Genomic DNA, 284,833 nt, shown 5'->3' with positions numbered 1-284,833 from the left:
GCTGGGTGTGTTCCACAGCAACAGGAACTCGAATCCATCCATCCATCCATCCATCCATCCATCCATCCTACAATCCATCATCAATCCATCAATCATCATCCATCCATCCATCCATCCATCCATCCATCCATCCATCATCCATCATCATGGAATGGCTTTCAGCTGACAGACAGCAAGTTTGGATCAGATTTTAGATCAGCAAAGAATTCTGTGAGGGTAGTGAGATCAGAAATCTTCAGCTTTGGAAAGCAGAATGATTTTCATTTTTGCATCCTGCTCCATCTCTCCCCCAGTGAATTGAACTCCAGGAGTGGAGCATCACCTGATGCTGCCCCTAAGTTTTCTTTTCTCCACTTGGTCTCTGGCTAAATTACCCCCCAAACCAATTAAAGCCCAGAATGATATTGCAGCAAGCAGAACTGCTGCTAATCTTCCAGAAGATTGGAACTTATGGAAATGGTGGGAAATTACATTACTGGGACGAGGTCAGCCTTGGAGTTGTAAGCAGCATTTTTCTTTTTTAATATGTGGCTGCTTCAATGCTAATAATCTCAGAGGTCAGGAAAAGCCAAGACCTGGGTTAACCAGAAAGAAAAACTCCTGCAAGTCCTTGGGTTTTTCTGCAGGGCTGTGAAGAGCTGAGGAGAAAAGGATGAAACACTTGGCAATGTACAGCAACCCTGCCAGGGGAAATGGGTTTGCAGGGAGAGGAAGGATGGGGCTGGATAATGGGCATGTTGCAGGCATGTGGACAATAAATTACCTGGATTGTCCCCGTGCTGGGCATGGGCTGAGTGCACTCCCTGGGCACTGCCTGTATCGCATTAACCTGCTGCACACAGGACGTGTCTGTTTATCCTGCCAATTACTGCCAATCTAATCAGCTTCAGCCGGGTAAAAATAGAGCCAGCTTCCGTGTGGAAATCAAGAGGCACAAAAACAGCAGCAAAGGAGCTGATCCTGATCAGCACAGCACATGGGAGGGAAGGCTTGGCAGTGCCAACAGCAGGAAATGGGCTGGGATGGTTTTTCCTTGTGGGCAGGTGGATTTTTTTTTCCCCCTCCAGGGTTGGATTTTCACCAGCATCCATCAGGCAGCCTGGAGGAAGGAGCTGGGGAGTGTGGGAATCACAGGCAGGCTGAGAGTTCTCAGAGCATGGATGTTCCTTGTGCCTTCAGGGGAGAGGGAATAGGGCTGGAACCAGCTGGAAGGGACACACGTGGAGAGGCTGACGCAGGGAATAAAATCCTGGAAGGTTTGGGTTGGAAGGGACCTTAAAACTCATCCCATCCCAGCCCTGCCATGGCAGGGAAACCTCTCACCATCCCAGGGTGCTCCAAATCCCATCCAGCCTGGCCTTGGACACTGCCAGGGATCCAGGGGCAGCCACAGCTTCTCTGGGCACCTGTGCCAGGGCCTCACAGGGAAGAATTTCCTCCTAGTATCCCACCTCACTCTCCTCTCTTTGAGTTTAAAACCACTGCCCCTTGTCCTGTCACTCCATCCCAGAGCTGCTCTGCTCTGTGCTCCCTCCCTGTTTACAGCTGAACCTTGAGCCCTCTCACTTTTGCAGTTTAATTTATTTCATGCAGGCCCTGTTGGTTTGGGATTTTTCCCAATCAGTCCATGGCAGGGACCAAGCCCAGGGCTGTGTGAAGGCTGAGAATTCCACTGCTGTGCTGGTTTAAAACCACTGATGCTCCTGGGCACTCCTGGAAATGTTTTCCCACCAAATACCAGGATAAATCCCTCACTGAGCATTCCTGCCTCTTCTGTGCCATTGAGAAACCTCCCATTTCCATGTAGCATCACCCCACTGCTCAAAACTCATGGAAAATATCCTTCTGCCTTTAATTTCCCCAGCTTCTCAGCTCTATTAATTACAACCAGTTTCCCTTTTCTTCCTTTTGTGTTTATATTTTGTGTGTCAGTCTTGGCAGCTCTTTCCCTTGCTTTCCAAGTGGTGGTGGTTATTTTAACAAAGATTCCTGCCTGTGTTGCTGCTTTTTGGATAAAATATCCTTAAAGGTTTCTCCCTTTTCAACACATTTTTCATTTTAAGTCCTTCTCTGAATTGACCTGACTTGCAAATATTTTCTGATTTGGGAAGCAGGACATTTTAAAGTGCCAAGTAAATAAATAGATTTTTATATATCATTGCTCTAAGCTTTACTTCATTTGCACAAAACCAGATATAATCAAGCCATGAAGGCCCATGCCTGGTACAGTGAGGAATCCACCCTCACCTGCTGGAGGGAGGATAAATGTGGAACTCCCTCGTGCTGGAAACAACCTTTTTTCCACTAGGATATTATCTTTCCCCCTCCCCACAAAGTTCTAAGGATATTTTAATATTGGCAGCTCAGGACCTCCAGCATCCATTGCTCAGCCAGAATTCCCCAGGGACCCCAAGTTTTTATTAGATATTATGGATGTGGCTGCTTAAAGAAGCAGAATATGTGGAGTCCCTGCTGCAGCCCCTTCTTGCCTGGTGCTTTATTTCCCAGGATATTGATCCAGAAACACTCTGGATCATTTCTTTCCTTCTTGTTAATGACTCAGAACCAGGCAGTGCTTGGGAGAGGGAGATCATCTGCTCCCAGTGGGATTCCAGGCAGGACTGGCAGGTCAAGACCTCCAAGCAGGAGTGGAAATCAAATGGAGAGGGAGGTTAGAACACAGCATTCCAGGCAGGAACAATCCCTGTCACTCTGAGGCACTGGGAGCAGGGTTAGGATGTGGATTTAATGGTTGGACTCAGTGATCTTGGAGGTGATGGAGAGGGAATTTATACAAGAGCATGGAGTGGTAGGACAGGGGAGGAATGGCTCAGGCTGAAAGAGGGGAGGTTGGGATGGGATATGGGGAAGGAATTCCTAGCTAGGATGGGAGGCAGCTGTGGCTGCCCCTGGATCCCTGGAAATGTCCAAAGCCAGGCTGGACAGAGCCTGGAGCAGCCTGGGGTGGTGGAAGCTGTCCCTGCCCATGGCAGGGGATGGAATGGGGTGGATTTAACATCCCTTCCAACCCAAACCAGTCTGGGATTCCAGGATCCTATTTGGCAATTCCACCTTGTTCCACTGTTTTGCTGCACTTGTTTTTCTTTGCATTCTATCATTTCCTAACTGTATTTTTTTTTTTTTTTTTGGAGTGTGGTTGCATCATTCCTCCTCCTTTCCATCACTAGCCTGATGTCCCCCTGGCTTGGCTTGCAAGGATACCCTCAGGAGCTTTTCCCTTTGTTCCCTTTGGAGTTCTGCATTTCCTCCAGAGCCCATTGCTCCCACTGCCCAATCCTACTTTTTCTTCCCCCATCCACCCTCAGTGATTTATTAGAAGCTGATGTGCCTTTTATTGCAATTTTTCATCATTATTTCTTTATCCCAAACTTCATCTCACTCATCCCCTCATCCACACATGCACCAGGTATTTAAAGAAAGAACCTGTCAGCCCTATCTAACACCATCTATATCCTGTGGTGGAAAAATCCCTGGAATTAGTCAAACCTCCTGGAGAAATCCTGCAGACCTGGCGTGGCAGGGGCACCTTCCAGAGGGAAAAGCCCTCTGGCACTCAGGGCTGGTGTGAAATCCAATCTGGAATTTCCTCTCCCTCAGCCTCCTGCACATCAGCAGCACTGAGGAAATATGAACTGGTCTGGAGAGGAGTCCCAAGGCAGCTCACTGGGGCAGGAGGTTTTATTTGAAACCAAATCCTGACCTGTGGAGAAAGTCTGGGAAAAGGGGATTTATCTGGGATAAGCTCAGGGCCAGTAGTGGCACCACACCACGATTACCCTGACACTGCAGGAGTTCATCCAGCCCCTCAGCTGGCATTCCCTCAGCCAGGGAACCATGGAATCCTGGAGTGCTCTGGGTTGGAAGGGATCCTACAGCTCAGCTCGTTCCACCCCTTAGGGACACCTTCCACTATCCCAGCTTGCTCCAAGCCCTGTCCAACCTGGCTTTGGATTCTTCCAATCTGCTTTATTTGCCTTCCAACATGGTTTTTTGGCAGTTTTTGGAACCCACTTTAAACCCTTTAACAACCAGAACATCCCTTTCTGACCAAACCCTCTGCTCCAGCCTTGGGGCACCAGGACAGGCTGGGGACACCCCAGGAAACCTAAATCAGCTCATGACCAGAAGATTTGCTCATGGCTCCATTTTTAGGGTGGAACCTGCCCATTCCTCAGGTACAAAGGTGCTGTTCCCAAAATAACCCTCATTTTAAACACATACCATCCTAATAGATCCCATCCTCCTCTCTTCCTTCAGCAGATTGTTGGGAATTTCTTTTTCACCATTAAATTTGTTGTTATTTTAAGCACTTGCTTTTTGAGGAGCAGCATCCCACATTGGCCAGAGGGTGTCACACCTTGGTGCCTGCCTCAGATCCCTACATCCCACCAAATCCCCACCAAAGGAAGAGCTGGCCAATAATTAATTGGCCAATTAACATGTAAACCAACTATAACTGTCTAAAACTGCTGAGAAAGCAACAGAAGGGGACTGGAATTTATTTTGTTCCCTGCCAAAATTTTTATATGCATTTAAGCAACTTCAGTTTTGATGTTTTTCTTGGAAAATTTGGGGGTTTCCACCCAAATTCTCCTTCTGTGAAAAAAAAAAGGGAGTTTGAAGTTGCCAAAAAGTGCAGCACCTGGAGTGTGGGATTTTTAGGGGACGAAACAATAAAGCCCCCCAATGTAAAATAAGCACAGTTCTTGCATTCACAAAGGACTCGGAGTAGTTTGAAAAGACATTTTCTACTGGAAAGAAATGCTTCAGTGGGAAAATTTCCACCCACTCCAGTTGCATCTCTTCCCTCCAGCTCTGAGAGAGAGGGAGGGAGGGAGAGAGAGAGAGAGAGGAAGGTTTTCTTCCAGAGGAGGGTGGTGATGTGTTTCCATGGATGGACAAGAAAATGCATCGAGAGGGAAAACAAAACAAAACAAAACAAAAAAAAAAAAAAAAAAAAAAAAAAAAAAAAAAAAACCCACAACTGAGTGGGAAGACACAGCCTGAAAGTTGCAGTGGGTGGGCAGTGAGCAGGTACCGAGCACAAGCCGCCCTTCCAGAGGGGATGCATAGCCCAAACCCCGCGGGTTTCCATCACCAGCAGTTACACTGTTTATTTTTTTTTTTTTTTTCCTTGGAGTCCTGACCAGGCTGGGTCTGTCTCAAAGCCACCACTCCAGTAACGCCGGTGGCGATGGCAGGATGCAAATCCGAGCTGGGTGCGTGGAGATTTTTGGGGGGAAGAGCTGAGTTCTTCCTCCATCGCCCAGATTTTGCTTCATAAGCACTTGTGAGCATCTTTTAAATAATTCTCCAGCAGAGCTCCCCCCTCTAACAGTGCTGCGTGAACCCCTTGGTGTGTGAACACAAATACATCGATATTTGCAGGCACACGGGTCCCGGTGCCGCAAAGATCCGGGGGGATGCACCAGCGTGCTCCAGAGGCACAACCGCTGCCCGGGGAGGATTCCAGCATCTCCAGCAGCCCCAGGGAGAAAAAAACAAAACAGAACAACACAAAATCAGCGGAGCAGAGCGCTGAGGGCCTCCCGATGGATGGGTTGGGAGGACCGCGATGGGATGCGCGATGGGATGCTGATCGGGACCCAGCCCGGAGCGCTGCCGGCAATCCCGGAGCGGCCTTTCCATGAATAAATAAATAATCGCTGTTGCAGTTGCGGTGTGCCGGAGCGGAGTCTGCCCGGAGACTGGCACCGGGCGTTCGGGCCATTCCCGGTGCGCTCCCACCCCGTGCCCACCGGGACCCCCGGCCCCTCTCCGCCCTGCGGGGGAGAGCCGGAGAGGGATAAATCAAAACGTGGAACATCCCGGGAGGCTGCGGGGGGCTGCGGCCCTGCTGGGCTGCGAGAAGGCGACGCAGTTCCTGTCTCTTTAAATCCACCCTGAGCCCGGCGCCGGGAGCTGAGGCAGAGCAGAACAGCCCAGGATCCTGCTCATTAACAAGCGGGATTTATCCCCGTAGGGAGCAAAGAGGAGGGAGAGGGGGGCAGCAGGAGCAGAGCCCGCTGTCTGAGCACCCCGCACGGCGCGGGGCCGGCCCGGGGCTCCCGGAGCATCCTCGGGATGCGGGGCCGGCGGCGCTGAGGTTTGCGGCGGGCGGGGGCGCGGGGCGTGCGCGGTGCGCGGTGCGCGGTGCGCGGTGCGGGAGCGGCCGGGGCCGTGCGGGAGGCGGCGGAGGAGGCTCCGCATTGCTGCTGCTGAGCTGCTGTGCCAGCCCCGCCATGCCGCCGCGCCCGCCGCTGCCCCCGGCCCTGCGCCCCAGCCAGCCCGGCCGGAGGCGGGGGGCTGCGTGGGGGCTCTGAGCATCCTTCCCCCTCCCGGGGCTGCCCAACGCTCGCTTTTCTTTTTTCTTTATTTTTAATTTTTTAATTTTTTTTAATTTATTTTTTAATTTTTTTTTTTAAATTTATTTTTCTTCTTCTTTTTTTTATTTTTATTTTTAATTTTTTTTTTTTTAATTCCCTTCTCTTGGCATTTGGCCTCTTTTTTTTTTTTTTCCTCCTCTTCCCCCACCCCCGTTTCCCTGCCTTGGATGGTTTTTAGGTGGAGTCGTTTGCACCAAAACCCAATAGCTGCTGCTGTTCTTGCTGCTATTTTTTTTTTTTTTTTTTTTTTTTTTTAATGATCCTGTTTCCACAGCAGGGGAAGAGAGAACTGATCCTCAACATACTCCCAGAGAATGAATAATCACAAGAAACTGGCTTAAGCAGCTCTCTGGATCTGGTGCATGATTTTGATTGAGTTCGATTTGATTTAATTTTTTTTATTTTCATTTATTTCTTTTTCCCCAAGTCATCGTTCGCATTTTATTTCCTGCATTTCTTCCTATTCTTTTTTTTTTCCTTTTTCTTTTTCTTTTTTTTTTTTTTTTTTTTTTTTTCACCTTTCGGGAGATTTGCAAACCGAATTACATGCATGTCCAGTGGGGGAAGGTTTAATTTTGACGATGGAGGGTCGTACTGTGGAGGCTGGGAGGACGGAAAGGCTCATGGCCATGGAATCTGTACCGGCCCGAAGGGTCAAGGTGAATATTCGGGCTCCTGGAGTCACGGCTTTGAGGTGCTGGGGGTCTACACCTGGCCCAGTGGCAACACTTACCAGGGCACCTGGGCGCAGGGCAAGCGCCATGGCATTGGCATGGAGAGCAAAGGGAAGTGGGTGTACAAAGGAGAGTGGACCCATGGATTTAAGGGACGGTACGGGGTCCGGGAATGCACTGGAAACGGGGCCAAGTACGAAGGCACCTGGAGCAATGGATTACAGGATGGCTACGGGACAGAGACCTACTCGGATGGAGGTAGGTGATGCACTGATCCCTTCCTGCCCGGGGGAGAGGGGTGGAGGTGGTGGGTGGTGGGGAGAACCTCCCAGCGGGGTTTGGGTTGGAGTTTGGATCAAGGGATGCTCCCACCCTGCAGGGGAGAAGGAACCAGCCCAGCGTGGCACCAGCCCAGCTCTTTGCCACAGGTAGCCCCATGTGTTCTGTGGGGTCTGTGGGTGCTCATTCCTCTCCCCAGGCAGGATTTTGGGATGTGGAAGGGGCTGTGCTGGTGGGCCAGGCCTTGGGGCCACAACCCAAGTTGCACATGGGATTGGCTGTTCTGACTGCACCACTGGAACCTGTAGGATTTGCACGGGAACAACGCGGGGCAGGATGGAGGCGAGTGTGTGTGTGGGGGGGGGATCTGTGGAGGATGGGGCAGTTCCAGTGCTGCCAGAGCTCCCAACCCGGGCTGGGGGGCTCTGCAACTCCTCCAGCCCCTCCAAAGGCAGCCCCACACTCAATAATACCCCAGGGAAAAGACTTTAATTCAGACAAGAGTCTTACATTCCTAGTTTACGGCTTAATGCTTAGCGTAGGGGCTCAGAGGGATCACCAGAGCTCTTCTCTGCCGTCAACACGGCTTAACGAGATGCTGAGGGGAAACTGGGATTAGAGGAAAAACAAGAAAACCCAATTGGAGCGATCAAACCCAAAAAAATTGCTGGGCTAACAAGCTTTAGGGCTGAACCGGGAGAAACAGCTGGTGCTGTGCTGTAAGTGGCTGTATCATCCTCTCTCCTGGGTTGTGGCTGCTCCCACAATCGGAATTGCCACCATAATCCGAGGCAGGCCTACCTGCCAGCAGCCAGGGGCACTGGGCTCTGCTGGCCCCTCGTTTTCCTGGGAATTGTGGCCTCCTGGAGCAGCTCACAGGTTATTTTTAGGATGTTATGGTTTTCCATACGGCTCTGGTGGGGAAATTGCAGCGTCGGGGAGCTCCATCACAGCCTTCCTGAAAGGTGCTGCAAGACCTTGCTCTGGAAAAGCCAGTTTGCTGCTTTGTGGTTGCACAGGGAGGGGAGGTTAAACCTCACCTGCAGCTGCTTTTGTTTTTTGTGCTCTCACAGGGAGAGGCAGAACCACCTCGGGATTTTTGATGATAATTTCGTGCTGGTGGTTTTCTCCCAGAATAAAAAAGAGAGCTGCAACCTTTTGTTTGAGCTGCCTGGAAGGATGCTGGGGACTGAGCTGGGATGTGCTGGGTGTGTGTTTGGAAGCCATGGATAAATCCCAGCAGTCCTTCAGTGGGAATACAGCTTGGGCAGGGAACCATCGCCGTCTCCCACGTCCAAGGCGGTCAGGAGGGGCTGGGGGGGCTTTGCTTGCTCCCAACGTGGGTGCTGTCTCCTGCTGGCACCCAGCCCCTGCCTGGGAGGCTGGAGGGAGGACAGACACAAGTCTGCACTAACTACAGGTCTCTGAGGGCTGGGTGTTGCAGGGCTGGCCCTGTCCCCGGCCACGCACGTGCCCCCGCCCCGGCACGCTCCCCATCCTCTGCAGAGCAGCGTTTTTAGGGAAACCTGGGCAGCATCCTCACACTGGGGTGGCTCAGCAGCAGTTTCAGCGTTTTCTCAGAAGCTGCCAGAAGCAAAGAGCTTTTCCTTCCATCTTGTCAGGCCAGCCCGGCTTCCTGGTGCTCAGGGACCCCAAAGTGATGGTGTGTGTTTGCGATTTCGGGAGGAGAGAAGAGGAGCAGTGCTGGGAAAGGGCAGGGTCTGGGGCAAAATGGTCCCCCTGGGACTCTGCAAACCTTCCCAGGAGGAGGGAATGCCGTGCTGGGGAAATGCAGAGCGCTGGTAGCTGTGGATGCTCCTCCACAGCAGCTTCCCCCAGCTCAGCTGGGCCAGAGCCACCTCCAAGGTCCCTTTCACCAGCTCCCAGCACACAGAGGCCAAGTCCCATTCCCAGTTTCCTGGCTCCATTCTGGGTGGAAACCACCCAGCAGCCTTTTTGGACACTGAGCCTTGCTGAACTTGGTGTGTTTGGGTCCCAGAGGCCGCTGCGTGCGGGAGCGGTGGCACCGGGGAGGCAACGCTGGGAAGGATGTTTCTCATTAATCTATTCCAGTTATTACCTCCAGCAAACTGAAGTATCCAAGAATCCTCGCCCCAGCATCTGTCACTTGCCACCCACAGATAAATATTCATCCCTTGCACATCTTTTTTTTTTTTTTTTTTAGCTCCTCAGCCCATGGCTTGGAGATGGGGCTGGAGGAGCCCCAAAATCCACAGATTCGCTCCGGTTTTCCCATTCCCTCACACAACAGCGGGGAAGGGCACGGCTTGGGAGGGATGTTGGGGTGACTGCTGGGCTCTGGGGTGTGCTGGGGGTGGCACTTGGTGGCCCGGGGGTGGCACTTGGGGCCCGGGGGTGGCACCTGGGGCCCGGCGCTGCCCCCACGCGCAGCCTGCCGAGCTCGCGCCTCCCACGCCGCGCGCCCCACGCCTGTCCCCCCACGCCAGCCAGCCCCCCACGCCCTGCCCACACAATCCCTGACCCCAGGCAGAGCAAATCCTGCTCCCCCAGCCCGGGGGGTCCGTGCCCATCAGCACAGAGCCCAGATCAGCAGAGCTGGGCTGCTCTCCCAGGTCCCACGCCCTGCCTGGTGCCCCTGGCACGGCTGGCACTGCCCTGCTGTCCCCGTGGCAAAAACCCCCCTGCCCCCCTCCAGAGCACCCTGATCTTACATAAACCAGGCTGCTGAGGATTCTTCAGTGGGGTGCTGGAGTTGAAGCACTTGTCTGATTCAGCTCTGGAGTGGGAGCAGGAAGGTGGAAGGGGCTGCACCCAGTTGGGGTGTGAGCCTGGGGCTGCTGGCAGTGCAGCTGGGGGCACCTGGGCCAGAAAAGGGCTGGAGACCCTCTTCTGATCAAATCTGGAGATCAGGAGACATCACAGCTGCCCCCTGCCTCGGATACTTTGGGGATGCTCACCCCAGGACAGGTGGAGTTGGAGCTCCAGACTTCCCATGGGAATCCTCTGTGTTGGGTTTGGGTTGAGCTGCTGAAACCATGGCTGTGGGGTGGATGAGATGGGGTGGCTGAAGGAAGCCTCAAGTCTGTTTTTGTCCTTTCCATCCCCAGCAATGCTGTTTTCCTCCTCCCAGCTGAACAATGGGATCCTAAAGCAGACAGGGGCTCTGGGATGTGACCAGCCCCATCCTGGGTGCCACTGCCCAGCATCCCTGAGGGGATGGGGCAGGCTGGAGGTGTCTGCTGTGAACCAGGCTCACCCTGCTGCCAGTCCTCTCCACCCTGAATGCCCCATTCTCCCCAAATCCTCATTTCTCAGGAGGGCAACCCCGAAAGGGCCGGGCGGTCGCACGGTGCCGTTCATCTTGTGTAATCTCCGTGCCCACTCACCTAAAATGAATCATCCTTTGATAGGTGAGGGAAATATAATTAGTGTTTGCATTGTTAGCACTGGCTGAGTAGGCAAGTGGGTTTTTCTTGGCCCTGGCTGGGAATATTCCTGCCATGGGGAGCGGGAGGGGTGGGGCCCTGCCAGCCTGTCCTGCTCCATGTCCCACTTTTCACCCCTGCAGTGGCACTGGTGACACCTCTCTGAGCAGGTGCACCAGGAGCTGCCGACCCATGGCTTGGGAGTGGCTGAGGAGGGGGAAAAGCACGAGATGTTTTCCCAAAAACCAGGGGGAAGGGCTGCTCTGTGGGGCCAGAGCAGGAATGGGAAGGGTGAGCAGGTGGTTTGGGATGAGCCAGCAGCAGGCAGGAGGCTTGGAATGGCCAAAATAAATCAATAATAAAGACATCTTTAAGGTCCTTTCCCACCCAAACCATTCCCAGATCCCATTCCCAGAGAGGCCTGGGGCCTCTCCCCACTTGGCCTTCCCCTGAATTCCTGCACAGGCAAATTTCCATCAGGATCTATTCATAGCATGGATGTCAGAATTACCTTAAAAGTACCAGCTCTTCCCTTGTTTTGCTGCTGGGAAGGAATTGTTGATGCACTTTAAACAGTGGGTGGAAAAAAGCAAATACAAGAGCGCCCTGATCCTCGATCCTCCCGCTCCTGCAGCGCCCAGAGCTGGTCCTAACAACCCCTCAGAACCTGAGAATTAATGCTAAAAAGTCAAGGTTTTGGTGGTGGAGCATCTCAGTGTCTGGGTTGGGTTTAGGAGCTGCTTCCAGTGGTTCTAGGAGAGCAAAAGTGGAGATGTCAGGAGGTGGCGAGCACAGAAAAATGAATCAAAATACTAAATGAAGATTCTGACCAGCCTCATTAAAAATAAATGCTATGAACTCATGGTAATTACTTCTCTCACTGGAACATGCTGCTTAGTTTCAGGTACAGCTCAGGACAGAGGAAAAAGGATTGTGACCTCGCAGCAAAGAACATGAGACAGAAATTGCCAGACAGGCTCAGACCCTCCCTCCACCTTCCCAAACCTTTAATCCAGGCTGAGATTCTCCTGGGAATTGTGCAGGACCCCAAGCCTGGGGAGCACATGGACCCCCTGACCCACAGCAGAGGGTGACTCCAGCCCTGCAGACAGTGCTGATGTCATTTCACTGGGGTGGGATTCTCATGGCTTTGAATGCAAATCTCAGGATATTTGCATGTGATTTGATATCCCATGGGGCTCCTCGTGGTTGGGTGACATCTGCTCCTGGAGCTGAACGGGTTTTTTTTCCCTTTAGAAGCTCCAGCTTGTGGAATCATGTGATTTTGCAAGATTTTCAGCTTCAGTTTGGAAGCAAGGTTTCCACCCAGGCTATTGCAGAAAAGTCATTCTTCCAGGCTTGGGAAGCAGCAGACAAGAGCTAAAAATGCCTTCTGTTTAAAAATGCCTCGATTTTAAAATGAACCTGATGAATTTTGAATGCTTTGAGTCAGGTAACGCTGACGTAGATGAATGAGCTGGATTAATGTGGGCATGACTTGGAGATGGAGGAGCTGGGCAGGGTGAGCTCAGGGATGGTCTTTTAGGGGCTAAACTGGGCTTCAGCATCTGCCTCCTGAGATTTTTTGTCTCTTTGGGTCTGACTGAACTCCTGAGCAAGAAAGGAATTTTTTTTTCAGGAGTTTCCAGTAGTTACAGGAGAGTTTTGGTGATCGTTTTCCCCTGGATTCAGCTGTTTCACTCACAATTAAAGTATTTTTTAACAAAAAAAAAATTGGGAACTGGAAAAAAACAAAACTTGAAAGGCAAAGGTTTATATTTTGGGGCTTGATGTTGGCTTTTCAAAGACAGATTCTGGCCTTTGCATCAAAAATCCTGAAAAATTGCAATGGATACATGAGCATTCCCTAAGAACAGCCACTGCTTTCCCAATGTTATTCCCTGAAGAGGTTCCACTCACTCTCAGCACACAGCAGAGCATCATGAATTTTCATGAATGAGTGAGCAGCCAGAGCAAGGCCCCTCATTTTGCTGATTTCCACAAGAAAATGATCACTACAAAGGTATTATTTCCTGCTCAGGGTGTCACTTGGGGTCTGCAAGGTGTTTCCCTGGAATGAATAAGGGTCTGGACGTGTCCAAGGCCAGGCTGGAGGGGATTGGAGCAATCTGGGGTAGTGGGAAGTGTCCCTGTCCATGGCAGGGATGGAATGAGAAGAGCTTTAAGGTCCCTTCCAACCCAAACCATGATCTGTGATTCCATGATTGATTTCACAGGGAATAAATAAACCTTGCTCTCGCCTCATCCCACCCTGGAGCAGCCTCCTACCCCTGACCCATGGGGAGCTCAGCCTCATCCCACCCATCTGAGCACCTCCCACACTTTGGGGGGGATGCAGCCCCCCAAATCCCAGCCCTGCCCCCAGTTTGGGAGAGGTTGGGAGTCACCCCTTGCTCCTGGATCTCCGCTGAGGAACGGGAGAGATCCCGGAGTTTGTGGCAGGATTAGAGCAGGGGGGGATTAAGGGAATCAGCATTAGCCTGATTTCACTCTGCTCTGTGAGAGGAGCACATTGGCCTTAATAAAGGTGCTGAGCAATATCCTGAAGTGCTTTGCATCCCTGCAGATAAAACCTCATCCTGCTTTTGACCCCAGCTGATGGCTGAGTCCGCAGGGATTCAGCTGCCCTGGGAAAACTCTGGCCCCATTTCACCAGGGGATGAGGCTTCCTCGACTTTCCCTCTGTCTGACAAACCCAGCCCTCCCCACTCCCAGGACAGACAGCAAGAAATGTCTTCCTTTGGTTGTTCCCTAATAAAAGTTGTGTTTTCCCTGACTGTGGGACCTGGAGCTTTAAGAGGGATCACAACTGGCCTGAGAGGCACCATGAGCTCCATCACAATCAGTGAAGCCAAGATTTCATTGTCTTTATTGTGGTTTTTTGGAGCCTTTCTGTGAATTAGGGCTGAAAAAGGCATTTCCCAACAGGTTTGGGAAAGCAGGAGATGCAGGAGCAATGAGAAGAGGGAGGGGATGCTCAGGACAGGCTTGGTTGTTCCTGAAGAACAGGAAGCAAATTGCTTCAAATGCCTTGGAAAACAATAATTTCTATACAAGATTTTTTTTTTTATGTTTCCCAGTGAGGAAGGAGCCTTCATCCTGCTGCTTGCAGAGCATCCCTGGGACAGGCAATGAGGACAGAAATGTGTCCCCATGTTTGGGATGAGGCTTATATCCCCCAGAGGAATATTCTTTCCACCTGTGATTTCCCAGTGATTTTCCCCAAGGAGAATGGCTCAGCAATCCCTGTTCCATGGTATTTCAGCCAGAAATACTTTTGTTGTTATTTGCATCCAGAGGAGGAGGAGGAGAAGGAGGAGGAGGAGGAGGAGGAGGCAGATTCCCTGGCTGAGACATGAGGCTGTAGAAATCCATCTCCTCCTGCAGCCCCCAGCTCCTGCTCCTGCAGAGGCTCCAAACCCATCCCTGCTCCCATCCTTACCCCTTCCAAACCTCTTCCAAACCTCACCCAAGCCTCACCCAAACCTCACCCAAACCTCACCCAAACCTCACCCAAACCTCATCCAAACCTCATCCAAACCTCATCCCAACCTCATCCAAACCCAGCCCCTCCACTGCTGGATTCCTTTAATGGAGGCTCTCTGTTTTTAGAAGTACAAGCTGTAATTCTTTATTGTTTTTTGACCCCCAAACCAGATTTAATCCTGCACCCAGGCAGGAGCAGAGCTCTCATGCTCCTCATGCTCTCCTCCTCCCCTCTGTGCCTCCCTGGCTGCCCAGCCCTGGCTGTGCCCACCGTGTCTGGATGCACCCAGCATTAGCACTATGACTAACACCCATCACGTGTTCCTGCCTGCAGATTAGATTTGCATACTCAAAAATCCATACTTTATTCCTTCCTCTGTGTAAGCAGTTACCACAGCATATTTTTGGCAAATTAGCAGCCACAGCAGAAGCATCTGACTGTGTTTTTAGCGTGGCTTGGTGATGGAAAGCCTTGGCAGGGCTGGAGGGAGGGATCATTTGCTGTGGGTTCTGTATCCATGAGGTGTTGGACACAGGCAGCATCACTGATTCCCACATTCCACGGTGGGCAGGGCAGGTGGCATCTCCCAGCCACCCATGCCATGCCTGGGTGGGATTTTGGGGAGGCTTTGGGGATCAGAGCAGCAGCTGGGCACAGGGCAGGGTGTGGAAGTCACCCAGCTGGACACTGTGCCAGGAGGGACAGTGCAGGAGGGGTGTCCTGGCAGAAAATGTGTCCCCACCTCCATGCAGTGACCAGGGGGTTGAGGGAGGGGATTCTCCCCCTCTGAAACCCCCTCTGAGTGCTTTTCCCAATGTGAGGAGGATGTGGAGCTGCTGGAGCAGTTCCAGAGGAGGCCACGAAGCTGCTCCAGGCTGGGAGAGCCAGGAATGCTCACCTGGAGAGGAGAAGGATCCAGGGAGAGCTCAGAGCCCCTTGCAGGGCCTGAAGGGGCTCCAGGAGAGCTGGAGAGGGACTGGGGACAAGGGATGGAGGGACAGGACACAGGGAATGGCTCCCACTGCCCTTAGATGGGATTTTGGGCAGGAATTGTTCCCTGTGATGATGCTGAAGCCCTGGTACAGGTGCCTAGAGCAGCTGTGGCTGCCCCTGGATCCTTGGAATTGTCCCAGGCCAGGTTGGACAGGGCTTGCCGTTAGAAGGTGTCCCTGCCCATGGCAGGGGATGGAATGGGATGATTTTAAAGTCCCTTCTAACCCAAACCAGGGATTGGAGCACCCTGGGGTGGTGGGACACCTCCCTGCTCACAGGGAGTGGGAACAACATGAACTTCAAGGTCCCTTCCCACCCAACCCATTCTGGGATTCTGTGATCCTGTGCTCAGGAGCCCCCACAGAGTCAGGCAGGACATTTGGGGCACATTTTTCCTGGTGATTCCCTAGGATGGCCAGCGAGGATGTCACACACATCACCCAGAGCTCCCTCCAGCCCCCTCTTTTCTCCCAGATTCTTCCCTTTGGGATGGGTGTTCCTGAGTTGATTTGTGTGTGAATCCCCCTGGGATCTGTGATATGGAGCAGCTGGAGAAGAATATCTGTAAAACTCCCTCCTCCAGCCAGGATCCAAGAGCCCAGCCTAATTATTGCCATCGGACATCTTTAATTAATATGCTGCAGAGGCCAGAGATAAGAGGGGGGCTGAGCACACCAGGAAGGATCCTTTGTGAGATAAATCAGCAATTTGTAAAACCTAATTACTTTGGCTTGGAAGAGTGGAGGGGCACTTCAGACCACTTCCCCCTCCTTCCTGGGATTTTCTGAGTGGGGAAGGAGAGCTGGGAGTTTGGGAATGCTGGACCAGGAGGATCTGGCTGTGCCTCAAGGATGGGACAGAGATCCTTTGGAGCCTGCTGCTCCCATTTTCCAGGCAAACCTGGGAAGCTGCATCCTTGTTGTTTATTATTCCATCTAACCTGGGAATATTGACCCAGCATAGTGGGTGTGCTTGGGTTTTATCTCAGTGTTAGGGATGGAAAAGGAATTTTTTCCAAACTTATGTCTTTTTCTGAGGTCATGTTGTGATAATGACATATGTGTGTGTCCAAAGTGCTTCACAACATCCCAAATTCCTGCTTGGATGTCTCCATAGGAGGAGCTGGAAGAGGGCAGGTCTGTGCACAGCTCCCATGGGCTTTATCCATGTGTTTGCCAAAGGATTCATCCTGCAGGACATGGAACAGTCTGTGTGGCTTTGGGAAAAGCCTGGGAGCAGCCATAAAGCTTCTCCTTAATGGTGTTCCTGGAGTGGGGCCAGAGGGCTCAGTGACCACAAAATGCCAAATCTTGGGGATGGGCAGAGGGGGGAAAGAAAACTCAGTCATTCCAACCCCAAAAATCCTTATTTTTATCTCCTTCCAACATGATGGACCAGGTTTATATCCAAGTGCATGATCCCAGCTTGAGCCAGAGGAAGCCCCACGTGCCTGAGCATCCTCCCTTTGGGCTTCCTCCTGTGCTGTTCAAACTCCAGCTGTTCCTGAGGGAGCTCCTTGGGATGTTTATCTGTTACAAAGCTGAATTTCCCTGGGCATCACTGTGGGGTTTCACCATCTCTCCATAAGCAGGAAAGGACTCCATGTCCAGGAAATTCCAAGCTTAGCTTGGTTCCCCTTTCCCAGCCATGGAGAAGGAAAACCTTGTGAGTGAGAGGGAGAAGCCCTGCATCCCACATTCCTGTATCCCAGAGGGATGAGCCAGAGCTGGAGACTGCTGGAGACAGCAAAATCCCCAAAATCTCTTTGGCAAAGGAACAGAAATGCATGGAAGGACATAATTCTTCCTGCAATGTCTCTGATCCTCATGGAGAACAGGAGCAGAGTTCCCAAACCCAGCTGAAGTGCTGGGATGCTGCTGCCTTATCCCTGTTTCCAGCAGGGAACGTGGAGTTCAGGGTCTTGTTCATCCCCCCCTTTGCTGCGAGGTGCAAACCCAGCCAGCCCTGATTTGGGGGATTTTGGCATTATGGGGCCACCAGGAGCTGCCCTGCTCTCTCAGCTCTCTTCCAGGATGGATTTGGGCCAAATGCTGGGGAAGAGCTGCTCCCTGTCACAGCTGGAGGATCAGGAGTGATCCCCAAATTCAGGGTTAGGACCCCCAGTGGATGTGTCCATCAGCACTGCCCTCTTCTCTCCATCAATCCCTGTCTTTTCCACGAGCCTGTTCCCTTTCTTACACCTCACCAGTTATTTCTGAAATAACTGGTGAGATAAATATTCTCTTCAATCCATCTTTTGGGATGACTCCAGTTGTTTTCTCCCAGCCTCAGGCTGTGCCCTCTCCTTAGCTCTGCTTGGCATGGACGTGGCCACTTCCTCACCCTTCATCACCTTTCCCTTGACTTTCCATATCCAAGACTTTCTTCTCTCTCTTTGTCCTTTTTGTCCAGTGCAGAAGGGGCACCCAGAAGTGTTTGTGACATCTTAGAGGCATCCACAGGAGTGCCCTGCATGGCTGAGGGAAGAGGTTGGGACATTTTCCTCCCCAGGGACTCTCCTCCATCACTTTGGCTCTTCTCTGCCTTGGGCAATACGATCAGTTTGATTGCCTTGGATTGCTCCCTGCTTCCCATGCTGTATCCTGACCCTGTGAGGGGCTCAGAACCAAAATCCTTGGAATTCTCCATTCTGTTCCACCAGAAGTGCTCATTGCACCACTCAAACCCCATCCTACTGTGCCCACCGTGCCAGATTCTGCTGCACATTCCCTGCTCCAGGGCAGCTGCATCCTGGGGAGTATCCTGAAGTGGGGAAATACCTTTCCTCTGCAGGGAGAAGGATTCTCCAGGCTCCTTGTGAGCTCAGTCTCTGTGCACAGATCTGCAAATGTTGGGGCAGAGGTTAAGCTGAGCAGGGCTGGGAGGAGGTGGCTCAGCAATGCAGATCAGATGGCTCCATGGCCAAATCCTGGGATATCCAGGGCTTTAGACCATAATGAAGTCAGGGCAAGGAAGCAGTGCTGCTGGCTGGGGAAGGACTGAGCTCCCTGACAGGAAGCTCTTTGATCTCTGGTGCCTCTGGAGCTGCCCAGCTGTCTTGGTGGCCTCGGGGGCGATCCCTGGGGATAATCCAGGTGCTGCCATGCAGGGAAACAAGGACACCAGGAAAGCAGAGCTGGGGGCTGGGAGAGGCCAAGCAGGAAAATCCACCTTGCTGAGGGGATGCCCAGGGTGCTCCTGGCAGCTGTGCCACCCAGGGGTGGGTTGGAAGGCCAGGTGTGATGGTTTGGTGGCTGGGGACAGCACAGCCTGCAGCTGGGACCTGCTGGGACCAATTTGCCACCAGGGCTCCAGCCTGCAGCACTTTGTTCTGCTCCCTGCCAGTCCCTCAGGCTCTCAGCACAGTGATCCTTCAAGCTGTCCCAGCTTAACTCAGGGAGATTTTTCAGTTTGCCAGGAGATGAGGAGGCCAAGGGACCTGTGTGGGGTCAGGGATTGAGTCAAGGGATTCAGCCAAGGGAAAGGGAGACTGGGACTGGGGCAGGGTGGGATCTGGTGGATCTCATGCTCTCCCTGTGCCCTTGCCCACACTGGCATCTTTCCCTGCAATCTGCTGAACCCATCTCCAGGGAAGCAGGAGCACGGTGTGAGGACATCCCAGGCCACCCTGGGGGCTCCTTGATGGAGGAACTCGGGGTGCTGGGGGAAATCTGTCCCCCAGTTGCTCCATTGTCCTGCTGAGACACTCTGGGATGGAGCCAGAAAGGGAAGAGAGGTGCTGCCAGGTCCCCAGGGAATGCAGGGACACCTTGGCACTGCAGGCTCTGCCCTGCACAGCCACCATGCCAGGCATGGGCAGAGCTGTGGGTGCAGGGCACTGGCTGTTCCCTGCTCCTGGGGACACCACAGGGGACAAGGCAGCCTCAGAGCTCAAACCCCCCCAGGACATGCCTGCTGTGTGCCCTGAGCTGCATGTCACATCCTTCTCCCTGTCACCACCTCCTCGCCCTGCCCTGCCAGTGCCTGCCCTAATCCCACTGCTAATCCTATAAACCCCATAAATCCTCCTGCCCTGCCTCCCCACTCCCTCCTCCAGGGCAGGCTCTGTGGGGTCCCCAGCTTGGCCCTGTTGGTTTTTTGGGGTGCACAAAGCTGCCACCCCAATAATGTAATGCCATTATGCCCAAATCCTGGGGGATTTGTGCAAAGCACTGGCAGCTAAAAGACAGCTGAAGCACCCCAAAATACACCCCAAAATGTGGCCAGGTGCTGGTTTTGCTCTCAGGGAGCAGTTCCTGTGCTCAGCATGAGCTGCTCCAGCCCAGATCCCTTCTCCAGAGCCACTGCTGAGCCCCAGAACCAGGCAGGGAAATTCCTGGGGTAGGGCTGGCCCCATTCAGGCAGGGTTCACTATTTCAGCAGATCTATTTTCAGACTCCCTGGGTGCTTGGGAGCAGGGAGGGAGGTCCCAGTGCTGCCTGTGCCCATCCCAGCTCTCCACATCCCAGGGCTGGGACTGCTCACAGCATTCCAGCAGCTCCAGAGCCCGGCCAGGAGCCACCCTCAGGCTGGATCTGCCCCAGGAGGGTTTAGGTGAGCAGGGCATCACTGCATCCCGAGCTGGTCTGGAGATTAAGCCAACCTGAGAATGAAAACAAGCCCTGCAGTTCAAGCAGCTGGAATTGTGCCAGCCTCCAGGAGGGGATGGCATTAGGAACCACCCACCCCAAATTTCGGTGCACAGGGAGGATGCTGAGATCCAGCTGTGCCCCCCGGGCTGGGCGGGTTCCTTGTCCCCCCAGTCCCTTCGTGTGTCTTGTGCCACCAACAACCAGTTGAGAAACTCCAGGAGGTGCCCACACAAATGCAGGAGCTCCAAGAGGGGCACAATTCCAAGGGGAATATCCAAATGGATCTCTCCCTGTGAGGCCTTTCTATGGAGCTGCTTCCCCCCAGCACAGCGGATGGAGGCACTGTGTGCATAAATCAATGTTTTTGTTTTACATTCTCCCTCCACTGTGAGATGCCATCAGCAGCATGGATGGGATGGGAGTGTGCTCCTGGATAAACATTCCCCATTTCCACACCCTGCTCACATCAGGGGTTGATCCAAGGGCAGTTCCTTGATGCTTGGGCTGGTTCCTAACACTCCCATGCTGCAGCTGGAGTGCAAACCTGCAATCCAACCAATTGTCCCTCCACACCCTGACATTGCAGTCCTCATCCCAGAGATGGGACTGGGATTCCAGATGAGAGAAATGTCGGGTTTCTCTTTACAAGCAAACTGTGGATCTGCTGTAGATAAGACTAGATAAAAGAAACAATGGGATGGATTCCCCTGATTGATGAATGGAAAAAAGATATTTGTCTTTACAAACAAACTGCAGGTTTGCTGATAAATGAAATTGGATATTGAAAGGTGAAAGAAGCAATGGGAGAAAATCATGAATTCTATAAGAATTAGAAATGAAAAGGGAGGGTTGTACATTAGAGGGGAATCTTAGGAAAAACTATGAATTCTATAAGAATTAAAAGGGAGGGTTGTACATTAGAAGGGAATCTCAGGTATCAGGTGTTCTGGAAAATTTGTACTACTCAAGTATCTCAGTCAATGGGAAAAGAGAGAGGAAATTGGGATAAAAAGGAGGCTGTGTCCTCCAAAAATTGGCGACATCTGAGGGGAATGGCCCATGGCCTCTCCCTTTATTTGAACAAAGCAAAAAGGACTCCTCTGTCTCCTTTTTGGACATAAACCTCTGGTGTTTTTCTAAATCAGCAAAGCAGCTAATAGTTAAAAGGTTACTTATTACAAAGCACATCTTGTTACAAAGCACATCTTGTTACAAAGCACATCAGTCTCAGCAGGCAATAGCAAAAGCAATGGCAAAGCAGCAGCAATAAGCAAATGGCAAGAAGCAAGTGGCTAAAACCAACAACTCTCCTAACACATAGTCTTTTTTTCCCAATGAGCTAAGGTGCAAGCTCAGACTGTTACTCACTAACCCATCAGAATTTTGTCATTTTCCTGCCGCCCGGAGGGGTTTGTCAGCATCACCCGCCGTGTGCTCTGTGTCCCCTCTCCAGGCACGTACCAGGGCCAGTGGGTCGGCGGGATGCGGCAGGGCTACGGCGTGCGGCAGAGCGTTCCCTACGGCATGGCAGCGGTCATCAGGTCCCCGCTGAGGACATCCATCAACTCGCTGCGCAGCGAGCACACCAACGGCACGGCGCTGCACCCCGAGGCCTCGCCCGCCGTGGCCGGCAGCCCGGCCGTGTCCCGCGGCGGCTTCGTGCTCATGGCGCACAGCGACGCCGAGATCCTCAAGAGCAAGAAGAAGGGGATCTTCCGGCGCTCGCTGCTGAGCGGGCTCAAGCTCCGCAAGTCCGAGTCCAAGAGCTCGCTGGCCAGCCAGCGCAGCAAGCAGAGCTCGTTCCGCAGCGAGGCCGGCATGAGCACGGTCAGCTCCACCGCCAGCGACATCAACTCCACCATCAGCCTGGGCGAGGGCGAGGCCGAGCTCTCGGTCATCGAGGACGACATCGACGCCACCACCACCGAGATCTACGTGGGCGAGTGGAAGAACGACAAGCGCTCGGGCTCGGGCGTGAGCCAGCGCTCGGACGGGCTCAAGTACGAGGGCGAGTGGGCCAACAACAAGCGGCACGGCTACGGCTGCATGACCTTCCCCGACGGCACCAAGGAGGAGGGCAAGTACAAACAGAACATCCTGGTCAGCGGCAAGAGGAAGAACCTGATCCCGCTGCGCGCCAGCAAGATCCGGGAGAAGGTGGATCGGGCCGTGGAGGCGGCCGAGAGGGCGGCCACCATCGCCAAGCAGAAAGCGGAGATCGCGGCGTCCAGGTGAGGGGACCTGCCCTCCTGCTGCGGGGTAACTGGGGGAACGGTTTGGGTTGGGTTTGGGGTGCTGCTCTGTCACATCCTGAGGTGTCTCCTTAGAGCTGAGATCACCTCTGGAGGACATGCAGGTGGTTTGGAACCCGGCTCTTTCCAATGCCCATCAATGAGAGACTGCAGGAGCTGTTCTTAGAGGTTTTCATGGTTGTTTATTGTCCCTTATCTCAGGAATGCTTTGTCCAGCGAACAGCAGTCTGCTCGCCAGAGATCCAGGGCAGAATCTGCCTGGCAGAGGCAGGACTTGTCTTTTATACTCTAAATTACGTACTAGGTGTTTACAAATGACCCCCAGTACAATACAATCTTGTTACATGGTCCAGCTCTGTTCTCATCCAATCTAAAAGTGCCAGCATGTCACCCAGCATGGATGACACAGAAAAGAAGGAAGAGGTATCCACACCCCCAAATTCTCCATGTTGGTCACGTGTCCCTTATCACAAACATTCTAGAAATCTGCTAATTCTACATTCTAACAGTCTAATCTACACTCTATTTATTTTTGTGGCTTGCATTTCTTCTCTCAATGTTGGTAAATTGTTCCAAGGAGCTAAATCCAGCACCCGAGACACCTGGGTCTCATTCGAGGGTCTTTGGGGACCCCGCCAGGGGGGTCTTAAACCTTCCAGGGAAGCCAGAGGAACACTCTGGACTCCCACACTGCTCATGGTGGGCATCTGCAGGTTGCACCTCACAGCTCACCCAAGCCTTGGGGTGCTGTGTAAAACAGGGTGGATCCAAGTTGTCCCAGTGCTGATTCCCAGTGAGTTGGGAATGTACAACCTCCCCAGGTGAGGTAGGAAGGCACACAGGGTCACCAGAGCAGGGATACCTGGGCAGGGGTTGATGGTTGTCACACCTTGGTGGCTGTCACAGGCTGAGAGCTGTCACTTGGGGGGTGCTGGGTTATTTATCCCATTTTCCCTCTCCTTTTGGATTAGCAGAAAAACTCCTGAGGTGCTGTTTGCCCAAATCCTCTGCCTGACTCATAGCCAAGAGGAACCATCCCAGGGCTGGCATGTGCTGGGAAGATTCCCAGCTAATTCGCAGCTATTTCCATTCCCAAAAGGGTTTTTGAATGGAAAATCAGTCAAATATGTGGCTTCAGCCCTGGGGAGGGTCTGCCCTGGGTGAGGCCCTGCTGGAAAACAGCAGGTCTGGGTGCTCAGTAATGCCCCTTCTCCCTGTGCAGCCCCCATGGAACTGCTCAGAGATCCAGGGCTGGGATCTGAAAACCAGCAGGAGGGAAGGGGAAAACGAGCCAGGTCTAATTTAAGTTGAAATAAGGTCCTGGCTCAAAGCAGGGCCAGCACAGGCACCCTGTAGCTGACTCCCAAAAGGCACCTGCAGCTCTGTGCCTCACAGGAATCTCCCAGACCAGCAGTGAGGTGAGGAGGAAAAGCTCCTCTGGAGAATTCAGGGCTCTTTGTATCACATTTTGGGGTGGTTTATTAGAGCATGTCATTCCTTTCTGTTTTCTGAGCAAGAGCTATATTTAGCAGCCAGGCTGGGAAAAAGGGCTGGGGTTAGGGGAAAAACCCAGGTACCTCCACAGCCTCCTGTGCTGGATTAATTGCTGGCTCTGGAATATTTGTATGCAGAGTCACACTTGAAATCTTTATCAGCATGTCTGCCAAGGGCTTATCTGCAATATGAATGAGCCTCCCAGGCCTGCTTTGGGAGCACATTTGGGCTTGATGATGTTTTCGAGCTGATGGCTGGAAAAAAATTAAAAATCCCACTAGAATGCCAGGTAGGGAACAGACTGCAGAGGAGTGGGAAGAGCAGATCTTTGTCTGTGATCTGGGGATGGATGGATGGGAATGCCTCGAAAGGCTGGAATCCTGGAAATGTGGAACTCTAGAGCCCTGTGGGATGGATCCTGGAAATGTGGAGCTCTAGAGCAGTGTGGGATGGATCCTGGAAATGTGGAATTCTAGAGCACTGTGGGATGGATCCTGGAAATGTGGAGCTCTAGAGCAGTGTGGGATGGATCCTGGAAATGTGGAGCTCTAGAGCAGTGTGGGATGGATCCTGGAAATGTGGAGCTCTAGGGTGCTGTGGGATGGATCCTGGAAATGTGGAGCTCTAGAGCAGTGTGGGATGGATCCTGGAAATGTGGAGCTCTAGGGTGCTGTGGGATGGATCCTGGAAATGTGGAATTCTAGAGCCCTGTGGGATGGATCCTGGAAATGTGGAATTCTAGAGCAGTGTGGGATGGATCCTGGAAACGTGGAGCTCCACTCTGCCATGGGGTGCTGGGTCTGAGAAGCTGAGCATCCTCTATCCCAAGTGCTGATGATCCTGGAGCACCATGGAAGCGATCCTGGAATCCCCATGGAGAGTAGGATTGGAAGAGATGCTTAATGAGCTCTTGATGTGTAATATTCCCCCTCTAATTATGGGAGAGAAGGGGAAAAAATCAAACCAGGAATGCCAGGAGTGCCCTGCACTGACTGGGTGGTCCAGCAGGGTGGGGAGCTGGAGGTGGATGGGATTAGGTGGTCCAGGGAAGGATTCCTTCCCAAAATCCCATGTAAATCTCTGCTCTTTTACCTTAAACCGCTTTGTCTGAAACCTCCAATCCCTCAGCTCGAGCTCTCCCCCCCCGCCAGGGTTTTGGCAGAGTCCCTGAGCCTGCAGAACCAGAGCAGAGCAGAGGTTTGACATACTGAGATCCAGCTAGGAAAGCTTGCTTATTAATCTTAGTCCGATTAATTTTAAAGCTTCCTAATGAAGGAACCCTCCCCTGCAGTGCCCACACCAAACTGCAGCGTCCAAATGGCACCAGACAGAGCTGGGGGAGGATCCTGGTGCTCATTCCTGAGCTTTTGGGGTGGAATATCCCCTTTAACACCAACAAAAACTCCCAATTTCCCATCACCTGCCATGGCTCTGTGTGTGTGTGTGTGTGTTCTTTTCTGTCTGATCTGAGTTCACTCTGCAGCCTTTCCCTTGGTGGGGGAAAAAAAAAAAAAAAAAATCTGTGCCCACCCACGGCTTTCATTAAATTTGTAAGAATTCAGTATTTTTGAAAACTCTGCTGCTCTGTCAGATTTGGTTGGAATTGGCCAACACGTTCAAAAGTTATTAGTGTGGGAGTGATGGCATATAGATATATAAACAGCACAATCACAGGAGTGAGCCCCATTTCCTGAGGAAAGTAGGCTAAAAACACAGTGTTCTGGAGACAAGTAAATTGCTTTCCTAAAGTTGCTGGAGAGTGAGTAGAGCACAGGGATACCTGCTCCTTTGAGGGATTTCTTTTAGGGTCGAGAGGAGATCCTCCTGAACTTTCTTTGCTGGGATTAAAATGGGAGAATGCATCATTCCCTCTGATTCACTGGGATTGTTCAGGTGAAGTGAACGTGGGAGAAGGGATGTGAATGGGGCTGAGGAACTCCTGCACATCCCTGGAAGTGTGCAAGGAGAAAGTTTGGATCTATTCCCTGGGATGGGGAAGGTGGAGCTGGATTAGCTCCGAGGTCCCTTCCATGATTCCATCACCAGTTTTCAGAGGGAGACAAGGAGGGAGCTCCTTCCAGCCTGTCTCAAAGGAATGTTCAGGGTGTTCTCTGGGTGCTCTGGGAGCTCTTCATTCCCTCTCAAAGCAGCCAAAAGTCAGATCCATCCTCCTGCTGCCACCCTGCAGGGAGGGAGGGTGCACTGGGCACCCTGAGCCCCTCATTAGTGCTAATTGACACCTCAGGAGAATTATCTGTAGGCACTGGTGTGACATCATCCACTAAAATAAAATAAAATAAAATAAAATAAAATAAAATAAAATAAAATAAAATAAAATAAAATAAAATAAAATAAAATAAAATAAAATAAAATAAAATAAAATAAAATAAAATAAAATATCCAGGCAGCAAAGGTGGGCCAGGGAGCTCATCCCAGCCCCTGGTTTTTGGCACAGCCACGTGTGTGGAGGATGGATGCACAGGGAATGTCAGGGCTCACTCCAGCTCTCCAGGATGGATTATTGCTGTTCTGAAGCAAAGCAGACAGACCCTACAACTCCAGGATTTCCTCCTTCCACAGTCCAGGGGTTTGTAATTAGTGGCTGGCCTGGTTATGGGAGCATCACTGGTGTCATGGGTGGCACTTTGCTCCTCTCCAGCATGGGGGATCTGCTGTCCAGCACCTTAAATCAGAATTCCTGGGAGCAGCCAGTGCCCTGGCTCCCAGAGGGAATGCTGCTCCCAGGTCAGTCCTAAGTAATGCTCTTCCTGCCATAATTATAGCCCAGCCTTGCACCAGGCAGGAGAAAAAATATAATTAAAGCTCCACAGTCCCAGGAGGAGCTGGGCCACAAATTAGCACAGTGTCATTCAACTTCAGAAAGGAAAACTGGAGGAAAATAGGAAAAGGAAGGAAATGAAGGCAAAACTGGCAGTGAGGAGGGGAGAAGGGGAATGTTTGGCTGCTCCCTCAGGACGCTGCAGAGAGGGCAAAGCATCGTGCACAGCTGACAGGAAAAGCCCCTGAGAGCTGAGCAGCAAAGTGCAGGGGGCTCTGAGAGCCAAACAGGAATTTTCTTGAGAGAAATGGAAACACAGCCCGGGCAAAACTCAGAGGAAAACAAAGCTGCTGTGAGAAAAGCCGTGCTCTGTGAGTGGAGGTAATGTCCCCACCGGCTCTCCCTGGTCCCTTTAATGTCCCCACTGGCTGTCCCCAGCCCTGGTAATGCTGCTGCTTAATGCTCTGCCTGAGCCTGCAGCTCTGCCATTGTCTGAGCTGCTCTGATTTCAGGTTGCTGCTCTTTGGGTGCCTGGGGGGGCTGACCCTAATCCTGCCTCGTGCTGCCCGAGGGGCTCCTGCTGATGGAGAGGGAGGAGGAGGAGGAGGAGGAGGGGTGGGGGTTAAGGGCCCCAAAAGGGTTTTGTGTCCCCTTGCTTGGGTCAGGACAAACAAACCAGGGTGGGGCAGAGCTGAGCTGGCTGCAGGGATGGGGCTGAGCTGGTGCCCAGGTGGGGCAGGGTGTCCCACCAGCCCCTCTCTGGGCAACTTTGAGCCCAGGGAGGATTTCTCTGCTTATGGCCCTTTGGAGAGGTGCTGCTGTTCCCAGCTGGAGCTCAGGATTTGCAGGAGTCACCTCAGCCCGTGAGCTGGGCACTGCTGGGGTCACTGAGGGCATCACCTGGACCCCACAGGTCTGGTGTGGAGTGGATGTGCTCCCCCCATCCCTTCCTGGGCTCTCCATCCTCTCCTTGAGGGATTCAGAGAGTCAGGGGGGAAACACAGAGGGGATGGATGGATGGTGGATGGATGGATGGATGGATGGATGGATGGATGGATGGATGGATGATGGATGGATGGATGGATGGATGGATGGATGGATGATGGATGGATGGATGGATGGATGGATGGATGGATGGATGGATGGAGGGATGGATGGATGGATGGATGATGGATGGATGGATGGATGGATGGATGGATGGATGGATGTGGATGGATGGATGGATGGATGGATGGATGGATGGATGGATGGATGGATGATGGATGGATGGATGGATGGATGGATGGATGGATGGATGGATGGATGGATGGATGGATGGATGATGGATGGATGGATGGATGGATGGATGATGGATGGATGGATGGATGGATGGATGGATGGATGGAGGTGGATGGATGGATGGATGGATGGATGGATGATGGATGGATGGATGGATGGATGGATGGATGGATGGATGGATGATGGATGGATGAGGAAGGCTGAGAGCAGCTGGGGCAGGAGGTGATTTTCTTCACAGTCCCTTGTTCCCCCCAGTTTCCCCAAGCCCCAAAATTTCTCTGTGCATTCCAAGAGTGGCAAAGCTGGGGCTGGCAGCCTCCTACAGGCTCTGCTGCTGATGGAACTGAGCATTCCCTCCTTCCCTGCCACCTCCCTGCTCCTGCCCCTGCTGCCAGGGGTCAGGGCATAAGATTAGGATCAGCTCTTATTCCTGCTGCTGTGTCCCCATCAGACAGGGACAGCTCTGACTCAGGCACATTCCCACCTCCAGCCCAGGCTCAGCCATCCTGGAGTGTTCCATCCATCCCTCCATCCCTCCATCCATCCATCCATCCATCCATCCATCCATCCATCATCCATCCATCATCAATCCATCATCCATCCATCCATCCATCCATCCATCCATCATCCATCATCCATCCATCATCCATCATCCATCCATCCATCCATCCATCCATCCATCCATCCATCATCCATCATCCATCCATCATCCATCATCCATCCATCCATCCATCCATCCATCCATCCATCCATCATCCATCCATCATCCATCCATCCATCCATCATCCATCCATCCATCCATCCATCCATCCATCCATCCATCATCCATCCCTCCATCCATCCATCCATCATTCATCCATCATCCATCCATCCATGCATCATTCATCCATCCATCATCCATCCATCATCAATCCATCCATCCATCCATCCATCCATCCATCCATCCATCCATCCATCCATCCATCATCCATCCATCCATCCATCATCAATCCCTCCATCCCTCCATCCCTCCATCCCTCCATCCCTCGCTCCCCTGGCTCCTGCAGGCTGTGCTGTGGTCACTGGGACTGTTTGTGTGCTCCTGCCACTCCAGTTTAATAAGTTCCTGCTCAGACAGGATTTGCAGCTTAAGCCCTTTTGTGGCCGTGTCAAAAGTCAGGAGCAGCCTCAGGGCTGGCTCAGGGCTGGCTCAGTGTCCCATCCACGGGCAGGGATGTGTCCCCCATGCTCCAGGGACCAGCTGGACAGTGAAGTGCCTTTTGTAGGAATGACACTTTGTGAGATAATCCAGCTGGGAAAACCTCAGCAGGGTCCTTTGTGTCTTTTAGCAGAGCAGCCCAGTGGGGGTTTGGTTTTCATTGCCCTCCCACCCCTCACCCACCACCACTCATCCCCACTTGGCCATTCCCAGCTTCCCTCTCCAGTGAGATAAATATGAGCCAAAACATCCCCTATCCATGGCCCAGGTGTGTGACAAACCTTCCTGAAACCTTTCCCACCTTTGCTGGGCAGAGCAGAGATTCCCAGTGCCTTGGGCTCTCCTGCTCCCCTGCCTGCCAGGAAAGATCCCCCAAATCCACATGGTTTGTGTCAGATCACAAATCCAGGAGGGATGTGGGACCATTCCAGCCCTGGAGATCCCCCAGGAACCTCCTGCCTGCCCAGCACAAACTGGTGAATCCCCTTCCTGGTAAATTTTGGGTGGAGCAGCCCTTCATCACACATGGGGGGAAAGCAAAATACAATGAAAACAAGACCACAAACCCAACCCCTGCTTTTCCTTTCTGCTGCTTTTCCCAGGGATTTCGGGCAGGGAAGGAGAGATCCCTCCCCAAACCCCCCAGCCCTGTCCCTGGGATGCTGCATCCCAAAGTTTGAGGGTGCAGAAGAACCAAGGGGAAGGGTTGGGGTCTCTCTGCTGCTTTCCCAGCTCATGAGAGATGTCTCTGTGCTTTTTTCTTCTCCCAAATCCCATTTTGGGTTTCCTGCTTGCTCCCACCCTCTTCCCTTCAGCAACATCCCCAACACCCCATCCTTGTTCCTCCCCAAACCCTTTCCTCCCCAGGGAGAGGACAATTAATACCAGGAGCGCAACCAAGAGGAAAAAAAAAAGAGCTGAGCCAAATTATTGAGTATTTTCCTCCTCCCCCGAGTTTGGGATGCTGGGGGGAGCACAGGGAATGGGTTGGGCATTCCAGGCTCTCCACATTCTTGCAGTTGGTTTGAAAAGCCCCAAGCAATGAGGTTTCTGTCACCTCCTCCCCACAGGACAAATGACAAGCTGTCCTGACTTTCTAATCCAGGAAATTAAAGGATTTGACCATAGACCCTGCTAAGCAAATTTCCCCCCTGAAAATCCCAGGGGGATTTAACCCATGGATCTGACCAATTATCCCCTTAAAGTTGTGACTGAGAAAGTCCCAATTCTTCAGGGTGCTGAGCACCCTAAAATCCCACAGTGGCCATGTCCAGTGCTCAGCCCAGCACCCAGTGGGACTTAATTTTCAACTTTAGCTCATCTCCAACCTCCTTTTTCCATGGTGGGCAGTTCCCTTTGCTTCCAACTGGGACAGCAGAGCCTTGCTGCCACCACATCCCAAATCCACCCCATCCTGTCCCATCTCTGTGTGTCGCTCTCTGGGGTCACAGGGTGTGTTTTTTAGTGAAAACAGGGATATAAAATAAAGAGATCCTTTTCTGAGATTGATGATCCTGGCATTTGATGCTCTCATCTTTCTCCACTGGGAATGACCCAGCTCAGGAGAAGGGTCAGGAGAGGAAAAAAGATTTTTCTTTGTGGTTCTGGTGTGGTTTGCTTTGGAATTTGGTTTAACTCCTTCTTTTTAGGCATCCAAATTAAAACTGAAATTCAGCAGCCAGCTCAGCTTTGCTTTTCTGTCAACACCTCCCTCACCTGGAGTTTTTTGCCCAAATTCTCTTATTCTTCTTTTCCCTTGGCTGTAGAAAAAAAGAAAAAAAGCCTCTAATGATTCTCAAGGGACAGATGGCCAGGGATGAGGCTCCCTCTCCAGATGTTGATTTTCTGGCCAGCTGTGAATAATACTCAGGGCATCATCTCCCTGCAAAGCCCATCAGCTCTGTCCTTGCTGGGGGGCACTGAGTTCAAAGGAGGGGAAGTCCCTGGGAGGGAAATTTGCAGGAATGTGCCTGGCCCTGCTTATTCCATGAGTTCCTTGGCCTGGGGGATGCTGGGAGCATCCCAGATGTGCCTCTGGGTACCAGCCCCACCTGGCCCAGCCTTTTAAATATATGCAGTTGGATTTTCTTGGCATTTTTTGTTTAGTAAAAACAGGGATAAAATATAGAAATCCCTTTTTGGGATTGATGATCCTGGCATTCAATGCTCTCATCTTTCTCCACTGGGAATGACCCAGCTCAGGGATGTGGTTTGAGCTGTTTTGAATTTTGGGGACATGGCCCATCCCTGTCCCCTGAGTCATTGACACTTTGCACTTTTCCATCCTGTGAATTCAGTTCTCCAGCAAAACTCCTTTTGGCCACCCCAAGACAAGGCACAGGACACAAGGACACAGCCTGGGATATTTTTTTTTCCATTTACTTAGATTTTAAAATGGAATTTTGGTGCAAAATGGCGAAAGATTCCTCGGTGAATTCACTCCCCATTTGTAACTCCCAAAATATAAAGATAGGGAAGGCTCTGGCACAGGTGCCTGGAGCAGTGAGCTGAGCAGGAACTGGCTCCAGCTCTGTCTGTGAATTTGGGAGACCTGGAGCATTCCATGGCCCAGCTGCCCACGAGCTCTCCCAGCTGCCTTGGGAATCATTTCCCCCCTAATGTGACATTTCCCACTCTAAAACTACAGGGAAACTTGGATTTGGCCTTTTGACCACAACATTTCCTCTGTAATTTGCTTTCTTGGGCAGCAACAAACACATCAAGGTGATTTTTTTTCCCCCCAGGATTAAAGGATTTGAGCATTTCTTTGGAAATGTGACTTCCAGACCCATTTTTTTGATCAGCATCCCATCCTTTCCCAACTGGTGGGAGCTCTCCTGCTCCATCCATCCCAAATTCTCCATCTGGAGCTGGCAGCTCTGGCTCTCTCTTTGCTATGCACAGCACCTGCTCCGTGTCTGGCTGCTCAGAGCTGCATTACGTCATGTCAGAGGTCACAGCGAGCAGCTTTTCCCCCCTTAATTAAGAATTCCAGCGAGAATATGGAGTGGAGAGAGGTGGGGGGGGGAAAAAGCAGACGGAGGGATGGGGCTGGGAAAAAATGCCTGAGCTGAGCAGGTAAATGGGAATTTATCCCCAGCCAGCTAATTGGTGTGTCTGATATCGCACAGAGAGAGCCAGCCTGCGATCAGGAGCGGCTTTTACCGGGCAATAAACGCCTGATAGCGAAAATAACAAACAGGTTGTTAATTGCTGCCATCTCGCCATCCCCCCGGGGCCGCGTCTAGACAAAGGCTGGCTCCGGGCTCTGCTCGTCCCTCTGCAGAGGGAGGGATGCGGGACGGGAGAAACCCCTGGAATGGCAGAGGGATGCAGGATGGGCACTGCAGCTGTGCCCTAAATCACAGAGGCTCCCGCAGAGGTGGAAACCAGACAGTCTGCAGTGGTTATTAATAATTCAGGCCCAATTTGTCCCATCTAGGAGAGCAGGAAGCCCAGCCAAGCCTCCCCTCCTGGCTGCCCGGGGCTGCTGATCGATCCTGTTCTGGCAGGGATGTGGGAGCTGGGATCGCCTCTCCTGCCCCATCCCATCCCAGAGCCATCCCATGTCCCTGGGAGGGCTGTGGGATCCTGGCATCCATCACCTGGATGGTGCTTTGTGCTCCTTGCTGGATGCTGCTGTGCCGGAGGGACTGGAAAAGAACCCCCGTGCCAAGGGATTCCTGCTGGGGAGGCTGGAAATCTCCTTTTCCTCCTTCATCCAGCCACCCCTTCCCAGCCTCATGGGTTTTCCACATGGGGAGGCTGGAAATCTCCTTTTCCTCACCTCCATCCCAACCTCAAGGGGAAGCAGCACTGAAAAATCTCTTTTTCCTCATCTCCTTCCCAAGCCTCATGGGTTTTCCACATGGGGAAAATCTCCTTTTCCTCACCTTATCCAACCATCTCTTCCCCAGCCTCATGGGGAGGCTGCACTGAAAAATCTCCTTTTTCCCCCTTCATCCAGCTATCCCTTTGCAGTCTCATGGGTTTTCCACATGGGGAGGCTGAAAATTTCCTTTTCCTCACCTTATCCAACCGTCTCTTCCCAGCCTCATGGGGAGGCAGCACTGAAAATCTCCATTTCCTCACCTCCATCCCAACCTCAAGGGGAAACAGCACTGAAAAATCTATTTTTCCTCACCTCCTTCCCAAGCCTCATGGGAAGGCTGCACTGAAAATCTCCTTTTTCCCCTTCATCCAGCCATCCCTTGCCATCCCAAGGTGCATCCCAAGGCTTTCCTGACCCCGGGGTTTGCATGAGAGAGTGTAAAACGCCCTGCAAATGCTGTCTCTGAATTTTTCCTGAAGTATTTCCTTGCAGCTGGCTGTGTGTTTTAATTGAATTTTGCCATTTGAAAAATACATGAAGCTCTGTAATGGAGGGAGAGAAAACATCCCCTCCTATAGGAAGATAAAGATGCATTTAAGGAGGAAAAAAACCAGCCCCAAAGCTGCCTGATGAAGTATTGACCTGGAGACAAAGTGGATCAGATGGAGCCAACCTGGCCCCTTAGGAAAACTTGAGGCTGTTCATTAGGGATGAGCTCACTGCCAGCTTAACTCCATCCTCACCACTCCCAGTGAAGCCTGTGGGAAACGAGCCAATTTCCAGCTTTTCCACGAAAAAAGGGTCTTTTATGGGGTGGGAAGGGTTTAGGATTTGTTGCAGCCTCGTGGTGCTCCTGTGTGAGTTGGGGTTGGGGGGAGAGATCTGGGTGATCCCAACAATAAATCAGGAATTTCATATTCCCTCAGCCAGGCTTTGGGTTCAGGGAAGAGAGAAGTTTGCTGGGGAAAGAGCAGCCAGAGCTGCCATGTGAATTTGGGGACACAGACCTTCCTTCCCAGAAATCTCACCCATAGGATGCATTTTTACATTCCCAACAATGTGGATTTCTCCCTGTGCTCAGCACAGAGCTCCCTTTGACCCCAAGCATCAGTTTGCTCAGTGTCTGCTGCCTGGTTTTTATTGGAATTTCTTTTCTGTACAAAAACGCTGGAAAAAGAGGGATAAGGGCAGCAAATCCCTCCCCTGGATGGATCCAAACAATGAGGGGAGAAGGACTCATCAGTGATTCAGGGATCTCGTGGCTCCAGGTGCCATCCTGGCGATTCCAGGTGTCACATTTACAGCTCAGAAACCTTTCTGGGCTTCTGTAAACTTGCTCTAATTTCCAGCCTAATTTTAAAGCACTTTGTCCCACTTGTTCTCCTGCCAAAGCATTCCTGGAACCCAAACACCTCTCAAGCCTCACCTGGTTTGAATTTTGCTTCCTTCCTCCCTGAATCCCTGAGGATTTTGCTGGAGTTCACCTTTTTTTTGGCTAAACCAATCCCCAGCACTGGGTTTGCAGCAAACCCTTGGACCCACTCCTTGCTCACGCCAGCCCAGCCCAGAGTCACTGCTGGAATTCCTAAAAAGCCAAGTTCTTCCTTGCAAATCAGTTGATTCCAGCTTCTTATAGATTAGCTGGAGCTGATAAACTTGGCATTAGGAAGCAGGCCCAGGTATTATCCCTTCCCCTCTCAGCTCTGGCCAAATCACAGGAGATGTGCAAAGGTTTGGGGGAATCTGGTTGGTTGGGATTTTTCCTGCCTCCTGCCAGCTCCCCTTGCCAGTTTGACCACTTGCCCGCTCATCCTCTGAGAAGAGTGAGTCAGCTTGGCAAAAAAATTAATAAATGAAATATTCCAGGCTGGCCCCAGCAGGAATCTCTGCCCCCAAAACAGGGGCTCAAAATTCACAAACCATCCCAGCCTTCCCAATCCCAACCTTTGCCTAAACACCCTCCCCCAGCTCAGCCTTAGTGAAATGCACTAAAATCCTGGAATTGTGGAATGGTTTGGTTGGAAGGACCTTAAATCCCATCCCATTCCACCCCTGCCACAGGCAGGGACACCTTCCACTGTCCCAGGTTCCTGGAGTCATCCCAGCTGGAGGAGGAGGCTGGGGATGCTCAGAGTGGGAGGAATTAAACAGCTCCTCTTGCATCACTCTTCCCTCCATCCCATCATGAGCCCACAGGAACAGGATGATCTTTAAGGTCCCTTCCAAACCCAAACCAATCCCATAATTCTGTTTTATCAGGAAGGCCCCAGCCTTATTTTCACATTGGTTTCCAGTTTGGTGTCTCCATCCTGGAAAAAAAATTTATGGCAGCACTTAGGGAAGGAGGAGCAGAGTGATGAGATCAGGCCCTGTCCATGTGTCAGGGACAAAAAAAAAAAAAAAAAAAAAAAGAAAATAGAAACACTTTTCCAGGGAAATAAACTCCAGGCAATTAAGTGGGAATTAAGATTTAGAGCACGCCACGAGCAGCAGGCGTGGAGAAAGGAGCCAGCTGGTAAATTTAGGATGTGACAAAGTCAGGCAAGCACTAACTGGATTACTGGCATTTATTTGGGAATACTTATGGATTTTATTATGCAACGTATGGATCTCCATAATTCTGCTTTTCACTCCTCCCAGCGTCTCAGGGAGCTTTACAAACAATTAAAGTGTGTTCTGTGTGCTGGGGGAATCCTGTGCATCCCTTCCCTCCTGGCTGTGTTTTGGAGCAGAGGAGGCTCCATTGATCTGATTGATTTTTAACCTTTTCTGAGCCAAAGCCTCAGGTTTCCATTTTTTAAATTCCCTGCAGCTGGGCTGATCCTGGGATGTCTGTGGGGATGAGCAGATCCACAATCTCAGGAGTGAGTTTCCCAGGGATGGGGATGCATCCATCCCCCAGGGATGCTGATTTTAATCCATTTGGTTGGATATCAGAAGAATTTCTTCCTGGGAAGGCATTGGAGGTTGGTGTGCCCATCCCTGGAGGTGTCCCAGCAATCCCTGGAGGTGGCACCCAGAGCTCTGGGCTGGGGACAAGGTGGGGATGGGGCACAGGTTGGATTTGGAGATCCTGGATCATTTCCCAGCCTCGATGATCCCATGATTCCATCAAGGGTGTGCTGAATGCTGCAGAGAGAAGCAGAATTTGGGTGATCCCAGAACCCCAGGCTGGCGTGGTGGCTCCTCCAGTGTCACCTCCCTCCCTGCCACCACCCCCGTGTGCCCCAGCCCTGGGATGGCTCAGGCTGCTGCTCCAAACTCCTTCCCTGGCAGGCAGGGAGGGATGAGTGGCTCCAGCCTCCCCAGGGAGGGGTTTTGGGAGCACAGGGTAATCCTGGCTGCTGAGCTGGGGCCAGGCACTCACAGGCTTTGCTAATCCTCAGCAGGGACCTGGGGAGGTGCAGCAGCCAGGCAGGGCCAGCCCCAGCCCTGGGACAGCACAGGGATAAATGGATGGGGATCTTCAAATCCACATCCCTGAGAAGCTCCCCTGGGAGATGCCAGAGGTTTAAGGAGCTCAGAGAGGCAGAATCTGAATTTTAACCTCCTGCTGGCTCTATGGTTTGATGCCCCAGCCTTTCCCACAGACCACAGTGGTGCCAAAAATGTGGCTGAAAAGAGACCTGGAGAGGGACTTTGACAGGGAAAGGAGGGGCAGGACAGGAGGATGGCTTCAGCTGGAAAAGGGTGGATTTGGATGGAATATTGGGAATTTCTTCCTGTGAGGATGGGGAGGTCCTGGCACAGGGGCCCAGAGAAGCTGTCCCTGGATCCCTGGAATAACCTGAACTAGTGGAAGCTGTCCCTGCCCTGGCAGGGGTAAAAATGAGATGGATTTTAAGGTGTTTTCCAACCAAACCGTTCCATGATTCCATGAAAAACGGGAGCAGCCAGCAGCTTGCTGCAGCTCCTCCTTGGGGCATCCCTGCTCCTCCAAAAACATCAGGGCTGTGACACCTCTGTCCCCACCTGAGTGCTGCACTCCAGGTGGGTAAAAACCCATTCAAACCCAATTTTGGGTGCATCAATCACAGAGAACCCTCAGGATCTGCACCAGCATCACCACAACCCCTCCACCACCTCCACTAACTCTGCAAAACAGCTTGGGTTTGCTTCCAGAGCTACTCCAAGGCTGGGAAAAAAGCGTTTATTAGAGCAAAGAGACTTGAGAAGTGTCAGGAGCAGAGCACAGGTGACAGCACAGCCACACTCACACCCTGTTCCCCAGCCCTGGCAATGCTTCCAACCAAAGCAGGCACATTCCTGGCCCTGTTTTCCATTTTTAGGAGCCTGTCAGAAATGGCACTCCCTCTCCACGCAGATGTCGAGAAATTAGAGGGAATTCAGAGAGAGGCAGAAAAAAAATGATTAAAGGAGATGGAGGGCCTGATTTTGGAGGGAAAAGAAATCAGCAGAGTTATAAATAACCCTGCCTGCACCGGGGTGGGAGCAGGAATTTTTGAAAGTGCCTGGATAGGGGAAAAAAGGGGCAGAGCAGCCTCCGGAGGATGTTCTCAGAGAAGCTGCAAATCCTGAGTGATGGGATGAAATGCCATCCAAAAAATAAAAACTTTGGGGAATCATCAGCGAGTGCAGGGGACAGTTGTTGATCCAGAGGGGGAAAGAAAGTGCCCATTTCCAAATGTGTGAAGGGATGGTGGAGGTGGCACCAGAGCCAAACCCCCGCTCCCACCTCTGCTCCCAGTATTTATTTACATCCAGCATTTTACGCAAAACGTGGGGGTGGGATTGGAAATGTTCTTTCTTTTTTTTTTTTTTTCATCCCTAAAGCAAAAACCCACCAAACCAGCTTTCAATTCAACCCTGGAGGATGGGGTGGGAAATGGCACGAAGGGAACAAATCCCAATTTCCTGCGTGGTTTCCAGGCTGAGGAGCGGCTCATGGAGGTGTTGGAAAATCCCTCCATTCCCCAGGCAGCTCCTTCCTCGAAGCCAGAGGGTTTTGGGGGGTGGAAATGTGGGGTTTTCCAGGGCAGGAGGAGCTGCCTAACGGGGTCTGTGTGTGTGCTGCCTTGCAGGACCTCCCACTCCAGGGCCAAGGCGGAGGCGGCCGTGACGGCGGCGCAGAAGGCGCAGGAGGAGGCGAGGATCGCCAGGATCACTGCCAAAGAGTTCTCACCTTCCTTCCAGCACAGGGAGAACGGTCAGTCCCACAGCCCCAAACCCCCCTGGCTGCAGGCCCAGCCTGTGCACACAGCTCCCCGTCCCCAGCAGGGTGGGAAAGCTCCATGGAGCAGCAGGTTTTGGGGGATTCGATATCCAGCAACTCCACCTGGTTCAGTGCTTTTTTTATGGGATTTCCTTTCTCCCAATTTTTTAGTTCATAGCCCTTGATGGTTGCACAGAAAGAGCTCATCAAGGGCTCTGGATGATCCCAGAGGTCACCAGTGACTTCACACCCGTGGTTTGTGCAATTCCTGATTTCTCTGGAAATCAGTGGGATGTGACCCTTCCCTCGGCCATGAACTGGGAAAATCCACATTTGAGGTTTGCCTGGTGGCATATCCCTTCCCTTCCCTTCCCTTCCCTTCCCTTCCCTTCCCTTCCCTTCCCTTCCCTTCCCTTCCCTTCCCTTCCCTTCCCTTTTCTCATTTTCACATTCCTTGTTGCTTTGTCACATTTTTGCTCAGTAAATCCTCGGGCAGGACGGAGCCGACCCCAAGCCGGGGCGGGGCCGGGGTCTGCAGCCGAGCGGGAATGGGGAGCTCCAAGCCCCCCCAGCAGTAATTAACACCATAATTAGTGTGTGACTGGGTTTCCTGAGAACTTTTCCAGCCCCGAGCCCTCCTCAGGAGGCGGCTGTCACTGTTCTCCCCTCGCAGCTCCGAGCCAGGATTACTCACTCGCTGTCACTGCTCCAGGGGATGCTGCCGGTGACTCAGGGCTGCTCCCGAGCTCGGGGACAGGACCAGGGGCTCTGCTGGCCCAGCCTGGCCCTGCTCGCCCCTCCGAGCTCGGGGTCTCAGCACCTCAAACCAGCCGGGTTTGGGGGCTGCTGCAGCCTGAGAGGGGGCACATCCCACTCTGAGCATCCCCTGCATCTCTGCATCTCCTGCATCCTCCTGATCCCCTGCATCTCCTGCATATCTTCATCCCCTGTATCCCCTGCTTTCCCTGCATCTCCTGCATTCCCTGCATCCTCCTGCATCTTTCATCCCCTGCATCCCTGCTTTCCCTGCATCTCTTCATCCCCTGCATCCCATGCATCCTCCTGCATCTCCCCATCCCCTGCATTCCCTGTATCCTCCTGCATCCCCTGCACCCCCTGCATCTCCCGCCTGCTGAGGAGGCTCAGCCTCTCTCCAAACCTCCCTCATCCCTCCTCCTGCCCACTCCCAACTTGTCCATGGCAGATCTGAGCTTTCTCCGTGCTCCCAGGGGCTTCTCCAGCCCCGAGATGTTCCTCATCTCCATTTCCTCCTGCCAGCAGACTTCGCTGGTTTAAATCACCTCTTGCAAAGATATTTTTAGGTAATACATATTTTACTACCTCCTGGTCGGGGCTCTTGACTCGTGCTGGGGTTTGTGTGGTTGCAGCTCTGCCTGGGGGGTTGTGTGAGCCGCGAGAGGGGAAGGGAGGGAAGGTGGTTCCACTTAGAGCACATTAACAAAACAAACACAGAGCCCCAGGTGTGCCCGGGGAGCGGCAGCGCCCGCGGAGCCGCTCGGGGAGGGGACGGGTGTGACTGGCGGTGTCACACACAGCCCCGGGCTGGGGACAGGGCGGGGGAGCTGCCGCCACACTGGGGCACTGCAGGGGCTCTGAGTGCCCTCCTTGCACAGGATCGTGGTGCTGGGTGTGCCACCTTTATTCAGAATTGTGGGTGGTGGGTGTGCCCACCTTGCACAGGTTCCCCTTATTCAGAATTGTTGGGTGTTGGTTTGTCTCCCTTTCACAGGATCGTGGGTGCTGCGTGTGCCCCCTTTATTCAGAATTGTGGGTGCTGGATTTGTCTCCCTTACACAGAATTGTGGGTGCTGGATGAACCCCCCATATTCAGAATTGTGGGTGCTGGATGCGCCCCTCATTTCAAGATTGTGGGTGCTGGATTTGTCTCCCTTACATAGAATTGTGGGTTCTGGCTGTGCCTCCCATATTCAGAATTCTGGTTTCTGGATGTGACCCCCATATTCAGAGTTGTGGATGCTGGACGTGCCCTCCTTGTTCAGAATTGTGGGTGCTGGACATGCCCCTCATATTCAGAACTGTGACTGCTGGATTTGTCACCCTTGTACAGAATTTTGGCTTCTGGATGCTCCCTCCTTATTCAGGATTGTGGGTGCTGGATGTGCATCCTTTGTTCAGGATTGTGGGTGCTAGGTTTGTCACCCTGTGCAGGATTGTGGGTGCTGGACATGCCCCTCATATTCAGGATTGTGGCTGCTGGGTTTGTCACCCTTGTACAGAATAGTGGCTTCTGGATGCTTCCTCCTTGTTCAGACTTGTGTGTGCTGGATGTGCTCCCCTTTCACAGGATTGTGGGTGCTGGTTGTGCCCCCATTTCAAGACTGTGGGTTCTGATTTGTGTCCCTTCCTTCAGGGCTGTGTTCTGGCTGTGCCCTTGCAGGGTGCTGCAGCCCCAGTGCCACCAGCCCTGGGTGCTGGCTCTGCTCCCTTTCCACGGGATCCCTGTGGGATCCTGGCTGCTGGATGTGCTCCTGGCAGGGTGCTGGGTGTGGGTGCCACCCACCTGGCACAGCCAGAGGGGTCTGTGGGTGCTGTGGGACCCCACAGGGTGTTCTGGGCATCCCTGGGCAGCTGCAGCTGCTGGAAGGTAAAGATTTCCACAAAAAACAAAAACATCCCTGTTTTGTGTCCCATGGTTTCATCCCCATCACCACGGGAGCTCCAGGTGCCCATCCTGGGTGCTCATCCCAATTCCTGCACCCAGCAGGATCTGCCCATGGGTGGGGAACTGTGACAGCAGCAGCAGAGGCAGAGCCCAGAGCTTGGCACTGCTCCCAAATCCCAAAAGTGGCTCCTCAGGGCACCAGGTTTGGCTTTGAAGCCTCCCTGCTGCTGGAAATGCAGGATTGGTGCTCTGCATCCTCCTTCGTGCTCTCACTACCGATCTTCCAGGAACATCACGTGCCCCAGGACTAATTTTAGCTCCGGATAATTGTTGCACATCCTCGGGTGCCCAAAGCCAGCCCCAGTGTGGATCTGTGCAGTTGGAAACGCCCCCATCCCTGCAGGCTGCAGGGCTGGGGGGCAGCCAGCCCCAAAATCCCCCCACCCTCCAGTCCTGCTCCTCCCAGAGCCCCAGGGATTCACCCATGGGGAGGCAGATTGGTGCAGGGGTGGCTGGGGAAGATTTGGGATGAGGGGATTCGGTAACACCTCCCCTGGGGTGGCTGTGGGAGCATCACTGGCATTTCTTGTCCCCTCTGTGGGGCTCTGGCAACAGGAGCAGTGCTGGGGCTTGGAGGCCTTGGAGCTGGTGGGAAGCTTGTACATCCCTGAATTTCAGCAAAATCCCTGAACTGGGGAAGATAAAGGCCAGGGATGCACCAAATCTTGGGTGAGCCTGTTCCCACAAGAATTCCAGCTCTCTCACAGGAAATCATTTATTATTATCCCATCTGGGATCTTGCAAGGTGGCTGGGACAGCCCCAAAAAAGATGGCTGGGATACAGCCCCCCAAAAATTCGTGTTTTATCCCAGAGGCAGACACTCTGCAGGAAAACAAAGGGGTGAACTCCCCCTCTCTCCTTCTCAGCGATTTCCCACCAATACCAGGATTGCTCCTGGGTAAACCCCAGGAGATTCAGTCTCCCACATACAAACAGGGAAGAAATGAAGGCTGGATGATGTGAGTATTGTCCCAAAACCTCGAGGCATTAGGAGACCATTTCCCATTAATTGCTTGGGTAGATTTCCAAGCAGTTTTTTTACAATTTCCCTCCCTGCCAGTGCTCCAGTGGGGACTCCAGCATTCCCTGTGTGTATCCCAACCCTGGCAGGGGTGAAGGCACATCCCAGCAGCTCCCCAAAAAGCTCCAAGAGAGAAAATTTCTCAGCAGAAGTGGAGGGAGAGCCGAGCAGGCGCTGCTGAGTGTTTATTTTTAATTGATGCCATGAAAATCGAGCTCTGCCTTTTCAAGACTCGTTTCTTGTCTCGCCATAGCAATCACAATTAGATGCATTTCAGGGGCATTAGGCACTTAATATATTTATCAAATTATTCACCTAATTTAGCATGGCTTTAGCTGGGAATGACTGGAGAGGGGGAAAAGAGAATTAACCACTATCAGCTCGCTTGAAATCATTTGGTGTTTCACCAGCAATGAACACATTGGAGGTTTTTGGAGACATCCAGCCCTTCCTGAAGTGCCCATCCCCAGGGTCCCACTCTCTGGGAAGTTCTGGAGTTGTAGGAATTTGGAGCCTGCAGGGGGGTGAGGAGGATGAGGTGGCCCTGAGCAGGTCCACAGGCAGCCCTGTCCTTGCATCCCTGCTGGGGGCAGGGACAGATCCGTGTCCTGCTGGGCTCTGTGGGGCAGCAGAGCTCATGGAGGTAACTCCTGGATATCAGGTTTGTGGGGTTTTCCTTGCACACCTGCCCAGATGTGGCTGTTTCCCTCCTGTACCTGGCAGATGGAAACTGAGGTGGTTCCCATCAGGAGGGGTGTTGGTGTGAGATGATCCCAGTGACACCCAGGGTGATCCCAGTGCCACCCAGCACAGCCAGGGTCATCCTAGTGACACCCAGCACAGCCAGGGTGATCCTAGTGACACTCAGAGTGATCCTGGTGACACCAGGGTGATCCCAGTGTCACTCAGGGTGGTCCCAGTGTCACCCAGTGACACCCAGAGTGATCCCAGTGTCACTCAGGGTGGTCCCAGTGTCACCCATCATGACCAGAGTGATCCCAGTGACACTTAGGGTGATCCCAGTGTCATCCAGGATGATCCCAGTGACACCCAGGATGACCCCAGTGTCACCCAGCACACACAGCATGGCCACAGGATGACCCCAGTGTCACCCATCATACCCAGACTGATCCCAGTGTCACCCAGGGTGATCCCAGTGTCACCCAGCACACACAAACACAGAGCACAGGGTGTGCCACAGATTTCCCTTCCCGTGCTTCCAGACTGGGAACTGATGGGAAGTGTGGTCAGGTGGATCCCAAAACCCACCAGAACCTCCTCCCTCCCAGCAGCTCTGCATCGTTGGTGGCTTCTCCACCTCTCTGGGGCTGGAAAACCACTCCTGTGCTGTGGCTCAGGCAGGGCTGGTGTCACACCAGCGATGTCCCAGCGTCCCTGTGCTCCCCACCCCTCTGCCCTCCCTCCTGCACCACCTAAAAACCCACGGGGGGCATCCAGCACCCAGAAATAACCCCTGTGCTCCTCTCTCTCCCTTCTCCCTCCCCACAAGGGCTGGAATGCCAGCGGCCCAAGCGGCAGAACTCGAGCGACGACATCGAGGTGCTGTCCACGGGCACGCCGCTGCAGCAGGAGAGCCCCGAGCTGTACCGCAAGGGCACCACGCCGTCCGAGCTGAGCCCCGAGGACAGCCCGCTGCAGAGCTTCCCCGCCAGCCCCTGCCCCACGCCGCCCCTCGGGCCGCCCTCCTGCCGCAACAAGAGCGCGCACTTCTCCCGGCAGCTGTCGGTGGACGAAGAGAGGGGCGGCGAGATCCAGATGTTGCTGGAGGGGCGCGGCGGGGATTACCTGCGCCCCAACAGCTGGAGCGAGGAGAAGGGCGGCGGGAGCCGCGCCGGGAGGATGCGCGGCGGGCAGGGCTCCAGCGCCGTGCCCGAAGAGTACCGAGCCCGCAGCGCGGCGCACAAACATTCGGCCTCCAACCACAAGCCCAGAGAGAGGTGGACAGATTCCCCAGCCGCGGTCTCGTGGACTTCCCACCACAGGTCTCACAACCACAGCTCAGGGAGCTCCAAGCTGCTTGAGCTGGACGAGGAGAAGATGAGTAATTACGAGATGGAGATGAAGCCCCTCATGAGGATGGATTCTTATATGCAAGAGATTCACACCCAAAAAAGACACTACAGCAAAGGGGGAGGCTGCAGGAGCGTGGCTGACGAGCACCGCGGGGAAGAGCGGGGCTTCGGGGTGCAGAGACTGAGGTCTAAGTCCCAGAACAAAGAGAATTTCAGGCCAGCTTCCTCTGCCGAGCCCACGGTGCAGAAACTGGAAAACCTGAGATTCGGGGACAAAGCTGAACCTCGGCTACTGAGGTGGGACTTAACCTTCTCCCCGCCACAGAAATCTTTACCTGTTGCACTAGAATCTGAAGAGGACAGTGGGGATGCGCTCAAATCCAGTACGGTGAGTGAGGGGACGGGCTGTGGGACCCTGCTCTGGAGCAGGGTGGGAGGGACATGGGGAAAATGTGAATTATTATCGGTTTGTGCCTTGAATCCCCTCCCCTCCCTTTTCCCATCCTGCTGGATGCTGGTGCGGGGTGTTCCCTGCAGGCTGTGGTGGCAGCAGCAGGATTTTCCCTGCAGGATGTGAGCAGCAGGCTGGAGTTTTGCAGCCCCTGGGTCAGCAATAAAAACCCATTATTGCTGGGAATTTGGTGGGGAAGCTGCAGGAGCAGGCAAGGCACTGGTGATGCTTCTTTGGGTTATGTGAGACATCCCACCCTGGGCTCCTCGTTTTGGGGGAGACAAAGACACTCTGGGCAGTGCTGGGAAGGGCTGGGGGTGTCCAGGAGAGAAGACAGAGTGAACTTGGAAGCTGCTGCAAAGTGGAAGGGAAGAACCTGTTCTCCACAAACAGAATTAACGGGCTTAAAGTCAAGGAGGGTGAGCCATTAGCCATCCCTAATGAGGAATTAATTGCCTGGGGGGGCTGTGGGGGCTGGGGAGGAGGGAGTCTGAGGTTGGACATCACCAGCTCAGGCAGGAGCTGCACAGAGCTGAACCTCCAGCAGAAGGCTGAGCTGGGTGGGGTTGGGTTTTTGCAGTCTTGTTTTTTTGAGGATTCCTGGATTTCCCGTTAGAAGCTTCCTGACTTGGTTTGGCATTGCCAGCAGAGGTGATGGGGTGTGCTGGGAGCACTGGGGAAGCCACCACTGCCCCCAGGTGCCCCTTGCTGAGTCAGTGCCAGACACAGCAGGGCTGGAGGTGTCCCATGAGGATGCCCCAGCCCCACCCAGGAGAAATGGAAAACCTGTCACGCTCAGGAGGTGACATTTCAACAGAAAGGAGCTAAGTCTCCCTGGCAGGGGAGCACAGGATGGTGCCTGGTCACGAAACTGAAATGGATTTGTCAGTCAGGCCGAAAATTCAGGCGAGAGGCATCGAGGTGGGTGAGGTGGGGTGACATTTGCCACGGCTGCAGCATCCCTGCTCCTCCAGCAGCTGCCTGCAAAGCCGAGGGGGGAGAGGAGGGAGCAGCCTGGGGTGCAGGAGGATGGATCTGCCCCAAAGGATGGATCTGCCCCAAAGGATGGATCTGCCTCATCTTCCTGCTGATAAATCCCCCAGAGCAGCCTGGGGTGCAGGAGGATGGATCTGCCCCAAAGGATGGATCTGCCCCAAAGGATGGATCTGCCCCATCTTCCTGCTGATAAATCCCCCCCAGCACCGAGGGTGAGCTGAGCACAGGGGCTCCACAGGACACCTCCTGCAGCCCTGGAAAAGCAGAGCCATGCAGGCTGGCCCTGCCTGGATGCCTGGGAAGCACTGGAGACATGACAGGCAGCATTAGGAGCCTGACAGGCTCCCGGGGGGGAAGAGCAGCAGCAGTAATTGCACAGACACCAAGCCTGGGAAGGCTGTGGCACACGCAGATGTTCCAGCACCTTTGACAACACAGCCTGGGAGGCTCAGGGCCCACAGGAGGGGTGGGAGCACTGCTTCTCCTCGCTAAAATCCACCTGGTTTTGGGGAGATCACTGGCACAGGCAGCCCTGGGCTGTGTCCCCACCCAGCCCATCAGGAGCTGTCACAATGAACCTCCCCCAACATCGCTGGGGGCAAAGAGCCACCGACACCTTCCTGGCCATTCCCAGGGAGTCCTGGGCTCCAGGGAAGGGCCCGGGCTGCATGGAGAAGTGCATGGCAAAGCCATCAGGATGCACATCCTGCTTTGGAAGTGCTGGAGCTGTGGAGCAGCATGTTCAGTTTTCTCACATTCATAACCGAGGGTGGAACAGATGGCGAAGGTTTGGGAGGAAGCAAATGTAATACAGAGGAAGAGATAATATGTGGATTTAAATAACCCACAATGCCAGCAACAATTTGTTCTAGCAGGAATTGCACGGTGCTAGCAGGGTTTTGTTCCAGTGGCCTGGCAGGGAGGGGGTGCTTGGACAGAGCAGGGAAGGTGTAGAGGGGGAATGGGAGCTGCAGGGATTTGTGCTCCAGCCTCCTGCCCAAATCTGTGACCTCACCTGCACCTGCCATCAGAAGCATTTCAGACTTCAGGGAGTGTGCTGAACCCCTGAGGAAGAGGAGGAGAAGGCTGAAGGGGAAAGGATTTATCCCACAGACCATCCATCTCATCCCCCCAAACAAACCAAGGCTCCCCAGTCCCCCCAATTTCCTAATGCTGGCCTGAAATCCTCCTTCCCTGTGGCCTGGCAGGGTGTGAGCTCCAGTGCAAAGCAGCTGTGGGCAGATGTGTGGGAGCCCTGAGGCTGCTGAGTGCCTCTTCCCTGGACCCCAGCAGTGCCAGCTGGGAGCTGCTCCCTCAAAGGGAGGGGCTCAGAGGGCAGCTCCCACCTCCCCCAGCTGGGCTCCCTCCCCAAGGTGCTGCCAGTGAGCAGGAAGGATGCTCAGGGCTGAGCACGGCTATTTTTGCCCTGCTGAGGTATCCCTGAGCAGGAGCGAGGTCACCCTCCCAGCTTAGCTTGTTTTAAAAATAATCTGCCCTAAACCAGCTCTGCACAAGCCAGCCACGAGCCCAGGCCAGCTCCAGCTTCCAGAGCCAGCACACCTCTGGCACTGCTGGAACAGGCTGGGGGTGCAGGTTTGACAAAAACACACTCAAAAAAAAAAAAAAAAGAAAAAAAAGAAAAAAAAAATCACTGCTGTCCATTCCTGTCTGAAAAACAAACTGGGAGCCACAGGGCCTTGCATCCAAGCTTTCCCAAACGTGCAGCCTGCAGTCAGATGTACAGCTTGCTGCAGGAACTTTCCTGTCCCTTTTCCCCAGTCCTTTAAAAGAGTCTCCCAGAACCCAGCCCTTTTGTTGGGGCTGCACAGCAGGAATTGGAAAATCCTCTCATAAAGGTCATTCCTTGAGGCCACGGCTCAATAAGGTCGATGAAATTCAGCGCTGCTTGCTGTTGGCTCTCGGGGGATTTGGGGGTTTTGGGGTCACTGAGCCAACAAATGCTTTCAAATGACATTTAAGGCCACCTGATCTCCCTGTGCCTCTGAGGGCACTGACCCCAGCAGCCACAGGACAAAGTGACAGCAATTGTCAGCGTTGGGGCACAGGAAAACGGGAGCCACGTGCCAGGAGCGGCGTCGGTGTTGTGGGATTAAGGGATTTATAGGAACATCACCATCCTGCCCAGCCTTAAAGGCCCATGAGGCACAAAACCTGTGCCTGGATGCTTCACAGCTTCCTGGAGCCTTTGAGGAGAGCTAAAACAGGAATTGAAAAAAGGAATTTGTTGAGAGACTGGAAAGGGAAAGAAGCTTTCTAAAATACCAGCGACCCTTTTAGCCCATCGCAGGGCTGGGGAGAAAAAAGGGGGAATGGCTGAGGAGGAAAAAAGGGAATGGCTGGGGAGAAAAAAGGGGAATGGCTGGGGAGAAAAGAAGGGGAATGGCTGGGGAGAAAAAGAAGGGGATAGCTGGGGAGAAAAGAAGGGGATAGCTGGGGAGAAAAAGAAGGGATTGGATCTCCTTTCTGCAGGTGCTGAACATCTGGCGCTGCTTTGGGCGGGGAGCAGGGGAGGGCTGGGGCTCAGGCACCACCGGAGCCTGACTCATCATTTAGGACGTTTTTGATGTCCTCATTTAGCAGCAGTGGGCACCGACACTCTCAGGGAGCCTCCCAGGGACCCCTCCTGGCACCCCGGGGATGGGAGGAGGCTCCAGGTCCGACCCTTCAAGGTGCTCCCATCGCATCCCCAGGGATGCCAGAACAAATCCCAACCTAAACGCAAAAAATTCCCAGGGAAAGAGCAACAAGAGAGGCTTGAAAAGCTCTCCCGGCTGCGGGATCTCCGAGAGCTCCCGCTGTCCCCGCGGGGGTGGCGGGGAGGGATCCCGGCAGCGCAGCCTCTCCATCCCTCCCTCCCTCCCTCCATCCCTGCATCCCTCCCTCCGTGCTCCGGGATTTGCCAGCAGGATTTGCGGGCAGGTTGGGCTGTCGCTGGGGAGAGGCAGGAACAGGCAGCCAATCTGCGGGCGGAGCAGGGATGGATGTGCAGAGCTGCCGGGCCGGGATGTGGGAAGGGGATGGAGCAGGGATGGAGCAGGGATGGAGCAGGGATGGAGCAGGGATGGAGCTGGGATGGAGCAGGGATGGAGCAGGGGATGGAGCAGGGATGGAGCAGGGATGGAGCAGGGATGGAGCAGGGATGGAGCTGGGATGGAGCTGGGATGGAGCAGGGGATGGAGCAGGGATGGAGCTGGGATGGAGCTGGGATGGAGCAGGGGATGGAGCTGGGATGGAGCAGGGATGGAGCAGGGGATGGAGCAGGGATGGAGCTGGGATGGAGCAGGGATGGAGCAGGGGATGGAGCAGGGATGGAGCTGGGATGGAGCAGGGGATGGAGCCGGGATGGAGCCGGGATGGAGCAGGGATGGAGCTGGGATGGAGCAGGGATGGAGCAGGGATGGAGCAGGGATGGAGCAGGGGATGGAGCTGGGATGGAGCAGGGGATGGAGCTGGGATGGAGCAGGGATGGAGCTGGGATGGAGCTGGGATGGAGCAGGGATGGAGCAGGGGATGGAGCAGGGGATGGAGCTGGGATGGAGCAGGGATGGAGCTGGGATGGAGCAGGGGATGGAGCTGGGATGGAGCAGGGATGGAGCTGGGATGGAGCAGGGATGGAGCCAGGGATGGAGCCGGGGATGGAGCTGGGATGGAGCTGGGATGGAGCAGGGATGGAGCTGGGATGGAGCTGGGATGGAGCGGGGATGGAGCAGGGATGGAGCTGGGGATGGAGCTGGGATGGAGCTGGGATGGAGCAGGGATGGAGCAGGGGATGGAGCTGGGATGGAGCAGGGATGGAGCTGGGGATGGAGCAGGGATGGAGCTGGGGATGGAGCAGGGATGGAGCTGGGATGGAGCTGGGATGGAGCTGGGATGGAGCTGGGATGGAGCCGGGGATGGAGCAGGGATGGAGCAGGGATGGAGCTGGGATGGAGCTGGGATGGAGCAGGGATGGAGCAGGGATGGGGAAGGGGATGGAGCAGGGATGGAGCTGGGATGGAGCAGGGATGGAGCAGGGATGGAGCTGGGATGGAGCAGGGGATGGAGCTGGGGATGGAGCAGGGATGGAGCAGGGGATGGAGCAGGGATGGAGCAGGGATGGAGCTGGGATGGAGAAGGGGATGGAGCTGGGATGGAGAAGGGGATGGAGCTGGGATGGAGCTGGGATGGAGCAGGGATGGAGCAGGGGATGGGGCTGGGCAAGAGCACTGCTGGCTGCTCTCTTTGAGGTTTATTTATTCCTGAATAAAATCTCCAGGTGGAGATGAATTTCCCTTCCTCTTAAAAGGAAGTTTGGCTCCTTAAAGTTCGTAAAATTAGTGAAAAGTAAAACTGGGTTGTTTTCTCCCACCAGGGGTGTGAAGCTTCCCTGTGCATGGCATTCCCTGTTCCCACTGGGGAAAAGGGACCTGGGGATTTATTTGGTATTAATCTCCCTGGCATTAAGCCCTGTGGTTTGTCCCTGTGGTATTCCAGCTTCAGGTTTTCCCATTCATTTTTTATTTATTTTTTTTCCCCATGGGGAGCCATCCCCAGGTCTCCCAACACAACCATCCCTGGGTTTTCCTCATTCCCCTCATCTCACCAAAGGGATTCAGAGATTCACCTCAATCCCAGGTGGCAGCTGCATGTCCAGACAAACAGAAGCATCATTTCATGGGAATGAGGAGGAAGAGGAGCCCTGTTACCATCACCCCTCTGGAATGGGGCAGGGCTGAGCATCACTGCAGGGGTTGTCTCTTCTTAAGACAAATAATAATCACAAACTGTTCCCCCCTCTAATCCCTTTCGTGTTGAGACAAACTGAGGTAAATAATCTCCAGAGAGAAATGGGATGTTCAACTCAACAGGGTCCTTTCCAAAGCCTTTTCATCTCCAGGGCCTTTGATGTACCTGGGAGCACCTTCCTGGCTCTGCTCCTGCCATCTGCATATGGGGGTTGAGCCCGATTCCATCTCTTAGCTTGGAAAATCTGGGGCCAAACACCAGCTTTGGACTGCATTAGAACCAAATTTTGCTGGTTTTAGAAGAAAAATCTTAAAATTAGAGCTCAAACATACCTAAAAAAACCAACACAGAGCTCAGCAGCTGGAAGGTGAGGATTGAACCAGGGGTGACAAACCAGTTCTTCAGGAGGCTAAAGGATCTCTAAGAGGATAAATCCTCATTTTTTTTAGCCTTTTTTCCCCCAGCAGCAGGTTTTTCCACCCCACCCAACTCACTTTCACTCACACAAGCACTTTTAGCATCTCCTGGGCCCCTTCCTGGAGCCACAGGAGCTGCTGCAATCCACTGGAGAAAGCCAAGTGAGTCCCTGATGTTTCCTTTGCTAAATGCTCCTTAACCATTTCACAGAGCCTGTTCCTGGCAATGATGTGACAATTCAGCACAAATGTCACCAAGCTGCTAAGTTTGCAGCCCTTTCTGCAGTGCTGAGGCTGGAAAATGGTGCATATCTATATATATTTTTTTTTTTTTTTTTTTTGCTGATCCAAGTCCTTAGTAATTACACTTAATAGGTCCCAGAGGGATTCCTAGGTAACCTGCACTCTGGTTTCCATGGCAGAGAGGCAGAGCTTGTACCCTGTGATAACAGATAATAATGGATTGCTAATGCTTAAATTAATTATGCCACAATTGCATTTGTAAACCAGCTGTCCGTCGTATTCCCAGGAAAACTCTGGAGTTGCTACACAACAGTTCCAGGATAAAAACAAACAAGGCAGAGGGGCAGGAATTACTCTACAGCTACAATTACTGTTATTACTCCTGTGCCATAACCATGGATTATCCCTCTTTTTGTGTTTCCATGGGTTTAGGTCTAAGTTTCTGTGCTTTAAGCTCGGAAGCAAAGCTTAAAAATCCTTGGAGAGCCAACCTGTTGATGAGAAGGATCCTTTTGCCCAGCTGGTATTGGTGTAGATTCCCATCCCTGGCAGGTGTTTTCCTTCTCCTGTGAAGGACTCCAGGGATCTTATTGTAAAAAAATTAAAATAAGTCTCCAGGAGGTTGGAATGAGAGGATCCTTAAGGTCCCTTCCAATCCAAAGCATTCCTTGATTCCACAGGAATGGAAAAAGATGAGATAAGGCCCCAGGCAAAGCTGCAAATCAGGGGCTGTGTCTCCTCTTTCCAAGAAGGAAAAAGGTTGGAAGCCAGGGCTTAAAAGCCACTGGGTTTAAAGCACAGTGAAGGGAGTTCAGGGCCCTGCAGCCAGGCTGGGCTCAGCAAAGCCTCTCTCCAGGCATGGAGCAGGAATGGTGCAGACATAAACACTGGGAAGCGCAGCAGGATCTGTAATTGCAGCGAAAAACAGAAGTTTTGGAGGGGCAAAGCTGCTTATCCAGCAGCAGCTGGATTCCCTGCCATTCCCACCTGGACAGGGAGGGGAGGGTTAAAAACAGGGAGCTGTAAAAAGGAAGCAGAACTTGTGAGGTGTCAGCTGGATTTGAGCTGTTTGGATTGAAGAGCTCCCACCTTTCCCTGGTGATCCTTTTCCTGGGATGCTCTGGCTGGGAAATGTGGAAGATCCTGTGCCTGCAGTGGCAAATGAGGATTTTTCCTGCCCCTGCCCTGCTCAGGGGATGCAAACAGGTCCAGCCTGAGCTGGGGGCTGAGCAGAGCAGGAATCCAGGAGCTGGGGTTGGATCCCCATTTTTCCAGCTGAGGGCCCAGCTTTGATGCCCTGTGTGTAAATCACAGAACCACAGGATTGTTCAGGCTGGGAATCCTCTGGAATTGAGTCCAGCCATCCCCAGCACTGCCAGGACACCTGTGCTCCATGTCCCCAAGTGCCACACCCACACAGCTCCAGGGATGGGGACCCCACCACTGCCCTGGGTGAAGAATTATTCCCAAATATCCAATCTGAACCTCTCTGGTACAACTTGAGGCTGATTCCTCTTGTCCTGTTGCTTTTTCTTGGGAGTGCTGACCAGTGAAGGCTGTGCTCCCTCCCTGCACACATCCACCAAAATGAGGGAACAGGGGATTTGGGGGATCAGCAGTGCAGGGCTGTGCTGTTTTAGCAGGGAATTCCTCCATGGAATGTTGGAATTCCAGCTGAGCCCTCCCTGGCTGCAGGGCTGGGGGCAGGAGCTCGTTCCGTGCCCCAGTGGGGCCGTGCCAAGGCAAACAATGACACTGATAATCGCCTGCAATCTGTTATTATATTACCAGCAGCTCAAAAACCCTAAAACCCAATAATCTTCTGAAATGCAGCTAATCCCTCCCAGCAGCAGCCAGGCCGGGCTTGGCAGGGCTGGGCTGGGAGGGCAGCAGCAGCGAGCAGGGGGTGCTGCTGCCTTTGGAAGCTTTTCCAGGCCACAGGAGGAGAGGTTTGCCAGCCCTGGACGGTACCTGGCTGCTCTCTGCAATCCCTGCCTTGCCTTGGCTGCCTTTGACCCTGTTGCTAAGCTACAAATCTGCCTTTCCAGCAGGCTCCAGCATCCTCCTCCCACCCACTCCCGAAGCGAGCTGAATCAGGCTGCTGGGAGAGAACCCATCCCCGAGCAGCCAGGAGCTGGTTTTCCCCCTTTATTCTCCATCAGCTCGGCAGAACAGCCCAGGAAAAACTCCCAAGGGGTGCCCAGCCCTGTCCCCACTCCATCCCAGCGGTGTGGAGGGGAACAGGAACCTGGGGGGACCATCCCAGGGTTTGGATGCAGCAGGAATAGCTGAGGATCCCAGCGACTCCAGGAAATAGCAACCACCCACGTGCTGCCTGCCCTGGTGCCAGCCAGCTCCAGGGATGGCTGCAGGGATGGATGGGGTGCAGGGATGGATTCCTGACAAGGAATGTGGTGCCAGGATGGATGGAGTGCCTGGGATGGAGTGCAGGGATGAGGTGCAGGGATGGATGGGATGCAGGGATGGGGTGCCAAGATGGGGTGCAGGGATGGGGTGCCAGGATGGATGAGGTGCCAGGGATGGGGTGTCAGGGATGAGGTGCAGAAATCGGGGGTGAGGGATGGATGAGGTGCCAGGGATGAGGTGTCAGTGGATGTTTTCCTGACCAGTGTCCCACAGAAGGATGTCTTGGATGTGTGGCTGCACCCCCTGATGCTCCTGGGGTCCCACAGAACGATGTGTTGAAGGATTGGCTGCATACCCTGATGCTCCTGAGGTCCCACAGGAATGTCCAGGATGTGTTGGAGGATTGGCTGCACCCCCTGATGCTCCTGGGGTCCCACAGAAGGATGTTTTGGAGGGGTGGCTGCACCCCCCTGATGCTCCTAGGGTCCCACAGAAGGATGTGTTGAAGGATTGGTTACATCCCCTGATGCTCCTGGGGTCCCACAGAAGGATGTGTTGGAGGGGTGGCTGCATCCTATGACATTCCTGGGGTCCCACAGAACGATGTTTTGGAGTGTGGCTGCACCCCCTGATGTTCCTGGGGGTCCCACAGGAATGTCCAGGATGTGTTGGAGGGGTGGCTGCACCCCCTGATGCTCCTGGGGTCCCAGGATGTTCTCCAAGTGAAGCACTGGATGCTCCCAGAGGGATTGAACCATTCCTGGGATGGTTGACAGCTGGGGTGGGTGTGTGCATGGGGCAGCTGCAGTGGGGTTCCTGCAATGCTTTCCAGGTAAAATCACAGAGTTCTGGGATGGTTTGGGTGGGAAGGGACATTAAAGTTCATCCCATCCCAGCCCTGCCATGGCAGGGACAGCCCCCACTGCCCCAGGCTGCTCCAAGCTCCATCCAGCCTGGCCTTGGGCACTTCAGGTAGTTCCCAGGAGCTGCACTGGGTCCATATAAACTCAGGAAAGGTTATCAGAGCATTCCCAAAATTCTGCCTGAACATGGACCCCTGTGTGCTGGCCTGATGTCCAGGACAGCTGGAAAATAATTGTGTTTATTGGGAAATGTCCTGTGGACACTTCAAACCACCCCCAAACCACTCTAAGATCCCATATAATCTGCTTTTTCTGGGCTTTTCTTCCTTTTCATTGACCACCTGATAAACAATCAATTTTAGTTCTGTTTTTCAGGCCAGAATTCCTGTGGGATGATCCATCAGGGGGTGCAGCCAAGTGTTTGTTTGGCAGCTTCAAAATCTCTCCAAGGGTTCCTGGGCACTTTGGGAGGTGTAAATTGGGATCTGCTCATCCCCAGAGCTGCCTGCAGAATTCCAAGGATCCATCTAACTCCTTTCCTTCTCCTTCTCTTGCAGGGTTCAGCTCCCATCCTGGTAGTCATGGTGATCTTACTAAATATTGGAGTCGCCATTTTGTTTATTAACTTTTTCATCTAATTCAAGACTGTCTTGTTTGCAAAAATAACAGTTACATGTATGAATGGGGGAAAAAAAAAACAAACAAAACAAAACAAAAAAAAAAACCAGAACCAAACAACAACAACAACAAAAAAAAAAATCAAAGGGAAAAATCATAACTCGAACTGTCCTCTGACAATTTCCAAGTCTTTTCACAGAAGAACAACAAATGATCGAGTCTCACTCACAGTTTGCCTTTTTTCCTGGGTAATGTTTTTTGGATTTTAGCCAAAATTCTTTGCTTGTATAACACTATGCTGTGTGGCATGGCAAAATGCTATCAACACTCTGCCCCCCCAACACTGGGAAGGATGAGAAGGAATCCCAACAAAAGAAAAAAAAAACCTCGTTTCCCTTCCCCTCACCCCACCCTCCAAAAAAAAATAATATTGTCTTTGTAACAACAGCAATGAACCCCAAAATGGAGATGAGACAAGAGGAGCATGGGGAGAGTTTGGGTGGAGTGGGGATGGGTTCTGGGATGCTCCAGGCTGAGTTTCCCAGGGAAATCCACAACAGCTTTGATGATAAATGGGAGAGAAAAGCAGAACCAGGCTTTTCACCCTTTGGAAATGGAGGAATGCTGCTGTGGGAAGGAGGAGAGAAGGAGCACAGGGAAGGGATAAACCCTGTCTGGATGGGCAAATGGGAGAACAGGCCCTGTTCTGATCCTTGTTTTTAAAAAAAAAATTGGCTTTTTGCAGAATTCCTGGGGGCAGGGGGGAAGAGGGAGCACGAGGTGTGAGCAGCAGCCCCAGCACCCTCCTGCCTTCACTCCTCCTCCCCAGGCTGCTCCTCTCCCATGGCAAGGCTGGAAAACCACCCAGAGCTACTGTGAATTCCCAGCCAATTTCTCCTGGCTAAAAATTCCCCCTCCCAAAAAAAAAACAAAAAAAACAAAAACCTTGGAGGCACCTCCAGCAGCATGGATGGAGCAGCTGATGGTGCTGTGCTGGTGAGGAGCATCCCAAAAAATGTGCAGAGGGAGCAGGGTGGGGAGGGACAGGGGACAAGAGGGCTCAATTCCAATCCATTGAGGATGACAATAAAACAAAACCAAGCAAAAATCCAACTGTTTTCTCAAAGGCACCTGGGGAGGAGCACCTGGAGCATGTCCCAGAGAGGAGGGAGAGGGTGGTGGGTTTGTCTCTTACATCTTGCTGTGGACTGTTTCAGACATCATGCTTGGGCTCTGAGCATGTAGTATTTTGCACTTTGTAATGCAGGATGTATATTCCAGCTTCCAACATGTCCCTGTATTAAAAAAAAAAAAAAAAAAAAAGAAAAAAAAAGAAAAAAAGGAAAAAAAAAAAGAAAAAAAAATCAAACCAAACATCATTGGCAATGGCAGCCTCTAAGGATGTATTTTCTTTCTTTTTTTTTTTTTTCTATGTCACTTAATTTGTTTGTTTCTACCATCTTTGTACTATGCCTGCCTTGATTTCTGTCCCCTCCCTGTCCCCACGGATAAGCTGCATACTCATTAAAGATGTTCTGAGCTGTCCTGGTCCCCATCACATGCGTGCTCAGCCCCACTCCTGCCAGCGGCTTCCCCCAGCTGCCATTCCCTCCCCACCAGCTCCACCACCAGCAGCTCCTCTGGGATTTGGCAGGGCCAGGGACCAAATCCCACCCTCAGTGCCTCCCTGCAGCAGCAGGAGGAGGGGGCAGGAGGGTGGCAGCTCCCGAGGGGGGTGAGACCCTCCCAGGAGTTTTGGGGGTGGGGAAGGAGGGACGAGCCCTCCTCGACATTCACGTCCAGAGTTGTTGGATCCAGCCCGGACTCGTGGACTCAGCTTTGCTTTGCTTCTGTTTTAGCTGTTTCTCTGCTACCTTTTCAGCAGATTTCTTATTACACTGCACTGGATTGCTATATTTTTAACCAGAAATAAACTAAGGATTAGAGCATGTGCCAGTTAAATTCAGTTCTTTTCCTTACATGGTCTGATTCCCTCCTGTCGCAGTTCTGCTTCCTCTTCTCCTTCCTTTCCCTTTCCAGGCACAGGGCTATGGGTGGACAGGGGAAAGGATAATTTTGAAATTCCATTTTCCACAGTAACTGTCCATCATCTTCCCACCTCTTCCTTTTTTTGTGTTGTTTTGGATTTTCCTTTTGGGTCCTTAGTCATAATTTTTTTTTTTTTTCTCCTCTCTTCAACGCTTGCTGCACACTCGAAATGAACCAAAAAAAACATTTTGGGATTGCAGCCTTGGGAATTCACCCCTGGGGTTTGGAATTCTGCTTTTTGGAAAGACTCTCAAGGATTTTTTTTTTTTTTTTTTTTTTGTTTTTTTTTTTTTTTGTGCATTCAAGTGCAGAACATAGAGGTCCTGTCAGGAGCAGGTTAAACAGAACCCTGCAGACACAGATATTTAGATATATGTAAAATGGCACCAAAATGCCTCTTGTTATCCAGCAAATAAAAGCACTGGTGGTTTCCTGACTGGATTTTTCCCACTGGTCCCTGCCTAATTATTCCTGCTCTTGCCTCTGGACCAACACAAATCCAGCTTGGATTTTTCAGCTCTCTGCTCCACTCAGTCAAGCTGAGCTTTGCTCAGTAGGAAGGACAGCCACAGACTAATATTAATTTGCTCCCAACCCACATGGTCCAAAATAATGATTCCTTTCTTAATCCCGAGGAGTTGAGCAATTTGTCTCAGTCCTGGGCTTTCCACATTTGCCCAAGGCCAGAAATATTCCTGAGCAGCAGCCCAGAGAGAGGTAATTCAGTGTATTTCCCTGTCTTAGGAGCCTGGCTCCTGCAGATCTACCTAAGGCCCATTAAAATGCCCATCAAGGTGGGCCATAAATCCATGGGAATTATCCAGCCCTGCTGCTTTATGTCCAGGCTGGCAGCTGCACTTGGTCAGTTGAAGGTTTGGATAATTTTTTTTTTTAGGTTGCACTGGAATTTGTCTGTTCTGACAGCACGAGGAGAGGCTGGCACAGCAGGAGGGGGAATTTGGGAAAGGAGATTTGGATCCCACCTGTGTGAGAGGGGCTGGTGCAGCACTGCATCCTTGAGAGAACAGGGAGACAAACCAAACCCCTGAGGCACTCAGCTGCTCCCCAGCCCATCTGGTGTCTGGGTTTTGTACCTCAGACCCAGATTCCAGCACTCTCCAGAGCCTGAGATCCCAGAGCTGTGGCAGCATCCCTGCCAGGAAAACACAGCCACACTGCATCAGAAGGGGAGGAGCAGCAGCAGAAACAGGGTGGGATCCTCACTGAAGGGCTTAATTGAGACCTAAGGACTAATTGCACTCAGCAGCTTTGGCAAGCCCAGGCAGGAGGGAAAGCAGGGATTTCTGGAAGCTGCCACACAGACAGGGCTGTGCTAAGGCAGATGCAGCAGGAGTGGGATGGGATGGGATCTCCTGAGCTGGGGTGAGGGCTTTGCACAGAACAGAATCCTGAGAGGGGCAGATTTTCCTGGCTTAGGAACAGCTCAGCTCCTGAATGACTGCAGCAGTTGTAGGATCATGGAATGGGTTAGAAAGGATCCCAGTCCTGCCATGGAAACCTTCCAGGGTGCTCCAAACCCCACCCAGCCTGGCCTTGGGCACTGCAGGGATCCAGGAGCAGCCACAGCTTCTCTGGGAACCTGTGCCAGGGCCTGCCACCCTCACAGGGAGTGCAAATCCCCCAAAACTTTGCACAGGAAGATGTGAACTTCCCCAAGGGAGAGGACAACAGGGGAGTGACTGAGCAAGTGAGGAATTCCTTCCTGGGTTAACAGATTAACAGGAAATGCTTTGTTCTCACCTTTCCCAGACCATCAATAAATGCTTTTTCTCCTCCCCCAGGTTATCAATAAATGGTTTGTTTCCACTTCTCAGCTGTTATTTTGTGGGGAAGGTCCCTCCCTGTCAGACATGTTTTTATCTCACCAATTAAAGCTCCCTGTCAGCTCTATTTAATCTTCCTTCTGTCCTAATTAGCCCAGTGGATGCCAGCCCTGCTCTCTGGGGAGCTGCATCCCTGGGGATGGCACTGCCACAGCAACACCCAGGGCACCTGGAACTCCCTGCACAAGGACAGCCAGCCCTGGTGGCACCTCCAGGCATCACTTGGAGCCCATCTGTTGTCCCCAAGGACACAGCACTGCTCTGCTGGCAAGCGATGCCTTGAGGAGAGGGGCTGAAAAACAAACCCTTGGATCAGCCCTGGCCTCAGCAGGGTCTGCAGGTGGACATTCCACTGGTCAGGAAGAGGTCACCTGCAGACAATTGGGTCAACAAGGTGAAAAACCCAACTGGGAGATTCCACAAAGGCAAAACTGCAGTGAACATGGAAAAGAGGAGGTTTCTGTGAGTGCATCTCACAGGTAGGGCAGGGAAGGATTCCCAGGTGTTTTCCAGGCACTTCACACTGCCTGCAGAGCTCACAGCAGAACTGCAATCCCTCTGCCACACCAGCAGGAAAACAAGAACAAAAGTTGGGATGGGATTTACTGAGCAAAACAAGATGATATAACCAAATTTATTGTAGGAACCTCTGGAAGATCCTGGCCCCAGTCAGGAATTTGGGACCAGTGAACCATTGTCTGGACAACCAAGTTTGGAACAGCAAAGTCAGTTTGTACAGCCCAACCTCAGCAGCACAAGTGCTGGGACAGCACTCCTGTCCCTCAGGAGCCTCCCACAGCACTCCCAGGATAAGAGCAGATCCAGAGCATCCAGCCAGGATGGACACCTGAGCTCAGCAGGGCTCACCACTGCTCCAGCACTTCCTTCACTCCTGCAGCAGCCTCAGGATGTCTGGATGGGATCTTCATAGAAAGTCTTGGCCATGGCATGAGCCACCTTGAGCACCTTCTTGTCCTTGGCCTGGGGGCCCATGTGGCTGCGGGCCAGCCTGAGCCAGTGCTGCTCTGTCCTGGCCACGTACTGGGGCTGGGCCTCCCCTGGCTGCACTGCTGGGTGCTGCTGCTCCCCTGGAGACAAGGGACACACACAGGTCACACACAGCTCTGAGACACATCAGAGGGGCTGGATGCAACAGCCTGAGAATTTACCAGCAACCAGGAAAATTTATTTTTTATTCCAAGGGCAAGGTATTAGGAAAGCTGGTTCTGCTGGAAAACTCTCCTGGATGCCAGGGAGACCCTCCAGGCTCACAGCAGAACCAGGCATTCCACTAAACCCCACTTCAGATTAATAAGGAGACAGCATTTATTAGTAATTACCTTCCTCATCTTCACTCTCCTCTTCAGAGCTCTCCTCTTCTTCCTCCCCTCCCTCTGCACCTTCCACATCATCATCATCATCATCCTCTTCATCTGACTCTGACTCCTCCAGCCATTCTTGGGTTTCTTTGAAGGGAAGAGAAAGAGAAGAGAAGAGGAGAAGGACAAAGAGAGAATTAAGGTACAAAGATAACCCCAGGAAATGCCCACAAGCCTTTCACTGCCCTGAGACAGTGAGGACAGAGCAGCCCTGGGAAGAGTGGACAAGGTGGCACAGCAGGATTCCCAGGATGGCTCATGCCACCACAACTCCACAGCTCTTGGATTTCCAAGTGTCAGCAGACCTGACTGCAGTGACCCCAAAGCTCTGGGCCCAGCATTATCCCCCACCCCCAAGCTTTATCCCATCCAGGGCAATCCTGCACTCACCCCCACCCCTGAGGAAGCCCCCAGTTGTTCTCTCCCCCCAGTGCTGCTCCCCTGAAGGCTCAGGGAGAGCTGCCAGCAGCAGAGCTCACTTGGATCCATCTCCAGCAGCACCTTCCACTGCTCCATCCTGTGCAGGTCGAGGCAGTGCAGGTCACTGAGGGTCACCTGCTGGTCTCCCACCTCGAACATGCCCCCGTAGACGTAGAGCAGCCCGTGCTTCACTGCCACCATGGCACTGCAGCGTGGGCATGGCCCCAGGCCTCCACCTTCCTCCTCCTCCTCCTCCTCCTCCTCTGAGCCAGGCCTGTCCTTGTCCTCTGCAGCTCCAGGGACCAGCTGCTTGATGGTCATGATGGTGCCATCTTCTGCCACCAGCTCCTTGACGATCTCCAGGGGCCCCTGGGGGGGTGGCAGCTGCTCCCCCCCAGCAGCCCCAGCCTCAGCCCCAGCCTCAGCCTGTCTGCCACGCCTGCGCCTCCTCTGCTCTGGCCTGGGGCCCTGCAACAGCAATTACAGATCTGGGGGAATTGCACCCAGCAGCAATTACGGATTTGGGGGAATTGCACCCAGCAGCAATTACAGATTTGGGGGAATTGCACCCAGCAGCAATTACAGAGATTTGGTGGGAATTGCACCCAGCAGCAATTACAGATTTGGTGGGAATTGCACCCAGCAGCAATTAGAGATTTGGGGGAATTGCACCCAGCAGCAATTACAGATTTGGTGGGAATTGCACCCAGCAGCAATTAGAGATTTGGTGGGAATTGCACCCAGCAGCAATTACAGATTTGGTGGGAATTGCACCCAACTGCAATTAAAGAGATTTGGTGGGAATTGCACCCAGCAGCAATTACAGATTTGGGGGAATTGCACCCAGCAGCAATTACGGATTTGGGGGAATTGCACCCAGCAGCAATTACGGATTTGGTGGGAATTGCACCCAGCAGCAATTACAGATTTGGTGGGAATTGCACCCAGCAGCAATTAAAGAGATTTGGTGGGAATTGCACCCAGCAGCCATTAAAGAGATTTTGTGGGAACTGCACCCAACTGCAGTTTGTACAAACAGCATGGATGCTGCTGGAGGGAAGGAACAATTCCTATTTAACAATTCCTATTTAATGATTCCTATTTAACAATCCCTATTTTTCATCACAATTTCAAGTCTCAAGTGATCAATGCAATTCCTCCTACAGCTTCTCCCAGCCTAAAACGAGGAGCAGTGAAGATCCTGCAGAATCCAGGGGTGGAATTGCTCCCTCTGTTAAGGGAGGAGCAGCTCTCCTGCTCCCAGGTGCCACAAACACACAGAGGCCACTGCTCAGGGACAAGGGAAAGTAACCCATGATTTCCTGAAATCACAACAATTGCTGGGTGCTAAATCACAGCCCATTACCAGGCAGCACTCCAGGGCTTGGAAGAACTCTATGAAAGGGCTGGAAAACAATCAGTTTGGGAAAGATGAAACAACCAGCTGAGTGGCTGTTTGCCTGTTATTATGGGATTGACTTCTCCATTTGGAGAACAAAGCCAGGAAGGGGCAGAGGGAAGGAGAAGTTTGTACCTCCCTTGGCCTGTGAGTGGCTCAAACACAATCAAAGAGCTGAGCTGAGTTCTGAAGCTCTTGGAGCCATTTCATCTCTACTGGTAGCTCATCAGCACTGGGGAGAAGAGGGAGGGGTTTGATCCAAAATCTTTCCACAGCAGCACTCCCCTCGTGGCAGACTTATATGGCCAGGAGAGGGCTTTCAGCAAAACTCCAGAAATAGGTTTTCAAGCTGCTTTGCTTCATTTTGCACTCCACAATAATGGGGGAGCCTGATTCCTGGAGGAGAGGGATTGCTCAGGTGCACCCTGAGCCACCAGAAATCCAGGATTCCTTCCAAGAGAGAAAACTGCTCCACCCCTGCAAGTGTCTAAGGCCAGCTTGGAGCAACCTGGGCTCTGGGAAGGTGAAATGAGAGAATCTTTAGGGTCCCTTCCCACCCAACCAATCTGTGAAACCTCAAAGAGGCTAAAGCAGGGTGTGGCAGCTAATGGAATCACTGTACTGAAGCCCAGACCTTGATCTGTGCAGGGAACCAGCGGTTCTTCCCCATGTCATAGAAATAGAGGTCATTGAAGAAGTCCCCCTGGATGCTCTCCTCCTCCTCCTCGTCCTGCACCCCCCCAAACAGCAGGCAGCGGTTGTTGGGAGCAGCAGCCACGGAGAAGCCAGACCTGGGCGGGGGTTTCACCCCCGAGGGGCTGAGCCGGCTCCAGCTCCACCTGGCTGGGTGGAGAGAGCACATGTCAGCAGCAGCACAGGAAATCCTGCTCTGTGTATCCCTCTCTGAATTCCTGCCTGGTTTGGGTGTTCCCATTAAAAATATATTTTTTTTTGGTATTTGGATATTCTCATGGCATCTCCAGGGTGTTTTCAGAGCTTGCTGGAGCAAGGAGACTCTTGGAAGTGTCTGCACCTTTTCTGGAGGGTGGAGATCAGAATCACCACAAATGTCCCTCAGTTATCCCTCCCACCTTCCATCAGCTCTCTCCACCTCTTCTGCTACCCTGCACTGCTGCCTTACCCCCAAAAATAAACACAAATCACCCCAAAAAGCCCCAAGCAGGCCTTAAAACAGGGCTCAGCAGCAGGACCAGACCTGTGCTCTATCCCTCTGCTTTTCTCCAATCCTTTCTACTCTGCTTCAGAGCAAATCCCTGAAATGCAGGCTGGGAGAAGAGCCAGGCCCTGTTCCAAAGGAACTGCAACTCCAACAAGATAAAACTATAAATAGGAATAATGCAAACAGGGCCTGGAATCCAGACAGTGCTGGTGACCAACCCTCCTCCCCAAATCCCATCCCAGACACTCAGGTTTGGAGAAATCAACCACAATTTTAACATTTTAGAAATTCAGCTCCAAGAAAACTGTCCCATTGCCTGAGTCAAGAAAATCTCCTAAGGGAGTGATGGAATTCCAATTCCAATCAGAGATAACCACTGACCCCCAATGGATCAATGTGTTCCACAAGGATTGTACCCCATGGAATGGGCACAACCTGCAAAGAGCTGAGTCATCTCTCCCTGTCCTTTCTCAATCCATGAGTCTCCCATTGGATTTTCTCTCCTTTCTCCAGCTGAGGGAGGGATGGAGCAGCTTTAGCAGGTACCTGGCACTACCCAGGAATATCCCACCACAGGAGAATTCTGCAATCCCAAAGATTTTTCTGTTGTGGAACAGGAAATCACTGATCAAAATGTCCCAGAAACAGGAATTTGGAAATGTTTTAATTCCCTACCACATACAAACTGAAAAACAAAACATCTCACTAAAATCTCTTTTCCTGGATTTCTTCCTGAGCCAACACTGGGGCACAGAGGTTATCACTGAGAGGGGAATTTGGCTCCAGGTTTTTTGGTGTGTTATTGCAAGGAAAGGAGAGGATTTGCATTCTTTCAGTACTCACCTTCCTCCTTGCCTGCCCCTTCAGCCTTCAGCAGGAACATATCTGTGTGCAGGGTGCCTTTGTCCACATCCTTCTTGATCCTCTGCAGGGGAAGGAAACACAGGGATGCTCAGGGAAACAGCTTCAGTGGCCACATCACAGAGAAAATCCAGCAGAAAATGCAAACACTGGGCAAGGAGAGGCCACTCTGGAGCACCAGGCAGCTCCAAAGCATGGAATGCAAAGCAGGGATTTTCATTCTGTGGTGTGCCACAATTCCTGCCTGTGGAGCAGGAAGGGCTCTCCAGGCTGCAGCATGGATTTCTGGGGATTTGTGGCTGTATGGAGACAGGATGCAGGAATTTTGGCACCCAGAGCAAAAAATAAATTGTCACAGGGGATTAAAACCAAGTGGGTGCAGCCCTCAGGGTGAGAGTCCTGCTGCACACCTGTCCCTGCTGCAGGGCCTGGTATCCAACTCCTGGGAATGGTGTTCAGTTCTTAGGGAGAAAAGAGGGAAGTGTGTTGCAGGCACTGCACAGCTGCACACAGGTGAAGTGTGAGGAGCACAGCACTGCATGAGAGGCTAGAAAACAAACACACAGAGAGCAGCAGGCTCCACAACCATCCAAGCTGGGTGGAAAAAGCAATTTTTTCCTCCTGAAAAGCTCTCTGTAGTAAACAGGCTGTGTGTGCAACATGACAAAGCTGCCTGTGCTCAGGAAACCCTGATGAGGTGGAGTGGGAGTCAGTTTTTGTTGTCACAGACACTTCCAGCTGCTGGAGAGATCCATCCCCTCCCAGCCCTGAACAAATCCTTCCACCACTCACAAGAGGCTCCTGCTCCCTAAAAACTCAGTGCTTTAAAACTGCAGGTGTTTGTTTTCCAGCACAAAGCTGGCTGGGATGTGCACTGTGGGTAGTCTGGGCTTTGCACATGCAGGCACAGGGGGAGTTACAGGAGTTTTGCAGGTATCAGCTGAAAATTCCTGCTCTGCTGACAGACTGCAGAGCTGAAATTGTGTGATAGGAGACCAACAGTATTCAAAAACATTCAGCAGGCAGAGCTACAGAGGGAACCAGTCCCACCAGACCTTCCAATTCAGGCACTTCCACACCTCCCAGCAGAATCCACTTCAGCTTTGTAATGACTGCCACTAAAAAAACCCCAAAACAACAAGATCTCCCCACCCAGCCATCTCATCCCAAAGCCCTGCCCACGTGTAACTCCAGCCCTCCCCTCCCCTGTGGGCTGCACCTGTGAGGAGCAGCAGCAGCAGCAGCTCCAGCCCCTCTGTTGCTTAGCAATGGAGAGGCCTCGGTGCTTCACACAGCCCAAAATGCAGCTGGCTGCAGCAAGCCCCATCCCCAGCACAGCAAGGGGCTGAGCACATCTTTAGGATCAGCAGGAGAGCAGCTCTGAGCTCCTGTGGGCACTGGGAGGTCTGTCCTAGGCAGAGCTGGCAGCACCCACAACAACCCCCTCCTTAGGAGATGACAGAAATTCTCTTTATCATCTCCAGGCTGCTGTGAAACAGGAGCAGAGATACCATTGTGCTGAGAATCCTGCTTTTGAAAATATCAGGCAGCATCTCAAGGCAGACACACCCAGGGTTGGAAAGCTCCTTTTTCACCATTTCTGCAGCCTGGCTTGCTCAGGAAAATCCACAGCAAAGGTGTGTGGGGACCAAGGTGCTCTGCAGGTCCTGCAGGGACTCAGGGAAGTCACTTCATCCATTCTGCATCCATTCCCCCAACCAGGAAAAAGACTTTTTAATCCAGGTCCCACTAAGGGAATTCAGCCCTGGACTGACATGGGATTAAGACTCATCACTTCTGCAAGTTCAGGAGACCAGAGCAGGCACCAAATCTCTGTCCCTGCCTTCCCAGCTCCCTGCCCATCACAGGACAGCAGCCCTGCCATGTCACCAGCCCCCTCCAGCAGTGTGACAGCCAAATTATGTTCCTATTCAAAAAGAAGAGCTATTATGATTTTCCTCTCCTCTTCCCTTCCAAATTTCCCATCACATGTGTGACTTAGTCCTTAGATGAATGGTGCTTTGCTTGGGTATTTGCCTGGTTACAGATGTAAAAATGTCTTCACAGCACCCCTGACTGGAGTTATCTGTACTGGAGATAAGGAATAAGTCCTGTCCTGTAGCTGCCCAGCTCCAATTAAATACTGTTTTCTCCTTGTCTACCTTCTCCCCAGAGTATCCCAGGCAAACACATTTTCTTCACTTCAAAGTAAACCCAGACACTCAGCTCCACAATCAGCTCTAAGTGAAGACACAATGAGAATTAAATAGCCACACATTAACAGAATTGGGTCTCTCCTAGAGGGGCCATATCCTGCTGAATTTAATTTTCAGGAGTGTGCTGAAGGCTGCAGAGAAAATTCTGTGCAGAGCTTTGGTCAGTTTGTGCTACAAATGCAGAGACCATCAGAGAGAAGCAACAGAGCTCTCTACATGACAAAGGAAGGGGATTTTAAACATCTATTAAAAATGTCTTGTTTTAATGGAATGACTGTTTTGCTAATGGAAAAGCTGTTTTCCAAGCTGCAGAGAACTTCCCCCAGCCCTCATCCTTGCCCAGTGCTCTGCTAAAAGCTGAGGGCAGCTTTACATTCTCCCCATTTCCTCTCCTTCACTTTTATCAGCTCACACCAAGAGTGGAACAGAACCAAGTGCAAACACAGAGCCACCTGCAAACACTGTGACTTTTCCATTTGCATGGGGCACCTGGAGCCCAGCTGCTGCAGAGCTCCACACCCAGCAGAGCATGCAGGCTCTGCTCCCTCCCCTGCCAGCAGTGAGGACAGAGAGGAGAGGACAAAGCCCCTTCAGGTGGAACAGGCTCTGTGTGTTGAATCCAACCCACATCTGATGAGGCAGAGCCCACAGCTCCTCCCTGAGGAGGCACAAATGCTTCTAAATATACAGAGAGACCAAGTCCCTTCTCCCCCTCTCCCTCTCCCCTCCTTTGTTCATTTATTCCCCTCAGAAGAACAAGGTGTCCTCCTCCCCTGCTGCCTTTCCACGGCAGCAGCAGGATCTGGGGCCTCTGCCTGCATTCCCAACATGAAAAGCTTTTGCAGGAGCCTCCTGCTCAATGAAACCCTTCCTTCCTGCAGCCCAGACACAGGGATCCCTGCTCCATGAGCAATGTGCTTCCTGGTATCAACTCCCAGGAGGAGATGGGGGAGCTTGGTGCTGGTCAAAAGTCTTTTCTGGCTTATTGAGTTTGCTCCCTCACCTCTGCCACTGATGGCACAAAATAGAAGTCTCCTGGCAACTGCTGCTTTGAACCTGCAAGTGCTGAAGCACAAAGGAATACCTGAGATTGCTTTCAGTTGCCAAAAAAATGTCATTTCACCCAGTTGCTTATTCCTCCCTCAGTGATACCAATTCTTTCTGTTGGATTAGAACAGCAGGGAAAATAGAGAAATCATCTGAACCAAGATTAGCTCCTCAATCAGCAGAAATGCATTTAAAAAAAGGCAGAATTAGAAGATTCTAATGCCTATCTTGGTTCCCAGCCTGTGGATAACACCTGACTTGGCACAAAGTGTCCCCTACCTGTTTGGAGTAGCCTCCATAGATGATGATGTTGCCCTCGGGGGTGGGAGTCATTTGGCAGCCAGACCTTGGAGCAGGCCCCATCCCTGCAGGAGCCAGCTTGCTCCAGGTGAAGGAGTCCAGGTTGAAGCTGTACACATCATTGTAGTAGATGAAATCTCTGCAGAGAGCAGGTGGTGATGGGGACACTCAGGACAGGATAAACCAGCCCTTCAGAACCCCCACTGGACAAGACAAGGATCTGACAAGATTCTGAGGCCAAAAGTGCTGGACTGAGCTCTGGCTGCAAGGATGGGCAGCTGCTTCAGTGCTAAAATTTCTCCCACACCTGAAGACTTTAAATCAAGATACCTTGTTTTTCTAACACAAAAATTTAGTTCAGTCCCAGCCCTCCCATTAACACTCAGATTTGTTACTGTTGAAATTTCCTTGCCTTTTTTAAGGACTCCCAGCAATCCCAGAGACTCACCTTGCACTCTCATGGAAACCTCCAAAAACGATCAGCTGCCTTTTGCATGCAACCATCCGATGTCCGCTTCGTCCTGAGGGCCCTCCTGGTGCCCTGAAACACAAAGAAATCCCATTTCTCAGCAAAATCCCCTGTCCTGCTAGTGCATCAGAATATTTTTATTGAAGGTAATGGCAGCTGAGCTGGTTGAGCTCAGCCCCTCCTGGAATTGGAACCATTGGGAATGTGGCTGCCTCAATCCCTGTCTGCCTTTCCCCAGAACACAATGGGGGCTCTGCACTCCTGGGACTGCAGCACAGGCAGTTTTATTCCTAGAGATAAACCACCCTAACAGCACCCAAAGTCTTTCAGTGATGACTCAGGAGCTGATTCTTCAGGAGAGTTTAATGAACAGCACTTCACAATTGCAGGAACACACTCCAAACTGAGATGTGCTCTCCAAGCACCAAGAGACAAAGGCTGGTTCTGCCAACCCCCCTCCCTCAGTGCTCAGGAAATCACAACACCTTCACTCATCCACCTGCAGTCTGGGTGTGACACCAAACCAGTGAAAACAGCTCAGGAATTACCCAGATTTCCTCAAGAACAAAGGCACTGCAGCAAAACAAGCCATTATCATCATTATCATCATTATCATCACTATCCTACTGAAGCAGGGCAGGGATAGATGGGATGTTGGGAAGGAATTCTTCCTGGCACAGGGAAGCTGTGGCTGCTCCTGGATCCCTGGAAGTGTCCAAGGCCAGGCTGGATGGGGCTTGGAGCAATCTGGGATGGTGGAAGGTGTCCCTGCCCATGGAGGGGGAGGAATGGGATGGGATTTAAGATCCATCCAACCCAAACCATTCCATGATTCTGTGACTCACTCCATGATCCTACACACTCAAAAGCAGCCACACATTCCTGTTCTGCTCTTCCAAGCTTTCCTGACCTTTCAGTTAAATGTGCTGCTTCCATTTCCAGAAACAAGCAACACCCCCTCCATATGTCCCATCCAAAAAGCTCCTCAGGAGCAGGGCAGCTGGACTCCATTCCAACATGGATTCTCTCTCCTTCCTTCTTCCTTTCCTTCTTCCTTTCCCTTTCCCTTTCCTCTCCCTTTCCCTTTCCCTTTCCCTTCCCCTTCCCTTCATGCTCACCCACAGCATCACACAAGAGAGAACAAAAACAACCCCCACAACTTTCCAACAAACCAACCTCAGACCAAAGAGGTTTTGTGCTCTGTGTGTTTTTTGCCCCCATGGATTAATCCATCCCATTTTCCCTCACTGAGGACTCTCCCAAAATTCCCAGCTGGCACCACTGAGCCCAGCAAGACTCCTCCAACAGGCAGCCTCAAGGTGTGGAAGTGATTGCACAATCAGGGCTTAAATAAATCAAGTTGAAAACAGCAGCAAGACCTAAAGCCACAACCTCCCCTGGCCCCACCTGGAGTGGCAGCAGGGAGCTGGGAATGTGGAGATGGATTGCTGTGGAGAGAGAAAATGAGGGCCCTCACTCACCATGGAAAATGACAACCTCACCCCAGAGATAATGAGAAACTCCACCAGAACAGCAGTGTCTGGGGAAGACTGAATTAATATTGATTGCTGGGACTCTTTATTCTAACAGAGAGGAGGTTTTTCCAAGCATTTACTGGATCTTTAAGTATCACCCTGCAGAACAGCACCTCTGGTATTAATTTCATCAAGACCTGAAATCATTATTTTCTCTTGCTGTAACAAAGCTCCTGTGTCATTATACCAAAAATCATCTTTTAAAATCATCTTTTTATTTTTTTAAGGAGAGGATGAATTAAAACCCAACATGAGCACTGAAATCCTGTTCTCAGAGAATATCTTCTGCCTTGTTTCTCAAACAGGTTTCCTCCAAGCTCAAAATCAATTCTGAGCAATAAAAGGTTTATTCATTGATGTATTTTAATAAAACTCTCACCAATGCAGATTTGACTCCAAGGCACAAATGGCATAGGACTGGCAGTGATGCAGAACCTCATTCCCACTCCAGGGGCATTTTCCTGCAACTTGTTTCCCAAACACAAACTTTTCTCTTTTACCTGTTTCAGTGCTCCTGGTCCCAAAGAAACATTTTGGAAACGGTTTCCCAGACTTTGTGATTAATGCTCTATTTCATGGGGTTGACACCAAAAGGCAGACATGTGGGAGGGAGCTGTAAATTCTCCAGACTTTTTTAAAAATAGATGAAAAACTCTGCCTAAGGACTGGCTCTACACTTGTACAGCATGAGGCTGATCTGAGCTGCTCCATAAGGAATTTTATTTTGCCTGTGGAGTTACTCTGGAACTTGTAGTAACAAACCAGAGCTGAATTCAGCCCCCAGATTCATGAATTACCTGTCCCAGTGGCTACAGGCTGCAGGATGTTCAGGTGAAGCTTGGGAATGCTCAATAATAATAATAAAAGTGGGGATAAAAGAACATTCCATCACAGGGCACTTGAGGACAGAGCACTTTTATCCTGCAGAGGAAGCTGAACTCAGGATTTGTGTTGTTTTAGCTGGGGATGTCCCAGCCCTGGGGTCAGTGGCACACACAGATCCTGTCCCCTTGTGTCTGGACACTCAGGTGGGAGGGAGAAGGGAAAACACATCTGGCACAAAATCCTCAATTCCAGCCACAAAGTCAATGCATGGCTGTATTCCTGGATCCTGAGCTACCAAACTCATTTCTGGGCTGACAATCTACTTGATTTACACCAAAACACCCTTTTCTTTAAGCACCTTCTACCTGAATCAGAACCTGATTTTTCTGGTAAGGAGAGGCATCCATCAGACCCAACCCTGTGCTGGGCCATCCTCCACTGCTCCAGTTAAAGAGACACTGGTGAAACTGGGGAATTCACAGCACCACATGCCACCAAATCCTCCAGAAGTATCAGCAGCATTGCAGGATTTCAGTGAGCTCCAGAGGAGGGGTGTGGCAGTTCCCCAGCACAACTCCCAGGGATGCTCCCTGCTGTCCCTGAGGGAGTGCACTGGGCCACAGGGAGCTGAGTGGGAATGTTCTCTCCAGGAAGGAATGAGGCAATCAGGTTAAACTCCTGCTGCTCCAAGGCAGGGTAACAAACAGTTCATGGACTGAGGAAACCTCGTGCATCACACACAAGATAAGGTGGCTGCACTAAGTCAAAGTCAGCTGCTGGCACAACTTCTAACAGGCTGGGATTTGCTGTGTTTGGATCATCTTTGTGCATGCAAAATGCAAGGAAACTCAGCTCAGTCTTGCTAAATTTAGCAGCTTTTACTTCTATCAGGCAGCCTGGCATCACTGTGCTCTGTGCTAGGAGAAAATGGAGCTGCACTGCCCAGCACAGGGAAGTTTTCACTGTTAGTTGAGGTTTTCTCTTCTCTAGTGTTTCACAATCAAGCCCTTCATGGCTCCAGGGGGGTTTGTGGAAGGAATTGTAGGCCAATTGTTTATCTCAAGGAATCTCAAGCTACCAATTGAAGTTGGGTAGATACAAACTGGCTTCTCCAGTTGTGTTAGAACTGGGAGATCCTTGCACTGGTCTTGTACAGCCCCAGGAAAACAGAGCACCAGTTTTGGATATCTGGACATGCCAGGGTTGGGAACAGAGAGCTGCTCATGATATTCTTCCCTTTAGTTAAGCAACACCAAGGCACAACCACACCCCAAAAAATCAGGTATGAAATAAACCAGCCTTGGTCTCAACAGATTTGGAACACATCTCACATTCCCACTTCTTTCTGGAGGTGTCTCCACCCCTGTGAGCATGGACACCTCTGGATTTAAGGGAGAGCTGGGAAATCACAGCACTGCAGCAGGAATCAAACTTGGATCACACTGGCACAGCTCATGAGGCCAACACCAAAGAACCACTGAAGATCCAAATTTCTTGGCAAATGTATGGTCCAGACTTACTTGATCTGCTCCCAGGTCTTGGTGGCCAAGTGCAGGACCCAGAGATCTTTGTAGTGGTAGAACTGCTCCCCGTTGGGAGAGGCAAACTCCCCCCCAAAGATCCAGAGCTGCCCCCCAGCTGTGGGCACCACAGCTGCCTGCAGGACAAGGAAGAGCTGGATCAGAGCAGCATTCCAAACCAGGCACACAACTTCCCCAGCCAAGCACATGGCTCCACACCCCAGGAACAGCAGCAGCTCTCTGGGGCTGAAGGCAGAATTTGGATTAAAAGTGCTCATGGCTTAGCTCACCTTCCCTAGGGCAAGGGAAAGCTGGCCAAGGAGATGGGATCTTCCCATTTACTGTGGGAAGCTCAAAGATTCCCAGGAAAACTCCTGGGATTAATGTAACAAAAATTGTTCAACTCTCTCTATTCAGAACAGAAGAAAATTAAAAAAAAAAACCCCACACAACTACATACAGAAGGAAATGTGCAGCACTTGGACAAGAGGAGAGACTGTCACTGCTTTGTGTCATAGCAAAGAGAGTTTTTTTGTATTTTTTTTGCACAGAGCAGCACCAAAACACCTCTAACATGCAAGATGCCAGTTAAAAGCAGGGAGAAGAGCAAGACTCCACTTCACCAAAATTATCTCTGTTAGGACCAAGGAAGAAGGAAGGAATCCCAAGAAGGAAATGCTGTGGCTGTGCAAATTTCAATTTGTGTTTTCTCCAGGGTACCCATCACAGCTCAATACTGGGATAATGATCTTTCCTCACAAGGCTTCATTCTGTGTCTCTCCCAGAAAAAAATAGACATTTTGAGCCCCACACAGGACCATGCCCTGCCATAAACCAGCCCAAACATGAAATGATTAAATAGGAAAATCCAGGATGTGCTTTCAGGCAGGATGTGTGAGAACATGAAGTTACCCAAACAAAGGGGATGTGTACCTGAATTCCATGGGCATCCAGTGCTTAAAAGCTTAAAGGGAAGGTTTATACAACAGCCTGCTCATACTTGTGGGTGACCTTTCCAAGAGCTGGCTTGAAATTTGTGATAAAAATGAACCTTTTCCTTGAACAACTGCCAACAGCTGCCCAGAGCTCCTCTCTCCTCAACTCCAGCAGTGGATTGTGTGTCAGAGACCAGGGATGACAAATAAAACTGAAAACGTGCACCTGGCACCCACAGACACTTCTGAGGTTTATCTCTGTTTAACTCTGAGCAATGCACTCAATATAAACCCCAAAGAAGACAAACCAGTCAAGTCATGAGCTGAACTGTCCCCAGTGAAACCATCAAGAATGCTGAGGCAGGACTCCTCAGTTTATTGTTGTCATCCAGCTGCAGCTCCTGAGCTGCTCCCTTTGGATTGAGCTGCTCGACAGCCACCTGCTGGCTACTGCAATTTGGCTTCTGAAACCAAGTTCTATTCTGAACAACACAAAGCAGCCCAAAAATCAAGTCAGAATCTTTCAATTCAAGGGCAGAAAGCTCAGAGGAAGACTGGCACTCTGTAACATAAGGGGATATGAACCTAACTGGGGTGTTGGGTCTTACCAGGGAGCTTTAGGATGGGGAGGAAAAGGACATTCACATCCTGAATGGCAGCTTTGGGAAGGCACCAGTCACCCACTGGCTGCAGCAGGTAAGAAAATCTATCAGCTGGTGAGGGCCAAAGACCTGCAAAAAATACAAGTCTTTGGTCCAGGTTGTACTGTGCAGGTGTTCACATAAAGTAAACAAACCCAAATGCTTCATCCTCCCAAGCAGCCAGTGACCTGGATTTGCAGAGAGGTGGAGAAGAGCCCAAGTGCTCCCTGCTGGCAGCCCTGGCAGTGTCTGGGATGTTCATGGATGTAGGGCTGTGGCCATGAAAGGAACAATGGACTTGGTGAAATCCCAGTTTGAAAATTCTGGGATTATGGATTTGAGCTGGTCCTTGTATAATGCAGCAAAGAGAACTGATTTCTAAAGAAGAATCTCCCACCTAGTTCTGCTTGAGCCCTGCCAAATCAACAGATACAACCCCAAATCTTCACTGCACACTGAACACTTCCAGAGGACACCCAGAGCACCTTGGACAGAAAAGCTGAAGTGACACCACTGGCAGCCAATTATGAGGAGAACAAAGAGAGGCAAGACACCCTCAGGAGGTGAAAAAAACTCAAACCCTCCTCCCAGATGATTTTTAGAAGAACCCCAGCTGCAGCTCTGGCAGCCAGAGCTTTACCTGGTGAGCACAACGCCTTGGGGGAGGGTTGGGGATGTCCAGCTTGGCCCAGCTGTTCTTCCTGATGTGGTAAATGTACAGGTCATTGTACAGGTAGGTCTGTGACACAGGAGAGGAAACAGCAGCTCAGCTCAGCTCTGCACAGGGGATTTGGGGTGAACATTGCAAAGCAAACCTCCTTAGATACCAGGGAAAGAGGACAAGGAGCTCCTGCACTGCACTGGGCTGGAATGTTCCTTCCCAAACCCCTGGTGACAGCTTGAGATACAAGGATTTAAAGAGCTGCAGTTTAACACAGATGTTCAGGCTAAAGCTGCTCAACTCCAGAGCAAAGAACAGCTCCAGGTGGTAAAAAAAGCAGAATTAGCTCAGCTCATCACACTGGGTAACTCTGAGCTGGCCAAATATCACTGCCAGGCTGGAATTTCCAGAGCAGTTTGTCACAGGAGCACAGTAACCACCTGCAACCTGCAGAAATTTAGGAAAAAGAGTGTTTGCTCCCATCTCCAAGGTGCAGAAATATCTTGTTTTGAGAAGTGCAAGAAATTCTTCACTAGTTATCCCAAATGAGGGGCAGATATAGCTACAATTAAGTCTGGAGAAATTATGAAGCCCTGAAATATTGATGCTGAGACAATCACTCTGACTCCTTAATGGGTTCCAGCGTGTCTCCTTCCTGCCAGCTGCTCAGCCATGAGACAGAGCCATGGCAGAATTAAAAGGCTATTTTGCTCTCATTCAGGGACAAATACATATTTTATGACTCTGCCTTGAATTTCCCTTCAAATGAGACCCGTACAAATTACAGGAAAAGGAGGGAGGGGGGAGATAAAGAAGAAGAAAATGAAGTATATATTACTTTTTGGCCATTGAAATATTCACCTCCAAAAAGGATCAGCTCATCTTTCTCGGGGTGAGCACTGAAGGAGCAGTTCAGCCTGAAAGAAAAGAGGATAAAAAAAAAAAAAATGGAACCTTAAAACCTTAAAAACCTGAACCTTGGAGCCTTTAATTCAGGCACCAGCACCTCTGCCCTCCAGCCCCAAAGGTCTCTCCATCATCTGCCAAATTACCTTGCTGTGATATTCACCCCAGGGCTAAAAACTTCTCCAAAGAAATTAATTTCTTCCAAAACTTCCAGCAAGATGAATTGGGCACTGTCTGAGAGGCTCTCCTATTTCAGGAGCACACGTTACTCTGTGATTTAACTCCCCCCTTTGACGTGAGCTCCTGAATTTTAATGCTGGGGTGGCAGGAACAGAAATGACTTTTATGAGGGCACAGAACTCTGGGCTGTCTCCTCTCCATTTATCTGTGTCATTATTCTGCCCTTGCTGCTGGTCACTGCTCTCCTAACACCCCAAATTTGTGAACCCCACTTAACAAAGTGGTTTTTACCTCATGACACATCCTTTTACTTCTGAGTTCCCTTCAGCTCTCTAGTCCAAACCCAAAACTTCCTCCTCTCTTCTGTTTTCCCTCAAAGCCCTGAAATCTAACCCTGCTTTGCCCCTTTTGTGCTGATGGGATGGTTAAAAAGTGGATTTTGATGCCCAAAAAAAGGCTTTTGGTCTCTTTTTAACCATGAATTCAGTATTCCAGGTGCTTCATAACTCCAGATATCAGCTGCACCTTCCACTCTTGGGAAATAATTTTCTATCAATAAATGCCATTAAAAGCACCCCCAACTGCTCTACAGTGGCAGCCAAAGCTTCAAACAAACTCTCTCACCTGGGTGAGGGGGGTGGGCAGGATGACTCAATTACTTGGGTCTTTTTAGCATCCAAACTCTGGAATTCTGCTATCAGGGCTTCAAGATCCTCCTGGAAAGCAAAAACCAGACATGAGCAGCTTGACATGCACAGAAGCACACATGAAACCAGCACTCACTCCCACAATTCCCCTTTTTTACAAACAAAAAATAACTGGAAATTCTTTTATATCCAAAGAAACCTCGTGCATCTTTATTCCCTTTCAACTTCACTCAATTAAAACCAAAATCTGCTCCCCCAAAACTGACCAAGGGCAGGATTGCAGCAATGGGAGGTTCTGAGCCAGGGTCTCTCCTACAAATCCACTGCTCATCTCCTCCCTTCAGGTCACTTTTCTGAAAAAGGGATTTCCTAAGCCTGGGAATTTTGCCTCCAGATGTCTACAAGGGCACTTCGAGCTTTGAATCAGGCCATTAACACCACGTTTTCACCAGGGAAAAGTCACTTTTGGAGGTTTAAATACACTCTAGGAGTGCGAGAAACAAAGATTCTCATTTGCTCTTAAGAGCTGAAGGAAAGGATGAAGGGGATGGAAAGCAAAGAGGAGCCTTAAAGAGTGTTTTTCTGTCCTTTTTTTACACCTGCTGCCACACTCAAGGGATCGGAGAGGATTTAAGCAGTATTCTGATAGAATCAGAGAATTAAGGACTTTAAATCTCATCCTGTCCCATGGGCAGGGACACCTTCCACTATCCCAGCTTGCTCCAAGCGCTGTCCGAGCCGGTCTGGAACATCCCTGAAGCCCAAGTTCAAGGAGCTCTGGACAAAGCTGTGGTGTCTTCGCCGGGATGATCCATGAGGGTCCCTTCCAACCCTGATCCCTGTGGATTCGCTGCTCCGCTCCTCAGCCTCCCCCTGCCCTCAGCGGCCCCGCTCCCGTCACCTCCTCCTTCTTGGCTCTGCGGGACACCTTCTTCTCCAGCTTGGCCAGCGTCTTCTCCGCGCCTTTCCCCTTCTTGTCGCGCTTCCCCTTCTTGCCCATGGCGGCGGGGCCGGGACAGCCCGGGGTTCCAGAGAGATCACACCGGGATCACACCGGGATCACAAGGGGATGGGGCCGGGACAGCCCGGGGTTCCAGAGAGATCACACCGGGATCACAGCGGGATGGGGCCGGGAGAGCCCGAGGTTCCAGAGGGATGGGGCCGGGATGGGGCCCGGGATCACAGCGGGATGGGGCCGGGATGGTGCCCGGGATCACAGCGGGATGGGGCCGGGATGGGGCCCGGGATCACAGCGGGATCACACCGGGATGGGGCCCGGGATCACACTGGGATTCCAGCGGGATCACACCGGGATCACGCCGGGCTGGGATACCCCGGTATCGCACCAGGACACTCCGGAATTCCAGCGGGATCACGTCGGGATCACGCCGGGGTGGGATACCCCGGTATCACACCGGGACACCCCGGAATTCCAGCGGGACCACACCGGGATTCCAGCGGGATCATGCCGCGATCACGCCGGGCCGCGCTGCCCCGGAAAGCCCCGGCACGGAGCCGGGACGGATCCGCTCCCTGTGCCGGGTACAGCGCCCCCTGCCGGCCCGGAGGACTGATGGCGGCCGCTGAGGCAGCGCTGCCGGAGCTCCGCGGGTCGCGGCCGCTCCGAGCCGGCGGCAGGAGCCCTCCATGGCCGGGAAGAGGGGATAATACAGCCCCGCACAGCCCTGACACGGTTTGGACGCGTTTGGGGGGTGATGCCCGCTCTGAGCAGAACGTGGAGCCCACAAAATGGCCCCCTCCCCTCACACAAAATGGCCCCCCCTCAGGGGAGGGGAGGCGGGCACGGCTCCAGGGGAGGGTCAGGCTCTGCTCGGTGGTGCCAGGGACAGGACAAACAGCAATGGCCCGAAACAAAACCACAATTTCCACCTCAGCGTGAGGGTGGCAGAGCGCTGGAGCTGCCCTGGGAGGTTATGGAATCTCCCCCTCCGGAGCCGTTCCAAACCCACCTGGATGTGTTCCTATGTCACCTGCTCCAGGTGGCCTTGCCTTGAGCTGGATGATTTCCTTTCCAACCCTAAATATTCCATGATTCTGTGATTAGGAGGAATTTCTCCACAGGAAAACATTGAAGGGGTGGTTTGCAGTGCCCATCTCTGGAGGTGTCCAAGGAAGGTCTGGATGTGCTCTGGGCTGGTGACGAAGTGGGATCAGCCAAAAGTTGGATTTGATGATCCTGGAGCTCTTCTCCAACCTCACTGATCCTGGGATTCTGTAATTCCATCACCTGAGACATGAGCCAGGCCTGGGGCAGGCCCTGTGTGGAAATAGAATAAAATGGAACCACAGCAGAATTCCCCAGGGATTTGGGCTCTGTGCAAGTGGTTTCATTTCCAGCTTTGGGAATGGGGTTTATCCAGGCCACTCTCCAATTCCTGAGGTGTTGGAGAGCCAAAAGAAGTACAGGCACTGTACAGGGAGCTGCTTTTTCCCTCAGTGGAGAAGGTATAATGATTATCTAGATGGTATTTCACACAGATGCTGAGCCCAGGGAAAAATTCCTGTGAAAACACTTACTTTGAACACCTAAGAGTGTAAATAGGGGTTGGAATGCACCTTTTAGCTGTGAGTTCATCCCACTGCACGTCCAAATTGCCACCATGGTTGTTTCTTACAGAGCAGAAGAAATAAAATCATTATGTTTATCACTGAATTCCCACAAAACCCCTCATTTCCTGGAAGCAGGGGTGTTTTCACCACCCCAAACCAGCAGAGATCTCCACTAAGGTACAGTTCAACACCCACTGAGTTATCCCAAACATCCAGCACATGCCATGGGATTGCAGGATGGATCCTTTGCTGTGAACATCCACCTACTGTTGAACCTGGGATCAGGGAAAAACACAGCCTGGAGCACGGAGGGGAGAGCTGGGAAAGTTATTTTGAGGCTGCAGACAGTGCACACCAGGAGCAGCACTTTGTTTTTCTGTTTGTTCTGAAAACATTGTGGTTCCAGCTCAAGCTCAGCCTGTTTATATGCAGGAAGGGGAACAGAAATTACAGAGGCACCAGGAATGGGACAATTGCAATTCCCAGATGTGGGAGCTCTGCCGAGTTCCCTGGCTCGGAAGTTTCCCTGCTGCTCCTTGGGCTTCAACCTCAAAAAGACAGCAGTGTGTGAAAACACGTCCCCTCCTGGTGTCTAAAGGTCAGCAATTCCTCTGGGTCCAGATCTTCCAGCACTTTTTAGGGAAGGTTTGAAATGAAAAAACTGCATTTTTAGGAAATTAACCCTCAAAACCTTCACCTGCTGAAGGAGTGAGAAGCTTTCTGAGCACACCCAGCTCCACTCAGCCCTTTTTGGTGCTTACCCTTTTTGGTTTCAGAGATTCCCTGAGCTCACATTGCTTTCCCACCCCTTTGTTTCCCATGTTCCTGGTGCAGTTTGGGATGTGTGGGGCAGGACATTGCTGCTGTGAGTTCTCTGATCTCTTGAACTCCCCAGTTGGGTTTCTCACGGGGGATGTGAGAAAGGAGGATGGGGGGATAATCAAAGCTCTGCACTGCTCTTGGAAAATGCAAGGCACGACAGGAGCATGAAACAGGGAATTCCCCAGGGAATTCAGCCCTGCTCCACCACTGAGGAGTTGCTGTGTCCACAGAGGTGACTTCAGGGATGAGTCTTCCTCAGAAGGATGAGGGCAAAGACCTGAGAGCACCAACATGCCCTAAAACATCAATTTAAAACTCCAGCACTGACTTAGGTGAGCTCTTTCCACCAGCTTCCCATCATCCATGATAGGAAAGGCCACTCCACATTCCCACAGTCTCCCCAACATCTGCACACAGCTGGGGCACACACAGAGAGCTCCCACCCCCACATGTCCCACACTCATTTCTGTTGTGTCTCAGGTTTGGTCCCTGCTTTGTTTGGAGGAACATAAGCTGCACTTTGGCTGTGATTGCACATTTTGTGCCCTGAAGTTGTCCTGTGCTGTTGTCTCTGGCAGCCCCTCTCCAGTTCTGACCTATACAAAGCCCACGTGGTTCGACTTTGTTATTTTTTTATAGTCTGGAATATGCTCATTCAACAGGATGGTAAATCCAGCTGTATCAGCAAAGTAAAGAATAACAGGCATGAAAGCCTCAGAAAAGGCTCAAAAGCTTTTTCCCACAAGTCTTCTTTGTGCTCTAACACTTGATTTATTTTTCCCTTGTTAATGCTTTCTGAAGCCAGTAGCAAGGAAGGAATTACTGCCACAGATTAAATGGGAGGACATGCTGACAGCACAGGAACTAAATCAACCCAAAAAGGCATTGCAATGGTTTGGAATTGCTGCTGTTGGAGAGTCTGTATGGAAAGAGGAGGATAAAGATAAGCCCTGCAAACAGAGAGAGCAGTGGGGCTGCTGATGGGGAGGGTTTTATAGAATCATAGAATGGTTTTGTTGGAAGAGATCTTAAAAACCATCCCATCCCACCCCCTGCCATGGCCAGGGACACCTTCCACTGTCCCAGGGTGCTCCAAGCCCTCTCCAGCCTGGCCTTGGGCACTTCCAGGGATGAGGAGTCCAGTGATGCAGCACAGAGGGAATCAGCAGCAGCCAGGGAACACAAACTCCCAGCAGTGACACCAGGAAACACGAAGGTTCAGAGAAGATCAGCAGAGCCAGGGCTCCAAGTGCTCTGGGACATGCCAGGATGCCCAGGAAAAATGATTTTCTTTAACTCTTGTGTGGTGAAAAACCCAGAACATCATGGAATCATTAAGGTTGGAGCAGACCTATATTCACTACCAACCATGTCCCCAAGTGCCACATCTAGAGGTTCCAGGTATAAGGACTCCACCCAGGGCTTGACAGCCCTTTCCATGAAAAAATGTCCCCAGTATCCAATCTAAACCTCCACTGGCAAATCCTGAGGTCATTTCCTCTCATCCTGTGGCTGGGAGCAGCTTCATGCAGGAAAACTTCACAAAATGTGTCAAAATAACCTTTGTTCTCCAGGCTCAGGCTGCAATTTTCCTCCTCCACAGAGATAAAATAGAAAGAAATCCACCCAAAACAGCCCTCCAGGTTCTGCTGATCCAGAATCCATCATCTCCAAAGGCAAATCCAGCTGAGGGACAAAGGTATATCCATTACCAGGGCTCACTTTGAAAAAAGTTGGGAATTGTTGGTTTTCCTGCTGGCTGTGCTGACAGTCCAGCAGGGGCCCCTCACTCCCTGCTTATGCTGGGAGAGCCCAGAGCTGGCAGGTGGCTGCTGCTCCATTCAAGGCTCATTTATAACCAGCAGCTGATAAAATCTCCCAGCCTTTGAATTGGCTTCCTGGATTTTCTTTTTGGAAATCGGTGCTTTAATATCTGGGGAGCAGAGGAAGCCAAAGAAGGCAGAGGCTTCCCTTGAGGGAAGTACAAAGTGTGGCTCTATCGAGATACAGATCCCAAGGGACATCCATCTAAATCCATCAGCAAAGTGCCAGGCTCCAGGCCAAAAATTCCCTGTGAAGCTGTGAAAGCCCTTACTTCTGCCATCCCAGTAGGATTTCCTTGGGCTTTCTGCACTTTTTGAGAGGAAAATTGCAGCAAATAAATAATGGCAGAGCACATGAGCCTGAGACTCTCCTCTCTCTGATCTCTGGTTTTAGCTGGTTGTGGATTGGGGGAAATACAGAATTTCTGATTTGTGTGAAGCTGACCCTGTCTCTGAGGGTGCTGAGGGAATGCTGGCAGTGCTGGGATCCTTCATGGAGCACCTTCCATGCCAGAGCAGAGAGATTGTGGGATTATTTCAGCTGCCACATGAGAGGGCTCTGCTCCTACCCTTCACTGCCTCATCCCTGCCTTCAAAAGCATCCAAATCCCAAAATTGCCTTCAGGGAAGGGCTGTGGTGACCCAATCCATCCCAGGTGTGTGCTCACACCTGAGTAAGCACAGGGCTCTTGGAGGAATGGCTCTTTCCTTTCCAGCCTATTCCAGCCAAACTTCCTCGTGGAGCAGCCAAATTTCTGTGCCCGTGTCACTGCCCTCTTTGTTTTCCTTTATCAGACACCTCGGATTGCAGCAGGGCTTTGCTTTGTTCCATCAGAGCAGCTTCGCTGGGGTGTTTTGGGTGTGTCCCTGGTGTCACTGAGCTGTGGCAGGATTCGCCAGCCCAGAACCGAAGGTGAAATGCTCCAGCAGCTGCTCCCAAAGGCTCTGTCCAGCTCCTGGCACGTTTTCTGAGACACTGACCCCCATCAATCAGCTCCTGTCGTGTGCCAGCACCACAACAGCGATGAGGAAGCAGAAATCTTAGCCTGTCTTTATGTCTGTCCTGCAGCTTCATTAATTAGGCTGCTGAACCATTAATTAGGCTACCTAAGCTTCTTTACAGATGTTTAATCTTCCTAGGCAAGCAGGGCTCACAATATCAGGGATGGATCCAGCTGACACCAGCTGAAACTGCTTTTCCTTACCTGTCACCAGCCTTGTTTTGCTCTATTCCCAATTTGCTGATGAGCAAGTTTTGATATTTTTCCACTCATTTATGTCCCAAGCTGACCCAGAAACACTTCGGTGCCAAGTCCCTGGCTCATTTGGGGTCAGGGGTTTGTAGGTCCAGGGGCACAATTTGGGGCTCATCCCTGTATCTCTGAACCCACTTTGAGATTTCTAAAGAAATAATTGGGTGAACCTGAGAGAAATGAAGTGAATAAAAGGAAACCCCGGAAAATCAGGGGTGAGACGTGAGAAGCGAGTCCTGGCCAGTGAGCTCATATTGCTCAGAGAACAAAGCAGCCAAAAATACCTTAAAATCCCCTGCCCTTGTGCAAAGGAACATTTTTTTCTCACTAATCTTCAAAATCGGAGTCTGATGCAACCCGGGCTGGAGTGGAGTCAGGCTGCAGTGGCTGCGGAGCCCCACGAGGTGTCAGCGCCAGTGCAGCCCCGCTGCTGCTGCTGCTGCTGCTGCAACACCGGCCCCAGCCTTGCATCAGCCCCGAGCACGGCTTGGCATCCAGGATATCGATATCCCAGCCCAGAGCACAGCCCTGCATCCAGGATGATCGATATCCCAGCCTAGAGCACAGCCCTGCATCCAGGGGTGTGGATATCCCAGCCTAGAGCACAGCCCTGCATCCAGGGGTGTGGATATCCCAGCCTAGAGCACAGCCCTGCATCCAGGGATGTCGATATCCCAGCCCAGAGCACAGCCCTGCATCCAGGGGTGTGGATATCCCAGCCTAGAGCACAGCCCTGCATCCAGGGGTGTGGATATCCCAGCCTGGAGCACAGCCCTGCATCCAGGGGTGTGGATATCCCAGCCCAGAGCACAGCCCTGCATCCAGGATATCGATATCCCAGCCTAGAGCACAGCCCTGCATCCAGGATATCGATATCCCAGCCTAGAGCACAGCCCTGCATCCAGGGGTGTGGATATCCCAGCCCAGAGCACAGCCCTGCATCCAGGGATGTGGATATCCCAGCCCACAGCACAGCCCTGCATCCAGGGATGTGGATATCCCAGCCCAGAGCACAGCCCTGCATCCAGGGGTGTGGATATCCCCGCTGCAGGAGGCAGGGAGGTTTTCTCCAGTGGGCAAAGCATGTTCTGATGGACAAATCCTGTGTATTTCAGTTTCTCCAGTTTCAGGATAACCTCAGGAATTCAGCGGTGGAGAAAGTATTTCCATTGTTAATGCCATGTTTTTGCTGAGATGTGTCCAAGCAAATTCAGGGACACCTCTGGCATGAGGTGCATGCATAGCCCACAGGTTTTTTTTTGATAAAGAACCTCCAAAGAACCATTGGGGGATGCACCATCTCCAGAGAGCCCAGGGCTGGTTTTGGGGATACACCATCTCCAGAGAGCCCAGGGCTGTTTTTGGGGTACAGCATCTCCAGAGAGCCCAGGGCTGGTTTTGGGGATACACCATCTCCAGGGAGCCCAGGGCTGTTTTTGGGATACAGCATCTCCAGAGAGCCCAGGGCTGTTTTGGGGTACAGCATCTCCAGAGCAGAGCTTGCAGTGGTTGCTGCAGAGGACTGGCCACAGTTCTCAGCACTATTCACCCTCAGAAAGCAGATAAAAATTCACTTAAAAATAACTTTAAATGCTGTATTGACATCCAGTTATCTTACAGCCAGCCCTCAGTTCCCAGCACAAACCCTTCACAGGGCTGAGAACAGTTTAGAGATGTTTCCCTTAGATGGGGAAGGAAGTGCTGGGGCAGATGCAATCAGCAGTGAGAACAGCCAGGCTGGGGCAGGGCAGGGTTGAGTGTCCTGCTGCCTTTTGTTGCAGTCCAGGAGACAATTCCCTCATTCAGGGCACCTCCAGCAGCAATTTTCCTGTCACTTCCTGAGGGAGTTTAGGAACCTGGGTTCAGTGGCTCACCTGTGTTCAGAGGGAGCAATCTCATGGAAAGGAGGATTCCTTATCTATTACCAGAAAAAGATTTAATTTAAACATCACAGAAAAATCACTGAGATCCAGCAGAGGGAAGAGACTGATGGTGGAATTTTCAGAGCTGTGTCTAAGCTCAAAGAGGGTTTTCACCTGCTCTGTGCAAAGAGTGGATCTGGGGCATTTCTCCCTGTCCTGCCATGCCCAGCTGTCACAGCTGAGGAGGTAAAGGACAGGGCCTGACCCTCAGTGATTGATTTTTACCTCCCTCAGCCCTGACAACAATGCCATTGATGACATCAATTCTGGTTTATCTCCACAAAAACCCACTGACCCTGGCCTGACAGGTGAGTAGGTTTTTCCACAGCTGATTGGCATTGCTTTTCCTGGCCAGCCTTTGGGATCAGATTGTGGATTTGCTGCCCTACCTGCTGCTCTCAGGGCACTTGACAAGGCTTTACCAGTCAGAGCAAGGCACTGGGGAGGATTTGGTGAGTTCTGCTCCAGTTCAGTCTGGTTCCCTGAGCCCCTCACTAGAGATAACTCCTTACATCTCTTATCTCAGCCTTTACCCTCAGGAAATGATGACCCTGGCAAGATTCCTTGTGGTTTTGCAAAAGGAAAGAAAATATTTGTTCATTCTCAGTGGCTTTAAAAGGTACAAGTGGGTGTGTTAACCACTTTCTTGGGCAAGAATGTTCTCCTGAAGCATTAACCTGCAGGAGGAGGAGCTGCTGTGCTGGGGTCAGTGCAGGAGGCATGGGAGAGCTCTTCCCCATGGTTAAAATTATATTAAATTTCCCCTTTCTCACATTTCCCTGTGAACCCCCAAAGTCTCAGCAGAACCTGTAGGGATGGGTGGCAGTTTAGAGACTGTGAAATGTAAATAATAAATGTAAATAAAACTTTGCTTTTCCTTCCAGCAGAACGTGGAGTGTCATATACAGAGCCCCCACCTCCTCCCAACACTGCTCCTGCATGACTGCCCAGATGGATTCAAACTCCAGCAATTCAGATTTTAAAAGGTGACATCACATCCAGTCCTGAACAGTCTCAGGCTGTTTGTACAGACATGATGTAACAGGTGATTGTCCCATATCTCTCTATCACTGACTCAGTTTTTAAAGAAAAGTCTGATTTTAACCTGCAACCTCAGTTAAGTGTTTCCATCCTGTTCTCTCTGAAAATTAACCACCTTGGTTTCCTGAGCTGAGATGTCATTTCTGTTCTAAAAAAGACAGTCACACAGGAAGGCCACCCCCAGGTGCCAGGAACACATCACAGCTGGGGTTTTCTCTGCTGCCTGCACAGAGAGCAGGAGTTTCATGATGACCACGTGAACAACACCCCACCCATCCATGCTGCTGATCAGGCAGGTAGGAATTAGATCCCATTGGAAAACCAATATTTACTCTGTTCCCTGCTGGGCAGCTCTGCCTGGCATTGCTTGGAGTGCAAATGGGGTTTCTATGGTGGCTCCTGGCACCTGGCACAGCCTCACTCTTCCCATGGGTAATCCAGCACATTTTGGGGAGAAGCAGCCTGGGAGGGATTGGGATGGGGCTGCAGGGTGCCCATGAGGGGTTATTCCTCCCTTCCAGGCTGTGCCCACAGCAGCCAGCAGGAGTGAGGGGTTATATCCCATGGAAGAGAGTCCCAGAATATCCTGAGCTGGATCACTGAAATCCTACCCCTGGATTTTATACAATTGCTTTTCCCTGCAATTTCCCTGAGAGCCCAGGACAGGCCCCTGGAAATGTTTTTCATCCAGTCCATGAAAAAGTTGGATATTTCAGGACACCATGGAATCAAGGAGCTGCACAGCCCACACAGGGCAGTGAGTCCTTCCTTGTGGCACTGCTGCCATGGACATCCACTGGAGAATCTCCAGGGAGGTTGGATCAGTGGGAATTGGTGAATACCACCCACATCCATGCAGCAGTGATGCTCTGAGTGCAGAGCAGCTGTGAGGAGAGGCTGCAGCTCTGCCCAGGCACAGACTTGCCTGCAGAAGGGCCCAGCTGGAGGCAGGCATGGGCTGGTGCTGGGCTCATTCCTCCCAAATCTCTCACCTTTATCCCCTGCAGCCAGAGGGCTTTGAACAGGCTGCTGGGTCTTTATTGGGGAGAGGCTGAGTCAGGCACAGCCCAAGCTCTGCCTGCAGCCTCACAAATCCCTCCAGCCCCAGGTAAGAACATGGGAACTTCACTGCTGCAGGCAGTCTGGGCTGGCTTTGGGCAGCTGCATCCAGAGCCTGGCACTTCCAAACACTGCAATCCAAAGGTTGTGGCCAGTGCTTCCCATCCCCCCTCTGGGGTTCTGTCTGCTGGGATTTCTTCCTCCTGCCCACCTCCAAACCCTGCACCAGCAGGGAATCTGCCCTGACCTTCCTTCTGCTGTTTGTAGGATCAAATCCCTTCTTCATTCCAGCTCAGTTTTCCTTTTTGTCTCCAATTCCACATCTCCACCCAAGCCCTGTTTCTGTCACAAGCACCCCTGAGCTCCATTTTATCCTTGTTGTGTTCTGAGTCTCCCCCATATCCAACAGGATTTTGGGCATGAGGATGGAGCAGATCAGCCCTCCCTGATCCTGGTCCAGGCCCCTCCAAGGATGTGGCACACAAAGCAGAGGGTGCAGCTCCACAGAAAAGCTGGAATTCATTTAATAAGGGCAAGGAAAATCAAATGAAAGCATCCCTCCCTGCCTAATCCCTGCATGAATCAAGGCTCCAGGCTGGAGCCTTTTTCCCAGTGGAGAGCAGGCCACAACAGGCAGCTGGGAAAACCCAGGAGTTGTCATAAATTCTGTTCCTGAGGGAATCTTCTTCTGCAGCACAACTTCCCATTCCTGAGACAGCTCTGCCCTCAGCAGCCTCGTGGCTGGAAGTCCCTTTCCTCCCCCTAAAAAAAAAAAAAAAAAAAACAGGTAGGAAGAAGAATCTGCAGTTTTGGGGGAAAACAGGGCAGAGCCAACTGATTCCTGCTGGTTTTTTCTGATGCAACAGCCCTTGGCAGGCTCTTGCATCAGTCCCTGAGGAGTCTGCAAGCTCATGGCCAGAATGAGGAGGGTGTCAAAGTGCTTTTCCAGGCTGATTTTTCTGTGTGGAGGGCAGGAGAGAATTCCAGATGGTATTTGGCCCACACAGCGAGAAGTAAATCCCAGAGAGAATATTTTTCAGGATTTGTGGGTTTATCTTGTTTGCCTTGGGTACAGGAGCTCCTCTCAGATTTGGTTTCGTGACTCAGACAGACAAAAACCTGTTTAACCTTTGCCCAGCAGTGATAGCACCTGCTCAGAAATTCCATGGGGTTCTAGGAAAAAGGCTAATTTTGCTTCAATTTCTGTTAATTTTAAAATTTTTAATTTTTTTTAATTTTTAAACGTGGAAGATAGAGAATGGTTTGAGGCTTGCAGGATTTCTAACTAGGTAATACCAGGTTTCTGGTTTTTCTAGAAAATATTAGAGGTACATCCAAAAAACAAACATAAACAAGGGGATTTTTCCATCCCCAGATGTTCCTCCTCAGTAAAAAATTGTGACCAGCAGGAGTAATTTTTGATTATTCAGAGGGTCTGGCATACAGTGGGCTTATTGTGGCTTTAGGTGACTTTCTTCTGGGAGCTGGGATTTTTATTTTGGAGCCATTGTTTATTTTTGAAGCCATCATTTACCTGTGGAAGGAGTCCCCAGTTCCCAGCCCAGCCCTTTCCATGCAGCTGCTCCCAGGTTCCTGCTCTCCCCTGGGATGGGCTGTCCAGAGCTGATTCCTGCACAGCCTGAGCCATCATGTGAGAGCTTAAACTCTTTACATTGTGGGGAGCCAGTGCCTCTTTGTAAAGCTTATTTCAGGCAACTTTGGCACTGTGATTATGATTTTTTTTCCCTTAATGCAAACCCAGTGCTGGCACAGGGATAAATCCCATTAAGCAGGAGCAAGGCTGTGGGCAGACAGACAGACAGACAGCAGGGAGCTCAGCCCTGCATTCCCAACAATTCCTGCAATTCACCAGGAATATCATTTAAAGATCCAGCTGCCTCCAAACATGAAAGACAACCCCAAAACCTTCAGCTTCATCTTCCCCAGGAAGATTTCACAGGCTGCTGGTTTTAGAGCCATTAGGTAATACCAGGCTTCTGGTTCTTCTAGAAAATATTAGAGCTACATGAGGAGCACAAACAAGGGGCAGAAGGATTTTTCCATCCTCAGATGTTCCTCCTCAAGGTAAAAATTGGGACCAGCAAGGGTAATTTTTGCCCTGGTGCCTTTTGGCTGCTGGAAGCTGGGATCAGGAATCTCCTTCAGGTCCTCACAGGCCCCAGGTGTGTTTGGAATATTCTGCAGCACTCAGAGCCTGGCAGGGCTGAAATCCCAGAGTCTGAGCAGGAGCTTCACCCCTGCTCCTGGCACAGGCACCAGGGCCCCTGCAGACATTTGCTTTGTCTTTTAGCTGAGCTGGTGCCTTCTTGCTCCCAGATCCAACACGCAGCACGAATTCCTGAGGTGCCCAGACCTGATTTTGGAGCTCTGTGGGGACGAGGCTCCCACCCTGCTGGTTACACAAGCGCAGGAGCTGCCTGTGGAGAGGGGCAGCCCCTGCTATTCCAGGCAAGTCAGAGCAGAAGGAGCTCACTGAAATCCAGAGCCAGGCTCCTGGTGCTGGCCAAAGCAGCCAGGAAACAGCTCCAAAGTGGAGCTCACCACACTCCTGAGACATTGCAACATCCCAAGGCTCTGTGCCTTTGGCTCCCATCATTTTGGGATAACTCTGGGCTGCTCTGGAGGCTGCAGATTTGTCACCTGATGCTGTGACAGTCCCTGGGGAGGTCCCTGGTGGTGCTGGGAGCTGCCATGGAGCTGGGGGAGCTTTACCCTCCAAGCCAAGCACTCCATGGTGCTGTGATCTGGGGAGGGCAGGAGCCATGGCCAAAGGCATCCCCAGCCACCGAGGTGGCTCTGTGACCTGTGTGTCCCTGTGTGACACTGTGACAAGTGATGGCAGCTCCTGCAGGAAAACTGGCCCAGCAGGGTGGGATCCACTGGATGTTCCAGTGCCACTGTCCTGGCTGCAGAGGGAGGCAGGGAATCACTTCCAAAATGAGGTGTTGGAAAGAGCACTTAATTACAAAAAAAAAAATAAAATTCTTTTTCCTGCATAAAGTGTCATCCTGCCTATTCCCATGTCTCCACAGCAAACCTTGACTGCAAACTGGTTTTTGGACCTGCATGGCCACCCCAGGACACATGAATTAAATCAGGCAAGAGGCTCAGGCAGCAGGAGTTGCCATTTCTTGCTTCCCTGGTCTCTAATTTGATGGAGGGATCCCAATGTGGATTCATCTTTCCCGTTGTGCAGCTTGGATGAAGAGCAGGGGAATTTCCAGCATTTATTGACCCAAGTGATTGAGACAGAGCTTTCAGTCTGTTCTGGGAAGATGAGCAAGGCCTTGCTCAGTGGGGGAAACTGAGGCACAGCCAGGGACAGTGGTGCTTTCCATGGATTTCCAGGTCCCTCCTGCCCTCCTGCTGCTTCCTGAGCCATCCATTCCCAGCTGGAAGAATTGCAGTCCAATACAGGCAGGGAAATTGCATCTCCAGGAATTATGCAGGGGGAAAAAAAAACTTACAGAGACCTGTAAAAAATGCCACTGTTACATTTCAAAGTCTGGAATCAGGGGGTTGGAGACATCCTTTTGTTAAAGATCTCCACCACTCACTTTTCCAAAAATCCTGTGCTGCTGAACTCTGACACCTAAAAAATTAATTAATTCAATAAAAATAATTCTCCAGCACATTCAGCTGGAGAGACACCTTTATTTAATGGCTTTGCAGGTTAAAATCAGCAACTCCTTTAAAAAATGGTAAAAACCCCCTTCAGGCAGTTCCATTGCCTCAATATTAAAGGAACAATTTTGTTGCTGGGTGTTACTTTGCTGCAAGGAAGTTTGTCAACACCAATTCTCCTTTTCTCCAATTTCCCTCATACCTGGAGCTCATTTTCAGTGCATGAATTTATTATTTCCCTCCAAGGATCCTTTTATTAGTTGCAGCCACAATTCCCTGTCAGCTCCTTGTTTTGATTTATCTGTGCACCCTTGAAGCTGTTCCCAGCCCCACCCTTCAGTGGCTTCTTCCCAACCCAAACACATCCAGGGCCTTTCATCTTCCACACTGATCTTCAAAGGAACAACAGTTTTATGGTTTTTGCAATTGCCTCCAGTCCTGGGCCATTCCCACCTGCTGCTCCAAGGGCTCACCCTTCCTTGGTGGCATTCCTTGTTTCTCCACAGCCCTCCCACACAGGAGCTCTTGGCTTTGGGGAGAAAAATATCCTGGCTTTGGTGTGAGGCTGGGAAATGTCAGCCCTGCTCCCTGTGTGTCTTCCAGAGGGATGTGTTCCCATGGCTGCCCCCAGGACAAAGCCCAGCAGCCACAAAAGTGGAGCTGGGGACGTGTCAGGACAGTGGCTCCCATTCCAGGAGTTCTTCCCAGGAAATCCCTCAGGAGGTTTCATCTGCATGGTGGCACCTCTGAGGAATCCATGTCCCTTCTCTGGAGGAGCTGGGGCTGCTCCATCCCTGGGAGTGTTCAGCCTTGGAAGGGGCTTGGAGCAACCTGGGATAGGGGGAACAAGGTGAGCTTTAAGGTAATTTCCTACCCAAAGCATTCCATGATTCTGTGAGGGCACCAAGGAAAGGCCAGGGCTAGGGAGCAAAGAGCCAAAGGGCCCCTGCAGCAGCCAAAAATTCTGATTTTAGGGAATGCACAAAGCTGGGATCCAACAATGCTGATCTTTGGGGAATGGAGCAGAGCTGGGATCCAACAATGCTGATCTTTAGGGATGGAGCAGAGCTGGGATCCAACAATGCTGATTTTAGGGAATGGAGCAGAGCTGGGATCCAACAATGCTGATTTTAGGGAATGCACAGAGCTGGGATCCAACAATGCTGATCTTTGGGGATGGAGCAGAGCTGGGATCCAACAATGCTGATCTTTAGGGAATGCACAGAGCTGGGATCCAACAATGCTGATCTTTGGGGAATGGAGCAGAGCTGGGATCCCAACAATGCTGATTTTAGGGAATGCACAGAGCTGGGATCCAACAATGCTGATCTTTGGGGATGGAGCAGAGCTGGGATCCAACAATGCTGATCTTTGGGGATGGAGCAGAGCTGGGATCCAACAATGCTGATCTTTGGGAATGGAGCAGAGCTGGGATCCAACAATGCTGATCTTTGGGAATGGAGCAGAGCTGGGATCCAACAATGCTGATCTTTAGGGAATGCACAGAGCTGGGATCCAACAATGCTGATTTTAGGGATGGAGCAGAGCTGGGATCCAACAATGCTGATCTTTAGGGAATGCACAGAGCTGGGATCCAACAATGCTGATCTTTAGGGATGGAGCAGAGCTGGGATCCAACAATGCTGATTTTAGGGAATGGAGCAGAGCTGGGATCCAACAATGCTGATTTTAGGGAATGGAGCAGAGCTGGGATCCAACAATGCTGATCTTTGGGGATGGAGCAGAGCTGGGATCCCACCCCAGTCTGCCCTGAACTCTCAGTGTCCCCAGGCTCCTGCAGTCCATAACAAACCCTTTTATCTGGGCTGTTTGAACTTGAATGCACAAAGTGCTCAGAGCACATCCCCAGCCCCGGGCTGTGCAGACACTTCCTGCCTTTGTTGGGTGTCCAGCTCCTCTCCTGCTCCCACCCAGAGCCCCAGAGGGGTCATGGCTGGGCTGGGCAGGGACACAGCATCCCCCAGAGCCCTGGGCTTGCACAGATCCTTGGGGATTGCACTCTTGGATTTGTATTTCCTTGTTCTCCAGGTTTTCCAGCCTGTCCCTCTCCTTTTCCAGGCTGTGTGCTCCAGTGGATCCCTGGGGGAGCTCTGCAGACCCCCCTCTGTTATTTACTGCTTCCATCAGTGTTCCCTCTCTCCCAAACAATAATTCCCTTTTCCCAACCCCACGGGAAGCTTAGGGAGTCCCAAACCTGCTGAAACCCCAAGGATGGAGGTACTGGCAGCTCTGTGCATAAAACTATGGACACACCCTGGGAATTGAGATTTTCCTCCTCTGCTCCCTCCTCGTGCCCAAAGCTCCCCCACTTTCCATTCCCTTAGTTCTAACCTCAGGAAAATGAAGTAGGATTTAAAAAGGAGAATGGAGATGGAGCCATGGATGCTGTCATTGCTCCTAAACCCAAAGGGGAATATTTGGAAACCCAGGTGCTGATGGATATGGGAGAAACATGGAAAAAGAAAAACTTTCCAGGCAAAGACCAGCAACGAGAGTGTTGTAATTCAGCTTTCTTTGTTAAAAAAAACAAAACAAAACAACCCAAAACATAGAACAACCCAAACATTGAACAGATTTGTTAAACCACAGACATAAAAGAATCAAGAAATACTAAAAAAAAAAAAATAAAATAAAATACATTGCAGAGACATCTTGTTGTCCAAGGCCATTGGATTCAGGAGCTGCTGGCTGCCCAGCCTCAGTCAGTGGAATTTGTGCTGCAGGAACACAAATATTGGGAATACACAGTGCTTACTGGAGAAAAATTAAGACTAAAAGATATTTACCCCTTTCAAATAAATAGAGTGTCATCTATAGCAATATTTAAATTAGTAAAACAGGTTTTTTAAAGCAACCAAATGTAACAAAATTGTAAATCAGGTCTAGGTTTTTTTATGTGTGTTAAGAGCAATTTTTTCCTGTGTTTAAAAAAAAAACAACAACAAAAATACAAAGCAAAGTGTCTTTGAAAAATCAGATTCTTCACCAGGAGTGAAGGTCACCCTTTGCTCTGAGGGTGGGGTGAGGTCTGGGAACCACTCAAGATCCTCCCTCTCCCAGGATTTGGTGGGACACAGAGCTCTCCCTGCCCTCTGAACAAAGCAGTTTTCCCTGTGTGTGAGGCTGATCCCAGCACAGAGCCTGGGATGGGGGAGAGCCCCTGTGCTGGGCTCAGCCTCAGCCCCAGGGAAGAACTCAGCTGTAGCTACAAAGTCTCTTTTAGGCAGTTTAGAAATTAATTCAGTGTTTAAAAAAATACTTTTTATTTTTACTCATTACCTCTTCCACAGCTGGAGGAAGCAACACCCTTTTCTCAGGTAAGGAACTGGGAGGGGAACATGGAATAATCCTCTGGGCATGGGATCCTTTGGGATCACTGACCCCAAGCCACGTTTCCTACCACTGCATCCTCAGTCTGGGAGTTCTGCTGCATCCCCCACACATTCCCAACCCTGCTCCAGCTCCAGCTCCAGTTCCAACTGGGAGGAACTCCAGCCCAGGCAAACCCAGCACAATCCTGGGTGTAACTGCTCAGAGAACAGCCAGGAACGAGGAGCCCCTGGAGCCTCCCTGAGCACTGAGGGAATGTCCTGGGAATGGCAGAACTGGGATGTCTGGCAGGGATGAGGGAGCAGATTCCTGTCCCTGCAGGGATGAGGGAGCAGATTCCAATTCCTGCAGGGATCAGGGAGCAGATTCCCATTCCTGCAGGGAGCAGATTCCAATTCCTGCATGAATCAGGGAGCAGATTCCAATTCCTGCAGGGATGAGGGAGCAGATTCCTGTCCCTGCAGGGATGAAGGAGCAGATTCCTGTCCCTGCAGGGATGAGGGAGCAGATTCCCATTCCTGCAGGGATGAGGGAGCAGATTCCTGTCCCTGCAGGGATGAGGGAGCAGATTCCTGTCCCTGCAGGGATGAGGGAGCAGATTCCCATTCCTGCAGGGATGAGGGAGCAGATTCCTGTCCCTGCAGGGATGAGGGAGCAATTCCCATTCCTGCAGGGATGAGGGAGCAGATTCCCATTCCTGCAGGGATGAAGGAGCAGATTCTCACCCCTGCAGGGATGAGGGAGCAGATTCCTGTCCCTGCAGGGATGAGGGAGCAGATTCCTGTCCCTGCAGGGATGAAGGAGCAGATTCTCACCCCTGCAGGGATGAAGGAGCAGATTCCTGTCCCTGCAGGGATGAGGGAGCAGATTCCTGTCCCTGCAGGGATGAGGGAGCAGATTCCCATTCCTGCAGGGATGAAGGAGCAGATTCTCACCCCTGCAGGGATGAGGGAGCAGATTCCAATTCCTGCAGGGATGAAGGAGCAGATTCTCACCCCTGCAGGGATGAAGGAGCAGATTCTCACCCCTGCAGGGATGAAGGAGCAGATTCTCACCCCTGCAGGGATGTCCCTGCTTGGCAGCCAAGCCTGGCTGGCTGTGGCTCATCCCAGACTCAGGATGCTCCCAGGACTGGCACAAGGCTGGGACTGCTGGGATTCAATCCCTGGGGTCACAGCCAGAGTTCAGCACCTGGAGCTCCTCACCCTGGGGCTGCCCTTTCCCAGCTGCAGGAGCTGCTCTGCTCCAGCCCTTTCCCCATGTCAGGGGAGGAGGGAAGGCTGCCATCCCACAGGAGCAGCTGGAATTGTGCAAGGACAATGTCTGGCAGTTTCCTCGTGGATTTGGTTTGGAATTTGATTTTCTGTTAAAAAATAATAGAAGACACAGGTACCTTCCCAGACTGAGTGGAGACATTCCCTGGGATTCCCTGCAGCCAGAGCAGGACTGTGGGAAGGTCTGTCCCAGCCCCACTGCCCCTGCCAGACCCACCACGAGCAGCCCTGGAGGAGCCTGACTGATTCCCTTGCCCGAGCCACCCACTGGGAGGGGACTTGGACAACAACAAAGCCACTTCCCAGGAGTTCCAATCCAGCTGAAGGGACTTTAAAGTTTGTTCCACTGTGCCAGAGTCCCTTTGAACTCCGTGGCCACCGAGGGGGCTGTTCCAAACAAAAGCCTGTTTACCAGAACACGGTGTCTGAGATGGGAAAGACTAAAAATTTTGCAGGAAGTTTAAAAAAAAATAATTAGAAATCTGCCAGGATAACATAAATCCACCAGGATGACAAAAATCCCCCTGGTTTGAGCAGCAAGGTCTTTCCCAGAGATGAATTCTCTCTTTCCCATACCCAAATCCATCAGAACAGTGCAAGCCAAGGGCAGATGTGGGAAAAGCAGAGGCTGTGGCAGCCATTTCCATGATTGGAGAAACTACTTCTTGTCTTCTCTTCCTAAAATTAAATTCAGTTTTACCCCTTTCCTCATTATCTCTAGGAAAAACCAACCCCAGCTCCTCCAGCCCTGTCACCAGGGGGATCAATGACTCCAGGGTGACAGAAATCAACTTTTTGGCAGATGAACTTTGAGATGTGAGCTGTGGCTGACCAAATTCAGCCTTTGTGTGGCTCTGTGCTGGTACCTGGTTCAGTTTCTTCCTAAACCTCTATTGCCAAGGAGATGCTGATGAGATCCCCATGAACGTGGGATCAGTGCCAGGTTAGTACAAGAGACAGATCTTCAGCAGCAAGTGAAAAATCATGGAATTCCACAAAAAGCAAAGCAAGGGAGTTAAGGATTTAATGAAAATCCATTAATTGCTTAAAAAGAATTTTTAGTGTGACAGCTCCTCTTTCAAACCAGTGTGAAGGGGTCACCAGGAGGACACTGATGGCCATCACCTGATGGACAGAGTCCAAGCCACCTTTGGAGTGTGGCCCCAACCCTGAGCTCTCTGAGGGGAGCCCTGGTGCCAGCTGACTCTGGGCTCAGGGGCTGAGACTCCAAAGCCTTTGCTTTGCATCCCAAGGAATTCTGCTGGTGGGGTTTGGCACTGAGAGCCCCCACTGAGAGCTGAACCCAGCACTGAGACCTCACAGCCAAAAAAACCTCTCCCTGCTTTCCCATCACTGCTCCAGACATCTCAGCTGCAGCTGGAAGAAGCCAAAACTCCAGTTCAGATTTTGTGATTCCTGACCTTATTTATGCCAAAGCCTCTCCACAGGCATCAGAGCTCAGATGTTCCAATTCATGGCACTGGTTTAAAACTTTGGGTTCTGCCCTCTGGATATTCCCAAACCAGCTGCAAATCCTCATGGATTAACTCAGCTCCCAGAGAGAACATTTGGGAATCTCCACCCTGTCACTGAGCTGGACTGGGAATCTTCACATTGTCACTGAGCTGGATTGGGGATCTCCACATTGTCACTGAGCTGGATTGGGCAATCACCACTCTGTCACTGAGCTGGATTGGGGATCTTCACATTGCCACTGAGCTGGATTGGGAATCTTCACATTGTCACTGAGCTGGATTGGGGATCACCACTCTGTCACTGAGCTGGATTGGGGATCTTCACATTGCCACTGAGCTGGATTGAGGATCTCCACATTGTCACTGAGCTGGATTGGGGATCACCACATTGTCACTGAGCTGGATTGGGGAATCACCACTCTGTCACTGAGCTGGATTGGGGATCTCCAGCCCAGCTGCCATGGAATAAATGAAGAGCTGATTGTCTCCCCTGTTCCTGTCAGAGCAGGACACAGGGCTGGCAGTGCAATGTGGAGCTGCCCCAACACAACCTGGAGTGCTGCAGGACATCCCAGCACCAAGCCTGAGTGAGTACCACGGTGTCCTTAATGCCCCTTCACCCCAGAGAACTCTGTTCAAGGAGAATCCAGAGGGAAGCCACAGCTCCCAGAGCATCCTGGCTTCCCAATGGCCAAGTTTACAAAAAAAATGGGAATAGTTCACCAAGCCACCTGCACAAAGCACGAGCACAGAGATCTGCAACAGAGACAGCAAAGCAGCTCCAGGGGGAAAGGATCAGAATTCCAAGTGATGGAGCACAGAGGCACAATGAGCAATGGTGCAGGAACTGCAGCTTTCCAGAAGTGACACTTGGGACCAAGGTGTCCCTAAGGGGACAGAGCTGACTGCTGGGAATACAGGAACTGTGGGTGTGCCCAGGATGGGATGGCAGCACCCAGCACAGCAAACCAGGATTGCACGTGCAGAGCATGGATTGTGCTCAGGGATGGCTCTGGAGCAGAGGATGGTGCTGGGTCTCACCAAAGCACACCTGGTGGAGGACCAGGCCCAGCCCTGCCCTCAGAGCTGAACTCACCTGCACTACTCAGAGCTGGGCAGGCCCTGGCACAGTGCCCAGAGCAGCTGTGGCTCCCCTGCATCCCTGGCAGTGCCAAGGCCAGGCTGGACAGGGCTTGGAGCAGCCTGGGATGGTGGGAGGTGTCCCTGCCACGGCAGGGGTGGCACTGGATGGGCTCTGAGGTCCCTTCCAGCCCAACCACAGCCCAGGGTGGCTCCAGCCAGCCAGGACATCTCCACAGCCCTGACCCAGGTGGTGCCAGCTCCGTGGCACATTCCAGAGGAAGCACAGCAGGACAGAGGAACAGCACAGAGAGACCCCAGGAATGTGCCAGGGCAATCCCCACCCTTGGCTTCTCTCTGCAGGTGGTTTGGGGCAAGCATGAGGAGAGAGCAGAGCTGCTCTGCCATGCTGGGTGAAAGTGGCACAGAAATCATGGAGGAGCCAGGCAAGGAGTGAGTGACTCCTGGGCTCCTGCAGAACTCCCCCTCAGTGCTCACTGCAGGGATGGGCACTGTGGGGAGCAGCACCTGGGGGCTGGCTCAGCAGCAGGGAGCTGCCTTGGACTGAGAGTGCTGATCCAAACCCAGAGGGTGGCAGGGACAGTGAGGGACAGTGACACTCAGCTGAGGGCTCCCTACATCACTGCCCCTGCCCTGCCCTGTCCCACTGCCAGGTCCAGCAGCACACGGGTGTGAGTCAGGGGCAGTGAGCATCATCAGCCAACTCTGCCTCCCACCCCCCACCTGGGCCAGGTAAGGCAGCTCAGGACCCCCAGGAACTCTGAACACTCAAACCAGGCTCCAGCAGATCCCAGAGCCAAAGCAAAGGAGCCCCCAGAGCCAGCCCAGCCCTCACACACCCAGGGGCACAGCAGCACCCCCTGGAATTGCCCTTTGGGATTCTCCTCCTGGCTCCTGCTCGTACCAAGGGCTCCTCCTGGCTGGGCTGCAGGGGCTGCAGGAGCTGCCAGAGCCTGGGGCTGTGGGGCAGCCAGAGGCAGCTCCAGTGCTGGACTGGGAGTGAGGGGTGGGATCCTTGTGTCATCTCAGCAGAACCTTGTGCGTTTCCTCGAGCTCAGTGTCCCTGCTGCTCCTGCCTAGGACTCCTGAGGAACCACCTCCATCAGCTTCTGGCACAGCACGGTGGCAGAGACTGCAGGGAAAGCAAGGACAGGTCAGGGTCACCCCAGAGGGATCTGGGCCCAGGAGGGAAGGGCTGAGCCTCCCACCTGAGCCCAAGCACAACTGAAGGATGAAATACCCCACAGATTCTCCCTACCCCATTCCATGGGTGCTCCCCACCCCATTCCATGGGTACTCTATTCCATTCCAGATACTCCCTACCCCATTCCATGGGTGCTCCCCACCCCATTCCAGATTCTCCCCACCCCACACAGGAGCTCTGCTCCTGCAGCAAGGACCCTGCCCTGCTCCAGACTCCTGGGCACAGCTTCTCCTCCTCCTGCTGATACTGTGGATGCCCTGAGTGTGAGCAGCCAAACTGAGTCAGGGATGGGCATGGAAAATCCAAGGTGAAGCTTTTGCTCCCAATTCTGAAATCCATGAGAGCCCCCAGCCTCTTCTGAAGGACAAACCCACCCCAAGCTGCCTGTCCTGCAACAGGGCTCAGGTCACGGCCTGGCCAGGGCAGGTGGGAGCAAAGGGACATTCCAGGTGCAGATTTCCCAGGAAAAGCTGCTCAGCTGAAGGAATTTTATTATCCCACTCATCCAAACACTCCTCTGCTCCCTGCTGCTCCACTCTGTGGTTGGACATCTCAAAATATTCCTGCATTATAAAACTTAATTCTAAGCACAACCAAGTGAGGCTCAGCTCAGCTGCAGGTGATCAGATTATCTGCAAAGTATCAATAAATCACTTTTAAAGTTCCTGTCCTCACTGGACATTTGCAGGATCATCACTGTCTGTTCCCAGAATATTTTCAATATTCTCCTTACAATCCTTTGGGAAGGAAAACAATGAATATGGTAATTTACCACCCAGGCATTGCAAAAATTGCAAAAATGGCTTTTCCAGGAATTGAGCCCAATACTCAGGATAAAAAAGTGAGTGGGACAGAGGGAGAGATGGGGGGAAAGAAGAATAACAAGTGCTGAGTGCTGCTGAAAGCTTTTTTCTTCCTCATGCAGCAGCCAGCTAAGGCTGGGCACTTCTCCTTGCCTGCTTTTCTAGGTCAGCCCCTCACAGGAGAGCAGGGAGGCAGCAGGGACTGACCTTCTGGGCTCAGTTGTTGGGGCAGAGGTTCTGTGTGCCAAGCACAGCCTCTCCAAACACAGCCTGGCCTTGTGGCAGCTCCTGGACAAGCCTGGAGCAGGAACCTCAAAAATGAACCTGAGAGAAAACATCCAGGGGAGCTTCCCCTCAATCTGTTCCTTCTGCTGCTGGGGATGCCAAGGAAAGCTCTGCCTGGATCCCAAATGTCAGCACTGCCTAAGCCATGGACTGGGACTAATTGTGGATTTTCAGCAGCCAAACTGAGGCCAGCTGTGCTCAATCCTTCCTGCACCACTGGGAAGGGATTCTTTGCTGAGCAAAGCCTTGGCCCTGGGCTTTTCCAGGAGCAGGAATTCTGCTGTGCTGCTAACAGCCTCTCTGCCAGGATTAAAACCCCCAAAACCTTGGTATTGGTCCCAAACTTTGCCATTACTGCAAATTATGATGCATTTTGGATGCTTGGCACAATGGGGATAAACTTGTTCCCATGAAAGAAGAATGGAGCAGAGCCATGATGTTGGAAGCTCCTCCAGAGGGAGGAGAGCCAGCAGTGCCAGCTGCAGCCCAGCTCTGGGAACCTTTCTGGGAGCCAAAGCTGCTCTTCCCTGGAGATACTCACAGATGCCTTGCAGGACCCACTTGGGCTTGTTTTGCCACCAGACCCCGAAGAAGTAAATGGGGATGCCACTGAGGATGATGGCAAAGCCAATCCCACACTCCTTGGGTGTCATCCAGAAGGAAACAGCAATGAGGAACAGGCAGGCCAGGATGAAGAAGATGGGCAGGCAGATGTTCACCTGGGCAGGGAGCAAGGGACAGCTTAGGAGATGTGCCAGGGGAGGCTCTCCAGGAGCTCCCCAGCCTGGGGAGGGACAGAATTACTGCTCTCCCATGGCCAGGGGAGCCCCTTTTTGAACCTCAGTCCCATAATTCCATATCCCCATCATCAGCACCAAACCCCAAACCCAGCAGAGCCACAGCACAAGCTGGGGTTGTTTCCCAGGGGACTCCAAGCAGAGCAGCCCAGCTGGGAGAAGAAAACCCCAAAAGCTAAAAACAGCCAGCAAAGATTCCCTTGGCAGGGCACCAGTCCAGGCCCGTGGATTTGTTTCCCTGTGGGTGCTGCTGCCTGGCACAGCCCCCAGTGTGCTGTGGGATGAGGGAAAACAGCTTTTGGGGGAGAGGCAGCACTGGGGCTGACAGGAACTTGGCCTCACCCCAGATGGGACACGGGGCTGCCAAGGACAGCAGGGACAGAGCTGCTTCAGCACAGAACCATTTCTGGGAATTCCAGGGGGGTACAGAGTGTTACAGGGAGCCCAGCTGGGACCTGTCCTGGTGCTCATGGACAGCAATCCCACCACAACACCCAGAGCTCCTCACTGGGCTGGCCCCAAGGGACACCTCCTTTACTGCCACACAACCTGTCCCTGCAATCCCAGCCCCTTTTCATGCAGGAGCAGCAGCTGGAACCTGTCCCTGCAATCCCAGCCCCTTTTCCAAGCAGGAGCAGCAGCTGGAACCTGTCCCTGCAATCCCAGCCCCTTTTCCAAGCAGGAGCAGCAGCTGGGCCCCCCTGGAGCTGGGGAGGGGCTCCCTGCACTGCCCACCCCCTCTCACCTTGATGGGCCTCTCCAGCTCTGGCTTCTTGTAGCGCAGCCACATCATCCCAATGATGGCCAGGGCCACACACAGCCAGTTGAAGAAGCTGAAGAAGTTGATGACTGAGAAGATGTTGTTGGAGAAGGCATAGAGCAGGGTCATGACACACTGGATGCAGGGAAAAGGCCATTAGGGAAGGGAGCAGGCAAAACCAGCAGGTTACAACACTAAATGGGGGGATTTAAGGGAAATACCTGCCAGGAAAGGGATCACACTGGCTGCTTTTTATTTATTTAAGCTATTTTCAACTGCTGCCTGGAACCATTTCATAGGATCATGGAATGGTTTGGGTTGGGAGGATCTCAAAGCTTAAAGCACCTCTAGCTCCAACCTCCTGCCATGGGCAGGGACAGGGACACCTTCCCCTGCCCCAGGCTCCTCCAAGCCCTGCCCAGGCTGGCCTTGGACACTTCCAAGGCAGAAGTGGCAATGAGGGTGCAGGAATGGCTGTGGCTGCAGGGCAGTGGGACCCCAGCTCTGCCCTGCCCCAGCCCTGCCCCTGCCCTGCCCCTGCCCTGCCCCAGCCCTGCCCTGCCCCAGCTCTGCTCCAGCTCTGCCCCAGCCCAGCCCTGCCCCAGCCCTGCCCCAGCCCTGCCCCAGCTCTGCCCCAGCCCTGCCCCAGCTCTGCCCCAGCCCTGCCCCAGCCCTGCCCCAGCCCTGCCCCAGCCCTGCCCCAGCCCTTCCCCAGCCCAGGCTCACCGTGAACACCAGCGACGGGACGGGCGTGAGCAGCCGGGGGTGGATCATGGACAGGATGGAGGGAAGGTGTCCCTCCCGGGATCCCACGAAGAACAGCCTGGGGGCACACAGGGGACACACAGGGGACACACAGGGGACAGAGAGGGGACACAGAGAGGGGACACAGAGAGGGGACACAGAGGGGACACAGAGAGGGGACACAGAGGGGACACAGAGAGGGGACACAGTCAGTCACAGCCCTGCAGGGCTCTGTGCTCAGTTCACAACACTTGGGGCCAACCTGAGCTCCAGCCTCGAAGCAGGGCTGAAAAATCAGAACTGCAACAGCAGGAATGCAACAGCAGGAATGCAACAGCAGGAATGCAACAGCAGGAATGCAACAGCAGGAATGCAACAGCAGGAATGCAACAGCAGGGCTGCAGCACCAGTCCCTGACTCGCCAGGCAGACTGGGGATGGCCAAGGATTGCAGGAAGGATGGATTTCTATCCTGCTCCCCAGGGACAGCAATGAAGTGACTCCTCAGGCAAGCCAGGGGTGTGTCAGAGCTGGAACCATCTCAGTGCTGCCCCTGCCCAGCCCTTCTCCCCTTCCCAAGGGATTCCCATCCCTGAAGTTTCCCAACTTCCTGCTTCTCATTAGAGCCACTTTCTCAGCAGCCCCGAGCCCTGAGCCTGTGTCTGCTTCTGGTTTACTGACCTCACCAGGGTCTGCCTGAGGAACAGAAGATTGAGACACTGAAAGGTTGCCTTTAATCTGCTTTGAAAGTCTGACTTTGTCTTCCTGCACTCCCCACGTGGCCTCCAGCCCTGCAGACTTTGTGTCTGCCCACAGCCACTCTCTGGAGGAGAACTCCAAAGGAAGGGGAACTGAGCAGAGCTTGTAAACAAAAGCCACAGGATTGAGCAAGGAACCTACCGGGAAGAAGTGAAGAGAGATCCATTGACAGAGCCAAAGCACGAGAGCCCAACAAACACAGGGATGATCCAGGACATGACACCCAGGTGGTAGTTCCCAAAATCCTATGGGAGACAAAGAGACATCTCACACTCACAATGTCCCAAAAAATTCAGAACTACCTACAAGGAATATCTGGAGAAATCTCAACAAATGCCACAGCTCAGAGCTGAAGCTGTGATGGAGTTTCCCATATTCCCTTTCCCAAAAAAGCAGACTGTGGAATTGCTGAATGCATCAGCAGCCAGCCCTTCCCTTTTATCCACCAGCTATCACAGAGTTCAAGAGCAAACAGAAACTGTGAGGAGCCTCAGAGAGCAGCTGCTGCCAAGTGCTGAGTCAGGAGCTGGGACAGGGCCCTGGGGACAGGCAGGGACCTGGGCTGGCAGCCCTGGCACCAACAGCACAGCATGGATCCTCTGCTGCTCCAGGCTGGGCTGGGAGAGCCTGGGATAGAGGGGGATGGATGGGATAATGGGGGTGGGATAATGGGCATGGGATCAGTGGGGATGGGATCAGTGGGGATGGGATAATGGGGATGGGATAATGGGGATGGGATAATGGGGATGGGATCAGTGGGGATGGGATGGGATCAGTGGGGGATGGGATGGGATCAGTGGGGATGGGATGGGATCCGTGGGGATGGGATGGGATGGGATAATGGGGATGGGATCAGTGGGGATGGGATGGGATGGGATGGGATCAATGGGGATGGGATCAATGGGCATGGGATCCATGGTATGACTTTCAGGTCCCTTCCCACCCAAAGCACTGCAGGATTCCCTGCAGGATTCCCTGCAGCACAGGCTGTGGCTGGAGCAGGCTCTCAGTCCCAACCCAAAGGATGCAATGGTGTCACCTGAGGGGCTCAGCTCACCCTGGCCTGGGACATTCCCCCTGAACAATCCTGGTCAGGCTCAGTCTGCAAGGTCTGCCCCTTTCTGGAGCCACCAGGGCTCCTGACCACACTGACATTTTAATTAACAGAAGTATTATTTTTCTCTCTTAATTAAAACAAGGGAGGCACAGAGAAAGAACAATCCAGTTCAGTGTGACTGAGTGACCTTTCCCCATAAATATCAAGCCCTGGTGCCTGATGGGCAGTCCCAAGGGCAGCAGCAACCTTCCCTAGCTCAGGATGAAGAGCACACTGAGTGCCCCTCCCTGCTGCCCAGGACCATCCCCTCAGTGCTGTGATCTGCTGCCCAGCACAGGAGGTGGCTCAGGGTCTCACCACAGCCACGGCCTCCGAGGTCAGCATCTGCTCGGTGCTCAGCGTGGTGAAGTAGGCCAGGTTGGTCAGCACATACACCAGGGTCACCACGGGCAGGGAGATGATGATAGCCAGGGGCAGGTTTCTAGGGAAAAAAATAAAAATCCATTGTCCTGCAGCAGCTCAGGAGGGAGCTGCTGATGCCAGGGATGACCTGAGCTGGCTCTGGGCTCTGCCTCTGCTGGCTCCAGTGCCCCAGGCACACACTGGAGAGGGGATGTCCCCAAGGGAACTGGGGGAGTCCCCATCCCCCAAAAACCACATGGATGTGGCACTTGAGGCCACAGTTAGTGATGAGCACGGTGCTGGTTCACTTTAACAGTCTTTTCCAGCCTGAAGGACTCTGGCTCCCTCAATAGCCTGGAGGCTGCAGATGGAGAGGGAAGGATGATGGAAAAGGGATTTTTTACATGGAGCTGGCTGCCTGGACAAGCAGGAATCCAAGATCCAAAGGCAAATTAATTAAAAACACTCAGTGGCACCAGCATGAGGCTTCTCTCTGGGCATAGGAGCTCCCTTGTGCTGGGGGATGGGAACCTCAGGGAGGCACTGGGAAGTTTTAGGCTCTACCTCAACTCAAAGGAGAGGACTTCAGGACAGCCTAAGTGGCTCTGGGAACAGCCTGTGCTGGTACAAACTTGCCTTTCCCAACAGTTTAACTTCATTTGTGAACAGAAAGTGCAAAGGGAAACCCTGCTTGGTGCCACTCTAATTGCTCCAGCAGAGCTCCAAGCTGCAGGAGCAGAGTCAAATCCCATGACTGCATCCAGCAGACATGAAAATAATTGCAAAATGCAGCTCCCCCTGTTGCTGTTTGTCTGGGAAGGAGTGGATCCAGCCCTGTGCTTCCCAGCAGGCTCAGAGCACCCCAGGATGGGGTCAGCCAGGATGGGCTCTTGCACAAGCTCCCCCCAGCCTCAGCTCCCAGCAGCAGAAGGGATTTCTCAGCTCTGTCCTGCTCTGCTCAGGACCCCAAATAACCCCCAGAGGCAGGGGCAGAGCAGGAAGCAGCTCTTGCTCAACAGGATGGGAAGAGCACGGGACAGGCACAGGGAGAGCAGCAGAAATGCTCAGTGGGAGCTGAACCAGGGCTGCAGCAAAGCCCTGAGTGCTCTTTGCTGGCCCATAACTCACTGAGGTGTCAGGCCAAGGAAGCAGAGATTGCTCCCAGCCCTGATAACAACAGGGGAGAGCAGGGAAAACAGCAGCCCTGCTGCTGCAGGGTTAGTGCTCCCTTATCCTGCTTCCAGGGAGGTGCAGGGTCATTAATTCATCTTGTTTTCTCTTTTGCCAGATAAAGACCTTGGTTTCCTCCTCTGGAGGCTTCCCCAAAAAGCAGCTTTTCCCCCAGGGAGGTCATGCCAGGACTCACACCTACCTGTAGGGATTTATCATCTCTTCTGTCACAAAATTCAAGTAATTCCTGTAATTTCAAAAGGACAGGGGTTAATTTTGGTTAAATAAATGAACCTCTTCAGTGTAACTCATCTGCACAGGAGGGGCACAGGGATCCTGTGGGGAAACTGAGGATGGGTCAGGGCTTGGAGCAGCCTGGGGTAGTGGCTGTCCCTGGCCATGGGGTGAGCTCAGGTCCCTCCCAACCCAACCATTCCATGGTGAGGTGGCTGCAAGTGCTCACAGCAGGTGCTCAGAGCTCTGCCAAAGGAGCCCTGCAGGAGCTTCAGCTGGGAGCTGGGGCTGAGGGCAGTGTGGGAGGCAGGCAGGGAGGGCTGCTGTGCCTTACCATCCTCCATAGGCAAACAGGCCACTGTACAGAGCCAGCACGATGTTCCCCACGCCCACCTTGGTGCCCTCGAAGGACTTCTCTGGGGTCAGGTTTTCCACATCACCTGCAGGACACAAACCCTGATCACTGGAGGGCTCTGAACCCCCCCAAGCCTCCAGAGAAACCTGGAGGAGAGAGCTGCCCTTAGACTCAATTATCCTAATTAATCCCCCTGCTGCTTTTTGGGTTATGCTGAGCATTTCTCCCTCCAGTTTCCCAGGGATCAACCCAGCTGGGTTCATTTTGGGCTCCATGACCCCAAAATCATCTCAGCTGAGGACTGACTCCTCCAAACGTCCTCAGGCTGCGACGTGCTGTCAGCAGGGTGATGTCCCAGAGCCATCCTGGGGACCTTCCTGCTGGGAGATGCTTTGCAAACAGAAATTGTCACATTGTCCTCCCAGCCCAGGCTGCTGGCCTTCGATAAAGCCCCAGGATTTCCTGCACTTCCACCCAAACCCCCAGAAACCCAGGATTTCCTCCAGTCCCACCAGCCACCTGATAAAGCAGAGGCCTGTGGCAATCCCTTTGATTGAGGGAAGTCAGGTTCTGGGGGTTTGGATATCACAAGTCACCTTCTTTAGTTCCTGTTGTGGATCTGCTTTTGAAAGAAAAGGCCAGAAATAGAAGATGTGATTGTGCCTGTGCTCCCAGCTCTCCCCAAGGAGCCCCAGGTTTATTTACTTTGCTTTCAAATGCTCTGCAGTTGTTTTGTTCCCTGGCTTTGATGCTGGGCTGGCTGTGGGACAGGGGTGGCAGTGCAGGGAGTGTGGGGGATCCAGAGGGGCACCCTGCTCCATGTGACTGCTCTCAGAGCTCTGCTGACCACCCCAGCAGCTGCATCACAAGGCAGTCAGCAGGGCTGCAGCTTAACCTCACCCCTCAGCACAGGGCACCCAGGAGTGCTGCTGACAAAGCTCAGGATGCTCCAGGAGCAGGAGTTTTCCCTCTGGATGGCCCCTCTTCCCTGTGCCACTGCTGCAGAGGCAGGTGACAAGTGTGGATGCACTGCACAGCTCCCACTCACCCTCCCAGGGCTGGGAAGGAAGGGAAGAAATTCATTTTTCCTGGGAAAGAATTCCTCCCTGAGCCTCCTGGAGCATCTGTCACTCATGGGGTTGCTCCAAACCTCTGCCAGTGACCTGGAGCTGCCCTGGCTGGGGAGAGCTCCATCTCCTCCTCCTCCTCCTACCCTCCAGCTCTATCCTGGTCTTTCCACCCTGGGCATTGCTGCCCTCTCACTCCTGCTGGATCCTGGCCAGGGGAGGAGGATATTCCCTGTCCCAATGGGAAATGCTGAGGGAACCAGCATCCCTGTGCCTTCCCCAGCTCAGGGCAGGGGGATGCTGTGGCTGTGAGCTGCAGGCTCATCCAGAACCTGGGAACCCACCCAGAGTGCACAGCCCAGGTGTGCAGGGCTCAGGTCCCAATCCAGCTGTTCCCTGCTGGAGTCACCTCTGCCCCAGCAGCTCCTGGAACACCAGGAAGGTTTTCTCTCATCTCCCTTGGGATGTGTTTGAGGCCCTGGAGCCCGTGATGCTCCTCAGCAAAATGCACCAAATCCATTTTAAAAACCCATCTGAGTGCAACAGGAGCCAGGAAATGCAGGGCCTGATGAAAGGCTGAGTTTAACCTCAAACCCTGCCTTGCAGGTTCTGCACAGCATCCCAGTTTAGCCCAGGTGGATCAAAGGGGTGTGCAGGGGATCAACTGCAGGGGCTCAGCTGTCCCCTCCTCATTTTCTGCCCTTCCTGAAGAATTACCAGCCTGGTTCTTCCCAGCCCTTTGGTCATGGGAATGAGAGACACATTCTGTTGACAGTGCCTGTGATCAGCTACTGCAGCAGCACTTGGATGGACTGGGAGAGCAGGGGGCTCTCAAACACCCCTCAGGAGATCTCCCCTCCAGGGTTTCAGGCTCTCCATGTCCCCACCCTGATCCAGGGCTCACCACCTTCACCACCAGGAGGATGCTCCCACTCCATTTCCTGTGCACAGAAAATCCTCCTCCTGTCTGCCACAGGAAAAACCCTCTCAGGCCAAATGTTCCCTCTCCTGAGGCAGCCACCACCTCACTGCCCTTCCCTCCTCACCTCTGGAGAGCTGCAGCTCCCCAGAACCTCCCAGTGAGTTGTTAAATTTCCCATTTCTGTGCCCCAGGGTAAAATGGATTTAGCAACATGTCAGGACACAATTAAATAATGAAAGGAGTGCCCACATCTCACCACCCTCAGCATTAAAAAATTCTTCCTTGTATCTAATCTAAACCTGCCCTCTTGCAGTTTAAAACCCTCATCTCCTCAACAAGCCCTGCTAAAAAATCCCGGAATTATTTAGGTTTGATCCTAACTTGAACCTTTGATGCAGCCCCACCTTGCCAGGCAGACTGGGTGTGCTGGGGGAGGAGGGAGAGCTGTGCTGGACCATCCACAAACCTCCACAGAACACTCCACCCTTCAAGCCTGGACAACTGCAGCCCCCAGGCTGCTGGATGGAGCCAAGGGTTTCATTTGTGCAGCTGAGGCTGCCAAGCACAGCCCCGGGGCTCCCAGCCCATGCAGGCACTGCCCTGCAGAGCCCAGCCCGGCTGGAACAGCTGCTCACAGTGAGGGAAGGTGAGAGCTGGGACACAAAGCTGCTGCAGCTGCCAGGGAGGGACCAGCGTGTTCACACCCTTCCTCCAAAAATGTTCATCTGCTCCCAGTCGTGTCTAGTCTGGTTTTAGCAGCACAGCAATCCTCTCAGGATAATTAAATCTTTTCAACTTGCCCCAGCAGCGAGCAGGGGGAGCAGAGCCATGGACAGGGGAGCTCTCAGCATTTTACTGTTTGTGAAAATTTAGAGCTGATGTTGTGGCTGGAAATCCTGAACTCTGCTGGGAGGATCCTGAAAGTAGCAGAAGGAAGATTCAGACCTTCAGTGAGCAGAGTTTGCCTCTTAAAATGCCATTTTTAGTGCTCCAGGTGCAAGAAAATGTCTGGCACCGTGGGGCTGAGACATCTGGCTGCTGCTTTCACTTAGCAAATCCCTTTTGCTAGAAAATGTCTCTTTGGCCTCTGTCTTTCTCCCTGGGGTTATTTTTGTAGTTCTCAGTCCATATTTTTTCCCTTTTTGCCTTTTTTTTGGTGAAGAATCCCACGATTGAGAGAGAGAGAAGGAAAATTGACTTTCTCTTCCTTTCCTCCCTGGTTTGGAGCGCTCTGGGATTGTGGAAGGTGTCCCTGCTCATGGCAGGGGTGGGACTGGGAAAAAAAAAAATAAAAAAAAAAAAAGCCCAAATGAAACCCAAAGCTCCAGCCTGAGCCCTGCTCTGGAGTTAAACCTGCCTGCTCTGTCCTCAGCTGACCCCAGGCTGCTCTGGCAGATGCTGCTCTGCATCCCTGACAGCCCAGGGAAGGGAGACAAATGCTGCAGCCACCAAGGAGCTCCTGGAGGCACCACACACCAGGAATTTTACAGCCAGAGAAAGAAAAGGGACAATAAATCAAGGGACAATAAATCCAATAAAAGCAATTCAATAAAATCTGTTAAATTCTATTTCTCCAAGTCCCAAAGGTCCAATTCCAGGTTTTTAAGCAGAGATGCTGGTGAGAGATCACAGCAAGGGCTGGAGAAAAATTCCACAAACCCTGAGGCACCATCCACAGGAGACAGATGTCAAACATGGTGTGATGTTTTTTTTCTAGTTTTTTGACCTCAAAACCTTTCCTGAACTTCCTCACCCATAACAAGCACAAGGGTGTCCTTAAGAAAAATCCAATTTTTTCCCATCTCAGGCAGTTTTTAAGGATGGAGGCATGGAGAGGATGTAACCACAGATCTCTGTGTCACATCCAGGGCAAAAACATCCCCCAAACCTTCCCCATGATCCAGTCCCACTCCCAGCTGAGGAATATGGCCAAAAATACCCAGCTGGACACAAAGCCAATTGAGAGAGCTGGTAAAATAACAGAATGAAAATAAATCTTGTTGTCATAATACTGGAGTGAAAAAACTCTGATCCTCTCTATGTTTTAAGTTATTTCTATTATTTAAGTAAGTTATTTTTATAAGTAAGTTATTTAAATATTATTTCAGTTTAATTAATTTATTTCTACTATTTCTTGGCTGTAATCTGAGGGCCATACACAAGGTTTTACACACCAATATCCAAATCCAGGACTTTTCAAACCACACATCTCCAACCACACAAAGGCTTTTTAAAGTTTCATTTTTGGATAAATAAAATAATTTCATCCCAAGCAGCTCAGTTCCACTGAGTCAATGTCCAAGCACTTGAAGGGCTGAGTAGAAACCAACTTCAACCTCCTTCTTTGGGAAGGGCAGGGAAACAGCAGCTGAATGATGAAAAAATGCTCAATGCTGAAAAAATATTCTTTTCTGTGAGGCAAAACTGCCACAGAGTCCTTTGTCCTTGAGAGATTCCTGCTCTTCTGCAAAGCAGGAAAAGAGCCAAGGAGAGGATAAAAAGAGAAAGAGCCAAAAGCTGAAGGTGGGAGGTCAATGCAGAGACACTTCTGTGAAATCACAGAAATTTCCACATTTCAGAAAAAAAACGTGGTGTTGTTCCTCTGGTCTGTGTGTGGATACTGGGAACCAAAGCAGCAGTGGGACAGGAACCAGTAAAACCAGTTCAGTGTCCAGAACACCCTGAGCATTCCCATTCCCCTGAAACTGCAGCCCCAGACAAACCTTCTGGGGCAGATCTCACCTCAAACCTTCTGGGGCAGATCCCACCCCAAACCTGCTGCTGGGGCAGATCCCACCCCAAACCTGCTGGGGGCAGATCTCACCCCAAACCTGCTGGGATCAGATCCCATCCCAAACCTGCTGGGATCAGATCCAATCCCAATCCAGCTGGGATCAGATCTCACCCCAAACCTGCTGGGGCAGATCCCACCCCAAACCTGCTGGGGGCAGATCCCACCCCAAACCTGCTGGGGGCAGATCCCACCCCAAACTTGCTGCTGGGGCAGATCTCACTCCAAACCTGCTGGGGCAGATCCCACCCTAAACCTGCTGGGATCAGACCCCACCCCAAACCTGCTGGGGGCAGATCCCACCCCAAACTTGCTGCTGGGGCAGATCTCACTCCAAACCAGCTGGGGCAGATCCCACCCTAAACCTGCTGGGGGCAGATCCCACCCCAAACCTGCTGCTGGGGCAGATCTCACCCCAAACCAGCTGGGGCAGATCCCACCCCAAACCTGCTGGGGCAGATCTCACCCCAAACCTGCTGGGGCAGATCCCACCCCAAACCTGCTGGGATCAGATCCCACCCCAAACCTTCTGGGATCAGATCTCACCCCAAACCTGCTGCTGGGGCAGATCCCACCCCAAACCTGCTGCTGGGGCAGATCCCACCCCAAACCTGCTGGGATCAGATCCCACCCCAAACCTGCTGGGATCAGATCTCACCCCAAACCTGCTGGGATCAGATCCCACCCCAAACCTTCTGGGATCAGATCCCACCCCAAACCTGCTGGGGCAGATCCCACCCCAAACCTGCTGGGATCAGATCCCACCCCAAACCTGCTGGGGGCAGATCTCACCCCAAACCTGCTGCTGGGGGCAGATCCCACCCACAACCTGCTGGGATCAGATCCCACCCCAAACCTGCTGGGGGCAGATCCCACCCCAAACCTTCTGGGGCAGATCTCACCCTAAACCTGCTGCTGGGGGCAGATCTCACCCCAAACCAGCTGGGGCAGATCCCACCCCAAACCTGCTGGGATCAGATCCCACCCCAAACCTGCTGGGGCAGATCCCACCCCAAACCTGCTGGGATCAGATCTCACCTCAAACCTGCTGCTGGGGCAGATCCCACCCCAAACCTGCTGGGATCAGATCCCATCCCAATCCAGCTGGGGCAGATCCCACCCCAAACCTGCTGGGGGCTTGGATGGATTCACCCAGCTGCTCTTTGTCCAAAAAACACCAACATCGGAATGGGCACAGGGTGTGGAAATGTGTGGGACAGGACAGTGTTTTCCCATTGACACTGAAAATGGGAATTTTTGTGCTTTCCTTGAATAAAAAAGTGAGGAGAAAAAAAAGACATTTTCTTGCTGTATCCCTGCTAAAAGCACGGAGTCACCTGGAATGGCTGAAAGGAAACTGGAGCAAGGTGCAAACTGCAGGTGGGAGCTGAGGAAGGGTCAGGAAAGGAGCTTGCACATTCTTCAGGATTTAGCAGAGAGCTGGAAATTCCCTAAGCAGATTAACACAATCCCTGCTGTAGGCCAGGCAGAATCCCAGCTCAGGAATTTGTCACTTGGGACAAGGTGAGAGCCCTGAGCATCCCACTCTGATCCAGTCTGGTTTGAGAGCTGGGTGCTCAGACAGGAAAAGTCTCTGCTTGCTTTGACAAGTGTCACTGTCCAGGAATTGCTTTTGATCTCCCTGCCAGGTGCCTCAGCAGGCAAATAAATCAAAATAAACCACAGGGAATTCTCTGCCCTGCAAGGTCTGCACAGCCACAAACACCTGAAAGTGCAACCAGCTTCAAAGGAAGTAAAACCAGCTCCTGGGACACAGGAGGGGAAGGGGTTTTATTGAGACAAGGCAGAAATCCCTTCTTGGTCACAGACAGAAATCTGGATTTCCACCTGAGGAAGCAGGGCAGAAAGTGGCTCAGCCTCCCCAAAAAGAACAGCACACTCTGCAGATGGAAATCAAGATTCTATCTGCAAACAAAGCCCAGTTGTAAAGATCTCCATGGTAAAATGTTAACCAACTAAAAGAGATTTATCATGACTTATCCTTTTCCTCCTGGGAGAGAATGAAAAGGTTCAGCAGAGCAGGCTGGGGAGCTGGACAGAGGGAGGAGTGTATTTTGTGATAAGCCTCAAACAATGTCCCTGTTGAGTGTCTGCACTGAGCTGGAAGAAAATAAAACCTCTGACAAAGCAAGAAATTGTGCAAAGACAGCACTGGCTCCCAGAGCTGAGACAGGAGTTAGAGACCCACGAGCACACACAGACACACCCTGTGCAGGACAGGATTCCCCTTTTAGCAAATAAGGGTGGGATTGTTCCCCAAGAAATGTTTATTCCCACAAAACTTGCCCAAAAAAAGCCACACTTTGGTTTAACAGAGTTAATCAGGTTTGGAACAGACTCAGAGGGGTTTGGAACAAACCATCTCCCTGCTTTGAGAGGATTTTATAGGGGCATGAAGCAAACCAGCAGAAGCACCAGAAAATTTGCTTTTTATGCTCATTTTATCTCCTTTTCCAGGTGCCAGTGCCAGCTGGGAGCTCCAATCTCTGCTCCTCGAGGGCTCTGTGTCCCTGGGTGACCCAGGGCTGGCCTGAGCCCCTGCACACCTGGAACAGGATGAAGGGAAATGTGCAGGGGCAGTTTGTGCAAGGATTAAGATGATTGGCAGTGCTTTGCACATGCAGATATTCTCTGTGAGCAAAAGGCCAGGCAACACAAAGAGACTCCCCAGCACACAGCACCAACATTTCCACACCCTGCAATCCCAGGGGGAGAAGCCACAATCTCTGTCTAGGTGGGAAAGATTTAAGTGGTTCCAGGAGGATGAAATCCCACAAATAAAACACAAAACCTCACATCTGGCAAAGCTGGAAACACGCCCCGAGCACCTGAGAGAACGGGGGGCTTTGCAAAGCTCTGAACACCCCAGGCTGGACTCCTGGGCTTTGTCCCTCACCCTGCTTGACCTGCAGAGCCCCAAGAAGAGAAAAGAGCAGGACTCACCCCTTGCCAGCTGCACGAAGCCCAGGATGATGATGAGGGCCAGGGCCAGCAGCTTGGCCGCGGCGAAGGCGTCCTGCACACGGGTGGCAGCTCGGACACTGTAGCAGTTGACAGCTGTGAGCAGCACTGGGGGGACACACAGGGACAAGGTCAGCAGCCAGGGACACACAGCAAGGGCACCAGACATCACCAGGAATCCTCAGGTGGGGTACTGGGAAGGAATTCCACCCTGGCACAGGTGTTCAGTGAAGCTGAGGCTGCCCCTGGATCTCTGGAAGTGCCCAAGGACAGCTTGGATGGGATTTGGGGCAATTTGGGACAGTGGGAGGACACCTTGTTCTCCCAGATGTTCTCCAAGATGTCCTCCCAGATGTTCTCCAAGATGTTCTCCAAGGTCCCTCCCAACCAAACCATCCAGTGATTCCCTTTGTGCTAAAACAGCTAAGCAGAGCATCTCCCCAGAAAATAAACTCATTGAGAGCTCTGCAGCCTCACACTTCACAATGCCACCCTTTATTCTGGTCCTTGGGACATGGAATGGCACTGCTCCATTGGAAAACACTCCTGAGGGCTGCTAAATCAATCAATCAATCAATCAATCAATCAATCAATCAATCAAGGAGTGACTGCATCCCTCAGCACCAAAGTGCCTGGCCACAGTCCCTGTCCCACCAACCCAAGTTAGTGCTGCTGCTGTCTGGAAACCCTTCAGGGGCGTCAGGACTGATGTGTGGAGATTTTATAACAGCAGCACCCCAAAGGCTCTCAGCAACTCCTGGGGTCTAATTCCTGGGTTTTTTTGCTATATTTCCCCCCTCCCATTCTCCCCTGTATTCTGCTCCTGCCCTGGGATTTTTTTGCCATATTCCTCCCCATTCTCCCCTGTATCCTGCTCCTGCCCCGGGATTTTTTTGCCATATTCCTCCCCATTCTCCTCTGTATCCTGCTCCTGCCAGGCAGGGCACAGGCCTTGATTAAAGCCTCTGCTCCTGGGCTGAGCTTCACCTGCTGCAGAGCAAATCATGGCAAAGCTCTGCTGCCCTCACAAATCATTGACTATTTTGGTGTCCTGCTGCTTGTAATGGACACAGGCAGATGCCACACTGAGGGTGACAATGCCCACGTGCTGGATGCCCTCCCTGCAGCCCAGTGACCCCTGGCTGTCCCTGGCCAGCCCAGCCCTGAGTGCCCACCAGCAGCTCAGGGAGCAGCAGATCCCAAACCTGCTCCTGCAGCTGGAGGACATTCCCTGCAGGATCATCCCCAGCTCCCTCTGCCCTCTTGCAAAAGCTCCTTTTCACAGGGGCTCCTGCTCAGAGCCAGCCAAAACAACCCAGTCCCCCTCCTGAGGCTTGAGCTGCATCTGCACACCCAGAGCTCTGACCCCACAGTGGGGCTGGCAGGATCTCCCACATCCAGTCCCACCCCTGCCATGGCAGGGACACCTTCCACCACCCCAGGCTGCTCCACAGGAATGGCCAAGAATCCCCCATCAGGAAGAATCCTACAGCCAACAAACAGAATCAAAGCTTTTCCTTAAAACTGCAGGACAAATTGCAGTGGCTGCTGAGCCTCTCAGGAGGCTGGGATTTATTTAGGGCAGCAGGTTGGATGGCTTTGATCACCCTGGACACTGCCAGGGATCCAGCCTGTGCCAGTGTCCTGGGATCTGATGGTTTTTAGGATCATTTTAGGATCATTGGCTCCTTCCCATCTCCAGTCCATCCCAACACAAGTGTGGAGAAGGGAGAGCTGCATGTGTCAGGAAGGAAAGCACATGACCAGTCCACCCCACAGGAGTGACAGCCAGCAGTAAACAAGGATGGGAAATGGATTTTGAGCCCTTGGAGCCCCTCTGGGAGTGTGGGTGAGACTGAAATGGCCCAGAGCTGTTTTTGGGGAAGCAGAGCCGTGCTGGGGTCACAGGACAGCACGAGCTGGGCTGTGATGTGGTGACAGATGTGCCACAGCACTGTCCCTGTGCCAGGACAGGGACAGGAGGGCTCCTGCAGCAGCCCTGTGCCTGTGGGGTCACAGCTCTGTCCCCAAGAGGGACACTGGGACACGTCTGCCTCGGGGACAGGGCAAAGGGACACGCTCAGACCAAACACAGCTTGAGCAAGGGACCTGACAGTGCTGCAGGGGACAAGGAAACACAGGAAATGGCCCCAGCAAAACTCCCAACTCAGCCACTGAAAGCACCTCCAGCGAATCCTCACAGCACTCAGCTCCAGAGCCAGGACTCCCTTTGACAGTGATTATTCTAAAAATAAATCTGCCCTTGTTTACAGAGGGATATCTAAAAGATGAGCTCACCCATCTAAAACCATGCTGTGCTGAGGACAGCCCTGAGAGGTGTGACAGTGACATTCCCTGCCCCATTTAGGCATTCTGTGTGTGTGACAATAACTGCTTCACCCCCACCTCAATACTGATTTTTAGGGGATGTTTTCCCTGCTCTGGCTCTGTACAGAATCTCCTGGAGGGTGGTGGTGAAAATAGAAGGCAGAAGTTTCCTACACAGTCCAAGTGTCTGTGTTCAGCCCCAAAACCCCATCAGTGCAAGATAAACAGACTCCCTAAAAAAGAGAAAACACTTTGGGATCAGAGAGTAAACAGGGCTGAAAGTTTCTGCTGTGGTCACCAGTCAGAGCCCTGCCAGTCCCATTCCCTCTGCTTTGCTTTTCCCACTTGACAACAATATTTGTCTTTCCTAAAGGAGCACAGTGGAGTTACTCCAACACAGGACTGGCCAAGAATCCCCATCAGGAAGAATCCTACAGCCAACAACCAGGATGAAAGCTTTTCCATAAAACTGCAGGACAAGCTGCAGTGGCTGCTGAGCCTGTCAGGAGGCTGGGATGAGGCTGGGATGAGGCTGGGATGAGGCTGGGATTCCTTTAGGGCAGCAGGTTGGATGGCTCTGATCAGGCTGGGGCTGCAGGATCCTCCTGGCAGAGCTCCCTCACCTCGGCTCAATCCCTCCAGGCAAAACACAGCAAAGCTGCACAGCAAAGCAGGGCAGTGAGACAGAGCCAGGCTGTGCTGCCCTAATTCCTGCAGTGTTTTCCTAAGGCTCCAGCCCTGCCAGAGCTCTGGAGTGAGCCGTGGGGCTGTGCTCAGGAATCACTCGAGGAACGGGGATTTCAGCGTGACCCGACGTGCCACAGCCCGCCCGAGCCAGCACCCCTCTCCAGAGCTTTACATAATTGGGATAATAGCTGCTAGAAAGCTGGAGGGATGGCAGGTGGACTTCTCAGAGAATCCCACACTGGTCTGGGTTGGAAGGAACATTGAAGCTGATCTTGTTCCAATCCCATGGCAGGGACACCTTCCCCTGTCCAGGCTGCTCCAAGTCTTGTCCAGCCTGGCCTGGGACATTTCCAGGGATCCAGGGGCAGCCACAGCTGCCCTGGGCACCTCTGCCAGGGCCTCCCCACCTTCACAACAACAAAAGTTTTTCCTACATCTAATCTAGCTTGAGTTATTTATTACCCATCACTCTGGCAGGAGAGATCCTGGTGTTTGCTCTCCAGGTGCTGCTCATCCCTTCAGCCCTGCAGGGACTGCTCCAGCCCAGCCTCACTCCAAGGCACCTCAAACCACAAAGGGAAATCTGAATTTTTAAATACACCAGCAGGTCTGGCTTCAGTATTTCCTCTGGTCCTGCAGTCCCTGCTGGTTTCAGGCATCTCACAGAACCTGCTCCACTGGCACTCACCTGCACAGCCAGGGAATTCCCCATTCCTGACAGGAACAAGGACAAACAATTAATCCAACAGCAGACCTAGGACTTTACCCCCACATTTTATGGCTGTACCCCTTTGAAGTTGCCTCCCCAGCTCCTTCCCAGACAAAATTCCTTTAGGACAACAGTGAAAAACACCTGCACAGCAGACAGATAAATGGATCAATCCCACCTAGAACACATCCCCAACAAAGGGAACAACAGCCCCTGTGCCTGGGGAGAGCTGGAGCTGTGCCCAGAGCAAACAGGGAATGGACACAGCTAAAGCTGGGCTGGCTTCTGATGCAACAGCCCTGGCAGGACTCCTGCAGCTTTCCCAGGAGAACAGGGAGCAGGTGGGTGAGGGTCCAGAGCTGGCTGGGGGGACAGGGCTGGCTCAGCCCACCATCCTCAGAGCTCTGCAGGTGAAACTGCTGCAATGGAATTCCACAGCTGCCTGTGGGGTCACACACACTTGCACAATGCCCCTTTTGTCCCCAATTTCAGCTCCTGTGGCATTCCCTGGGTCTGTGGTGATTCCCTGCACACCTGATTCCCTGTGCTGCCAGTGTGACCCCAGGAACACCTCCTGGGCATGGATAAATGTGTGGGAGCAGCTGCCCTCAAGGGTCTAAACTCATTAACTTGCTCTTAATTCCCATGGGATTCCTGTTTGTGGCATCAGTGAAAACAGCCAGCAGGTTGGGAAGTTGTGGAAAATCAGCTTCCATCAGCTTCCCTGCCAGGAAAACAAGGCCTGTGAACAGCTCTGTCATGCATGACTGTCTGTAACTCACATTGCCAAAGTGCCTGGCCCCTGTAAGATGATGCTCCCATTTACCATCTGCCACTGGCTGATGTTGATTTTCCCTCACCATCCCTCCAGAGCAGCTCCAGCTCCTTTCCCTCCCCATGAAGTGCAGGTGACTGTACAGGAGTTTTCTCTCCTACCAGCCCTGCTGAAAGCAGGTTTCAGGCATACAGGATAAGCTGAGCCTGTGGGACCAAGAACAAATCCCAGGGATGGCACAGAACACTCCATGGCCTTCAGGGAATTGCTGCCTGAGCCCACCAGAGGTTGGAAAACACAGTTAATTCACACAGGACAAAGAAAAAATTAAGTTATGCTGACTAGAGTGGACGAAACCCATGGGAAAATCTGAGGTAAAAACACCCCAACAATTTTATATTCCAGTGGTTGGATGGCACAGTGCCTCCCAAAAATCTGTGGTGACTCCAACTGCACATTCCAACACGAGACAGGCAAGGTCACAGGCAGAAAACACTTTGGGATATTTCAACTTGACAGGTATTGACTGAAGATTTTTGTGCCTTGCAAGGTGGGGAAGGGAAAAAGAAGAGGGGAAAACTCTGCAGATATTTCTGCAAGGACAAATCCCTGGAGAAACTTAACACCCAGGACAATCAGTCCTGGAAAGGGAAAGGCCTGGGGGCACATGAGGCTCTTGGCCCTAGAGCTAAAAAAAAAAAAAGTGTCTAAATTAAAATCTACTTATAATAGTCAACATCTCTGGCAACACTTCCTAATTCCCTTTTTATTCCCTTCCCAAAACAGCAATCAGGGAATGGGTGCAGCAACAAGGAGAAAACAAACTTGCCCCACCAAGGAGTTTAAATTAGGGATGATCTCCAGAGCTGCCCTGAGGCCAGGAGCTCTGGATGTCCCAGCAAACAGCCCATCCCATAATGACAGTGGGATAAAAACTCCACAGAATCCCTCAGGGCTGGGAGAGAGCTCCCTCCTAGCTAGAGGCAGGAGCTGTTATCTGGCTCCTTAGGAAGGAGGTTGTGATTTACTGCCAAGGTTTCCAGAGGACATGACACAGCAATTCCCCAACAGGACATTTTACCTCGGGAAGACAAACAAAATATAGGGAGAGAAGACGTGGAAGAGCTCTTTGTCCTCTATTTCTCCCATTCCCAGCAAATGAACCATCCCAAAGTAACTCCATGCTCCCCTGGCAGGAGCATCCTCCCAACAGGGAGCAGCACTTGCTGCTGTTTGATGAGCACAGAGTTCAGCTCTGCATCCTGGCTGGAAAAACTGAATTTCCCATCCCTTGGCTTCAACCTCCTGGCCACACCTGACCCTGGGACTCCTGGAATACTCAAAACAAGTGATGGTCCTTTGAATGAGGCTGACCCTGGAGGGCTTTTCCACAAAAACCTTCCCAATTTGCTCATGCTGGAGGAGAAATGACCTGAATGATCTCAGTGGTGACATGAATCATTCCAAGACAGTAACATTTAATGGGATAATTGTTGTGAGAGCCAGGAGATGGGTGCTGGAACTGCAGTGGCTGCTCCCTGTGTGTTTCAAGAGCCCTCCAAGCCTTCCCTGATTTCTGGAGAGTCCTGAGAGTGTCAGAGCCTGTTTTCATTAATGCTGCTCTAATTAAACACAGATTAAAAAAGCAACCCCAGCCATGCAGCAGGGACTCCACAGATCCCTTCCTTCCACTCCACTCCAACAAGGGCAATTTGCTGATGGAGCTTTAGTGCCTTAATCCACCTTTCTGGAGGAGGAAAAATAAACCTCCAAAGCTTCCCAGCCAGCTTGTGGTGGCTGATTAATTAGCAGCAGCAATGCTGCAGAATGAACCCATCCCAGACAGGCCCTGTGTGTGTTCTGTGTTTGCTTTTCACCATTAATACCTGATCAGGTGAAAATCCACACACCTGGAAAAAGAGCTGAGCTTGGCAGCTTGGAAGCAAAACCCTGATGACAAATAAAGCCATTCCTGCTTCCCACAGGATCTGTGATTTCTGGAGTGCTGACACTGGATATTCCCTTCTGGACAACTTGGCAGCTCCCCTTGCTTGGATTCCTTCTCCTGCCCTGATCCCAGGTTCCTCCCAGGACTGTCAGGCACTTCCCCAGCAGCTCTCAGCTCTGCCCCTCATCCTTTCCCTCTCTCTTGTCTCAAAACAAAAGAGACAAATGAGGGATTCATCAGCATTCCCTGGAATTCCACCCCCCCCAGGAGGAGTGCCCAACAGCAGAGCCCAGAAGCAGTGAAGGAAGTTTAGACAAATTATGAGGAAAATTAAAATTCCCTGGCTTTGATATTGCTGTGCTGGGGCTATTAGTGCCAGATTTGCACATCTAATTAACAAGTGAGACACAAATTCAGAAGCAAACTGTCAAACTGCTGATCTGCCACTGAAGAGCAAGAACAAAATGGTGACAGAATTTTCTGAGCTGGAAAGGATCCACAAGGATTAGAGTCCAATCCCAGCTTTCCACTGTGGAGCAGATTTTACTGGCATAGAGAAATGAGGGAATTCTGGAAGAAGCTGTGTGTGGCTCTCAGGGTGTGAGGATGTGTGGGATGAACATTGTGGAACACCAAGAACCAGCTCAGGGATGGGAGCAGCTTCACTCCCTGTCTCCCTGATCCACAGGGAATTAATTCACTGCACCCCAGCCCAAACCTGGCCAGGTGCCTCTGTGCCAGCAGGAAATCTGAAAATTAACACTGGGAAATGTGGAGTATTTAATATCTTTAATAAATCAGTTTAACACGTTCCACCCCTGAGCCCTCTCTGGAACACACAGGATGTATTGGTGATTTTTACTGATTTTTGTTAGGGTTTGTCAGTTTGAATTGAAGAAATGTTCACACAAGGAGCAGCAGGATGGAAAGAAAACCTGAGCCCCTCACACCTGATCCAAGGATTAATTCTTTGCCATGTCCAATACTGACATTGTAATGTAGATCATTAAATATGCAAATTCAGGACCTAATAACTGTCCCTCCACCCACTACAGCAGGGCTAAAACTCGTTTAGATGAGCTCAGAAGTGAGAGAATTCAAATTATTCCTGGGTTTTCACACAAATACATGAACTCTGTTTCCTGAACTTCCAATTTTTGTGCACCAAACACTGGGATGGATTTTGTGTTACCAGTTTTAAAGTATCAACCACCCAATCTCACAGATAAAAGAGATGCTCAAGTTTCTGAATCACCCAGGTAACCTGCAGCCTGGAGAGCCTCCAGCCAAAACTTTGGGGACCATGAAATGAGCCAGGCTAAGGATGAGCAGCCTGACCCCTCCTGCTCCAGGAAGATTTCCCTGAGTGGATTCCCACCTTTTCTCTGGCAAACACCACAGGCACTCCCATGACAGAAGCCCTGCATACCAACTGTGTGCAGATTGCAATCTTCAGGGCAGAAAATACCTATTAGTAGGGAAATTCTCCTTACCACCCACCTTGTTTACCTCTGCACCTTCCAGGGGAAGGAAATTCCCTCTTCCAACCATTTTTTCCTTCCACTCAAGCCTGTGATTTTGATTCTCTTGATGCATTAATCCACTCTCTGAAGCTCATGGTGGCAAATACTGAGCAACACAGGATTTATTCAACTGTTCAACAGCACTGAAGTGGAAACAAATAATTCAGTTATTCCTCCTCTTACTACAAACTGTGCAGCCAAGTGCATTTTGTGAGGAGATACAAACTTTGCGAGGAATAGAGCTGGGACTGTTCTGCAAGGCTGGATTTTGGCTACTGTACTCCAGCCCAGCTCCCAAATCCCTCTGCTGCTTCCCAAGCTGCTCTCCCCCATTTTGAGGGAACTCATTCATGTATGTGCCACAGCCCATGCACAAATAGGTCATTTTTTTCTACTCCAGAGCTTTTGAAAAGAATAAAAAAGTCTGTATCTGGGCAGTCTGTGTTTGAACAAAGCTGTTTGTGAGTCCCCACGAGGGTTGTGTGGCTCCCTGAGCCCTTGGAGCAGATTTATTTCATTTATTGTTCCTGGGTCACGGTGTGGTTTTGGCACCAGGGGAGATGAAAAGCTGATTCCAAAAATCAAAGTTGCAGAAATCAAAGTTCCCAAAAGCTGCCTTGCTGAAGGCACTGCAGGATGAACAAACCTCTTGGAGCAAAGGAGACAACCCCACATTTAACCCAAAGCATAAACAAAGCAAGAGCCAGCAGAGCAGAGTTTAAAGGAGAAACACATGGGGATGATGGAGAATTCCAAACTCTCCCCTTGGCACTTGAGGATAAAGGTTCAAGAACAAATTCTGCCTCAGGGAAATCCTAATTGCTACCAAAGAAAGGCTGGAGACTTTTCTTGGAGGAGCATGAAGGGGAATGAGAGCTGGCTCCAAGGAGTTTCATGCTGCAAATCCCCCACCAGAGAACAGATCCCAGCATGGGCAGGTCTGATTAACCCTGCCCTGGGTTTGATCAATAAAAAGGGAACAGAGACCTGTTCTGGGGATGATCCTGAAGATGAAAAGTCACTTATGGTTAGAAACACGCTCTCAAAGGCTTTGGCAGCTCCAATCTGTGCTTGCACAGCAAAACTTTGCCACAAGGCAGCAAGAAAAGCTTAAATTATATCCTAATTCCTGGGTTTTCCTGCAAGGAACACAAATACCACGTGCATCATGGCCCTCTCCTGTGTGTCCCTGAGGAAACCACAGTGCAGACTTGCAGGAAAGCTCAAAAATCAGATTTCCAACAGGCAAGACACCCATCAGCAGGACTATTCCCTGACCACTTTACAGCTTTCTTAGTTAAATTATTAAATTTCCCCTAATAAACACTCCCTAATAAGCCCTTCACACTGTAAAAAAAAACCTGGATGGAAATTCACATGGCCAGGTATTTTTACATTCCTAAAAATTCAGCTGGAGGCTAAGAGGTTTCAGTCTTGCCCTGCTTGTTATCAACCCTGTAATTAGCAATATAATTTACCTCCCAAAGCCCGGCTCAGGTTGGCTGTGAGACATTTCCAGCCAATATATCTTCCCATAACAACCATGTGCTGCAGCTTTGGGATGCCTGAGATCCTCAGAGGGGGAAGGAATCTCACACAGTCCCCTGGGAAAGGGCAGCAGCTTCCTCCTCATCACTCAAAATGCAAAAATACAGAGATCACCTGGCTGGGATTTTTTCGGCTGGAAAAATTATTTAGAAAGCCCTCATCAAAATTGTATCTCCTACCAATAAGCAGCTTGAAAAAGGGATAAAATTCCAGTGGAGCTGAATAGATTGAATGGGAAATGAGGAGGTAAGAGACAGGACATGGTCCTGGATTTAAAGGATTGGGAATTTGGATGGGATGAGTCACCAGAGGGACAGAAAATAGGATTTGAACGGCAAAACTGCAGATCCCCAAATAGCAAAGGAGTGACAAAAAGTGCATCGGGAGGGCTCTGTGTGCCAGGCTGGCATCGCTGCCCGAATTCATCCCACCTCGAACTTCTGAGCAAGGACAGAATGTTTGCAGCCAAACCAGCCCCACAAAAGCAGGTTTGATGGCGGTATCAGCACACACACACGAACATCTCCTCTCACAACTGGTGCTGAAAGCGGCTCAGGGTGTGTTTTCAGCACCAGTTGCTGGTGACAGATAATTGTTATCCCCATCCAAACCCAGAGCACAGCAACGTCCATCCCGGCCCTACAGAGCCTGGGGAAAAAGGAGATTTTAATTTTATCCTGCCCGAGCACGGTGCTGTGGGAGAGCACAAGGAATCCTGTTCCAGCTCCCAGGGAACATGCACACTGCATTTCTCACACGCTGCTCGGGAATCAGAGAGGCTCACCAGCCCACAGCTGGCATTTGGGGGATTTTGTGTTGAATTTATTACGGGTGGGGCCACATTTTCTGCTGCGGTTATTCAAAGCAGGCAAAAAACCCTCCCAGCGTGCAGACAGCACAGCACAGGAGAGATGATGCAGATCTTTTGGGGAAGGAGATGGTGAGAGAAACCACGTGGAGCAGGAGAGCAGGGACCTGCAGAGGGTCAGTGAGTCATGGAATTGTTATAAATGAGCGCAATAGAATGACTTGGGCAAGAAGGGATTTTGGATTTTAGAGCTCATCCCCTGCCATGGGCACAGACACTTCCACTCAGAGCAGGATGCTCCAAGCTGGACACTTCCAGAGATCCAGGAGCTTCACTGAGCACCCAGGGCCTCCCCAAATTCCTAGGCAGGAGAACCTCCCAAAAAACCCCGCCTAACCCTCCTATCAGCAGCTGAAAGCCACGAGGGGCTACTTACACACACACAGACACGCCACCAGCTTAGCGGCATCATCGGGCACGGGGCAGGTGGGGAAGATGGGCTTGAGCAGGTAGGTGGCGAACACCAGAGCCACGATGTACTGCGAGGAGGGCCGGATGATGAGCAGCTCTATCCAGAGCTTGAGGAAGGCGGGCAGCGAGCCGTACACCTCCAGCATGTAGGCGTAGTCCCCGCCGGATTTGGTGATGGTGGTGCCGAGCTCGGCGTAGCACAGCGCGCCCACGATGGAGAAGGCGCCGCACACGGCCCAGACCACGAGCGAGAGCCCCGGCGAGCCCGCCTCCCGCAGCACGCCCGTGGGGGTGACGAAGATGCCGGAGCCGATGATGGTGCCCACGATAATGGCCACGCCGTTCAGCAGCGTGATGTTCCTCTTCAGGGCCACCCCCTCGGCCGAGCCGCAGGGCGACGGCGAGCGGGCGCAGCCGTTCTCCTGCGCGCCTTCCAGCATCTTCTCCATGGCTTGCTTCTCATCCTCCTGCGCCAGCGAGGCGGCCGAGCCGCCGGCGGAGCTCCGCTTCTTCACGGCGTGGCCCGGGGAGCTGCCCCCGCTGGCGGACATGCTGGCGCGGCCGCAGCGGCCACCTTCGGCGCCGCTTTTGTTCCGGCGGCGGTGGGCCGGGCTGCTTTCCGGGGGGAGGAGGATGAGGAGGAGGAGGAGAGAGGCAGGAGGAGGAGGGCAGGAGCGCCGGGGATGCGGCAGCGCCCCCGGGTGCGCGCTGGGCTCGGCGCCGCGCTCGGCGGGTCCTTGCGAGCGTCCCCAGGAGGGGCAAAAGGAGATAAAGTGCCAGCTGTTCTGCCCTGGGTGTTCTGAGCATCCCCAAAATGGGGCAAAAGGAGATAAAGTGCCAGTTGTTCTGCCCTGGGTGTTCTGAGCGTCCCCAGGAGGGGCAAAAGGAGTTAAAGTGCCAGCTGTTCTGCCCTGGGTGTTCTGAGCGTCCTCAGAAGGGGTAAAAGGAGACAAAGTGCCAGCTGTTCTGCCCTGGTTATTCCAAACGTCCCCAAAAAGGGGACACAAGGAGCTAAAGTACCACCTACTCTGACTTGGGTGTTCCAAGCCTCCTCAAAAAGGGGCAAAGGAGCCAAGTGCCATCTATTCTGCCCTGGGTATTCCAAACGTCCCCAAAAAGGGACACAAGAAGCCAAGTGCCACCAGCTCTGCCCTGGATGTTCCAAAACGTCCCCAAAAGTGGGAAAAAGGAGACAAAAGTGCCACCAGCTCTGCCCTGGCTGTTCTGAGCATCCCCAAAAGGTGAGAAAAGAAGCCAAGTGCCACCAGCTCTGCCCTGGGTGCTCCCAGTGTCCCCAAAAGGAGCCAAGTGTCACCTACCCTGCCCCAGGTGTAGGGTGCTGCTGGCTGCCTGCAGGGGAGGGCAGCCCTTCTCTGTTCCTGTGTGTTCTTGCATTCCTACAAATGAGAACAGATCCCTGTGTACATCCAAACCTGCAGGTCTGCCTCTCCCAGCCCCATCCTGCTCATGGCTCTGCAGAGGCAATGCAGGAATCAGCCCCTCCTGTCAGACACCAAAATCACCAAAAGGACTTGCCTGAAAAATAAATGATTCACCCATCTCAAATCCGGCAGATGGCAAAGCTGCCAAAAATGCTTGTGTGCAAAATGAAAATGTAAAATAATTCACCCATCTGGCAGTCGTGCAGGAGGAAAAGGCCTCACTGAAAGCTGAGCTTCTGCATCTAAGGAGAATCACTACAATAATACCCAAGGAACCAATCCTTCAGCAAATTCAGATTCCCTCTTGCCCTGGTGGAGGAGAGGAGCTCAGAGGCTCCAGGCTGGAAGCTCTGATCCCAAACATCCCTCTGAGGGTGCAGTGGTACCTGTGAGGAGCTGCTTCCCAGTGGTGCCCAAGCTCCACAGCCCAAGGCTGGTTCCTGCTCCTGCAGCACCCTCTGTGCACCTTCACACAGGCAGGACGTGGGAGGGAAGGTTTCCTCCAGGAGAACTCCAGGGAAATGTGAGATCCACATTCTGGGGGAAAAGGGCACATTTCAGTTACATTTCATTTCCATCAGACCACTTCCATTCCACAATCTCAACCAGCCCAAGCCTTGGAGCACTAATCCAAACCTGACATCTAGTGGCTGCTCAGGGGCTCAAAAATCTGCTGCTGCCTTTAGGTAAACATCCAAATTCTGGAAGAGAGCAAACACAGAAGTTACCTTGGCACTAAGCACATTCCTCCAGTTTTCAAGGAGAAATGGGATCCTAAAGAGACTAAAAAACTCTGACAATTAATTAAAAATAAACAGCAAAGCATTTATCACAGGTTTTCTGTAACCCCAAAGCCTTTTTTTACTTTACTAGTTTACCATTACAGGCCATTTTTGTTACTGCATTTCATGATTTGTCCCAGGATTATGAAATCAGGAGAAGAAGCCAATACTTACAACATGTGTCAGCTTTGTTACATCAGGATCCAGCAGCCAGGATTTGGATTGAAATTAAGTATTTGCTACAGGTGTTTTCAGATGAATACTCAAACCCAGTTTTATATTTGGGGGAATAAAATAATTTATCGAGGGATTTACTTCTCCAGTGCTCCAGGCCAAGTTCCTCAAGGACAATAATGACCTAGAACCAGAATCTCCTGAGCTGGGAGGGACTCACAGGGATCAAGTCCAAATCCTGGCCCCAAGAATCCCTCCATGGGCATTTTACACCTGACATGAACCCACACAGACATTTCCATGAACTCTCACAAGGATGGGACAGAGTTATCCTGTTCTAATTCTCCCAGAAGGGAATTTTTTCCTGGGAATTGCAGGCTCCAGAGGCTGTGGAGCAGCAGTCACTGAACAAGCCAACCTCGTGCTCGACTCTCTGGCAGATTAATCCACGGGAGTTCATTCTGCAACTGTTTTTCCATTTGTATTGCTGAGAAAACACCAGCCTGGCATGGGGTGTGTTCCCAGAGCTCTGATATCTTCAAAGCACTTCACAAATGCCGAGTGTTGTTATCAGCCCGGCCCTGGGCATTAGCTCTCCTCAGGCCCCCAAGTTATTCCGCTGAATCTTTGAAGAATATTTGATTATCCAATCAGTTCTCCATGTGCTAACACTCAGAGTTTGGCACATCAAAAAGGAGGAGGGAAGGAATGATTTGTCAGAAGGACAAACAATGTGCAGGAGCAGGAGCAAATGGGCCATTTGTGAGGAGTGATGGGGATGTTTTGAACCAGTAATTTGGAAAAGCTGCCTTGATCCAGTCACCCTGCTGGCAGAAAATCCCCCATTTCTTCAGCAAACACCTGGGCTGTGCTGATAAAGAGCTCAGAGCTGCTTGTCCTGGGTAAATGGAAGTGGTGGCAGCTTCTAGAACCATTCATTGGTCACAAGAGCAGAGCTGGCCTCACTCCTAAGCCAGGCCACTCTTTCTGCAGAAGAAAATGGGCTGCCCACCCACCAGCACAGCTGGGGAACCTTCTAGAAACATCACCTACACTCATTTCAGGGGGTTCCTTAACCAGGAATGGAATCTCCTGTTTTTCCTATCAAAAGAAACTTCTTTGGATGAATGCAGCTGACCAGAACCTGTGTGACAGCTGGACTCCAGGTGTGGCTCAGCTGTGAGACAGAAATGAGTGGTTATTTCTCCCAATGTTCACAGAACTGTGGGATGGTTTGGGATGAAGGGACATTAAAGCTCATCCAGTTCTAACCTGGCACCTTCCACTAGCCCAGGTTGCTCCAAGCCCTGTCCAGCCTGGCCCTGGACACTTCAGGGATGGGGCAGCCACAGCTTCTCTGGGGAACCTGAGTCAGGGCTCCCACCCTCCCAGGGAACAATTCCTTCCCAACATCCCATCTCCTCTATCAACTTCTAATTGATATCAGTAATTTAATGTATTTAAAGGTTTCTTAGGGTTATTTGATACATTGTGGTAGCCACAAGCAGCAGCTGAGTCACAGCACACAGCTCAAGGCTCAGTTTTCCCCAGGCCAGTGGCAGGACAGAGCTCAGCTGACAAGTCCAGTGCAATGGGCAGTGCCCAGTGCAGGAGTGAGGAAGGAGCCTGAAATCCTGGAATGCTGCTGGCCATGGCCTGTGGCATCTGGCTGCATGGGGTCAATCATGAGATTCCTTCAGCAGCACACAGAGCTCATTGTGCTTTCATTCCAGCACAGCCTTTCAGAGCTTGGAATCACCACACAACATCTGACAGCTGATCAGACTCCACTCCTAATGAACTGGGGCATTCCCAAAGAACAATTCTCATATTTTCTGGACAGGAAATCTGATTTTTTTTTTTTTTTTTTTTTTTTTTTTACTTGTAAAGCTTAATTACACAACAAGATACAGGCATGGGTTTCTCTGTTCCTTTATTGTAGTTGCACACTAATGTAACAGTGTAAAATGCAGCAGCTGAAGGGCTCTAAACAGCAGGGAAAAACTTTGGGGAAGGGCCAGGGAAAAACTTTGGGGAAGGGCCTGGATCCCAGGAAAACATAAAGCATTCCCTGTTCCAGGAGTTGTCTGCAGACAGTGATTTCAGGCAGGTAACACACATTAAATACACAATGGCACAAAGGCCACCAAAAAATGCACAAAGAGAAAAAAAAGCCAAGATGTGGCAGGAAATACAAGTTAAAACATCCCAAATTAAGGCATCCAAAGCAGTCCTCTAAAAACCCTGTGGAGATCAAAGCAAACTCCAGTTCTGGAGCTTCCAAAACCAGGGGAGAGACTCTGTCAGTGCTGACAGAAAAGGCAGCACAGAAGCGGTCAGGAACAGCTGAAGAGGGAAAGTTCTGGAATGCAGAACAGGGATCAAACACCCCAACAGCACAGGGAGCTGTCCCAGCTGGGAAATCACCCAGGACAAGGTAAAAACAGAATTTTAGAGAGTTCCTGAAAAGCAGCTGGAGTCAGACCAGCACTGCTCCAAACCTTCTCCTCCCTTTGCAGGGAGTTGTCCCAGAATTATTCCTTTAATTCCTGGGCCTTGCTGCCCCAGAAATGCCTCCCAGGGCAGTATTTAGCAATAAAGTGACTCTTAAGCAAGGAAAATACAAATATGTGCTTTGGCCCTTTTGTATTGTGCCACCCAAAAGAGCCCAAAGATTCCTTTTTAACTCAATTGTGCAAAATCATCACAAAAAAATCAGCTCTAACCCAACAATCAAATCATTTTTTTCCACACAGAACTGAGAGAATAAGGCACAGGAATTTTATCCCATCTCTTGTTTTAAACACAATTATTTTCCTGAAGTTTACATTCACAAGGTCAATAAAGTCATTGCAGCAGAAGAGTTAAAACTGAAAAAAAAAATTTAAAAAAAACCCAGTGTGGTAATTTCCAGATTAATTCCAACAATCTGCCCTGCAGCTGAGCTCCTGCCTGCCTTAAGGAGATGCTAAAACATTACACAGAAATGCAGGATTCAAGAAACAGCAAAATAAATGTAGCAAAACCCCTGTAAAACCTCTTTTTGTAGCACAGTAATTTTTTATCTGCATTAACCCTGTTTCCAGATATTTGAAGCAATCAGTGCTGAAATTGGAATTTCTTCATTTTATGTCAGTAAAAATGGGTGTGATTTGATGGAAATATGGACACAGCTTCACTGTGTCCCTGGTAATTCACTGTTCCCTAACAAAGCCTCCATGGCAGTACTTGAACAAAGTAAATCTCTGTGAGAACTTGAAATAAATCTGTCTGAGAACTTGAACTGGGTCACTGGGAAGGGAAATACCCCACATTCCCTCTGCTGGATGCAGGCTGGTTCAAAAGGGATTTACACATCCAGGAGGAAAATCTGATTGAGTGGAGCAAACCATGGAGAACTCAGTGGGTGTGAAATTAAACACTTACACCCTGGCAGTTCCCTAAAATAATCTGGATTTTGGGTTTGTTGGGAAAGCTGGATCAACTGGTGATTCTTCTCAGTGGATCAGAGAAATAAAAAAAAAAAAAACCAGTGGAAATCAGAAAAGCAATTTAAAGCTGAGCAGTTACAAAAGATTTTTAAAAGATCCACTTATAAATGATAAGGAGATTGATGCACAGCCCAGTGCTGCTGAGGCAGATCTGTTTTCAAATAAAAGCCAACATTAAGAGTCTCTGTATTACAATTTTGTCTATTAATGAATAGAAAATATCTGAGCTGCTGCCATCTTTCTCCAGAGTCCTACTCAGAAAAGTATCTGCAAGAACAGCACTGAATAAATATCTCAAACTTAATGACTGGACCATAATTATTATATATTCAGGCAAAAAGTAAAATCATTATTTTGCTGTTCCCAGAATTGTAGATATTCCTTCCATCTTTATTTTGGAATGTATCATTCTCCAGCAAAATCATCACTGGTGTGGTTTTGTAGCTAAAAATCTGTGTGGTGATGGCAAAGTCTGCAGAGTTCAACTGAGGTCATGGAATCAGAAAATCATGGAATGGTTTGGGTGGGAAAGGAGCTTCAAGTGCCACCCCTGCCATGGCAGGGACATCTCCCAATATCCCAAAATAATTCCAGGATTGGAGATGGCACAACCAAGATGGAAATGTTCCCCCAGGCAGGGAGGGCTTGGGGGAAGTGGGGAAACCAAAGAGCTCCACTGAATTCCTGACAGGAAAATATTCTCCACTGAGACAGGAGATTTCCTTCTTTCACCACCCAGAGTCACTGCAGCTGGAGTGGCCACACTGCAGGGGACAGAGGCACAACTGTGGCACCAGAACAGCCTGAGGTAGAGCTATGGGGGAAGGAAAGGCAGGATCTGGGCACTCAAACCCTTAAAATCATCAGGGTCACACTGAAAAGTGTTAAGGTGCTTTGAAACTGAATACTTTAAAAAAATTAAAGTACCAATTGGAAAGGTCTGGATTTAGCATTGCCAAGGTCATGGCTTCACTGAATCCAACCAGGAATCAAAGGGAGGAAAGACAGACAGAGCTGCTCCTCACCAGAAATCTGCTGCAAGAATTGAATCTGCAGAGCATGGAGGGGCAGAGAGAAAGGTGAGACAGAGCCAGTAGTGAGAAGTCAGTGATCCCTGGGGCAGCTCCCACAGCAGCTCTGCTTGGTCCACAAATCAATTCCAACCCCTGGACCTTCCCATAAGGTGCAATAAAAACAAACTGGTCCCCACTGGTCCTGAAGCTGGGTAAGTGTTTTTAGAGGAAAATACATCTCAAGGCAAAGCTTTGAAGAGAGCACTGGGGCTCTGTGAGCTGCTGAAATAAAAATCTTTTCTGAGCCCACACTCTCCTAGCACAGGTTTGAGGAATTGGTTTGGGGTTTTTCCCCTAATCCCACTGGGAGGGTCAGCTGGGTTTTATCTAATCTTGCTTTCCTTTGATGGGATCAGGTTCCTGGGATCAATTGGACATTTTCACCTAATTTGCTGCTCTAGCCAGTCTTGAAATACTGGTGAATTCTCTTATCCTCCCTTCTCTTGACAGATTATTAACACAGGAAAGCAAAAGCTGACAAAGCCAAAAGCTTCTACAGTTGTTAAAAGTCTTCTGGCTCCTGGTGTCTTACAACACACCCACAGCAAACACACAAAGTGCAGCCAGAAGAATGGAAATAGATCTTGGAAGTCATTTCTGTCCTTCTCCCCTTGTCATCCAAGGAAAAAGGAAGAAGGTAAAATGTCTCTGAGAGAAGCCTCTCTTCCCAGACATCAAACAATTCCCCAAAAGGACCTGATCAGTACTGATATTTTTCTTTTCTTCCCAATTCCTCCTTCTTAGCAATTTCTACCCAGGATTATTAATTCATGCAAGGCACTGAAAGAGCATTTGAAGAAACAGAACAATTCAGAGAAGGAGCAGGGAACGAGCTCCTCATCCTTATTTTTAACTGTCTTAATAATTCCTTACTGAGCCCTGCCTTAGAACAAGGGGCTCCAAGGGAACAAGGGGCTGCTAAGGGTTAATATTATCCACTTCTCTTAAAAAAAGCAAAACTAAAAACCCCACAGTGGCAGGCAAGGAAGGGTTTGGATGTGAGGGGAATGATGAGAAATGCTGTGCAGCCTGGGCTGGGGACAGAAGGATGAGCACACTGTGCAGTTCATCAGAACAATTCAGAGAAGGAGCAGGGGACGAGCTCCCCATCCTTATTTTTAACTGTTAAGGGTTAATATTATTCACTTCTGTAAAAAAAAAAACAAAAAAGCAAAACTAAAAACCCCACAGTGGCAGGCAAGGAAGGGTTTGGATGTGAGGGGAATGATGAGAAATGCTGTGCAGCCTGGGCTGGGGGCAGAAGGATGAGCACACTGTGCAGTTCATCAGAACAACTGAGAGAAGGAGCAGGGAACGAGCTCCCCATCCTTATTTTTAACTGCTAAGAGTTAATATTATCCACTTCACTTACAAAAAGCAAAACTATTAACCCCCCAGTGGCAGGCAAGGAAGGGCTTGGATGTGAGGGGTGATGAGAACTTTCTGCTGGGGTGCTAAGGGCTGAGCTGGGGGTGGAATGATGAGTTCACCAGAACAATTCAGAGGAGCAGGGAACGAGCTCCCCATCCTCATTTTCAACTGCTAAGGGTTAACATTATCCACTTCTTTTAAAAAAAGCAAAACTAAAAAACCCCAGTGGCAGGCAAGGAAGGGCTTGGTGTGAGGGGTGGTGAGAGCTCAGTGCGGGGCGCTAAGGGCTGAGCTGGGGCCGGAAGGACGAGCGCACCGTGCGGTCCATCAGCGGCTGCAGCGGCCGGAAGTTGTCCACCATCCTCCTCTCCTCCTCCCCGTCCGACGTGAACAGCAGCGTCCGAAACGCCTCCAGCTGGGAAGCACAAAGGGCCCTGCAGTCACTTCCCAGGAATTCCAGCAGTTTGGGAATTCGTGGCAAAAGGCAAGAGTTGGGTGAAATCAAGGGTAGCGCTAGGTTTGTGTTCTGAGGGGTTTTAGCACCCACGGTTCTGTCATTCTCCTGGGAAGCACAAAGGGTCACTCCAGTCACTTCCCAGGAATTCCCCACTTTGGGAATTCATGGCAAAAGGCAAGAGTTGGGTGAAATCAAGGGTAGCACTAAGTTTGTGTTTTGAGGGGTTTTAGCACCCACAGCTTTGTCATTCTGCTGGTAAAGATTGTCCCATTATCCACAGCAGTGTGGAGGAATTATCACATCTGCTGAGAAGCAGAAAGGGCCACTCCAGTCACTTCCCAAGAATTCCACCAGTTTGGGAATTCATGGAAAAAAGGCAAGAATTTGTTCTTGGTGAAATCAAGGGTAGTGCTATGTTTGTGCTCTGAGGGGTTTTAGCACCCACAGCTTTGTCATTCTGCTGGTATGGAGGAATTATCACATCTGCTGAGAAGCACAAAGGGCCACTCCAGTCACTTCCCAAGAACTCCCCCAGTTTGGGAATTCATGACAAAAAGACAAGAGTTTGGTGAAATCAAATGTAGTGCTACATTTGTGTTCTGAGGGGTTTTAGCACCCACAGCTTTGTCATTCTGCTGGTATGGAAAAATTATCACATCCGCAATCCTTAGGGAAATTAAATCCCAAAAAATTACCAATCACATCCCAATGACACCTGAGAGATCTACTTCCACTCAAACACTTCACCCAATCTCTGTTTACAGCCTCTCTATCACCCAGAAAAGAGGGAACCCCAACAGTCCCCAAGTTGTTCTCTCACTGGTTTGTAACTGGGATTAAAAAAAAGCAGCAGCAGATCAGCTTTTAATGCTCACAAGGCCATTGCAATGGTAAGTCACTGTTATGAGCCAATAAAAAAAGAATGCCACACTATGCCTGCAGCTCTCTGTTAATCTCCATCTCACAAAACCTTCCCTTTTTCCCTTCCCTCCACAATAAAGGCTGCATCAAGCTAAGGAGAGGAAAATTATGAGAATTCCAGTAAGTTCCTAAACCTCTTCAAGTTTTCAAGGGGCAGCTTCCAATATTGTGTACCACAGATGAAGATAAAACTCTTGAGAATAGATGGAAAAGTTGAATAAAGCTGGAAAAACATCCTGGAGAGGTCTAAGGCCTTTCAGTGTCAGTGGCTGTTAATGCCAGGATTCCTGAAAACAGTCACAGACCTCTGAAAACACAGAATTTTTGTGTTTTCCCAGAGAATTGCTGGTGAAAACTGGTTCTGAGCATCTGTGTGGCAGCAAAGGAAAACTGAGATTTACCTGATCCTCATCCACCTCGATTGGTTTCTTCTTAATGATCCACGTGACTGATTCAGTGAGGGGGGGAGTGGTCAAGGAGCCAGCGTAGGTCCAGTAATCAGGGCAGGAAGGGATCAGACAGGAGGGATCAAACTCATCAAACTCAATCACAGTGTCCTAAATAGCAGGAAAAACATTTGTAAGGATGGTGTTTTAAGAAAAAAACAACAAAGTTGAAGAAATTGACATTGAGTTAGAACCTCTGTGCATGGGTGTTTGGAATATTAATAATGTTATTATTTTAAACCCCTCAAACTTGTATAAAATTGGGGTTTAGGTGTAAGGGGTGCAAGCTGCTGAGCAGCCAAAATTGAAATATTTCTGCTGTCCCCACAAGCCATTAGGGATTCAGTGCAGGAGAAGCAAGAAGTGAGAAGGATCAATGGCCTAAGTTTTTGTGGGAGCTGGATGCAAGCAGGAAAAAAAGGGAATAAATAAGTGGTGGAATAAGTTCAGGCAGCTGTGCCAGATCCTTAAGAGACTGCAAACAAAAAGTGTTTTACTTTTCACCACATCATTTTAGGCAGCAGGAAGAGGACTGACATTTTATTTAAATTAAATATTCTTGTTCTCCAGGATGTTCAATCCCACAAATGGGATATCAGACAGAATGTAGGAGCTTCAAAACCCAAATTTCCCACACACACATTGCTCCAGGGGGATTTTCAGGCTATACTGGGGAATCTTGGCTTAGTTTCTTTTAAATTCACAGGCTGTAAATTACTATATTGTCACAATAGGTGTATATTCAGATTTGGGGAGGTCTTCTGGCACTGAGCTGATGTGTTTGGTGTTTAGCAGAGTTGGCACTGCTCTGATATAAAAACTTGTTTTATTTGGATTTTAAAAACTCCTCCCTGTGAGAAGTTGTGGCACAGCGACTTCAGCTGGATGGGATTAGAAGTAGAAAAGGTCAATGAGGTTTTTTTCCTGGGCACAGAAAGGAGGAACTGCTTCTGTCAGAGACTCAGCACTCCCTCTCCTGGCAGGAGCCTGCCAGCAACGATCCCATTCCCTCACCAAGAAAAATCAGTGTTTATAAAAAAGCAAATGATCTCCTCAAAGATCAGACAAAAATCAAAAAGCCACAGTAAATAAACCCCCACTTCAAGCCTTGTAAGTGGAAACAATCTCAAGAGCAGCATTTCTTCAAGAGGTTTGGAAAGCTTCAAGTGTCTAATTCCTCCTGAAGAACCAGCTTCCCTTCCCACTGCCAAGGTGGCAACCAGCCCCCATGGTGAAACTGAAGGAAGAGAAGTTTTTTTCTCAGTGTTTTGTGGTTCTCCAGGTGTTCTCTTGCTGGCTGGGACACCTCAGAGCACTGACCTTGTGTCTGACTGCAGGCAGGGCATCCACCAGGGTCTGCAGCCCTTCGTGCCGTGCTCCCAGCTGCAGGGACAGGGAGGGGTGGAAAATCAGTTAGCTGATCAATAATCTATCAGTTCTACACGTCCAACTTAGTATTTTTTTATTACAGCAATCACAGAATATTTAGAGTTGGAAAGGAGCTCTAGAAATCATCCAAATTGGTAGGAACACATCCAGGTGGGTTTGGGATGTCTCCAGACAGGGAGGTTCCTCCCAGGGCAGCTGTTCCACCCTCAACATAAAGTTCTTCACATTGAGGTGAAACTTTTTCTACTTTTTGGCCATTGCTCCTCATCCTGTCACCATTGCACAGAGCCTGGCACCGTCCTCTGACACCCCCTGGAAACATTTATATGGATTGATGGGATCCCCTCTCAGCCTTCCCTTAATTGCCCTAAATTGGCTTTGACAGAATGCAAATAGAAAGGCCCACTATTACAGCTGGTCCCAAAGACTGAAATTACCTTCAAGAACACTCCAATAACAGCCAGGCCATTCCCTTCCATCACAGCATCCTCAAAACTCGGGTATTCCACAGCATTCCAGTGCACCAAATGCAGCTGAAAGAGGAATGAGGGAGAAATCAACCCCTGCACAGAGCCCACACCTGACCTCTGATCCTGGCTGCTCAGGCAGGGGGAGGCACTGCAGTGAGCTCCCCACAAACCACAGAAAGGAGGAACAAAGTGCTCTCAGTAAGCAATAGTCCTTCCCTTCCTTTTTTTTGCCTTTTGTTTTAAACAATAGTTAGGAGCCACTGCATTTCCCATCTATAAAAGGGATTTAGTCTGTGGGAATTTGCTCCAGGAATTGGTCAAAGGCACAGACAAAGCTCAGCCTTCCACCTCTTCCCTCTCTTCCCAGGAGGAGCAGAGCACCCTGTGCTCCTGAGGAACATCCTCCTGCACACAACAATCTTCCTCTGCACTGCTGACAGCCAATACATTCAGGGCTTTTGTGGGAGAAATAAACACCCCAGCCCAAAAAGTCACAGTCTCCCTGTTAATGAGGATCTTGCCAAGCTGGCAGCACCACCATGAACACACCAACAGGAGAGAAACTCTCCTTAACAATAACCCATCATCACTTGGCAAATTCTTCTCCTTTGGCAAAGAACTGTGGTCAAAGTCATCACAATTTCACATTTTCACTGACTTCATCCTTTTTACTCATGTTTTCTTCCTTAGAAGTTACTTAAGCATCAAAGTTTTGCTATTTTAGTAACAGTTCAACAGTTGCAAATAGAAAATAAAGTGGTGTTTTTAAGAGTACTTAGTATATGCTTTGTTTCTCTGAAAGATTAAGTAATAATATACAAAGTTATTTTTAACTCTCAGTAATGGGGCCAATGTCCATTTTTTAGGCTTTTTCTTCTCCAGAAAACAGAGTGAAGATGAATTTTTATAGAATAAAACAGCAGATGAGCTGTAGCACTTCAAAACAAACTGCAAATCCTCAGTTTGGGTGTTTTCACAGACACACCTGAGACAAGTATTTGCATTGTTCAGGATTTCATCTCATACCTCTGCTGGGTAAAATTTGCTGTCAACTGTGTGCTCTGAGCCCCAGTCATTGATGGCTCCCCAGTGGAAGTGGAACTGCTTCAGCCTGTACTGATTTTCCAAGGGACCTCCAACGATGACTAGAAAACAAAACAAGACACACACATTAATAAATAGGATTTAGAACTGGCCAGAAAATTGCCCAGGAAAAAATATCAGGTGGAACAACTCAAACAGTGCCCTATCTACACTTTGCCATGAGCAAATTATTCAAGCAAGCATTGCTGGTTTTCCCTGCATCAAACTGGAGATGAGCTGAGGAGTCTCCCCATCCATCTCCCCCCAAGGGAATGTTTTCCCAGCTGACACCAGGTCTGGCACAGTCACAGAGGTGATTTTCACATTCTCACTCTCTCAGGAGTGCCTGACCAGGTGACACAGCAGTGACACATCTATTAAATGTATTCAATGACATCCCTGCAAGGATCTGGGAAAAATATTGGCATTTCTCATGACAAGACTTCAAAAAGCAAATATTGCCAGCCAAATCAGTATATTGAGTAAAATGTTAAAGTCTCCTGCAAGCTACAAAACCCAAACATCTTATTCTGCTTCAACACTGCACAAAGGTCAGCCAGAAATCTGTTCTGCTGTGCCTACAAGCTGTCAGTGAGGATTTAAACATCCAGAGTGTCACTGGGCAAGTTTCTGAAAGATTTAATGAGTACAGGTAGAACTTCAGTCTGTTCTGATTTCAGAAGGGCTCCCACCCTTCTGCAAACACATGAATGAAAAGTCCATGCTCAGCTTTCTGCTTCCACTCATTCCCTCCTACCTGGATCAAAACCATCCTGCAAGGTCATCTTGCTAATTATGGTATCAGAACATCTGGTAAATGAGAAACCCTAATTACTTCCCAAGGGCTAACAACACTTATGGAATCAGGGAATCCTTTAGGCTGGAAAAGAGCTTTTCCAAGAGTTCATCCAGCACCTGCTGATTTTTACTGAACTGTAGAACATGGGAAGTTTCAGAGCAAACTTTGGTATAAAGCACCTAATCCTAACACTGCCTTTGGAAATAAGTTAATCACTTCCATGCTAAGGAGAAAACAGTGAGAGGCATTAAGAGATTTTCTTGTATTATTTTCTTTTCCTGAAAGCCAGCCAGCAGTTTGAAATCCTAACCAGCCAGGCCTGTCTGTGATAAAGGAATAAATTCACATGAGCTGTGCAAAGTGACACTGAATTAATTCCATCCCCTGCTGCTGAGCTCTGGGCATAGATGCAATACTGAACATCCCTGGAAAATCTCAATGCCCCATCCCTGGAAGTGTCCAAGGCCAGGTTGGATGGGGTTTGGAGCACCCTGGGATAGTGGAAGGTGTCCCTGGGATTCTGTGCTGCAGAAGGGGTGGGTCACACAGTGTGACATTTCTGTGCTCTGACACAATCCACTCCTGAGTATGGGAAGATGCAAACCCACAAGTGACCACAAATTTGTGTTACTAACCACATCCACTTGAATATTGAAGTAACTCTAGGCACAGACACACATGGAGAGACTCAGGTTCCTGCAGTGGCCACAGAAAGTGACAGGAAACAAACAGGAACTTCAGCCCCTGTAGAAGCATTTCTTCTCAGATCACAATCCTGACAATTTCCAAACAAAGCAGAAATTGAAGGGGCTCTAACAGGAATCACATCAGGTGTTCCTTGCTCTGTTGCAGCCCCGTTTCTGATGGCAGCACACACAGACAGACCACATGCTGTACATACCTTCCCCTCACCCTCTTCTTCCTCCTGCTCTACCTTCAGCTTTAGCCCAAGTCTTGCAAACCCCATCTCAGGATTCTGGAGTTTGTGTCTATCCTGGGTGTCTTTCTCATCTTCTGTTTCAACTGTGGTGCTTTTGTTTGTTCCCAAGCTTTCTTCTCTGGGTTTCTATGATTGTTAGACAGAAGCTGGCAGTGAGAAAAATCAGAAATAGCAAAAGCAAAGAGAGAAAGGTGGAGGAGAGAGGCAGGCACCTGAAAACTGGGGGTTATACAGCAACACCTCACTGTCTGTTGCTTCTCTGCCATTTTGGAGCCCTGACACTGACTGAATTCATTTAAGGAAGATGAGGATGATGAAAAGGCAGCAAATGCTCCCAGGGCAAGATCCACCTCAAGGAAAGTCTTCCAGACAAAGCAGGTCAGATCTTTCAGAGGTGAGCACCAGCTCCAAAGGCCTGATGATTCCAGCCTTGCCTTTATGCCACAAAAACTGCTCCTGTGTAATTAAATATTGCATACAATTCCCCTTTGTTACATCAATTCTTGAAGGAAAAAAAATCCAACTTTGTTATCCACTAAATACTTTTCAGGACCTTATCCTTCACAGAGAGGGGGGTGTGGCTTATAAAGCAAGAGGTTGTTTAATGAAAAGCAAAGCCAGTCTAAAGTTAGTAAATTAAAATCACTCATGAGGGAACAAGTGACTAACCCAACCTCACTGAAAAAAACCAGCACTTTGTGCTGGACAAATAGAAGAGCAGAATTCAGGTTCAGCATGATATCAGTGCTTAAATGAGCAAGGGCAAGGATATTCCCTCTTGGAAATTTATTATTCCTTTTTGGTATTGCATTATTCTGAGTGAACAGCTAGAAACAAGAAAAACAAGAGGAGCCCCAAACATCACACAAGCTCCCTGCATTCCACCACCACCGTTTTTGCTGCAGGGTTTTATCAGCCTCTTTCCAAACATCAACCAGAAATGTTGGTGTTGTGAAGACAGAGTGTTTGTTTGTGTGCTGGAGGCTCCCTCCCCGAGGGCACTGCTAAATCCCACAGGAAGCTGGAGGAGCTCTCATGGTGAGCAGCCACTTTAAACATAAATGTCTGCAACCCAACAGGTTCAAACTTGCTCAGGGTCCTTCAGTTTTTCCCTGCAGGACAAGCTGGGCAATCACGTGCTTCACAACAGCCCTGACCAATTGCTACCAGCTCACCTGCAATTATGAAATATCTCTAGATTCTGCAATATCCTTTGGTAAAGGCTGCTTTGAGAAGGAACAGTGGACAGAAAATCTGGGATTTGGGAGCAATATCTTGATTTTAAGTCTATTTTTTTTTACTCTAGTGAACCTTTAAATGGTTGAGCTGCTCAGGTCAGAGGTTTATTCACAATGCAGAGTTGGATTTTCCATGCACTCCTGCTTCCCCTATAACAACAGAGACACACACACACCTGCTCCTGAGGGCAGAGCTCAGTGTTATTTCACTCCCCAAAACCCCACTGAGATAAGCATGTGTGCTTTCCAACTGCAGCTCATTTGGCTGCTGATAATTTCAAGTGCATTAAATATCTCTATTAACACCACAAAAGATAAGTGGCAGATTACTTCCATAGAGAGAAGTGATGGAATCAGGTTTCAAATTGAGTAGGTACACACATAAATGACTGAAGATTGACTCGTGTGGGTAAAGTTTATTACAAACCTACAAGCCAGGGCACTGAGGCTTGTGAAAGGAGTTTCAACACACAGCAGGGGATTTGTGCACAATGCCCATGGCAATAAAAACACTGTCAATGTGAAGTCTGTATGGAGTTTCTTCATCATGATTCCCACCACTGTAAACCCAGCATTTTTTTGCTGTACATTCATTTTCAACATCAGGTCTTAACATTAAATAGATTTTTTTTCCCCCCCTGAGTTTTTGCTTACTTGATTTATCAGCAGAGTCATCAAACTCCACCAGGAAGGAGTAGCCATTGTTCCAGATGTGAAGGCAGGTGGTGGGGTCGTAGCTGATTTTCAGGGGCTTCAGGAAGGGATCATAAACACTGTCCCTCCACTGGATGTTGATGGGAGACTGGCGGGTGCCCCCGGGGATGGTCAGCGGGCTCTGCCACAGCGGATGCACTGCAAGATGAGCAGGAGAGTCAGCCTCTGATGCAGGACACAGAACTGCCTGGCAAGGGAAGGTGCTGTGTCACCAAAGGCTAATTCGAGTCAGCTGGTGCCCAGGAAAGCAAAAGAAAAATAAAACATTCCAGTTGCATGACTCAAAGCCAAACAGGGAAGCGCAGTAATTTGACTTAGAACCGTGTCAGTACCTTTCTGTCTTTGCAGAATGCTCTGCAAAGAAATTGCTCCCTTATTTCCCATAAAATTTTCCTATTATTGCCAGTTTTTAAGGCAGCTTTGGTCTCCAGCTTTCTTTACACACCACACCATCAGCTGAGCTGGGAGTGTTCCAGACATAGCATAATTCCCACTGGGAAGCAAAACATTCTCTAGAAAGAAACACAAGCACAGGGGTCACTGCACAAAGGGGGGTTCAGAGCTCCTGCAGCAGCCACACCAATCCTGGCCAAAACTGCTTCGTGCAGACGGGTCCTGCTGATCCCATACCTGTAAAACCCAAACCCTGCAATTTTGGGGGCAGACTGAGCCCCTCAAACTGGCACAGCAGGATGGGTACATGAGTGGTTCCCACAAAACTTTATTCTGTTTAAAACCAGCACTGCTGCCTGTGCCACCTGTTCACCCGCACACAGCTTGGGGTGCCCCGTCCCTCTGCTGAACCCCCAAATTGCTTCGAGCATCACTCACTACTACTACACTAGATACGACTGCTCAGTGTCTTTTAAACGAGGAACTAAAAAGAAATTAAACCTTCCAACCACTCACACAAAGGGCGGCCAAACAGCTTCTCCCCCTCCCCGTTTCCCTCAGCGAGCAGCAAACTTTCCTGCGCTCCATAAGGTCAGCTCAGGCAAAGGCGGCGCAAAACATCCCCTATATTCACACCACGGGCACTTCCCGATGCTTCAGCCGAGGACAAAGCCAGGCTCCCGCACAAAGCTCGGCAGCGCTGGGGGCCTGGCGGGGCGCAGGGAGAGCGGCACTCACGGGCGTCTCGCAGGCGGTACGAGCAGCAGGCGCCGAGGCTGCAGCGGCGCCGGCCCGGCCGGGAGGAGCAGGACGGGGACGACGAGGCCACGGCGGCCGCCCAAGCGCGGCGGAGCAGCGGCAGCATCGCGGCGGAGATCGCGGAGCCCTGCCCAGCCCGGCCCGGCCCGGGGCGGCCCCTTCCGGCACGGCCCTCCCGCCATGGCTGAGGGGCGGGCTGGGTGTGCTCGGCTGCTCCTCATGCCGTGACAGCCCGGCAGCAGCGCCGTGCGAGGCGGGTATCGCCATTTCCCGAGCTCGGGGCGGTCTCCGTGCCCCTGACGAAAGTGCGTGCCCTCACAACAAGTGCGGCTCTTGACATCCGAAGTGATTCCTTCACGCCGAGTACAGGATAAAAGAGTGTCCCCTCACACCAAAATAGCATTTATTCCCTCAAACTGAAGTGTTTCTCCTCATATAAAGTATTTTACCTCACACCAAGGGAGGCCCTTCACACCGAGTACATTATAAACAAGCACCTCCTCACCCAAAAAACATCTCCCCTCACACCAAAACAGCGTTTATTCCCTCACACCAAAGTGTTTCTCTTCATATCAAGTGTTTTCCCTCAGATCAAGAGGGGTATTTATTTCCTCACAAGTGTGGCCCTTCAGGACCAAAGTGATTCCTTCACGCCGAGTACAGGATAAGAGTGTCCCCTCACACCAAAATAGTATTTATTCCCTCAAACTGAAGTCTTTCTCCTCATATCAAGTGTTTTCCCTCACACCAAGGGGGTATTTTTTCCCCTCACACCAAGGGAGGCCCTTCAAGCCGAGTACATTATAAACAAGCACCTCCTCACCCAAAAAACATCTCCCCTCACACCAAAACAGCGTTTATTCCCTCACACCAAAGTGTTTCTCCTCATATCGAGTGTTTTCCCTCACATCAAGAGAAGTATTTATTTCCTCACAACAAGTGTGGCCCTTCAGGACCAAAGTGATTCCTTCACGCCAAGTACAGGATAAGAGTGTCCCCTCACACCAAAATAGTATTTATTCCCTCAAACTGAAGTCTTTCTCCTCATATCAAGTGTTTTCCCTCACACCAAGGGAGTATTTTTTCCCCTCACACCAAGTGTGGCCCTTCACACCTTGTACAGTATAAACAAGCATCTCCTCACCCAAAAAACATCTCCCCTCACACCAAAATAGCATTTATTCCTTCATACCAAATTGTTTCTCCTCATATCAAGTGTTTTCCCTCATATCAAGAGAGGTATTTATTTCCTCACACCAAGTGTGGCCCTTCAGGACCAAAGTGATTCCTTCACACTGAGTACAGTATAAAAGAGTGTTCCCTCACACCAAAATAGTATTTATTCCTTCATGCCAAAGTGTTTCTCCTCATATCAAGAGTTTTCCCTCATATCAAGAGAGTATTTGTTCCCTCACACCAAGTGTGGCCCTTCATGTCCAGATTCCTTCACACTGAGTACAGTATAAAAGAGCATCGCTCCACCCAAAAAAACATGTCCCCTCACACCAAAATAGCATTTATTCCTTCATATCAAAGTGTTTCTGCTCATATTAAGTGTTTTCCCTCACACCAAGAGAGTATTTTTTCCTCTCACACCAAGTGAGGACCTTCACATCCAAAGTGATTCCTTCACACTGAGTACAGTACAAAAGAACATCGCCTCACCCATAAGTGCATCCCCTCACACCAAAACAGCATTTATTCCCTCAAAGTCTTTCTCCTCATATCGAGTGTTTTCCCTCATATCAAGAGAATATTTGTTCCCTCACACCAAGTGTGGCCCTTCATGTCCAGATTCCTTCACACTGAGTACAGTATAAAAGAGCATCGCCCCACCCAAAAAACATGTCCCCTCACACCAAAATAGCATTTATTCCTTCATACTAAAGTGTTTCCCCTCATATCAAGTGTTTTCTCTCGTACCAAGAGAGTATTTTTTCCCTCACACCAAGTGAGGGCCTTCACATCCAAAGTGATTCCTTCACACTGAGTACAGTATAAAGCATCACTCCACCCAAGAAACATGTCCCCTCACACCAAAATAGTATTTATTCCCTCAAATCAAAGTGTTTCTCCTCATATCAAGTGTTTTCCCTCACATCAAGAGAGTATTTGTTCCCTCACACCAAAAGTGATTCCTTAGCATCAAGTGCATCCCTCACACCAAAATAGTATTTATTCCCTCACACCAAGTGCACCCCCTAACACCAAAAAATTTATTCCTTCACACCAAAAAAACACACAGAGGTAGGTGGGTCTGGCACAGCAGAGGCCCCTCTCAAAGGCTCATTTGGAAAAGTTAATATTATGTTTACCTTTCTTGGCTGTCACAAAGGCAAGAAACCACCTGGAATGGTGAAAGAGCCAACCCAACTGAGCTGAGCTCAGGATTCACCTGACACTGCCTGAGGCAGAGAAATCTCAATGAAAATTGTTAAAACCTTTATCACTCCTCTTATAGCTGCCAGTAAGGAACACACTGCAAAAGTTAATTTTTTTAAAAAAGAAAAGAAAGCTGAAAGTGTTGGTGAAAGCACAGAGATAAATCAAGAGTTCCAAATTTGCCAGTTCCCTTGGGCAGCCAGGAGCAGAACACCACCCTCAGCTCCTGACCTTCATCTTGCTGTATTTCTTAGTTACTCTCTTAAAATAATTTTGAAAATCTGCATTTATCTTTGGGAATTTTTATCATCTTATTAGGATGAGCACTTTTGAATTTTCACGAGGAACCTGATGTAACATTGTGAACGTTTTACTGAAACAAAGGCAGGATCAGATACTCAAGCAGAGACAACCAAGAAGTGTTTGCCCAGTTTTACCAACATTGTGTAAGAAGTTTCCATTGCATTCACAGTATAACGTGTTTAAAATACTCCTGAGTTGAGTAAGAGCAGTTGAAATCTGGGAAACTATTTGCTTTGAGTGGCTGGGTGATCACAAACAGATCATCAGGAGATGTACAAACAGCTGGTGATGCCAGGATGTTAACCTGGGCTTAAATTTCATTTCACTTCCTCCCTGCAGTCTTTTTTTTTGTGTAGCAGGATTCAATTGCAAGCAAAATGAATTTTTGGTTAGGCTCCCAACTTTTTTTAGGATGGCTAATTTATTATTCTCAACAGAATGCTTCCGTAAAAAAGATAGATAATCAATGAAATCAATGAACTTGAAAAGACCTGCTGCCCATAAACATCATGATTCAGGCTTAATCACAGTTTACCAGCCTATTGATCATGGTTAGGCAACTCCAGCACAGCTACTGATGGACAACAGGCAGCTCCTGGCCCAGGTGGGCTTCAGGGGCTTTATACTCAGCATAAACAAGAGAATCTGGGGATTATTCTCATCTACCAACAAATTACTGTCATCTCTTCACCATTCTTCCAGGATCCAACTTTTCTTCTTCTAAATTCTTCCTCTAAATTCAACAGATAACCTTGGGCATCTTAGAAATTACATCTACACCTGGTTTTGTAATTATTAAAAAAAAAAATCACAGAAAGCTGCAACCATCCCTTTTCTGTGTGTTAAAGCTGATAAAATTAAAAGCCTCAAACTTCATTGCTTTACATTGTGCCATTAAGACAACCCAGCTTCATCAAGCTTTTTAGTGGTTCGATCCTGCAAGGTCTTGAAAAATATGCATTTTTAGAGTTTTGCACTATGCTGAACAGAAAGAGTCACTTGTTGTGGGCTGAACAGCACAACAAAAAGGAATCTCAGAAATGATGGGCTGGTGAGGTACAAAACTAAAGAGAAATCACTTAGACCTGCAACACTTTTGTTCCCCTCCTGAATTATTTGTAGAATCTCCATCCAGTTTTTGACATGCACATGCTACTTCTTCCTGAGCATGAAGTTCAGTAAAACTCTAGCATTTAATTTAAAAATCCTTCAAAGAAAACCCTTCAAAACAGGAGCTCAGTGGCAGGGAGATGGTTTGGTTTGCAAACAGCAGACAAAAAGATAAAACTACCTGTGCAAAAAGGAAGCCTAAGCCCTTAACCTTGCTCCCAGCACTTAACCAAGGTAGCCTAAAATCTTCTTTTCCAAGCCATTCCAGAAAGAATTTTCCCATCTCGGGAAGGTGATTTATCCAAGAGAGACACAGCTCTCATGCAGCAAGAGCTAGAGAGAGCAGCAGCAGCCAGGATCACAATATCCCATTATTTCCCCCAAATTATTACATTTCTGAGCCATCTGGAAGGTTCCAGCTGGGCTTTCTTGTTCCTGAACCCAGAGTGGTTTCCACAACCAGAAAGGGAAGAGCCGGAGGGATGGACTCGAGTGATGCAGAATCTGTGTGGGAACAGAGTTTTCAAACGACCAAAGTTAATTTTGGAAAAGGTGAGAATCAGAGCTAGTGTGCAGTTTGCACCCTTTGCTCACTGAGGAAGGGCCTGGGCTGGTGTTTGCCTTTATCACACACACCCATCTCTGCTGCTGTCAGCAGTTAAACTGAATTTTGTCATACAAAAAGTGTGAATCACCTGTGAAAAGGGATCTGCCACAAACAGACCTTATCTGAGCCTGATTTGATTTTTCTGTAAATCCCCATCAGACACAGTGATGCTTCATTTAATCTTATAATATTTAGGGGCTTCTTACATTTGCCCTGCAGATTTTCCCCCCACTTTCCCAGACATAGAGCCATCCAAGTAGTCCCAATCTTTAGAATAATTTTCTATAATTAATTGCAGCTTTTGAAGTAGTTCTTAAAAATTCCATTTAGGATTGATGCAAGCATCAAAAGCTTCAGGGTGGAAATCAAGATCCAGATGAAAATAAAGGTTTTAATCTTTGAGAAGAAAAATACCTGCTGAATCAAGTGCTTTGATTTCTTTACAAGTGAGATAAACCAGGGCAGACTGTGGCAGGACGAGCTGAGAAACCTCACTCAGGGGAAGGAAATAAGGCCCTGTTTGCCATAGCAACACATTCTGAACAAGAAAATAAAATATACACATTGCTGAAATTCAGTAAAGAACCATCTTAAACTTTAAAGAGCTCTGCTTCAACCACTGGGACTGAACACTGCAGAGGAAATCCAAGAGAGGTTGAATTTCTTGAAGCTTTTGTCTGAATCAAGATTTTTGGAGGATAGCAGTGCTGGTTGGCTCAGGCCCATCGTGACAAGGTGCTGAAAGTTCTGCTGAGTTGTTGTCAGATGGGGCTGTGATTTAGGGCGGTTTATTGATAAACAGCCCAGAGCTTTTTATCAAACAGATGTAGCTGACAGGGGAGCAGCAGCAGGTTGGGAAGTGCTGAGCTTTCCTGTGCCTCCACAGTGCTTGGCTGAGATAGGAGCCTGGCTGAGGAGGCAGTGGCTGAGCCCAGATAAGGGGGAGGTAATTCCAGCTGGCAAGGTAAAGCAAACAGAGCCTTTATCTTCTCCTGCATAAAAACCACTTGCTGAAATTATGCATGCAGGCTTAGGAACTCAGTGTGGAAAGGGCTTGGGAAAGAACTCCTGGACAATTTAGGGAGGCACTGCAGTTGTGTGTGCAGGCCTGGAGATGGCACACCTGGATTGTGTGTCTCTGCAGCACTTGTACAATTCTTAGAAAAAAACCCTAAACGTGAAAGATTCTGCTTTGCTTGTAACCTCTTCCAAAAGGGCAAGAAAGGAAAAACCCATTCAGGTCTTCCCTGGTAATAATTACTAAATTAGGCTTAAAAAAATCCCCATGGAGAGCATTTCCAGTAATTATTCCAAAAAATGAATGTCTGAAACCTCCACCTCCATGTGGCATTCCAAGATCCCTCAGAGCTTGGCACAGACACTCCCTGGTCCTCCACACCTCTGGGAATTTTGCCATCCGTGCCACAATTCTCCCCAATGTTTCTACAGTGAAGTGCTCCAGAAATTATCAACTGTGGAGTAACCCCCAAACTGCCTCACTCAGGGCTCCTGTGCACTCCCTGCCTGCCAAAAACAGCCATTCCAAAGACTGGGTTTTCCCAAAACAGTTTGTTTTGGCATTTCCTGCATGAATGGCACAGAGAAGAGAAAGACTGAAGAAATAAACAGTATCTGTCTTAAATTGAAAAGAGGAATGTGAGTAAAAAGAGTAAAAAAATACCAGTTGTGGTTCATTCAATCAGCAGTGGAACAAACTGGTCCGATCTCTTCTTGGAATGGGATCCCCTCTTACCCTGGGTAACCATGAAATGTTCAAGGCTCTGTTCTTTGGGAGAAGTTATTATGCTGAATAAAATCACAGAGGAAAAAAAAAAAAAAAAGGAACAAAAGGTTTTTCTAGCCATAAAAATGACTCTTTCCTATTCTCAGCTGACATTATCTCACAGCAGTGAGTAGGCAATCTCTGGCTGGCCCCATCTTATCTGCAAGTAAGTTAATCAGTATTTTAAATAACTAAATCTTTAACATCTTCCAGGAGTAACTTGCACCTCAAAGTGATTTATTGGAGGTCTGTACAGCACATTTGGAGGGGTTTGTGGCTTGTTCTAGGCCTCATTTTCCAAATCAAACATTCCAGTGGCTATGAAATTCCCAGTCAGAATCAATTTGTGCTAAGTATGTTTTGAATTATGCTCACGAGCACAGTTTTCATTGAAAGCAGCCAAGCCTCCCAAGTAACGATTGCTTCTTGTCACAGGTTGGAGTCACAAAAACACAATGCCATTGATAGAGATAAAGAACAAGGCAGAACCCTCAAATTCCACAAAGTATTTCCATTTCTTTCATTCTATCCACTCTCTTTTCTTCAATCCTCCAGCCACACCCCCGAATCCCCCATTTTCATTCGCTAACGAACAAGAACACCCCACAACCCCAGCAGCTCCTGCCCAGCCCAGCCCCTGGCGTTTCTCGGGCTGGGATGGGATGGGATGCAGGACTTACAGGCGGCATTCCTGGTTTTGCTGGAGCAGGCGGCCAGGCTGCAGGGCCGGGCTGGCACAGCCCGCAGGGCTCTCAGCTGCTGCCAGAGGCGCCCCAGGGCTGTCACCTTCACCCCGCTCATGGCTGGCAATCCAAACCTTCACCGCTCCCTCAGCAGAGCCTGCCGCAGCCCTACAGCATCACCAATAAAAATCCTGTGGCTACAGCTCCACTGAGGGGTGGCCAGGCTTCTTCGGGAACAATTTTGAGAGCACCCTTTGCTGCTTAAGAGGTGGAGCCACCCAGGAGTTAATTTTCAACTTGTCCCCTCACTGTCTTCTTCATTGGCTCTCCATTCTCTTCAGAAGCTGCCGGGTTGATGATTATTCCACATGTGCTTCCCAGAGGGTTTTTTTTTCCCCCTCCCCTCATCTGGCTCCAAGAAAATGAAGGGCTGCAGAAAATTTCTCTTTGGTATGCAAGGAGAGGGTTCTTATCACTGCTCGGTGCATACATGCTGTGAATTTGAATAGTTGTATATTTGAATACTGAGAGCCAAGAGGTGCTGTCAGGAACAGCTGAAATGCCCCGAGCTGGGGCTCAAACCGAGGAATTCCCAAAATGCAGCAGCTATGCAAGGCTGGGCCCAGCAAAGGAAACATTTAGCTCTGAGCATTTAGCAGCCCTGCAGCCTCCAGGTGAGGAGCGGCAGAACAAAGGATGCCAATATAAATTCTGTTACAGAAACATCCCCTAATTCTGTATAGACTGTAGTATAAAAATATGTATATGTATAAAAATAGTAATATAAGGGCCCATAATTACTCCTCTACACACGTGGACCCAGCTGAAATTTTTGGTTGGGAGAGGACAGAGGGAAATGTTTTCCTGACCCATTTCTCAGAGATAAAGGCAAGACTGTTACTCTCTTGCTGTTTCCAGGGGCACTCCCACTAACTTTGTTACCTTATGTGAAAACCCCACACTTTCTTCGGGATGTTTGCTCTTCTTCCAACTGAAAAAAAAACACGTATCAATGGCACAAACATATCCAAGTCAGAGCTGAATTTTTTTCAGGCCAAGCACTGAAAAAGAAAAGGAATTATTCCTATAAAAACTCCCTAATATTTCAGATTATTACCAGCCAAATAGGAATAAAGATGTGGAGCCATTAAAAATGGAATTATCCTTTCCAAGGACAGGGAGTCAAGGATAACCCAGCACAGCAGTGCCTGAACCAAAGGGTCCCCTGGCATTCCCAGCCCTTGTGTGTGACAAAGTGGCAAACCAGGTCCAAGGGCCAGCACAGGAAGGAGCAAAACAAGGCAGCAGCAAAGCCAAACAGCAAATAAAACAACCCAAGTCCTTCCTAGAGACAAAAACAAAGCCAAAGCTGAAGACAAGAGCCCCAGCTCCAGAGCTGAGGCTTAACTGGGCTCCTGGCCCATTGTGGTGGGTGGAGGCTGCAGGTGAGGATTATCAGTCATTAAAACTTAATTAAATCATCTTTCAGGCTCATGACAAAACTAAAGTATTTACACAACTCATGTGGTTCTTTTTCTCCATTAAATATATAAGTGGGTATACTTTAAAAACTCCAGAATCCAAAGCAAGAAGTGATAGTGATAAGAGGATTAAAATTCTACTATTTAGCCCAACTATTTCCCTAATTAATAAATTACCTATTAAATATTTTTCAATTATTTTGATTTGTGTTCTATTTGGCTTATTTATTTAATTATGCATTTTTAACAAACTGGTGTTTTGAATTAGAAACTTCTTGGTGATATTTTCATGAAACCTCTGCTTGTCTGCCATCTCTTATCTCACAGGGTGTCAGGGCAGGGCTCAGGGAATCCTCTTTGCTAGCCCAAAGTGGCCAGCTGAGCTTTCCTATTTATTATTCCAACCCCTCCTGTTTAGCAGAGTCTTCCTCACTGCTTGGCATTTATTCCCTGAGCTGCCAGCACTGCCTCTATTGTCAGCTCTGAGTTCTGCCCAGAGAGCTGAAACACCAACTGTTCTTCATAGTTGGGTAATTTGGGTGAGGAGTGTGACTGTACACAATGAAGTTTGGCTTATTTTTCTTCATAGAAATGAAACAAGTGAAAATTTAGTATTTTCTTGCTGTCACTCATCTGACTTTTGCTGTCAGTGCCTCCAGACTGAGCAGAGAGGATCAATAATTGTTTGGGTTTTTTTACTAGGACATTGCCAGTACTTACTTGTTTTTATATTACCATTGTTCATATGAATTGTGATACTTGAAGGGAGAAAATCACCTCACTGCAGTGTGTCCAGGGAATCTGATCCCCAGGCATCTTCTTGGAAGGGTGTTCCTGCCCCAGTGTTGCCTCAGTTGTAAGTCAAACCAGTAACTCAGCAAAAAATACATCTTTACTGTAATTAGATATCATGGAAGTGATTTAATAATGAACATTTTCCTCACCTAATTATTGTGTAATTGGAGGACAATCAGTCAGGTTATGGGATGCTGCCTGGAATTTTGCTGCTGAGTGCAAACCTCTCTGGGATGACTAAAATGTCACAGTGCAGGTTCCCCACAGGAGCCAGGTCAGGCCTGCGTGGCTTTGCCCCTCATTTCCTGAGGATGGGCTCACACTTCCCATGGCAGGTTTTACTTGAGGGAAGATTTTTTTTCATGTCCACATTTTGCTGGGACATTTCACCCAGTTCTGGAACCATCCAGAGGAACCACCTCTGCTTTTTCATCCTCTCTCTTGCATCAGGGTCTCCAAACAGGACAGAACTTCCCAGATTTGTCCCCATCAGTGCTGAGCAGGGGGATCCCTGAGATGTGCTGCAAGAACACCTGGAATGGCAGGAAAACTCTGTCTGCAGAGCTTTGCAGTGCCCAGGCTGTAGGGAAAAGCAGGATTTCACCATCCCAGGGGTTGGAATTTGCCTCTGTTGCTCTGGATGAGGTTCCAGCTGACCTGGATTGCCCTCCTGCCTCTGCCACGTGGAGCTGTGTGGAAACCTGCTCAGGGACCTTCTGTCACCCTGGCCACAACTGCACATCTCTGTTTATTCTACCTCTCACACCTGAAGTGTCTGGGTTACAAATAACTTTGGCTGTATGAAGATAGATGTGTGTCCAGAATGAGGAGATGGTTAAATTCTGCTTAGTCATAGAAGGATAAAATCCTCTAAAATCTGTTGGTGGAATGGATCCCCTTCAGGTTTTGATAATCCTCCCCAAAAATACTCAGATGATAATGGTACCTGACCAAATAAATGTGGTCAGGGGCAAACCTGACCAGAGCTGGGCAAATCTCAGCTGTGGAGGGGAGGTAAGAGGGCAGAGAAGAAGCTGTGAGTGATCCTGAAGGTCCCAGCCAGGCAAAGTGTAAACACTGTGCTGGGGCACATTTCTTAGAAAAGAAGGAGCCTCCCATCGTGTTTTCTTTTCATGATGTGTCCAGGGAGATGGGAGAGTCTGTAAATGAATAAAACATCAAGATCACGCCTGACCTTTCTCAGCTTGTTCCTCAGACTGGCAGGAGTGACCCTACAGGACCTTGGACTTTGACCAGAGAGGCAGCAAAACGTGTCACGATGTTTTTCTCTCTGCTGAGGGGATTCAGGGCCTTTCCTTCATCCCTGCTCATGAAAATGAGGAGTTCATTCATTGAACAAAATAGAGTTTACTCAGCAGAGGCCAGAATGACATCAGAGTATTGATACAGAGGAAGCTGAAGTACATCCAGCAGCTAAAACCCACTGGATGCTGCCCTGTTTTCTGTTACAAATCCAAAAACAACTCTGAGGGGATTGAAAATGGATGTGGCATCTGAAAACTAAATAAACTTCTCCTCATATGCTGCTACAGCACATTTACAAATAATATCAATATTCTCTTGGTTAAAGAGGTATTTTGTGTAACTTTCCTGAAGCATCACTGTCACAATATAGGACAGGCTGTGTACATAAGGCTGGGTTTGTTTCCCTCTCCAGTTACAGAGATATTATAGAGAAAATGAATAAACCCAAACAACATGAAATGAACAAACAGCAGAGCTTCAAGTCCTTTTTTACTTGGATATAATTGAGGATTTTATCCTTAGGAAACAAAATTATTCTTCCAGCAAACACTCTGGAGTGACTTCTGTGCCCTGCTCACTTTTCCCCATCCCTTTTTCCCTGTGTCCTCCTGCTCGGCACTGAGAATAATTATGGATGTTGGTCACTTGTTTAAACAAAAGCTTTGTTTGGCAACCTTTATTTTCCTGCTGCAGCTGCAAAACTGTGTGCACAGTGTGTTAATTTTTTACTTTTGATGCTACAGGAAGGGGTTTTTTTTCCTAATGAGAGAAAAAAAAAAAGGAAACCAATGAATGAGATCCCAATCTCTCCTGATCCACATCAAACATGTGAAAGCAGCAACTTCCCTAGAGAACAATAGTAAATGAATGCTGAGACCAGGGTGAAATAAGCTGGATACTTCCTGGAAGCAAATTATTCCTCACAATATGGCAAAGCACAGACATAAAATGCAAGAGACTGAAAAACAGAGCATGAAAATGTGAGGAAATAAAACAACAAAGAAATCTCTTGTTTTATTTGGGACAACAGACTAACAGGACAAGAGGGGGTATTTTCTCCTGTAAAATTAAAAAATTAAATTTTATATCAGCAGCCTGAAGTTCTCAGCTGTTTTTATAGAGGACAGGAAATTAAGAGTGGAATTGATGTAGGCACTTGAGCAAATTATCGTGGTTTAAATCAGAATAAACCTTCCAGTGTATCAAGTTCTTCTTGGCATTTGCTCATAGGCAGACTTGTCCCAGGGTAAAGTGAATCCTCATTCAGTGAATGGGGATTAGACTGAATTTCATTCAATTATTGCAGAAATAGTCACGGGAGCTCAGTTTTGGCAGCTCCTGTGAAGTACAGGAAGCAATTACCCTTTGGTCAGTCACTCGTTGGTACTGGGAATCAAAGACTAAAAGCCAAACCTGGGCCTGCAGATTTAACAGAAACATCCTTTTCCTCCTGCTGCTTCTCTGTTTGCAGTCAGACTTTATGCTGCATGAAGTATTTGTCATTTCTGGCTGTGCAGTCTCAAGGAAACACGGGATAAACCATGATAAAGGAGTCTTTCTGTGATTTATTGGTGTCATATATAATTTTAAAAAGAAATGCCTCCTGGTTTGGAAAAAAATCCAAACTGATTGTTCTGGTAAAGAGGGAAAAACTCTTAAAAAGGAGTGGGGTAATTGTGGATTCTCAGCTGCTGGATCAGACTGGCAGGAGGAAGTGCTGCAGCCTCCCTTGAGCATAAATTGTTTTATTTGTTTATTCTGCTGTTATCTCTGATCAGAGTCGCAGACATCACTTGGATCCCGCCAGTATTTCCTGCAGTTAATTTGAGATAAATTAACTTTGGGTAAATACTGTAACTGGTTTATGACAATGACAATTTCTGTGTTTGTGTTGGGAAACAATTCATGGCTCTCCAGAGGACAAACATCTCACACCTCCAGCAAAGAGGAGTTAATAATCCTTGTGATTATGAAAATATGAGAAAACAGCTTTTACATTGGGCAGGTTTAGGATGGCAAAAGCTTTTTCCAGCAGCTCCCCACAGCAGGTGGAACAGGGATATTTTAATCCCTTTTTTTTCCAGCTGGGACCTGCAGTTGCTTGACTCCAGCAGAAACTCTTTGGCAAAGTTGTTGCAGGGTAAATTGGGGCAGCAAAGCGTGAAATAATCCAGTGTGAAAAGTCAGATTCTAAGTGGTTTAACCTCTGAACTGCCTAATCTGCTTGTGCAGGGGCAGAACACAGTAAATAAATCACCAGGCTCAGCTGAGCACTTCCAAACCTGCACGAGGGAACAATTTCCTGGCTGCAGGTGTCTGGAGAAACACTCACAGCTGAACCAGCTCTGTGATGTGTCACTGCAGAACCCCATTGAACATCTCAGGAATTTTTATTTATCTAATTTAAGGAATATTTGAATGCAGAAGCCTGAAAGTCGCTGCTGGCCACGGTGAAGCTAAAAAGTGAATTGTGGTTGGTTTTATTGGGCAACATAGTGCTATATAAAGACATAAAATCGTCTAATCTTTGTCCTCGTTCACAGCCATATGCACACACTTCCTCCGTGTTTCTTTTTTGGGGGATTTTTGCATATTTTTATCATCCCCAGAAGGTTCACGGCGCGTTCCCACCTTCGCCCAGCCCCCTGTTCTGACAGCACAAGTGACAGAGCAGCGAGGCTGATGAGCTCATCTAGCAAATCCCCACTTGCTGCTCGGCCCTGCTCTGGGCACGGTGACATTTCTCTGCTTAATGTCCAGCTCATCCAGCCCGGAGCTGTCGGAGAGGGAGGAATCTGATGGAAGGAGCAGAGAAAGGAGAAGGGGATGGGGATGGAGTGACTGTGGTGGTGCAGATCCAGGTTTAATCTGCTGGCTGAGAGCTGCAGCACGTCCAGGGAACGGAATGGAGAATCCTGAGGGAGCTGGGAAAGGGGCTCAGCCTGCAGAAAAGGAGGCTCAGGGGGAATCTGTGGCTCTGCACAAGTCCATTACAAGGAGGGGACAGCCCCAGGTCGGGCTCTGCTCAGGGAACAGGGACAGGAGCAGAGGGAACGGGCTCAGGCTGGAATCAGCAGGAATTTCCCCATGGAAAGGATGATCAGGGATTGGAAGTGCCCATGGAGGTTTGTGTGCCCGTCTCTGGAGGTGGGGATTGGGCACAGGCTGGTGATCCCGGAGTTCTTTTCCACCCTCAGCGAGGCCGGCACCCTGCGATTCCGCCATTCCCTGACTACACTTCCCGGCGTGCCCCGCGCCACCCGCGCGTACTACAGGTCCCGGCGTGCTCCTGCGGGGGCGCGCGCGCTGCCCTCTGGGACTCGTAGTCCGGTCCCCGCTGCGGCGCCTCGGCGGGGAAGGGCGGGGGCATCGCGCGCGCGGGCGCGGCGCGTGCGCGGCGCGGGGCCCCGGGCCGGATCTCTCGCGAGGAAGGACGCCATTATCGCAGCCGCCGCACAAAACACCACGAGAACTCGGCGCCCGCCTCACACGGTAACGCGGCGCCCCGCGGGCGGGAGCCTCTGCTATACGCGGCCACCCCTCGGCCGCCCGCACGGCCCCGCACGGGGACACCGAGCACTCGCCGCGCTCCCGCCGCGCTCCCCGGGCCTCGAGGCGGCGGGCAGGGAGCGGCCGAGGCGGGGGGGCCGCGCGCCCCCCTCATCGCCCTCATGGGGGTCACCCGTGACTCCATAGCGGGGAAACTCCTCCCTGACAGGGTGCCCGGAGCCGCTGTGGCTGCCCCAGCCCCGCAGTGCCCCAGCCGGGCTGGAAGGGCTCGGAGCAGCCTGCCATGGTGGACGGTGTCCCTGCCGTGGCAGGGATGAGCTGTGATGTCCGCTCCCCCACAGGTTTGGGGTTTTTTGGGTCACCCCCGTGCCGGGCTCTGCAGCGCTGGCTCGGTGTCCCCCGGGGTGTTCGGAGCTCGGGCTGGGCTGGGAGCGCTCCTCCATCCCGCCTGAGCTCGTTCAGGGCTTTCCACATCCACCGCTGTGTTCTGTCCTGTTCGTACCAAACAGCTGTCGGACAGCGGGGTCAATGGGGCCGTGAGACCGAGCTCTGCCCTGTGCGGTGTCCCTGCAGCAGCGCCCAAGGCCGGGCGGGACAGGGCTCGGAGCCCCGGGACATCGCAAGCTGTCCCTGCCCACCCAAATATCCCACTACACACTCCGTGTCCCTGTGCCCTTATTTGCAATTCAAGCGTTGCCTCCTTTTCTCCCTCCTTCTGTTTTTTTTTTTTTTTTTTAATTTTATTTTTAAATCCATCCACAGTAGCAAGTTGTGTACTTCACCAAATATAGTCATTTTATCCTGCTATGGCACGGATAGTTTATGGATCAGTTTATTTTTGGAGCTCTCCAGGGAAGACTTTTTGAAGTAAACAAGGGTTATTAGCAACTGAGAGATTGCTTTAGTGGGAGCAGCTTTAAAATGATATTTTGGAGTGGTTTTTGTGTTACTTTCTTGCCTTCTGTGTGAGGTGTGGTACCCTGTCAATATCAAGATTTCAAGAGGCAAACCTGACATTTGTATAACTCGAACTATTTCGACCAAGATTTTAAAATACCAGACAAAGAAGTGTTTGAATTTCATAGCAGTGATTCTCAAAACAGGGGATTTTCTCTGTTAGGAAGTGTTTGGATATGTAATTCTATATATTTTAAATAGTTGTTTATAGAAATGCACCAGAAGAACAAGACTGACACCCCTGAGCACCTTTTCCCATCATTAAATGGAAGTAGTTCCATTTTCAATAATAGATGTTAGGAAGAAAGATGAATTAATTTATTGAGAGAATAAAAAGATGGAGGTTGGAGTTGGGAAACATTCCATCTCCAGTGGACAAAAAAAAATTTATAACTTTATTTTTCCAGTTTATCATCTCTTCCACAGCTGGGTTTTCTGTCTGAATCACCAGCCATGTGAAAGTTATGTGTTTGCAGAGCAGGTGTTAATTAAGGTGCTTTTAAAGAACTAATTGATTAATAACATCCAGAGTAATTGAATAAAACCATTAAGGGTGTGGTGCTAATTAGCAATGCTCACAGCTGTGCAGCTTCCAGAGGCACCTGCTGCAATAAATAAATCTGGAAAAGGCTCCTTTCCTTCCTGGGCTGATTTTAACATCCTTTTCCTGGAATTTTTGGGTGACCAGTTGAGGAAAAAATGAGCTTTTAGTCCTTAGAGCTGCTAATTATGGATTTTTCTTGGTTTGGGAATTCCAGGGAGAGGCTCCTGCTTGCAAGAACTTGAGTTTGCTTTTTTTCTTGAGCTTTCCCCAAAATTTGTAACATTCTGGAGGTGCAGGAACAGCACACAGCTTTATTTTGTCAGGGTTTTCCTTTATTTTTTTGTCAGAATTCCAGGGTTTTCATCCCTTTCCTTGAAGGAACCTTGGAATTGCTGGGATTGAGCCACTTGTAGGAAGAGACAGAGCAAAGCCAGTGGTTGGAATTAGAATCACAAAATCTTTGTATGCAGAACTTTGCCAATAAAATGTTGGTCACAGGTTGATTTCCTTTAGTTTGAAACTTGATATTTAATTATGGACAACTGAAATAATCTTATTTTCTCTTTTATCCCTACTCATTGAAAGCCTAATCATCATCTTTTTTTTTTCTTTTTTCCCCCCCAAGTAAAATGAATAAAATGTCCTCACAGTCACATAAACCCCTTGTTTCCTTGCAGGTTTAGGTTATTAAAGGTGCTGGAAAATAGTGAATTTTGCAACCAGTTAGACTGAAAAAAAGGTTTAACTTCATCACACCCTTGGTACCTGGGACTTGAAATAAAACAATTTGTGGTGTTGTCTGTTGAACAGAATCATTTTATGTTGCTTCCTGTTTGTAACCCCTGACTTAGAGCCCTTAAGGGAAAATATATTCAGTTCAAACCTCTGGAAATTAGAATTTTATCATGGAGAAGAATGGAGGGAGCTGATGGCAGCTGGGGAGTTCCCTTTTCCATCCCTGCTCCTCAGGTGTTAAAGACCAACACTGAAATGAAGGTTTGGGGAATTTAAAGCTGAGTTTAGTTGGGATTTTTATTTTTTTTTTAACTACAGGGAGGGGAGCTGCCAAGCCAGGATCAGGTGGTGTAAATGAGAATTCAGATTTTTAGAGGTAAAATGGGGGAGGGTCAGGCTGTGCTCCCAGGGAACAGGGACAGGAGCAGAAGCAATGGCCTCAGGCTGGACATCAGCAGGAATCCTATAAAAATAATTCAGATTTTGAAGAGCTGCTCAGCTCATGTTTCCCTACTGAAATGATGCTCCTCACTTTATTTTAATTAATAATTTTGTCAAAAATTTGAATATCCTGATATCTCTGTTACAAAGCAGTGCTAAGGTCTGGTTTGGCAGCTGGAATTCTTTTCTTTTCCTTGGTGCCTGCAGCAGGAAAATCCTTTTGAAGCCTTTGGAGTGAGCAGGTTGTGTTTGATGTTGGCTTTCCTGCTTTTTTTGTAGTAACACTGGGGGCTGTCCTTGTCTCCTCTGGAGCTGCTGGATCAGAAACTTCTTCCAGTGCATTGCAGGGCACATAGCAGGAAAAAAAAGTGACCAAATTATAAATTATTATTATTTTTTGTTGCTAAAGGTAAGCTGCCAGGCTAAGAGGGAATGACCCCAAGCTGAAGGTGAGCATAAATGGGATAGTGGGAACTAATTCCTCCCTGGGAGAGTGGAAGATTCCCAGAGAAGCTGTGGCTGTTCATCCCTGGAAATATCCAAGGCCTGGCTGAGCAGGGCTGGAGCCACCTGGGATAAATTAATCCTGGAAGCTTGTTCTTGGAGTTTCCTGGAATGATGGAATGCCCTGAGCTGGAAGGGACCCACAGGGATCATCCAGTCCAGGCCATTCCCAAAATCCCACCTGAGCATCTCTGCAGCCTCAGGGCAGTGCCTAGCACCCTCTGGGGGAATTGCCTTTCCCTGATTTTCACCCTGAGCCTCCCCTGGAGTCCTTGCAGGATTTTTGGAGCTGTTCCCAATAAAAATCCTCCATCTAGTGGCTGAAAACAAGAAAACATCACAGTTTGCTGCCTGGGCAGCTCTGCTCTCACATTTGCTGCTTTCACAAACTCTACAAGTGGTGCCTGGAGTGAACGATCCCTGTCAGGAATAATTCCAGCCCTGGGATCTGTGAGCACTAAAGATTTACCAAAATAAGAGTATTGGTCTAATACTGATACTCAAGTAAGGGACAAAAGACTCTAACAATTTCAAGTTACAGAGTGTGTGTTTATTGGGAGGTAATCCTCTGATGCTGCAAAATCACAGATCACAAAGTTGATTTATTGACAAGGGATTCAAACAAACACATATTCATAATACAGTCCCTCCCATCCCCCCTTCCTGTGGCAATTAGCTTGAATGGCTATCAGGCATTGATTGACTTCTTAATTAACTCTGGGGTCATGGAGAGGGGTCTTAAAAGGAGGAAGTAAGGAGAGTCTTCCTCACCCTGAACTCATTTTCTATCCATGACAATACAAGTGATTTCTGGGGATAGTCCAGTTTATCAAAGAATGGGGTTCTGCTTGCATTGTCTGTGTTTCATCTTTTCCCATTGTAAGCACAGCTGAGCAAACATAAAATGACAGACAATCAATTATTTAAGTTTCAGATAACTACTCCCTTCTAACTTCTAATTCTTTTCAGCAAGGTAACTAAAATCCTCATTTTCTAAGGTTAGTGTTTCACTCACTCAGCCCGAGGTGGGCTGCTGGAGTTCAAGGGGATTAAATGGCTGTAAATTGAATTTTCTGAGTGTGTGTGAGCACCTGAGAGCAGAGCTGGGACACGGGAACGTTTCCTGCCCAGCTCCAGGGACTCACTGCAGGGTTTGGAGGAGCTGCTCAGGGAATTTGGGCTGGAATTGCTCTTTGTGTGACCACCCACTGCCATTCCTGGATTATTTGTTGGGTGTTGTGTTAGGATTAGTGCCAGGCTTGGAAGAGTTGGGAAAAGACATCCAAACAAAACAGCTCCTTGTACCAGGTGGAATGAAAAAAAAAAAAAAAGATATTTCTGCAAGCAAAACAATAAAATAACAATAATAATGGGAGCTTTTGTGGTAATGCTTGAGAATTTCTGCCTCCCTGGGAGGTTTTCTGCTCCAGAAAGTTTCCAGCTCCTTTATTCCTGGAGCAACTGTTTCCTTGTTTTGGTTGCTGTCTGAATTTTACCACTTGCACTGGAGTCCATCACCAGAATATCTCTGTGAGTGATATTTATTTGATATATCCATCTCCACAATGTTGTGGCTGGTGTCCTGGTTTTCCCAGATAGGGAATATTTCTGTCACTTTTTTTGAAGAACAGATATTTTTCCCAACCTTTGGCTGAATCAAAGCTGCATATCTCCTATTACACTCATTTGAAAGTTGTTAAACTGAAATGTTTGTGTGGTTTTGCTATGAAATTCAATTGAAACACAATGGTTTTCCTTGCTTTTTAAGGTGGATTCAGGGTAAGGGTGAGAGCCAAACAGATGCTAAGAAAAATGATTCTCCTTTGTGATTTTGGGTAGTAAGAAGGAAGTGTAAATGTGATCTCTTCTTCCTAAAATGAGTTTTAATTCCTGGACTGCAGAGAGCTGGGACTCAAAGGAGGCTCTTGGATTTACAGTGCTTTGAGCCCTGCATGCTCTTAAATTGTTGGTTTTATTCTGTTCCACTTGCACTGCTGTGGCTTTTTTGGGAATTGGGAATTTTTGGGAATAGGCAGGAAGGCTCTGTTCCAGCTGCCAAGCCAAGTGATTTTATCATGGAGGAAAAGCCAGGCTCTGGGTTAGAGAATGGGTGCAAGTCACAGAGAGACTGAAAAGAGAATTGTTGTGTCCTGAGCTTTGTAATTGTGGGAATAACTCCCAGCTGGAACTACCCCAGCATTCCCAGTGTGTCCTTGCAGCTGCCCCAGAGGGGTCACAGCTGTGCCTGCAGAGGGGGATTCCTCTTCCTGAAAACCTTCCCTGCCCTGTTCTTGGGCTGCTGCTTTGAGGGGTTCCACACTTTCCTTCCAGGTGGAGTTAAATGTGGATTATTCCTTGCCCAGAGACAGCTCAGGGCCCCTCTGTGCTGTTTGCCTGCAGGGATGAGGCCTCAGGGATTTAAATAAAAACCAAATTAATGAGTATTTTGTCCTCTGCATCTTCCCTGGAGAGGGTGGGTGATGTTTGTTCCATAATCCCTGTGCAGCTTGAGGTCATTTCTCCCCTGGAGATCAGCGCTGGCCTGTGCTGGATTTATTCCTGTCACTGGGCTGGGCTTTGGAAAACCTGGAAAAGTGTCACTAAATCAGAGTTTTTACAGGATGAGGACCTTTGGCTCATAATAATAAATTGCTTGGCTCAATTAATTACCGAAATTCACTTGAGGGGAATGGTTTTACATGGCAGGGGCAGGGAGAGATGGGATATTGGGGAGGAATGAGGGTGGGAGGCCCTGGGATGGATTTCCCAGAGGAGGTGTCAGGGCTGGAATGGGATGGTCCTCAAACCATTCCATCATTCCAAATGGGGTTGTATAAAGAGTTTTGGAATGGAAATTCCATATCTGAGAATTGCCTTTAATCAATTGGAAGGAAAAGTGGAATGAAGAAGAGGAGGAACATTTGAGGCTCTTGGGAAATGGCATTTCCAGCTTTTCCCACACCAGCAGGGAACATTTACCACAGTGCAGGTTGGGATTTGACAGAAGTTTTTTCATTTATCAGTAGCACTGGGAAATGTCCAGGAGAGCTGAGCTGTTCCAGCCAGAGCAGTGCAATTCCACACTCCAGGCAGAGCTTTGGAGCAGGTTTTGATTTTTTAAAAGATAATATTTACCCTTGCTAATTAATGAGAGAGAAGATTTCTGTTTTGTGCCTGTCCTCCTGTGTTAACAAGGCATTGGATGGGTTTGATTATCCACTTTGGAATGCTGCCCTGTGACTCAGGAAAACCATCAGATAGTTCAGTAAATAGCTTTGTTTACAAGGGACTGCTCAGAAGAATTATTTGGAATTAATGTTTTAAAATAGATTAATTAAATTACATTAAACTTGTGTGTGGAAAAGCTAATCTGGAATTCAGGTGAATTTAATTTAGTTGCTTACAAATATTAATTTACTTAATTAAACAAAGGCTGATTGAATTCTGTGTTAAGTGTATCAATTCTGACTAAGATTTTTGGCAGAGATATTTAATGTGATTTATCTAATCAGCTTTAAATTTATATCTTTAGTTGTCTGTGATGATTTTTTTTTTTTTTTTTTTTGAGTATCCAGTCCTGGAGCCACTTCCAGGCAAGTGCTTATAGGGATGCTCAAGGCTTTTTGCTCCCATATTTGAGGGAAAACGAGATAATTTTTAGTTATAATTTCATTTATCCAGCAGGAGCAGGTGTCAGGTGGGGTCAGGATCAGAGGAACAAAGTGGGGTCTGGGGTGGGGAAGGGGGGGACAGTGGCAGAGCTGCTCTGGCCATGGGGCTGCAGGAGCTCTGAGGGGTTGGAAATGTTTGGGGAATCTGGGATTTTGATTATTGAGGGAGGAAAAGAGCTCTGGGATCACCAGCCTGTGCCCCATCCCCACCTTGTCCCAGCCCAGAGCTCTGAGTGCCACCTCCAGGGATGGGCACACAAACCTCCATGGGCACTTCCAACCCCTGAGCCCCTTTCCATGGGGAAATTCCTGCTGATTCCAGCCTGAGCCCGTTCCCTCTGCTCCTGTCCCTGTTCCCTGAGCAGAGCCCGACCTGGGGCTGTCCCCTCCTGTCAGGGACTTGTGCAGAGCCACAAATTCCCCCTGAGCCTCCTTTTCTGCAGGCTGAGCCCCTTTCCCAGCTCCCTCAGGATTCTCCATTCCCTCCCTGGACTGGCTCCAGTCCCTCACTGTGTTTTGGCTGAGCCCAAGCCTGACCAGAATCCAGCTGTGCCCCAGGGGACAGTCCCTGCCTGGGGCTGCTGCCAGCCAGGTGCCAGTGGCCTCTGCACACCTGGGCACACCTGGGCACACCTGGGCACACCTGGGCTCCTGTTCAGCCACTGTCCAGCATCCCCAGCCCTTTCCCACTTTTCCAGCCTGCAGCTCCAGGGCCCTGTGGAACCTCGTGGTCCTCACAGCACCTCCAGAAGAGGAACCTTCCTGCCCCAGGGCCGAGACAGCAGCTGAGCTTTCCCTGCTTTCCCTTGCACATTCCCAAGGGATAAGGAACGTTCAGGTTCAGGCTCACAACGCTCAGGAAGCTCCAAGCCACACCAAAGCCTGTCCCCTTTGGGGGCACCCAGGGAATTGGAGATGAGGAAATCCCTCCAGGACACACCAGAAGCTGCTCCTCACTTTAAGACTTGCAGGAGCCCCTGGAATTCTCTGGGAGAATCCATAAGTGCAGCATAAATCTGCCAAAAGCCCTGGGCTGGAATTGGTGTGAGCCTGGCTGGCCAGGCTCTCCTTTACTGGTATATTTTCCACTGCCTGGTACAACCTTTTCCCCCATCCCCTCTCCAGATAGTTACCATAAAATATTCCTGTGCTGATCCAACTTCCCTGTGCTGCTTGGGGGAGCAGTGGGCACGTTCCTTGGCCCTGCTCTGGTTTATCCCCAGCTTCCTGGCTTTCTGCTCATATTTTCATTTTATAAGTTAAAATTTGTTCCTGGGAATAGTTCAGCACCAGTGGCTCAGTGCCAATGTACATACACTTAATTTAGATTTAATGGGGACTAGAGTTTCAGACAGGAGGTGGAAATTAGGGGGAATATAGAGCAAATTTGGAGAAAAAGAGTGTTTTACATGAGAAGTGCTGGTAAATACTTCACTGAGTAAAGTACTTGGAAACTAAAATGTCAAAGTTACTCTGAATTTGTTGACTGGAGCTTTCTGGAGCTGACAAGCTCCTCTAATTCTCATCCTGGTGCATTTTATCTGACTTTCCCCTTGGTCTGAAAGCAAGGTCAGCCCACCAGTACCATTTACTGCTGGAACTTGAAATGGTGAATGTGGGAGAGGGACACTTAATTCAAGGTGTGATACCTGCAGTGGCTGCAGCTTTCCTAATCCCAACATTTCCAAAAATTTATTTGTTTTCCCCTTTATGTTTTGATACAGGATGGCAGCAGAAGGGAACTTTGTCCTGGCTTTGAAATGCCAGAATTGTGTGTGTGACTTAGTGAAATTAGAATCAAATCAGTTTAAATGAAATAACACTGATGTTGATGTTTCTCTCTGTGGGTGTTGTAGCTGCTCTGCTTGTTGTAGGTTGATGGTTGTGCCCTTGTTTCAAGGCTCTGGGACAGAATATTTGGGTATTCTTGAGGTGAAGTTGAATATTTTCAGCTTATGGGTGTTGGGAACAGGAAATCATTTGAAGAAAGGTTCAATTTAATGTTTTTTCATTTAATTTTGAAGGCATGTGGTTGGGTCATTGGGTTGTCTGTGCCAGGACTTGGATGATCCACGTGGGTCCCTCCAAACTCAGGATTTTTTGGGCTAAATATGTGAATTACTGAAATTTAAAATGTTTATTTAAAATATACAAATTTCTTGCAGTTCTTTCAGAGGAGAAATTTGTAGCTATGAGTGATTTCAATACAACACATGCAGTGAGTCCTGTAAATAACCAAATTACAGAAAATCCTGTATAAATCAGCTTTTCACCAGTTGGGTTTTGTTGTAATTTGGTCTTTTCTAGAGCTTGGAGTGGTTGTTGTGGAAATCATTTGAAGAAAGGTTCAATTTAATTTTTAAATTTAATTTTGAAGGCAAGTGGTTGGATCATTGGGTTGTCTGTGCAGGACTTGGATGATCCATGTGAGTCCCTCCAAACTCAGGATTTTTTGGGAAAAACATGTGAAGTACTGAAATTTAAAATGATTATTTAAAATACACAAAATTATTGCAATTCAGAGGAGAACTTTGTAGTTATGAGTGATTTCAATACAACACATGCAGTGAGTCCTGTAAATAACCAAATTACAGCAAATCCTGAATAAATCAGCTTTTCACCAGTTGGGTTTTGTTGTAATTTGGCCTTTTCCAGCATTGGGGTGGTGGCTGTGTCCCTGCAGCTGGGGCTGTGTGACACCCTGGAACACCAGTGCAGCACAGCTGCTCTGTTCTCTCAGCCTGGCTGGGCACCAGGGCTTCTCAGAAATGGCAAATTCCACTTGCCAAAATGGCACCCACAAGCGCAGAAGGACTGCCAGGGTTTTTGGGCTTGCTGCCACACTCTGTGCTGGCCCAAAAGTCTTTCACCATGAGCAGAATTTCAAGTGACTCAGTGCTGGCAGTGCTGGTATTTTGAGTAAACAGTTTGGGGGTGTGGGGAGGTCTCAGAATCCTTCTCTAGGTTGTGTTGCTCTCCTAAAAATTTATCCTTTCCATGTCTGGCTTAATGGATTTCTTGGGCTCAAGTGTTAGAGGAAAATCAGTGTGCATAGTTGGATTTGATTCCATGTCAGTGTTAATGGATGAATTATCTTTTCCATCAGTGAAATCTCCATTTATCTCTCCAGTGTTCTTTACTGCAGGTTAAAAAAGAAAAAAAAAAACCCAGTGATCTCTTGGTATTCCTTGTCTAGCCCTGTGTAAAGTGGGAGGAAACACAGCTAGGAGACATTGCAGTGATCTTATTTCAATTTTACAGGTTGAAGGTTTCTCTTAAAACACTAATAAATCCCCTGGACTGAGAATTCCAGGGGAGCAAGGCTGAGAAATATTTTGACTTTCAGATCAGGACCATATCCTGAAAATGGTTCCATCAGAGCTGAGCTGTAGATAAACCAGGCAAGTTCATCTTGAAGAAAAAAAGTCAAGTTTTGCTCTAGTTGTAGTAAAAAGAGAGGAAACTCCTCATTTTTACTGGGTTTAGGAAGATTTTAGAGGCCTGTTAAAATTCAGAATTTTCAGGTGTGGCTTAGAACTTCCTGAGCTTTGTGAGTCTGAACCTGAAAATTCCTTGGGAATGTGCAAGGGAGAGCAAGGAAAGCTCAGCTCCTGTCTCAGCCCTGGGGCAGGAAAGTTTCCTGTTTTGGGGGAAATTTGGAGATGTCAGTGGTCATTCCTCTTGGAGCTGAATCTCTTTGAGGAAGGAGAGTGGACAGGGAGGGGTTGGTGCTGTGTGCAGAGTTTCTCAGGTATGACATGTTTTGCAGGAGTGCATGCCTGGGGAGCTGCAGTGGTGCCTCAGGGGTTTTGCTGCTGCTTCTGAATGATGTCAGAGCAGGATTTGGCAGATGTGGTTCAGATTGCTGTTGAGGACCTGACTCCAGATAATCCAGGTAGGAAGAGATTTACAGCAGCTGTTAACTGCAAATCACTGCTGAGCTTTTCTTTAAATGCAAACCAGGCTTTTATTCCAAAATAAAATTGCTTTTGAAGCCCATATTCCATATTTTCCATAGCTTCACTTGTGTGTCTCCAAACCCTTTAGATCAGATTATTTTATTTATTTCACTTTTCTCTTAAAGGCTTTATTGCCTGTTTGTTTTTTGTGCAGGGGTAGACTAACACCAAAACCAATGAAATATTCCTGCAGAGTTGTTTTTTCCCATGCTTTTCCTCCAATGGGAGCTGTCCCCCATCCATTAGGAATTGTTTTGTGGGTAAGAAAGTTTGTCTCATCCATTATTAAAATTCTTTGGACAGTAACATTGAAAAACACTTCTGCAAGCAAATATTTGGCTATCACTTGCTCAGAAATTGACTTCCTAAGTGAAAATAGTTTGAGATGTTGGTCCTCTGTGGCCACTGCAAGTTAATGACTGAAAGAACAATAATGGAAATGAGAGACAAAAAACTTGCTTTTCTGACAGAAAATGAAAAATTTCCCTCAGAAATGGTCCCAAGGAGTTGGAGGAGAAGCTGGGACCTGCCAGTGCTTCAGAAGTTTTTTTTCAGCTTGGTAGAGGAGCTCAAACCTGGTCCCATCCCCACTGGCAGATATTTGAGAGAGCAAGTGTCAAAGAACACATTAAATATCTTAATTCAATTCCATGCTTTTGTTTTCTCCACTTCCTGTGGTTTCAATTTGAGCTTTTTCCTCTTGGGTTCTAAACTCTGGCAATGTTTTTTTTTTCCCTTTGCAGTTGTGTTGGAGAACCATGAGGTGGCAGATGATGATGTGGAACCTGCCCTGAAACGTCAGAGAATAGAAATCAACTGCCAGGATCCCTCTATTAAGGTTATTTAATGCCATTTCCTGGTTTTATTTCTAATGCAAATTAAGTTTAGGGAAAGTTGCTACAAGAATATAAAATAAATTGTTTATATATACCTAATACTGGAATTATTCTTGTAGATACTTATGAATTTTTAGGCATGCATTTAAAAATCTGGATAATTGTCTAATTTTCCAGTGTAGAATTAGTAGTAAGAATTTCAGATGCATTATAAAACATCACCAGAATTAATTCAACTGACCCAAAACATAAATACTTGACATTTTTTGATAAAGTAAATGAAGTTGACCAAAAAGATGAACTTGAGGATGTATTTGTATTACAATTGCAGCATGTTTGAATTCATTGTTTGAAGCTAACAGCATTCTCCTGATAGATAATTCTCATTTAATTCCAGCTCAGGAGCTCAACATGCCCCTGCTGTTCTCACTGCTGGGATTTAGGGTTGGTTTTGCCCTGGAGTGGGAGTAGCTGATGAGTATTTTAGTGCCCCAGGCAGTGTGCTGTAATTGTGTGTTTTTGGGGTGATCCCAGGAGCTGAGCTCTCTGGAGGAGGGCTTGGGGTGTCAGTGGTTGCAGGGCCACAAGATGGCACAGCTGCTGTTTGCAGAGCACACAGAGTCTGCTTTCCCAGGAGAACCCACGTGGAATATGTTTTCTTTTCAAGAAGATTGCTTAGCAAAACAGATTTTATTTATTTGCTTTTCATGATTTGCTGTTCAGCAGGAAGCTGAAGTGAGTGGCATTAATTGTCTCTGAGATTTTTTCTGTTGATACAATTTCCACTGCAATTTATCTGTTTGAGCAGGAAAAAAAAACCTCCCTGACTTTATCCAGGAGGATGCATCCAGAGATTTATAATCCTTTTGTTTTCACATGTGGACTGGAAGGCTTTGGCAAGTCATTAGAGATGATTTTGCAGTGGATGAAATCATCCTGACAAAGTGCTTAGGTGAAAATGGCTTTGGCTGGGCTGCTCTTGGCTCCCAAATAAAGATCTGGAGGAATCAGAGCCTGCTGAAACGCTCCTGGATGTCATCAGGGGTGGATTTTGTCACCAGCCAGGCTGCAAGTTCCTTTAGGATTGCTTCCCAGGCACGTTTCTCCCGAGCTTCCTCAGGAGTGGGCTGGGCTGTGAGTGCTCAATCCGGGTTTTCTCCCTCCCTCCCCCGCAGTCGTTCCTGTACTCCATCAACCAGACCATATGCCTGAGGCTGGACAGCATCGAGGCCAAGCTGCTGGCCCTGGAGGCCACCTGCAAATCCCTGGAGGAGAAGCTGGACCTGGTGATGAACAAGCAGCACAGCCCCATCCAGGTGCCCATGGTGGCTGGCTCCCCGCTGGGGGCCACCCAGACCTGCAATAAAGTCCGATGGTAAGGGCACAACACTCCCAAAAACCAACCCCAGCCCTAAAAACCCCCTAAATCCATCATTTGGGCATTTCCTCCTCTCTGCACAGCTGGCAAGAGGTAGAATTCATTTATGTCCAAGGTAATTCTTGCAGCAGCTTTGTGTTACTCAGAAGCAGATGCTGGTCCAGGGACAGTTTGCAGCTCTCCCCACATTTCATCCTGACTTAAACCAGACTCCTTCATCCATCCCCTGGAAAAGCCTCAGCAGCTCTTTCAGACAGGTTTTTGAGACTTGCTCTGCTTTTATTTATAGCTGTTTTGACTTAATGAGTTCATCATTGTTCTAATTGCTTCTCATTTTACTTCCCTTCACCAGAAGTACAATGGTGTGTGTTTTATGAGCTTGTTTGCTAAAGAATCCTGCTAGAAAAATACCTCTGCTTATTTTGGAGTTAGAAGCTGGAGATGGAAAATCTGTTGAATAATCTAATGCACTTGCTGAAAGAGCAGGCTTGACCTGCAGTCCCTTTGTGTCTCACTCCTCTAATGTGGTTTTAAATACCTAAATCTTGATGTGCCTGTCATCTTATCATCGAGGTGATCCCAGCCAGAGAAATCTGCTTAACAAAAGACTCTTTTCTCCAACACTTCTTCCTTCTTTTTCAGATTTTTTTATAGCTGGAAAACACTTCATACTTCTCTAAATAATTACTTTTTATTCTCCATTACAAAGGTGTGCAGGCATTTAATTTTTCTTTTAAGCAGGTGCTGTGTCTGCTTTTACCTCTGCTTTTGAGGGCTTCATACACTGAAAAGATGAATTATGGCTGAGTTGTGTAATAAGAGAAGCAAAGTTCAAGGAATAAGGACTTGGATCATAGAGGAAGTAACCAGAGTTTTACACCAGATTTTTGCTAAATACTCTTTTCTCAATAATTGTTTCTTCAAAAGTCTTTTTGAAATCTGGGCTGATTTTTTTTTTTCATTAATTTAGAGATCTTCAAGTTCTGGTGCACGAGCTGAACTTTTCACTGAGGTTTGTGCACAAAAGGCTTCAGAAACCTTTTCAGGAACCCATGGCCCCTGTGGGACCCTATTAATTCATGCTCAGTGAATGCTTTCCTCTGTAAATTGTTCTGTTTTGAGTTTCTGAAGGGATTTGTCAGGCCTGAGTTGCTTGGTTTGGTTTGTTTTTAGATCTCTGCAACCATCAGAAATCTGCCCTGGCTGTTGATGGTGCTTCACCTTTTGGATTGGGTTACAAATTTTTGCTGACAGCTCCTCAGCCAGTCTGACCATCATTTAGATAGAAGTCTTGAAGGCAGCAGGAATCTCTGCCCCAAATATTTGTTGCTGTTGGTCTGAAGTTGCACATTATCAAAGGTGTGGTGCCAGGAGAGCACTGAGGGCTTTTTGTCCTGGAGCAGACTGTGGCCTGTGGGACTTGAGAGAAAATAGGGCTGGATGTGTTTAATTTGGCACTGGGGACACTCCAGTTGCACAGAACATTTCCCTGAATTCCCTGTTTTTCATCCATAAATCCCTTTATCACTTGCTGGTTGTTTCCAGTTAAAGGCTGCTCCATCCCACCAGCTCTGTGTCCTTCCCTCTCCCCATCCATCAAAGAAGGCAGAGCTTCCCATAAATTGGGAAATTGGGATTTTCAGGTTCTGCACAGGAATGGGATTCTCCAGCCTCCTCCTGCTGCTGCCACCAAACTCTGGGTTTGCTGCTGGAACACAAAGCTGTGGTTGTTAAAGGCTCTCAGGGAAGGTGGTGCTGCAGTGCCAGGAGAGCAGCTCTTGGGAAAGAATGGGAATAAATCCAGGAAATACCTGGGGATCCTGGCTGAGAATTGGGGATCCATGAGCTGGGGGTGCTGCTGGGTGAGGGGCTGGCCAGGATTCTGCCCCTCAGGTGAGACCCCACCTGCAGAGCTGCCCCAGCACAGGGAGAGAGCCCAGGATGGTCCCAGGGATGGAGCAGCTGTGCTGGAACAGCTGGGACTGTCCAGCCTGGAAAAGCTTCAGGGAGATCTTATTGCAGCCTGCCAGGACCTGAGAGAGCCAGCAGGAAAGATGGAGAGAGACTTTGGACAGATGGAGGGACAGGACACAGGGATGGCTCCCACTGCCAGAGGGAAGGGTCAGATGGGATTTTGGGAAGGAATTCCTCCCTGGGAGGGTGGGCACAGATTCCCAGAGAAGCTCTGGCTGCCCCTGCATCCCTGGAAATGTCCAAGGCCAGGCTGGAGGTGTTCAGATATAAATAGAATAAATCCAGAGGTAAATGGAGCTCAGGTGTTTTCCTGGACCCATTTTTTGCTGCAGGTGAAATACACACCACAAACATCTGGTTCTGTTCCATGTGCACTTGTGGCTAATTGATAAAAAGTTGATAAAAAACGTTTATATTTTTGTATTTAATGAAAGTGGGAGAGTTAAATGTAGATTAATTGCACTCAATTAATGAGCCACAATCCATCCTGGTGTCCTTGAACAAAACTAGCTGGGGGTTGAACATTGCCTTGTTCATTTGGAGGTTCCTCAGATGCAGTTTGGTACCAGATGGGATGCTGGAATTTGCTGTATTTGAGTAAGTGTGGATCATTAAATTGTTTGTTTTACCATTGAATTTAATCAGCAGAACAATGGAATTGAGTTTGGAGAGCAAGACTTGTCCACCCACCCTGCAATGTGCCAAAACCTCCTGGCTCCACGTCCCCAAATTCCTGAGCTGTGTTTCTGCTCATTGTTTCCTTGTTTACAACTGGCTTTGGGGTCTAATAATGCACATTTGAGAGTTGAGATGATTTTAAATGAGGTTGTAAAGCAGGGAATGTGGTGTGGAATGAATTGTAGGGGGGCTGTTCCAGATTTAGCAAAAATACTCCTGCATAAAACCTTTAGAAAAACAAACAAACCTAAAGAAATATAATCAAGGGATTGGTGTATAAACCCTACAAGAGCCAGAATTCTATTTTAAACATTTATATATATCTGTATATTTATTTCTTCTGAGAGTTACAAACCCCTTGGCCAACCTAATTGCATTTTTATCAGGAGGATTTTTACAGATTATAATAAACTATCCCCCTATGCTAATCCAGACTTTTAGCAGGAATAATAATTCCTCAGCCCTTATCAGTGAGCAGTGGCTGCTGAGTCTCTTCCCTGTGTTCACTGGAGTTGATATTATAACTCATTAGGGGATGTAAACCACTTTATATCCTTTTATTTCACTCAGTGATAAATAAATTTACATTGTGAACCTGCAGGATTCTTGCTGGTTTTAACTCAATTTAAGAGCTAATTGTTCCTTCTTGGAATTGCTTCTGAAGACCCTGAACTTGCAGGAGGATTTTAATTGATTGATTTGGAAACAAAGCATGGAGCAGAGGATCATGCAGGGTGAAGAGTTTCTTTTCAAGGTGCAGGTCCATGAACCACACACTGAATTTCAGACCTGAAAAAACATTTCCTTGGAAGCAGATTCAGCCCTGGAGGCAGCTGGGGGTGAGAGGGAGTCCCATACAGAGACAGAAATTTGGGATAATTCTCAAGGTTTGGTTTGGAGAAGCTTTGGAGTTGCCCAGACTTTCAGGAATTCTGTCCCTCTGCAGCAATCCAGGTTTATTTATCTTTTATTTATCCTTTCCTGGGGTCTCACCCAGCAAAGCAAATGTGAAAATAGTGAATTCTGGACATGACCACACCTGGACTTTTGTCTTTGCTTGGGATGAACCCTCTGGGATCCATAAATTCCCAAACCTTCCCTTTCTGTCCATGCCTCTGGCATGGGAACAAATATTTATTTAGAATTCCATCAATAATTACAAAGAATTATTTTCAATATTTGAGTTCTAGGCAGAGGATTCTCCCAGGTGGAATTCTGGGGCTGTTTTCCTGAAGGATGGAAATTGGCACAGTTGTTTGGGATCTGTTCTCACCACCCTCATTTTGGTTACACTCCCAGCTGGGGAACAGAGTCAACACTGACAATGAAAAAATCATCATTAACACTTCATGAATTAAAAAATTCAACTTAGAATCACAAGATTTTTAAAGAGCACTGAAAAAGTGTAAGCCAAATTTTTGAGCAAAATAATTTGGTAAGGTGAGATTTCAGTTAAGGAGGTGAGAATTTGAGTGGCAGTTCATAATTTTGTAATTTTTGCATTTCCAGCCTTTTGAGGCTCCTGTTTTCAGTTCTCATAAAGAGATGAAGGGGTTTTCACACATCAGTTGTTTATGAACACTCTTATTTCAGGTTGGTGTGCCTTGGAATATGTGATGAAACCCCCAAATTCCTTCTTGAGGTGACCTAGAGAAGTTTCTCTGAAAATCACAGTTCTGTCCTGCATTCAAAAATGGAGTTTATAAACAATCCAAACGAAATAAAGGCATTATTAGATTATCTGTCAGCTCCTCTTTCTTTATCCAGGGTTCTGTTGTTTCTTTGGCTGTGGAATGAAAAAAAAAAAAAAAAGCCTCTCAAAACTTGATATCCTTAATTCCTTGGAAAACATGACAGTGCTTTCCAAAATCTCCTAATTTGTCACAAAACTTGTCAACCTCGACCTCTTGAGGTTTCATTTTATTTTGCCTTCCTGCCCATGTGGATTTCATGGAGAAGGTTTCTAGCAGCTGATATTTATCAGCACCAGAAGTTGATATTGGAAATAAAGGCTGGGATTTTTATTAATTCTGAATTCCCCCAGCACGAGGAGGAGGTGGCATCTTGCATGAAACTGCTCCCACAGCAGAGTTCTTGTGGAATTCCACATTCCATGAGTGCTGCACTCAGATATTGGGCAGCCAAGTGCCCAGGAAAATTTGTTGATCAGTTGGGAAGCAATGCCTGAGTTCCAGCATGTGAGGGGAGAGGAAAGGGTCATTTATGGAATTAAACCAGAAATTGAACATCATCCTTTCAGCTGTGCTGAGGAGAGTTCAATAATTCCTGCCTGGATGGGATGGAATTCATTTATAGAACTTTTCAGTCTGACCAAGATTTGAACTGTGGATTCCTTCTCCCCACTGCAATTTTTCTAAAGTGAATGGTCTCTGATGAAATATCATTTCTGAGAGTCCAATAATTCAAATGAGAGCTGAGCAAGTAGCAGCTGATGATTTAGGGCTGAGAAAAAGGATGGAAAAAGTGGTTTGGATATTTTTAATTGTAGTGGTGCTGTTTCAAATGTGCCTGTCAGGCTTAAAACCCCAAAATGAACTTGGACAAAGAGGTGGTTTTGAATTCTTAAAGAGAATTCACACTGAAAATCAGATTTTAGGTAATAAAGAAAGCTCCTTCAAGGTTTAGATAAAGGTTTCAGATGTGGTGACAGGTTTGATATTTTACTTTTTTGCTAGGAAATTGTACATTTTCCATTTCCCTTGTTAACTTAGCTCAGGATAAATGTGCAGTCCTTTAATTTGGGAGGTTTGCAGGATTCCTGTTCACTCTGAGCCACATGTGGATAAACAGTTTATTTATTCCCACTCGGCTGAAACACTTGCTTTGGATCAGAGACCTCAGGGAATCCTTTTAGTTCCATTTAGAATCAACACCCTTTAATTGTGAAAGTTTCTAGGAAGAAAAAAAAAAAAGAAAATACATGGGAATCAAACAGGATTTGGGTATAGACACAGATTAGGGGCCAATTACTGTGTAAGAACATTTAAAATCAATTATAAGGTATTAAAATGTGGGTTAAACTCCTCCCTTGGCTCATGGATGTTGGAAAATGGGATAATTTGCAGTGAAACTCAAAAATTTATCTGTGAAGCAGAGCACTGAGTTGTGAAAGCCTGGGTTGCACACAATATATTTAATTTATTGAGCAGACAATAAACAGAAGGGGGCAGAAAAGCCTTATTTATTCTTTTGGGTTCCAGCTTGGCAGAATTGAAATATTTTAAATGGGAATTTGAAAATCCAGCAGTAAAAGCAGTCCCTGAAAACTTTTCATGTAGTTTGGGGAGTTAATTCTGCCAGTGAAAGAAAATGAATGAAGAGGAGAGCAGGTAATCAATTAGTGATTAAAGTGATTGGATTATAAGTGATTAAGGATTGGAAATAACAGGGATTTAGGTGGTGTCCCAGAATAATTTTTGTATCTATTTTAAACAGTTTAAAATACCAGTAATTCAATTTTTAAAAATTGCAAAAAAACAACCTGTTTGCTTTTGGAAAATCATGTGCTAATTGAAATTTAGAGACATTTGAAGAAGAATTAATTCATTTATTTCAGTGGGTTTATTTAAAGCAGGATGGAAAGGAGCACTTAGAGGGATTCCCAAGGATGAACCAACCTGAAAAGTTGGAATTGCTGCTCCTGGAGTCTTTTCCAACCTTTGTGGCTCCCAGATCTCACTGGGACTGTTCCATCTGCTCTCCTTGGCAGCAGCTGCCACTTGACTGCTGCATTTCCACCCTAAAACCCTTGGAATGTTTTTCCAAACAGCATTTCCCCCTTTTTTATTTTTTTTTAGGAACTGTACATTTTTGCATATCTTGAGCTCCATCTCTTTGTTCCACAGCAGGAAATCTGCTCCCAATAACTCCTGAAATTGTGTTTTTCATACTGAGGGAAGAGCAGGATTTCTTTTAGGTGCCCTCAGGAGATCTGGAAATTCAAGATTTAATCCCTGATTTCATTCCAAGCATCCTTGGAATGGCTGGAAAATGTCTGTGGTGGTGGCAAGGGCACAGAGCTGGCTGGGAATTTTGGAAAAGCAGAATTACCTGGTGCCAGTTATTCACAAACCCCTCAGAAAGAACTCTGGGGTGTTTGCAGGAACCTGATACTGTATTTATTTGTTACCTGGTGATCAGTGATATGTCATTCATATCTTGAAATCCAATTTATAACCCTGCCTCCTCCACCCCCACCATTCTCATGCTTCAATCTAATATCAAAAATTTGCCAGAAAATCATCTCCAAATAACTAATTCTGTAATGAAGGATTCCAAATCTTCACTCCTCTATTTTCTAAACATGCAGAATTTCTGTTTGAATCAATAATTTCCCTCCTGGAGGCTGCTGAGGATCAGGGCAGCTCCTCATTTCCCACTGAGCACAATCTCCACTTGCTGCTCCTTATCTTGCTCAGGAAGTTAAGGCTCAAAGAAGGGTAATAACTGGAAATTTCTTCCCAGACTGCCTGAAAACAAGATATCTCTGCTCTTGGCTTTTTATGAGTCCATTTATCTTCCAAAAGGGTGGCATTGACCTGCTGCTTATGGCATGACCCAGCCTTTTCTTGGCCATATTCAAAAGCTGAAGACTGATAATTAATTTATTTTCTAGCACTTTTCAATCCTGCTGGCCTGGATGGGTTTTTCTCTATTTTCCCCTGTTTTTTCCCTATTTTTCTCCTTATTTCTTCCCCATTTCTTCCCTATTTCTTCCTTATTTTTGCCCTATTTTTCCCCTGTTTTCCTCCTGTTTTTTCCCTATTTTCCCCCCTATTTTCCCCCTATTTCTTCCCTATTTCTTCCTATTTTCCCCTGGTTTTCCCCTGTTTTTCCCTATATTTCCTCCCTATTTTTTCCTCTATTTTTTCTCTATTTTTAATTTTTAAAATATTTTTTCAAATTTTTTCTGTTTTTAAAGTTTTTTCATATTTTCCTTTCTTTAAAAACTATTTTTTCCCTATTTTTTTACTAGCTTTGTACATTTTTGCTATTTTTTCTAAATTTTTTTCTTTTCTAATTTTCCTGGTTTTGTGTATTTCTTAAAGGCAAAACATACCTTGAACCCTATGTCACCACACTTAATTTTTACAGTTGCAACTGTGTTCAAAATGAGAGATTTAAAAATTTTGTTGTGATTTTTTTACACCAAGATCTGAAATGATTTTTCTCCTCATTGAGGGGATGGAAAATCCCTGGAGGAGCAATCCTGGCTTGGGGACAGGAGGGTTTGGGGTCACCTGTGCCTCTTGATCTCTTTGGAAATGATATTATCATTTTAAAATTTGGTTCTCCAGGTGGGTTCAACTTTTCTCAGAGCACAATAATCCCCAGGAAAGTTTAACAGCTTTGAAAATTGGATTAAAATTAAAATTACAAAAAATTAATCTTAAAGCTGGTAATATTTTCTGCCTCCAGCCAACCTCCTCTGTAGGTAAAGATGGATTTTACAACTTGGAAAATCACTGATTTGAGTTGAAAATCTGATGTTGTTTAAATTGTTTGGATAAAACATCATTTCCTTTATCTTTTATTATAAATTGCTCCCAGCCCTCTCAGCTCCAGGAGTTTTTCCAGCCATGCCTGGTGCACTTTGTGCTGTCCCTGGGGGATTTTAAATCCTGAAAATGAGGGATGCCACTGTTGCTTTTTTGGCCATTTTCTCTGTCTGGACCATGAATTTGGGAATTTCAACTGGAATTATTGAGGTGCCTGTGCATCCTTGGCTTCCCAGCTGCTCTGTTTTTCTCTTCATTCATTTTGGGCCAGAAATCCAAAATTCTTGGGCAGTTTGATGCAGTGAGGGATCCTGAGTGGGTTTTCTCTCTCCTTTTTGGAGGGGGATCCTTAACTCTGTGAGCAGCAGGGGGAGGAAGCAGGTGGCCATCAGGGCCAAGCAGCATTTTGACATTATCTTCCCAAAAAATGATGAAAAGATGCAAAGAGGGGCTGCTGGTAGGGATGAACACGAGTGTTAGTGAAAGATAAAATAGGGGAAAACAAGGAAAACACCACATAGTGCAGAAATATTTGTTATATTTAGATTGTCTCCCTGCTAGGGATCGTTGTGATATTCCTCCACACATGAAGTCAACATTGAAATCTTAATTTAAACTGGGAAATACCAGAGTTTAAGGGCTCTTTCCAGCCTCTTAAGGCTGGAGAGTTTTACATTTAAATCTTAATTTAAATTGAGAATTTAAGGGCTCTTTTCCAGCCTGGTTTTACTTCAGGCTGGAGAGTTTTACATTGAAATCTTAATTTAAATTGAGAATTTAAGGGCTCTTTTCAGCCTGGTTTTCCTTCAGGCTGGAGAATTTTACATTGAAATCTTAATTTAAACTTGGAAATATCAGAGTTTAAGGGTTCTTTTCCAGCCTGGTTTTACTTCAGGCTGGAGAGTTTTACATTGAAATCTTAATTTAAATTGAGAATTTAAGGGCTCTTTTCCAGCCTGGTTTTCCTTCAGGCTGGAGAATTCTACATTGAAATCTTAATTTAAACTTGGAAATATCAGAGTTTAAGGGTTCTTTTCCATTCTGGTTTTCCTTAAGGCTGGAGAGTTTTACATTGAAATCTTAATTTAAATTGAGAATTTAAGGGTTCTTTTCAGCCTGGTTTTCCTTAAGGCTGGAGAGTTTTCCAAAAATCTTAAATCTTAATTTAAACTGGGAAATACCAGAGTTTAAGGACTCTTTCCAGCCTCTTAAGGCTGGAGAATTTTACATTTAAATCTTACTTTAAATTGAGAATTTAAGGGTTCTTTCCAGCCTGGTTTTCCTTCAGGCTGGAGAGTTTTACATTGAAATCTTAATTTAAATTGAGAATTTAAGGGCTCTTTTCCAGCCTGGTTTTCCTTCAGGCTGGAGAGTTTTCCAGCTCCTCTTCCCATTGCTGCCTCTCCATGGGAGTGAGGACAAAGGGAAGAACCTGTCTGAAAATCTCATCCAAGTCACTTTGAGGTTTTTAGAGAAACACTTTTGATCCTCATGGGAGAGAGAAATGTCATTTTTTTCCTTCTGCCTGATTTTTCTCTGTCTCTCCACATGGAAAGCTCAGCTGGGAAGAGGAGGAGAGGATGGTCCTGGCATTGCCAAAATTCTTTTCAGTGCACTCAGGGTGATTGGCAGTTTATTGGCAATGGAGCCCCAGCCTTTAAGATGAATGATCAGATGTGACTCTCACATTTTCCATACTGAAAATGACCTTTGGCAGCAATTTCCTTATGCAAAATATAGCCTGGCCTTTTGTATGTAAAAAAAAAATAATCAAAAATCAGAGGCTAAATATGCAATCATTAGTTGGAATGTTTATTTTTTTAGGAATATTTTCACCTGTAATTTGACAGATTATTTAGTAAACTACTTTAAAAAAATCCCCTAATATCTGCAGGTTGCATGCATTTAAATTTTTTTTTTTTTTTTAGAGAGTTGTGTCCAAGAAGAGGCAAATTGCAGCTCCAGTCTCTCCAAGTCCTAAAGCTGTTGGGGAAAGGAATAAGTGAGCACAAATGGAAAGTTCTGGGGCTGTGCAGACACTCTGGGTTTGTGAAACTCCCCCTGACCCCTGGAATATTTTCCTTCCATCTTCCCCTGAGGACTGGCAGCACTCAAAACTTGCTTCCCTTGGGATCTGAGGGAATTCCAAAGCTTTCCTCCTCCTCCTCCTCCTTTGTTTTTTAGTACAGAAGGAATGGTTAAAGTTGTTTCATTTTCATCTTGGAGAGGTGGAAGAAAAGAATTGGAATAATCCAAGGGTGCACTTGGCTGTAATGAATTTGAATGGATTTCTGTCAGCTTGGCCCAATATTTTGATTTTATATAGAATTTCATTTTTTATTTCATTTCTATTCAGCAAATTTCTAAATAAATCTGAAAGCAGGGACTAGAACATCTCACAGGGAAGCAAATTCTTTATCACTTTTATCTTTATCAGGTGGGAATTGCTGTCAGGAAACAGGGACAGGGGGAGAGGGAGAGGCTCAAGCTGCTCCAAGGGAAATTCAGATTGGACACCAGGAAGAATTTCAAACAAATCCATAAAAATGAACATTCCTAAAACAAAGCAACCCCCCCAATTCCTTATTTTATGCCAATTTTTAGTTGCTAGGCTTTTTTTTTTCTTTTTTTTCAAATATGAACTTAATAAGAGCTAAATGCTAAGGACTTTGTAAATGTAATTTTATTGCATTTATCTCTCCAGTTGTAGTTAATTATTCAGAGTGTTCATTAAAAAGAAGCTTTGGTAAGTGACATTTTAAACAGGCCTTCAGAAATGATTGCAGGGGAGATGGTGATAAAGAACAGTGTCAGAAAGTGTAAAACACTGGAACTGAAACTGGGATGTGGGAACTTCCAGGAGAGCTGTTTGGGTAATTTGGGAGCTGTAATGAGCACACACACCTTGCTGCTGCTGTTTCATCAGCTGTTTGCTGGGGTTTTTAAATGTTTGGTGCAGAGAGGAGAGAAGGAAATTGTCTTTTTTTAAAAGTAAAATTGTGTGGGATTTTCCCCTTGAACAGGTGAGTGGATGTGCCTAAATCCTGATTCTCCAGAGAACTGGAAAGCAACAGGACCCCCCATTTCTCCTCTTTCTCTCTCTTTCTCTCTCTTTCTCTCTCTTTCTCTTTCTCTCTCTTTCTCTCTTTCTTTCTCTCTTTTTCTCTCTCTTTCTCTCTCTCTTTCTCTCTCTTTCTCTTTCTCTTTCTCTTTTTCTCTCTCTTTCTCTATCTTTCTCTCTCTCTCTTTCTCTTTCTCTCTCTTTCTCTCTCTCTCTCTCTTTCTCTTTTTCTCTCTCTTTTACTCTTTCTTTCTCTCTCTCTTTTTCTCTCTCTTTCTCTCTTTTTCTCTGTCTTTTTTCTCTCTCTCTCTCTCTCCCTTTCTCCCTTTTTCTTTCTCTCTCTCTCTCTCTTTTTCTTTTCTTTCGTCTCTGTCTTCTCTTTCGTCTCGTTCTACTCTTTCATCTCTTTCTTCTCTCTCTCTCTGTTTCTCTCTGTCTCTCTCTCTCTCTCTCCCCCTCCCTCCCTCTCCCTCTCTCTCCAAGCTGATCTCCACGTGCACAGGAGCAGCTCTGGCAGATCCTGCACTGCTCTGGGATAGCCCAACACCCGCAGGGCTCCCTGCACTGCTCTGGGATAGCCCAGCACCCCCGGGGCTCCCTGCACTGCTCTGGGATAGCCCAGCACCCGCAGGGCTCCCTGCACTGCTCTGGGATAGCCCAGCACCCGCAGGGCTCCCTGCACTGCTCTGGGATAGCCCAGCACCCGCAGGGCTCCCTGCACTGCTCTGGGATAGCCCAGCACCCGCAGGGCTCCCTGCACTGCTCTGGGATAGCCCAGCACCCGCAGGGCTCCCTGCACTGCTCTGGGATAGCCCAGCACCCCCGGGGCTCCCTGCACTGCTCTGGGATAGCCCAACACCCGCAGGGCTCCCTGCACTGCTCTGGGATAGCCCAGCACCCCGGGGCTCCTGCACTGCTCTGGGATAGCCCAGCACCCCGGGGCTCCCTGCACTGCTCTGGGATAGCCCAACACCCGCGGGGCTCCTGCACTGCTCTGGGATAGCCCAGCACCCCGGGGCTCCCTGCACTGCTCTGGGATAGCCCAGCACCCCGGGGCTCCTGCACTGCTCTGGGATAGCCCAGCACCCCGGGGCTCCTGCACTGCTCTGGGATAGCCCAGCACCCCCGGGGCTCCCTGCACTGCTCTGGGATAGCCCAGCACCCCCGGGGCTCCCTGCACTGCTCTGGGATAGCCCAGCACCCCCGGGGCTCCTGCACTGCTCTGGGATAGCCCAGCACCCCGGGGCTCCTGCACTGCTCTGGGATAGCCCAGCACCCGCGGGGCTCCTGCACTGCTCTGGGATAGCCCAGCACCCCCGGGGCTCCCTGCACTGCTCTGGGATAGCCCAGCACCCCCGGGGCTCCCTGCACTGCTCTGGGATAGCCCAACACCCCCGGGGCTCCTGCACTGCTCTGGGATAGCCCAGCACCCCGGGGCTCCCCAGGTCAGCCCTGAGGAGCTGCTGTGCTCTGAGGGCTCCCAGTGCTGCCCAGCACAGCCAGTATGGGCAGGGCACTGGAGCCTGGGGCTGTGGGAGCCAGACAATCCGGGGCAGCTTCTGTTTGTGCCAAAGCTGGGATCCCTCCATGTCAGCTCCTCACAGGGCTTATCTGCCTGCATGATGGATCATTTGGCACTGCAGACAAGTGTCTCTGCTGCAGCTGAAGGAAATGCACTTGCTGTCACCAGACTGGCTTCATCTGTGCTTCAGCAATTAGCCAAGGGAAAATAAATGGCCCCAGTCACGTTTGGGATGGTGGAGCTGTGAGAACAAGGGTGAGCTGTTTATTGTGGGGAGCAAAGAGCAACTGAACAAAATGTCTCTCATTCCTTCTCCCTGAGCACAGCAGGAGCAGTTTGTGTGTCACACCCAGCCCTGGGAATCCTGAGTGCTGGGTGGCAGTAATGTGAATAATCCCTGCAAACAGAGCAGCTGCTAATCTGCACCTGCAGACTGGTGTTTATTTCACATTTCCTTTGCAGTCCAGTGGAGACTTAGCATTCTCCATTGTCATCAGGAGTGACAAGAGAAGCTTCTTCTGGTTTTTCACACAGTAAATGATTTTTGGTGTTTGGTTTTGTTGTTTTTTTTTTTTAAATTGACTTCAAGAAGTAGTTCAGTCTTGTTTTTATTCAGTTGCAGTCTGGTCCTGTTTGCTCTGATGCTTCTTATGCTGCTCATCTTCCCACTCTGAGGACAACACACACCCTTTATAACCATGCTCATCATCCACTTTTGCAATAAATCCTTTTAAATTCTCTTTTCCTAGGAATTACCCTACTGAGCTGGTGCATTACCATGTAAATTGGTCAGGTTACCTCTGCAAATTCTCAGATTATCCCAAAAAGAATTTGGAGGAGCTGTGATTTACAGACTTCCCCCTGTGTGTCCTGAATTGATGAATTCCTTATTGCTTCCCCAGGGGTCATGGACTTGGATATAATTCCATTGGAGCCATCCATCCTCTGGAAAAATCAGAGCCCTGGAGGTGTCAGGCTCGATGGATTGCCAGGATCAGCAATGTCAGGAGAGGGACGAGGCCCAGAGGCTTCCCTGGATTACTAAAACCCTCTCCATGGATTATTTATGAGCTTTGCTCCTTTACATTCCCATTCCCTCTGTGAATATCTTTTTTTCTTTTTTTTTTTTCAGTGTTGTCCCTCAGACCACTGTGATCCTCAACAACGACCGGCAGAATTCCATCGTGGCCAAGATGGTGGGGCAGGAGGAGCCACTGAGCAGAGCAGCAGATTCCCTGGAGAACATCCTCAGCAAGTGAGTAACATTCCCTGAAAAATATCCTCAGCAAGGAGTAACAGTCCCTAAAAAATATCCTCAGCAAGTGAGTGACAGTCCCTGAAAAACATCCTCAGCAAGGAGTAACATTCCCTAAAACATCCTCAGCAAGTGTGTAACATTCCCTAAAACATCCTCAGCAAGTGAGTGACAGTCCCTAAAACATCCTCAGCAAGTGAGTGACATTCCCTAAAACATCCTCAGCAAGTGAGTGACATTCCCTAAAACATCCTGAGCAAGTGAGTAACATTCCCTAAAACATCCTGAGCAAGTGAGTAACATTCCCTGAAAAACATCCTCAGCAAGGAGTAACATTCCCTAAAACATCCTCAGCAAGTGAGTGACATTCCCTAAAACATCCTCAGCAAGTGAGTGACATTCCCTAAAACATCCTCAGCAAGTGAGTGACATTCCCTAAAACATCCTGAGCAAGTGAGTGACATTCCCTGAAAAACATCCTCAGCAAGGAGTAACATTCCCTAAAACATCCTCAGCAAGTGAGTAGCATTTCCTGATAAACATCCTCAGCAAGGAGTAACATTCCCTGGAATCCTCCCTCATTCCCTCCTTGGGCAGAGCCACTTTCAAAGGCAACTTGAAGGGAAAAATGAGGAATGCAGGAGGTAATAATGCTGGGAAAATTGAACCTGGGCTTGGACAGGTTCTCTTCTTCCCTCTTGATGGGAGAGAGCATCCTGGAGGAGCTGGGATTATCTCTGTGTTAATTAAAGGAGGGTTTCCCATAGCTGTGGATCTTTACAGGATGCACAATCCCTTTGAACACCAAAATTGAACAAAAATTGAACAAACAAAACTTGGGCTGCCTAAAGTGAATTTTAAACAAGCAGACCTGGGGATTCTGCCACCAAAAATCCTCCAACTTGTCCCATAACTATTACTATATTATAAAAACCTCACATTTCAAACCTTCACCATGTGAAATCACACACTTCCATTTAACTACACAGCTGTGATTTTAACTCCATCACTCACATTTGGAACCCTCCTCCAAGGCCTCAGGTCAAAAGCAGTGTTCTCCTGGGGTCAGTGCCAAAGCTCAAAACCCCCAGGTTTCTGTGTTGGGAAAATAAGAATTTGACAGGAAGGTCTCACAGATTTGGATGTGTAACAGAAAGATCTTTAAATGCAGAATCTGAAGAAGGAATAGAAATGAGAGCAAGTTTTGATACAGAAGAATTGCTGAGCCAGTCTTAGTGGATAACTAAGAAGCCACAGGGTAAAATGAGTTGGAAAGGGTTTTTATGACTCAGCACAAAGAATAAATCCACCTCACACAAAAGATGTTTTTGCCAAGCAAAAAGATTTTCACAGGCAAACAAGAATGCCAATGTTGCAAGTAAAGAAAAGATCTTAAAATTTTCCACTGCCAGAAAACTGAAAAACAACTTCTAGATTAAATTGTAACATATTAATTTATGTGATTGGAAAACAGTAACATGAATATGGTAATGTCAGTAGTTATGATAGGCTGTAGGTAATAGTGAAGGTGTTGATAGGTTGATAACCAGAATTTTAAATAATAAATTAATTGCTGTATCAGCTGGATACAATAACCAGAATTTTAAATAATAAATAAATTACTGTATCATTTAGAAACAATAGCCAACATTTTAAATAATAAAAAAATTGCTATATCATTGAGATACAATAACCAGAATTTTAAATAATAAATTGCTGTGTCAGCTGGATACAATAACCAGAATTTTAAATGATAAATTAATTGAAGTATCATTTAGATACAATAACTAGCATTTTAAATAATAAATAAATTGCTGTATTGTTTTAAATGATAAATAAATTGCTGTATCATTTAAAATAATAAATAAATAAATTACTGTATCAGCTGGATACAATAACCAGAATTTAAAATATTAAATAAATTGCTGTATCAGCTGGATACAATGACCAGAATTTAAAATAATAAATAAATTGCTGTATCATTGAGATACAATAACCAGTATTTTAAATAATAAAAAAATTGCTGTATCATTTATATACAATAACCAGCATTCCAAATGATAAATTGCTGTATCATTTAAAATAATTAATAAATTGCTGTGTCATTTGGATACAATAATCAGAATTTTGAATGATAAATAAATGCTGTATCATTTTAAATAACAAATAAATGTCTGTATCATTTGAATACAATGAGCAGAATTTTAAATGATAAATTAATTGCAGTATCATTTAGATGCAATAACTATAATTTCAAATGATAAATAAATTGCTGTATCAGCTGCATACAATAACCAGAATTCTGAATGATAAATAAATGCTGTATGATTTTAAATAATAAGTAAATTACTGTATCAGCTGGATACAATAACCAGAATTTTAGATGATGAAGCAATGGCTTATCCTCTGGATACAATAACCAGAATTTTAAATGATAAGTCAATGGCTGTATCCTCTGGATACAATAACAAGAATTTTAGATGATGAAGCAATGGCTGTATCCTCTGGACACAATAACCAGAATTTCAAATGCTAAATGAATGGCTGTATCCTCTGGATACAATAACCAGAACTTTAGATGATAAATCAGTGGCTGTATTCTCTGGACACAATAACCAGAATTTTAAATGATGAATCAATGGCTGTATCCTCTGGATACAATAACCAGAATTTTAAATGATGAATCAATGGCTGTATCCTCTGGCCACAATAACCAGAATTTCAGATGCTAAATGAATGGCTGTATCCTCTGGGCACCATAATCAGAATTTTAAATGATAAGTCAATGGCTGTATCCTCTGGATACAATAACCAGAATTTCAGGTGCTGTATGAAGGGCTGTACCCTCGGGCACCATAACCAGAATTGCAGGTGCTGTATGAAGGGCTGTACCCTCTGGGCACCATAACCAGAATTGCAGGTGCTGTAGGAAGGGCTGTACCCTCTGGCACCATAACCAGAATTGCAGGTGCTGTAGGAAGGGCTGTACCCTCGGGCACCATAACAGAATTGCAGGTGCTGTATGAAGGGCTGTACCCTCGGGCACCATAACAGAATTGCAGGTGCTGTAGGAAGGGCTGTACCCTCTGGGCACAATAATCAGAATTTCAGGTGCTGTATGAAGGGCTGTACCCTCGGGCACCATAACCAGAATTTCAGGTGCTGTATGAAGGGCTGTACCCTCGGGCACCATAACCAGAATTGCAGGTGCTGTATGAAGGGCTGTACCCTCGGGCACCATAACCAGAATTTCAGGTGCTGTAGGAAGGGCTGTACCCTCGGGCACCATAACAGAATTTCAGGTGCTGTGTGAAGGGCTGTACCCTCGGGCACCATAACCAGAATTGCAGGTGCTGTATGAAGGGCTGTACCCGCGGGCACCATAACCAGAATTGCAGGTGCTGTAGGAAGGGCTGTACCCTTGGGCACAGCCAGCCCTGGGGCCCCGCAGCGCGCTGCCCGGGCTCGGCCGTTCCGCAGCGCGGTGCCGGGGCGCCGGCAGAACACCATCGTGGTGAAGGTGCCCGGCCACGACGACAGCCACAACGAGGACGGCGAGAGCGGCTCCGAGGCCAGCGACTCGGTGTCCAACAGCGGCCAGGGCAGCCAGAGCATCGGCAACAACGTCACCCTCATCACCCTCAACTCTGAAGGTACCTGCGCCTGCCGGGGGGGAGCTCCTCTGAGAATTGCAAATTATTGTAATTCTGAAATTAAGGGGCTCTCAGGCAAAGAGATGGGAATAGGAATAACAGTTCTTTACTAGGAAAATTAAAATAGAAATGCAGTATTACACAGAACAATCCCAGCCCTGCCAGAGTCAGAATCCAAGCTGACACCCGTCAGTCAGTCAGGGTGTTGGCACAGTCCCATTCCATGGTGGCTGCATCCTCGTGCAGGGGCAGATGTGGTTCAGCTGGAGCAGTGCTCCTGGAGAAGGTGCAGTTTCCTCTGAAGCTCCAGGGATGATGTGCAAAGGTCTGGCTTTCCTCTGGAATCCAGTGGCAAAGGCTGCTTTGGTGTTCCAAATCTCAGTTTTTCTCTGGGTAGGAAAGGCTTGGCTCCTCCCCTGGCTGGAGCATCTCCCAGTGGGATGATGGAATTTTATCAGTCATGCCCTGGGACTCACTGGCCATGAACAGGAGATATCTCCTGGAGGGAGGATGGGCTGTGGGAAGATAAAGATGATTGCCCAGCTGGTTTAAAGATGGCCCATGAGCAGAGGATATGTGCCACAATGTCTCTCTTATGTATCCTCAGTACTCTTAGTGTACACACTTGGAATTCCTTAAATCTGATGTTTTACTGTAGTTCTGCTATTCTGTTAAGCCAGCAGATCAAATATCCTAAAGGCCTCACAGTGTGAGGCTGGAAAACCCTAAGCTATTGATGTCCTCTCTAGGAGACATCCTGTAAACTTGAGATTTGGCCCATCCAGGGGGTAATTCCTCAGAACAGGGACAGGAGCAGAGGGAACGGGCTCAGGCTGGAACCAGCAGGAATTTCCCCATGGAAAGGGGCTCAGGGATTGGAAGTGCCCAGGGAGGTTTGTGTGCCCATCCCTGAGGTGGCACCCAGAGCTCTGGGCTGGGGACAAGGTGGGGATGGGGCACAGGTTGGACTCTGATCCTGGAGGATTTTTCCAACCTCAGTGATTGCAGAATTTTTCCTGTTCTCAGCTATGGCAGGAGCAAAGCAGCCAGCATCAGGAGGGTGTTTGCTGTGTAATTCCTTTTCTGCCTTGGTCTGGCACAGATTTGCAGTTTGATGTTGGACCCATTGATGTGCATGTAAATTCAGAACAAGCCCCTAATCCATTAATGTCTGCAGATCTGATTTCCCTCAGACCTCTGGAACACTCATCCATTCCAAATCTCTGAGATTGATGAATGCTTTGAGGATCAGATCAGTGACCCCCCTCCACCTGCCCTTGCCCTGGCACGGGAGGGAATTGCTAATTCACCTGCAGGGTGGCACAACTTCAGTTATTAATAAAGGAAGAGATGGAGAATAACAGGGCTACTGTGCAGGGAGAGGCAAAGTCACTTGGCTTGCATCAGCTGGGACAGAATTCCAGGGGCTCTGAGGGGTGCAGAGGTAAAACCTGAGGATGGAGAACCCAGCCCAGGACAGACCAAACAAGGACAGCTCCATTCTGTCATCCAGGCTCTGAAAAGCAAAACCAAACTGTGTTCATAGTTAGGTTTATCTGACATTGAGCTGTGGACATTTGCAGATTTAGGGGGTGGATTTCTATAAAGGCACTGTTTGCTCTCTGCTGGTTGCTTTCATGTTGTTGTGATAATTTAAAAATTAGTGTTCTTGCCTTTCTATCCCTGCAAAATAACAATCCAGAGCTTTGAGCCCAGATCCAGTAATGGTGTAGAACAGGGCTGGGTTTTTGCTGACTGAACACTGTGACTTCATTCCATGGGGTTTTTCAAGTCCAGTTAATTTTGGCATGCATGTGTTCTTCCTGTGAGCTTTGGAGTGCAGCATCTTCTCACTTCAAACCCAGCAGTGCATTCTATTTAATTGTGAACATTCTAATGAATTAAAAACAATGAGCTTTGTACAGTTCAGTGTCTTGTGCAGAACAAAGAGCACAGGAAGAGAATTTTTAGTTTCACTGATAAACTTTTGGAGCAGGAGAGCCATTGAGTGTTATACCCTAGACATGAGGAAATTTCTTTTATAATACTTTATTCTAAAATGGTTTATTCTGTAATAGCTTATTTTATAATGGTTTATTTTATAATGGTTGCATGGGATGGATGTGATGGCCCAGTTTTATTTTCCTCTTCAGTTTTCACACGTTGCAGCTTCAGGGTGGTAAGAGAAGAAGTTTTATCTGTTCAGTTATTTTGAGACTCTTTTCCTGTGCTTTCCAGAGTTCTTGTGCATTTTTAAAGTTCTGAAGATCCTGAATTGGATTTCTCAAGTGCTGCTCAGCTGGTCTTTAGTGTCCTCCTTGCACAGAACTTCATTTGTGAATCAATTTTTTGGGCTTTCATAGCTCTTGAGATGTCAGGATGTCATTGAAGGCACTGAATCATGGAATGGTTTGGGTGGGAAGGGACCTTGAGGATCATCCCAGGCTGCTCCAAGCCCAGTGTCCAGCCTGGCCTTGGGGACTCCAGGGATCCAGGAACACCCACAGCTTCTCTGAGAAATCCATCCCAGGGTCTCCCCAACCTCCCAGGGAGGAATTCCTTCCCAAAATCCCATTTAAGGTTTGAAACCATCCCCTGTGTCCTGTCCCTCCAGTTTCTGGTGCAGAGAACCCTGAGTTGGAGATGTAAATGGAAATGTAAACATGGATTTTTGGAGCAGATAAGGAAGGGGAGGCTGCTCTGCCCTGGGTGTTAATTAGGGATGAGTGATGGTTTTTTTCCAGAGAAAACTCCTCAGTCACATCTTGTCTCTGAACTTGGCATCTGCAGCAGCCATTTGGTAATGGCAGCATTAGACACACTCAGGATTTCTTTCCAAGTGGGAATCCAAGCAGCTCTCTGTCCATGGCCCAGCCTTATCTGTGCAGATCAGATCTCACACGTGGGGTGAGCTCTTGGAGCTTTTCCTGCCAAGCTGCTCAGGACAGGCAGTCAGAGGAGCTGAACCTTCTGTACCCTAAACCAGAATGATGTGGAGACACTGATGAGGCTTCAGGCCTTGTGAAAGCCAAAGAAAATGATAAAAATTGAATTGCTTTGCGTTTTAATTTTTTTTTTTTTTTTTTCAGTTAATAGCAGCCAGCAGATCAACAAATTTTTTGCAGGTGTCTGCCACAGGGATATTTGGAGTTAACACTGACCCACCTCCACCCAAATATAACAAAAATATATTAAACAAGGAAAAAAGGGCAAAATCCAAATTAGAAATCTGAATTTCTGACATGAAACACATTTTAAAAATCTCTTTGAGTCCATGGATTTTAGTTTTCTGAATTTGATTTGGATCTTTTTTTATCTGAACTTTTTATCTGATCACATCCTTCCATGAGTCATAAAATAAGGGACTCTCTCTTGGATTTCACCAAAATTGAGGCTTATTCTTAGCAAACAAGTGACCTCACTGGTGTTGTGCTGAGGCTGAAGAACCTCTGAGTGCAGGGGCTGCTCCCAAAATATCTCCTGGTCCTGGATCCACAGGGGCTCCTTCAGCCACAGCCTTTGTGTGCTTGGAATATTTACCTGGAGCACGAGATGCTTCTGGGTTTAGACTGGAAAAGGGCAGGTGAGTGGGATACAGGGAAGGAATTCCTCCCTGTGAGGCTGGGGAGAATCTGGAATGGATTTCCCAGAGAAGACTTAAATCAGTAAATGTGATTTACTGCCCCTGGGTCCTGGGAGGGTCCCAGGCCAGGCTTGGAGCAGCCTGGGACAGGGGAAGGTGTCAGGCTTGGAATTGGATCATCTCCAATGTCCCTTCCCACCCAAACCATTCCATCTTTCTGGGATTTTTCTTTGATATTCCCAAGAAAATGGAACCTTTCTTCCTCCCCTACAAGAACAGCTCTGTGCCCAGGCCATGTGTGTTCCTTTTCCAGAATTCCAGAATTCCCAGTGTCTGAACATCCTTTTGTTCTGGGTGTGACTTTAGATCTCTTTAACCTTTCTTTTAGCACAGTTTTCAATCCCACTGCAGGATCTGGAGCTGAATTTACAGCCTGCTTGTCCTTCCTTTCCACACACTTAATGATTTTTAATTAATAAAATCAGTGCTCTGGGGTCTCTGCCAATTAATCACTGCCCCTGTGAACTTTTGCTAATTGACAGGAGCTCATTAAAAGATCACAGAACCATGGGATGGTTTGGCTTGGAAGGGACCTTGAAGCTCCTCCTGTTCCAACCCTCCACATGATGCTGATGTTGAATCTTCTATACATCAGCCAAAACATTATTTAATTTCTCTGGAAACGAAGGTTTATTTTTGTAGGTTAGGATTTGTTTTTTTGGGGGTTATTTTAATTTTTTAAAGATTAATTCATCTTTCTGCCTTTCTGCACCTACCAATCTTTTGCTGCCACTGCCAACTTTGCACCCAGCCTTGAGAACAAAATAAACACAATTTCTTGGAGTGATGGAACGTGTTAATTCCAATATTTCTGTGGGCAGGTGTTTCCTTTTGTTCTCCCTGGTTTAAAGGAATGACTGACAGCTCCTGGGGAGAGAGCAGAGCCTGGCTTTGCTTTTAGGCTCCCATGTTAGACCAGGAGAGCTTATCCTGATGGAAGAATGTAACAGCTCAGTGTTTATCGCTTCCCTGGGTGGGAGAGCACATCCAGAGCAGCCCCTGTCTGGTTTTTGTTCTCTTGACAGAGCTTTTCTTGCTGCTGACCCCAAACTGGCTCCTCCTGTTCCCAAAAAATTCCTGCTCTCTGCGTGGCACGTCCCCAGACAGGGATGGATGGTCAGCTGTGCTGGGAGGGAAAAGAAATGCAGCAAAAAAGAGTCAAAATCAGCACTGCAAAGCAAACTGGGCTCAGTAGAATGGAGATAAAAGGCAAATTTTGTGATGTTGGACAAAGAGCATTGAAGAGGAAATGGAAATTGGTGTGTGATGGAAATGAGCTGTGAGTGCAGAGGGAGGCTGATAAAGCTGCAGCACTGGAAGGAGAAATGGTCACTTGTGGGGTGATCAATATTTGGTGTGAAAAGGGCAGGGAATCCAAAGGGCAGGGAATCACCTTCCCCTCTAAGGACAGGGAGGGAATCACCTTCCCCTCAAGGACAGGGAATCCAAAGGGCAGGGAATCACCTTTCCCTCAAAGGGCAGGGAATCACCTTCCCCTCAAAGGGCAGCAGGAAAATTCACAGGATCAGGGGATGGCTGGGGGTGGAAGGGAACTCTGGGGGTCACCCAGCCCAAGGCAGGGACACCTGCAGGTGGCAGAGGGACACACCCAGGTGGGTTTGGGGTGTCTGCAGACAGGGAGACCCCACATGGTCACCCTGCAGGGAATGAATTCCTCAGTTAATTAAAGAAAGAAAAATGCAAAGGTGTGTGCTGAGCTGAGCTCCAGGTGAGTGTTGCAGTTGTGTTCTGTGACTGTTCCCTTCCTCCCCAGCTCACATTTACTGAGTTTTTGGAAGTTTCTGAGGAGCAGCAGCAGCAGGGGATGGCTGTGCAGTGTGGGTTTTACAGTGCATGCTCTAAATAACCAACCTCCCCAGAATCCACCCAGATCTCACCATCACCTAAAGAGCCCTTCCATGTGCATTGAAGGATGTCTGAGTGCTGGGACCTCCAGTGATCCAGATTATCCAACAGTGTTTATGGATTTAATTGCTCAGAGAGAATTTCCATCCAATTCCCATTCTGTTTTCTCTTTTCCCTTCCCCATTCTCCTCCTCACCACAGCAGAGTTCAGGGCATTTGTGCCTCACGCAGAACTGGCCCTGCATTCCCTCTTTCCACCAGATTTTTGGGTGCCAATCCTGTGTTTGCTCCCTGCACAGTGCCAGATGTGTTGGCAGCCTGGCAGGAATGATTTTGATCTAAAAGAAGGAATAATTCAGCTTCTGTGCCCTCATGGTTAACTTCAGTCATGCTTCATGCAAAATGGTTATAAAATAAATTCCCTTTCTGTTGAAACTTTGAAAGCAGGAGGAAAATGCAAGAGATAATTTAGTGGGGGGATTGTGGTCATAGGTCAGAATAACAAGATAATGTCTTTTTTTCCAGGCTGGGAGCAATAAAAGAGCAGTTGCATGTGGTAAAAACAGTATGTTCTGGACTCTGTGCCAGCAGAAAAAAGAGAGGATTTTGCAAATTGAACTAAATCTTTGGTTCATGTAGGTTAACAATGTTTGCTAAAAAAGTCTGCAGGCTAAAGGTGTTCCATAAGGAATAAAACTTCCATAGCCAGCAGCAATCCTGGGAGCTGTGAGGCCCTGATAGGCTGGAGGATAATTTATTCAGGCTTCTTAGAATTTCTGTGAAAAACATACACATTGATCCAGAGATGTTTTTGCTTTGCCAGATCTGCCCAAATTTTTCTAAGCCAGTCCATTTATCTTGAGGAGCAGCCTGTTGTTTTCCCTGATAATGGTAACCAGACTTGTGGTGAGGCCAGACACAGTGGCATGCAAAACAAGGCACAGCTCATCCAAACCACTTTATTTTTCAGATGGCACCTGGTACTGGGAGCAGAAAGCAGCCAGTGTGACCTATCCTGGCTCAGGATAAAATAAAAGGATCAAATTTAGAAAAAAAAAAAAAAAAAAAGAAAAACCCAAACAATTTGCAAGTGTATCAAAATATATTCAGGACGGGGCATGAAGTTCTGATTTAAGCAGGAAAAATTTGCTAAATACATCAACAAAAAATGGCTTTCCTTGCAAGTTAATGAATTTAAGGAAGGAATTTTTGGCTGTGAGGGTGAGGAGGGTGCCCAGAGAAGCTGTGGACCCCTGAATTGCCCAAGGGCAGGTTGACACCAGGATGGTGAAGGTGTCCCTGCCACGGCAGGGCTGCAGGAGATGATCTTTAATGTCCCCTGCAGCCCAAACCATTCCCTGCTGCTGGGGCTCTGGTGTTGCTGATAATCTGCTGCTCTCAGTGATAAATCAGGATTGCACAATTTGCCTCATCCTGTCGTTGCTCAGCTCTGTAAACTCAGCCCTGCCACGTGGGGTGACTCAGCCCAAAAGCAGTTTGGAGTGTTTTATGTTTGTTTTATGGAGTTCTTCTGGCTTGTAGTGGGATAAAGCCCAGTGCAGGATTTGGAAATCCAGATGTTGCTTGCTCTGGGTGCTGCTCCAGCTGTTTGACCTGAGCTCTGCCACCTTCTTTGGGGCCTGGAGGGGTTATGGAAACCAGGAATTGGGGACTTTGTATCACAAAACTCTGCTCTAGGATCACTTAATGAAAGAAAAGTCATTCATGTCATTGTAACTGAGAGCTGTTCACAATAATGACTGTGAATTTTACTGAGTGACCCCTCAGTCAGCAAACCACAGAGCTGGGCAAACATGGAAATCAAATCCTAATAGTTCAGTGGACACTGAAATATTGCTGGAGTGTTTTCTACCCAGTTCCTATTAGCAGTGTGAGGAATTCTGGAAGTTTGGTTTATTTCTGGAATGGGGGTCTCATCCTCCATCCTCCACCTGAGGTGGGATTGGTCCTGAGCTCTGTTCCAGTTTCTGGTTAGTCAAATTTTGTCATTGTCTGCACAGGTTAATTGAAGTGAGGGCCTAGTATTCCTTTGAATTTAATTAATTTATTTAATTAAGTCCCTAGTATTCCTGACAAACTGAGAAACTGGGAAAGAAATAAAAAACTTCTTAATATTTTGAAAGGGTATGTGGGTGTAGCTCTGCTACTGATGGTCTTGTATTTGAATAAGAGGGAAGATGATTAGTGATTGATTAATTATCCTTCTGTCCCTTGGGAAACTATTATTTAGAAAATAATGTAGCCAGTAAATACGAGGAAAAACCCAAATTTTGTTTGGAATCTCTGGTCATATCCTTAATGGTTGTCATTGCTTGGTGTACTTTTAAATGATGAAACAAGTTAGTGCTCACTATTGATTATAATTTATTAAATCTGTAATGATAGACAGATAGATAGACAGGGAAGGGAAGGGAAGGGAAGGGAAGGGAAGGGAAGGGAAGGAAAGGAAAGGAAAGGAAAGGAAAGGAAAGGAAAGGAAAGGAAAGGAAAGGAAAGGAAAGGAAAGGAAAGGAAAGGAAAGGAAAGGAAAGGAAAGGAAAGGAAAGGAAAGGAAAGGAAAGGAAAGGAAAGGAAAGGAAAGGAAAGGAAAGGAAAGGAAAGGAAAGGAAAGGGAAAGGAAAAGGAGTTAGTTTTAATCTCATGGGTTTGGGGAAGAGGAGGAGCTGTTGGCTGCTTGAATTTTGCTGTGCTTTGAGAATATCCCAGAGTTGCAGGGATGGAAACCTTCATTTTTAGGGGATGAGAGCACTGGGCCTAGAGTGGTTTCTCAAGAAAAGAGATCTCTGAGAGTGAGTTGGACACCTGGACTGGCTGCAGCAGTTCTGTGCAGACCAGCACAGGAACACCAACAAGTTTTGGTGCTGCTGGGGTGAATTTGGGTTTGTTTCTCTGAGTAGCCACGCTCAGTCAGAAAGCACAAAGAAGGGGAGGTGCTGCAAAGTGCAGAGCTCCAGGTGCTCCTGAGGCCTTGCTGAGCTGTGCCCCTGTGTGTTGCAGAGGATTACCCCAACGGGACGTGGCTGGGCGACGAGAACAACGCGGAGATGCGCGTGCGCTGCCCCATCACGCCCGCAGACATGCTGCACATCAGCACCAACTGCCGCACGGCCGAGAAGATGGCCCTGACCCTGCTGGACTACCTGTTCCACAGGGAGATCCAGGCCATCTCCAACCTCTCGGGCCAGGGCAAGCACGGCAAGAAGCAGCTGGATCCGCTCATGATCTACGGGATTCGCTGTGAGTGCCGCTGGGGTGCAGGGACGGGGTGAATGGGCACAGCCTTGGACTGACGGCACCTGGGATCTGGGATTTTCCAGTGGGCACCCGGAGAGGCTGCAGGAGGCTGTTCTCACAGCTCTCAGGGTTGTTTATTGTCTCTCATCTCAGAAGTTCTTTGTCCAGCTAACAGCAGTCTGTTCAGCTCTTGCCTTGAGGAGCTGGAACAGAGATCACACAGAGTTAGGGGAAATAAATGGGTATTTATTGAAAGGCCTTCAAAGGCCCCTGCCCTGCCCGAGTGGCTCCAAGGTGGATGCAAAAGAGGGCTTGGTCACATGATTTCACATTTTTATAGATTTCAATCCATTTACATACAGGAGTCAGCCGTCCAATTAATAGTCTCAAACTGTAAGGTGTCCTCCTCCTCTTCTCCTGGCTGGCCTGCCCTCCTCACCTTGTTTATACTTTGGGCCTGGAGTCTGAAGAAACTGTCCTTGAGTCCATAGCTGGTATTTCACCTTTATCACCTAAAGCACAACAGAAATCACACCCATGCAGAACAGAAAACTCAGATCTTAAGGCATCACAGCCAGACAGCCAGGGTGGAATCTGCCTGCCAGAGGCAGGTCTTATCTTTTATACTCTAAATTACATACTTAATATTTATAATTATTTTCCAATGCACTACAATTTTGTTACACTGTACAACTTTGTCCCTGTCCAAAGGATGCCAAGGTGGCACTCCAGCATGGATGGCATGGAGAAGAAGAAAGAGGCACCCCATGCCCCAAATCTTCCCTGTTAGCTAAAACCCTCTAATAGAAACAGTCCTAAAAATCTATCTTTTCTACATTCTAACGGTCTAATTGATACTCTGCTTATTTTGGTGGCTTGCATTTCTTCCCTCAATGTTGGTAAATTTTTCCAGGGGCATAAATCCAGCCCCAGAGACTTTGGGGTCCCATTCCAGGGTCTTTGAGGGCCTTGCCAGGGGGTCTCAAGGCCTCCAGGGAAGCCAGGGGAACACCCTGGACTCCCACAGTAAATGATGTTTTAAATGGTGTTTTAGGGGTGGGTTTGGTGTGGTGAGATGTTCTGGTGGGTTTTTAATGAAGGTGGTTTAGGGCATTAGTGGCTGTTGGGGGTTGGGGTTTGTTCTCTTCCTTTTTTTTTTCTCCTCTCTGGAGAATTTTTTCTCTCTCTGGAGAATTTTTCCCATTATTCATGGCTCAAGACAAAGGGATGGGTGGGGCTGCCTCCCTTCTTTCACTGCAGGGTCTGAGGGGAGTCCAGGGGTCTCTTTGCTCCAGCCCACATTGGGCACCAAGATCTGTCCTGCTTTGAAGGACAGGTATTTGCCAAGAGCAGCAGGAACTCCTCCTGAGATGGAGAATGTGATCCCTCTCCCTCCCAGTTATTCTAATTTTTGAATCAGGAACTCTCAGGCAGAGATAAGGGGGTAGGAATAACAGCTCTTCACTAATATATCTAACAGAAACCACAGCAGCTATGAAAATTAACAACAAACAGAACAATAACTCAGTTCCAGTCCCTTTTCAGCCACAGGCAAAATACCTGTCCTTCAAAGCAGAACAGTGGCTGCTCTTTTTTCTTCTCCTGCCTTCAGCCACGGTCAGGAGTGAATGCACAAGAGACAGATTTTTGTGTTTGGGCTCAGTTGTTTATTAATTCTTATCTAAAGTCCAGAGAGTTCTGCAGCACTTCTAGCTAACAAGCTAAAAGTGAGAAAAATGTTGGTAGATGGTCTTTTAAAGCCCAGCTATCCAATTAAAACCTAACATCTGTATTATTTATATTTTTGACCCAATAACCAAACACCTGTGACCCACAGTGCAGCATCCATCCAACCAAAAATTACTGCCTAAAACTAGGAAGGAGGAGGAACAAAAAGGGAAAAAGAGACAACACCCAAGAAGCTCCAGCTTGTCCCATACCTATTACTGTATTCTAAAAACCCCAAATTCCAAACCCCTCAGCATGTGACACCACTCACTTCTATTCAACTACACACCCATGATTTTAACTCCATCACTCAAATTTGGAACCCTTCTCCAAGGGCTCAGGTCAAAAGCAGTGTTCTCCAGGGGGTCAGTGTGAGAAAGCACAGAAAGTTTAAAACTCACAGGTTTCTGGGTTCCAACATTTTAAGAGTGTGTTTGATGTGTGGTGAGATGTTCTGGTGATTTCTGTTAATGAAGAAGGTTTAGGGTTTTTAGGAAGAAATCCTAATGGGCTGATTTGCTTCAGCTGGGGGGAATTCACCAGAAATTCCTCAGGCTTTTATTCTGAATTCTGACTTCTTTGCCACTGCCAGCTGTGAGTATGGTAAATATTGTAGAAATTTCAGTGCTGTGCAAGTTTGAACCTTAGTTTCTGACTCCCCATTTATGTCTATTTTTTCAAAAGACTTGCTCAGGTTGTGATGGGAAAAGTTGGCAATCTCAGGATCATAAAATCTGGATTCACAGCAGGAATGCAGATGGATTTCTGTCTGTTCCATGTGCATGAGTCTTTGGATTGTTTCAGCTGTTCTGGAGCTGTGAACTGATATTATTTGTGTTAAAGGCACGATATTTGTTAATTTAAAAGGAATCAAATGTGGTTTCATACAGAACAAAGGCAGGCACTGGTTTGAAATGAGGAATCTGGATGTGTTCTGCTGTGGCACAGCCAAGTCTGCTCCCTGTGCTTTATTTCCAAGAAACCAGCAGAACCAGGATTTTGGGAGAAGTTCCTTCTGCCAGGTGGTGGTTGAGCATTGGAATCAGGAATGGGCACAGCCCTGAGGCTGTTGGGACAACACTCCCAGGGACAGCTGGGGGTCTGGGCAGGCCCAGGAGTGATCCTTGAGCTGGATTCTGATAAAGCAGGAGCTCTCATTGTTCCAAGATTCACATCTTGTCTAGGTCACCAGCGATCTGGAGCAGGAATAATTTATTCTGCTGGTGAGTTTTGTATGGAATTGGCAATTTGAAACTCCAGGTAAGGCTTAAGGACAGGTCAGCAAGGGATTATTTGGAGAAGTGTGATAATTACAGGGAAGGGAGTGTTTGATGATGGCAGCAAACACTTTCCTGTTACCTGCTGTTGTTCCCAGTGGTTTTCAGGCTATTTTTGGGGAAATTGGAAACCAAGTCTAACCCAGATAACTGCATTAGGGCAATTTTTGCTTCATTATTTACATGAAGCAGGAGACTTCAGCCTTCTCTTACAAACACATTAAATATGTGTTTTTAAGAGAGATGATAATTCAAATTAAAGCCTTTTTGTCTGCTGATCTCATCAGTGTCAATAATATTGTTTTTAAAACATGGATTTTTGTTGACAGCTTCTAGAAACACTAAGAAATGGATCTTGTTCCAGTCTTAAAACAATTCCCAGGCAGTTCTTTTCCCATCCCTTAAATGTGAGAGCACAAATCACATGGTCAGTTTGTCAGTGGCTGTGGAGGAAGATGAGAGGTTTGCCAATGTGAGCATGGGGAAGGAATGTGTCCATGTGAGCAAGTGCTCAAGCTGGGGATTATGTCATTTCTGTGAGGCATTCTGACCATGAAAAAACCAGATTATGGAAGTGATGCCTGCAGCTGGAGAAGGTCTGGAATGGCACAGAAGGGATCATGAGCAGCAGTCAGTGACTTTGGTGGCCTGAGCACAATTTGGGATCCAGGTATCTCAAACAACTTCATTCCCTCCTGCTCTTGGCTGCTGTGTTGTTTTCTTTTGGGAGCCAGGCCATAAAAAACTAGGGATTTCTGGAAGAAAATAGATCCTGTGTGGATGTGGCCAGAGGGTTTGGGCAGTGAAATGTTGATGCTCCTGAGGATTTGCTACCAGCAAGGACAGAGAGTCCTGTGGCAAGCAGCAGAGAGAACCCACGAGAACTTGATGGAGCAGCAAATGTAACAGTGAGGAGAGAGGTCCAGAAATGATGATTTCACTTCATAACCTCATGTGTCATCACTGGCAGTGATGCAGTGGGATGGAATGGGTCCCAGCAGCCTGGCTGGGATGCTGGAGCACTCAGCTCTCCAGGAGGGGGTTGTGCCCCTGCTCACAGTGACAGAACTGCTGCTGAGCTGGTGTGTGCCATGGTTCCATGGTTCCATAATTCCATGGTTCCATGGTTCCATAATTCCATGGTTCCATGGTTCCATGGTTCCATGGTTCCATGGTTAATTCCATAATTCCATGGTTCCATGGTCCCATCCCTGCCATCCCACATCCCCTTTGCCATCCACACCCATCTGGTTTTCATCCCAGAAAATCACCCCAAACCCGAGTTGCCCTGGCATGGGAACCCCCTCAGTGCTGGTGCCCACAGTGGGGTTTGCTTCTGCTCTGAGCAGTCTTGATTACACTTAATCAACAGAATTAGCAGTCAGATTAGACTTAATTCAAACAGAAATGAGAAATCCAGTGGCATCAGCCTGGCCTGTGCCAGTCACAGCCAGAGCAGCCCAAGGAAACAGAAAGGATTTGATTTTTCCTTTCATTTCAGATTTCTTGCAGTTTGTCAGTGGAAAGATATTCCATCCTTTTTTTTTTTTTTTCTATAAGAAAAACACCAAGCAAATCTGTATTTAATAGAGCAAGTATTTTGTGTAATATGCAGAAAGTATAGAAAATGAAGAGATGTGTGTTTATTAAAAATTCCTGATGCTCTGCACGAGGTTTACCACAAGAAGAGAGGAAAATTTATCTTTGGAAATCTAAATTTTCACTTGTGGTAGGAATTTGCTTGTGGGGTGGCAGTGGTACTGAGGAGAGGTTTTGGGCAAGCAACCAGAAAGATTTAAACACAATCTCTGGTCATTCAATAGCTCATTACCTCAGCCCTGCTAAAAATGGAGACTTTTGCTGGTGAAAAATGATCCAAGAACATCCTCAGTTGTAATTTTCTTTGCCTAGCAGAAAATACAGGTTTAGCTCTTTGGAGATTTTACAGCAATTTCCACGAGTGAGTTGGAAGAAACAGATTCCCAAATTCAGAATTTTGCAATCATGAGGAATGGTGTAATAGAAAAGTTGTTTTTCCATGGCATGCTGGAAAAAATAGAGAAGCTCAAAAAAGAAAATTTATCAGTAGTTCTTCTTCCTCAAAATAATCAAATAACTAAATGAAAACAAAGTAACATTAGTTACTGATAATATATGTTTATATACACATATTTTATTTATTATTATGGGTAAATTTGTGTATTATTTCTCTGGAAGCCTCTTGCTCTGCACATGGGTTTTTGCAGACCCTCACCAACCATTTTTCCACTCTTTTCTCAGCTCTGGTTAATTATTCCAAGAGGATGGAAGATCAGAACCTGCAGATTTAATGCAGAATTTGTGGTTGGGTGGAGGAAGGAGATCCAGACTCACAATTAATTGCATTAAGGGGAACCTGTGCCCTTGTGGTTTTGGACCCCAAAATTCTGATTTTGGCTCCCTGTTGCTCAGGGAATTATTTATGCACATGGAAATAACTCTTGTTAGGGACAGGATTGTTGCTGAAAAAAAACCAACTCAAAACCATCAATCCCCCACCCAAACCCTCAGTGCTCACAGTGGGGAGGAAAAATTTGGGTGAATTTTCCCATCTGCTTCCAAGGCTTTCATGGAGTGAATTTTCCCATTTCATCCAGAATTCATCCCTGTCCTTTAAACACCATAAAACAAAGTGTTAGCTGAGAACACCTAATGATAAAATCTGATTTTTAGCTCTGAGTGATGCATTTTCTGCTTGAAAAACCAAATAACTTCACATTTTAAGAGACAGAAGAGAAAACATTGCTTCCAGTAGGGATGGGAGCACTTTCCCTACTGCAGGAGTTGAAAGAGATGTTAATACACTCTGAAAGGAGTTGTGTCCTCAGCAGAGGCCAAATGGAATTAAACACTGGCTCTGCTTCCCAAAAATCCACACACCAGCTCTGGAGCTGCAGCCCACACACGGCTGCTTAATGGGAAACACATTTGGCTGTGGAAGTGATGGCAGGGGGATGAGGAGATAGAAATATAAATATGAAATTATAAAAGGAAAATATTCCAAAAAAAATCTAAGATAAATATATAAGTATAAATACGAAATTAGAAATGAAAATATAAAAAAGCTGAGATAAAGATATAAATAAATAGATAAAAGATAAAATTAGAAATAGAAAAACTAAAAACTAAAATATAAATATGGATATAAATGTGGATATAAATATGGATATAAATATAAATATGGATATAAATGTGGATATAAAGATGGATATAAATATGGATATGGATATAAATATGGATATGGATATAAATATAAATATGTTAAAATAGATATAGATATAGATATAGATATAGATGATATAGATATAGATATAGATATAGATATAGATATAGATATAGATATGTGAAAAATAAAAATAAAAATAAAGATAAAGATAAATATAAATATAAATATAAATATAAATATAAATATAAATATAAATATAAATATAAATATAAATATAAATATAAATATAAATATAAATATTCCTGTCCACAGCCCAGGCAGGTTGGAGCTGCCACTGGTGTTGTGGAAAACGTGTGGGGAGCTCAGCATTGCTGCTCCAGCTTTCCATGAGGAGTTTGAGCTTAATTAAAACACAGATAAACAGCAAATATATCCCATTTCTGTCCTTCTTGAGGATTATCCTGCCTGGAAATACTGGAGGAAGGGCAGGAGGTTCTCATGGATCAGCTGAGCTCAGATGGTTGGTGGGATGCTTCAGGTTGCTGCTGTTTCACTTTGACTTTCCCATTTCCAAAAACCTTTTTTTATTACTGCATTTTTATTAACTCAACCAATTTTTCCTTTTTGTCTTGTTTCCTTCCTAATATTTGTATGTTTTTTTGACATATTTTATTTCCTTCCTAATATTTGTATGGCTTTTTGGTATATTTTATTACCTTCCTAATTTTGTATGTATTTTTGGCATGTTTTATTTCCTTCCTAATATTTGTATGTTTTTTTGACATGTTTTATTTCCTTCCTAATTTTGTATGTATTTTTGGCATATTTTATTTCCTTCCTAATATTTGTATGGTTTTTTTTGGCATATTTTATTTCTTTTCCTTTCATTTCCTTTTTAAAATTTTGGGCTTCTCACTTCTGAACATCCCACTGGCTGTTAGAATATTGAATCCCATCCCATGGACTCCAATTGTGACAGCTCCATGCAGTCCTGAGAGGTGCCTGCAAACCTTGGATTCCATCTGGAGACTGCTGAACAATGATCCAAACTGGCATTTGGAGCTTTTCAGCAGCAGCAATGGATGGATTGCTGGGGTTTGGATTTTGGTAATTGTTTTTCAATCCCTCCCTGGGGAATCCAGGGATTGCAGAGGATGCTGTTTGCTCAGGCCACAGGATGAAAACTCCTCTCCCCAGCTCTGGTAGCTGAACAGGAGTCCTGTGGTTTGTGCCTGATGGATGAGCTAATCCTGTGGTCCCTGGAAATACTTTTTGCCAACATTTTCTTCTCCCAGTGCTAAACAGCACAGGCTGTAGTTGTTGGGAAGCAAAGGCTGACCTCAGGCTGTTCCCCAGAATTCCAGAACCCTGGAGTTGTTTTGCTTGGGCAGGTGTTGGGGAAGGTAGAACAGGAAAGCCCCAGTTACTGAATTACCATAAAAACACAATAGGATGGCTCATGGAGCTCATCCACTCTTAATTAAACAATGCTCTGGGCCAGAGGGCAAGGCCAAAAGACACAGAAGACTGGCCAGATCTTAGAGTTTAGAATGTCACACACTGTGCTAATATAAGGGTTCCTATAGGCTGCATGTAATTGCTATAGAATTAGTATTCTGTGTTAGATTGGTTCTTAGGGATCAGAATATTCATGATGGAAATGGATTTATTGTGTTACAAACGGGAAGTCACTCTCTTTCTCTTCCTTCTCTTCTTCCTCTCTTTACTCCTTGCTCTTCTTTCCTTCTCCCACTTCTCCTCTCCTCTCCCTCTTCCATTACCCCAATACCCTTTTATCCCATTACTCTCTCTCCCTCCCCCTGCTCCTCTTCCTCTTCTTCCTCTTTTTCTTCCTCTCTTTACCCTCTTTAGTCTCTACCCTCCCCCTTCTCTCTTTCATTCCCCCTTTTTATCTCTTTAATCTGCACATGGCTGTGCTGGGCAGCTCCTTGCAGACTCTTTTATAATAAACTGCAAGTGTAGCTTTTAGCTTTTTTTTTTTTTTTTTAGATTTTTGGGCAGTGAATTAATATGATTATGTAGAAATTGATTTGTTGTTTATTTTTTAGTTTTAGTTATGTACTTTAAGACTACATGATGACACATTTTGATTGGTGCTTTCATGTTGTTTATGTCTTTTGTACGAATTTTTTAGGTATGATGATTGGTGGTTGTTTAGAATTTTATTCTTTATTTTTATTTTTGGTTTTTAAATTTTGGTATTTTGTTTTTTTAGGGTTTTTTTAATATAATTTATATATACTTTATTTAGTAGAATTTATGTTTTAGTGGTTTTAATAAGTTGTAGAAAAATATTTAATACAGACCACATCCTGGACTTGTTCAGACATGTCACTGTGGCCCAAATTTGTTCAGCATTACTGCAATTAACATCCCATGGTGAAGGGTTTGGAATTTGGGGTTTTAGAATACAGCAATATATAAAGGGCAGGATGGAGGTTTTAGGGCAGAAGTTTTCTTTTTCCCTCATGGGTCTAGGCTGTACTTTTTTACTTGGATAGAAAATGCTGCACTGCTGGTCACAGGTGTTTGGTCATTGGGTCAGAAATAAAAATAATGTAGGTGTTAGTTTTTAATTGGACAATTAAGCCTTAAAAGACCTTGTGATGGGTGAGAGCCATCAGCATTTCTCCATTTTTAGCTGGTTAGCCAGAAGTGCTCACTGGAACATAGATAAGAATTAATAAACATCTGAGTCCAGACACGAAATTCCATCTGTTGTGCTTTTAATCCCGACTCTGGCAGAAGAAAAGCAGAAGTTCACAGAGTGATGCAGTGGTGCCCTGTGTGAGGATGGAGCTCAGGGCTCTCCCTGCTGAGCTTTGTGCTGCTCCCAGCCTGGGCTCTGAGCCCTGCTCCTCAGAGCTGGGCTGGGCTTTTTGGGAATGCCACAGTGCTGTGAGCTTAGGGACAAAGCACAGAGCTCCTGGACTCTGTCCTGCTCAGAGCAAAGCCTGAGGGTTCAGCACATCCCTAACCAGCAAGGAGTGAGAGCAGTCCTTCCTGCTGGGCTTTTCTCCTCTCTGCAGAGCTTGCACTTCTCTTGGCCTCGTGCTGCTGTTCTCACTTTTGTCTCCCTCAGCTCCACAGAGCTGCTGCTTTGTGAATCAATGAAATGCTGCCACATGCAGGCACTGATAACCCCTTTGGGGGCAGGCAGGAAGATAATGGGAGAACCACTGAGTTTATCTCAGCCCCCCAGTTCTCATCCATGGCATCACTGTGCCCTTGCTTGCAGCTGGAGCTCCTGGAGCTGCTGCTTTCCTGGGCACTCCTCTCGATTTCAATTATTTTTCTGGCCAGTCTCTGTTAATAAATTAAAAAAAAAAAAAAGGCAGCAATTTTAGGGAAAGAAAAGAAATTGTGTGTTTTCTCTCTGTTGCTCACACTTCTCTTGTTGTCCTTGCTTTGTACAAGTGAGGAATTCAATTTTCCATTGCTGGAAAAGCAGTGGTGGAGGCTCAGCCCCCACTGATGTGTGAGATGTGCTGTCAGGCACTTGTGAGTCCTGGGCTCTCCAGAAAACAGAAAATGAATGTATGAGGTCACTTGGACCATCTGTTTCCCCATCCTTGCATCCCTCAGTGCTTTTCCCTCTTGGCCAGACTCAGTGCAGTACGTGCTGGAGTGTGCAGGGCTGCACTGGGGAGCAGCTCCAGAGCCCTGGGCTGGGGGAAAAGCAGCTTCTTCTGGGGCTTTGGGTGTTGTTTCAGGAAAAAAAGGCAACTTGGGTAGTGTGGGCTCTTGGGGAAGGTTTCTGCTGCAGCTTCCATTTTAAAAATGGGGGACAAAATAGGAATAAATATAGGATTTTTTTTTTCTTTTAATGATGGAAAGAAATAGAAGTAAATGCCATTTGCCCAGTGTCATCACTCTGGTGTAACTTGGAGCAAGGCTGGAGTAGAGAACAGGAAGAAATTTCTCTTTTCAGGTTATAAACCCTCTGTTTGGTCCAGAATTATTTTCTTGTAGGGTCGATTGATTAATTTCTAATAATTGCAGTCAGGTTATTAAACAGCTGTGGGTGTCCTGTCACCATCAGGAAAGGGATTGAAGGATCCCTCTGGGAATTCTGGGTGGCCTCTGCTGTAATGTGTGCAATTCCAGGAACATCACAAACACTCTGTTCCTGCAGGGATTCATTAATTAATTCTGCAGGATTCATTAATTCTGCAGGATTCATTAATTCTGCAGGGATTCATTAATTCACCTGCCCCCATTCCCCAGCCCCTCTCTGCTCCTGCAGCTCCAAAATCTTTCAGAGCACTCAGTGTGTCCTGTGGGGAGTTGGGATGGATAAAAATCCATCTTTTCCTGCCACACTGGGAATTGGACACCCACTAGATGGCAATATTTGAATGCTGATGGCTCCTTCCATAAATCAGAATAATCCAGGTAAAAACAGCCTGGCTGCTTTTCCAGAGAGGTGGGACTGAGTCTCCTGCTCTGGAACAGGATTCCTTGGTGGAGTTTGGAGATTCTAGATCCTAATTAACATGAATTTTTCACTTTTAAAAGTTCTGGGAGAGTTCTTTTCATTTGAAGAACAAAGACTTTTAAAATAACTTCAGTTTTCATGTTTCTTCTGGATCTGTGACTTGTTAAAGATGAAATATTCAGACAGATCTCCTAAATTATTATTAATGAACAGAGCAATGACTTGGTAGCTGAATTTTCCTCTCTCCAAGTTCCCAACACTCCTGCTGTCCCTTTTTGGATGTTGTGGATGAGAGCAGAGCCATGGGAAGGGATTTTTGGTGACAGGATGGATTTTCCTGTGACACTGGAGGAGCCTCCAGGGCTCTGCCATCGCTCCCCTCCTGCATCCCAAACCTAAACATCCCAAATTTAGGATGGGGAGGTCCCCCAGCTGTCAGAGGAATAAACAATTCCTGTTTTCCAGCAATTTCAATATTGGATGAGGTTTGGAGAATCAAAACCTGAAGGCTCAAGGAGGAATTCCAGCTTTTCCTCTGCTCCCCCAGTGTTTGGAGCAGCAAATTTTGCTCTCATATTCTCTTTAATTAAATCCAAAAGATTCCAAATGTATGACCCTGCTGAGGAAAAATGGATTTTGGGAACCAAATCCCAAAAAATCTGCCCCTTCTCCTCTTTTCCTGGAGCCTTTGTTTCCTGTAGGATCCATCACATTCCTGTCAATTTAAAAGGATTCTGTCCATGAATTTAAAATGAATTCTCCATCCTGGTGCTTTTCTTTAGGCTTGAAAAATGAGAGGGAATTAGAAAGTAAAGCAGCAGTGACCCAAATCTGCTTGGATTCTTTATTTAATAGAAATATATTTGTATTTTATGCATGTTGGAGTCTGTGCTGCACTTTCCCAAATCTCTCCAAATGCACCAAAACCAGCTGGAATTTCTGGGCCACATCAGCCAAGTCCAGGAAAATACTGATTTACCTTTGAATTTTCCAAGGAAATCTGTGGAGAGTGGGGAGCAGCACAAGCTCAGAGTGTTCAGATGAAACTCCTGAGATGGAGTTTGATTTTTAGGGGCTGCATGTGGGATGAGGATGGAATATTTCATGTCTGCTTTTGATCTCACAAATGTCTTCTCTTCCTCCTCACTTTGTTCTTAATTTGATTTCTTTGCAGTTTGATGTTCTCTGGGGATTGTTTTGTCTGCTCCCTGACCTTTCTAAAGAGAGGATTACTCCCTCAGGAACATCATTTTCCTGGGATTTTCTTACTTTATAATTAATCCTGGTTTTTAGGAAACCCCAGCTCTTTCTCTCCTTATTTTGTACAGCAGATCCTCCAAAAATTTGGGAGTGTTGAATCATTTCAGACACCCTCTGTGTTAGTACCAAATCAAATATTTTTTTTCCTTTGCATTTCCTTTTTATTTCCTTTAAGAACCACAGAAAGATTTATTTCAGACCTGCTTGTGGAGCTCTTTTTAATTTTAATTTAACTCCCCCAGATCTCTCCCTGTGTCTCTGATCCAGGCTCAGCATTCTGCACCTGCTGCCTTTTAAAGCTGACTTGCATTTTCCTGATTTTTGCTTTTCTTCCTGAGTTTTTCCTTGCTCAGATTGGAATGTTGATCCTTTATTTCCCTTTATTCCCCCTGTGGCTCCCTGAATTCTCTTTGCAGCATTTTTTGTCTCCCAAGCTGCAGCCAGGATCTTTCTGTCTGTAGAAATCACCCAAACTCCTGCAATTTATGGAATCACTGAATTATTTTTAAGTCTCTGGTGTGTTTTTCATGGCCTCATTCAGGAAATGAGGTTCCTCCCCCAAAAAAGCAAACTTTGGGCTTTTATTGTTTAAAAATGAGGACACTAATTTTTTTTTTGAGGCACCATTCATGAAAAGATCACTAAAAACACGCTCAGCCAGTCTTAAATCATCTAAATCCTGTTCTTTACTCTTCTTTTATGGGCATTCATCTTCCAAAATATTGCCTTTTGGTCCAAGTGCTGATTTATATTCCTGACTGGATTTTTTCTGTGTTGCTCTGTGGCTCATGGATGCTCTGCAGTATCAGATATCAGCATTTGGAGAATAAATGATCCCCAAAAAAGTCAAATCCCTTCTCCCTGAAGCATTCCTGTCTTTTCTCTCTTATGGATTTCCCCAAGTGAGAGGTCTCATTTCCCAAATCCTGCTTTTCTGAGTGGGTTTGGTGCTGGACATGCTGGGAATGGGGCAGCTGGGAGCTCTCCTGCCTGGAATTCTTTGTGGGAAGGGAGCAGAGTCAGCAGAATCCACTTCTCTGCTGTTGTGTGCACATGTTGGGGGCATTTCCCTCTCTCCTGCAGGTAAATCATGTTTTTAATGCCACTGGGAACTTTTTATCTGCTTCAAAACTCCTCCACTGCCTTTAGGTGGAGATTTTTTTCCTGCTAGGAAATGTTCTTGCTGAGGACCTGGTTGTAAAACAACATTGTAGATTGTGATAGCAACTGCAGGGATTTGACAGCTGAAATTCATTTGGGTTTTTTATCAATTAGCTCTGTGCTTCAGGGTGAATTTTTCAGGCCTGATTTGCACATGGTCAGGTCTGCAGTTGTGGTAAAAATCTCTGCAAACAGCACTGCTTGTTGGACACTGACAGCACCTGGGAATTTCATGAATTAAGGGAAAGAAATGAGGATGCCTGGCTTGGAAAATCTGGCCCTGATGGTTTTAGGGCTCTGTAGCCTGAAATTTCCCTGTCTGCCCTGTCCTGGTGAGGTTCCTGTCTGTTCTCCATGGTTCTCTCTGCAGCTGTTCTCTCCATGTGTCTCTGCCAGCATCTCCTGGCCATGCCTGACCTCACTGCTTAATGATCAGGAGGGACAATCATGGAGTGGGTTGGGAGGAAGTGATTTAAAATTTATTGAATCTCAACCTTTCACTATCCCTGTTTATCCCAGCACTGGGCACTGCCAGGATCCAGGGCAGCCACAGCTCCTCTGGGAGGGCCTGCCACCCTCCCAGCCAGGAATTCCTGCCCAAAATCCCATCTCAACCTCCTTCCCTTCAGTTTCTAAAGATTTTTCCCTCCTTCCCTCAATCAAGCACTTCTGGGGATGTTTTGTGTCCCAGCTCTGGTGCTCACACTGCACCTGAGACTCCTGTCCTGAATAATTGATATTATTTTAATTGCTCTTTGAATCAAGTGGCAAACTGGAATATCCCATGGATTAAATCAGATGGAATCCTGGAATATCCCATGGATTAAATCAAATGGAATCCTGGAATATCCCATGGATTACACTGGAATAATTAAAATTCCCAGCCAGGCAGTTTTTCCCTGGGATTTTCTCTGCCTGCAGTGCAGCCACTAACACACCATGGAAGTCATTAAAATGCAGTTAGGAGTGAAATATGGATTTTTTTTCCCTCCAAACTCACCCCAAGCCCTGCTGGTGTTTCCTGTGGGACTCCTGAGGGTGGGGCAGGAGTTCAAACACATCTGGTTTTATTGGCCAACCCTGCCAATAATGCAAAATTAATTCCAAAAAATTTAAAAAATCATGGAATCCCAGACTGGGACAGTTTCTGAGATATTCCCAAACATTTCTCTCTCTGGGAATGCCCCTGGGGAATGGCTGAGGCTGAGCACTGTGGGGCAGGGATTCAATCCAGAATGGGCTGTGGGAAGGAAACTTGCACAGCAGCAAATTGGAATTTCAGCCCATTTTCCTCCTTTCCCTTTTTGGAGACACCACTCAGGGCTGTCTCTCAGAAGTGAGAAATCTTGGGGACTTTAAAGCACTTTTGAATTTGATTTTGGAGTCCAGTGTTTTCTTCCTGTGTGTTCTCTCCTTTATTAATAAATAAATAAATAAATAAAACATTGAAAGAAATAAATTTGCTTTAAGAATGATGCCACAAGAACTCCAGTTCTCCACTTGGCTCTGATAGAGCCTGCAGCTTTCAGGCTTTGAGCACTCTGGGCTCATTTATAATGCAGAGGAAACTAAGGAGCTTTGAGTTTCTGCAAACCTGGAATTTTGTGGCTCCAGGCTCCAAATCACTTGTCTTGCAGGAGCAGCCCCATATCCTGTTCTTTAGGTTCTATATACAGCAGCTTCAGCAAGTCCTTCACAGGATCAGGAGCCCCTCTGAGAGAGAGATGGGAACCCAGGAAGTGGAAAAGTGGAAAAGATTGTTTTGCTTTGCAGGGTAGGGAGAGGAAAATGAGAATTTTAGAGATTGTTGAAGCTTTGTGCTGTAGAGTGGAAACATCTCTGGCAGCCTTGGCTTGCTCAGGGTGGCACCTCTGCATTTTGCAGTGCTGGAGGTTTGGAGTGTTATTAACATATTCAGTGTTCAGAGAGTTCTGCTTCAATGGAGGGGTTTGAATCAGAGAATCCTGAGATGGTTTGGGTGGGAAAAAACCTTAAAGTTTATTTCATTCCATTCCTGCCATGGGCAGAGACCCTTCCCCTGTCCCAGGGAGCTGCAGCCTGGCCTGGGACACTTCAGGGGCAGCCACAGCTTTTCTGGGAATCCCATCCCAGCCCCTCTCCACCCTCACAGGGAAGAATTCCTTCCCATATCCCACCCAACCCTTTTCTCTGTCAGTTTAAATCCATTCCCCTTGTCCTGTCCATAGAAAAATCCATCTCCCTCTTTTTTAGATGGGCAAATAATGGATTTTTCAGGTGTTTTTTTTTTTTTTTTTTTTTTCTGCAGCCTTGGGGGCTTGGAGTTTTTCACTGTCAAATGTTGGTGGTTTAGGAAAATCCAAACCCCTCAGGAGCTCCCAGTGACATGGTGAAAGTGTGGAATAATTCAAGCTGACAGTGCACAACATTCCCAGTTAAATTCCCAGTTTTAAAGCCAGCCCTTGCCATGTTTATGGAACACTTTGGCAAATTAGCACCAAGGGCTGCAGAGTTTATCCTGAGGCTGTAAAATACCTGAATCCTGGGAGTAACTGCAGAGATCCTCATTTTTTACTGATTTTGGATCAATTTTTCTCATTTTTTACTGAATTTGGATCAATTTAGAACTGAGCTTTAAAAGAGTGGATTTTTTTTTCTTTATAGGGAGTTCTATGCAGTTTGGTGCTTCTACCATCAGACTTATTGTGGGGTTGTGTCAGTGAGAAATAATCCTGGCTCTGGATCCTCTGGGTGTGACAGAGCAGCTTCCACAGGTGTGGGTGCAGGTGACAAACCTCCATGGGCTGCTGGCATTTGTCACATCCAGAGCTGTGCAGATGAACAGTTCCTGACTTTTGGGAATCAACTTTGTTTAAATCCTGTCACTGCTGAGCTGGGGGGGTCTTTGCACAGGTACAGAGCCCCAGTGTGGGACTGGATGTGTCCTCTCTGTGTTTTTTGGAAAATAGAGGTTTGTGTTGCTGATTATCTGGTTTTCCATCATTCCAGGCCACCTGTTTTACAAGTTTGGCATCACAGAGTCGGACTGGTACCGAATCAAGCAGAGCATTGACTCCAAGTGCAGGACAGCCTGGAGGAGGAAGCAGAGGGGGCAGAGCCTGGCTGTGAAAAGCTTCTCCAGGAGAACACCCTCATCCTCCTCCTACAGTGGTTCAGGTACAGACCAAACCTTCCCCTCCCTGTGACAAATCCCTGTTGCTTTCCAAGCTGCCTGAATTGTAACTGGGCTTTGCTGAGGTGCTGGGAATGGAATGGAATGGAATGGGAATGGAATTGGAAGGGATGGGATGGAAATGGAAAGGAAAGGAATGGAATGGAAATGGGAATTGGAATTGGAAATGGAAAGGAATGGAATGAAATGGAAATGGAAATAGGAATGGAATGGGAATTGGAATTGGAATTGGAAATGGAATTGAAATGGGAATGGAATGGAAATGGGAATGGAATGGAATGGAAATGGAATGGAATGGAATGGAATTGGAAATGGAAATGGAATGGAATGGAATTGGAAATGGAAAGGAAAGGAATGGAATGGGAATGGGAATTGGAATTGGAAAGGAATGGAATGAAATGGAAATAGGAATGGAATGGGAATTGGAATTGGAATTGGAATTGGAAATGGAATTGAAATGGGAATGGAATGGAATGGAATGAAATGGAATGGAATGGAATGGAAATGGAATGGGATGGAATGGGATGGAATGGAATGGGATGGGATGGAAATGGAATGGGATGGAATGGGATGGAATTGAATGGAATGGAATGGAATGGAATGGAATGGGAATGGAATGGAATGGGAATGGAATGGGAATGAAATAGGAATGGAATGGAAATGGAATGGGAATGGAATGGAATGGGATGGGATGGAAATGGAATGGGATGGAATGGAATGGGATGGAATGGAATGGAATGGAATGGAATGGAATGGAATGGAATGGAATGGAATGGAATGGAATGGAATGACCATGCCAGGTTATTCCAGCCTGGCCTTGGGCACTTCCAGGGATCTCCAGCTTCTCTGGGCACCCTGTGCCAGGGCCTCCCCACCCTCCCAGCCAAGAATTCCTTCCCAAAATCCCACCCAGCCCTGCTTTCTGTCCACCCCCATGGACTCAGCTCCTGCTGCTTTGTGCTGGATTTTTATATTTGAGTAAAAAGTCCAAAAATCCTTGCAGTTGTTGTTCCAAAGAGGAATCAAGTGACTAAATCCTTCCCAGAGTGTTCACACATTCAGTGGGACGTGCTAAATGCTGTTCCTGAAGAGTTTTCCTCTGCAGACATGAAATGTGCTGTAGGTGATTCCATATTTCCATCTAGGTATGGAGGCCTGGATTGTAATAACAAATGAAAAATCCTGACCTCAGGAGTGTTCTCTGAGGACATTTCTGGCTCATGCTTTTAATATAAAGCAGTGTTCTGGGACTTTTGTACATTAGATATTAAAAACAGGGCTTTGGAAGGCAGCCCAAAGAAAAGGAAGTCAGTTTATTTGCCTGCATAAAATTTTTGGTTGCATGTTAACACTAACCACTGTATCTCATGCAAAGAATGACAAAATCTGCTTTCAATGGAAACTTTTATGTGCTGGAACAGGGAGTCAGATCCAAAATTCTCAAATTAAAACAACTAATCAATGTAATGATAACCATAAGCCCTCTATGTTGATGGGATTTTTCCTTTCAGTCTTTCAGCAATCAGTATTTCAGGATGAAAAGGCAGCAGTAGGTGGATGTGACAGCCTGGGCTCATTAGCCTGTGCTCCTTGAGTGGTGTTGAGATTTATTATTCAAATTCTTCATCTTGATTCTGTTTTGGAGGTTTGGAGACACCTGCAGAGATGTGAAACTCAGAGTCAGTGGATTCCTGAGGGCTGTGGGATCATGAGTGTGGGTGGGTTTCTTGTTGTGGTTAAGCTGAAGATCCATTTTTTTCCTCTCAATTCCACAAAATTGGTTTGTGAGTAAAATATTGCCTGGGTACAAAAACACCTGAATTCACTCCTGTGCAGCCAAACCATCCCAAACCTTTGGGATTTCAGCAGTGCTGTGGGAGCAGGAGGGGGACAAAAATCCTGCTTTACTCAGAGTGGTTTGGCACTGTTTTTTGGGAGGCTGGAAAGGTGGGGAGGATTCACTGCTGTGCAAAGCACAGGAGCTACCTGATAAAACCTGAGCACTCTGCAGAGTCAGGGCTGCTCTGAGAAACTCCCTTGTCATCCCCAAAGCCACCAGCACTGGGACTTCACCTTATGAGGAGAGACAGGAGAGCAGCTGGGAGGCTCCATGAGCATGGAGGGAAAAGAAAGAGAAGGGAAATGTGGATTCTCACAGTTTAAAAATGTAACTGTGGCCTTGCCTGGAACTGCACCTTGTGCTCAGGTAACTGCACAAAGGGCTCAGGGGCTGTGGCTGCACATCTGGAGCTGCAGCAGGTGCTGCTGGTCCCTGGTGAGTGCAGGACAGAGGCTGCTCCAAGCCCTGTCCAGCCTGGAACAATTCCTGAGATATTCCCAAATCCTGCTCACTGCAGTGCTGGAAACCCTCCCCTATCAATGGGATTTTCAGAGTTTTTAGCAGCAGTTAATTTGCCTAATTAAAAAAAAAAAAAATCAATATGTCAGCCTGGAAGTCACTCAGCTGTGCCCTGACTTTGGTGTCCCTGGCTCTGAGCACAGGTTGTCACCATCCCTGGGGACACCAAAATCCACCTGGGTGCAGCCCAAAGCCACCAGTTCTGGCTGCCCATGGTTTGAAGGAAACCCATCTCCAGATGACCTTCCAACCTCATTTATTGGGGATTTTAATTTTTTAAAATTAATTATTGCACACACAATTGATAATTCTGAATTAACTGCATCACAACAGGATTATTGTTCAAAAAATTCACTTTTCTTGCCCTTGTTGGAAATGCCAAAGCTCTGAGGCTTCTCCTGCTTGTTGGGATTTAACAGTTCTGGAGCAGGGGGTGAACAGTGACAGCACATTTCTGCTCTGCTCTGTTCACACAGGAAAAACCAACCCTGGGGGGGCAGCAGAGCAGGAGGCTGAGCCCACACAGCCTCCAAGCCTTGGGCTTGGAATTTGGTGTTCAGGGACCAACCTGCAGGGAAAGCCACATCTGGGGAGCCTGGTGGGAAAACACAGAAGGATTTTCTTTGTCCTTCACCCCTAGAGATGTTAATTAAGATTTTTCTGTGCTTAATTGGCTGTTAAGTCCAGGCAGAAGTTGCTTTTCCTGACTTTCCCTGCCTCTTTGCTTGAATCCATTACTTTTTTTTTTTGGCAAGGTGTTGATTGCTGTGGTTTGCTCCAACTTTTCAGTACCTGAGGTTTCTTTTCCTCCTGTTTTTCCCCAACCAGAGACATGCAGGTGGCTGCCATGATCATTTCACTGGATATTCCTGAGGAAAGGCTTGGATTCTGTGCAGGGGATGCTGTAGGAAATGAGGCTTTGGGAGGAGGATTAATTCAAAAGTGCCTCTTCCTTTCTTTTCATTTCTCTTCAGCTTGTTCAAGCTGTTATCACAGCTTTCCATGCTGGAATTTTTAATGAGTTCCCTGACTTTGGGATTCATGTGCAGATTTAGGCCTGTGCTGAGGTGTCACATTAAAAACTGGATGTGCAGCCAAATCTTCAGACTGGGGGCTGAGGCAGGGGAGGAGATGGTTTCCAGCTTTATTTCCATTATTCTGGAATGTTTTTTCCTGCTCTTTTTTGGGTTTGGGGATGGTTAATCCATAAATTTTCTTTGCTGGGACTACCACCAGGAGATGCATCCCTGTTAGTGAGGAGAGGTGTGAAATTGGAGCTCTGGGAACCTGGAAAACAATTTTTAATTCCAGAATTCCTAAGTGTGAATCCATCCCTCCTGCTGTGGAATCTCCCAGGGAACAAGGGATGAGAGGAAATATCCTTAAAGGGGAAATTTAGATTGGAATCAGGAAAAATTCCTTCATGGGAAGGTTTGTCCAGATTGGAAGAGTTTTGGAATGAGGCAGAGGGAGGAGATGGTTTCCAGCTTTATTTCCATTATTCTGGAATGTTTTTTCCTGCTTTTTTTTGGGTTTGGGGATGGTTAATCCATCCATTCCCATAATCCTTGGGATTGGGAATCTGGGAGCTCTGGGCACCAGGAAACCAATTTTTAATTCCAGAATTCCTAAATGTGAATCCATCCCTCCTGCTGTGGAATCTCCCAGGGAAAAAGGGATGAGAAGAAATGTCCTTAAAGGGGAAATTTAGGTTGGAATCAGGAAAAATTCCTTCATGGGAAGGTTTGTCCAGATTGGAAGAGTTTCTCCAGAGAAAAACACCAAAAATTCCAACAAAAAACCAATTTTGCTTGTTGCAGTGAAGCCAAATTTAAATTTATTTATAGGTGACCATAGGAAAGGTGATTCCATCCAGGCTGTGCCTCCTCTTGCACCTCCAAAAAGCACAAAAATTTCTCTTATCTGAAGCCAAAAGTGATTTAAAAATCAAAACTTTTGGGCCTTACACTTATAAATGCATCCCAATATGTGCATATCATAAATATATATAAAATATAGATTCCTCTGCTGGTTTTATTTCTTTGATAATCTTTCATGGCATAACTCAATCAGAAAATAATTATAAATAATTATAAAATAATTACTACAAATATAATACATTAAATGTATCAAATACATTATTAATGTATTAAATACATTAAATGTATTAAATAGAATACATTACTATAAATATATTACATTATATATTATTATATTTATATATAATGTATAACTTATAACTTTAACTTAAATATTATATTATATTATGTTATGTTATGTTATGTTATGTTATGTTATGTTATATTATATTATATTATATTATATTATATTATATTATATTATATTATATTATATTATATTATATTATATTATATTATATTATATTATATTATATTATATTATATTATATTATATTATATTATATTATATTATATTATATTATATTATATTTAAAAATAATTATAAAAGGATTCTGTATTTGGACACTGTGGTTTAAAAAAATTAAAAAATAGAGGAGTGAATTGCATCAAATATTAGGAATAAATGGATGGAAATGGCGAAAAAGTGAAAAGAAAATCTCAGGTAAGGATTTTTACAGGATATCTATTCCTTCCAGTGGCCATGACAAAGGCACTGATATCCCAAATGGAAAAAATCCCATTTTTATTTGGTTTTTGTGGAAATTTGTGGCTGGAATTTTGTGTTCCAACCCCTTGACAGAATCAGAACTGCCTGAATTGTTCACCAACCCAACTTTTCAACAAATAAATAAATTAATTAATATGAACTTGGTGCTTTGCAGCTCCCAGCTCTCAATGCTCAAACCTAAACCTCAAAATTATCTTTGTGCCCAAACATTTACAGACAGGAGGGGAAATAAAAAAAAAATAAATAAAAAAGCCCTTAAATGGCTGATTTTATGGAAGAACATTCCCATTAAAATATTGGAGCTCATTCCTGCAGAACTAACAGTGTGTTTGCAGAATAAATCTTGCAGTACTTAGCAGAGATATTAAAAATTAATGGTTGCTGTCCTTTTTTTCTTGCCTTTTGCCTCTTCTGTTTAAAAAAAAATCCTTTTTTCTGCAGCTGGAAAACCTCAGAGTGGATCTATGATGTGGCCAATGCAAGTTTTTTATCCTCTGGAAATCCCACTGAGGTTTTCCTGGTGCTTTTTGAAGATAATTCCCATTTTTTATGTTTAACATTCCCTTTTCAGGAGCATTTCCACTCTGCTGCATGAGGTGTGTTTAAATTGAATAAATCCAGAAACCCACCTGTCAAATTGAGGTTCAAAAATTACAATTTCATGTGTGTCAGTATGAATTGTAAGGGATGGATCTTGGAAAATAATTGAGATATTCCCTTTATTTATTTATTTTTAATGATAATTTCATTTTTCACCATAAGCAGGATGGGTTTAAAGGTGCTGGTGGCAGAAATTGTTCTCAGCCTCTCAGGTGAACAAAAAAAACATTGAATTTCTGAGGAAAACTCTGTTGGGACTTTTACAGCAGAATCTGGGATTTAGATTCCAAAAGATGATTTTTTTTTTTTTTTTTTTACAAGAGCTGTTCCAGCCTTTGGAATTATTTGGAATTCACCATGCCCAGGAATATTGATGAGAGAATGATTTATATCCACTGACTGGATTTGATTTCCAGGGGTTTAGGAACAATTTAGGGACAAGCACATTAAATAAAGCTGGAATTTTGTCTTTTTTTTTTTTTTCTTTTTTTTCTTTTTTTTTTTTTTAAACAGGAGCTGAGTCAGCCTTTGGAATTATTTAGAATTCTTTGGAATGCCCAGGAATATTAAGGGTGAATGATCTGTATCCATTGACTGGATTTGATTTCCAGGGGTTTAGGAACAATTTAGGAACAAGCACATAAAATAAAGCTGGAATTTGTTCTTTTTTTTTTTCTTCTTTCCAGAGATGCTTTTTTTTTTTTTTTTATTACACAGGAGCTGTCTCAGCCTTTGGAATTCTCTGGAATTTTTTGGAATTCACCATACCCAGGAATATTGATGAGAGAATGATTTATATCCATTGATTTAATTTGATTTCCAGGGGTTTTTAGGGACATGCACATAAAATAAAGCTTGAATTTGTTCTTTTTTTTACTTCCAGAGATGCTTTTTTTTTTAACAGGAGCTGTCTCAGCCTTTGGAATTCTCTGGAATTCACCATGCCCAGGAATATTAAGAGTGCATGATCTGTATCCACTGACTGGATTTGATTTCCAGGGGTTTTTAGGGACAAGCACACAAAGTAAAACTGGAATTTGTTGGTTTTTTTCCAGAGATGCTTTTTTTTTTTTTTTTTTAACAGGAGCTGTTTGGAATTCTCTGGGGTTTGCAGCAAAAATCCACCATGGGTGAATGATCTGTGTCCACTGACTGGATTTGATTTCCAGGGGTTTTTAGGGCCATGCACACCAAGTAAAACTGGAATTTGTTGTTTTTTTTCCAGAGGGGTCCCAGAGCTCAGTGTCAGCCTCCAGTGAGATGCAGCAGAACCAGCCCCAGGCCCTGCACTATGCCCTGGCCAACGCTCAGCAGGTCCAGATCCACCAGATTGGAGAGGATGGACAAGTCCAAGTAGTATGTGCTCAATTCTCCTAAATCCTAAATCCTGAATAAACCCTGAAGCCTCCTCCCCAAACTCTGAAATCACAACCTGCCACCACTTGAGGGGTCCAGAAAATAAACACTGAAGGCTCATGGAAAAAAAAATTAAATTAGTTGTTTGGCAAAAAAATTCCATGCAGGATTCAGTGCAAGTTAATGCACTTTATTTAATTTTTTTTATTGTTAATTTATTTATAATTAATTTATTTATTATTAGTTTATTTTATTATTGAATTGATTTTTTAATTCTCAGCCTTTTGCTGGCTGTGTTTACTTAGTGGTTGACACTTCAGAGGTTGTTCTGGTGTGATCTCCACAGCAAAATCACATTTATTTATTTGTTTGTTTTCCTGTCAAACTGCATTTTCAGGCACTTTTGAACATCTGGGAGCTGAGTCCTGCCCATGTGTGTTCCTTGAGCTCTACCAGTGAAAGTTCTAAATATTGACATTTTTTGAGCCTGACCACTCAGGCCTGATGATTTTTATCTGTGGTTTTTTTTTCCTCTGAAAAAAATAAAAAAAAAAAACAACCTTCACTTGAATTCTTGTGTCCCACAGGGCACTACAGGATTGTCTAAAATTCAAATTCTTTTTAAAAAGTGTCCTCAGTGAAATAAATTCTCTTTGTGCAGAAAATTGGTGGAAATCTTCCTTTTCCACTTCACTTTTGCTGTAACTTTTCCATATTCTGCTGGGAATTGAATTCCATGTAGATTTTTAAAAGTGGATTTTCTTATGGAACTGATGACTGAAAAGCACTTTTCAAATCTTGAAAGACAAGATAGAAAGGGAAATGATATGAAATAAATGACTTTAATAGAACAGAGGATTTGTTTATAGATAAAAGTGCTAAAAACTTCTCATTAAAAGACCTGGGTACACTAATTACCCTTCAAATTGTGGAATCCAGGAAAAAACCTGGATCTTTTAAACATTCCATCTTTTCTTTTTTTTTTTGATGTGCAGGAGGGAAAATGATTTTAATCTCCCTGGGCTGGGCAGTGCTCTAATTCTCTCTGCAGCCCCTATTGTCAGAGGGACACTCTCAGGTGCTTTTTCTCCCTATAAATATCCAGTTTCCTCCCAAAGGAAATGAAACTGTTGGAAATAGAGGGGTCTGTGTGTCTCTGAAAATCACAGCAATTGTTCTTGTGTTATAAAATCAGAGGGGCCTTTGACAGAATTCCAAATGATTATCTCTCATCTCCTGCAGCATATTAAAATGAACACAAAGCTTTAGAAAAGCTGCAGGAGGTTATTTAGAATCCAATCTCCCCTTCAGGTGAATCAGAAGGAATTCCAGCCACTCTCCTCTCCTTGCTGCCATCAGGAGAGTGCTGGGAATGCCAAAGATCCCAGCACTGAAACCATCATCCATGGAAATCAGGGGAATTGTTCAATTAATGATTTCCTGCCCAAATCCCAGAGCTGGGAGTCCTGAGTGATGGGGCAGCAATAGGTGGGGGATGAGACACCTTTGGAAACCTCACTCTTGGAGATAATTTAGTTTGAAAACTGAATTTTCCAGTTATTTAAATTGATTTAAAGTTACTCAAACAAAGCAAGTCAGCCCCAGGTTTTGTGTACCAATCAAAAAAGTCAATAGAAAAAAAAATAAATAGAAAAATACACTTAGAAGTTATTTGTTGTTACAACATTATTATTACTATTATTATCATTATTGTTATTATTATTATTAATGTTTTTCTTCCCCTGAATTAGAAATGAGCCAATCTTTGGTCCAAGATCTGCTTTTATTTCCATCCAAGGCTTTGCTGTTTTTAAGCTGCTCAGTGTTTCACTGCCCGTTTTCCTGCCCTCCCTGAGCTCTGCTCCAGGCAGGAGCTGCTGGCTCAGCTCTGATGCTGCTCTGATGCTCTTGGTGTTTTCTTTTGCTGTGGATCCCACAGGGCCATCTCCACATAGCCCAGGTGCCCCAGGGGGAGCAGGTGCAGATCACCCAGGACAGCGAGGTGAGCAAAGAAATGAGAGAAAAATGGGCTGGGAGCAGCAGAAATGGGGTTTAGAACCTGCTCTTTCTGCCTCTGGGGTTGATTTTTAATTATTATTATTTCTATTGATTTTATTTGTATGGTTTAGATTTCTTTTTCCTTCCCTCACCAGCCAGGACTGCTCAGTGTGGGTTCATTGCTGCACAAGGCTGGTGATGTTTGGAAATTTAGTTTAATAGGAAACTTGAAAATGAAATTATTCTGTTTAGGTTGATGAACTAAAAGTGGTCAGAACACTCAGGGCCTTTAATGGTTGAACAGGAGTGGGAGAAACCTTCAGCCACCATTTAATAAAGAAATATTCCAGAATGAATTTACCCTTCACTCCTGACCAGCTCATCTGGCACTGCAGGATTTGCACTTTTTCAATTTCTCCAGAAAAATAGTTCAGTGAAATTGGATGGATAAATGGATATGGATAACTGAAATGGATAAATTCAATCCTAAACTCTCCCATTTGGGCTCAGCTCCCAAATCCAGGGGGATTTCCCTGTGTATTTGCTGCAGTTATTGGTTATTTAAAAAGCTCCTGACTCCTAAAGCTGCTCTTGGATTTCTTGTGTTCATTGTTTAAATGAAGAAAAAATAATTAAAAAAAAAAAAAAAAGTCAGGTTAAACATTAACACAGGCAACAATTTGAATCTGTCCCATTTCCCTGTCAAGGTTTTTCCCTCTCTGGGAAGTGGATCTGCCTGGCTTGGTTTAATCCCTGTCCAAAGAACCCAAATCACAGCTCATAAAACCACTTTGTGAAGGAATATTGTTAACACAGGCAGCTACTGGAGAATAAATATTATCATAAAAATTCTATAAATATTGTAGTTAAAGGCTTGTCCTTTGAAGGGCCTGTCAGGCCTTGAGAGAGAGAAGAAAGGATTAAAATCTCCTGGCTCTGGTGTGTGGTGCTGCCATAAAACTGGAGGAGTTTTTGGGGAAAGAACCACAAAAAAAGTGATGATTCAGCAGAGATTGCTGGAATGGATCCTGAGGTTCCAGCACAGCCTGGATCCTTTGGCTCCTCTTGTCTGGGGCACTTTAAAGGCTGCATTTGTCCCTGACAGATGAAAACATCTGGTTTCAAATTGATGACAATGTACACAAGTGAGAGGGGAGCTGCCAGCAAGAGAAACTGCACAGAAATTGGGATTTGTCCTCCAAAATGTGCTGCTTCACTGCAAGGCTCTTTTGGGAAGCTGCCTTTCCTTAATCCAAGTGTACTTTTGGAAAGACATCAGTGAGCATGTGAATAAAAACTTCATGTCAGAAAGATTTCCTTATTGGACTTCAGAGCTTAAAATACTTTGATTTATTGAGGTTTTTTTTTTTTTTTTTGGTTATAGATGTAATGTCTGTAATAGATCTGTGTTGGTTTTCAGAATGGAATGAGGGTAAAATAAAAAGCAAATAGTAAATAGCTCTGCAACCCTGTCAAAGTTTATATTGCTAATTCTGGCTTGGTAAGGGTTGCAGGTAAAACCAAAAATTCTGCATAAAAATCAATTATCCAGGAACTCCCAAAAGCAAAACATGCTGGGTGGGAAATCCTTTGCTTTTGAGGCTGATGGGAGCTGGACTGCCTAAAGAACCTTCAGCAGAACTTCCTAAATTCATGGATTTTCTTCTTATCAAAGCAGGTTTTTTTTGCAGATTTTGCCATCCCAGGCTGGTGCTGATTTTCCCTTCTCTCCTTTTCCAGGGAAACCTGCAGATCCACCAGGTGCACGTGGGGCAGGATGGGCAGGTAGGAGCAGAACTGAGTTTAAGCTGCATTTTCCTTGGGCTCTGATGCAGTTTTGGGATAATCCCCCATTTTTAGTGCCTGTTTTAAATCTCTGGGGCCTTCCTAGTGATATAAATAATGTGCAAAAGGATAAAACATGACCAAAATATTTCATATTTGGCCCAATATTCCTGCAAGAAGGAGCTGGGTTGAGCTCAGAGCTCAGGGAGTTCTTTGCTCTCCTCTGCCACCAGATGTGGCCTCAGTCCCCAGGAACCCAACATTTATTGAAGCATTTCCCTTTTATTTCACATTTTATCCTTTCTCATGGCATGGCTGTGCTGAGAGAGGCAGATCTGCTGTTGTTCTTGGTGGTGAGAAGGTTTGGTGAGGTGGTTCTGCAAGCACAAGGTGAGAAAAATCAGCTTTTCCTTGGATGAGGAGTCCCAAAAGTGGAGCTGAGCTCAGGATTCCCAGGAAAATCAATTTTTCCTTGGATGAGGAATTCCTGAATATAGAACTGAGCTCAGGAATCTCAGGAAAATCAACTTTTCTTTGGATGAGGAATTCCTGAATATAGAACTGAGCTAAGGATTCCCAGGAAAATCAATTTTTCCTTGGATGAGGAATTCCTGAAAGTGGAACTGAGCTCAGGAATCTCAGGAAAATCAATTTTTCCTTGGATTAGGAATCCCTGAATGTGGAGCTGAGCTCAGGATTCTCAGGATTCCCAGGTCAGGAGCAGCAGAACTGCTCACATTTGATCTCAACACAAAAATCCTCCAGAAATTTTCCAGGTTTCTCCCTCAGCAATCAGAGTGTGAGGAATTGTAGAATTGTTGAATCTGAATAAACTGGGGGAAAGCTGAGATCCTGCCTCTGCCACCAGCAGGGTTTCTATTGCTGGGAAATCATTATTTTTTAGTGGATTAAAAAGCAGGAGCAGATATTGAAGGGATTTTTAGCTGTGTTCTGCAATAATTACTGATTTTTGGGAGGAATTGTTTGGTTCCTGGTGAATCTGGATAAATTGGATCCTGGGATCAGCAGGGTTCAGCACTCTGAACTTGGCAGAATTTGGATTTAAACAAGAAAAGAAACCCCTGGAAATGTTCTTTGCTCAGAGGTGATTTTGCAGAAGTGAGTCTTGGAAATGTGGAAATGGAATTTTGGATTGGTGAAACGGAATCTTGGATTTTTTGGAGATGTTGTTTTGGTATTTATTGGATTTTTTTTTCCTTCTCTGTGAAATATTGTCCAGTCCCACCTCCTCACAGGGTGGTTTTATGTCTCTGAGTGTGGCATGTGGATTAAATGGAGTTTATTTGTAATTAAAACCTCCCAGTTTTATTTTCCCTCCTGGGGAAATCTGTGCCCACGTGTCCTAGATGGGAGATAGGGAAGAAAACCAGGATTAATTCTCTTTTCTGGGATTTAAATCATGTTATCTCTCTGCACCATCACCCAGCAGGATTTGGGATAATCTTGCTCCTTCCTCAGTGGTTCCTGGCTGCACACACATGGATGGGAAATCAGTTTAACATCCAATTTTTAGGGAATTTTTTTAAACTAACTGTGCTCTGAGCTCTGCTTTTAAACTTTGCTTAAAACAAAGGAGGAAGTGCTGGGATTTTGCTTTTTCTTCACTCACTCAGCTGCATTTTGGTGTGAAAGAACTTCAGTGCCTTGAGCATCACCAGCCAGGAACATTCCCAGGAACCCTCAGCTCCTCCAGAAGTATTTGCTGAGAAATGGGTATTTTTTTAGTTTTAAAATGGGTATTTTTAGTTTTGAAATGGGTATTTTTTAAATTTTAAAATGGGTATATTTTAAATTTTAAAATGGATATTTTTTAAATTTTAAAATGGATTCTTTTTTAGTTTTAAAATGGGTATTTATTAAATTTTAAAATGGGTATTTTTTAGTTTTAAAATGGGTATTTTTAGTTTAAAAATGGGTATTTTTAATGGGTGTTTTTTTAGTTTTAATTTTTTTTTTTTTAGTGGATTAAGAACCAGGAGCAAGCAGAGGTTTAGGGGGTTTTTAGCATTAATTACTGACAGCTTCAAGAGCAGCTGAAGCACTGCAGGGGTGAGGAGCACTCCCAAAATGAGGGAGCAGCTGAGAGCCCCCAGAACTGCCCAGGAGGAGTTAAACCAAGAAATTCCTGCACTTTTCCCACCTGTCCATTATTTTTTATTTTCTCTGCATGTTGTGAAGCCTGATTCACCCTGCCAGGGCCACAGGAATATAATCAGGAATAATGTGGCTGAATAATAAATCTGTCCTCCCCTAAAACCTGAGCCTGGTGCTGGATGTTCCCTGGGAATATTTCCCAGTGAAATTCCATTTTCCATGATTTACAGAGCAGCTGTTGGGGGTCCAGGTGAGATTTGCTGCTGCTTTCCCATCCCAGTTCCAAGTGAAAGATTCACAAATCAGGAATTTGGGCAATTCCTGGGAATGGAGCAGCAAATTCCCACAAAATGCCAGCAGGGAAATCTCCAGGCTGCCAGAGCTGCTCAGGTACCAAATTTTGCCCTTTGCTGATTTTAACTTTTCCCCCTTTTGCCTCCTGTGTCCTGGTGGCTGCTCAGAACTCAGATTTTGTTTTTCTGGCACCCCTGTGCATGGAATGAATGAAATCATTCCAGAGGAGCTCTCTCTACCTCCACATGTGTTCCATTAGCTGGGAGTTTCAGATTTCAGTGCACGTTTAATAAAAACCCCAAACTGCAAAAATAATTAAAGCTTCACATTAGCTGAGCCTTGAAACCTCAGAAAAATGGGATTTTTTTTTTTTTTCCTCTTTGCATTTTATCCTTAGGAATTACCAGAAATTTTCACATTTATCTGCTCTGATTACCTGCCCTGTTTCTTCCCCACTTCCATCTTTTTTTTTTTTTTTTTCTTCAGTGTGTCCTGTGCCTCAGGGATAGAAAATCCAGGAGTTTCCCATCCCTTAATTCTGTTTTTTAGCCATTCCATGTCATGCACCCTTTTCTCCAATTTAGGGATTAATTAAATGGCAGCAGGGAAATGATCTTTAATTATTGCTGGTTCTGAAATGGAAAAGTTGATGTCCTTTAAGCTGTAAAATAGGATTGTGTGTATCCAGGGAGAGCCAACAATTTGTTCTGCTGCAGGAATGAAAAATTTGGGACAAATTGAATTCACTGTGGGGGAAATGGGGAAAAGCAGGAAAATCCAGGATGGGTTGGCAGGAAAAGGCAGAGTGCAAAGAGCTTCTGTGAATCTGCTCCTGCCACCTTGGTTTTCAAAAAAAAATCAAATAAAAGTTGGGATTTTTTGTGAATGTGGGCCCAGGTGTGTGGCAGGTGAGTCTGGAGTCCCAGGGATGCTCTGGGAGGGGGAAGGATCCATTCCCACAGTTCCTGCTCTCTGATATTTTGGGATGGAGCAGCAATTGCATTTTCTTCTCCTGAACTCTGACAACTTCAATAATCCAATATTATCCAAAACTAAACACATTAGCCTAAAACTCAATACACAACCCAAACTGAATAAATGATCCCAAAAATCAATATTATCAACTCTGAAAACTCAAAGTTTTCCACTCCCAGACCTGTTTATCCCCATGTTTTCATTCCAGTCTGGAGCAGGGATCCATTGGCACAGTTCCACTCCCACAATTAAATTTTATTTCATTGATCAGGATGGATAAATATTCTCAGAGTGCTCAGCAGAGACTGATTTTCCAGATATTAAAATATTATTATTTATTTAATAGCAATTAATAGCAATAGCATTATTATTATTATTATTATTATTATTATTATTATTATTATTATTATTATTATTATTACTACTACTACTACTACTGCTACTATTACTACTGCTACTATTATTATTATATAATATATTATATAATTCTCCAAAATAAGAACAATAATACCATTTTAAATTGATATATAATGCATTTAATTGGGATATTCTAGATTGAAATCCTTTATTTGAGTTGCTCAGTCACAAATTAATCCAGGGCAGGAATTTTTTTCCCTGTCCCTAATCCAGGAGCAGCAGAGGGCAGTAGCATTAAGATGATCCTCAGTTGTTTTCTGAGGAGGCAATTTGGAGTGGGAGAAAAAAAAAATTAAATTAAAAACTCAGTGCAGCTCAGCTGGAGCTTAAAAACTCCTTGATTGGTTTGGAAAAAAAAAAAAAAAAAAAAAAAGATTATTTTTAACTGATATTTCCTCAGGAATTGTTGTAAATTGTCCTAAATTTGCTCCTGGTTTTAGGAGCAAAAAGGAAAAGAATAGTTTGGAAACAATTGTGCTTTGTGCATCCCAGAGTATTTATGGAAATTCTATTTATGGATAAAATAAAAGTGTTTAAATACTTCATTCTGCTGAAATAGAAACGTTTTTTGGCTTTGCTTGAGGATTTTTGTGACAAACTTGTAAATTTGGTGTTCCTAGAGCTGGTCCCCACTCTGTCCCTCAGAGGAATCAATCCAAACCACAAAACTCACATTTTGTAAAAACTTAATTTTTAGGCAAAGCAGCATTTTAGCAAATGAGAATGGAGACATTTTCTTTTAAAGCTGCCCTAAAATTAAGGATTAAAAAAAGGCTTGAGGGAAAAATTCTGTGACTTGATGATTGATACCATCCCAAAAAAACCTCCAGGAAAATTCATGTTGTAAAAAAAAAACAGGAATGTTGCTGTTAAATCTGGCTTAAAAATCCCATGTAATCAAATATTTTGATATAAATATGTGCATGTAACACAGATTTATGTGTGATCAATTTGTAGTTTAACTGCAGAATTTAGGATGAGTTTGGAATTTGGAATTCCAAACTTAATTTGGAAGATTAAAAGAGAATAAAACTGTGCCCAGGAGGATAAAAACTGAACTCCAGGCTCTGGAAGGGTCCTGAAACAAATTGTGATCATTTAAAAAATCAAATATTAAATAACAGTAACAAATTTAATTTTATTACTGTTGTTAAATTATTATTTAAATAATTATTAATAATATAATTATAAATTATGTGATTGCACTGACACCCAAGCAAACAGAGAACAGGAGAAACTTCAGGAATTTGGATGGGAAAAGATTTCCTCCAGTTAGCAAAGTGAGATGTTCAAATGAAAATGCCATTTTTGCTCCATGACTGGATTTCTCCATGTTGGGAATTCAGGCTGGAGCAGAACTTTTCCCTGGATTTATTTTTTTTTTCCCAGATTTATTTCTGATGCCTCCATCCCAACCCAAACTCCCTTTCCCACCTCTCAGAATTCTCCTCCTCCTCTGCCTTGCTGATCAGAGCACAGGGGGTGGCACAAATCTGCTTTTCTTCAATGTGTATCAAACAGGAATTTATTTTATCCCCTAAATGACTTTTTCCCTTGGCCAGAATGAGCAGAGGTGATTTATTCACCTGCTACAGGCAGTTCTTTGATATTCCTTCAGCTCAGGCTGATCTCTGCTTGTAAAACAAGATTTTCTAATGAAGCTTTTAGAAAAGAAGAATATTTTCTGCCTCTTTTTTTGATTTTTTTCTCTGCTCAGAGAAGATGGGTTTGTCCCATTAAAATTCCATTCAAGCAGAGCAGGAGCATTTATAATGCTCCAAAGAATACATTCTCTATTTTGGAGTATATTATGTTCTTTATTCAGCCAAATCTTGTTTTAATATTGCTGTAAACTTAATAAGAAGAGATGAGATAGGAAGTGATAATCTTTTAAATATAAGGGAAAATCATTTTCTCCACCTTGATAGGAGGCAGAGGTCTAAGCTGCCTCTTATTAGAGCTGTTGGTAATAAAAATCTCTGCTCACAAAGCTATCAGGGCTCATCTGCAGAAATCATTTCTTTTTTGTTTTGTTTGTTTTTTTTCCTGCTCTTCATTTATGATTTTTCTCATCATGTGATACCAGCCCAGAATTGATGCTCCTTATATTTAAAAAATAAATATATAATATTCTTTCTACTTTCTTCTTTCTTCTTATTCTTTATTCTTTCTTCTTATTGTTTATTCTTTATTCTTTATTCTTTATTCTTTATTCTTTATTCTTTATTCTTATTCTTTATTCTTTATTCTTATTCTTTATTCTTATTCTTAATTCCTATTCTTTATTCTTTATTCTTATTCTTATTCTTATTCTTATTCTTATTCTTATTCTTATTCTTATTCTTATTCTTATTCTTATTCTTATTCCTATTCTTAATTCTTATTCTTTATTCTTTCCTTATTCTTAATTCTTATTCTTTATTCTTATTCTTAATATATTCTTAATATATTCTTATTCTTCTTATTCTTATTCTTATTCTTATTCTTATTCTTATTCTTATTCTTATTCTTATTCTTATTCTTATTCTTATTCTTATTCTTATTCTTATTCTTATTCTTATTCTTATTCCCATTCTTATTCCCTTTCTTATTCCCATTCTTATTCCCATTCTTATTCCCATTCTTATTCCCATTCTTATTCCCATTCTTATTCTTATTCCCTTATTCCATCCCTCTGTCAATGTATTTATTATCACTATTTATAATATTTATTTGGAATATTTGGGATGTTTGGAGCATCCCCTGCTTTGGGATTCCCTGTCCCCCATCCCAAATCCCAGCCCAGGCAGGATTTGGGAATTTTGAACCTGGAGAAAAGGGGAATTTCCTCTCCCTCCCCATTCTCAGGGAATCCTGGAGTTCAGCCTGTGCCCAGATTTTGGGTTAAAATGGGATTTTGGGGGGTTCACAGGGTGGGCACAGCTTTGGGAATCTTTGGTGACTAAAAATAGGAAAATTGGAAATAGGAAATTGCTTCTTTTTCATCTCCTCTCTGTTAAAAAAGTTGGTTTTTACCAACTTCAGGCAGCAAACCCCAGCTGAAGGATGGATTTCTCTGTTTCAGAGCAGAGCTGTGTGATTTACAGAGACTTTTAACAGGGCAGAGTTAAAGACACTTAAATACAGAATTTGGACAGTTGCTTGACTTTTGTTTGTGTTCATAGATTTAATCCTTCACATGCTTCAGCTCAACTCCAGGCCAACTTTCCAGAATCCTTCAAATATTTCAACCTAGCTGAGCAATAAATCCATTTTATCTACAGAATTCTGATAAACTGGGAAGGAGGATCCAAGATCCTGAATTTGGGATTAAGTTTGCACATCTATTAAAATAAAACCCTACCAGAGGAGCACTTTGGTGCTGGATTGAAACATTAAAATCCCCCCTGAGCAGCCCAGTTTTAATTCCTGCTGCTGTTTTAATTAGCTCTATTAATTTAATATTAATATTAATTTAATATTTCCTTTATTCAGGGAGGAACATTTGCTTGGAAAAGCCTCCTCTGCATTTCCTGGGTGTTCTGTGAGCAGCATTGCTCTTTGTGGAGGATTGGAAATGAGGAATTTGCTGTGTTTGATTTGATGCAATCTGCTGGGATTAATTGGCTCCTGCCTCCATTAATTATCCACCCAGAGCTATCAGTTCCTGCCTGGCAAAAGGAAAAAAACTTCAGAAATTTTTCCTTTTGGGCTCCCCCCAGGCCTGACTGAATGGATCTGTTTGAATTTTTTTTTTTTTAGTTGATTTGGGTTTTTTTTGGTGTTGCTATTTTTTATTGTTTTGGTGCCTTTTTTTAATAGCACGTATTTATTTTATTTTTTTTTTAATTCCTGAAATCCATCACTCTGGAGTTCACCAGGAGGATTATTTCTGGTGGGAATTTCAGTGAATCCATAAAGGATTCATCCCACAGGAATGGCACAGGAGAGGAATTTGGACAAGGGATGGAGTGAAGGGATGCAGGGAATGACTTCCACTGAAAGAAGGACAGCTGAGATGGATATTTGGGATAAATCCTTCCCTGGGATGGGATTCCCAGAGAAGCTGAGGCTGCTCCTGGGTCCCTGGAAATGCCCCAGGTCAGGCTGGATGGACTTGGAGCAGCCTGGGATGGTGGGAGGAGAATTTTAAGGTCCCTTCCAACCCCAACAAGAATTTTAAGGTTCTTTGCAACCCCAACCAGTCTGAGATTCTCTGATCCCATCCTGAATTTACTTTGTGTGGAGTTTGGGATGCACCAAATTCAGCCAAATGCCAGCAGGAGGGGAAAAATGCTGAGATTTTAGGAAAAAGTGCTAAAAAATGACAGGGTGTTCCCAGGGCTGGGAGATTTTTGGTGTTGGAGGCTGGAGGTGTGAACAGGGAGATTTTGGGAATTTGTGGGGAGAGGAGAGGCTGAGCCTGGGGGATGGGTGATGTCACTGCAGTGATGTCACTGCAGTGATGTCACTGAAGTGATGTCACAGGGACGTTGGGTGGCATCAGCTGGTCCTTCATGGGAAATCTGATTTATTGTGTGATGTGAGGCTGGACAGAGTTAAAGGAATAAAATAGAGATTTATTAAAAGGCTTTCAAAGGATTCACCTTGGGCAGTGCCAGAGCTTTGCCCTCCAAGTCAGGAGTTTTCACTTTTCTCAGTTTTATAAAAACTTTTCACATTGGGGTTCATTGTCCAATCCCAGCTCCAGGCTCTGCAGTCCCACCCTCCCAATTCTCTCCTCAATTCTCTCTGTTTGCACTTTTTGTTTTTTTTTGTTCTGTGGGACTGAGCTGGGAGAGAACTTGGAAAACTTGATATAAAATTCAGAGTCACACAGCAAGGCAGTGCAGAATCTGGAAAATAAAACAGATAAAACTTAACATGAAAAGCTGTTGTCAGACCTCAGGATAAGAGCAGAGAGAACAGAATGACTCTGGGTGTTGCCACAAGTCAAGAGAAGGAAATTTAAAAAGAAAAAAAATCAATTTTCCCCTGTTCTGCTTGGATCCCTGTGGGGTGAGGTCACCCCAGGAATGAGCCCTGAGCCAGGTGACCCCCAAACCCCTGGGCTGTGCTTGGGACAAAACCCCTCCCAAATTCCACAGTGGTGCTGCAGGAACAGCTGTGGCAGTTTGGAAAAGCCCCAAACTCAGGGAGATTTTCCAATTTCAGGTAATTTAGTGCCCCCTCATTTGGGTCCTTTTACATTATTTGGAGTAGAGAAGTAGCAGCTGAGGAAATCTGGGATTCTGGATGTTGGAAATCCAGGATTTTTAAAGATGGATACAAAAATGAGCAGATAAAACCACCCAGGAGTGACTTTTTTGGAAAATATCATTACACAGAAGATTTTTGAGTTACTTCAGTTGTAAAAATCTTCATTAGAGATGCTCCATTGTGAAGATTTAATTTAGAGTTTTTTCTTTGCAGTCTTGGTGGGGTTATTTTACTGAAAAAAAACCCAAATCCTTTCCTTTTGCATGTGTTGAGTAATGCCTTGTTCATTTTAATGGGAAGACAGTGGAATCCATTTGCAGTGTGCTGTCAGAGCTGATTTCTTTCAGCCTCTGTCCCTGATCTTTAAAAGAGCAGAATTTGGTCTCTCTGATGACAGTTGGATAATGAAAAAGGAATGACACCCCTCCAGAGCCAGAGTGAACATTCCATGGTTTTAACAGTTTTAATCTGATTTCCTGTTCCATTAATCAGCCTGAGCCAGATTGTTTTGTAAGTATTTATTGTTTGTTTTTTTTTTTTCCCCTGCCTGAAATATCAACTAGGAAGGGTTTTCCTTTCAGCCTCATATCTCAGAGAAATATAAATTATCAAATTACAAGAGTGGGATCCAACTTCCCAGACTTTGTCAGAACTGAGGTTTTGACATTCCTCCTTTTCACTTCTTTAATTATTGACATTTCCAGGGAAATCTGTGTTTTTATCTCTTCAGAATTTCCTATAATGAAAAACTCAAATCCTTTTAATTGTGGATTAGTGCATAAGTGTAAAAAAGAGAAGTAAATTCTTAAAGAAAATCACTAATATTTAAATTATTCCCTGGAGGTGAATAAGATCTTTTAAAATCTCTTTTGCTTCGATGGGAAAACACAAATCAGAAATTGATTTTCCCAACAATTCTGCATCCATGGCACCCATCAGCCCTTAAACCAAACATTTGCAAGCACTGATGATGATGAAAAGGATTTTAAAAGTCACATTCTTGAGCCCCTGGCTTGGCTTTTATTAGCCAGGCCTTGATGTCAGTACAAGAAAAGCCATTCCTGGGGAATTTTTGCTGAATTCATTCAGATGCCAGATGAGCTCCAAATGTTGATTTGCTGAGGGATTGTGTTTTCTGTGTCAAGGCAAACATTTTATTAAAATGATAAATGGATTTGGCATCTCTTTGCCTTTTGCCTGTAATTAGGATTAAAGCAGAAATTGGTGCAAAATGTTTGAATGAACTAAAAAAAAATCCCACTGGGTTCTTTTTGACCCAGCAGAATGCAAAAAGCAAAAGCTACCAAAATTCCCAGATTATTTTTAATATTTTTTCCTAATTTGGAAAAAAAATTAAGTTATTTGTTTCAGGGGAGAAAAAATTGCAATAACATGGAATCATGGAATGGTTTTAAAGGGGTTTAAAGAAGGAATTCCACCCATGCCATGGGCAGGGACACTTTTTATTATCCCAGATTTTTCTAACCTGGCCATGGACACTTCCAAGGATGGGAGATCCACAACTTTTCCTCACCAGCAGTAAGAATAGGGAAATACAGCAGCAAAACCACCAAAAAATATTAATTTTTCAATATATAACCTCAAATAGATCAGAATTAAATATTCTATGAGGGGAAAAATGAAAGTACAAATTCTCTTCAGCATTGAGAAAATAATTAAAAATCAATTTGGCTTCAGAATGATCCTGAAGAAGGAGGAGAGATCTGGGAGCAGCTGCTGGAGCAGGGATGGATGTGTTTGGCTCCATGCTCCATTAAATTTTATGGCTGACCTGACATGAATTCCTGGCAGGAATGAGCCACTCCAGGCTGGTGTTCAGCACTCTGTGTTCCATTTTCCAAGAGGGTGGGATGCAGGTGGGCTCAGGTGTGTGCCCTGCTCAGCTGGAATGAAAATCCCAGGAAAACACCAGCACTTCTGGCATTTTATCCCTTATTCCTAAAGAAAATTCCTCTAAAATTCAATTTTCCCCCTCATCTCTGCAGTTCTGGGCAGTGCAAAGCTGGAAGTGTAGGAAATTGTGGGGACAATTCTCCTTTGAAAGGAAAAAATTGGAAGAAGAATTTTGGTTTTTCTGACCAATAAACAGGTGCTGCATGGAATGAAAAGAGAATTTGAGGGAATGTTTGTTACCAGGACTGGCTGTGCTGCTCCAATCAAACTGAGCAAAGTTTTACAATTCATTAATTAAATGAGCTGGAGGTTATCACAGAGTGGGGTCCTGGAGCATCCCAAGGAATTCCCATTCCTCAGAGAGGGAATTCTGATTCTGATCCTGATCCTGATCCTGATTCTGATCCTGATTCTGGTTCTAATTCTGATTCTGATTTATTCTGATTCTGATCCTGATCCTGATGCTGATTCTGATTCTGGTTCTAATTCTGGTTCTAATTCTGATTCTGATTTATTCTGATCCTGATCCTGATTCTGATCCTGATCCTGATTCTGGTTCTAATTCTGATTCTGATTTATTCTGATCCTGATTCTGATCCTGATGCTGATTCTGGTTCTAATTCTGGTTCTAATTCTGATTCTGATTTATTCTGATCCTGATTCTGATCCTGATGCTGATTCTGATTCTGGTTCTAATTCTGGTTCTAATTCTGATTCTGATTTATTCTGATCCTGATTCTGATTCTGATCCTGATCTTGATTCTGATCCTGATTCTGGTTCTAATTCTGATTCTGATTTATCCTGATTCTGATTCTGATCCTGATTCTGATTCTGGTTCTGATTCTGGTTCTAATTCTGATTCTGATTTATTCTGATCCTGATTCTGATTCTGATCCTGATCTTGATTCTGATCCTGATCCTGATTCTGGTTCTAATTCTGATTCTGATTTATCCTGATTCTGATTCTGATCCTGATTCTGATTCTGATTCTGGTTCTAATTCTGATTCTGATTTATTCTGATTCTGATCCTGATCCTGATCCTGATTCTGATCCTGATCCTGATTCTGATTCTGATTCTGATGCTGATTCTGATTCTGATTCTGGTTCTAATTCTGGTTCTGATTTATTCTGATTCTGATCCTGATTCTGATCCTGATTCTGATTCTGGTTCTAATTCTGATTCTGGTTTATTCTGATCCTGATTCTGATTCTGATCCTGATTCTGCCTGGGAGATTTTGGAATACAAACATTTTCTAAGCCCTCAAACCATTCAATAGCAGAGTTCAGCCCAGCCCTGATCACTGAGCAATTAAAATGATGCTCCCTCCATTAGGAAACACTGGAATATGTACAAATTAAACAGATATTTATGGATATAAGAGAATTTAGAGGGTGAATTCCAGATAAAAATCCAGAGGTTATTTTTGGGGTTGGAGCCTTTGGGTTTGAGAGCTGACAGAGTTTTTGTGTTGACAGAACCCAGTTCTTTGGTTTTTCCCAGTTTTTTTTGGGACTCCACTATTTTGTTCTGTGTGAGTATCTTTGTTCTATATTCAAATTTTCAAGTTGGTTTAGAATTATTTTGATGCTGGAGTTGTTTCACCTGTGGAAAACCAGGTAAAAAATTGATTTTCTCCTCTTGGGATTACCCAGACCTGCCTTGAGAATGAGCTGAAACAAACTCTTCATTTTTATCCCATCTTTGACCTTTCTCAGCTGCTCTTTTTAGGTCAAACCTCAGACTTTCTCCACTCCTACATTTTATTTCCAATATTCATCCATATGTTTAATCAGGGCCTGGTTTCTCCCTCAGGAGGGTCTTTGGCATCTTTTTTCTTGGGTTGCTCCAGGAAAAATTTGGCTCCATCAGGATGTCTCAGTGCTGCTCTGTGTTCTTCACCCATCAAAGGCTGCCTGGCTCCTCCTTCCTCCCATTCCTCTGCAATTCCTGCTGGAATTCCTGCCCTTGCTGGGTTTGGAATCTGCTCCTGCCACTTTTAGGGCACAAATTCCAAAAACCTCACAGCTTTTCCTAAATTCACAGGGGTTTGGGCAGCTCCTGCCTGTGGTGGTTGCAGGGAAACCCTTTGATCCCCCAGGTTCTGGCACAGCAGCACAGATGTGATCTCACATGGTGACCTCATGGAAAAATCACCACCTTGGAGAGGGATCACTGAGCACCAGGATGCCACTGGGATTTTTTTTTTTTTTTTTCTCATTTTCTGCTTTGATATTCCCGTGCTGGTGGTGTTTGCAGTGAATTATTTGAGGTCATTTTCCTCATCAATATCAGATTTTTCATCAGACATCAGCCCTGACATGCTCTATAATCAATCCTTCTCCCACAGCTTCACTTGGGAGCAATGTGAGAGCTCCAAAATCTTTATTTCAGGAAAAATCTGCATTGTGCCAGGTCATCCCCCTCCACCAGCAAGCTGCAATATTTGGGGGACAGCACTTTTACAAGCTGAATTTTGGGGACAAAATTCAGAGTGAAGATTATTCTGAGGTTTTTTTTTTTTTTTTTTTTTTTTTTGTGTGAAGCCAACTTGGAACAGGAAATACAATTTGTAAAAAGCCCAGCCCAAATGTGCACATGTGATTTCTCAAGGATCTGATGGAGGCCTGGATTCCATGTGGTCCAGGAAAATTGAGGGATATCCTCAGAGGGAGAGCAGAGGATGTAAAACATGCATTGGGGGGAAAACTTGGGACAGGAGAAAGTTGGAAGAAGAATGGATTGAGCCCAGCTCCAGGGAATAGGGCTGGGCAGGAATTGCTGCTTTGGACACTCTTGAGCCACTTTTTAATTTTCTTTTAACTCTGCAAGAAGAAGGTACCTGGGAAATGGGGTCAGGGAAGGGGGATCAGGGCTGCATTCCAGGAGCACCTGAGATGCATTTTTACCCTCTGAGGCAGGAGGTGCTAAAAGTGGTTGAAATTACAGAAATTCCTGGGACTGAGCAAAATTCCAGAAGTTTTTTTTTCAGTTCTGAAGGGATTTTTTATTGTTTCTGTGGTAAGAGATGAGGTTGTGGTAATGAGCACGTGGAAGAGCCTCAGGAGCAAAATGCTCTTTAAAATATTGGGATTTTTCCATCAAAACACAGCACTGGGTTAGGGATAAAGCTGTGGCTGCAGCTCCAGAATCATGGAATGCCATGGGGACACCTTCCACCATCCCAGGCTCCAACCCCAATGCCCAGCCTGGCCTGGGACACTTCCCAGCTTCTCTGGGAATTCCATCCCAATATTTTCCCAATTTCTTCCCAATATCCCATCTCTCCCTTCATTCTTCCAATTTAAACCCATTTTTCCTCATCCTGCCATTCCATGCCCTTGTCCAGCTCCCTCTCCAGCTCTCTTGGAGCCCTTGAGGTGCTGGAAGGCTGCTGGGCTCCAGGAGGAATTCCAAATACTCCAGGAAAAAAAAAAAAAAGACCTGGAGGCACAAAGTGGATCAGAGAGCTGGAGCTGAGCAGAAATAGATTTGTGAAACATTTCATTTGGATGAATCCAGCAGCTCTTCCTCCTCACCAGGACACAAGGGTCACAGCAACATCCCCTGAGAGGCACAATTATATTTTTATTTGTGTTTTAATCTCTTTAAACCAGACAGTTCTGTCAGCTCTCACTGGAGCTCGGCTCAAGCCCTGCTGAGTTTTGCAGGCTGGTTTTGCTCACACAGAGCAGGCAGGGCCAAGGGACAGCCCAGGGGGACAGTCTGGGCTGCCAGAAGGGTTTCTGGGCTGGATTCCTGTTCCTTGGGATCTGTGGGGTTGGGTTAGAAAAATCTCTGTTGAGCCTGAGCAGGAGTGTCACTGCTCTGGAAGTGCTCTCAGATGGGAGGAGTGATAAATAATCCTGGGGAATGGGGTCAGTGCTCTGGGAAGAGCAGGCAGGAGGTGCTGGGGGGCTCCAGGATGTCCAGGCTGGAGGCAGGAAAGGAGGATTTTGGAATAGGCTGAGCCTGGAGCAGAGCAAAGAATGAAAGCAGGGAGGAGGAAGGAGAAAACACTGATTTTCCATGTATTCCAAAGAGGTGTGAAATCTCTTTGGAAAGAACCTGAGTTTAAAGTTTAAAAAAGGGACAAGGGGAAAAATCTCCATGGAAAGCAAATCCCTGGGTTGGGTCTGGAGCCCCTTTGGAGGATGCAGAAAGGTCACCCTGAGGTGCAGCTGCCCCTCCTGGGCTGGCCTAGACAGGGGAGAGATGCAGAAGAGATTCCTGTGTCTGGATCAGCAGCCAAGGAATGTGAGGGATAAAGATAACTTGTGGGATAATTAGAAATGCACAAATTCTTCACCCTGCTCCCCTCAATGCAATGAAACACAGGACTGAGACAGGACCAGAATGGTTTAAAATTTCTGCCTTTTGGTATTTTACCTCAGTGTAATCAGGAGCCAGAGCTCAGGAACTGGGGTGTGGAGTTGGTATAAAATCAGAAATTGGGATGTGGAGTTGGTATAAATTCAAGAATTATGATGTGGAGTTGGTATAAAATCAGGGATTGGGATGTGGAGTTGGTATAAAATCAGACCCTGGATGTGGAGTTGGTATAAAATCAGGGATTGGGATTTGGAGTTGGTATAAAATCAGGGATTGGGATGTGGAGTTGGTATAAAATCAGACCCTGGATGTGGAGTTGGTATAAAATGATTGTGCAGCAGTGCAGTGAAGAGCAGGAGGAGGGTTTGGCTCTGCTGCAGCCCAGGGGAGGGTCCAGCTGAGCCCTGGCATGCACTGGCATTGCCAGGAGAGCAGAGTGGTGCCAGTGGGATGTGGGGATTGCTGCTGCTCCAGGGCTCCCAGGGAAGCAGAACTGGGACTCACTGGATGTTTGCAGATGTTGCTCCTGGAGCTTCTGCCAACAGCTCAGTGGGACAAAGAGCAGAGTTAAATTTAGTCCCTGACAAGCTGATCAAAACCAACTCAGCAAAGGCAAAGCCTGTCCAGCCCCAGCCCCAGCATGGCCCCAGGGCTGCACAGGGCTGGGATCTGTGGAAATCCTCCCAGCTCCTGCACAGGAGGCTCAGGCAGCTGCTCTGCTGCTCCCCAGAGTCAGTGGGAGCTCAGCAGCCTGGGAATGCCTGCAGACTTCATTGAAGGTACAACCCAGGGTTTTGTGGAATGATTTGGTTGGAAGGGACTTTAAAATTCATCTCAGTGCATGGCAGGGACACCTCCCACCATCCCAGGTGCTCCAGCCCCAGTGTCCAGCCTGGCCTTGGGCACTGCCAGGGGAGCAGGGGCAGCCACAGCTGCTCTGGGCACCCTCCCAGGGAGGAATTCCTTCCCAAAATCCCACCTAACCCTGTCCTCTGGCACCTTTTCCATGGGGAAATTCCTGCTGATTCCAGCCTGAGCCTCCTCCTGTCCCTGTTCCCTGGAGCAGAGCCTGACCTGGGGCTGTCCCCTCCTGCCAGGAATTTTTAGGGAGCCAAAGCCACCTCCAGAGCCCCATTCTCCCACTGGCACAGAACATTTTTCCCTCCTAAACCCGAAATAAGGTAACCACAAAGGCACTGTGTTGATGTCAGGTGTGCTGGAAGTGCTGCTGAGCTGGGCCTGCATTTGGGATGGGATGTTCAGGGCTTGGAGCCTGGGCAGGGTGCTGGGCAAGGCTCCTTCATCCCAGAGCAGCTGGAGCAGCCCAGCCCAGCCCCTTCACCTTCCCTTTGCATTCAGGAGAGCCAGCTGTGCCAGCTGTGCAGAGCCAGCTGTGCCAGCTGTGCAGGGCCAGCTGTGCCACCCTGCCCCTCAGCAGGAGGAGGAGGAGGAGGAGGGGATGACACTTGTGCAGCCCTTCAGCTTTCACTCCTCCCCACTGACAAGGGGAATATTTCCCCTTGTTCTGTGTCCATCAAGGTGGGAGTTACTCTGTGAGAAGAGTTTATCTCCTGCATCTCCAGTTCTGGGCAGGAATTGTCCCTGGACAGGAACTGTCCCTGGACAGGAATTGTCCCTGGGCAGGAATTGTCTCTGGGCAGGAATTGTCCCTGGGCAGGAATTGTCCCAGGGCAGGAATTGTCTCTGGGCAGGAATTGTCCCTGGGCAGGAATTGTCTCTGGGCAGGAATTATTCCTGGACAGGAATTGTCTGTCCCTGGACAGGAACTGTCCCTGGGCAGGAACTGTCTCTGGGCAGGAATTTTCTCTGGACAGGAACTGTCCCTGGGCATCTCTCTGCAGCAGGCTTTACCCATCAGCCCAGAAGTGCTGGGACAGGGAGGGTTTCACAAGCAGCAAACAAAGGAGGGTTTGTTCCTGTCAGTGCTGTGGCTGCAGTGCAGGGTGAGGATGGCAGATACCACACATTTCTCAGCAGTTTCAGGGTGAATCATTCCTTTCTGGAATAACTTTAATGGAAAAGCAGGATTTGACCTGATGAGAAAAACGTGCGAAAAAACCTTTTCTTCCTTTTCTTTCTTGCCTCCTTGAAATGTTTTTTGTTTTTTCCCCCAGACTATTTTTATCCATGACCACTTGGAGAAAGCTTTGAAACTTCAGAGTTGTAACATTTGTGGAATTAGAGCACTTGGAGGAGGTTTTTTTTGTTTTTTTTTTTTTTTAAAGGAGCAGTGAGTTCCAGCCAATTAGAAAAGAAAATTATTTGTGTCTGGGATAGTTTGCTTTAGATTTTAAACAATTTCAGCAGCTTATGGAGGGTTAGGAAGTGGTTGGATTTCCTTCTGAAGAGATAGAACATCCTTTTTAATATATTTCACAGCAACATCAGATGTTAAAAACTTAAGAGGGTTTCTAGCTCAGCAGTAATTCCCTGGTTTTGCATGAAGCACTGGATTAAATTCCCTCACATCTTCCTCTGCTACTCTCTCATTCCTTGGACAATTTTCTCTTGATGATTTCAAAACACTGAACAAGTGAAAACCACGAGTTTTTTCACCAGTTGAGTGAAGATCAGTTTAGTGACTCCCGTTTGTAAGAGAAATATTGACACACTTTGTTGTTTTAGGCCTTGGATTTCTGGCTCTTGGGGGTGGAATCCATTCCTTAATGCCACATAATCCATGGAGTGCTGGTCACAAAGCCAGAAACTGCTTCTGCTGCCACTGCAAAAGTGTAACTTGGGAAAAAGTCCCCTCACTGATGGTCTGAGGGAGAACAGCCACCAAAAGTAGTTAATAAAAATAAAAAAAAATTGAGGCTGTTCCTTAATATCACTTAATATGTGATATTTTACCAGTTTAAAAGCTGAGTCAGCCCCAAAATGCACCTATAAAACATGAACACACACAGTGTGCAGCCTGTGGCAGGGAGGGAGGCTTTAGTTTGGATTTTTGGGAATTTTCCATGTGGAAAAGGTTTTAAAGCAGCTTCTGTGGGCAGCCCCAGGCAGAGGTGGATTCCCCTGGAAGTGTGGAAAAAAACCTGGATGTGGCACTTGGCACAGGTTTGGTGCTGCTGGGTGTTGCTTGGTCTTCTCCAGTCTCAACAATTCCAGAATTTTTTGGATTATTGTCCTGGAATTCATTTTGCCAGGTGGGATTCATTCTGGCAATTTATAGAAAAAATGGAAATGATAAATTTCTGACTCTGGAAAGGACCTTGATGCTGCTCCATCCCAAATTTCTGGGCTTCCCTGGTGCTTTGAGTTTGGTGGTGTGACCCTGTTCATAATCAGGAGATTGTTCATCTCAATTCCACTTTTGAGTGGTTTTTTTTTTTTCCTCTGAGTGTGCAGAACCAGTTTTTTACTCCATAGGATTCTCCCTGGATTTTATGCAGCAGTGAAAAGAGAGCTGGGGGTTGTCCTGTGCCAGCTGAGTTCCAGGGAAGCACAAATGGGATTTTGGCCTCTCAGACATTTTTTTTTGTGGGATTTTCCTGTGGATCCCCCATTTTATTTTTTAGTCTCTCAGGTTGCTCAGTTCAAATCCCACTTTGGGCAAACCTTGGAAGTGACTTCCCTTCACCATCCCATTTTTAGGGCACCTTGGGCTGTGCAGAAAAGAACAGGAAATATCTTATGTAGGAATTTCTATAGACCAAAGAACAGGGAGCAAAAATTCCCTTTGATTTCCAGGTTTACAATGATTTTCCCCACACAATCTTTTACTCCTCCATGTCAGGCACTCGAGACAAAATCCTGTCTTTGCTGATGAGACTTGGCCAAAAGTCAGCTGGAAAACTCTGCTGTTCATCCATTGAGGGAGCAGCTTTTACAAACTTTCCTGCAGGAATTCAGCTAAGTGTTTTCTTGAAATGAATTGATTTCCAGAGCCATCTCAGGCTCCTGGAGCTGCTCCTGAAGATCTTCAGCAGTCAGGCTGCACTGATAAAGCCAGGGGGGGTTTATCTTGTCTCTCCTTTTAGCTCAGAGGAAATCAATTGTGTGTTTTAGCAAGGATTAGAGGTGGGAGGTGTGGAATCTGATCCCATTCCTGCCACTTGGTGAGCTGGAGGAAATTGGTTCTGCTCAGCTCTTCAGCCCTGCCTGTGTGCCTGGTGCTGCTGGGCTCCTTCTCCAGGGAATTCCCAACCAGTCCCACCCCTGTGTGTCACTTTTACTGAAATCCACTCAAAATGAGCTTATCTGGAGCTTACAATAACTGTGAAATCTTTCTGCTGTCCCACTTGCTTGGAAAGATTTTCTCTTCCATTATTCATTGCAGGGGCCTTAAAATTATACTCCAGTGACAAAGCCTCTATTTATTTTTAGACAATTGGCATCCACTTCTGGCTGACCTAGAATGTTTCTTTGATGACAATGCCTGTGATCCAGCTGGGTTTGCTGAATGGTTGCATAAACAAAGGCAGATAGTAAAATGTGGGAAAGAAAAGGCTATTTTTATTATATTAGACACTGTCCAGCCAGCTGCAGGCCCAGTTTTAAAATGTCATATCTGTAGCTCTGCACTTCAACTAAATGCCCTGATCATCTCCAGAATATCTCTGGAATTTTATCATTATTGGATTGCAGGGTTAGGAGGAGGCTAAGAGGAAAAAAAGTTCAGGGTGGAGGTGATCCACAGAAAAAGACAATCAGTTTGGTATCCAGCCTCTTCCTTCCTGAAGAATGTAGGTTAAATGCATGGAACTGGGAGGGAAAGGCTGAGCTTGATCTTTTCCCCAGTCCCATTTATTCATTTGTTGGCCAATTTGTGTTTCATTGCAGCAGCTTCATTTTTAATGGATAATAACATTGCCTGAGGGCAGAGAATTCCAGGTAGGAGGACAAACAAGAAGTCTCATTGTAACTCAGATGATGGAATCACAGAAGAGTTTGGGCTGGGAGGGACATTAAAGCTCATCCCATTCCACCTTCCACTGTCCCAGGTGGCTCCAAGCCCTGGCCAGCCCTTCAGGGATCCAGGGGCAGCCACAGCTTCTCCCAGGAAATCCAAAGGGAGATTCCCTGCACCACCCAAACCTCCCCCATCAGTTCAAAAAGAAGAGCCTGACACAATTTCTGCTGCAAGAAGGGGTCAGAGGGCAAAATTTGGCCACAGCTGAAATTCCAGTGTAAGTTTAGGGGAAATTTCTGTGTTAGTGAGAACAGAGAACTTCCTTCCATGGGTTTACATTTAGGTTCCACGTTAGAAATAAGACTGGAAAGAACATTCTGATTTTCCAGTTCTGGCCTCTCAGTTGTCAGGGTTAACCTGTGTCAGGGAGGGATTGGTTGGATTTTAGGAAAATCCTGGAACAGTTCCCCAGGGAATGGTCTGATACCAGAGCTCAGGGAGTGTTTGGACAGTGTCTGAGCACAGGATGGAATTTTGGGATTGCCCAGGGCTGGGCTCAGTGATCCCTGTGATTCCCTTCCAGCAGCTCCAGGCTCAGCAGAGAAACAGACCCAGCAAATCTCAACCTGCTCCAGGTGGTGGCCACACCTTGGGCCAAGGAAAACCATGGCTGCCACTGCAAAAACCACTGCAAAAACCACTGCAAAAACCACTGCAGAAACCAAAGCAGGAACATTTAAAAATCAGTTAGCTTCCCAGGTTTTTCCATGTCTGGACAAGGTGTCTGTAGGATGTGTGGCTTCCCCAGAAGTGCCCCAGCTTTTAACCACGAGCCAGAGCAGAGATTTATTTCTGCCCCATAAAACAATGAAAGACCCAACAAAGCTCTGCAGGAGCATCCTCAAATCAGAATGGTGCTGTTTGTCTTGGACTGGGAGCTTTGCAGGGTTTATTTAGGAGCCTTTTTGTTTATCTGTTAAAAACAGCCTTTCAGTCAATGCTAAGCTCGATGGCTTTGGTGTAATTTTCCATGGTTCAGACTTGCTGAAGTAATAAATAAAATGTAATAAGAATAAATTATAAATATTTATAAGGCTATTTTTGGCTTTTATGAGGTTCTTAGGATTTTGAATTTAATATCCCAGCCAAAGCTGCACTCAGAGCTTTTCTCTTTCCCATCCAAATGCCTGCTCAGGGTTTTGCAGCTGGATGGAGTTTGGCTGCCAGAGCTTCACCTGTGGGGGTGCCAAGGAAAGCACCCAGAGCAAAGCCAGGCAGAAAACCCAGCCCAGAGCACAGAGTTCACCTGCCCCAGCACATTCCTGCTCCCATCTCCTGCCCTGACTCACCTGGACACACCAGCTGTGTCAGAGAAGGTTTGCTGAAAAAATATCAGGCAGGAAAAGGGGGGGAAAAAAAAGGCAAAAATAATTGTAAGGTTTCTAGAAAAGTTGGTTTTAGGAATTATTTTCTGTGCTTGCATTGGAATCACAAATAATTCCATGCAATTTGCTTTAACTGATATTTTTTGTGCTTTTCTCTTAAATTCAGGCTTGATTTAGATGGAAAAAAAAGTGGGGGTTGGTGCTAAAAAAGCAATAAACACAATCTTTGTTTTGGCTTAATTGAAGACCCCAGTCCTTGCAGAAGAACTTCCCTTGAGAAGAATTTCTTCTCTTGAAGAAGTTGATTATGTTAAGTGCTAATTAACAATAAGCAGGTGGTTTGGGGGCAGTGGTTTAAGGTTGGTTTTGGGGTCCCACAGCCAAAACTTTCCCTGATTCCCTGAGATCTGGGGTGATGGATCAGGCAGAGCTCCCTGTGCTGGACAAGGAAAATATCCTTCCCATGAATGGAAAAAAGGAGAATTCCTGTTCCAGAATCCTCCTGGAAAAAGAGATTGCTGGAGTTGAGTCCATCATTAAACCCCAAATCCAACAAACAGCTGATTTTTCATGTTAACCTTTATTTGGGGAAAACAATATCCCACAGCCTACGTGGAAAAAAAAAAGGAACCCTTGGCAATACCCTTAATAAAGCTGATTTCTGCACAGCTTTAATGAATTCCTGCCAAAGAAGAGAGCAGGTTGGATGGTTTTGAGTGTTAAGAAATGGGAAAATAACAAATGTTTCCCTGATCCCTGAAGTAATTCATTCTCTGGGTAACATTCTTCATTGATAAGTCCATTTTTTATTTTGAGGAATGATCCCAAACCAAGCCAGAAGTTAATAGATGAAAGGAAATTTGTAGAAATACCCTACTGAATACATGGTCTCTGTTAGGATTTGCCTGTTTATTAATATTGTGCATAAAAGTTTTTAAACCCTTGTGGGTGGAAATGGGATTTTAGTGTGTTGGTAAAATCCATGGACTTAGGTAAAAATACTCTTTAATTTACTACCAGGATTTTACTGCTCTGTCTAAGTTGAAGGATTTTAAAAGAGAAATTATCTTTTCTTGATGTCAAACAGATGTGCTAAAAATAAAATGGGTTTTTTAATGATTTTTATGTGGATTTTACTGATAGAGGAGATTTTTTTCCCCATGGATTGAACTTTGTGATTTTATCTGATATCAATACTTGTGAAACATGGGAGCCGTGGGCCTTGAAAAAATGTTATTTGGATATTTCTACAAAAAATCATACTATAAAGGAGGAATTTAATATTTTTACTCAACTTGATGTAATTTTTCTAATATTTTTCTCTTTTAGGGAACGATTAGAAAATTAGATTTTTCCCTGTAGCCACTTTGCAAGGAGAGTCCTCTTGGTGTAACAGCTTTGAACACTGAGAGTTGAAATCTTTAAAGCCTCAGTTGTGTGGGAGCTGCATCTGCAGCTGGGTCTGCTTTATTTCAGTGACAATGTTTAGCTCTGCTCAGCAATGCAGGGAGAAATATGGATTTGGAAGGAGCAGCCTGAAAAATTGAAGCAGCAGATAGAGAATTGCTGTGAAGAGGGTGCTCACATTTCAGGGGGAATGTTCAGGATGAGCCATTTCAGAGTGAGGAATCCTCCTCACACTTAGTTCAGCTCCTGCATCCCACCCTCAGATAGTGGAGAGCATGGAAGGGGTAAGAGTTTATTTTTTAATATTTAATAATTGTGGTTTAGTCTCAGTTGTTCTTTTGCTGCAGGGGCAATAAATTCATCTGGCAGGCTGTGAAATCCATCTTAGCTCTTTTTAACAGCCTCAGCATGGACCAAAATGAATAATTTGGGGGTTCTTTTTTGCTGATGAATTTGGATTTGAACGGATTGTTGTTCATATTCGTGTCAGTCACTTCAGCTGTCAGCAGACACCAGCACCAGGAGTTTGGTCACTTCTAAACAAAACTGAGTGACAGTGCTTAGATGTGGGTTTTAATTCTGCAAGGGAACCTTTCACTTCCAAACTCATCTTCCTGCTCAAATTCCTCTTGGAATTCTTAATTTGCAGCAGCGACTCGGAGCAGTTGAGCGTCCTGGGAGCCTTTTCCAGTTGTTTCAGTGCCTTCATTTACAGAATATTCTGTATTTATCCATGATTCTGCCCTTGGCTGTCTCACCCTCTGTGCCCTCACCTGGCTCAGGTGGTTCCTGGTGCAGATTTTGGAGCTGGGGGGTTTGTGCAGCTCTGGGCTGTCCCTTGAATTTGGGAGAACCTTCAGCGTGCTGCACAAAGGAAGCAGCAGAGAGAGAAGTGTCTGGTGCAGAATGAAGGGAGGGAAGTGTGAGGAGATGTTTTTATCCTGCAGCCCCCTGTGCCTGTTGGTCCTGGGAATGCTGGAAATTCCCTGCTCTGTTCCCAGGAAGGACTTTCAGGTCTCTCATCCATTTTTCTCTGCTTTTCTCTGGGCCAGTTCCTCTGTTTTCTTTGGTTTGTGGCTAAGGTTGAGAAGCTAAAAGTTGGACATGTATTTATTTATATGCATAACACTGAATTCTGGTTTTCAAAGTGGCATTTCCTTCTTTCCCAAGCCTTTCACTTTGCTTTAGGCTGACATTACAAACCTGCTCTGGGTTTCTTTTCCATGAATTTACAGAATTAGTTTGGAAATAGCTGTGTTCCTTTGGGATGAATTTCACCTGCCTTTGGGATGCTTTTCATTGTTTCTGCCTTGGTTTGGGTTCAGGATGTTATCCTGGCACTGGGATCTGCTTTTCTGAGGGTTAAAGTTAAAAAAATTCCTGATAATTTAAAAATCTTGTTGTGTTTTCCCTCACATTTTTGATTCAGTTTTTGACTAAAGATTTGCTGTCTCAAAAAGCAAACTCCCATTCTCAGCAGAACTTGGAATTGTACTGGTGTTAAGTTCTGTTTGAGAGGAAAAACATTCTGCAAACAGTATATTTTAAGTCAAAATATTGTGAATTACTTCAGCATATTCTCTCTTTCACCAGTAAATATGATACAGCTGAAACAATGAGCATTTCCCTCCTTTAAGCTGTTAAACAGATACGCTCTGTGCCTGCTAAATTGTGTGTAAATTCAGATTTCTGCCATTTCTTATTTGGGGGGGGAGTGAAAATCTCTCCAAACACCCCATAGAAATTAATTTAGTGAAATCACTCGAGGGGAATTAGGTCCATCTGCTCAGAGTTCAGCTTTTCTAAATTCACTTACTGAGGAAAGAAAAAGGAGTCATTGTCTGAGAGGAGAGATGCTCGTGCTGTGAGCTGGGTGTGTTTTTGCAGCACTGGCTGGAGCTTTTGGAGGAGGAGGATTGTTTTTGGATGTGTCTTTTATTTCCTTGCAGATAAAGTGGGTAATTAATATATTTTAATTACCTGTGTCAAGTAATGAGTGCAGCTATGGACAGATGATGGGCAAGCTCAGAGCTGGAGACAGAATTCCAAGTGAGGAGACACAGAATTCCAAGGAAAGAGACCCAAGGTCTGCTCATGGCTGTAATTATTCCCAAGCACTTACTAAAACAGGAATTAAAAAAAGATACAGATACTTTTAGCATCATTCAGTTATATAAAACATAGAGTTGAACTAAAATCTGGTTTTTGGGCTCCAGCTGAACCTGGAGGGTTTGTTGAGACAGAATTAGGAATGAATCCCTTCAAAATGTCTTACCTTGATGATTAAAAATAAAAAACCTGCTAAAAAAAATATATGTATATTGTATAAATAAAATTAGCTTTGCCTCAGCATCTTCAGGTTGGTTTTCAACCTGTGCTTGAACTCTGGTGAGAGGGAAGGATTTGGGGAATAAAAGGTTTTGCCAGTGAGTTTTCCCTATTAAAATCCTGCATTTCCAACTCCAAGGAAGTTTCCCATGAAATCCCTGTTTCCCTGAACCATCAGTGCAGAGCCAAAACCCAAATTAATCCAAAACCTCCCTGGTTTGGTGTCCAAATTTCAGAGCTTAGTTAAATGATGGCTGCAGGGGGTTTCAGATCCTTTGCTTGCAGCTGCATTTCCAAGGGCAGGATAACAGTAGCAGGTGCTAAAGAACTGGGGTTTTTTCTTTTTTTTTTTTTTTTCCCAAAATTGTTTATTTGTTTTTTTTTTTTTTCCAAGGCCCTGGGTTTAGCCTTTGAACAAGACTTTGCTAAAAAGGTTTAAGTGGGACCTAAAGGAACTTCAATTTATCCGTGATGATTTTTTTTCCTTCAGTCTCTAATTTTCCAAATTATATTTTTTCTACACACTGACTTCTATATTGTTATCTCTGATTTCATTTGGGTCTTTCTATGGAAACAAAAATCATATATGTGAAGCTTTTTTTTTTTTTCCTGGGAGAACACTTGCCAAGGAAATCTTTCTTGCAGTTATCCAAAGGAAAGGTCATTTTTCCAGCATCAGATTTTCAGACAACTCACAAACACCCAGCCAGCAATAGCAGGGGCATCTCTCAACTTTAACCTTGTGTTCTTTAAAATTTGTTTAACTAAGGAAAAAAAAAAAAAAAAAAGAAATTGGAAGGACTTTCATCTTTTCCATGGAGTGATTCTTTGGAAAACTCGGATAAGAAAAAGGGGGAGAAGTGGGAATGTTCAGCTTTTTATTTTGAAATAAAGCATTGGGATAAAAACATTAAATTTAAACCCCCATGAAATGCATAGCTTGCTCCTGGTTTTATAACCATGTGACTTTCATTGGTGTTTATTTCTATAGATTTAGACATTAAAAACTTCAGAAGGTTTTATTCCAGTTTCTAGTGAAACGAAACCCAAATGTTTCTTTATGAAAACCATAAACCCAATATTTCAGTGCAGCTTTTCCTGTAAATATTTTTTTTTTTCCCCTGAGTTATTTCTTGCTGCCTTTTGCTAGAAGCATTTAAAACAAGAAACAGAGCTCAGGAATCTCCTTGAAAACAATTCTTCATCTGGGACAGGCAGCAGAGAAAAGGAAACCTGAACCACTTAATGCCTCTGTTAATTAAATGTTAATTAAATGCTGAAAGTGTGGAGATGCTCATGAGGGATGTTTGGGGAAATTCACACTGAGAAGCTTCCAGGTGAGGGAGAGGTGCCTCCCATTTGGCTTTGGCTGCCTTTCAAAAGGGATTTTGGGGAGATGAGTGAAAAATCCAGCACAGACTCCTCGCTGGTTTCTCCTGAGCACCTGAGGAGCTGCTTTGTGCTGAATTAAAGGTGGGTTTGGGATCTGTGTGTTGTGCTTTCCTGTTAATGATGATTTATGGAGCTGGGGGATGATATTTGTGGTTTAGGACAACCCACGTGGCCAAATTCTCTGGGTATGAAGGGGGAACATCAGGATTTAAATTATCATTTTAATCTCTGCAGAATCCCTGCTGACTTTCCCTTCTCCTTCATTAAACCATGTTGGAGGTGTGAGAGATGAGGGAGGGAACATTTTCCATTATTCCAGGAACATTCTCCCAGAGCAAGAGGAATATCCAGGGAGTTTGGGTGGGGTGTTGGGAATGTGCAGAGTTAGAGCTGAGGGTGATATTTGGGAATTCCCAAAGCTGGGGATGGCTTGGGACTCCTTTTCCATGGAAATTCCAGAGAAGGACAGAGCCCAGGTGAGGATTAGAGCCACAGGGCACTGCTACACCCAGTCAGTAAAACTCTAATTAAAAGGGGAATATATGGAGTTAAAGAGGAAAATATCTGTAGAGGATATTGGTTATAATAACCTTTAGGGTTATGTTCTGAAGGGCAGATTTATTACCAAAAAAAGGGGAGGTTTTGTATAATTTTTTGTATAATTTTCAGGATTTTTGGTGATGTGGGAGAGTGAAGGATAACAGGGGAAGAGTGAAATTGTGTGAAGAGCATTTGGGTGGGTGTTACATCCAAAAAATTCATTTATCATTGCCAGCACTCAGCACAAGCTGGAGCAGGTTAAAAATGCATTAAAAATGTGAATACATTCAATCTGCATGATGTTTTAAAAGCATCATCCAAAAATTGTAAATAATAACAGGAATAACTTCAATAATTCTCCTAAAGCCATCCCTCAGAGAGGACACAGGTTCCTCAGGGCTGCAAGGACATTCCCAAAAACTTCTCTAAATTAACCAAGTTCTACACCCTGGGGATTATTTTAAACCAAATAAACCCCTGTGTGGGCAATATTTGACAAAATCCCAGAGGATTTAATTCATAGATCTTAATTCACTTTTGAGCCTAATTAGATTGAATTTAATAAAATCATTTGAGTGATGAGTGAGAGTGCTGAGGGATTTAATGGAGTTTATCCCTATATTTTATCCTTATATCTTTACAAATATCCCTGTATTCTATAGGGAAAAAAATTATATTTTTCTCTATTTTATCCCTTTATTTTTTTATATATATCTCCATGTATTTTATAGGGACTATATATATATGTATCTATATTTTATCCCTATATATATGTATATTTATCCCAGTATTTTTCCCTATTCCTGCTATGGATAGCCACCCTGAAATATTCACTTTTCCATGGAACAGGACAATCCCTGGCAAGAAAAGGATTTTTTGGATCTATAATTCCAGCAGATCAGAAGCACCACACAATTCTTTAGTTTGCTCAGTGCATGTAAAACCAACCAAATATTCCATAAATACTTATTCTTTGCAGCTGGAAAAGGAAATATCCAGGGATTTTTTGTGGATATTTGTATCAGTATTTTATCTTTACTCCTCTGTGGCTGCAGCTTTCCCAGCAATGTTCTCTGGAGACAGAAGGAATTAAGGAATTAATGAGGAATTAAGGAATATGGAGTCACACACTTGCTGGAAAAGCTGCTCAGGGCTTGGATAAAACACAACTTTCCATCTTTACCTTAATTCCAGAACTTCTACCAAACTTTTGGGAAGGTCCCCTTGTGTTTCCCAGCTTTGCCTCACGTGCCTGTTCCTCATTTTCTCAGCTGAATGATTTTCTGGGGGTGAGCATCAGCTCCCCCCACTCCCCACACTTTCAATTCCCTGTTTTTACAAACAATTGGGAATTTTGCCATTGGATCAGACCTTGAAGTTTCAGCTCCAGAACTCATCCCTGCAGGGATCTCCAGCCACGGGGATGCAGAGCCTGGGGACTTGGCAGTGCTGGGACCACTTGGGGATTTGGGGATTGGTTGGGATTTTCTGCTCTGTGGGTTCAGGAGGCTCAGGAAGGATTCCCTGGATTCCCTGGAGCCAGGTGGGAATCGGGCTCTGCCCCCAGGAAACTGGGACAGGGAGAGAGGAAACAGCTTGGACTTGTAGGGGATGTTTAAATTGGATTTTGGGGGAAATCCCTTCCTGGGAAGGGCAGTGGTGGAATCCCCATTGTGGCACTGGGGTGTGGATCCATTCCCTTGGCAGCTCTGGGAGTGCTGGGTGTGGTGATCTTGGAGGGTTGGGAATGTTGGATTTGATTATTTTGGAGAGTTGGGAATGTTGGATTTGATGATTTTGGAGAGTTGGGAATGTTGGATTTGATGATCTTGGAGGGTTGGGAATGTTGGATTTGATGATTTTAGAGAGTTGGGAATGTTGGGTGTGATGATTTTGGAGGGTTGGAAATGTTGGATTTGATGATCTTGGAGGGTTGGGAATGTTGGGTGTGATGATTTTGGAGGGTTGGGAATGTTGGATTTGATGATTTTGGAGAGTTGGGAATGTTGGATTTGATGATTTTAGAGAGTTGGAAATGTTGGATTTGATGATTTTGGAGGTTTGGTGATGATTTTAGAGAGTTGGGAATGTTGGATTTAATGATCTTGGAGGTTTGGGAATGTTGGATTTGATGATTTTGGAGGGTTGGGAATGTTGGATTTGTGATTTTGGAGGGTTGGGAATGTTGGATTTGATGATTTTGGAGGGTTGGGAATGTTGGATTTGATGATTTTGGAGGGATTTTCCAAGGTCCAAATCCCTGGGTTGTGTTTCTGGAATCTTTACTCTGCATTTAAACCCTTCTGTCCACGGGATTTCCATGGGATCACTTTCCTCTGGAGCAGCCAGCATCCCTCAATCCCTCTCCTGGCTTTCCCAAATATTCCCTAAAAACCCTTTTGTTCCTCCCAGGAATAAAACCCCAGCAAAATTCCCTGTGGGGAGGGAGAAACTCAAACCTGGCACCAGCAGGGCTCCCAAATTTATTATTGTTCCCTTTAAAAGGGAAATTAAGGAGCATCTTGAAGCACTTGCCCTAATTGTTCGAGGCACATTATCCACAGAGAAGGGGAGGGTTGGAAATATTCCCTTTTTCTCACAAATGGAACCATTTGTTCCTCATTTCTCCCTATCTAAACACAGCTCCCGAGCCTGGAGGGGACAGGAGGGGATTTTTTGGCTCAGCTCTGCCTGGAGTTTTTGAGTTTTTTCTTTTTTTTTTTTTTTTTTTTTTTGCTGTTCCTACAGAACACCTCAAAAGAAAAAAAAAAAACCGAAAGAAAAAACCCCAAACAAACAAAGAAAAAAACAAACAAAACAAAAAAAACCCAAAACCAAAAACAAAACAAAAAACCAAAAAAAACCCCAAAAAACCAAAACCCCCCCAAAAAAAACCCCAAAAAACAAATGAACAACAAAAAAAAAAACCAACCAAAAAAACCCATAAAACAAACAGAAAAAAAAACCCAAACAAAAAAAAAAAAAAACCGAAAAAACCCAAAAAACAAACAAACAAACAAACAAACAAACAAAAAAAAGAAACAAAACAAAAAAAAAACCCAACCAAACAAAAAAAAACCCAACTAAAAACCCGAAAAAAACCCCAAAAAACAACAAAAAAAGGAATAAAAATCCACAAGATAAATCAAGTAAAAGATAAATCCCTTTTTTATTGTTACAAGGGGCTTTGTTCATAAAGCTGTAGAAGAGATGGAAAAATGCTGAATAAGTTTTGCTGTGCTGGATCCCAAATGGATTTTTGTGGGGAAAAAAAAGCAGGGAAACTGGAAAAAATAATAGAAAAAAAAATTAAAAATACAGATAACAGCAATTCTTACAGACCAGGTGCTGTGAGCAGAGCGAGGAGGATAAAAAATGAAGTTTTAACAACAATAATTTGAATTAAACAAGGATTCATTCAGCCTGTTCAGTTTCAAACTGATCTTTTGGTTTTAAAAACATGGAATTTTTTTACCCCCTGTATAATTAATTCTGTGAAGGTAAAAGTTTTGTGATTTTCAGGAATATTTTAGGATTAATTAAAAAAAAAATCGATTGCTGTGTGAATGTGCTGATTTATCCCAAAATATCCCCAAATATACAGAATTTAAGAGGAGAAAAACTCGTGGTTATTTCCCTGTGTGTCAAATTTTTGGTGTCAAACCCAGATTTTGGGTTGATATTTTTTTTATTATTATTTATTAGAGGTACAAATTAAATAATGAGAATTAGCAGATCAAAATTAATTTGCTTTCAGCTGAGTGGAGAATTTGCATTTGATGGAACTTTTTAGTAAAAGCAATTTGAGGTGCAGTGTAAGGAATATAAAATTGCCAATTTTAAAGCAGAACTGTTTTTGCTCAGTGCTGCAAGATTTAAAATCCATAAATTTGCAATTAGACAGTAATTAAAGTGTATCCCATTAATTATAATTTTATTCCATGAATGATTTTTACTCCCTGAATGTTTTTTTTTTTTTACTCCATAAATTATTTTAACTCAGTTGCTCTTTTTAACTCCACCTTTTGCATTTTAACAAGGGAAAAAATCTTGAGGATTTATCACAGATATTCCTCATTATTGTGAGATTCTAATTTTATAATTCCAGGGGTGAATCAATTAATGAGGAATTGTTTAATTAAAGTTCCTTCCCAATGCAGTTCTTTGACTGTAAATCTGGATTTGGAGAAGGAATAATGAATATATTCCAGGACATAAAAACTCATCCTGGAGAAAATTCCCTGCAGTGAGGAACTAAGATAAGAAATCAGAAATTCTGGGGTTTTTTTGTGAAAGTTTTTTGGGTGTTTTCTCTGATTTTGGATGGATTTTCTCCTGTTTTTGGAGGAAATTCCTGATCCCTTTTGGTTTTGCTGATCCCACATTCCCTGAGAAAATCTTCCCCGTTTTCCCCCTCTGTTAATCAGCAGGAGTGATCAGGGGAAAAAACAAACTTTGCTTTGCAGGGAATGATCAGGAAAAAGAAAATTCCAAAATTCACATTTCCCTGAGCTGTCAGTTAAAAAATCCAAATCAAAAACTTTGCATTTTCACTTTTCCTCAGTTTTGAAGTTTTCAGCTCCTCTTTTCCAGGCTCTGCTCAAATATTTGGGATTCAAAAGGATTTTGATGTACTTGTGACAGTTTTTTCCCTCAAAATCTTTGGGATGGATTTGATTTCACTGTTCCATTTCAGCTGAAGAAATTCTCCTTTGTTCTGGTGAAAATTAACAGGAAACTCTGAATTTAATTTTAACGTTTCCATTTGAATTTTTTAATGTAATTGACACAACAAATATTTGTTTTTTGCAGTGAAAAATTTGGCATTTTACGATTTTCTGTGTTTCATTTCAATGCTGAATAATCTGATTTTTCTGCTCCTTGTACCCTTTTTAATGGATGAGGTTTTACTTTTGATTTTTGATGTGCAAATTCCTTAAAGCCTCTTCAGCGAGCTCGAACCTCCTGGAGAAAAATTCGTTCGTGATCAACCCAAGTCCAAAGATTTTGAGAAATATTTCATGGATTCTTGGCAGCTCTTCAAATGAGAGCAGGGATAGCCCCAGGTCAGCTCTGGGTGTCTTTTAATGAGTTTTGGGTTTAATCTCAATATCTCAACTCGAAACATTTGCTTCTTGAAAGGAGAATATTTAACACACTGAGCAGTTGCTGACAGCTGCATGGAAAAGAGGGGGGGAAAAAAAAAAAAAACAAAAAACAAAAAGGACTTTTTTTCCAGCTAAAAAAGAAATGCTTCAAAATGTTTTTATTAAAAAAAAAAAAGGAATAAAAATCTCCATGACAGCTTTGGAATATCTTCATCCTCGGATTTTATTCGCTGGATTTACAAGCTCATGAAAAGGTTACAATCCCAATAAAGCCACACAGAGAGGGAATTAGGGAATTACAGAGCCTGTAAAACCTTGGCAGTGTGTCCTGAGGTGTGAGGTGAGCTCAAAAAAAAAAAAAAAAAAAAAAAAAAAGAGGAAAACCCTTGGAGTTTAAGGAGCAGGTGGCCAAAGGTCGGGGTTAAACTTTTTCGGGGTTAAGCAAACTCAGCTTTGTTGGGTCTGGGTTAAACAGAGCCAGGCAAGGAATGCACAGAATCAGAATTATCTGACACATCCTGGCCAAACCTGCTGCTGGGGCTGTGTAAAACGAGTGTCTGACACGGAATTTTCATGGCAAAAATTTCCCTAAAAATTTCCCTCTCGGAATTTTTCTCTTCATTTTCGCCTTGAAGGAATTCTGGGAGTGGGATTCAGTGTCTTTGCACTGGAATAGCAGCTCAGAGCTTTGAAATCCTCTCCCCTTTTATTCACTTTGCATTTGTCACTGGGATGTTTTCCACAAAATTCTTTCTTCTTTGCATTTGTCACTGGGACGTTTTCCCCAAAATCCTCCATTTCTTCATCGCTCTGGCAAACAAAACCCCAGCGCCCTCAATTCATTTAAATTCATTTAAAATTCAGTGTTTCCCATGAAAAAAATCCAGGTGGATTGGTTGCATAAGGGATCTTTCATAACCTTTGAGCATTCCTTGAGCTCAGTTTCTCCCCCAGGGATCCCTCCCCACGTCCTTGCTCGGCCTCGTGGCTCATCCCGAGCCAGCTTCCCAAATCTTGGACATTTCCCGGGAACATTCCGTGTCTGGGCAGTTCCCATTATTTACCTGGGATTGCAGGGATGGGAGCCATGGAATTACTCAACAATTAAGTCACTCATTAGGCAGATATTTCAAAATCCTGCCCGTTTCCCACAAATTTCGGGGTCGTTTTGCCACCCCATAAATAAAGAAATAACGGCGGCCGTGAAATATTCCCGGGTGGAAATTCCTTTCTTTTGATAAAAACAGCCAGTAATGCTGGGAAGGGATTTAAAAACAGGATTTTTACAGTCAGACAAAAAAAAAAAAAATCCCATAAAATTATTAATCTGATCTTTTTAGCACTTCAAGAATTTAGGGAAGAAATTCGGGAACGGTTCCTTTTTGTTAGCAAACTTGGAGAAACGGAGGGAATTAACAGCTTATTACTCATTTTTTCTTCCTGCTTTGGAGCTTTTCATCGAATTCAGTTGGAAAATAAAATCACCCACCCATCCCCAATACCCCAAATCAGGATTTTAACCCTGGCACTGCTCCCTCTGGCTCCTCGGTGGCCAAAACCCACCCGTGGGATCGGGGCCAGAAATGAAAATGTGGGATCAGCGTGAGAAATGCTGGGCTGCAAAGGAAGGAATTCTTGATTTCCAGGGAATTGCTCATGGTCTGTGCCCTCAGCATCACCCAGGCTCCCTCACCCTTGGGCTTGGTAGGATTTTGTTTTCCTTGGATAAAACCCTTCCCCAGTTCCCAAGCAGCGAACAAACAGATTTCGACAGAAATCCCCGAATTGTTTCTTCTTTTCGGGCTCAAATCTCCTTTCCAGCCGCAGGAAAAACAAGAAAAAGGATGTTTGCTTTCTCTTTTTTTTGCCCCTCTGGTGATAAATATGATTTATTTTGAATTTTCTCGGGATATCTCAGCTATTCCACTGGAAGCTTTGGAAGGAGAGAGTTGCTTTCCCTGCACTACTGGCTGCTGCTCAAGTTGTTTTAAGTTTCTGCAGGAATAAAGATTTTAATTTTTAAATTAATTACTTATCTTCATAATTCCCATTTAGAACTAAGTGTGATTCCTCAAATTTTTAATTATTGTGATTATTTTAATTGTTTCTCACTACAGAACTTTTCCCCCCTTTGTTTTAATCTTTAACAACACCGGCAGAACAGAAATAAATTGGAATTCTCCCTGCTGCAGAATTCTCTTGCACCAATATTTCCTGCAGATCACATTGTGATTTCTCCCCCTGCCTTTATTAGATTTATTAGGGATTTATCCACCTTAAGGATTTCCTTTCTCCCCTTCAGGCTTTTATTTGAAGCATCCAAATAATTCCAAACTTCCCTTGTTGGTTAAAAAAAAAAAAATCCAGAAATTCCAGATGGGTTTTTCCAATTTCAAACTGGGTTTTTATCATTTAATCCTTGCACTTATTGGTCTGAAGAAAGAATATTTATTAGTAATAATAAGCTCATTAATTTATAGTTTTGCTAATTATTGGTGCAAACCTCAGGTGGAATTTTTTCCTGATTTACTCCTTCCCAACACAGAGTCAGGTACAGAAGGGATCCCTCTGTTCCTCTCTCCTGCTTTCTTATTCATTAAAATTCCCATAAAATTCATATATTAACATTGTATTGTATCATATAGATGGCATGATAAATTATATATTTTAATTTCTTATATAGTAGAAAATAATTAAAATAATTAGAAATAGAATTAGAATAGAAATAGAAATAGAAATAGAAATAGAAATAGAAATAGAAATAGAAGAAATAGAAATAGAAATAGAAATAGAAATAGAAATAGAAATGAATCCTCTTATATATAATATTGTTATCGATTATTTTTATAGAAAATAAATATTATTCTATCAGGTATATTATACAATGAATTATATTATAATTTCATGTATTGTATATTATATATAGTACATTAATATTTATTATATACAATATAATGTGTTTATATATATATAATAAATATAAATACACTATATGAAATAAAAATGAAAATAAAAAAGGAAATTAAAATAAAATTATGTATCAAATATACCAATAGAATAATAACATTATTGTACTCTATACTAACATATTATATCTATTATAATTTCCCTGTGCTCCAACACTTTCGAAATCCCTTCAGGAATTTCAGCAGCAGCTTTTTCATGGAATGGGGTCTGGAATGTTTTAAAACATGGATGCAGCCTGGAGGTCTCAAAGAGGCTCTTTGTAAATAAAGCTGGGAATGGCCAGGGGGGACTCTGGGAATGTCCCCAAGCTCTGGGAATGTCCCCAGGCTCTGGGAATGTCCCCAGGCTCTGGGAATGTCCCCAGGCCCTGGGAATGTCCCCAAGCTCTGGGAATGACCAGGGGGGACTCTGGGAATGTCCCCAAGCTCTGGGAATGTCCCCAGGCTCTGGGAATGGCCAGGGGGGACTCTGGGAATGTCCCCAGGCTCTGGGAATGTCCCCAAGCTCTGGGAATGTCCCCAGGCTCTGGGAATGGCCAGGGGGGACTCTGGGAATGTCCCCAGGCTCTGGGAATGTCCCCAAGCTCTGGGAATGTCCCCAGGCTCTGGGAATGGCCAGGGGGGACTCTGGGAATGTCCCCAGGCTCTGGGAATGTCCCCAGGCTCTGGGAATGTCCCCAAGCTCTGGGAATGTCCCCAGGCCCTGGGAATGTCCCCAGGCTCTGGGAATGTCCCCAGGCTCTGGGAATGACCAGGGGGGACTCTGGGAATGTCCCCAGGCTCTGGGAATGTCCCCAAGCTCTGGGAATGTCCCCAGGCCCTGGGAATGTCCCCAGGCCCTGGGAATGTCCCCAGGCTCTGGGAATGTCCCCAAGCTCTGGGAATGTCCCCAGGCTCTGGGAATGTCCCCAGGCTCTGGAATGTCCCCAGGCCCTGGGAATGTCCCCAGGCTCTGGACTGGCAGCACAAATTTCCAGGGGCAGGAATGGAAAACGCTGCCCAGGGAGGGGAAATGGCAGAAGTTGTCAGATGGAATCATTTCCACTGTAAGTGGCACCGACCCCACAGAGCTGAGATTTCCCTGACATTTGGGGTGTGTTAATGCCAAGCTCAGCAGAATCTCAGGCTGGGATTTGAGCAGGAATTCCAGCAGGGAAGGCAGGAAAGCTGCAGCACAGGGAGCTGGGGATGGGGCTGTCCTCACCCCGTGCAGAAGGAAATGTTGGCTCAGTGTCCCCCAAAACCCAGATCTGGGAGCAGGAGCAGCCTGGGCACTGCAGGGCTGTGTTCCCATAAATCAGCAGAGCTGGAAACCCCAAATGTGGGTTTGGGATCTGCAGGAGCTGCAGGAGAGTGGGGCAGGATTCCAGGGAGGCTCCTGCTCCTGCTCCATCTCTGCTGCAATTAACCCTGATCATCACAGCAGAAATGTTCATTCCATGGATTGGGAACATGGAATTTCTCATAGGGACACAGCAGAAATGTTCATTCCATGGATTGGGAACATGGAATTTCTCACAATCACAGCAGAAATGTTCATTCCATGGATTGGGAACATGGAATTTCTCACTGAGACACAGCAGAAATGTTCATTACATGAATTTGGAACATTGGGTTTTTCACAATCAGAGACTCCCAAACCTTTTAAAAGTTCCCCATGTTCACTCTCTGCCTGCTCCACTCTGGCTGCCACCATTTCAACTTTAAAATCTCATTTAAAATCTAATTATCAACTCTTACTGCTCTTCTTATAACACTGTCCAGCCATATTCTGGGATGTCCAATGCTTTATTATTTATTTCCAGTTTTAGGATGGATAATTCCTAAAAATTTTTAATCTCACTGCACATAAAAAGGAGGAAAAAAAAATTTAAATTGATCTTTCTCAGTGCTGTTTCATGCCTTATCCTCTCTGTGGCTTATTTACTGTACAGTGGCTTTCTTTGTGCTTTGTGTGATCCAATCCCTAAGTGACAGATTCAGGAAAAAGCTCCAAGTAGGTAAATAAAAGGATCAGAGGGAATTCTTGGTCAGCTGAAAATCTCCTTGGAGAGTCTTTTATCCCTTTCTTTCCTGTGCTTTTATCTCCTTGTTATGACAAAAGCTTAAATAGCACTTACTGCCTCCTGCTCCTTAAATCCCATTTCTCCTTTCTCCTTCCAGAGTGTGAAATCGGATTTAAGGGAGGTTGGGAGGTGATTTTTGAGGGATAAAGGTTGGAGTCCTTGTGCTGGGGCTGTTCCATCCTGGCAGGACCCAAGCCCAGGGAAATGTTGGGACCAGGAGGGGAACAGGCTGGAAAAACAGCTGGAGATCAGCCAGAAATTCTGAATTCAGGGGGAACAGTACCAGGATTTCCTCAGGAACTGGGAATTCAAACATTCCCAGGATTTCCTTAGGAACTGGGAATTTAAATATTCCCAGGATTTCCTTAGGAATTGGGAATTCAGGGGGAAAATATTCCTGTGATCTCCTTAAGAACTGGGAATTCAGTGGGGAAATATTCTCAGAACGTCCTTAAGAACTGGGAATTTAAATATTCCCAGAATTTCCTCAGGAACTGGGAATTCAGATATTCCCAGGATTTCCTTAGGAACTGGGAATTCAAACATTCCCAGGATTTCCTTAGGAACTGGGAATTTAAATATTCCCAGGATTTCCTTAGGAATTGGGAATTCAGGGGGAAAATATTCCTGGGATCTCCTTAAGAACTGGGAATTCAGTGGGGAAATATTCTCAGAACTTCCTTAAGAACTGGGAATTCAAATATTCCCAGGATTTCCTCAGGAACTGGGAATTCAAATATTCCCAGGATTTCCTTAGGAATGGGAATTTAAATATTCCCAGAATTTCCTCAGGAATGGGAATTCAGAGGGGAATATTCCCAGGATTTCCTTCAGGAACTGGGAATTCAGAGGGGAATATTCCCAGAATTTCCTCCAGGAACTGGGAATTCAGATATTCCCAGGATTTCCTCAGGAACTGGGAATTCAGATATTCCCAGGATTTCCTTAGGAACTGGGAATTCAGATATTCCCAGGATTTCCTCAGGAACTGGGAATTCAGATATTCCCAGGATTTCCTCAGGAACTGGGATTCTGGGGCTGCTGTGCTGCAGAAATTCAGCGTGAGCAGCTCCAGGGTCACTCTGGGTCTCCCAGAATTTCCATCCTTTCTGCAGGAATTTGAAGGGAAAAGCCCCCAGCATGTCCAGTGCTAGATCAGTAAAAGTTTTTTATTTTATGGAATTTTCTCTGAAGGGGATTTTGGCATTTTGCACTCCCAGGGCTGGAATTCCTTGTTTGTATCAGCACCAGACTCAAATGTGGGTGGGTTTTTTGTATTTTTTTTTTTTTCCCTCCAGTGCTGAGCCCATTTTCAGACACAGCCAGGCTGAGCCTGGAGGATGTGTGAGGAAAAATCTGCTCGTGTAAATCAAAATAATTCATCCCTTAATGGGCTGGGAGGAGGGAGAACTTTCCCTGACTCTCTCCAAACTCCTTCCCCATCCCACAAACTTTGGGATTTTTTTTTGTCAGCTTTGGGATTCTGCTCCTTCCCTCTCTCTTTTGGGATAACCTGACCAGGTTATCACTTCTATCACTCCTGGGGGAGGTTTGGGCCACCAAAAATGATGGTTTATATAGAATTATCCCATTTCTTCAGCTCTCTTTGTCCTGCATTTCCCTCTCTGCTCCAAGAACTGGAGTTTCCTCAGAATTAAAGAATTTTTCACCAGAGTTCCCACGGATTGGAGAGTTTGGAGTTGTGGAGGGAGAGGATTCCCAGCAGCCCAGGGAACATTCCGGGTTCACTGCCTGAAAAATCACATTTTAGCTTCCAAAACTTGTGAAAATAAGGCACTTTGACCTTCCAAAAGTGAATTTTATACAGTCTGGTGAGCTTTAGTTCCACTCCCCACTCGTGGCCACGCACACACAGGGTGGGATTTTTTTTGGGGTGGGATTTTATTTGGGATGGGATTTTATTTGGGGATGGGATTTTTTGGGGGGGGATTTTTTTAGGAGATTTGGGGTTTTTGGGGTGGGATTTTTTTGAGGGATTTGGGATTTTTGGGGTGGGGTTTTTTTGGGGGTGGGATTTTTTTGGGGATGGGATTTTATTTGGGGATGGGATTTTTTTGAGGGTGGGATTTTTTTGGGGATGGGATTTTATTTGGGGATGGGATTTTTTTGAGGTGGGATTTTTTTGGGGATGGGATTTTATGGGTGGGATTTTTTTGGGGATGGGATTTTTTTGGGATGGGATTTTTTGGGGATTTGGGAGGGATTTTTTTTTTTAGGGATTTGGGTTTTTTGGGGTGGGATTTTTTTGAGGTGGGATTTTTTTGGGGGTGAGATTTTTTTGGGGGTGGGATTTTTTTGGTGTGGGATTTTTTTAGGGATGGGATTTTTTTGAGGTGGGATTTTTTTGGGGGTGGCATTTTTTTAGGGGTGGGATTATTTTGGGGTGGGATTTTTTTAGGGATGGGATTTTTTTTGAGGTGAGATTTTTTTGGGGGTGGGGTTTTTTTGGGGGTGGGATTTTTTTTGGGGATGGGATTTTATTTGGGGATGGGATTTTTTTGAGGTGGGATTTTTTTGGTGTGGGATTTTTTTGGGGTGGGATTTTTTTAGAGGTGGGATTTTTTTGGGGGTGGGATTTTTTTAGGGGTGGGATTTTTTTTTTAGGGATGGGATTTTTTTGGGGGTGGGATTTTTTTGGGGGTGGGATTTTTTTGAGGATGGGATTTTTTTGGGTGGGATTTTTTTGGGGTGGGATTTTCCCCTCTTTTCCCTCATTGAGACAGAATTTGGGTGGGTAGAGCACGAGTGAAGCTGAGCTGGCTGCACACAACTATTCCTGAGCACAGCTCTGTGCTCCCAGGCTTTATTTGAGGTTCTATCCTCGTTTTACATGATCCCAGCTGGGTATTAAAGTGAGCTCCAGAAATGGGGAAAAGCAGATGTGGAAGCAAACAACACTTTTGGGTCCAGAGCTCTCCTTGATGTCTGCTTTAAACTCACACTGCAGGGATAAAAAAAAATAAAATAAAAAATGGAGAGGGCTTCCAAAACGCCTTTTGAAACATGCAAATGATGCTGGGGAGAAGTTTAACACGGATGCAAATGTGACCTGGAGGGGGGAGTTAAAGACCTTTGGCTGGCCTGGAGGCTCAGCTGGTAGCAGAGCAGAATTTACTGTGGGTGGGAGAGGGAGGCTGGAGCACAGGCAGGGCTGGGAGCTCCGTGCAGGTGAAATCTGGAGCTGTGACAGGGCAGCTCAGGGATGAGCAGAAGCAGCACAGAGGGAGCAGAGCCCAGAGCCCGGCAGGGTGAGGCTGCCCTGACAGCTCACACATGGCTGGAGCTCAATCCTCGGGGGAGAACAGCCCTCCACGCCCGTGCCAATTGTTTCCCACCCCCAAAGCAAAGAGATTTTAGTGATTTCCAGCAGGGCAGGGTGGATGTGTTACCTAATGGCTTTAGAATGACTCGATGCCGTTTTCTCAGCCATGCAGGAAGTGCAGTGGATAAACAAATCCCTTCTTATCCCTCTTTGTTCTTTGAAACTGGTTCTCTGCTCCAGTCCTCATTTCTCATGCAAGCAGAGAAAAAAAAAAATAAATTACATTTTAAAAATCACTCCCCGAAAAAAAGATTTTATTTGTGGAATGTAATTGGCAAATCCCATTTTTGAAGGATTTGTGCAATTCTTACATGTCAGGCTACTGGCTTCAGCTTGAGACAAGTCCATAGAGGAGGAAATGAATTCAAGGAATCACAGATTCATTTGCAGAATTGGGAAAGCATCGTGTGCAGCCCCAGAACTTGTAGTACATGACTTAGGCAAACAAACTGATGCTCTCTGAGGATTCATTTCTGCTTTATGGCTGCAAATGAGAAAAAGAACATTTGCATCATTGCAAAGGCTCGGGGAGGAAGAAGCACCAATCCCCAAACTCTTCTCCAGGGGATTGGAGCCATTTGTCCACTCAGTGTGGAATTCCAGCAGGAATGATGTGGCCTCAGGTGGAGAAAAGTGAGATAATTGATGGTTTATCTGTGAGATAATTGATGGTTTATCTGTGAGATAACTGATGGTTTATCTGTGAGATAATTGATGGTTTATCTGTGAGCCCTGCTGGGAATCTGAGGGTGCTGATTTGTGCAGCTCTGTGCTTATTAAATCTATCAAAACCCAATATTTTAACAGTGACAGGGGCTGTGTGGGAGAACATCCACCCCCATGGAGGAAATCCATCAGCTCTCCTAATTGCTTTTCTGCAGGAAAAGGGTTTGGACATCAGAGATGATTTTCTGGGCTGGGAGATGATGGATCACTTTTAATATCCAGCCCATCTGCTCTGAGTCCTGGTCAGCACCAGAGCCACTCTCTCCTTGCCCAGTGCCAGTAATTGAAATTAAAGTGATAAAACTTCTGTTCCTTTGGACTCCTCGGGCATGAACTCTCCTTGGAGATAAAAGCCAGGATTAGAGCTGGGGCTGGGTGTTTTAATTCCTTTCCTACCAGTATCCTGTAGCTTTTGCAGGAGGGTTTGGAGAAGTGCAGGTGTTCTCTCATATGTTTTCATTTCAAACCCCAGCCCTTCCATATGTTTATTTTCAGCCAGAACTCTGGGATTCATATTCCCCCTGCACATGGAAACACTCCCTGTAACACAGAGAGCTCCATGTTCCTGTCACTCCTGTCAGGAGATTGGGTGGAAAAGGAAAAGTAAAGAGAACAGACAGCTCCAGGTTCTGGATTCCTGCCCTGAGCAGGAAATTTGGGAGCCTCTTCCCAAAGGAGAGGGGCTGGTAAAGAGAACAAACCCCGAGGGCTCTTTAATTTGGGAATTTATCCATGAATTAAATGCAGAGCAGGGAAAGTTGCTCATTAATGTAACTCAGGTGATTCTCCAGAGCACAGTTTGCTCCTTTAAGTGCTCTTTAATTGACCAGCACTGCCTCAGAACCTTCTCCAGCTCCTGATTTATGGCTCAGGCTGCTCACTCTGCTTTTCCTGTCATCCTCCTCCTGCTTTTCCTTTGAACTTCTGATCCTGATGGATGGTGACATCATTCCAGAATTCAAGTGGAGGAGGGAGAAGATTCATTTTCTTCAGCCTTTTTCCTGAGCTGTGCAATCCCAGAGTTTTTTTTTTCTCCTGTTTTATGGGGGACAGTAGGAGCAATGTTTCGTTGCTCTGGCAACAAGAGCCAAACTTTCACAATGTTATTTTGCTTCTATTAAAAAAAAAAAAAAAAAAAAAAAAACCAAAAAACCCCACTGCCAGTTATGATGTAAACATTTGCATCTCCCCTTAAATCTCTTTTTTTTCTGGAATGGGAGTGGAATGACCCTTTAGAGGCAGGGTGAGGATTGGAGCAGACATTTCCCAGCTGTGTGGGATTTGGGGAGATCCTCAGTGATCTGCTCAGACTCTTCAAGTGGCAAATTTACTGCCAGCCTCATTGCAGGGGATGGAGCTTCTCAGCAGCCCTGAGGCCAAATCCTCCTCTGGGTTTATTCAGGAAAAGCTTGGCTGCTCTTCCTGCTGCAAACCTTCAGCAGGATTTCCTGGGGAGTGCTGGGAACACCCCCAGCATTTCTCCTGACCTCAAATCCCACCAGGAATTCAAGACCAAGGTGCCATTTCAGGCAATATTTTTATTTTTCAGACCCCATTGGGATGGAAAGGGAACCATTCCTTCAGGAATGAGGATCCTCTCCCTCCTGGCTGGGCTGGGGAATTCCAGCAGAATTCCCACCTCAGTTATTCCTTGGAATGGCCCTTCCCAGAGCTGCTTGGATGGTTTGTGGGGTATTCCTGGTTGGATTTGTTTGGATGGTTCATGGGGTATTCCTGATTGGATTTGTGTTCCTGGTTCTATTATCTGGATGGTTCATGGGATATTCCTGGTTGGATTTATCTGGATGGTTCATGGGATATTCCTGGTTGGATTTATCTGGATGGTTCATGGGTTGTTCCTGATTGGATTTCTGTTCTTGGTTCTATTATTTGGATGGTTCATGGAGTATTCCTGGAGTATTCCTGGTTCTGTTATTTGGATGGTTCATGGGATATTCCTGGTTGGATTTATCTGGGTGGTCCATGGGGTGTTCCTGGTTCTATTATTTGCTAAAAGGCTTCACAGGATTCACCTTGGGCAGTGCAAGAGCCTGGCTGTGGCTCCACCCAAGATGAACCCCAAGTCCTGACTCTTGAGATGCAGTTCAGATCTATATCCTGACATGTACAGGATGTGTAAAACACAAACCCTGACCCTGCCAGGGCAGCTCAGGTGTGTGAGTGTCCCTTGTCCTGACCATACAGGATGTGTAAAACACAAACCCAGACCCTGCCAGGGCAGCTCAGGTGTGTGTGAGTGTTCCTTGTCCTGACTCTTGATATAAAATTCAGATCTATATCCTGACCCCATAGAGAATGTGTAAAACACAAACCCAGACCCCTGGCAGGGCAGCTCAGGTGTGTGTCCCCAGCTCAGGTGTGTGTCTGTCTCCCCAGGTGCTGCAGCTCAGGTGTGTGTGTGTCTCTCCCCAGGTGCTGCAGCTCAGGTGTGTGTGTGTCCCTGGCTCCCCAGCTCAGGTGTGTGTGTGTCCCTGGCTCCCCAGCTCAGGTGTGTGTGTCCCTGGCACCCCAGCTCAGGTGTGTGTGTCCCTGGCTCCCCAGCTCAGGTGTGTGTGTGTCCCTGGCTCTCCAGCTCAGGTGTGTGTGTGTTCCTGGCACCCCAGCTCAGGTGTGTGTGTTCCTGGCTCCCCAGCTCAGGTGTGTGTGTGTCTCTCCCCTGTGTCCCTGGCTCCCCAGCTCAGGTGTGTGTGTGTCCCTGGCTCCCCAGCTCAGGTGTGTGTGTCTCTCCCCAGGTGCTGCAGGGCGCCCAGCTGATCGCGGTGGCCTCGGCAGAGCCCTCGGCGGGCGCTGTGGACGGCTCCCCGCTGCAGGGCAGTGACATCCAGGTGCAGTACGTGCAGCTGACCCCGGTGCCCGACCACGCTGCCTCCGGCCAGGTGAGGATCCTGCTCTCTGCGCTGGGCGGGGCCGCGGGCGGGTCTTGGGGCGTTCATCGTGCTGTGTTCGGGGGGTTTCTAGGGTGCTCCTGACGGGATTTGTGCTCCTGCTGCTGTTATTTCCATGGTTTATAGGGTATTCCTGACTGGATTTGTGCTCCTGGTGTTGTTATTTCCGTGGTTTGTAGGGTATTCCTGACTGGATTTGTGCTCCTGGTGCTGTTATTTCCGTGGTTTGTAGGGTATTCCTGACGGGATTTGTGCTCTTGGTGTTGTTATTTCCGTGGTTTGTAGGGTATTCCTGGTTGGATTTGTGTTCCTGCTGCTGTTATTTCCATGGTTTGTAGGGTATTCCTGACGGGATTTGTGCTCCTGCTGCTGTTATTTCCATGGTTTATAGGGTATTCCTGACTGGATTTGTGTTCCTGGTGTTGTTATTTCCATGGTTTATAGGATATTCCTGGTTGGATTTGTGTTCCTGGTGCTGTTATTTCCATGGTTCATGGTGTGTTCCTGAGTGGATTTGTGTTCCTGGTGCTGTTATTTGGATGGTTCATGGGATGTTCCTGGTCAAAGTTGTGTTCCTGGTTCTATTATTTGGATGGTTCATGGGATGTTCTTGGTTGGATTTGTTTGGGTGGTTCATGGGATTTTCCTGGTTCTGATATTTAGATGGTTCATGGGATATTCCTGGTTGAATTTGTGTTCCTGGTTCTGTATTTAGATGGTTCATGGGGTATTCCTGATTGGATTTGTCTGGATGGTTCATGGGAGATTCCTGGTTCTACTATTTGAATGGTTCATGGGATATTCCTGGTTGGATTTGTTTGGATACTTCATAGGATATTCCAGGTTCTGATAGTTGGATGGTTCGTGGGATATTCCTGATGGGATATTCCTGGTTTTATTATTTGGGTGGTTCATGGGGTATTCCAGATTGGATTTGGGTTCCTGATTCTATTATTTGGATGGTTCATGGATATTCCTGGTTCTGATTTATTTGGATGGTTCATGGGATATTCCTGGTTCTGTTATTTGGATGGTTCATAGGGTATTCCTGGTTCTGATTTATTTGGATGGTTCATGGGATATTCCTGGTTCTGTTATTTGGATGGTTCAGGGATATTCCTGGTTCTGTTATTTGGATGGTTCAGCGGATATTCCTGGTTCTGTTATTTGGATGGTTCATGGATATTCCTGGTTCTAGGCATTCACAGGATTCACCTTGGGCAATACAATTTTCAAACTATAAAACCCCATCACATATAATAAGAAACATTTTTTTTTTATTTTTCTGCTCTGCTTTTCTGTCCTTGCTCAGTGCCTGTGGAGAAGTTGTTTTGGTCTCTGGTATGTCCTGGAAGGCTGGGAGCCATCCCAAAGGACAGCACCAAAAAGTGTCCTTTGTTTTGTGCCTGCAGTCTGCCAAAAAAGCATTTTCAGGCTGAGGTTCCCCTCAGAAAAGTGATTCCTGTTCTGACAGCAGTTTTCCAGTTGTTTTGATCAACACAAAGCCCTGCAGCAGTTGGAAGTGAACACTTGATCCTCTCTGCCATGGAATTATTGGGGTTTTCTTGGTTGTTTTTAATCAGTTTGAGCAGCCATGAATCTGAGGCTAGAAAAGGTCTGTCATCACTTGGGGCTTTGGTGTCAGCAGCACAGAGCTGATTGAAAACAGCTGGAACATGTTTGTGTGGATTTGGTCACACGTGGTTTTGAAAATCCCACTCCATGGGCTTCTTCCCAAGTGCTGGTGGGATCCTCAGCACTGCCCTTGCCAGTGTTTTATATTTGGTTTTTAAATATAAAAGTTCTGGGCACTGAGGGTGTTCTGCAGGGATTGTGCCTGGTTTGTTATGGATCCTCCATCACTGCTGCTCCTTGGAGTTAACAAATACAAGAACAGTGGGGATCCCCTGAACTGGGAAGGACACACAGGGATCACAACCCCAAATAATCCAAGAAGAAATTTAATAAATCCAAGAACAATGGGGATCCCTAAATTGGGAAGGACCCATGAGGACCATGATCCCAAATAATCCAAGCAGAAATTTAATAAATACAAGAACAGTGGGGATCCCTAAATTGGGAAGGACCCAAATAATCCAAGCAGGGATTTAATAAATCCAGGAACAATGGGGATCCTAAATTGGGAAGGACCCATGAGGATCACAACCCCAAATAATCCAAGCAGGGATTTATTAAATCCAAGAACAAAGATCCAAGGTGCTCCTCGTGCTGTCCCCACTCCAAATTCCCAGATTTCCCTCCCATGGGGTTTCTCCTGCTCCCTCAGGAAGGAATTTTGGGGCAAAGCCCCCAAGAGCAGCAGCACCCCAGGATTTCCCCCTTTTGGGGACACTTTGCACCCTGCTGGTTTTTAATGCTCTGATTTAACCACAGAGATTCCAGGGAAGGAAGGGGACAGGAAAAGGGGATGAAAGGAAAAGCCATAAATAAAAATCAGCCATAAATATTTCCTCCCTTTGCTCAGTGAAAACTGAGGATCTGGAAGGGAATTGGAGAAACCAACTTGGTGTTTGCTTTTTTTTTTTTTTTTTTTTTTTTTTTTTTTTTTTTTTTGTGGATAAAAAGATGGAATTTTCTGTGGAGAAGGGAAAAGCTCCAGGTGAGGCTGCACTGACACTTCAGCTGGTTCAAGGTGCTGAGATGTGCCCAAGGATTTTGCAGCTCACTAAAGTGGAATTTATTTTCCACCTGGCTGGATTCTGTGCCAATTCCCTGTTTGAAACAGCACAAATGTGGATTTATTTCATGTCTCACAAGTTTTCTGCCTTTTTTTTTTCCTACAATGAATCCCTGCTCTGAGTTCAGCTGCAAAATCCACTTCAATTTTCTATTTTCAGTCTGTCCATGAATGATTTTTGCTTGGCTTCTTTTCATGTTTTGACAGCAGTTTGCAAGGTCTAGAAATACAGAATATTTGGATTAAAATTCTCTGCTCAGATGCAATGCTGGTGGTAAATTTTGTTAGATTTGGAAAATAAACCCACCATCATTCCAAATATAAATTCTTGTAATCCCTTCAGGTCTGAGGTTGGATCAATATTTGGTGCTGCTGTTGTGCTGATATTTGATAATTCTATTTACTCAAAACACTTCTCCTCTAAATGGGAAAGAAAACTTTGAGGATTATTTAAAAAATGTTGTGCTATCCAATTTAGCAGCCTCACAGATTTATTCAGCACCTTGGCATGAAGTTTTTTGAACTTTTTAAGCAAACACAAAATATCCTTCAAATTAAACAGGAAAAAAAAATTCCTGTAGCCAAATACAATTACTGGCAACAAGGCAGAGGGAAAGAAATTAATTTAGGAACAGCACTGTATGATTTTGAACTTCTGGTGTTTTAATTTGAATAATAAATAAGCTGGGACTGTGTAATAAAACCCAGAAGTTGGGAATTCTGGTGGATTTTCCACCCTTGTGGATCTTTTGACCAGTTCAAGGCTGGGAGCACAAAGCAGGGCCTGAAATGAGGATTTTTTATCCCCAAAATCCTGTCAGAGAGAGAATCCCAGGTGTTGCACAGAGCATCCTTTGTGGGTGCTAATGAGGAAAATCCAGCAGGGGCAGATCTCTGGAATGAGGGGGAGTTTAGAGAGGGAAAATATCCTGAAATCCTTGCCCTGTGCTTGGAGTTTTATCTGTTTGGGATATTTGAATTGGAATTTTTGATGAGCTGCTGGCAGGGGAAGCTCTCTGGGTGCCAGGGGCAGCTCCTCACTCCCAGAATTTGGAATTTGGATTCTCCCTCCCCAGCGAGTTCATTTGTAAAGAGATTTTTCCTTTGGAGTTTTCAATCAGCTGTGCTCCCTTTTGATTCCTCCTGGTTTTCCTTGAGGAGAATCAGAGGAGGAATTTCCTCTGAGGAAAAGCTGACACCTAAAATAGGGCAAGGCTGCAGTGGGGAAAATCAGCATTTTTAGACCCTACCCTGCTCCAGCTGGGAATTCCAAGGAAATTCCAGCAGGATTTCTGTCACCTTACCCCCAGCACTCCACAACTTCCCCCTGACTTCTCCATGATCACCCTTGGTGGCCTTCCCAGCTCCCATTTTTATTTTTTTTATTTCTTTTATCCCCAAAATCTCTCCCTTGGGATGAGCCTTGCACAGCTTCACTTTGGAGCCAGACTTTGGATTTATTTCCTTTATTTGGAGCTGGTTCTTTTCCTGGGAAAAGAGAGGGAATAATTGCCTTGGTGCCAGTCATGATTTTGTAGATCTTTATCATAATTGCATTATTCCAGCTTCAGGGAGACTCTGATGTTATTTTTGGTGCCTTTGTGTGTTCCCATTCCCACATCCCTGTGGATTTTTTCCACTGGTGTTCACAAGGGGTTTATACTGGGATGGTGAGCTGGCATTCTCGTGGTCCCAGCAATGATTTTTGGATTGATTTCCTCTGTCCTGTCCCCCTTTGCAGGGCACTGACTCCCTCCAGTCAGCAATCCAGCCAGAGATGCAGATAGAGCACGGAGCAATCCAGATCCAGTGAGGGGCTGACAGTGCTGGGGACTCCAGTGAGCTCCAGCCAGAAATGGGAGAGCAGAGGCTGGAAAAAAAACAAAAAAACAAAAAAAACCAGACTCAGAACCTCCAGCCTCACCTGGAATAATTCCTGGAATAATTCCAGCCAGAGCTGCAGCACCAGTGCAGGTCCTGACCTTCCAAAAATCCTCGTGGGTTGCACTGAAATCCAGAGAGGAGAAACCTTGGAGAGGAGGAGGAGGAAGAGGAAGAATTCTCCTGCATCCAGACTGTGAGACTCCCTCCCTGCCCACCCTCCTGTGAGAATGGAATGTCTGCAGAAATTTGGGTGCTGCTGCCCTGCAGGACCTGCTTTGCCATGAAGAGAAAGTTCCAGAGCTCAGATATTTTTCGACTGTTGGAACAGCCTTTTTTTCTTTTTTTTTTTTTTTTTTTTTTTTTTTAATTTGCTATGGTGTTTATAACAAAAAAAAAAAAAAAAAAAAAGAAAAAGAAAATATTTAAAAAAAGGAAAAATTCCTTGACAGCAAGTCTTGGCCTTTTGCTGGTGTTTTCTGTTCAGTGTCATCAAAACTGTATTTGCAGAAGACTAACACTTTTGTTTGTACTGTTGCTTAACTACTTTTCTAGGGGAAAATGCTTTACAAATGCTGTAATTATGCATTTCTAATGAGAAATAAATGTGTATTTATGAATAGTGCAGCTCTAAGTTGCTCTGCCTTGTGGGTGGGTTGGGGTTGGCTGGGCAGGAATGTTGAGCTGGGGATGGACCCACACTCAGGAAAAACCCAACCCCAGACCATTCTGTTTTCTAAATTCCCAATCCCAGACCGTTCTATTTTCTAAATTCCCAATCTCAGACTATTTTATTTTCTAAATTCCCAACCCCAGACCTTTCTATTTACTAAATTCCTAATTTCAGACCATTCTATTTTCTAAATTCCCAATTTCAGACCATTCTATTTTCTGAATTTCCAACCCCAGACCATTCTATTTTTTAAATTCCCAACCCCAGACTATTCTATTTTCTAAATTCCCAACATCAGACCACTTTATTATCTAAATTCCCAAACTCAGACTATTTTATTACCTAAATTCCCAATCCCAGACTATTCTATTTTCTAAATTCCCAATCCCAGAACATTTTATGATCTAAACTCCCACTGCAGGAAAACTGGGGTAGTTGAGTTTTTGAGTGTGCAAAATGTAATGAATTTATGAAATAATTTTATGTGAACAATTCTGAGCTGTGTCCCTTTCAGTCCCTCCTTTTTCCAGCAATTCCCCAGAGTGGGATTCATCCATCTGAACCCAACATCCAAGATTGAGGTAAAATCCTGGAAATTTAATTGGATTTTGACAAAGCACCATTGTCCTATTGAGTGCAAAGGAAACCTGTTTGCTGGCACCTGGTTATTTTAATGATGCATCTTTTGGAAAATAGGGCTTGGAAAATTTGGGTTTGGAAAAGAGTTTGGGAAATAAGAGAGGGAGGTGCTGCTTTGTATTTGATTTCCACAGGGTCATTCCCAATAAATAGCTCATGATGCATTTAATAAATTGATAAATGAGGTGTGGCCACAAATCCCAGATGTTTGAATCCAGGATAACTTGAATTTTTATTTTTGTGTGACCAAAGGAAGGTTAAGCACCCCCAGCCTCTGGGAATGTCATCCCTGGTGAGTGTTGCACTTTCTATAAATTCCAAAGAATTCTCTTTATATATTTCTGGATATTCTGATATTTCTTGACACAGCTTGTGGAGCTCAGGTCTGCAGCAGGGCAGGAATTTTTGGGTGGTGTTCCCAATTCTGGGCCTGGCACACAAAGAGAGGCCCCAAAATAAAGCCAGAGCTGGACATTTTAATAATGATGGAATTATGGGATGGTTTGGGTGGGAAGGATCATCCAAACCCAGCCCCAGCCATGGGCAGGGACACTCCCACTGTCCCAGCCTGGCCTTGGGCAATTCCAGGGGTGGATTTCTCTGGGAAATCCATCCCAGAGCCCCCCCAGCCTCACAGGGAACAGCTCCTTCCCAAAATCCATCATCCAAAAATCCATCCCTGTGTCCTGTCAGGCAGGGCTGGGAATTCCTTCTGTTCCTCTGCTTTGTGAGCTCAGAATTTTGTTCTCTTTGCATTTTCCAGCTGAAGTTCAGGAGGAGGAGGAGATTCCTGAGCCAGGAATTCTGGTGAGTATTCCCTGTCCCTCCTCCCAAGAATTCCTCCTTGTCCAGGCAGGAATTGTCCCCAGGAATTCTGGATTGATCTCCTTGTCCAGGCAGGAAATATGTCTGCCATATAGAAAATACCTATTTATTTATAGATATAAATATATAAACACATATATATATAAATATGTAAATATATAAATATATAAATATATAAATATATAAATATATAAATATATAAATATATAAATGTAAGATATATATAATTTATATATTTTTATATATAAATTTATATATATAAATATATAAATAGGCTCTTCAGTTTGGGCAGGGAAGGAATTGCAGGAAATCCAGGTGGGAATTGAGGGGTTGGCAGGGTGGGGAGGAGGAGCAATGATGGGAATGGGGATGGGAATGGGGATGGGAATGGGGATGGGAATGGGGATGGTGTGTGGCAGCCTGGGCTGGCTGTGCCAGGCTGATCCCAAGGGATGCCCCTGGATCCACACAGAGCCACTGGATCCATCCCCAGCTCCATCCAGAACATTCCCTCTGTTCCCTCCCTGTGCACCCAATAATGTGGGAAATATCCTAAATTTAGAGAACCAGGAACCATTCAGGGTGGAAAAACCTTTAGGGCCATCAAGTCCAACCATCCCCCAGCTCTGCCAAGGCCAAACCCTTCTGGGGATGAGGCAATTCCCAATATTGATGAAATAAATGCATTGCTCATGTGAAGTTCTCAGAGTAGGAGGGTTGAGTTGGGCTGAAAGTGCTTTTTGCTGGGTTCTGACCAGAGGAATGATTGATGGCTTCTGGTCCCCCTTGTTTGTGGGGGAACAGCAAATTTCTGGCTGGAAACCCACGGACTGGTCAACATTGTAATAAAAAAATGGAGATAAAATCAGTTTCAAAAAGCCTTGAAACCCTTAATCCTTTAAGGCTGGTTTCGGAAAGTCCAGAATTAAAAATATCATCATCACAAAGAGCTTTCCTACAGCACAGAATTAATAAGCACTAAACACTAAACACTAATACATACTAAAAAAACACTGATTTTTTTCCCCTTAAAATGTCCCCTTCCCTTTTCCTTTTATCCCTGAGATTTTGGTGGGTGCTGCCCACACAGCCCCTTCCAGCAAAAGGAGGGTTAACTCCTGGAGAAAGGGGGTGGGGAGGGAATCCCAGCTTGGAACTTGAGACTTTCCCGCTGAGAAAGAAAGATTTGGAGATGCAGACGTAATCCCAGAGCTCTGCAATCAGCTCCTGTCAGAGGAAAAGCACAGAAAAAAAACCTGCCCAGGCCCTGTGTGTGCAGGGCAGGCACAGAGCAGCAGGGCCACCTCCTCCTCCAGGGTGAGTAGGGAAAAACTTCCCATCCCCACTCCTGCCAAAGGGCTCAGGGTTTGGGAATGGCTCGCTGGGAAGGAGAATTAATTTGGATTTTTTGCTGCCAGATGCAAAAGGTGATCTCTTAATTCAGGTTTTTCCTCCAGGAGTGAGCCTGGGGGGGTGTCTGGAGCAGAATCTCTGCTCCTTCCTGCTGTAAATCCAAAAGTCCCCACGAGCTGCCAAGGACTGCAAACAAACTCCTGGAGTGGGAATTTGTGGGTTTGTGTGGGTTTCATCTCAGAATGGGAACGTTTGGGTTTGTGGGTTTAACTCCTTCAGCTGGAGCTGCTCCCCAGGTAATCCCTGCACTCAGGATGGGCTTTCCTGAATTTTGGAGCATCCTGGATTGTTCTGCCTGTGGGATGCCCCAGAGCTGAGTCTGGGGGGTTTGTGCTGTGGGGGACCTGAGGATTTTCTGATGGATCACCAGGATGGGGAGAGGGAACAGATCCAGGGGGGTTTCCAAGGCTGCCAGCTGGGCTGGGATTTATTGCAGCATTATTATTATTATTATTAATGATATTAATATGCATGGTGGTTAGCAGGCTGTGCTTGTGAAATGCCTGTTTTCCATTACAAAACTGGGAGATAAAAGAAGATGACAGTCACATTTTCCTACCATAAATTTCTCCCTTTTCCCTTGGCAAACACAGGTCCTGGCTGCCTGCTGCAGACATCAGAAGGGTTTACAAGCCCTGCTGGCCTGGGCAGGAGGGACACAGATGATCCAAATCACCCCAGACAGCAGCAGGGTGGGAGAGGGAGAGGAGGGGAAGGAAAATCTCCTGAGAGGACGTGTCTCAGCTGATGCTGGGGAGAGATTCCCCTGGTTTTTTTATTATTTTTTTTTTTCTGGCCACTCAACATCTTCCTGTTTTCCTGCTCCTGCCCTGAATGTTTTCAGCTCAGCTTTGGAGTCCAGCTGTTGTCTCCTCCCATCTCCATCCCTGCAGCATCCTTTGCTCTTGGCCCTGCTGTTTCTGCCCTTTGCCCACATCTGATCCATTCACAAACTTCCTCCCCTTGGCTTTTTCTTCCCTGTCACATCAGATTCTCATCAGGACTTTCACTGTCCTCCTCCCACATCCTGCTCTCATTTAAACCTGCTCCTTCCCCTGCTCTTGGCAGCACCAACATTTCAGTGCAAGCAGTGAAAATGCAGAATTCCAGTGCAATTTCTGTGCTTCCTTCTGTCCATTCCCTGTTTTCCTGCACCTTGGTTCATCCTTCCTTATGCTGCACCCACCACCTTTTGTGGGATTTTAAGAATATTTCATCCTTGAATTTCATCCAGAGCTCTGGATCAGAGATATTTCTCTTTTAATTATAATTATGCTAAGATTAAACACAATTACCTCAGAATTATGACACTGAACAAACCCAAGGCTCAGGTTACAGATGAAAAACCTCATTCTGCTTTTTGTTCTGCTTTAAAAACTCCCCTGTGCCTTTGAGCAGCTCAAACCAACTGAGCTGTTGAAATAAATCCTTTTTTACATCTTCAACCTGCTGAGTCCTCAGTTCAGGAAAACCTTCAGGAACCAATGGATAAGAACAAAAAATTCCTGGAGCACATTCCTGGCTCTTCCCTGCCTTTCATTCTTTTAGCTCTTAGTGTTTGCCATAAATAAATTCAGTTTCTAAATTATAATATAATATAATATAATATAATATAATATAATATAATATAATATAATATAATATAATATAATATAATATAATATAATATAATATAATATAATATAATATAATATAATATAATATAATATAATATAATAATGATGATTATAATGATGGTGATGATGGTGGTAATAATAATAATAATAATAATAATAATAATAATAATAATAATAATAATAATAATAATAATAAATAATACAATAATAATAACCCAAATAAAAGTCAAAAGAAAAAAATTTAAAATCTATTTTTTAAAAATAAATGTAATTCTACATTGTGGGTCCATGTCTGTCCAACAAGCCTGACCTCTTGTCCTCATGGGTCTGGAAAATGTTTATTTCTATCCAAAGTGCAGAGGCTTTTCCCAGTTTCCAGGTGGGGATTTCCTGCTCTGGCAGGGCCAGGCTGAGTCTCCCTCCTGCCATAAACAGCTGATGCACAGAAATTTGGGATTTTTTTGTACTTTTTAAAAATTTTCCTGGTTTATGGCAGGGGTGAAGCCAAGCCCAGCTCCACTCTGGGCTGAGATTTTGGCTCCTTGAACCAAAATTCACCCTGCACAGGGCAAGGGGTTTAAACCTGAGTGTTCCCAGGATTTTTGTGTCTCTTCATCTCAGTTCTCTGAACCCTTCTAGGTCTGGTCCAGTCCCTTCTCCAATTATAAAATCCACTTTCACTTTGGTTTCATTTCATTTCATTTCATTTCATTTCATTTCATTTCATTTCATTTCATTTCAGTCTTCCCAGCACTGAATGTTTCCCTTCAAGCTGGGGAATTTCCCCTCAATTCCCTTTTTGTCTGCACTCCCTGCTCAGTTTTAGTCACTGATGAACTAGAAGGGTTTCAGTTCCAGCTCAGAATTCATGGGCTCTGCATTCCTGTCCTGTGGGATTTGTGTCATTCCCAACGTGGATCTCCTGGCACCCCCAGACACTTGGATCATTTGCTTCCACACAGAACCAAGGTCTAAAATCCACTTTTCTGCCTCACACACCTCTCTTAAACCCAGATATAAAATCTTCTCTTTTTCCTCACTCATCCCTTTTCACCCAGAAATAAAACGCATTTTTCCCTTCATCCATCTCTTTTAAACCAGGTCTAAAATCCACTCTTCTCCCTCAGCCACCTCTTTTAACCCAGATATAAAATCTTCTCTTTTTCCTTACTCATCCCTTTTAACCCAGACATAAAACCCATTTTTCCCTCATCCATCTCTTTTAAACCAGACATTAAATCCACTCTTTTTCCTCATCCATCCCTTTTAACCAAAATATAAAATTCACTCATTTTCTTCATCCCCTTCTCTTAAACCAGGTCTAAAATCCACTCTTCTCTCTCAGCCACCTCTTTTAACCAAAGTATAAAATCCCCATTTTTCCCTTCATCCATCTCTTTTAAACCAGGTCTAAAATCCACTCTTCTCCCTCACCCACCTCTCTTAAACCCAGATATAAAATCTTCTCTTTTTCCTTACTCATCCCTTTTCACCCAGAAATAAAACCCATTTTTCCCTTCATCCATCTCTTTTAACCCAGACATAAAATCCATTCTTTTTCCTCATCCATCTCTTTTAACCAAAGTGTAAAATCCACTCTTTTTCCTCACCTCCTCTCTTAAACCAGGTCTAAAATCCACTCTTCTCCTCTCTCTTAAACCAGACATAAAAACCACTTTTCTCCCTCAGCCACCTCTTTTAACCCAGATATAAAATCCTCTTTTTTCCCCTCCCTCATCCCTTTTAACCCAGACATAAAATCCATTTTCCCCTCATCCATCTCTTTTAAACCAGGTCTAAAATCCACTCTTTTTCCTCATCCACCTCTTTTAAACCCTGACATAAAACCCACTCTTCTCCCTCAGCCATCTCTTTTAACTAAAGGATAAATTCCATTCTTTTTCCCCACCCCCTCTCTTAAACCAGGTCTAAAATCTCCTCTTTTCCCTCATCCACCTCTTAACCCAGACATAAAATCTTCTCTTTTTCCTCATCCACTTCTTTTAATCAAAGTGTAAAATTCATTTTTTCCTCACCCCCTCTTTAACCCAGATATAAAATCAACTCTTCTCCCTCAGCCACCTCTCTTAAACCCAGACATAAAACCAGTCATTGATTCTGAGCCTGGGTTAGGAGCTGTCCTAAGGAAATTTCAGGTTCTAAACCTGGGTTAGGAGCTCTAAGGAAATTTCTGGTTCTGAGCCTGGATTAGGAGCTCTAAGGAAATTTCTGTTTCTTGATCCTGGGTTAGGAGCTGTCCTAAGGAAATTTCTGGTTTTTAGCCTGGATGAGGAGCTCTAAGGAAATTTCTGGTTCTGAGCCTGGATTAAGAACACTCCTGAGGAAATTTTTGGTTCTGAACCTGGACTAGGAGCAGTCCTGAGGAAATTTCTGGTTCTAAAGCTGGATTAGGAGCTGTCCTAAGGAATATTCTGGTTCTGATCCTGGATTAGGAGCTGTCCTAAGGAATATTCTGGTTCTGATCCTGGATTAGGAGCTGTCCTAAGGAATTTTCTGGTTTTTAGCCTGGATTAGGAGCTGTACTAAGGAATATTCTGATTCTAAACCTGCATTAGGAGCTCTCCTAAGGAAATTTCTGGTTTTTAGCCTGGACTAGAGCCAGGCAGCTCCTGCTGTGGACACCCAGAGCGTGGCAGTGTCTGACCTTTGCACATCTCTCTTGGGAGAGACAAAAAGGCAAGAAATAAAACAAACAGAGCAGGGAACAGCTCTGCACGTGCCAGAGCAAAACTCAGTGCAGATAACAAGTCAGGGCTTTTGGTTTGTTTGTTTATTCTTTTTTTTCTCTTCTATTTTTCATCCACTCACTTTCATTTTTCTCTGGAACTCGTGGAAAGGATGAGTGTCTGGATAAGGAAATTGGGATGAGTTTCTGGAAAAGGAAATTGGGATGAGTGTCTGGATAGGGAAATTGGGATGAGTTTCTGGATGAGGAAATTGGGATGTGTGTCTGGAAAAGGAAATTGGGATGAGTGTCTGGATAAGGAAATTGGGATGAGTTTCTGGATGAGGAAATTTGGATGAGTTTCTGAATAAGGAAATTGGGATGTGTGTCTGGAAAAGGAAATTGGGATGAGTGTCTGGACAGGGAAATTGGGATGAGTTTCTGGATGAGGAAATTGGGATGAGTATCTGGATGAGGAAATTGGGATGAGTTTCTGGAAAAGGAAATTGGGATGAGTTTCTGGATGAGGAAATTGGGATGAGTTTCTGGATAAGGAAATTGGGATGAGTTTCTGGATGGGGAAACCTGAGATTCTCAACTTTTTATTCCTTTTTTCCCTTTTTTTCCCTTTCACACAATGGCACCAGGGCCTGCCAGAGGAGTTTGTGACTCCCAAAGGAGAAGTTTGGAGTTAATGGGACACTCATCCTCCCCTCATTAACAGCAAATTAAAAATCATTAATTAAAAAAAAATTAATCACAACCAGGGGAGGCTCCAGAGACTAGGATGGGCAGGACACTGGGAGTGACTCCAGGGATATTTTGGGATATCAGTGAGGTGTGAGCACAGGGACATCCAGCTTTGGATCTGGTTTTATTCTCCAGCTGGATTTGAGCACAGCCCCAGGGGATGAATGCTGCAGTGCTTCTGCTTTTGGTTTGTTAATCTGATTTTCCCAAGTCATGTTTGTGTTTAAATGTGATTTTGCAGAGGTGTGTTCAGCTCTTTGAGGTGGTTTAACAGGGTGCCAATATTCAAATATTGAAATATTAAAATACTTAAATATTCAAGTTTTCAGCTGGTTGGTTCTGTCAGGTGTGAAGGAAGTGCCAAGGAATTCCCACAGCTCCTGGATTCCCTCCCCAGCTAAAAACCACATTAAACCACAGCATTCTCCACCCTCATCTCTGTGAATACACATTTAAAAATTATTATCAAAATTAACACTCAACACACAACCTAGAGCAATAAAAACAATTAAATTAAACAGAAGGAAAACATTTCTTACACCAGCCCCACCCCTAGACATTTAATTACAATATAAATTGTTCCACTTAACCTTATGACTCCATACTTGCTTTGCCCTTTATTTCTCCTAATTAATCTTCCTCTCCTAGATTCCATCAATTCCCTGCATCATCCCCAAAAGATGTTTTGGTTAAAGTGGGCAGAAACACCAATTGAGTGAAGTGGTTTTGGTTTCCTAATTTGAGTTTTCCCAGGGCTTGTTTGTCTTTAAATGTGATTTTACAGAGATGTGTTCAGCTCCTTTAACAGGATGTCAATATTCAAATAGTCAAATAGTCAAATATTCAAATACTCAAATATTAAATATTCAAATATTCAGCTGGTTGGTTCTGTCAGGTGTGAGGGAAGTGCCAAGGGAAGAACTTCCAGAGCTCCTGGATTCCCTCCCCAGATGCTGTTTTTACCTCAGCTGGGCCTGAGCAGGACACAGCTGGGGGGTAATTTGGTTAATTTGGTTAATTTGGTTAATTTGGAGCTGCCCTGGCCCATTGCAGAGCAGGAGGTGGCACAAGGAACCTGCATCCATCAATGTGTGGGGTTTGTGCTTCTCCTCTTGGGGCCATCTGGAAAATCCTTTTATTCCAGCAGGTGGGAACCCAGGGAGGGATTTTTGGGATAAAACAAGAAGGAGATGGATGCTGTGAACACACACTTCTTTTGGGAAAGCAGCTTTGGGTACAAGCAGGCTTGAATGTAAAATCTCATTTTTTGGTGGGTCTGAGCCAGTTCCTTCTCCCAGCAGCAATTCCTGCCCAGCACAGCCCCGGGGTTGCTGGAAATCCCATCCCATTCCCAGCCTGGGCTCCTCAGGAGTCTGGGGGTGCTGCAGGCAGGAAGGGCTGGAGCTGCTGCTGACATCCCAGTAAAGCTCAGGGAGATTTTTGGGGGAGCTTTAATGAGCTCCAGCACGACCCCTCTGCACTCCCAGGGCTGCCAGGTCATGGAGAACCCAGGAAAAAAAACCATGAAAAACAATCTCCAGCTCACCCAGAGCCCACCCTGGCCTCCAGCCACCCTTCCTGCCTGGAGTGTTTGCCAGGAAGAGAAAAACCCCAGGGCTGCTGGGGATGGATGGGCTCCCATCCCTCCCCTCCCTCCCAAGAGTTTTATATCCCAGAAACTGAAGGAATTCTGCACTTCCCCAGTGGGTTGGGGGAATTTGGGATTGAAGGGTTGGGATGTGATCCAGCTGAGCTCCCTCTGTGGAAGGGACCAAGCAGGGACAGTCTGTGGGATCAGGGAGCAGAGCTGAGCCCAGGCCTTGGCTCTGTCATGGGCTCAGTGCACTCAGGGACTCCCTTCAGGTCACCCTAAAAAAAGTCAGCTCTCAGTCTGGGAGTTAAGTCAGGCTTTGAGATGTGCCAGGGCTTGAATTTGTCCCCTTTGGGAGCATTCCAAAGGAAATTCCTCAGGCTGGGACTTCACCTGCCCCTCCATGGACAATTCCAATGTTTTGGGTTCAGGGGGTTGGTGCTGGCTGACTTGGAGGGATGGGGAGAAGGAACCCATGTCCTGGAATTTCCAAGGCTGGATTCTCTGGGGTGTTACCTGACCTCAGTGAGAGGTGCTGCTGCTCCCAGCAGGGAGGGGAACATCCCCACTGGGCCAGCTGGGATTTTCCATGCACGTAATTCCCACTGTGGTTTATGAGCCTTTGGTGCAGTTCGTGGGAAAACTGCTCCAAAACCAGAACTGCCACCCCAAACCCAGCCAGGGGTGAGGAGAACCCCTCAGTGGAGTGAGGGACCCCAGAGCTCTTGGACCAGCTGGTGTTTAATGGCAATAAAAGCCTCTCTCCCAGTGGAGGGAGCAGCTCCTGGCTGGGAGGGAGGCTGAGCTCAGCCCAGGGCAGAAACTGAAATTCTGCAGAATTCCAGCCCCAGGGGCCTCAGGGTGATCCCTGTGTGCACCTGCCATGGGATAATCCCAGCCTTGGGCTCTGCTCAAGGTGAAAAAATTTCTCCTTTTGGCTTGGAAATTTCTCCTTGTTGTTTTTTTCCTTGGGATTTGGTTCCACCAGCTGCCAGGACCTGTTTTTCCACGGGGCTGGCAAGCTGGAATCTGGATCTTGGGATGGTGGGAGCAGAGCCTGTGCTGAGCCTCCAGCTCAGGGGAACCATAAAAAAGGGAACTGAGAGTTCAAGCAAACAAACCCTGGAAGGCTGGAGGGGGAGGTGGTGGAGACACCCTCTCCATGGCAGGACACTGTGTTTTCTGGGGCTGGGCTGCAGATCTCTGGCACTTCCCAGCTGGACTCCCTGCAGCTGCAGGGAGCAGATCACACCCAGGACAAACCAGGAAGGTGGTTTTGAACTAAAACCAGGTGTTAATCAAGGCTCAGGGAATGATCCAGGTGCTCCTCCCTCCCTGCCCAGAATCCATCTCCAGCAGGATGGAGAATTCCCTGGAAAAAAGGATCCAGCTGCAAACCCAGGATCCCCATCCAGGCTTGGATTCCCTGGAGCAGCTGCCACACTTACCCCACAGACAGAGGTCCCAGCTCTGCCCAAATCCTGCTCTGTGCTTGTCCCAGCTGCTGGATGTGCCTGGAGCCTGTGGTGCCCAGCATGGGATTGGTTTCCTTCCTGCAAACCAGTCTGGGACTGGTGCTGGCAGCTGAGGAGCTGCAGAAACCTGCTGGAAACCATTCCCAAAACCTTCCCTGGGGCTTCAGGGAGCTGCTCCAGCATCCCTGTGGCATTTCCCCATCCTGAGCAGGCACAGACCCCATCCCTGGGAGTGCCCCAGGCCAGGCTTGGAGCCTGGGACAGGGGAGGGGTCAGGCTTGGGACAAGATGAGCTCTGGGGTTCCTTCCATCCCAAATCTTGGGGGTTCTGTCCAGGTTTGCCAGGTGGGAATGGGCTGGGAGAAATTCCAGCCTGGAATGGGGCAAAGGATCCTTCACCCCTTCCCTTTGGAGACCCTCCCCACTGCTCCAAAGATTATTTCATCCCAGGCAATGGAGCCAACAGCAATGGGGAGGGTCCCCAGGATCCCAAACACCCCAGAAATCCATCAGGGTCTGAAATCTGTGGGATCTGCTGCAGCCCCAGCGTGCTGGAACCACCCCAGAGCTCCACGGTGGGAACAAACATTCCTGGCCAGGATTCCACCCTCAGCTGCCCCAGCTGAAGCAGCCCAGCCCTTTGTCTCTGTGCTGGGGATCAGGCTGAGATCAGGAGATAAACGTTGTCTCCAAAATTGAGGGTGAGATCTGTCCTTTGCTGAGGGCTCGGCAGAGTTTTGGGGGGATGCAGCTGGAAAATCAGGATGGGGTTTGGCAGGATGGGGGTTGGGTTTGGGGAGGGGAGTGGGTGTGAACCCTTTATTTGGAGTCATCTCCCCATTTCTATCCTGTTCCCATCCTGGGGCATCACTGGGGTGTTCTGGAAGCAGGAGGGCAGACCCCAAAAATCTGGTTTTCTGGTTTTGCCTGGATAGGGGCAGCTGAGTGTGCTGCCTCCATCCCATTGCTGCTGCCCCCCTGGGGAAACCCCACCAACATCTGGGGGTGTCCAGAGGGCACCTCTGCCCCCCAGTCCTGGCAGAATCCAGCCTGGATTCACCCCCTCTGCCATTTAAACAAAGAAATTTCATTAAAACTCCTGGTGAGCCCTTTTTAGTGAGTGTAGGTGGTGAAATTTCCCAAATAAAATCAAAATGCTGGGTGGCAGCCCTGGTTCCCTGGAATTCCTTAAAAACCCAGCTCCTAATGGGTCTGCTGGAAAGTTTTTGAGATGCTGTTTGAAGTCTGGGCCAGTTTTATGTTTTATGCAGGAATTTGGCTACAGGAAGTCTCGGTTCTTTCACGTATTTTGTATCAAAATCCCTTTATAGACCAAATAATCCCTTTTCCATGGCAGAGCCTCTGCCCCGTGCCCAGACTGCTCCAACCTGCTCAGGCTGCTGAGATATTTCTGTCTGAAAGACAAATCCGTAGCTTTTTTTTTAATTTATTGTTAAATTTCTAGGCTTTTGCTGTTTTCCAATGACATTTTCATGGGGAAATCCCCAGGAATTTCGAGGGGAAGTTGGGGTTCATGAGAAGCTGAAGGCATTGAACACAAATGAGCTGAGCTGGTCAGTGATGCTGGAGCTTTGGCTTCTCTTCCAGCCGTGTGTGAGGAAATGAGTAAAGGGAAAAAATTATTTGGGAGGAAAGGAGAAAGGAGAAAAAGGAGAGACAGGAGGAAGAGGAGAGAAAGGAGAAAGAGGAGAAAAGAGAGAAAAAGGAGAAAGAGGAGAGAGAGGAAAAAAGTGAAAAGAAGGAGAAAGGAGAGGAAAGAGGAGAAAGAAGAGGACAGAAAAGAGGAAGAGGAGAAAGAAGAGAGAGGAGAGAAAGGAGAAAGAGGAGAGAAAAGGGAGAAAGGAGAAAGAGGAGAAAAAAGAGAGAGAGGAGAAAAAGGAGAAAGAGGAGAAAAAAGAGAGAAAGGAGAAAGAGGAGAAAAAAGAGAGAGAGGAGAAAGAGGAGAAAAAAGAGAGAGGAGAAAAAGGAGAAAGAGGAGAAAGAGGAGAGAAAAGAGAGAGAAAGGAGAAAGAGGAGAGAAAAGAGAGAAAGGAGAAAGAGGAGAGAAAAGAGAGAAAGGAGAAAGAGGAGAAAAAAGAGAGAAAGGAGAAAGAGGAGAGAAAAGAGAGAGAAGAGAGAAAGGAGAAAGGAGAAAGGATAAAGGAGT

At 46.9% G+C, this 284,833-nt stretch overlaps 5 protein-coding genes across 9 annotated transcripts; 2 read left to right on the top strand and 3 right to left on the bottom strand.

Annotated features, from left to right (window-relative positions):
* The first annotated feature begins 6,662 nt into the window (after positions 1-6,662).
* JPH3 (junctophilin 3) lies at positions 6,663-55,618 on the top strand. The gene is made up of 5 exons (XM_056500945.1): positions 6,663-7,339; positions 21,314-22,091; positions 37,736-37,860; positions 43,103-44,013; positions 54,265-55,618. Exons 1-5 carry the CDS (start codon positions 6,958-6,960, stop codon positions 54,343-54,345), a joined length of 2,277 nt encoding a protein of 758 aa, XP_056356920.1. The 5' UTR covers positions 6,663-6,957; the 3' UTR covers positions 54,346-55,618.
* Positions 55,619-55,731: 113 nt separating this feature from the next.
* KLHDC4 (kelch domain containing 4) lies at positions 55,732-76,831 on the bottom strand. 2 transcript variants are annotated; one of them, XM_056500947.1, is made up of 12 exons: positions 76,241-76,831; positions 75,317-75,408; positions 74,445-74,523; positions 73,586-73,684; positions 71,370-71,506; positions 67,469-67,561; positions 67,000-67,159; positions 63,440-63,521; positions 62,051-62,259; positions 60,077-60,485; positions 59,559-59,684; positions 55,732-59,306 (listed from the first exon to the last, which is right to left on the bottom strand). In XM_056500947.1, the coding sequence occupies exons 1-12, from the start codon at positions 76,337-76,339 to the stop codon at positions 59,122-59,124; spliced, it is 1,770 nt and encodes a 589-aa protein (XP_056356922.1). In that variant the 5' UTR covers positions 76,340-76,831; the 3' UTR covers positions 55,732-59,121. The 2 variants fall into 2 exon arrangements, with proteins under 2 accessions (XP_056356922.1, XP_056356923.1); XM_056500948.1 differs by lacking the exon at positions 76,241-76,831 and adding an exon at positions 75,606-75,727 and having other exon boundaries at positions 58,820-59,306.
* A 15,147-nt stretch (positions 76,832-91,978) lies between these two features.
* SLC7A5 (solute carrier family 7 member 5) lies at positions 91,979-124,865 on the bottom strand. The gene is made up of 10 exons (XM_056500951.1): positions 123,770-124,865; positions 112,990-113,115; positions 105,225-105,330; positions 104,859-104,903; positions 103,442-103,565; positions 102,169-102,272; positions 101,252-101,348; positions 100,511-100,660; positions 99,510-99,687; positions 91,979-97,808 (listed from the first exon to the last, which is right to left on the bottom strand). The coding sequence occupies exons 1-10, from the start codon at positions 124,353-124,355 to the stop codon at positions 97,753-97,755; spliced, it is 1,572 nt and encodes a 523-aa protein (XP_056356926.1). The 5' UTR covers positions 124,356-124,865; the 3' UTR covers positions 91,979-97,752.
* An 82-nt stretch (positions 124,866-124,947) lies between these two features.
* On the bottom strand, positions 124,948-148,872 carry CA5A (carbonic anhydrase 5A). 4 transcript variants are annotated; one of them, XR_008841413.1, is made up of 8 exons: positions 141,726-141,897; positions 140,535-140,732; positions 136,847-136,965; positions 135,788-135,883; positions 135,282-135,344; positions 133,917-134,072; positions 125,633-125,783; positions 124,956-125,201 (listed from the first exon to the last, which is right to left on the bottom strand). XR_008841413.1 is itself a non-coding variant. In XM_056500943.1 (7 exons), the coding sequence occupies exons 1-7, from the start codon at positions 141,850-141,852 to the stop codon at positions 125,715-125,717; spliced, it is 828 nt and encodes a 275-aa protein (XP_056356918.1). In that variant the 5' UTR covers positions 141,853-141,897; the 3' UTR covers positions 124,948-125,714. The 4 variants fall into 4 exon arrangements, 3 of the variants coding, with proteins under 3 accessions (XP_056356918.1, XP_056356917.1, XP_056356916.1); XM_056500943.1 differs by having other exon boundaries at positions 124,948-125,783; XM_056500942.1 differs by lacking the exons at positions 124,956-125,201; positions 125,633-125,783; positions 141,726-141,897 and adding exons at positions 128,119-132,552; positions 148,612-148,872.
* Positions 148,873-155,531: 6,659 nt separating this feature from the next.
* On the top strand, positions 155,532-271,620 carry BANP (BTG3 associated nuclear protein). The gene is made up of 13 exons (XM_056500709.1): positions 155,532-155,648; positions 166,288-166,413; positions 167,221-167,315; positions 168,489-168,688; positions 182,578-182,700; positions 186,181-186,353; positions 194,881-195,120; positions 211,196-211,363; positions 218,213-218,343; positions 220,283-220,345; positions 222,082-222,126; positions 266,267-266,410; positions 270,859-271,620. Exons 2-13 carry the CDS (start codon positions 166,344-166,346, stop codon positions 270,928-270,930), a joined length of 1,524 nt encoding a protein of 507 aa, XP_056356684.1. The 5' UTR covers positions 155,532-155,648; positions 166,288-166,343; the 3' UTR covers positions 270,931-271,620.
* The last annotated feature ends 13,213 nt before the right edge of the window (positions 271,621-284,833 follow it).

This window comes from Oenanthe melanoleuca, chromosome 11 (assembly GCF_029582105.1).
Source record: "Oenanthe melanoleuca isolate GR-GAL-2019-014 chromosome 11, OMel1.0, whole genome shotgun sequence".
In the NCBI taxonomy this organism is placed as follows: domain Eukaryota; kingdom Metazoa; phylum Chordata; class Aves; order Passeriformes; family Muscicapidae; genus Oenanthe; species Oenanthe melanoleuca.
The sequence above is the reverse complement of the archived record's forward strand: the minus strand, read 5'-3'. Positions and strand labels throughout refer to the sequence as shown.

Excerpts from the sequence above, each read along its gene's own strand:
- KLHDC4 (XM_056500947.1), bottom strand. The coding sequence starts at position 76,339 with ATGGGCAAGAAGGGGAAGCGCGACAAGAAGGGGAAAGGCGCGGAGAAG. Across the intron at positions 73,685-74,444 it reads AATATTTCAATGGCCAAAAA|ACCTACCTGTACAATGACCT; the intron begins GTAATATATACT and ends CCTGTGTCACAG. Across the intron at positions 59,307-59,558 it reads GGAGAGTGAAGATGAGGAAG|GGGAGCAGCAGCACCCAGCA; the intron begins GTAATTACTAAT and ends CCTTGTCTCCAG.
- SLC7A5 (XM_056500951.1), bottom strand. The coding sequence starts at position 124,355 with ATGTCCGCCAGCGGGGGCAGCTCCCCGGGCCACGCCGTGAAGAAGCGG. Across the intron at positions 103,566-104,858 it reads GAGATGATAAATCCCTACAG|AAACCTGCCCCTGGCTATCA; the intron begins GTAGGTGTGAGT and ends TTTTTTCCCTAG. Across the intron at positions 100,661-101,251 it reads TCCCGTCGCTGGTGTTCACG|TGTGTCATGACCCTGCTCTA; the intron begins GTGAGCCTGGGC and ends CCCTGCATCCAG.
- BANP (XM_056500709.1), top strand. The coding sequence starts at position 166,344 with ATGATGTCAGAGCAGGATTTGGCAGATGTGGTTCAGATTGCTGTTGAG. Across the intron at positions 167,316-168,488 it reads GCCAGGATCCCTCTATTAAG|TCGTTCCTGTACTCCATCAA; the intron begins GTTATTTAATGC and ends CCTCCCCCGCAG. Across the intron at positions 195,121-211,195 it reads CATGATCTACGGGATTCGCT|GCCACCTGTTTTACAAGTTT; the intron begins GTGAGTGCCGCT and ends CCATCATTCCAG.
- JPH3 (XM_056500945.1), top strand. The coding sequence starts at position 6,958 with ATGTCCAGTGGGGGAAGGTTTAATTTTGACGATGGAGGGTCGTACTGT. Across the intron at positions 22,092-37,735 it reads GCGGAGATCGCGGCGTCCAG|GACCTCCCACTCCAGGGCCA; the intron begins GTGAGGGGACCT and ends GCTGCCTTGCAG. Across the intron at positions 37,861-43,102 it reads CTTCCAGCACAGGGAGAACG|GGCTGGAATGCCAGCGGCCC; the intron begins GTCAGTCCCACA and ends CCTCCCCACAAG.
- CA5A (XM_056500941.1), bottom strand. The coding sequence starts at position 141,852 with ATGCTGCCGCTGCTCCGCCGCGCTTGGGCGGCCGCCGTGGCCTCGTCG. Across the intron at positions 135,884-136,846 it reads GCAAATTTTACCCAGCAGAG|CTGCATTTGGTGCACTGGAA; the intron begins GTATGAGATGAA and ends TTCCTCTTTCAG. Across the intron at positions 135,345-135,787 it reads TTATTGGAGTGTTCTTGAAG|CTGGGAGCACGGCACGAAGG; the intron begins GTAATTTCAGTC and ends CTGTCCCTGCAG.